The sequence below is a fragment of the Ambystoma mexicanum genome, chromosome 2q (assembly GCF_040938575.1).
Source record: "Ambystoma mexicanum isolate Mex_15411 chromosome 2q, UKY_AmexF1_1, whole genome shotgun sequence".
Taxonomy (NCBI): Eukaryota; Metazoa; Chordata; class Amphibia; order Caudata; family Ambystomatidae; genus Ambystoma; species Ambystoma mexicanum.
Genome location: NC_090924.1, coordinates 1,474,634,767 through 1,474,918,740, shown reverse-complemented (window position 1 = coordinate 1,474,918,740; position 283,974 = coordinate 1,474,634,767).

Sequence of the window (283,974 nt, the reverse complement as noted above, 5' to 3'; positions counted from 1 at the left end):
TTGGCCTGATTTCACCTATCATTCATTTGGTAAGTGTCTATCACTAACATTATGTTTTAATTTTATCCTGTTTGGCATAACCCACGTTGACGCAGTGATTTATGTAGGGATTTCAGCCAATTCAAGAGGGCCACCACGTGTGACCTGCATTCCCTGACACTTATATGGATGTATACAGTGTATCTTACCTTAAATTATGGGTGTGGTGCACCCACCTGGTTTCGCCAGTCTGTTTCCCCACAGGGCAATTTATGCTTTGATGGTGAGTAGGGCGCCCATGGGCATTACTTTTTACATGTAGTTGGGAGGGAGAGTTGCCTTACTTCCATTTAACTTGTTGCAGGTCTTGCTGAGGGTAACTAATGAAGGAATTTATATCTATTATATCGTGCAACATGCCGTCCAGATGTGGGTGAGTGAATCCATATTGTGAGGCATATGTGGTTTGTTTTGGTGGGTCAAGTCTTTATTCAATAGTGAGTGGGAAACATTAGCACCCACAAAGCCTGCTGGTAAATTGATAGGACTTCCCTTATTCCTGCACTGGATCCATCTACACTTCATAAGGTTTCAGTAGGTCTTGAGGCTTCCTTGTATTATGCACAATCCTTGGGTGGCATCTGGGATAGTTATAGGACCTTCTGAGAGAGTTTCAATCACCTGACCACCCCCCTTGTATCACACAGTTTTAGGGGGACCCAAGATGTCACCCTTCAACAACTTAGATTGGACTCCCCCTTCCAGGTCCTGCAGAAGGCTCTTAATTTCGGTGATAAGGACATTCACATTATTGATTTGTTTATACATTTTATATAGTCTTTTAGACCCTTTCCTAGGGGAAATAGAGGTGTTAGCCTTCCTTTTTGACATGTTAATAATGCTTAACAGGCATGAGTAAATGAGGTAGAGTAGGAAAATATTTGTAAACTTCAATGCACATCTAACTCACTAACCACGCACAAAGGCAGAAGCTAAATCAGTATAACCAATAACAACATTTATCAACTTATACCAGCAAATTGTAAACAGACATGTAAAATAAAAAATATTTAAAACTGCTTAGTTTACTTAAATACAATGGGCCTCATTACGACCCTGGCGGTAAGTGAAAAACGATGGCGGTAAATGGTTACCGCCATCGTTTTCCGCCAGGTCCGATCATGACTCCTGACCGTAAACTACGATGCCAATAGCGGCATCGTAGTTAACGCTGCCGCTAACTGCGCTAAGGGTGCGCGCACGCGACCGGCCACACCGTACTTAGCGCCATGGCGGAAAGGTACGCAAATGCCGACCCAAGCGGACATGCACCTAACACCATCACCGAGGCCGCTAAGTACCTTACCGCCATGGTGCAAATAACGCCATCGCGAACCAACCGTAAAGGGCCAATTCAAGTGAATGCAGCTGCCACAGGTGCACAGAAACAGCACAGGTGAAGGCAATACAGACTCAGGGGAGTACAAAAAGAGCACACCCCACCCCTAGCCACACCCAGTCACACTCCACAATGATGGCAATACGACTAGCAATGTTGGGGCTGGAGGACCTGATAGCAATGCATGTGCTACTACAACAGCAACAACAACAACAACAGGCAGCACAGAGGAGACGCAGGAGGAGAAGGAGGGCAAGGCAGGCCCAGCAAGCCCCACCAGCACAGCCAGTGCCACCACGCAGGCAGCCCCCAATCCCACGCAACAGAGCCAATCCAAACAACCTCACTGCTGAGCAGATCCACACCCTGTACCGTTTGGACCGGGACACCATCACCGCCATCGTAGACATGACACACGACGACATCGTCAGCATGATAGAAAGTCCAACCGCCATCCCCCCCCTACTGAAGGTAGTGGCTGTACTCCACTTCCTTGCCACAGGCACCTACCAGCACACAGTGGGGCACCTGCATGGCATTTCACAACCATTATTCTCACGAACACTCATCCAAGTGCTCGATGCCCTCCTCAAGCACACAGACGACCACATCTCATTACCACGGACTGCCCAGGAGATTGCAAACACCAAAGTGGGTTTCCATGCACTAGCCAGCATACCCAGTTGCATTGGTGCCATCGACTGCACCCATGTGGAATTGGTGGTTCCACGTGCCATGGAGGTACCGTACCGCAACCGGAAACAGTTCCACTCTATCAACGTGCAAATGGTCTGTGACTCCAACAAGATCATCACACATTGTTGTGCCCGATTCCCTGGATCAACCCATGATTCAATGGTCCTGAGGAACTCCACAATACCACGCTACATGGAGCGACATGCAGGCCCAAGATCCTGGCTACTCGGTGAGTGCAATGTCATGGAAGTGGGCATGGGAATGACGTACCAGTGCATACTCCACCTGGCAGAAAGGGGGGGGGGAGATGCATACTCCACCTGGCAGAAAGGGGGGGGGGAGATGCATACTCCACCTGGCAGAAAGGGGGGGGGGAGATGCATACTCCACCTGGCAGAAAGGGGGGGGGGAAGATGCATACTCCACCTGGCTGTGAGTAACACAGAGAACGGATACAGAGGAAGGGCACTCACAATGCACAAAACCCCTCTGCATACATAGGGTGATGGCATGCAAAACAGGCCATGGCAGCAATGAGCATATACAGGTTGCATAGTGTGAATCAATTAGTGCATGTAGAAGTGAGCCAAGGTAACAGTTCCATGCCAGCCATGGTGGAACATCATGTTCCTGATCAGACAACATGACTGACACATACATTCTCGCCTACATACAGGTGATGCAGCCTATCCCCTGAAGAGGTGGCTCCTCACGCCAGTCCGGAACCCGCAGAACCAGCACGAGGAGGACTTCAACCGTGCACATACACGTACTCGTGTGGTCATAGAGCAGACATTCGGCCTCCTGAAGGCACGGTTCCGAAGCCTCAGCAGGTCTGGTGGGGCACTCCTGTATGGCCATGAGAAGGTGGCAAAGATCGTCATGGCATGTGTCATGCTGCACAATATGTGCGTCAGACGGAATGTGCCCCTGCCCCCTGACGCAGAACTGCAACCACCTGACGATGAGGATGAGGAGGGTGCAGATGGGGCGCCACCACATGGAGGAGGCGATGCACAGGAGGGGCGTGCCATGCGCCAAAGTATCATCGACCACTGCTTCTAGTACACACGGCTGGTGTTTATCGCATGGAGACTGCACTTGGGGCACTGTGTGTCTCTGGGACATGCACACTGTGGACTGTACACCAATAAAGCACACATACGCAATGAAAATGTCCACACATTTCTTTTTTTGAAAGAAAAAAGTGTATTGGAACTATGAACTGTCGTGTCACACCCCCTCCCACCTCCCCCCTGCACACCCCAACACACCCCCTCCCACCTCCCACCTCCCCCCTGCACACCCCAACACACCCCCTCCCACCTCCCACCTCCCCCCTGCACACCCCAACACACCACCTCCCACCTCCCACCTCCCCCCTGCACACCCCAACACACCCCATGTAGCTGTCAACAGATGCCTGTGGCCGTGTCCACAGGCCGTCACAAGCCCCCTCTCCCGGCACCCGGGGCACCCCTGGCTGTGGAGCGCAGGTTGCGTCCAGAACGGCGTACGGGGCTGCTCTGCGCAGAACTGGCAGTGGAGGATGTCCCTGGCTGCCCATGTGCATGCAGCTCCTGTCGTGTGTGGGTGAGGTCAGTGACCGCACGACGCAAGCCCGCAAGTTCGGCACAGATGTCCCTGGACATGGCCTGCATGGCATCCCTCAGGGTGGCAGTGCTCCGCGCCACTTCCGCCCTTAGTGTCTCCGTGGCCTGTTCAATGCTGAACCTAGCCCCCACACATTCCGCGGCATGCTCATCCAGCATTGCGGACAGTTGATGCTGCCGCTGAGTGATGTCCTCGAGGGACGGCTGGCCGTGCTGGCCCATGGCCAGTGCAGGTGGAGTGATGGAGGGGCTGGTCCCCTCCTGTGGAGTGTGGACAGGGCATGGGGTGGAAGGCCACTCCTCTGCCTCAGTGTGCCCCTGTGTGTCGCCCTCATGGGGGCTGGCGTCTGAGAAACAGGGGGAATGTAGTTGGTCAGTGGGGCTTCTGACCTCCTGCTCCATGTCCGAGTCAGAACATGCAGCTGTTGCAGCTGTCTCCCCGATGTTGCTGCTGGCCGCTGACCCCCTGCCTTCTGTGGCAGGCAATGTCGGTGGAGGTGGAGCAGCTGCTGCTGGCCTGCTGCCAACAGGGGTGCTTGCCGGTGGGACCTCCGGTATGCCTGCAGTGGGACCTGCTTGTCGTGGGGTCTGCCTCACTGCAGCTGAGGTTGAGGGTGCAGGGAGGTTGTCGTTGGACTTCGCTCTCTTCGGCGCAGGGGTGTCCTGGTCCTCTGGGTGTGATTCTGTGCCTGTGGTGGAGCAAAGGTGGGAGGGCGTTATTGATGGGTCTACGGACTTCTGAATGACAATGATTGACATTATTTTGGCCAGTGGATGAGGCAGATTTCAGGCAGTGCCATGCAGGTTGTCTCCTTTTGGTGTGGTATGTGGATGCAGGTATGCGGGTGCCAGCAGTGTATGCAGGGTGGTGCTCGCATGTGGCTATGGGCAGTATTGATTTGTGTTGCATTTACACTCTAGGGCAACCTTGTGCTACACATGATTGGACTGCTGTGACTATGGCATGTCTTGTATGAGGCACCTACCTTCATTGCCTGATGTCGGGGCTCCCCTTTCCATCCCTCCAACGCCTTCGATGGATTCCATGCCGATGGTGGTAGCACAGATCTCCTCCCACGGTTGGAGTTTCAGGGGGGATTCCGACCCTCCACCGGTTCCCTGGGCAAGGTTGCGGTTTGCCGAGATGACGGCTCTGACCCGTATGCGCAGGTCATCCCAGCGCTTCCGGCACTGCTGTGGGGTGCGGGGTACGGTCCCCACCGCGCTGACGCGCTCAGCCACCAGGGCCCAGATGGCCTTCTTCTTCTCGATTGCTGTCCTGGTCATTTCAGGGGAGAATACAACACCTGCGTTGTCCTGCAGGGTCTCCGCTAGCATGCAGAGTTCCTCCCGGCTGAATCGCTCCTGGCGCTGGCGGTCACATGCCTTTTTCACAGATTTTGGCATTTTCGGGTACTTGGATGGGTGGGTGTTTGGTTGGGACAGGTGTCAGGGTTGGGTCTGGTGTTGTTTGGTAGGATGGCGATGGATTGTGTTTTTAAAGATGGCCGACGGGCTGCTTCCCATTCCGGCGCGATGACGCTATTTCCGGTTTGGCCTTTTACGGCCGCCGCTAATTACGGTGGCCGTAAATTACGGTGGTCGTAATTTACGGTGGTCGTAAATTACGGTGGCCGCTACTTACGCTGGCGGAAGGGCACCTTGCTCGCTTAGCGATGACGGTAGGGGCCTTTTCCGCCATGGCGTTAATTGCATTACCGCCATGGCGTAATGCTCGTGCGCGATGGGTCGTGATGTGGCGCTCTTTACGCCATCGTCCCACGGCGTAAACGCTCATTACGCCATGGCGGTAATGACGGGCGATTACCGCCAGGGTCGTAATGAGGCCCAATGATACAAAAGACACGAGTTACTGTTTAAGAGTATCCTGAACACGCGGAATGTCAACAGAAGTTAGCAATTAGTTTCCTTTTTACCCACACCCCAGGTGCAGAACCGCAGTACCACAAATCACAAACAATAAGGGTTGCCGGTCCAGAGTTGCAACACTAGAGAATTAGTAGGTGGTAAACAGGTGGAGTGCGGAGGGCATGCCCGACGTATTCAGGGGGCTGGCATAGTCTGAATCCCCCCTCCACCACTCCACCCTACACAAAATGTTAGCACACCGCTTAAAATGAGCCTTGAGACAAGGCTGCCCATCAGTTATGTTTAAGCAATGTGCAATAAAACAACATAGCACATGGGTGGCTGTTGCAGAGGTTGCAGTGGTGGAACCCACACTATGAAGCTGGTTAAGCTGTTTGTGAGTTAGTGGTCCCCTTTAATCTCACTGCAACTTGCTGTTAATAGTTTCCAGTGGGTGTGCCTTCCCACTGACGGTTAATACACAGACCAGATAGTAAGGTCGGCTGTAGATAACTTCAGCTCCGGGTGTTGCAATATATCCACACCCAATCAACTCTCACAACAGCCTCAAGACAGCTGCAACCCTTTCTCTGCAGGGCATTCCACGCAAGGGCAGCTGCGCTGGGATTTTGTAGCCATCCCCTCCTTCCACCACCTGCTCAAGTTCAGGTGGGTGTGGCTGCCTACAGAACAAGTCTAGAGTGCAAAAGAACAGGGACAGGCTCAAGACAGCTACATCCCTTCCTCTGCAGGGCTTTATTCAGTTGTCCATGTCTACTTCATGATGCCTTTACATATGTTAACATGCAGTCTTCATTATCCCTAATGACACCCACTATATAGAGCTCAAAATACTTTCTCTCCATTAAATGACGCACAGAGGATTCTTACAAGTGTATAATATCAACTCTGAATATGTGTGTGTGACTTTCAATGAACACGTGTGTAGTTTTCAAACTATTCCTATTCATTTGCCTTCAGATCTACAGGTTTGGCTAGAGATGTAATATTCTCCAGTGAAAGGCATCATATTAAAGTCCTTTCACATTAAACCTTGTTCTGCCTTTGAATGTAAGGGATGGCAGGTGTTTAACACTGTGCACACATTTCAGCCAATGAATTATCTGAGCTAATTTCTGTTGCACAAAGATGTATTTAAAGACTAGGATCCCACCAGCCTCAGATTTATATGATTCTCATCAGACAACAGGGTGTCATGACGACACTCTAGTCCATGTCATTCTATGCTGAAATGAGCCGTGGATTCTACTTTAATTTAGCAGGATTCTACAAAAACAATATTCATTTAAGTTTTAAAACATACTGTCAGTTTTAAACCGTATCACTCAATACAAAAATACATTGGGCCATGACCATGTTGGGTTATAAGGAAATTGCATCTAATGTTTCATTCAATTTAAATGGGCATTTCTTTTTAACATGGCAACTGTCTCTTGGCCAATTAGCATCCGCTCTTTCCTCTCCAGCCCTTTACTCCCAGGATTTACCGTGGACAGTACACTATGAACAACCTGGGGTTACATTGAGGTTTTAATACTTAGCTTTTAACAGTGACTCTCATTTCTGGAGAATCAGCTGGAACCATCTCAGTCTGGATCTGCATCAGCAAGATCCTGTTCATTGTCTGTCTGGAAACCAATCTCCAATAGGTGAACTGCTCTTGTATCTCTATAAGGGCTTCTTTCTGAAGCATGTATTCAAGCCACTCTCCAGGTGTCAGTTCTCCCCATTGGCCCAATGGAAAGGGTACTTGATGAATTTCTAATTCAGAGAGAAGTTGGCCCAATTAGACAATATCATATACCACAAAACAAGGGTAAACCTCTTCTATTGTTTTAAAGTGAAGTACAACTTGTTACTCAAACTAAGGAAGCATTTCAAGCGAGCAGCATCTTACCCTTTAGAACCTCCAGACAAACTGCACGATAGGAACCTGGACTCGACATGAACATTGTGTGTTGAAAATATTTCTTCTGAAAGAACAGGTAATTATGAAGTGGACACCAAAATATGAATAGTGATTTGAACACTAAAACCCTTACAGAACTGGCATAATTACACATAGATGTGGAATATACTGTAATGGTTCCTTGAGCCAAAAACCATACACAGCAGACTGATTTATGGGCCTGAAGAATTCAAGATAAGTAATTCCATAGCCAAAACTGGTTGACCATACATTTACGGTATATCCTTTAAAGTAGCAGTGATACCCAGTTGTAACTTGAGAACCTCTGGTACTTTTTATTAGTTATTATATTCCAAGACTGGACCCATATTCAGACATGGGTAAAATACAAGTTTTTAAATCCCAGTATGAATGTATCCACACATGATTCAATTTTAAGGGCACCCCAGTTATGGGTCATATTGGGGTAGCTTTGTGTTGACATCATAGTTTACTGAGGGCAATCAGAGTAGTGTTAGAATCAAGTTGTCTCTCTATTTTACTATACTTTTTACATAGGCGGCACACCACCACGGCTTAGGGAACATTTTGCCCAACAAGCAGGGATAGCGTAGTTCTCCAAAGCCTTTTCCTTCCAGTTGTATCCAGAAATATTCTTTGTAACACATCTTGAATTCATTCTATATATCGGTGTGCAAGCTAATTTATTTTATAATCATTAACACCTCCCCATATTTTGTGACTAAGGTGTGGCTTCCATCAGTCTCATGACACAAAAGGGAAGGTGAAATCACTCCTAATGTAATGGAGAGGACTTTCTCTTTTTGATATTACTTTAAAAGTGAATGGACAAATTAAATTAAGTAAATATCACCATAATCTGTAGATTATAATGCATGATTTAAGACGCAGCACATTCCTTTGCGATGTGTACTTGAGGAGATAATTATGTGTGCTACTTTCTACATTTACTTTCTTATAATACAATAGGAAATGTAATATGTCCGCTAGAAATACTTTTTACTTACAGATTGAAATTTGTATTAAGTTCGGCAGACCTTCCATGACATAGATATGAATTGTCAAATGATTACATTTTTGATGGAAAATACCATACCTTAACTTTCTATTCAGTTTTAGACAAAGTTTGATTTAAGTTAATACTGAATTTGTCACTGTTGGTGCATCACCTGTACACTCTCCTTCATGATATGACGACATGTCCAGGTTAGTTTCTTTTGCTTTTCACAGATATCAGCTAAGCCATCGCATGACTTAGTGAATTTGATTCTTTATGAGGGGCATGAAGTGAAGGATATGTACTTTATACTTTAGTCAGCATATGGCAATATATATGGGGCTTGGCCTTGGAAATCTGTTTGCAACATGATGAATCACGCTTTACCGGGTCCTCATGGTTTTGTGTGCTGGAATAAGGTAAATTCTAAATCAACTTCAGTTACATGTGTATGCATGTCCCATTTCAAAGTGAGAACACAGTGTTATTCAAAGTTAAATGAATTGCATGCCAAGATACAATGGCTTTTCAAGTAATACTCATTTACTGCCTTAAACTTTGAATAGTTCTAGTTAAAATAAAACATGTTGCAAAATGCACCTATTGAGAACAAATAAAAGGTTGATATAATACATAAGTGCATTTTTCTTCTTTGTGTTTGGGACACAGGAGCATAATAATCTGTGATGAAATCCTGCAATTGTTAATTTAGAATCTAATGCTGTAAATCCATGTTCTGAAGCCTGCTGAATCATTTTACTGGCAAACATACTATTTTTACTTAGAGCACAGTTCAAACTTCTATGTGCATTTTTCTACATGTTCTTACGTGGACTGTAATTGAATAAATACCCCATTTTCATTTGTGTCTTTAAAGCGTGAACTCAGCTCATTTGCACTTTTATATGTGGAAAGTTCCAATTTGCATGTAAATAGAATTAACACACAATCTCTGGATTCACTGCATGTAACAAGGCATATTGTGAACGGTGGATAGCACCGGGGTAACGTGCTGGTCTTGGAAGCAGGACCACACAGAGCAACATTGGATTGAATCCCGGATCAAACCAAACTTAGGTATTAAGAGTTTTTAAAAAATAATTCAATAAATCAAATAAATAATAAATGTATATTGGGTGGGCATATTATTTGCTTTTCACAAGGGCATATTTTTCATTATGCAGAGAACAAGAGGTGAAATCCAACAAGGCTAGCACTTTTGGGCAATGCCTCTCTTGCTCTGTACCGAAGCAGACTCCATGTTCTCAGTTTACTTTTGGCCAATGATCTTCAGGTCAATAGTTGTTGCAGGGGGATCTTTACATGTCCACTGTTAGTGCTGGAAGAGCTCGACATTGTGTGATGCCTTGAGGGGAAAGAATGAGAATTATTTACTCAAAATACATGTTACACTGAGACGGGTAGGTTTGTTATGGAAAGGTGACCTGACTATTGCAGCTCTTGGTATGTCAAGTCTTTCAGGAGAGTAAAAGACAAGCTATTGGTAGCAAACATAAAGTAGGAAAGATGGGAAAGATTGATACTCTTAGCAGGATTCATAGTCCAAGGTGTGCAGATATACATCAGCTGAAGAGCTGTATATAAATCTCTTAGGACAGTTTCTTGGCAGGAAGGATTTGCCCTCGAAAATAGTCATTGACAATGGATTGCAGTTATGGAATGTGTGTGGTCATGTATTGCACCTGTCTGCCACTATTGGCTGTCTCGCTAGGCTTGAAAGGATGGTGGTGCTCATTAGAGGTACAGTGGGAATAGCAAAGGCAAAACATGTGGTGTTGATGGGTATATGTTGAAAGTACATGGTTCCTGAGTACTGAGCTGCTTTCTATGAGTTTGGCGGAAGAAACCTGTGTGAGTGTTATCAATAGGGAAGAGCCCAAGACCTGATAGACTACACCAGTTTGGGTGTGGTTAGCTGCTGATATGGGAGTGTGTGATAGGGCTAAAGAGGAGCACTCAGTCACGGATCAGTAAGAGTTCATGTGCTAATGGCTGTGGGAGGTATGTGTGCGCAGTGTAAGGTGATAGAACATCTTAGAGGTGAGTTTGTTAGTCGGAGGAAGGCATGAGTGGGCCTTACAGTGCAGAAAAAGCAGACCTGCACTGCTAACACGTGCCATTTACAGACAGCTCAAATTTCCCAATTCCACCCTTCTATCCCTCTCTCCCTCTCTCTCTCTAGCGATGGCTGAGCAGCCAGACGTATCTCAAGAGCAAGCGAGCAGTATCAAATAGTTAAACAAAGGGCAGAAATTACTATGATTCAAACAAACACTGACCCACGGTTTCTGAGTAAAAGAATATACATTTATTTAGACATCAGTGGTATAATATTTCACTAAACTAAAGCAGTTGAAAAATCACGTTACCAATACACCACACCCAATAGTTTAAACTCAAAATGAAATATGAGCAAAATGGCACTCAAAACAAAGTAAGGCTAAAATTGAGCAGCACCAACAGGTATGTAAGCAGGGCAATCTAGAAAGAGGAACTACAGTGATGGAATCAAATCAAATAGGCTTAGGCCAAATTCAATAGGACAAAAGTCTTTTGCTCAAGATCACACAGTTCAGGGTAGTTTGCGGTTAAGTCTTTGCCAAGAGTTACGGACGAAGTTGGTTGGCAGAAAAGTTAGCTTAAAGAGAAGAGAAGGACAAGCCCTCGAATTGGCGAAAGATTTCACACACCTTCGCACAACCAGATTTGCACAGTACCTTTAAATGGAGAAGAAGCTGTAGCTGAGGCAGACATTCCTGGTAGTTTCTTCAGGCTCACGGTTCCTGAAGCAACTGTCGGACTAACACGAAGTAGGAACACTGCAGGGTACTGCACTGCCCAGGGAAGAAACCAGCAGCAGAGCAAAGCAACAAATAAAAGGTGCGCTCCTTAAAACCCAAGCAGGGTTCAATCTTCCTGATTATCCGGCCCACTGTAGCTCTGTACAACGAATTTGACCAGAGGAGGGAGTCCTGGCTTGCAGTTTGGGCGAACTGGTTGGTCCCACCCGCTCAGGGGAAGAAGATTCCTGGAGGATCCTCTCTGTCATTGGAGTCTGAATATTCAGACCTGCAGCAGGCCTTCACCGGTGGTTCAGTTGTTGTAGGGGTCCTCTTCTGTCAGCTCCTCATCGGTTCTTTCGTTCCAGTGGCAACTCTGCCTTTCCAATCCCAGAAACCTGCTTTTTATGCAGTTTTCAACCATTCACACAGCCTGGCTGTTAATCACACAGCAGGGTGGCTGTCCTGGCCGGACAGTCACCTAGCCAATCAAACAGGAGTGCGACTTGGGTTGCCAAGGGAACCCATGGCAGGGGTCCTAAAACCCTCCCTCACATCCTGCCTACCCAGACTTTCAGGCGCCTAAGGAGGGCTTCTGTATCGAAGCCCGCGAAGAGACGGTGAACAAAGGAACCAAACCTAGTTTGGTGCGCAGAGAAAAACATGAGAAAGACATTTTCAAAAAGAATTGGCGAATTAACCCAGCCAGAACCGTATGAAAACTTATATGGTCCAGGGGGTTTAAGTTCGAGGCTACCAAGATAGCCTAAAACATTACCAAGCTTATTTAAGATGACCACGGTAGGAAAAATAGGGTAGTTACCACTGCCACCAGCCAAGTCTTGATGAAAAGGGAGCAAAACAATGCTCCAAGACAAACAGACAAAAAGGGATAAGTATTAAACCTTTCCAGTACTCCATGTAAGATGGTTTGTACTGGGTTTGTGGATTTAAAAAGACTAATAAAGTCAATGGCAACTTTACATGTTCTGGGAGACAGTAGTCAGTCCCAGAAAATGGAGTTTGAGTTGGGAAGTCTAAAAGACAACCCTGTGCCACTGCACTAAAGGTGCTGTGTAACACACAGTAAAACGATGATGCCTGTGGAGTAGGTGAGGCTCCACAGTCTATGAACACAAAAATGTTAAACACACACAGCAAAACACATGTAAGAGTGGGAAAAAGGGCTCACACTCTTACCAGGTGAAAGAAACAAATCCTAGAAATCTAGCAAAGCTGCTGAGGGACTCAGTAGGTAAAGGAAATTCTTGAGAATTCTCCCTAACACACCACGAGGCATCTTTGAGTTGGCAGATGTGGGCAAAAGGGCGGAGTGGAATCTCCGTCATTACCATAATCTGCTTAGGCTTATGGGAGGCAAGATTTTAAAGTTCAGTGAAACAGCAGTTTACAATTTGAGGGCTGCCAACGCCCATTTCACCTTCCTTAGAATGTTGGTTAGCCGACCAAGAGATGCCTCAAACCTTACTTTAACATGCACAGGTGTTATGCTCAGAGGCCTGGTCAGAATTGTGCTTGTTGAGGGCACAGACCATCGAGGTGTTGGCCAGGCGTTCATCAGCACAGGGACTTGAATCCCTGCTCATTTCACCCAGATGTCTATTCTGCTGTCTCCCACAAGCCCCACATTCTTAGCACACAGTCCAAAATTAAACCCGCCCCTCTGCAACAAACATCCACAACTCAGCAGGTTTTGATACGGCCTTCAGTAACAGAGTAATGCTTCAACCCTACTGGGGGTTCTTCATGGCAATACTAGGAGCAGAAAGATGAAAAGTGTGGTTTCCTAAAATATCATGTGCAGAAACAAAATAGGGCACACATAAAGGTGAGGTTACCCAGAGAGGTACATAAAGGTGTCGAACATGTAAGAGCTTTGAGAATGATCCATTTGTCCCGATGCATAGCTGCCTCATTCTGGGATCAAACAAGAAGTAAATGAAAAAATGGGCAGTAGAGATAGGGATCAATCTAGAAAATGAAGAATGAGGAAATTAGGAAAGAATAAAACAACATAAGAGATAAGAAAAGACAAGGGAGTGGAAGTGCAGGAGGAGACACTAGGAAACAGAGCTGAATGAACAGTGGATGAAGGAGTGGACAGCAGGAGAGCATCAAGAATGAACAGTGGGTGAAGGAGTGACAGCAGGATGGCAGCAAGAATGAACAGTGGGTGAAGGAGTGATAGCAGGAGGGCAGCAAGAATGAACAGTGGGTAAAGGAATGGACAGTAGGAGGGCAGCAAAAATGAACAGTGGTTGGAGGAGACGACAGCAGGAGACCAGCAAGAATGAACAGTGGATGAAGGAGTGACAGCAGGAGAGAAGCAAGAATGAACGGTGGATGAAGGAGTGACAGAAGGAGAGAAGCAAGAATGAACAGTAGAATGAAAGTGTGACAGCAGGAGAGAAGCAAGAATTAACAGTGGATGAAGGAGTGACAACAGGAGAGAAGCAATAATGAACAGTGGATGAAGGAGTGGTCAGCAGTAGAGCAGCGAGAATGAACAGTGGGTGGAGGAGTGGACATCAGGAGACCAGCGAGAATGAACAGTGGCTGAAGGAGTGACAGCAGGAGAGAAGTAAGAATGAACAGTGGGTGAAGGAGTGACAGCAGGAGAGCAGCAGGAATGAACAGTGGGTGAAGGAATGGACAGCAGGAGACCAGCAAGAATGAACAGTGGGTGAAGGAGTGACAGCGGGAGATTAGCGAGAATGAACAGTGGGTGGTGGAGTGGACAGCAGGAGAGCAGCGAGAATGGACAGTGGCTGAAGGAGTGACAGCGGGAGAGCGACGAGAATTAACAGTGGGTGGAGGAGTGGACAGTAGGAGACCAGCAAGAATGAACAGTGGGTGAAGGAGTGACATCAGGAGAGCAGCAAGAATGAACAGTGGGTGAAGGAGTGACAGCAGGAGAGCAGCAAGAATGAGCAGTGGGTGAAGGAGTGACAGCAGGAGAGCAGCAGGAATGAACAGTGGGTGAAGGAATGGAATGTAGGAGGGCAGCAGGAATGAAATGTGGGTGAAGGAGTGACAGCAGGAGAGAAGCAAGAATGAACAGTGGGTGAAGGAGTGACAGCAGGAGAGAAGCAAGAATGAACAGTGCGTGAAGGAGTGGACAGCAGGAGAGCAGGAAGAATGAACAGTGGACGAAGGAATGTCAGCAGGCGAGCAGCAAGAATGAACAGTGGATGAAGGAGTGATAGCAGGAGAGAAGCAAGAATGAACAGTGGATGAAGGAGTATCAGTGGGAGAGCAGCAAGAATGAACAGTGGGTGAAGGAGTGACAGCAGGAGAACAGCAAGAATGAACAGTGGGTGAAGGGGTGACAGCAGGAGAGCAGCAAGAATGAACAGTGGGTGAAGGAGTGACAGCAGGAGAGCAGCAGGAATGAACAGTGGGTGAAGGAATGGACAGCAGGAGACCAGCAAGAATGAACAGTGGGTGAAGGAGTGACAGCAGGAAGGCAGCAAGAATGAACAGTGGGTAAAGGAATGAACAGTAGGAGGGCAGCAGGAATGAAATGTGGGTGAAGGAGTGACAGCAGGAGAGAAGCAAGAATGAACAGTGGGTGAAGGAGTGACAGCAGGAAAGAAGCAAGAATGAACAGTGCGTGAAGGAGTGGACAGCAGGAGAGCAGGAAGAATGAACAGTGGACGAAGGAGTGACAGCAGGTGAGCAGCAAGAATGAACAGTGGATGAAGGAGTGATAGCAGGAGAGAAGCAAGAATGAACAGTGGATGAAGGAGTATCAGTGGGAGAGCAGCAAGAATGAACAGTGGTTGAAGGAGTGACAGCAGGAGAGCAGCAAGAATAAACAGTGGGTGAAGGCGAGACAGCAGGATGGCAGCACGAATGAACAGTGGGTGAAGGTGTGACAGCAGGAGGGCAGTAAGAATGAACAGTGGGTAAAGGAATGGACAGTAGGAGGGCAGCAGGAATGAACAGTGGGTGATTGAGGGACAGCAGGAGAGCAGCAAGAATGAACAGTGGATGAAGCAGTGACAGCAGGCGAGCAGCAAGAATGAACAGTGGGTGAAGGAGTGACAGCAGGAGAGAAGCGGGAATGAACAGTGGGTGAAGGAATGGACAGAAGGAGACCAGCAAGAATGAACAGTTGTTGGAGGAGTGACAGCAGGAGAGAAGGAAGAATGAACAGTGGGTGAAGGAGTGACAGCAGGAGAGCAGCAAGAATGAACAGTGGGTGGAGGAGTGGACAGCAGGAGAGCAGCAAGAATGAACAGTGGGTGAAGGAGTGACAGCAAGAGAGCAGCAGGAATGAACAGCGGGTGAAGGAATGGACAGCAGGAGCAAAGCAAGTATGAACAGTGGATGGAGGAGTGGACAGCAGGAGACCAGCAAGAATGAACAGTGGATGAAGAAGTGACAGCAGGAGAGAAGGAAGAATGAACAGTCGGTGAAGGAGTGACAGCAGGAGAGCAGCAAGAATGAACAGTGGGTGAAGGAATGACAGCAGGAGAGAAGAATGAACAGTGGGTGAAGGAGTGGACAGCAGGAGACCAACAGGAATGAACAGTGGGTGAAGGAGTGGCAGTGGGAGAGCAGCAAGAATGAACATTGGTTGAAGGAGTGACCACAGGAGAGCAGCAAGAATGAACAGTGGGTGAAGGAGAGAGAGCAGGAGAGCAGCAAGAATGAACAGTGGATGAAGGAGTGATAGCAGGAGAGAAGCAAGAATGAACAGTGGATGCAGGAGTATCAGTGGGAGAGCAGCAAGAATGAACAGTGGGTGAAGGAGTGACAGCAGGAGAGCAGCAAGAATAAACAGTGGGTGAAGGCGAGACAGCAGGATGGCAGCACGAATGAACAGTGGGTGAAGGTGTGACAACAGGAGGGCAGTAAGAATGAACAGTGGGTAAAGGAATGGACAATAGGAGGGCAGCAGGAATGAACAGTGGGTGAAGGAGTCACAGCAGGAGAGAAGCAAGAATGAACAGTGGGTGAAGGAGTGACAGCAGGAGAGCAGCAAGAATGAACAGTGGGTGAAGGAGTGACAGCAGGAGAGCAGCAAGAATGAACAGTGGATGAAGCAGTGACAGCAGGCGAGCAGCAAGAATGAACAGTGGGTGAAGGAGTGACAGCAGGAGAGAAGCGGGAATGAACAGTGGGTGAAGGAATGGACAGAAGGAGACCAGCAAGAATGAACAGCTGTTGGAGGAGTGACAGCAGGAGAGAAGCAAGAATGAACAGTGGGTGAAGGAGGACAGCAGGAGAGCAGCAAGAATGAACAGTGGGTGGAGGAGTGGACAGCAGGAGAGCAGCAAGAATGAACAGTGGGTGAAGGAGTGACAGCAAGAGAGCAGCAGGAATGAACAGTGGGTGAAGGAATGGACAGCAGGAGGCCAGCAAGTATGAACAGTGGATGGAGGAGTGGACAGCAGGAGACCAGCAAGAATGAACAGTGGATGAAGAAGTGACAGCAGGAGAGAAAGAAGAATGAACAGTCGGTGAAGGAGTGACAGCAGGAGAGCAGCAATAATGAACAGTGGGTGAAGGGGTGACAGCAGGAGAGCAGCAGGAATGAAAAGTGGGTGAAGGAATGGACAGCAGGAGACCAGCAAGAATGAACAGTGGGTGAAGAAGTGACAGCAGGAGAGAAGGAAGAATGAACAGTGGGTGAAGGAGTGACAGCAGGAGAGAAGCAAGAATGAACAGTGCGTGAAGGACTGGACAGCAGGAGAGCAGGAAGAATGAACAGTGGACGAAGGAGTAACAGCAGGTGAGCAGCAAAAATGAACAGTGGATAAAGGAGTGATAGCAGGAGAGAAGCAAGAATGAACAGTGGATGAAGGAGTGTCAGTTGGAGAGCAGCAAGAATGAACAGTGGGTGAAGGAGTGACAGCAGGAGAGCAGCAAGAATAAACAGTGGGTGAAGGCGAGACAGCAGGATGGCAGCAAGAATGAACAGTGGGTGATGGTGTGACAGCAGGAGGGCAGTAAGAATGAATAGTGGGTGAAGGACTGACAGCAGGAGAGCAGCAACAATGAACAGTGGGTGAAGGAGTGACAGCAGGAGAGCAGCGAGAAAGAACAGTGGGTGAAGGAATGGACAGTAGGAGGGCAGCAGGAATGAACAGTGGGTGAAGGAGTGACAGCAGGAGAGTAGCAGGAATGAACAGTGGGTGAAGGAATGGACAGTAGGAGGGCAGCAGGAATGAACAGTGGATGAAGGAGTGACAGCAGGAGAGAAGCAAGAATGAACAGTGGATGAAGAAGTGACAGCAGGAGAGAAGCAAGAATGAACGGTGGATGAAGGAGTGACAGCAGGAGAGAAGCAAGAATGAACAGTAGAATGAAAGTGTGACAGCAGGAGAGAAGCAATAATGAACAGTGGATGAAGGAGTGACAAGAGGAGAGAAGCAATAATGAACAGTGGATGAAGGAGTGGTCAGCAGGAGAGCAGCACGAATGAACAGTGAGTGGAGGAGTGACAGCGGGAGAGCAACGAGAATGAACAGTGGGTGAAGGAGTAACAGCAGGAGAGCAGCAACAATGGACAGTGGATGAAAGAGTGATAGCAGGAGAGAAGCAAGAATGAACAGTGGATGAAGGAGTGACAACAGGAGAGAAGCAATAATGAGCAGTGGATGAAGGAGTGGTCAGCAGGAGAGCAGCACGAATGAACAGTGGGTGAAGGAATGGACAGTAGGAGGGCAGCAGGAATGAACAGTGGATGAAGGAGTGACAGCAGGAGAGAAGCAAGAATGAACAGTGGATGAAGAAGTGACAGCAGGAGAGAAGCAAGAATGAACGGTGGATGAAGGAGTGACAGCAGGAGAGAAGCAAGAATGAACAGTAGAATGAAAGTGTGACAGCAGGAGAGAAGCAATAATGAACAGTGGATGAAGGAGTGACAACAGGAGAGAAGCAAGAATGAACAGTGGATGAAGGAGTGGTCAGCAGGAGAGCAGCACAAATGAACAGTGAGTGGAGGAGTGGACAGCAGGAGAGCAGCGAGAATGAACAGTGGCTGAAGGAGTGACAGCGGGAGAGCAACGAGAATGAACAGTGGGTGAAGGAGTGATAGCAGGAGAGAAGCAAGAATGAACAGTGGATGAAGGAGTATCAGTGGGAGAGCAGCAAGAATGAACAGTGGGTGAAGGAGTGACAGCAGGAGAGCAGCAAGAATGAACAGTGGGTGAAGGGGTGACAGCAGGAGAGCAGCAAGAATGAACAGTTGGTGAAGGAGTGACAGCAGGAGAGCAGCAGGAATGAACAGTGGGTGAAGGAATGGACAGCAGGAGACCAGCAAGAATGAACAGTGGGTGAAGGAGTGACAGCAGGAAGGCAGCAAGAATGAACAGTGGGTAAAGGAATGGACAGTAGGAGGGCAGCAGGAATGAAATGTGGGTGAAGGAGTGACAGCAGGAGAGAAGCAAGAATGAACAGTGGGTGAAGGAGTGACAGCAGGAGAGAAGCAAGAATGAACAGTGCGTGAAGGAGTGGACAGCAGGAGAGCAGGAAGAATGAACAGTGGACGAAGGAGTGAAAGCAGGTGAGCAGCAAGAAAGAACAGTGGATGAAGGAGTGATAGCAGGAGAGAAGCAAGAATGAACAGTGGATGAAGGAGTATCAGTGGGAGAGCAGCAAGAATGAACAGTGGGTGAAGGAGTGACAGCAGGAGAGCAGCAAGAATAAACAGTGGGTGAAGGCGAGACAGCAGGATGGCAGCAAGAATGAACAGAGGGTGAAGGTGTGACGGCAGGAGGGCAGTAAGAATGAACAGTGGGTAAAGGAATGGACAGTAGGAGGGCAGCAGGAATGAACAGTGGGTGAAGGAGTGACAGCAGGAGAGAAGCAAGAATGAACAGTGGGTGAAGGAGTGACAGCAGGAGAGCAGCAAGAATGAACAGTGGATGAAGCAGTGACAGCAGGCGAGCAGCAAGAATGAACAGTGGGTGAAGGAGTGACAGCAGGAGAGAAGCAAGAATGAATAGTGTGTGAAGGAGTGGACAGCAGGACAGCAGCAAGAATGAACAGTGGATGAAGGAGTGGACAGCAGGAGAGCAGCAGGAATGAACAGTGGGTGAAGGGGTGACAGCAGGAGAGCAGCAAGAATGAACAGTGGGTGAAGGAGTCACAGCAGGAGAGCAGCAGGAATGAACAGTGGGTGAAGGAATGGACAGCAGGAGACCAGCAAGAATGAACAGTGGGTGAAGGAGTGACAGCAGGAAGGCAGCAAGAATGAACAGTGGGTAAAGGAATGGACAGTAGGAGGGCAGCAGGAATGAAATGTGGGTGAAGGAGTGACAGCAGGAGAGAAGCAAGAATGAACAGTGGGTGAAGGAGTGACAGCAGGAGAGAAGCAAGAATGAACAGTGCGTGAAGGAGTGGACAGCAGGAGAGCAGGAAGAATGAACAGTGGACGAAGGAGTGAAAGCAGGTGAGCAGCAAGAAAGAACAGTGGGTGAAGGAGTGACAGCAGGAGAGAAGCAAGAATGAATAGTGTGTGAAGGAGTGGACAGCAGGACAGCAGCAAGAATGAACAGTGGATGAAGGAGTGGACAGCAGGAGAGCAGCAGGAATGAACAGTGGGTGAAGGTGTGACAGAAGGATGGCAGCAAGAATGAACAGTGGGTGAAAGAGTGACAGCAGGAGGGCAGCAAGAATGCACAGTGTGTGAAGGAGTGACAGCAGGAGAGCAGCGAGAAAGAACAGTGGTTGGAGGATTGACAGCAGGAGTGAAGCAAGAATGAACAGTGGGTGACGGAGTGACAGCAGGAGAGCAGCGAGAATGAACAGTGAGTGGAGGAGTGGACAGCAGGAGAGCAGCAAGAATGAACAGTGGGTGAAGGAGTGACAGCAAGAGAGCAGCAGGAATGAACAGTGGGTGAAGGAATGGACAGCAGGAGACCAGCAAGAATGAACAGTGGATGGAGGAGTGGACAGCCGGAGACCAGCAAGAATGAACAGTGGATGACCAAGTGACAGCAGGAGAGACGAAGAATGAACAGTCGGTGAAGGAGTGACAGCAGGAGAGCAGCAAGAATTAACAGTGGGTGAAGGAGTGACAGCAGGAGAGAAAGAAGAATGAACAGTGGGTGAAGGAGTGGACAGCAGGAGACCAGCAGGAATGAACAGTGGGTGAAGGAGTGGCAGCGGGAGAGCAGCAAGAATGAACTGTGGGTGAAGGAGTGACTGCAGGAGAGCAGCAAGAATGAACAATGGCTGAAGGAGAGACAGCAGGAGAGAAGCAAGGATGAACAGTGACTGAAGGAGTGACAGCAGGAGAGAAGCAAGAATGAACAGTGGCTGAAGGAGTGACAGCAGGAGAGAAGCAAGAATGAACAGTGGGTGAAGGAGTGACCACAGGAGAGCAGCAAGAATGAACAGTGGGTGGAGGAGAGGACAGCAGGAGACCAGCAAGAATGAACAGTGGATGAAGAAGTGGCAGCAGGAGAGAAGAAAGAATGAACGGTGGATGAAGGAGTGACAGAAGGAGAGAAGCAAGTATGAACAGTTGAATGAAAGTGTGACAGCAGTAGAGAAGCAAGAATGAACAGTGGATGAAGAAGTGAAAACAGGAGAGAAGCAATAATGAACAGTGGATGAAGGAGTGGTCAGCTGGAGAGTAGCGAGAATGAACAGTGAGTGGAGGAGTGGACAGCAGGAGAGCAGCGAGAATGAACAGTGGCTGAAGGAGTGACAGCAGGAGAGAAGCAAGAATGAACAGTGGCTGAAGGAGTGACAGCGGGAGAGCAGCGACAATGAAGAGTGGGTGGAGGAGTGGACAGCAGGAGAGCAGCCAGAATGAACAGTGGCTGAAGGAGTGACAGCGGGAGAGCAGCGAGAATGAACAGTGGGTGAAGGAGTAACAGCAGGAGAGCTGCAAGAATGAACAGTGGGTGAAGGGGTGACAGCAGGAGAGCAGCAAGAATGAACAGTGGGTGAAGGAGTGACAGCAGGAGAGAAGCAAGAATGAACAGTGGGTGAAGGAGTGACAGCAGGAGAGAAGCAAGAATGAACAGTGCGTGAAGGAGTGGACAGCAGGAGAGCAGGAAGAATGAACAGTGGACGAAGGAGTGTCAGCAGGCGAGCAGCAAGAATGAACAGTGGATGAAGGAGTGATAGCAGGAGAGAAGCAAGAATGAACAGTGAATGAAGCAGTATCAGTGGGAGAGCAGCAAGAATGAACAGTGGGTGAAGGAGTGACAGCAGGAGAACAGCAAGAATGAACAGTGGGTGAAGGGGTGACAGCAGGAGAGCAGCAAGAATGAACAGTGGGTGAAGGAGTGACAGCAGGAGAGCAGCAGGAATGAACAGTGGGTGAAGGAATGGACAGCAGGAGACCAGCAAGAATGAACAGTGGGTGAAGGAGTGACAGCAGGAAGGCAGCAAGAATGAACAGTGGGTGAAGGAGTGGCAGTGGGAGAGCAGCAAGAATGAACATTGGTTGAAGGAGTGACCACAGGAGAGCAGCAAGAATGAACAGTGGCTGAAGGAGAGAGAGCAGGAGAGAAGCAAGAATGAACAGTGACTGAAGGAGTGACAGCAGGAGAGAAGCAATAATGAACAGTGGCTGAAGGAGTGACAGCAGGAGAGAAGCAAGAATTAACAGTGGCTGAAGGAGTTGCAGCAGGAGAGAAGCAAGAATGAACAGTAGAATGAAAGTGTGACAGCAGGAGAGAAGCAATAATGAACAGTGGATGAAGGAGTGACAGCAGGAGAGAAGCAAGAATGAACAGTGGATGAAGAAGTGACAGCAGGAGAGAAGCAAGAATGAACGGTGGATGAAGGAGTGACAGCAGGAGAGAAGCAAGAATGAACGGTAGAATGAAAGTGTGACAGCAGGAGAGAAGCAATAATGAACAGTGGATGAAGGAGTGACAACAGGAGAGAAGCAATAATGAACAGTGGATGAAGGAGAGGTCAGCAGGAGAGCAGCAAGAATGAACAGTGAGTGGAGGAGTGGACAGCAGGAGAGAAGCAAGAATGAACAGTGGCTGAAGGAGTGACAGTGGGAGAGCAGCGAGAATGAACAGTGGGTGGAGGAATGGACAGCAGGAGGGCAGCGAGAATGAACAGTGGCTGAAGGAGTGACAGCAGGAGAGCAGCAAGAATGAACAGTGGGTGAAGGGGTGACAGCAGGAGAGCAGCAGGAATGAAAAGTGGGTGAAGGAATGGACAGCAGGAGACCAGCAAGAATGAACAGTGGGTGAAGAAGTGACAGCAGGAGAGAAGGAAGAATGAACAGTGGGTGAAGGAGTGACAGCAGGAGAGAAGCAAGAATGAACAGTGCGTGAAGGACTGGACAGCAGGAGAGCAGGAAGAATGAACAGTGGACGAAGGAGTAACAGCAGGCGAGCAGCAAAAATGAACAGTGGATAAAGGAGTGATAGCAGGAGAGAAGCAAGAATGAACAGTGGATGAAGGAGTGTCAGTTGGAGAGCAGCAAGAATGAACAGTGGGTGAAGGAGTGACAGAAGGAGAGCAGCAAGAATAAACAGTGGGTGAAGGCGAGACAGCAGGATGGCATCAAGAATGAACAGTGGGTGATGGTGTGACAGCAGGAGGGCAGTAAGAATGAATAGTGGGTGAAGGACTGACAGCAGGAGAGCAGCAACAATGAACAGTGGGTGAAGGAGTGACAGCAGGAGAGCAGCGAGAAAGAACAGTGGGTGAAGGAATGGACAGTAGGAGGGCAGCAGGAATGAACAGTGGGTGAAGGAGTGACAGCAGGAGAGTAGCAGGAATGAACAGTGGGTGAAGGAATGGACAGTAGGAGGGCAGCAGGAATGAACAGTGGATGAAGGAGTGACAGCAGGAGAGAAGCAAGAATGAACAGTGGATGAAGAAGTGACAGCAGGAGAGAAGCAAGAATGAACGGTGGATGAAGGAGTGACAGCAGGAGAGAAGCAAGAATGAACAGTAGAATGAAAGTGTGACAGCAGGAGAGAAGCAATAATGAACAGTGGATGAAGGAGTGACAAGAGGAGAGAAGCAATAATGAACAGTGGATGAAGGAGTGGTCAGCAGGAGAGCAGCACGAATGAACAGTGAGTGGAGGAGTGACAGCGGGAGAGCAACGAGTATGAACAGTGGGTGAAGGAGTAACAGCAGGAGAGCAGCAACAATGAACAGTGGATGAAAGAGTGATAGCAGGAGAGAAGCAAGAATGAACAGTGGATGAAGGAGTGACAACAGGAGAGAAGCAATAATGAACAGTGGATGAAGGAGTGGTCAGCAGGAGAGCAGCACGAATGAACAGTGGGTGAAGGAATGGACAGTAGGAGGGCAGCAGGAATGAACAGTGGATGAAGGAGTGACAGCAGGAGAGAAGCAAAAATGAACAGTGGATGAAGAAGTGACAGCAGGAGAGAAGCAAGAATGAACGGTGGATGAAGGAGTGACAGCAGGAGAGAAGCAAGAATGAACAGTAGAATGAAAGTGTGACAGCAGGAGAGAAGCAATAATGAACAGTGGATGAAGGAGTGACAACAGGAGAGAAGCAATAATGAACAGTGGATGAAGGAGTGGTCAGCAGGAGAGCAGCACAAATGAACAGTGAGTGGAGGAGTGGACAGCAGGAGAGCAGCGAGAATGAACAGTGGCTGAAGGAGTGACAGCGGGAGAGCAACGAGAATGAACAGTGGGTGAAGGAGTAACAGCAGGAGAGAAGCAAAAATGAACAGTGGATGAAGGAGTGATAGCAGGAGAGAAGCAAGAATGAACAGTGGATGAAGGAGTATCAGTGGGAGAGCAGCACGAATGAACAGTGGGTGAAGGAGTGACAGCAGGAGAGCAGCAAGAATGAACAGTGGGTGAAGGGGTGACAGCAGGAGAGCAGCAAGAATGAACAGTGGGTGAAGGAGTGACAGCAGGAGACCAGCAAGAATGAACAGTGGGTGAAGGAGTGACAGCAGGAAGGCAGCAAGAATGAACAGTGGGTAAAGGAATGGACAGTAGGAGGGCAGCAGGAATGAAATGTGGGTGAAGGAGTGACAGCAGGAGAGAAGCAAGAATGAACAGTGGGTGAAGGAGTGACAGCAGGAGAGAAGCAAGAATGAACAGTGCGTGAAGGAGTGGACAGCAGGAGAGCAGGAAGAATGAACAGTGGACGAAGGAGTGAAAGCAGGTGAGCAGCAAGAAAGAACAGTGGATGAAGGAGTGATAGCAGGAGAGAAGCAAGAATGAACAGTGGATGAAGGAGTATCAGTGGGAGAGCAGCAAGAATGAAAAGTGGGTGAAGGAGTGACAGCAGGAGAGCAGCAAGAATAAACAGTGGGTGAAGGCGAGACAGCAGGATGGCAGCAAGAATGAACAGTGGGTGAAGGTGTGATGGCAGGAGGGCAGTAAGAATGAACAGTGGGTAAAGAAATGGACAGTAGGAGGGCAGCAGGAATGAACAGTGGGTGAAGGAGTGACAGCAGGAGAGACGCAAGAATGAACAGTGGGTGAAGGAGTGACAGCAGGAGAGCAGCAAGAATGAACAGTGGATGAAGCAGTGACAGCAGGCGAGCAGCAAGAATGAACAGTGGGTGAAGGAGTGACAGCAGGAGAGAAGCAAGAATGAATAGTGTGTGAAGGAGTGGACAGCAGGACAGCAGCAAGAATGAACAGTGGATGAAGGAGTGGACAGCAGGAGAGCAGCAGGAATGAACAGTGGGTGAAGGGGTGACAGCAGGAGAGCAGCAAGAATGAACAGTGGGTGAAGGAGTGACAGCAGGAGAGCAGCAGGAATGAACAGTGGGTGAAGGAAAGGACAGCAGGAGACCAGCAAGAATGAACAGTGGGTGAAGGAGTGACAGCAGGAAGGCAGCAAGAATGAACAGTGGGTAAAGGAATGGACAGTAGGAGGGCAGCAGGAATGAAATGTGGGTGAAGGAGTGACAGCAGGAGAGAAGCAAGAATGAACAGTGGGTGAAGGAGTGACAGCAGGAGAGAAGCAAGAATGAACAGTGCGTGAAGGAGTGGACAGCAGGAGAGCAGGAAGAATGAACAGTGGAAGAAGGAGTGAAAGCAGGTGAGCAGCAAGAAAGAACAGTGGGTGAAGGAGTGACAGCAGGAGAGAAGCAAGAATGAATAGTGTGTGAAGGAGTGGACAGCAGGACAGCAGCAAGAATGAACAGTGGATGAAGGAGTGGACAGCAGGAGAGCAGCAGGAATGAACAGTGGGTGAAGGTGTGACAGAAGGATGGCAGCAAGAATGAACAGTGGGTGAAAGAGTGACAGCAGGAGGGCAGCAAGAATGCACAGTGTGTGAAGGAGTGACAGCAGGAGAGCAGCGAGAAAGAACAGTGGTTGGAGGATTGACAGCAGGAGTGAAGCAAGAATGAACAGTGGGTGACGGAGTGACAGCAGGAGAGCAGCGAGAATGAACAGTGAGTGGAGGAGTGGACAGCAGGAGAGCAGCAAGAATGAACAGTGGGTGAAGGAGTGACAGCAAGAGAGCAGCAGGAATGAACAGTGGGTGAAGGAATGGACAGCAGGAGACCAGCAAGAATGAACAGTGGATGGAGGAGTGGACAGCCGGAGACCAGCAAGAATGAACAGTGGATGACGAAGTGACAGCAGGAGAGACGAAGAATGAACAGTCGGTGAAGGAGTGACAGCAGGAGAGCAGCAAGAATTAACAGTGGGTGAAGGAGTGACAGCAGGAGAGAAAGAAGAATGAACAGTGGGTGAAGGAGTGGACAGCAGGAGACCAGCAGGAATGAACAGTGGGTGAAGGAGTGGCAGCGGGAGAGCAGCAAGAATGAACTGTGGGTGAAGGAGTGAGCAAGAATGAACAATGGCTGAAGGAGAGACAGCAGGAGAGAAGCAAGGATGAACAGTGACTGAAGGAGTGACAGCAGGAGAGAAGCAAGAATGAACAGTGGCTGAAGGAGTGACAGCAGGAGAGAAGCAAGAATGAACAGTGGGTGAAGGAGTGACCACAGGAGAGCAGCAAGAATGAACAGTGGGTGGAGGAGAGGACAGCAGGAGACCAGCAAGAATGAACAGTGGATGAAGAAGTGGCAGCAGGAGAGAAGAAAGAATGAACGGTGGATGAAGGAGTGACAGAAGGAGAGAAGCAAGTATGAACAGTTGAATGAAAGTGTGACAGCAGTAGAGAAGCAAGAATGAACAGTGGATGAAGAAGTGAAAACAGGAGAGAAGCAATAATGAACAGTGGATGAAGGAGTGGTCAGCTGGAGAGTAGCGAGAATGAACAGTGAGTGGAGGAGTGGACAGCAGGAGAGCAGCGAGAATGAACAGTGGCTGAAGGAGTGACAGCAGGAGAGAAGCAAGAATGAACAGTGGCTGAAGGAGTGACAGCGGGAGAGCAGCGACAATGAAGAGTGGGTGGAGGAGTGGACAGCAGGAGAGCAGCGAGAATGAACAGTGGCTGAAGGAGTGACAGCGGGAGAGCAGCGAGAATGAACAGTGGGTGAAGGAGTAACAGCAGGAGAGCTGCAAGAATGAACAGTGGGTGAAGGGGTGACAGCAGGAGAGCAGCAAGAATGAACAGTGGGTGAAGGAGTGACAGCAGGAGAGAAGCAAGAATGAACAGTGGGTGAAGGAGTGACAGCAGGAGAGAAGCAAGAATGAACAGTGCGTGAAGGAGTGGACAGCAGGAGAGCAGGAAGAATGAACAGTGGACGAAGGAGTGTCAGCAGGCGAGCAGCAAGAATGAACAGTGGATGAAGGAGTGATAGCAGGAGAGAAGCAAGAATGAACAGTGAATGAAGGAGTATCAGTGGGAGAGCAGCAAGAATGAACAGTGGGTGAAGGAGTGACAGCAGGAGAACAGCAAGAATGAACAGTGGGTGAAGGGGTGACAGCAGGAGAGCAGCAAGAATGAACAGTGGGTGAAGGAGTGACAGCAGGAGAGCAGCAGGAATGAACAGTGGGTGAAGGAATGGACAGCAGGAGACCAGCAAGAATGAACAGTGGGTGAAGGAGTGACAGCAGGAAGGCAGCAAGAATGAACAGTGGGTAAAGGAATGGACAGTAGGAGGGCAGCAGGAATGAAATGGGGGTGAAGGAGTGACAGTAGGAGAGAAGCAAGAATGAACAGTGGGTGAAGGAGTGACAGCAGGAGAGAAGCAAGAATGAACAGTGCGTGAAGGATTGGACAGCAGGAGAGCAGGAAGAATGAACAGTGGACGAAGGAGTGACAGCAGGTGAGCAGCAAGAATGAACAGTGGATGAAGGAGTGATAGCAGGAGAGAAGCAAGAATGAACAGTGGATGAAGGAGTGACAGCAGGAGAGCAGCAAGAATAAACAGTGGGTGAAGGCGAGACAGCAGGATGGCAGCACGAATGAACAGTGGGTGAAGGTGTGACAGCAGGAGGGCAGTAAGAATGAACAGTGGGTAAAGGAATGGACAGTAGGAGGGCAGCAGGAATGAACAGTGGGTGAAGGAGTGACAGCAGGAGGGAAGCAAGAATGAACAGTGGGTGAAGGAGTGACAGCACGAGAGCAGCAAGAATGAACAGTGGATGAAGCAGTGACAGCAGGCGAGCAGCAAGAATGAACAGTGGGTGAAGGAGTGACAGCAGGAGAGAAGCGGGAATGAACAGTGGGTGAAGGAATGGACAGAAGGAGACCAGCAAGAATGAACAGTTGTTGGAGGAGTGACAGCAGGAGAGAAGCAAGAATGAACAGTGGGTGAAGGAGTGACAGCAGGAGAGCAGCAAGAATTAACAGTGGGTGGAGGAGTGGACAGCAGGAGAGCAGCAAGAATGAACAGTGGGTGAAGGAGTGACAGCAAGAGAGCAGCAGGAATGAACAGTGGGTGAAGGAATGGACAGCAGGAGACCAGCAAGTATGAACAGTGGATGGAGGAGTGGACAGCAGGAGACCAGTAAGAATGAACAGTGGATGAAGAAGTGACAGCAGGAGAGAAGGAAGAATGAACAGTCGGTGAAGGAGTGACAGCAGGAGAGCAGCAAGAATGAACAGTGGGTGAAGGAGTGACAGCAGGAGAGAAGAATGAACAGTGGGTGAAGGAGTGGACAGCAGGAGACCAGCAGGAATGAACAGTGGGTGAAGGAGTGGCAGTGGGAGAGCAGCAAGAATGAACATTGGTTGAAGGAGTGACCACAGGAGAGCAGCAAGAATGAACAGTGGCTGAAGGAGAGAGAGCAGGAGAGCAGCAAGAATGAACAGTGGATGAAGGAGTGATAGCAGGAGAGAAGCAAGAATGAACAGTGGATGAAGGAGTATCAGTGGGAGAGCAGCAAGAATGAACAGTGGGTGAAGGAGAGACAGCAGGAGAGAAGCAAGGATGAACAGTGACTGAAGGAGTGACAGCAGGAGAGAAGCAAGAATGAACAGTGGCTGAAGGAGTGACAGCAGGAGAGAAGCAAGAATGAACAGTGGGTGAAGGAGTGACCACAGGAGAGCAGCAAGAATGAACAGTGGGTGGAGGAGAGGACAGCAGGAGACCAGCAAGAATGAACAGTGGATGAAGAAGTGGCAGCAGGAGAGAAGAAAGAATGAACGGTGGATGAAGGTGTGACAGAAGGAGAGAAGCAAGTATGAACAGTTGAATGAAAGTGTGACAGCAGTAGAGAAGCAAGAATGAACAGTGGATGAAGAAGTGAAAACAGGAGAGAAGCGATAATGAACAGTGGATGAAGGAGTGGTCAGCTGGAGAGTAGCGAGAATGAACAGTGAGTGGAGGAGTGGACAGCAGGAGAGCAGCGAGAATGAACAGTGGCTGAAGGAGTGACAGCAGGAGAGAAGCAAGAATGAACAGTGGCTGAAGGAGTGACAGCGGGAGAGCAGCGACAATGAAGAGTGGGTGGAGGAGTGGACAGCAGGAGAGCAGCGAGAATGAACAGTGGCTGAAGGAGTGACAGCGGGAGAGCAGCGAGAATGAACAGTGGGTGAAGGAGTAACAGCAGGAGAGCTGCAAGAATGAACAGTGGGTGAAGGGGTGACAGCAGGAGAGCAGCAAGAATGAACAGTGGGTGAAGGAGTGACAGCAGGAGAGCAGCAGGAATGAACAGTGGGTGAAGGAATGGACAGCAGTAGACCAGCAAGAATTAACAGTGGGTGAAGGAGTGACAGCAGGAAGGGAGCAAGAAAGAACAGTGAGTAAAGGAATGGACGGTAGGAGGGCAGCAAGAATGAAATGTGGGTGAAGGAGTGACAGCAGGAGAGAAGCAAGAATGAACAGTGGGTGAAGGAGTGACAGCAGGAGAGAAGCAAGAATGAACAGTGCGTGAAGGAGTGGACAGCAGGAGAGCAGGAAGAATGAACAGTGGACGAAGGAGTGTCAGCAGGCGAGCAGCAAGAATGAACAGTGGATGAAGGAGTGATAGCAGGAGAGAAGCAAGAATGAACAGTGAATGAAGGAGTATCAGTGGGAGAGCAGCAAGAATGAACAGTGGCTGAAGGAGTGACAGCAGGAGAACAGCAAGAATGAACAGTGGGTGAAGGGGTGACAGCAGGAGAGCAGCAAGAATGAACAGTGGGTGAAGGAGTGACAGCAGCAGAGCAGCAGGAATGAACAGTGGGTGAAGGAATGGACAGCAGGAGACCAGCAAGAATGAACAGTGGGTGAAGGAGTGACAGCAGGAAGGCAGCAAGAATGAACAGTGGGTAAAGGAATGGACAGTAGGAGGGCAGCAGGAATGAAATGGGGGTGAAGGAGTGACAGTAGGAGAGAAGCAAGAATAAACAGTGGGTGAAGGCGAGACAGCAGGATGGCAGCAAGAATGAACAGTGGGTGAAGGTGTGACGGCAGGAGGGCAGTAAGAATGAACAGTGGGTAAAGGAATGGACAGTAGGAGGGCAGCAGGAATGAACAGTGGGTGAAGGAGTGACAGCAGGAGAGAAGCAAGAATGAACAGTGGGTGAAGGAGTGACAGCAGGAGAGCAGCAAGAATGAACAGTGGATGAAGCAGTGACAGCAGGCGAGCAGCAAGAATGAACAGTGGGTGAAGGAGTGACAGCAGGAGAGAAGCAATAATGAATAGTGTGTGAAGGAATGGACAGCAGGACAGCAGCAAGAATGAACAGTGGATGAAGGAGTGGACAGCAGGAGAGCAGCAGGAATGAACAGTGGGTGAAGGTGTGACAGAAGGATGGCAGCAAGAATGAACAGTGGGTGAAAGAGTGACAGCAGGAGGGCAGCAAGAATGAACAGTGTGTGAAGGAGTGACAGCAAGAGAGCAGCGAGAAAGAACAGTGGTTGGAGGAGTGACAGCAGGAGTGAATCAAGAATGAACAGTGGGTGAAGGAGTGACTGCAGGATAGCAGCGAGAATGAACAGTGAGTGGAGGAGTGGACAGCAGGAGAGCAGCAAGAATGAACAGTGGGTGAAGGAGTGACAGCAAGAGAGCAGCAGGAATGAACAGTGGGTGAAGGAATGGACAGCAGGAGACAGCAAGAATGAACAGTGGATGGAGGAGTGGACAGCCGGAGACCAGCAAGAATGAACAGTGGATGACGAAGTGACAGCAGGAGAGACGAAGAATGAATAGTCGGTGAAGGAGTGACAGCAGGAGAGCAGCAAGAATGAACAGTGGGTGAAGGAGTGACAGCAGGAGACCAGCAGGAATGAACAGTGGGTGAAGGAGTGGCAGCGGGAGAGCAGCAAGAATGAACTGTGGGTGAAGGAGTGACTGCAGGAGAGCAGCAAGAATGAACAATGGGTGAAGGAGTGGACAGCAGGAGACCAGCAGGAATGAACAGTGGGTGAAGGAGTGGCAGCGGGAGAGCAGCAAGAATGAACTGTGGGTGAAGGAGTGACTGCAGGAGAGCAGCAAGAATGAACAATGGCTGAAGGAGAGACAGCAGGAGAGAAGCAAGGATGAACAGTGACTGAAGGAGTGACAGCAGGAGAGAAGCAAGAATGAACAGTGGCTGAAGGAGTGACAGCAGGAGAGAAGCAAGAATGAATAGTCGGTGAAGGAGTGACAGCAGGAGAGCAGCAAGAATGAACAGTGGGTGAAGGAGTGGACAGCAGGAGACCAGCAGGAATGAACAGTGGGTGGAGGAGTGGCAGCGGGAGAGCAGCAAGAATGAACTGTGGGTGAAGGAGTGACTGCAGGAGAGCAGCAAGAATGAACAATGGCTGAAGGAGAGACAGCAGGAGAGAAGCAAGGATGAACAGTGACTGAAGGAGTGACAGCAGGAGAGAAGCAAGAATGAACAGTGGCTGAAGGAGTGACACCAGGAGAGAAGCAAGAATGAACAGTGGGTGAAGGAGTGACCACAGGAGAGCAGCAAGAATGAACAGTGGGTGGAGGAGTGGACAGCAGGAGAGCAGCAAGAATGAACAGTGGGTGAAGGAGTGACAGCAAGAGAGCAGCAGGAATGAACAGTGGGTGAAGGAATGGACAGCAGGAGACCTGCAAGTATGAACAGTGGATGGAGGAGTGGACAGCAGGAGACCAGCAAGAATGAACAGTGGATGAAGAAGTGACAGCAGGAGAGAAGGAAGAATGAACAGTCGGTGAAGGAGTGACAGCAGGAGAGCAGCAAGAATGAACAGTGGGTGAAGGAGTGACAGCAGGAGAGAAGAATGAACAGTGGGTGAAGGAGTGGACAGCAGGAGACCAGCAGGAATGAACAGTGGGTGAAGGAGTGGCAGTGGGAGAGCAGCAAGAATGAACATTGGTTGAAGGAGTGACCACAGGAGAGCAGCAAGAATGAACAGTGGCTGAAGGAGAGAGAGCAGGAGAGCAGCAAGAATGAACAGTGGATGAAGGAGTGATAGCAGGAGAGAAGCAAGAATGAACAGTGGATGAAGGAGTATCAGTGGGAGAGCAGCAAGAATGAACAGTGGGTGAAGGAGTGACAGCAGGAGAGCAGCAAGAATAAACAGTGGGTGAAGGCGAGACAGCAGGATGGCAGCAAGAATGAACAGTGGGTGAAGGTGTGACAGCAGGAGGGCAGTAAGAATGAACAGTGGGTAAAGGAATGGACAGTAGGAGGGCAGCAGGAATGAACAGTGGGTGAAGGAGTCACAGCAGGAGAGAAGCAAGAATGAACAGTGGGTGAAGGAGTGACAGCAGGAGAGCAGCAAGAATGAACAGTGGATGAAGCAGTGACAGCAGGCGAGCAGCAAGAATGAACAGTGGGTGAAGGAGTGACAGCAGGAGAGAAGCGGGAATGAACAGTGGGTGAAGGAATGGACAGAAGGAGACCAGCAAGAATGAACAGTTGTTGGAGGAGTGACAGCAGGAGAGAAGCAAGAATGAACAGTGGGTGAAGGAGTGACAGCAGGAGAGCAGCGAGAATGAACAGTGGGTGGAGGAGTGGACAGCAGGAGAGCAGCAAGAATGAACAGTGGGTGAAGGAGTGACAGCAAGAGAGCAGCAGGAATGAACAGTGGGTGAAGGAATGGACAGCAGGAGACCAGCAAGTGTGAACAGTGGATGGAGGAGTGGACAGCAGGAGACCAGCAAGAATGAACAGTGGATGAAGAAGTGACAGCAGGAGAGAAGGAAGAATGAACAGTCGGTGAAGGAGTGACAGCAGGAGAGCAGCAAGAATGAACAGTGGGTGAAGGAGTGACAGCAGGAGAGAAGAATGAACAGTGGGTGAAGGAGTGGACAGCCGGAGACCAGCAGGAATGAACAGTGGGTGAAGGAGTGGCAGTGGGAGAGCAGCAAGAATGAACATTGGTTGAAGGAGTGTCCACAGGAGAGCAGCAAGAATGAACAGTGGCTGAAGGAGAGAGAGCAGGAGAGAAGCAAGAATGAACAGTGACTGAAGGAGTGACAGCAGGAGAGAAGCAAGAATGAACAGTGGCTGAAGGAGTGACAGCAGGAGAGAGGCAAGAATTAACAGTGGCTGAAGGAGTTGCAGCAGGAGAGAAGCAAGAATGAACAGTAGAATGAAAGTGTGACAGCAGGAGAGAAGCAATAATGAACAGTGGATGAAGGAGTGACAGCAGGAGAGAAGCAAGAATGAACAGTAGATGAAGAAGTGACAGCAGGAGAGAAGCAAGAATGAACGGTGGATGAAGGAGTGACAGCAGGAGAGAAGCAAGAATGAACAGTAGAATGAAAGTGTGACAGCAGGAGAGAAGCAATAATGAACAGTGGATGAAGGAGTGACAACAGGAGAGAAGCAATAATGAACAGTGGATGAAGGAGTGGTCAGCAGGAGAGCAGCAAGAATGAACAGTGAGTGGAGGAGTGGACAGCAGGAGAGAAGCAAGAATGAACAGTGGCTGAAGGAGTGACAGTGGGAGAGCAGCGAGAAAGAACAGTGGGTGGAGGAGTGGACAGCAGGAGGGCAGCGAGAATGAACAGTGGCTGAAGGAGTGACAGCAGGAGAGCAGCAAGAATGAACAGTGGGTGAAGGGGTGACAGCAGGAGAGCAGCAGGAATGAAAAGTGGGTGAAGGAATGGACAGCAGGAGACCAGCAAGAATGAACAGTGGGTGAAGGAGTGACAGCAGGAAGGCTGCAAGAATGAACAGTGGGTAAAGGAATGGACAGTAGTAGGGCAGCAGGAATGAAATGTGGGTGAAGGAGTGACAGCAGGAGAGAAGCAAGAATGAACAGTGGGTGAAGGAGTGACAGCAGGAGAGAAGCAAGAATGAACAGTGCGTGAAGGACTGGACAGCAGGAGAGCAGGAAGAATGAACAGTGGACGAAGGAGTAACAGCAGGCGAGCAGCAAGAATGAACAGTGGATAAAGGAGTGATAGCAGGAGAGAAGCAAGAATGAACAGTGGATGAAGGAGTGTCAGTTGGAGAGCAGCAAGAATGAACAGTGGGTGAAGGAGTGACAGCAGGAGAGCAGCAAGAATAAACAGTGGGTGAAGGCGAGACAGCAGGATGGCAGCAAGAATGAACAGTGGGTGAAGGTGTGACAGCAGGAGGGCAGTAAGAATGAACAGTGGGTGAAGGACTGACAGCAGGAGAGCAGCAACAATGAACAGTGGGTGAAGGAGTGACAGCAGGAGAGCAGCTAGAAAGAACAGTGGGTGAAGGAATGGACAGTAGGAGGGCAGCAGGAATGAACAGTGGGTGAAGGAGTGACAGCAGGAGAGCAGCGAGAAAGAACAGTGGGTGAAGGAATGGACAGTAGGAGGGCAGCAGGAATGAACAGTGGATGAAGGAGTGACAGCAGGAGAGAAGCAAGAATGAACAGTGGATGAAGAAGTGACAGCAGGAGAGAAGCAAGAATGAACGGTGGATGAAGGAGTGACAGCAGGAGAGAAGCAAGAATGAACAGTAGAATGAAAGTGTGACAGCAGGAGAGAAGCAATAATGAACAGTGGATGAAGGATTGACAACAGGAGAGAAGCAATAATGAACAGTGGATGAAGGAGTGGTCAGCAGGAGAGCAGCACGAATGAACAGTGAGTGGAGGAGTGGACAGCAGGAAGCAGCGAGAATGAACAGTGGCTGAAGGAGTGACAGCGGGAGAGCAACGAGAATGAACAGTGGGTGAAGGAGTAACAGCAGGAGAGCAGCAACAATGAACAGTGGATGAAGGAGTGATAGCAGGAGAGAAGCAAGAATGAACAGTGGATGAAGGAGTGACAGCAGGAGAGCAGCAAGAATGAACAGTGGGTGAAGGGGTGACAGCAGGAGAGCAGCAAGAATGAACAGTGGGTGAAGGAGTGACAGCAGGAGAGCAGCAGGAATGAACAGTGGGTGAAGGAATGGACAGCAGGAGACCAGCAAGAATGAACAGTGGGTGAAGGAGTGACAGCAGGAAGGCAGCAAGAATGAACAGTGGGTAAAGGAATGGACAGTAGGAGGGCAGCAGGAATGAAATGTGGGTGAAGGAGTGACAGCAGGAGAGAAGCAAGAATGAACAGTGGGTGAAGGAGTGACAGCAGGAGAGAAGCAAGAATGAACAGTGCGTGAAGGAGTGGACAGCAGGAGAGCAGGAAGAATGAACAGTGGGTGAAGGAGTGACCACAGGAGAGCAGCAAGAATGAACAGTGGGTGGAGGAGTGGACAGCAGGAGAGCAGCAAGAATGAACAGTGGGTGAAGGAGTGACAGCAAGAGAGCAGCAGGAATGAACAGTGGGTGAAGGAATGGACAGCAGGAGACCAGCAAGTATGAACAGTGGATGGAGGAGTGGACAGCAGGAGACCAGCAAGAATGAACAGTGGATGAAGAAGTGACAGCAGGAGAGAAGGAAGAATGAACAGTCGGTGAAGGAGTGACAGCAGGAGAGCAGCAAGAATGAACAGTGGGTGAAGGAGTGACAGCAGGAGAGAAGAATGAACAGTGGGTGAAGGAGTGGACAGCAGGAGACCAGCAGGAATGAACAGTGGGTGAAGGAGTGGCAGTGGGAGAGCAGCAAGAATGAACATTGGTTGAAGGAGTGACCACAGGAGAGCAGCAAGAATGAACAGTGGCTGAAGGAGAGAGAGCAGGAGAGCAGCAAGAACGAACAGTGGATGAAGGAGTGATAGCAGGAGAGAAGCAAGAATGAACAGTGGATGAAGGAGTATCAGTGGGAGAGCAGCAAGAATGAACAGTGGGTGAAGGAGTGACAGCAGGAGAGCAGCAAGAATAAACAGTGGGTGAAGGCGAGACAGCAGGATGGCAGCAAGAATGAACAGTGGGTGAAGGTGTGACAGCAGGAGGGCAGTAAGAATGAACAGTGGGTAAAGGAATGGACAGTAGGAGGGCAGCAGGAATGAACAGTGGGTGAAGGAGTCACAGCAGGAGAGAAGCAAGAATGAACAGTGGGTGAAGGAGTGACAGCAGGAGAGCAGCAAGAATGAACAGTGGATGAAGCAGTGACAGCAGGCGAGCAGCAAGAATGAACAGTGGGTGAAGGAGTGACAGCAGGAGAGAAGCGGGAATGAACAGTGGGTGAAGGAATGGACAGAAGGAGACCAGCAAGAATGAACAGTTGTTGGAGGAGTGACAGCAGGAGAGAAGCAAGAATGAACAGTGGGTGAAGGAGTGACAGCAGGAGAGCAGCGAGAATGAACAGTGGGTGGAGGAGTGGACAGCAGGAGAGCAGCAAGAATGAACAGTGGGTGAAGGAGTGACAGCAAGAGAGCAGCAGGAATGAACAGTGGGTGAAGGAATGGACAGCAGGAGACCAGCAAGTGTGAACAGTGGATGGAGGAGTGGACAGCAGGAGACCAGCAAGAATGAACAGTGGATGAAGAAGTGACAGCAGGAGAGAAGGAAGAATGAACAGTCGGTGAAGGAGTGACAGCAGGAGAGCAGCAAGAATGAACAGTGGGTGAAGGAGTGACAGCAGGAGAGAAGAATGAACAGTGGGTGAAGGAGTGGACAGCCGGAGACCAGCAGGAATGAACAGTGGGTGAAGGAGTGGCAGTGGGAGAGCAGCAAGAATGAACATTGGTTGAAGGAGTGTCCACAGGAGAGCAGCAAGAATGAACAGTGGCTGAAGGAGAGAGAGCAGGAGAGAAGCAAGAATGAACAGTGACTGAAGGAGTGACAGCAGGAGAGAAGCAAGAATGAACAGTGGCTGAAGGAGTGACAGCAGGAGAGAAGCAAGAATTAACAGTGGCTGAAGGAGTTGCAGCAGGAGAGAAGCAAGAATGAACAGTAGAATGAAAGTGTGACAGCAGGAGAGAAGCAATAATGAACAGTGGATGAAGGAGTGACAGCAGGAGAGAAGCAAGAATGAACAGTAGATGAAGAAGTGACAGCAGGAGAGAAGCAAGAATGAACGGTGGATGAAGGAGTGACAGCAGGAGAGAAGCAAGAATGAACAGTAGAATGAAAGTGTGACAGCAGGAGAGAAGCAATAATGAACAGTGGATGAAGGAGTGACAACAGGAGAGAAGCAATAATGAACAGTGGATGAAGGAGTGGTCAGCAGGAGAGCAGCAAGAATGAACAGTGAGTGGAGGAGTGGACAGCAGGAGAGAAGCAAGAATGAACAGTGGCTGAAGGAGTGACAGTGGGAGAGCAGCGAGAAAGAACAGTGGGTGGAGGAGTGGACAGCAGGAGGGCAGCGAGAATGAACAGTGGCTGAAGGAGTGAGAGCAGCAAGAATGAACAGTGGGTGAAGGGGTGACAGCAGGAGAGCAGCAGGAATGAAAAGTGGGTGAAGGAATGGACAGCAGGAGACCAGCAAGAATGAACAGTGGGTGAAGGAGTGACAGCAGGAAGGCTGCAAGAATGAACAGTGGGTAAAGGAATGGACAGTAGTAGGGCAGCAGGAATGAAATGTGGGTGAAGGAGTGACAGCAGGAGAGAAGCAAGAATGAACAGTGGGTGAAGGAGTGACAGCAGGCGAGCAGCAAGAATGAACAGTGGATAAAGGAGTGATAGCAGGAGAGAAGCAAGAATGAACAGTGGATGAAGGAGTGTCAGTTGGAGAGCAGCAAGAATGAACAGTGGGTGAAGGAGTGACAGCAGGAGAGCAGCAAGAATAAACAGTGGGTGAAGGCGAGACAGCAGGATGGCAGCAAGAATGAACAGTGGGTGAAGGTGTGACAGCAGGAGGGCAGTAAGAATGAACAGTGGGTGAAGGACTGACAGCAGGAGAGCAGCAACAATGAACAGTCGGTGAAGGAGTGACAGCAGGAGAGCAGCGAGAAAGAACAGTGGGTGAAGGAATGGACAGTAGGAGGGCAGCAGGAATGAACAGTGGGTGAAGGAGTGACAGCAGGAGAGCAGCGAGAAAGAACAGTGGGTGAAGGAATGGACAGTAGGAGGGCAGCAGGAATGAACAGTGGATGAAGGAGTGACAGCAGGAGAGAAGCAAGAATGAACAGTGGATGAAGAAGTGACAGCAGGAGAGAAGCAAGAATGAACGGTGGATGAAGGAGTGACAGCAGGAGAGAAGCAAGAATGAACAGTAGAATGAAAGTGTGACAGCAGGAGAGAAGCAATAATGAACAGTGGATGAAGGATTGACAACAGGAGAGAAGCAATAATGAACAGTGGATGAAGGAGTGGTCAGCAGGAGAGCAGCACGAATGAACAGTGAGTGGAGGAGTGGACAGCAGGAAGCAGCGAGAATGAACAGTGGCTGAAGGAGTGACAGCGGGAGAGCAACGAGAATGAACAGTGGGTGAAGGAGTAACAGCAGGAGAGCAGCAACAATGAACAGTGGATGAAGGAGTGATAGCAGGAGAGAAGCAAGAATGAACAGTGGATGAAGGAGTGACAGCAGGAGAGCAGCAAGAATGAACAGTGGGTGAAGGGGTGACAGAAGGAGAGCAGCAAGAATGAACAGTGGGTGAAGGAGTGACAGCAGGAGAGCAGCAGGAATGAACAGTGGGTGAAGGAATGGACAGCAGGAGACCAGCAAGAATGAACAGTGGGTGAAGGAGTGACAGCAGGAAGGCAGCAAGAATGAACAGTGGGTAAAGGAATGGACAGTAGGAGGGCAGCAGGAATGAAATGTGGGTGAAGGAGTGACAGCAGGAGAGAAGCAAGAATGAACAGTGGGTGAAGGAGTGACAGCAGGAGAGAAGCAAGAATGAACAGTGCGTGAAGGAGTGGACAGCAGGAGAGCAGGAAGAATGAACAGTGGATGAAGGAGTGAAAGCAGGTAAGCAGCAAGAAAGAACAGTGGATGAAGGAGTGATAGCATGAGAGAAGCAAGAATGAACAGTGGATGAAGGAGTATCAGTGGGAGAGCAGCAAGAATGAACAGTGGGTGAAGGAGTGACAGCAGGAGAGCAGCAAGAATAAACAGTGGGTGAAGGCGAGACAGCAGGATGGCAGCAAGAATGAACAGTGGGTGAAGGTGTGACGGAAGGAGGGCAGTAAGAATGAACAGTGGGTAAAGGAATGGACAGAAGGAGGGCAGCAGGAATGAACAGTGGGTGAATTAGTGACAGCAGGAGAGAAGCAAGAATGAACAGTGGGTGAAGGAGTGACAGCAGGAGAGCAGCAAGAATGAACAGTGGATGAAGCAGTGACAGCAGGCGAGCAGCAAGAATGAACAGTGGGTGAAGGAGTGACAGCAGGAGAGAAGCAAGAATGAATAGTGTGTGAAGGAGTGGACAGCAGGACAGCAGCAAGAATGAACAGTGGATGAAGGAGTGGACAGCAGGAGAGCAGCAGGAATGAACAGTGGGTGAAGGTGTGACAGAAGGATGGCAGCAAGAATGAACAGTGGGTGAAAGAGTGACAGCAGGAGGGCAGCAAGAATGCACAGTGTGTGAAGGAGTGACAGCAGGAGAGCAGCGAGAAAGAACAGTGGTTGGAGGAGTGACAGCAGGAGTGAAGCAAGAATGAACAGTGGGTGAAGGAGTGACAGCAGGAGAGCAGCGAGAATGAACAGTGAGTGGAGGAGTGGACAGTAGGAGAGCAGCAAGAATGAACAGTGGGTGAAGGAGTGACAGCAAGAGAGCAGCAGGAATGAACAGTGGGTGAAGGAATGGACAGCAGGAGACCAGCAAGAATGAACAGTGGATGGAGGAGTGGACAGCCGGAGACCAGCAAGAATGAACAGTGGATGACGAAGTGACAGCAGGAGAGACGAAGAATGAACAGTCGGTGAAGGAGTGACAGCAGGAGAGCAGCAAGAATGAACAGTGGGTGAAGGAGTGACAGCAGGAGAGAAAGAAGAATGAACAGTGGGTGAAGGAGTGGACAGCAGGAGACCACCAGGAATGAACAGTGGGTGAAGGAGTGGCAGCGGGAGAGCAGCAAGAATGAACTGTGGGTGAAGGAGTGACTGCAGGAGAGCAGCAAGAATGAACAATGGCTGAAGGAGAGACAGCAGGAGAGAAGCAAGGATGAACAGTGACTGAAGGAGTGACAGCAGGAGAGAAGCAAGAATGAACAGTGGCTGAAGGAGTGACAGCAGGAGAGAAGCAAGAATGAACAGTGGGTGAAGGAGTGACCACAGGAGAGCAGCAAGAATGAACAGTGGGTGGAGGAGAGGACAGCAGGAGACCAGCAAGAATGAACAGTGGATGAAGAAGTGACAGCAGGAGAGAAGAAAGAATGAACGGTGGATGAAGGAGTGACAGAAGGAGAGAAGCAAGTATGAACAGTTGAATGAAAGTGTGACAGCAATAGAGAAGCAAGAATGAACAGTGGATGAAGAAGTGAAAACATGAGAGAAGCAATAATGAACAGTGGATGAAGGAGTGGTCAGCTGGAGAGTAGCGAGAATGAACAGTGAGTGGAGGAGTGGACAGCAGGAGAGCAGCGAGAATGAACAGTGGCTGAAGGAGTGACAGCAGGAGAGAAGCAAGAATGAACAGTGGCTGAAGGAGTGACAGCGGGAGAGCAGCGACAATGAAGAGTGGGTGGAGGAGTGGACAGCAGGAGAGCAGCGAGAATGAACAGTGGCTGAAGGAGTGACAGCAGGAGAGCAGCAAGAATGAACAGTGGGTGAAGGAGTGACAGCAGGAGAGCAGCAGGAATGAACAGTGGGTGAAGGAATGGACAGCAGGAGACCAGCAAGAATGAACAGTGGGTGAAGGAGTGACAGCAGGAAGGCAGCAAGAATGAACAGTGGGTAAAGGAATGGACAGTAGGAGGGCAGCAGGAATGAAATGTGGGTGAAGGAGTGACAGCAGGAGAGAAGCAAGAATGAACAGTGGGTGAAGGAGTGACAGCAGGAGAGAAGCAAGAATGAACAGTGCGTGAAGGACTGGACAGCAGGAGAGCAGGAAGAATGAACAGTGGACGAAGGAGTAACAGCAGGCGAGCAGCAAGAATGAACAGTGGATAAAGGAGTGATAGCAGGAGAGAAGCAAGAATGAACAGTGGATGAAGGAGTGTCAGTTGGAGAGCAGCAAGAATGAACAGTGGGTGAAGGAGTGACAGCAGGAGAGCAGCAAGAATAAACAGTGGGTGAAGGCGAGACAGCAGGATGGCAGCAAGAATGAACAGTGGGTGAAGGTGTGACAGCAGGAGGGCAGTAAGAATGAACAGTGGGTGAAGGACTGACAGCAGGAGAGCAGCAACAATGAACAGTGGGTGAAGGAGTGACAGCAGGAGAGCAGCGAGAAAGAACAGTGGGTGAAGGAATGGACAGTAGGAGGGCAGCAGGAATGAACAGTGGGTGAAGGAGTGACAGCAGGAGAGCAGCGAGAAAGAACAGTGGGTGAAGGAATGGACAGTAGGAGGGCAGCAGGAATGAACAGTGGATGAAGGAGTGACAGCAGGAGAGAAGCAAGAATGAACAGTGGATGAAGAAGTGACAGCAGGAGAGAAGCAAGAATGAACGGTGGATGAAGGAGTGACAGCAGGAGAGAAGCAAGAATGAACAGTAGAATGAAAGTGTGACAGCAGGAGAGAAGCAATAATGAACAGTGGATGAAGGAGTGACAAGAGGAGAGAAGCAATAATGAACAGTGGATGAAGGAGTGGTCAGCAGGAGAGCAGCACGAATGAACAGTGAGTGGAGGAGTGGACAGCAGGAGAGCAGCGAGAATGAACAGTGGCTGAAGGAGTGACAGCGGGAGAGCAACGAGAATTAACAGTGGGTGAAGGAGTAACAGCAGGAGAGCAGCAACAATGAACAGTGGATGAAGGAGTGATAGCAGGAGAGAAGCAAGAATGAACAGTGGATGAAGGAGTGACAACAGGAGAGAAGCAATAATGAACAGTGGATGAAGGAGTGGTCAGCAGGAGAGCAGCACGAATGAACAGTGGGTGAAGGAATGGACAGTAGGAGGGCAGCAGGAATGAACAGTGGATGAAGGAGTGACAGCAGGAGAGAAGCAAGAATGAACAGTGGATGAAGAAGTGACAGCAGGAGAGAAGCAAGAATGAACGGTGGATGAAGGAGTGACAGCAGGAGAGAAGCAAGAATGAACAGTAGAATGAAAGTGTGACAGCAGGAGAGAAGCAATAATGAACAGTGGATGAAGGATTGACAACAGGAGAGAAGCAATAATGAACAGTGGATGAAGGAGTGGTCAGCAGGAGAGCAGCACGAATGAACAGTGAGTGGAGGAGTGGACAGCAGGAAGCAGCGAGAATGAACAGTGGCTGAAGGAGTGACAGCGGGAGAGCAACGAGAATGAACAGTGGGTGAAGGAGTAACAGCAGGAGAGCAGCAACAATGAACAGTGGATGAAGGAGTGATAGCAGGAGAGAAGCAAGAATGAACAGTGGATGAAGGAGTGACAGCAGGAGAGCAGCAAGAATGAACAGTGGGTGAAGGGGTGACAGCAGGAGAGCAGCAAGAATGAACAGTGTGTGAAGGAGTGACAGCAGGAGAGCAGCAGGAATGAACAGTGGGTGAAGGAATGGACAGCAGAAGACCAGCAAGAATGAACAGTGGGTGAAGGAGTGACAGCAGGAAGGCAGCAAGAATGAACAGTGGGTAAAGGAATGGACAGTAGGAGGGCAGCAGGAATGAAATGTGGGTGAAGGAGTGACAGCAGGAGAGAAGCAAGAATGAACAGTGGGTGAAGGAGTGACAGCAGGAGAGAAGCAAGAATGAACAGTGCGTGAAGGAGTGGACAGCAGGAGAGCAGGAAGAATGAACAGTGGATGAAGGAGTGAAAGCAGGTAAGCAGCAAGAATAAACAGTGGGTGAAGGCGAGACAGCAGGATGGCAGCAAGAATGAACAGTGGGTGAAGGTGTGACGGCAGGAGGGCAGTAAGAATGAACAGTGGGTAAAGGAATGGACAGTAGGAGGGCAGCAGGAATGAACAGTGGGTGAAGGAGTGACAGCAGGAGAGAAGCAAGAATGAACAGTGGGTGAAGGAGTGACAGCAGGAGAGCAGCAAGAATGAACAGTGGATGAAGCAGTGACAGCAGGCGAGCAGCAAGAATGAACAGTGGGTGAAGGAGTGACAGCAGGAGAGAAGCAAGAATGAATAGTGTGTGAAGGAGTGGACAGCAGGACAGCAGCAAGAATGAACAGTGGATGAAGGAGTGGACAGCAGGAGAGCAGCAGGAATGAACAGTGGGTGAAGGTGTGACAGAAGGATGGCAGCAAGAATGAACAGTGGGTGAAAGAGTGACAGCAGGAGGGCAGCAAGAATGCACAGTGTGTGAAGGAGTGACAGCAGGAGAGCAGCGAGAAAGAACAGTGGTTGGAGGAGTGACAGCAGGAGTGAAGCAAGAATGAACAGTGGGTGAAGGAGTGACAGCAGGAGAGCAGCGAGAATGAACAGTGAGTGGAGGAGTGGACAGTAGGAGAGCAGCAAGAATGAACAGTGGGTGAAGGAGTGACAGCAAGAGAGCAGCAGGAATGAACAGTGGGTGAAGGAATGGACAGCAGGAGACCAGCAAGAATGAACAGTGGATGGAGCAGTGGACAGCCGGAGACCAGCAAGAATGAACAGTGGATGACGAAGTGACAGCAGGAGAGACGAAGAATGAACAGTCGGTGAAGGAGTGACAGCAGGAGAGCAGCAAGAATGAACAGTGGGTGAAGGAGTGACAGCAGGAGAGAAAGAAGAATGAACAGTGGGTGAAGGAGTGGACAGCAGGAGACCAGCAGGAATGAACAGTGGGTGAAGGAGTGGCAGCGGGAGAGCAGCAAGAATGAACTGTGGGTGAAGGAGTGACTGCAGGAGAGCAGCAAGAATGAACAATGGCTGAAGGAGAGACAGCAGGAGAGAAGCAAGGATGAACAGTGACTGAAGGAGTGACAGCAGGAGAGAAGCAAGAATGAACAGTGGCTGAAGGAGTGACAGCAGGAGAGAAGCAAGAATGAACAGTGGGTGAAGGAGTGACCACAGGAGAGCAGCAAGAATGAACAGTGGGTGGAGGAGAGGACAGCAGGAGACCAGCAAGAATGAACAGTGGATGAAGAAGTGACAGCAGGAGAGAAGAAAGAATGAACGGTGGATGAAGGAGTGACAGAAGGAGAGAAGCAAGTATGAACAGTTGAATGAAAGTGTGACAGCAATAGAGAAGCAAGAATGAACAGTGGATGAAGAAGTGAAAACATGAGAGAAGCAATAATGAACAGTGGATGAAGGAGTGGTCAGCTGGAGAGTAGCGAGAATGAACAGTGAGTGGAGGAGTGGACAGCAGGAGAGCAGCGAGAATGAACAGTGGCTGAAGGAGTGACAGCAGGAGAGAAGCAAGAATGAACAGTGGCTGAATGAGTGACAGCGGGAGAGCAGCGACAATGAAGAGTGGGTGGAGGAGTGGACAGCAGGAGAGCAGCGAGAATGAACAGTGGCTGAAGGAGTGACAGCGGGAGAGCAGCGAGAATGAACAGTGGGTGAAGGAGTAACAGCAGGAGAGCTGCAAGAATGAACAGTGGGTGAAGGGGTGACAGCAGGAGAGCAGCAAGAATGAACAGTGGGTGAAGGAGTGACAGCAGGAGAGCAGCAGGAATGAACAGTCGGTGAAGGAATGGACAGCAGGAGACCAGCAAGAATTAACAGTGGGTGAAGGAGTGACAGCAGGAAGGGAGCAAGAAAGAACAGTGGGTAAAGGAATGGACAGTAGGAGGGCAGCAAGAATGAAATGTGGGTGAAGGAGTGACAGCAGGAGAGAAGCAAGAATGAACAGTGGGTGAAGGAGTGACAGCAGGAGAGAAGCAAGAATGAACAGTGCGTGAAGGAGTGGACAGCAGGAGAGCAGGAAGAATGAACAGTGGACGAAGGAGTGTCAGCAGGCGAGCAACAAGAATGAACAGTGGATGAAGGAGTGATAGCAAGAGAGAAGCAAGAATGAACAGTGGATGAAGGAGTATCAGTGGGAGAGCAGCAAGAATGAACAGTGGGTGAAGGAGTGACAGCAGGAGAACAGCAAGAATGAACAGTGGGTGAAGGGGTGACAGCAGGAGAGCAGCAAGAATGAACAGTGGGTGAAGGAGTGACAGCAGGAGAGCAGCAGGAATGAACAGTGGGTGAAGGAATGGACAGCAGGAGACCAGCAAGAATGAACAGTGGGTGAAGGAGTGACAGCAGGAAGGCAGCAAGAATGAACAGTGGGTAAAGGAATGGACAGTAGGAGGGCAGCAGGAATGAAATGTGGGTGAAGGAGTGACAGTAGGAGAGAAGCAAGAATGAACAGTGGGTGAAGGAGTGACAGCAGGAGAGAAGCAAGAATGAACAGTGCGTGAAGGCGTGGACAGCAGGAGAGCAGGAAGAATGAACAGTGGACGAAGGAGTGACAGCAGGTGAGCAGCAAGAATGAACAGTGGATGAAGGAGTGATAGCAGGAGAGAAGCAAGAATGAACAGTGGATGAAGGAGTATCAGTGGGAGAGCAGCAAGAATGAACAGTGGGTGAAGGAGTGACAGCAGGAGAGCAGCAAGAATAAACAGTGGGTGAAGGCGAGACAGCAGGATGGCAGCACGAATGAACAGTGGGTGAAGGTGTGACAGCAGGAGGGCAGTAAGAATGAACAGTGGGTAAAGGAATGGACAGTAGGAGGGCAGCAGGAATGAACAGTGGGTGAAGGAGTGACAGCAGGAGAGAAGCAAGAATGAACAGTGGGTGAAGGAGTGACAGCAGGAGAGCAGCAAGAATGAACAGTGGATGAAGCAGTGACAGCAGGCGAGCAGCAAGAATGAACAGTGGGTGAAGGAGTGACAGCAGGAGAGAAGCGGGAATGAACAGTGGGTGAAGGAATGGACAGAAGGAGACCAGCAAGAATGAACAGTTGATGGAGGAGTGACAGCAGGAGAGAAGCAAGAATGAACAGTGGGTGAAGGAGTGACAGCAGGAGAGCAGCAAGAATGAACAGTGGGTGGAGGAGTGGACAGCAGGAGAGCAGCAAGAATGAACAGTGGGTGAAGGAGTGACAGCAAGAGAGCAGCAGGAATGAACAGTGGGTGAAGGAATGGACAGCAGGAGACCAGCAAGTATGAACAGTGGATGGAGGAGTGGACAGCAGGAGACCAGCAAGAATGAACAGTGGATGAAAAAGTGACAGCAGGAGAGAAGGAAGAATGAACAGTTGGTGAAGGAGTGACAGCAGGAGAGCAGCAAGAATGAACAGTGGGTGAAGGAGTGACAGCAGGAGAGAAGAATGAACAGTGGGTGAAGGAGTGGACAGCAGGAGACCAGCAGGAATGAACAGAGGGTAAAGGAGTGGCAGTGGGAGAGCAGCAAGAATGAACATTGGTTGAAGGAGTGACCACAGGAGAGCAGCAAGAATGAACAGTGGCTGAAGGAGAGAGAGCAGAAGAGCAGCAAGAATGAACAGTGGATGAAGGAGTGATAGCAGGAGAGAAGCAAGAATGAACAGTGGATGAAGGGGTATCAGTGGGAGAGCAGCAAGAATGAACAGTGGGTGAAGGAGTGACAGCAGGAGAGCAGCAAGAATAAACAGTGGGTGAAGGCGAGACAGCAGGATGGCAGCAAGAATGAACAGTGGGTGAAGGTGTGACAGCAGGAGGGCAGTAAGAATGAACAGTGGGTAAAGGAATGGACAGTAGGAGGGCAGTAAGAATGAACAGTGGGTAAAGGAATGGACAGTAGGAGGGCAGCAGGAATGAACAGTGGGTGAAGGAGTGACAGCAGGAGAGAAGCAAGAATGAACAGTGGGTGAAGGAGTGACAGCAGGAGAGCAGCAAGAATGAACAGTGGATGAAGCAGTGACAGCAGGCGAGCAGCAAGAATGAACAGTGGGTGAAGGAGTGACAGCAGGAGAGAAGCGGGAATGAACAGTGGGTGAAGGAATGGACAGAAGGAGACCAGCAAGAATGAACAGTTGTTGGAGGAGTGACAGCAGGAGAGAAGCAAGAATGAACAGTGGGTGAAGGAGTGGCAGTGGAGAGCAGCAAGAATGAACATTGGTTGAAGGAGTGACCACAGGAGAGCAGCAAGAATGAACAGTGGCTGAAGGAGAGAGAGCAGGAGAGCAGCAAGAATGAACAGTGGCTGAAGGAGAGAGAGCAGGAGAGAAGCAAGAATGAACAGTGACTGAAGGAGTGACAGCAGGAGAGAAGCAAGAATGAACAGTGGCTGAAGGAGTGACAGCAGGAGAGAAGCAAGAATTAACAGTGGCTGAAGGAGTTGCAGCAGGAGAGAAGCAAGAATGAACAGTAGAATGAAAGTGTGACAGCAGGAGAGAAGCAATAATGAACAGGGGATGAAGGAGTGACAGCAGGAGAGAAGCAAGAATGAACAGTGGATGAAGAAGTGACAGCAGGAGAGAAGCAAGAATGAACGGTGGATGAAGGAGTGACAGCAGGAGAGAAGCAAGAATGAACAGTAGAATGAAAGTGTGACAGCAGGAGAGAAGCAATAATGAACAGTGGATGAAGGAGTGACAACAGGAGAGAAGCAATAATGAACATTGGATGAAGGAGTGGTCAGCAGGAGAGCAGCAAGAATGAACAGTGAGTGGAGGAGTGGACAGCAGGAGAGAAGCAAGAATGAACAGTGGCTGAAGGAGTGACAGTGGGAGAGCAGCGAGAATGAACAGTGGGTGAAGGAATGGACAGAAGGAGACCAGCAAGAATGAACAGTTGTTGGAGGAGTGACAGCAGGAGAGAAGCATGAATGAACAGTGGGTGAAGGAGTGACAGCAGGAGAGCAGCGAGAATGAACAGTGGGTGGAGGAGTGGACAGCAGGAGAGCAGCAAGAATGAACAGTGGGTGAAGGAGTGACAGCAAGAGAGCAGCAGGAATGAACAGTGGGTGAAGGAATGGACAGCAGGAGACCAGCAAGTGTGAACAGTGGATGGAGGAGTGGACAGCAGGAGACCAGCAAGAATGAACAGTGGATGAAGAAGTGACAGCAGGAGAGAAGGAAGAATGAACAGTCGGTGAAAGAGTGACAGCAGGAGAGCAGCAAGAATGAACAGTGGGTGAAGGAGTGACAGCAGGAGAGAAGAATGAACAGTGGGTGAAGGAGTGGACAGCAGGAGACCAGCAGGAATGAACAGTGGGTGAAGGAGTGGCAGTGGGAGAGCAGCAAGAATGAACATTGGTTGAAGGAGTGACCACAGGAGAGCAGCAAGAATGAACAGTGGCTGAAGGAGAGAGAGCAGGAGAGAAGCAAGAATGAACAGTGACTGAAGGAGTGACAGCAGGAGAGAAGCAAGAGTGAACAGTGGCTGAAGGAGTGACAGCAGGAGAGAAGCAAGAATTAACAGTGGCTGAAGGAGTTGCAGCAGGAGAGAAGCAAGAATGAACAGTAGAATGAAAGTGTGACAGCAGGAGAGAAGCAATAATGAACAGTGGATGAAGGAGTGACAGCAGGAGAGAAGCAAGAATGAACAGTGGATGAAGAAGTGACAGCAGGAGAGAAGCAAGAATGAACGGTGGATGAAGGAGTGACAGCAGGAGAGAAGCAAGAATGAACAGTAGAATGAAAGTGTGACAGCAGGAGAGAAGCAATAATGAACAGTGGATGAAGGAGTGACAACAGGAGAGAAGCAATAATGAACAGTGGATGAAGGAGTGGTCAGCAGGAGAGCAGCAAGAATGAAAAGTGAGTGGAGGAGTGGACAGCAGGAGAGAAGCAAGAATGAACAGTGGCTGAAGGAGTGACAGTGGGAGAGCAGCGAGAATGAACAGTGGGTGGAGGAGTGGACAGCAGGAGGGCAGCGAGAATGAACAGTGGCTGAAGGAGTGACAGCAGGAGAGCAGCAAGAATGAACAGTGGGTGAAGGGGTGACAGCAGAAGAGCAGCAGGAATGAAAAGTGGGTGAAGGAATGGACTGCAGGAGAGAAGCAAGAATGAACAGTGGGTGAAGGAGTGACAGCAGGAGAGAAGCAAGAATGAACAGTGCGTGAAGGACTGGACAGCAGGAGAGCAGGAAGAATGAACAGTGAACGAAGGAGTAACAGCAGGCGAGCAGCAAGAATGAACAGTGGATAAAGGAGTGATAGCAGGAGAGAAGCAAGAATGAACAGTGGATGAAGGAGTGTCAGTTGGAGAGCAGCAAGAATGAACAGTGGGTGAAGGAGTGACAGCAGGAGAGCAGCAAGAATAAACAGTGGGTGAAGGCGAGACAGCAGGATGGCAGCAAGAATGAACAGTGGGTGAAGGTGTGACAGCAGGAGGGCAGTAAGAATGAACAGTGGGTGAAGGACTGACAGCAGGAGAGAAGCAACAATGAACAGTGGGTGAAGGAGTGACAGCAGGAGAGCAGCGAGAAAGAACAGTGGGTGAAGGAATGGACAGTAGGAGGGCAGCAGGAATGAACAGTGGGTGAAGGAGTGACAGCAGGAGAGTAGCCGGAATGAACAGTGGGTGAAGGAATGGACAGAAGGAGACCAGCAAGAATGAACAGTGGTTGTAGGAGTGACAGCAGGAGAGAAGCAAGAATGAACAATGGGTGAAGGAGTGACAGCAGGATAGCAGCTCGAATGAACAGTGGGTGGAGGAGTGGACAGCAGGAGAGCAGCAAGAATGAACAGTGGGTGGAGGAGTGACAGCAAGAGAGCAGCAGGAATGAACAGTGGGTAAAGGAATGGACAGCAGGAGACCAGCAAGATTGAATAGTGGATGGAGGAGTTGAAAGCAGGAGACCAGCAAGAATGAACAGTGGATGAAGAAGTGACAGCAGGAGAGAAGGAAGAATGAACAGTGGGTGAAGGAGTGGACAGCAGGAGAGCAGCAACAATGAACAGTGGGTGAAGGAGTGACAGCAGAGAGAAGCAAGAATGAACAGTGGGTGAAGGAGTGGACAGCAGGAGACCAGCAGGAATGAACAGTGGGTGAAGGAGTGGCAGCGGGAGAGCAGCAAGAATGAACATTGGTTGAAGGAGTGACCACAGGAGAGCAGCAAGAATGAACAGTGGCTGAAGGAGAGAGAGCAGGAGAGAAGCAAGAATGAACAGTGACTGAAGGAGTGACAGCAGGAGAGAATCAAGAATGAACAGTGGCTGAAGGAGTGACAGCAGGAGAGAAGCAAGAATGAACAGTGGCTGCAGGAGTTGCCGCAGGAGAGAAGCAAGAATGAACAGTAGAATGAAAGTGTGACAGCAGGAGAGAAGCAACAATGAACAGTGTATGAAGGAGTGACAGCAGGAGAGAAGCAAGAATGAACAGTGGATGAAGAAGTGACAGCAGGAGAGAAGCAAGAATGAATGGTGGATGAAGGAGTGACAGCAGGAGAGAAGCAAGAATGAACAGTAGAATGAAAGTGTGACAGCAGGAGAGACGCAATAATGAACAGTGGATGAAGGAGTGGTCAGCAGGAGAGCAGCATGAATGAACAGTGAGTGGAGGAGTGGACAGCAGGAGAGCAGCAAGAATGAACAGTGGCTGAAGCAGTGACAGCAGGAGAGAAGCAAGAATGAACAGTTACTGAAGGAGTGAAAGTGGGAGAGCAGCGAGAATGAACAGTGGGTGGAGGAGTGGACAGCAGGAGGGCAGCGAGAATGAACAGTGGCTGAAGGAGTGACAGCAGGAGAGCAGCAAGAATGAACAGTGGGTGAAGGGGTGACAGTAGGAGAGCAGTAAGAATGAACAGTTGGTGAAGGAGTGACAGCAGGAGAGCAGCAGGAATGAAAAGTGGGTGAAGGAATGGACAGCAGGAGACCAGCAAGAATGAACAGTGGGTGAAGGAGTGACAGCAGGAAGGCTGCAAGAATGAACAGTGGGTAAAGGAATGGACAGTAGTCGGGCGGCAGGAATGAAATGTGGGTGAAGGAGTGACAGCAGGAGAGAAGCAAGAATGAACAGTGGGTGAAGGAGTGACAGCAGGAGAGAAGCAAGAATGAACAGTGCGTGAAGGAGTGGACAGCAGGAGAGCAGGAAGAATGAACAGTGGACGAAGGAGTGACAGCAGGCGAGCAGCAAGAATGAACAGTGGATGAAGGAGTGATAGCAGGAGAGAAGCAAGAATGAACAGTGGATGAAGGAGTGTCAGTGAGAGAGCAGCAAGAATGAACAGTGGGTGAAGGAGTGACAGCAGGAGAGCAGCAAGAATAAACAGTTGGTGAAGGTGAGACAGCAGGATGGCAGCAAGAATGAACAGTGGGTGAAGGTGTGACAGCAGGAGGGCAGTAGGAATGAACAGTGGGTAAAGGAATGGACAGTAGGAGGGCAGCAGGAATGAACATTGGGTGAAGGAGTGACAGCAGGAGAGAAGCAAGAATGAACAGTGGGTGAAGGAGTGACAGCAGGAGAGCAGCAAGAATGAACAGTGGGTGAAGGAGTGACAGCAGGCGAGCAGCAAGTATGAACAGTGGGTGAAGAAGTGACAGCAGGAGAGAAAAAATAATGAACAGTGTGTGAAGGAGTGGACAGCAGGACAGCAGCAAGAATGAACAGTGGATGAAGGAGTGGACAGCAGGAGAGCAGCATGAATGACCAGTGGGTGAAGGTGTGACAGCAGGATGGCAGCAAGAATGAACAGTGGGTGAAGGAGTGACAGCAGGAGGACAGCAAGAATGAACAGGGGGTGAAGGAGTGACAGCAGGAGAGCAGCAAGAAAGAACAGTGGGTGAAGGAATGGACAGTAGGAGGGCAGCAGGAATGAACAGTGGGTGAAGGGGTGACAGCAGGAGAGAAGCAAGAATGAACAATGGGTGAAGGAGTGACAGGAGGAGAGAAGCAATAATGAACAGTGTGTGAAGGAGTGGACAGCAGGAGAGCAGCAAGAATGAACAGTGGATAAAGGAGTGACAGCAGGCAAGCAGCAAGAATGAACAGTGGATGAAGGAGTGACAGCAGCAGAGAAGCAAGAATGAACAGTGGGTGAAGGAATGACAGCAGGAGTGAAGCAAGAATGAACAGTGCATGAAGGAGTGGACAACAGGAGAGCAGCAAGAATGAACAGTGGATGAAGGAATGACAGCAGGAGAGAAGCACAAATGAACAGTGGATTAAGGAGTGACAGCAGGAGAGCAGCAAGAATGAAGAGTGGCTGAAGGAGTGACAACAGGAGAGCAGCGTGAATGAACAGTGGGTGGAGGAGTGAACAGCAGGAGACCAGCAAGAATGAACAGTGGATGAGGGAGTGACAGCAGGAGAGAAGGAAAAATGAACAGTGGGTGAAGGAGTGACAGCAGGAGAGCAGCAAGAATGAAAAGTGGGTGAAGGAGTGACAGCAGGAGAGAAGCAAGAATGAACAGTAGGTGAAGGAGTGACAGCAGGAGAGAAGCAAGAATGAACAGTGCATGAAGGAGTGGACAGCAGGAGAGCAGCAAGAATGAACAGTGGGTGAAGGAGTGACCGCAGGAGAGCAGCAAGAATGACCACTGGCTGAAGGAGTGACAGCAGGAGAGAAGCAAGAATGAACAGTGACTGAAGGAGTGACAGCAGGAGATAAGCAAGAATGAACAGTGGCTGAAGGAGTGACTACAGGAGAGAAGCAAGAATGAACAGTGGCTGAAGGAGTGACAGTGGGAGAGCAGCGAGAATGAAGAGTGGGTGGACGAGGGGACAGCAGGAGGCCAGCAAGAATGAACAGTGGATGAAGAAGTGACAGCAGGAGAGAAGGAAGAATGAACAGTCGGTGAAGGAGTGACAGCAGGAGAGCAGCAAGAATGAACAGTGGTTGAAAGAGTGACCGCAGGAGAGCAGCAAGAATGAACAGTGGCTGAAGGAGAGACAGCAGGAGAGAAGCAAGAATGAACAGTGACTGACGGAGTGACAGCAGGAGAGAAGCAAGAATGAACAGTGGCTGAAGGAGTGACAGCACGAGAGAAGCAAGAATGAACAGTGGCTGAAGGAGTGACAGTGGGAGTGCAGCGAGAATGAACAGTGGGTGGAGGAGAGGACAGCAGGAGACCAGCAAGAATGAATAGTGGATGAAGAAGTGACAGCAGGAGAGAAGCAAGAATGAACGGTGGATGAAGGAGTGACAGCAGGAGAGAAGCAAGAATGAACAGTAGAATGAAAGTGTGACAGCAGGAGAGAAGCAAGAATCAACATTGGATGAAGGAGTGACAACAGGAGAGAAGCAATAATGAACAGTGGATGAAGGAGTGGTGAGCAGGAGAGCAGCCAAAAATGAACAGTGAGTGAAGGGGTGACAGCAGGAGAGCAGCAAGAATGAACAGTGGGTGAAGGAGTGACAGCAGGCGAGCAGCAGGAATGAACAGTGGGTGAAGGAATGGACAGCAGGAGACCAGCAAGAATGAACAGTGGGTGAAGGAGTGACAGCAGGAAGGCAGCAAGAATGAACAGTGGGTAAATGAATGGACAGTAGGAGGGCAGCAGGAATGAAATGTGGGTGAAGGAGTGACAGCAGGAGAGAAGCAAGAATGAACAGTGGGTGAAGGAGTGACAGCAGAAAAGAAGCAAGCATGAACAGTGCGTGAAGGATTGGACAGCAGGAGAGCAGGAAGAATGAACAGTGGTTTAAGAAGTGACAGCGGGAGAGCAGCGAGAATGAACAGTGGGTGGAGGAGTGGACAGTAGGAGGGCAGCAAGAGTGAACAGTGGGTGAAAGAGTGACAGCAGGAGAGCAGCAAGAATGACCACTGGCTGAAGGAATGGACAGCAGGAGACCAGCAAGAATGAACAGTGGATGGAGGAGTGGACAGCAGGAGACCAGCAAGAATGAACAGTGGATGAAGAAGTGACAGCAGGAGAGAAGGAAGAATGAAGAGTGGCTGAAGGAGTGACAGCAGGAGAGCAGCGTGAATGAACAGTGGGTGGAGGAGTAGACAGCAGGAGACCAGCAAGAATGAACAGTGGATGAGGGAGTGACAGCAGGAGAGAAGGAAAAATGAACAGTGGGTGAAGGAGTGACAGCAGGAGAGAAGCAAGAATGAATGGTGCCTGAAGGAGTGACAGCAGGAGAGAAGCAAGAATAAACAGTGGCTGAAGGAGTGGACAGCAGGAGAGCAGTGAGAATGAACAGTGGGTGGAGGAGTGGACAGCAGGAGAGCAGGAAGAATGAACAGTGGATGAAGGAGTGACAGCAAGCGAGCAGCATGAATGAACAGTGGGTGAAGGAGTGACAGCAGGAGAGCAACAGGAATGAACAGTGGGTGAAGGAATGGACAGCAGGAGACCAGCAAGAATGACCAGTGGATGAAGGAGTGACAGCAGGAAGGCAGCAAGAATGAACAGTGGGTAAAGGAATGGACAATACGAGGGCAGCAGGGATGAAATGTGGGTGAAGGAGTGACAGCAGGAGAGAAGCAAGAATGAACAGTAGGTGAAGGAGTGACAGCAGGAGAGAAGCAAGAATGAACAGTGCGTGAAGGAGTGGACAGCAGGAGAGCAGGAAGAATGAACAGTGGACGAAGGAGTGACAGCAGGCGAGCAGCAAGAATGAACAGTGGATGAAGGAGTGATAGCAGGAGAGAAGCAAGAATTAACAGTGGCGCAAGGCGAGACAGCAGGAGGGCAGTAAGAATGAACAGTGGGTGAAGGAGTGACCGCAGGAGAGCAGCAAGAATGACCACTGGCTGAAGGAGTGACAGCAGGAGAGAAGCAAGAATGAACAGTGACTGAAGGAGTGACAGCAGGAGATAAGCAAGAATGAACTGCGGCTGAAGGAGTGACTACAGGAGAGAAGCAAGAATGAACAGTGGCTGAAGGAGTGACAGTGGGAGAGCAGCGAGAATGAAGAGTGGGTGGACGAGGGGACAGCAGGAGGCCAGCAAGAATGAACAGTGGATGAAGAAGTGACAGCAGGAGAGAAGGAAGAATGAACAGTCGGTGAAGGAGTGACAGCAGGAGAGCAGCAAGAATGAACAGTGGTTGAAAGAGTGACCGCAGGAGAGCAGCAAGAATGAACAGTGGCTGAAGGAGAGACAGCAGGAGAGAAGCAAGAATGAACAGTGACTGAAGGAGTGACAGCAGGAGAGAAGCAAGAATGAACAGTGGCTGAAGGAGTGACAGCAGGAGAGAAGCAAGAATGAACAGTGGCTGAAGGAGTGACAGTGGGAGTGCAGCGAGAATGAACAGTGGGTGGAGGAGAGGACAGCAGGAGAACAGCAAGAATGAATAGTGGATGAAGAAGTGACAGCAGGAGAGAAGCAAGAATGAACGGTGGATGAAGGAGTGACAGCAGGAGAGAAGCAAGAATGAACAGTAGAATGAAAGTGTGACAGCAGGAGAGAAGCAAGAATCAACAGTGGATGAAGGAGTGACAACAGGAGAGAAGCAATAATGAACAGTGGATGAAGGAGTGGTGAGCAGGGGAGCAGCCAAAAATGAACAGTGAGTGAAGGGGTGACAGCAGGAGAGCAGCAAGAATGAACAGTGGGTGAAGGAGTGACAGCAGGAGAGCAGCAGGAATGAACAGTGCATGAAGGAGTGGACAGCAGGAGAGCAGCAAGAATGAACAGTGGGTGAAGGAGTGACCGCAGGAGAGCAGCAAGAATGACCACTGGCTGAAGGAGTGACAGCAGGAGAGAAGCAAGAATGAACAGTGACTGAAGGAGTGACAGCAGGAGATAAGCAAGAATGAACAGTGGCTGAAGGAGTGACTACAGGAGAGAAGCAAGAATGAACAGTGGCTGAAGGAGTGACAGTGGGAGAGCAGCGAGAATGAAGAGTGGGTGGACGAGGGGACAGCAGGAGGCCAGCAAGAATGAACAGTGGATGAAGAAGTGACAGCAGGAGAGAAGGAAGAATGAACAGTCGGTGAAGGAGTGACAGCAGGAGAGCAGCAAGAATGAACAGTGGTTGAAAGAGTGACCGCAGGAGAGCAGCAAGAATGAACAGTGGCTGAAGGAGAGACAGCAGGAGAGAAGCAAGAATGAACAGTGACTGACGGAGTGACAGCAGGAGAGAAGCAAGAATGAACAGTGGCTGAAGGAGTGACAGCAGGAGAGAAGCAAGAATGAACAGTGGCTGAAGGAGTGACAGTGGGAGTGCAGCGAGAATGAACAGTGGGTGGAGGAGAGGACAGCAGGAGACCAGCAAGAATGAATAGTGGATGAAGAAGTGACAGCAGGAGAGAAGCAAGAATGAACGGTGGATGAAGGAGTGACAGCAGGAGAGAAGCAAGAATGAACAGTAGAATGAAAGTGTGACAGCAGGAGAGAAGCAAGAATCAACATTGGATGAAGGAGTGACAACAGGAGAGAAGCAATAATGAACAGTGGATGAAGGAGTGGTGAGCAGGAGAGCAGCCAAAAATGAACAGTGAGTGAAGGGGTGACAGCAGGAGAGCAGCAAGAATGAACAGTGGGTGAAGGAGTGACAGCAGGAGAGCAGCAGGAATGAACAGTGGGTGAAGGAATGGACAGCAGGAGACCAGCAAGAATGAACAGTGGGTGAAGGAGTGACAGCAGGAAGGCAGCAAGAATGAACAGTGGGTAAATGAATGGACAGTAGGAGGGCAGCAGGAATGAAATGTGGTTGAAGGAATGACAGCAGGAGAGAAGCAAGAATGAACAGTGGGTGAAGGAGTGACAGCAGAAAAGAAGCAAGCATGAACAGTGCGTGAAGGATTGGACAGCAGGAGAGCAGGAAGAATGAACAGTGGTTTAAGAAGTGACAGCGGGAGAGCAGCGAGAATGAACAGTGGGTGGAGGAGTGGACAGTAGGAGGGCAGCAAGAGTGAACAGTGGGTGAAAGAGTGACAGCAGGAGAGCAGCAAGAATGACCACTGGCTGAAGGAATGGACAGCAGGAGACCAGCAAGAATGAACAGTGGATGGAGGAGTGGACAGCAGGAGACCAGCAAGAATGAACAGTGGATGAAGAAGTGACAGCAGGAGAGAAGGAAGAATGAAGAGTGGCTGAAGGAGTGACAGCAGGAGAGCAGCGTGAATGAACAGTGGGTGGAGGAGTAGACAGCAGGAGACCAGCAAGAATGAACAGTGGATGAGGGAGTGACAGCAGGAGAGAAGGAAAAATGAACAGTGGGTGAAGGAGTGACAGCAGGAGAGAAGCAAGAATGAATGGTGCCTGAAGGAGTGACAGCAGGAGAGAAGCAAGAATAAACAGTGGCTGAAGGAGTGGACAGCAGGAGAGCAGTGAGAATGAACAGTGGGTGGAGGAGTGGACAGCAGGAGAGCAGGAAGAATGAACAGTGGATGAAGGAGTGACAGCAAGCGAGCAGCATGAATGAACAGTGGGTGAAGGAGTGACAGCAGGAGAGCAACAGGAATGAACAGTGGGTGAAGGAATGGACAGCAGGAGACCAGCAAGAATGACCAGTGGATGAAGGAGTGACAGCAGGAAGGTAGCAAGAATGAACAGTGGGTAAAGGAATGGACAGTACGAGGGCAGCAGGGATGAAATGTGGGTGAAGGAGTGACAGCAGGAGAGAAGCAAGAATGAACAGTAGGTGAAAGAGTGACAGCAGGAGAGAAGCAAGAATGAACAGTGCGTGAAGGAGTGGACAGCAGGAGAGCAGGAAGAATGAACAGTGGACGAAGGAGTGACAACAGGCGAGCAGCAAGAATGAACAGTGGATGAAGGAGTGATAGCAGGAGAGAAGCAAGAATTAACAGTGGCGCAAGGCGAGACAGCAGGAGGGCAGTAAGAATGAACAGTGGGTGAAGGAGTGACCGCAGGAGAGCAGCAAGAATGACCACTGGCTGAAGGAGTGACAGCAGGAGAGAAGCAAGAATGAACAGTGACTGAAGGAGTGACAGCAGGAGATAAGCAAGAATGAACAGTGGCTGAAGGAGTGACTACAGGAGAGAAGCAAGAATGAACAGTGGCTGAAGGAGTGACAGTGGGAGAGCAGCGAGAATGAAGAGTGGGTGGACGAGGGGACAGCAGGAGGCCAGCAAGAATGAACAGTGGATGAAGAAGTGACAGCAGGAGAGAAGGAAGAATGAACAGTCGGTGAAGGAGTGACAGCAGGAGAGCAGCAAGAATGAACAGTGGTTGAAAGAGTGACCGCAGGAGAGCAGCAAGAATGAACAGTGGCTGAAGGAGAGACAGCAGGAGAGAAGGAAGAATGAACAGTGACTGAAGGAGTGACAGCAGGAGAGAAGCAAGAATGAACAGTGGCTGAAGGAGTGACAGCAGGAGAGAAGCAAGAATGAACAGTGGCTGAAGGAGTGACAGTGGGAGTGCAGCGAGAATGAACAGTGGGTGGAGGAGAGGACAGCAGGAGACCAGCAAGAATGAATAGTGGATGAAGAAGTGACAGCAGGAGAGAAGCAAGAATGAACGGTGGATGAAGGAGTGACAGCAGGAGAGAAGCAAGAATGAACAGTAGAATGAAAGTGTGACAGCAGGAGAGAAGCAAGAATCAACAGTGGATGAAGGAGTGACAACAGGAGAGAAGCAATAATGAACAGTGGATGAAGGAGTGGTGAGCAGGGGAGCAGCCAAAAATGAACAGTGAGTGAAGGGGTGACAGCAGGAGAGCAGCAAGAATGAACAGTGGGTGAAGGAGTGACAGCAGGAGAGCAGCAGGAATGAACAGTGGGTGAAGGAATGGACAGCAGGAGACCAGCAAGAATGAACAGTGGGTGAAGGAGTGACAGCAGGAAGACAGCAAGAATGAACAGTGGGTAAATGAATGGACAGTAGGAGGGCAGCAGGAATGAAATGTGGGTGAAGGAGCGACAGCAGGAGAGAAGCAAGAATGAACAGTGGGTGAAGGAGTGACAGCAGAAAAGAAGCAAGCATGAACAGTGCGTGAAGGAGTGGACAGCAGGAGAGCAGGAAGAATGAACAGTGGCTTAAGAAGTGACAGCGGGAGAGCAGCGAGAATGAACAGTGGGTGGAGGAGTGGACAGTAGGAGGGCAGCAAGAGTGAACAGTGGGTGAAAGAGTGACAGCAGGAGAGCAGCAAGAATGACCACTGGCTGAAGGAATGGAGAGCAGGAGACCAGCAAGAATGAACAGTGGATGGAGGAGTGGACAGCAGGAGACCAGCAAGAATGAACAGTGGATGAAGAAGTGACAGCAGGAGAGAAGGAAGAATGAAGAGTGGCTGAAGGAGTGACAGCAGGAGAGCAGCGTGAATGAACAGTGGGTTGAGAAGTAGACAGCAGGAGACCAGCAAGAATGAACAGTGGATGAGGGAGTGACAGCAGGAGAGAAGGAAAAATGAACAGTGGGTGAAGGAGTGACAGCAGGAGAGAAGCAAGAATGAATGGTGCCTGAAGGAGTGACAGCAGGAGAGAAGCAAGAATAAACAGTGGCTGAAGGAGTGGACAGCAGGAGAGCAGCGAGAATGAACAGTGGGTGGAGGAGTGGACAGCAGGAGAGCAGGAAGAATGAACAGTGGATGAAGGAGTGACAGCAAGCGAGCAGCATGAATGAACAGTGGGTGAAGGAGTGACAGCAGGAGAGCAACAGGAATGAACAGTGGGTGAAGGAATGGACAGCAGGAGACCAGCAAGAATGACCAGTGGATGAAGGAGTGACAGCAGGAAGGCAGCAAGAATGAACAGTGGGTAAAGGAATGGACAGTACGAGGGCAGCAGGAATGAAATGTGGGTGAAGGAGTGACAGCAGGAGAGAAGCAAGAATGAACAGTAGGTGAAGGAGTGACAGCAGGAGAGAAGCAAGAATGAACAGTGCGTGAAGGAGTGGACAGCAGGAGAGCAGGAAGAATGAACAGTGGACGAAGGAGTGACAGCAGGTGAGCAGCAAGAATGAACAGTGAATGAAGGAGTGATAGCAGGAGAGAAGCAAGAATTAACAGTGGCGCAAGGCGAGACAGCAGGATGGCAGCAAGAATGAACAGTGGGTGAAGGCATGACAGCAGGAGGGCAGTAAGAATGAACAGTGGATGAAGGAGTGACAGCAGGAGAGAAGCAAGAATGAACAGTGGGTGAATGAGTGACAGCAGGAGAGCAGAAAGAATGAACAGTGGATGAAGGAGTGACAGCAGGCGAGCAGCAAGAATGAACAGTGGGTGAAGGAGTGGCAGCAAGAGAGAAGCAAGAATGAACAGTGTGTGAAGGAGTGGACAGCAGGACAGCAGCAAGAATGAACAGTGGATGAAGGAGTGGACAGCAGGAGAGCAGCAGGAATGAACAGTGGGTGAAGGCGTGACAGCAGGATGGCAGCAAGAATGAACAGTGGGTGAAGGAGTGACAGCAGGAGGGCAGCAAGAATGAACAGTGGGTGAAGGAGTGACTGCAGGAGAGCAGCGAGAAAGAACAGTGGGTGAAGGAATGGACAGTAGGAGGGCAGCCGGAATGAACAGTGGGTGAAGGAGTGACAGCAGGAGAGTAGCAGGAATGAAAAGTGGGTGAAGGAGTGACAGCAGGAGAGCAGCAAGAATGAACAGTGGGTGAAGGAGTGACAGCAAGAGAGCAGCAGGAATGAACAGTGGGTGAAGGAATGGTCAGCAGGAGACCAGCAAGAATGAACAGTGGATGGAGGAGTGGACAGCAGGAGACCAGCAAGAATGAACAGTGGATGAAGAAGTGACTGCAGGAGAGAAGGAAGAATGAACAGTCAGTGAAGGAGTGACAGCAGTAGAGCAGCAAGAATGAACAGTGGGTGAAGGAGTGACAGCAGGAGAGAAAGAAGAATGAACAGTGGGTGAAGGAGTGGACAGCAAGAGACCAGCAGGAATGAACAGTGGGTGAAGGAGTGGCAGCGGGAGAGCAGCAAGAATGAACTGTTGGTGAAGGAGTGACTGCAGGAGAGCAGCAAGAATGAACAGTGGCTGAAGGAGAGACAGCAGGAGAGAAGCAAGGATGAACAGTGACTGAAGGAGTGACAGCAGGAGAGAAGCAAGAATGAACAGTGGCTGAAGGAGTGACAGCAGGAGAGAAGTAAGAATGAACAGTGGCTGAAGGAGTGACAGTGGGAGTGCAGCGAGAATGAACAGTGGGTGGAGGACACGAGAGCAGGAGACCAGCAAGAATGAACAGTGGATGAAGAAGTGACAGCAGGAGAGAAGAAAGAATGAACGGTGGATGAAGGAGTGACAGCAGGAGAGAAGCAAGAATGAACAGTAGAATGAAAGTGTGCCAGCAGTAGAGAAGCAAGAATGAACAGTGGATGAAGGAGTGACAACAGTAGAGAAGCAATAATGAACAGTGGATGAAGGAGTGGTCAGCAGGAGAGTAGCGAGAATGAACAGTGAGTGGAGGAGTGGACAGCAGGAGTGCAGCGAGAATGAACAGTGGCTAAAGGTGTGACAGCAGGAGAGAAGCAAGAATGAACAGTGGCTGAAGGAGTGGCAGCGGGAGAACAGCGACAATGAAGAGTGGGTGGTGGAGTGAACAGCAGGAGAGCAGCGAGAATGAACAGTGGCTGAAGGAGTGACAGCGGGAGAGCAGCGAGAATGAACAGTGGGTGAAGGAGTTGCAGCAGGAGAGCAGCAAGAATGAACAGTGGGTGAAGGGGTGACAGCAGGAGAGCAGCAAGAATGAACAGTGGGTGAAGGAGTGACAGCAGGAGAGCAGCAGCAATGAACAGTGGGTGAAGGAATGGACAGCAGGAGACCAGCAAGAATGAACAGTGGGTGAGGGAGTGACAGCAGGAAGTCAGCAAGAATGAACAGTGGATAAAGGAATGGACATTAGGAGGGCAGCAGGAATGAACAGTGGTTGGAGGAGTGACAGGAGGAGAGAAGCAAGAATGAACAGTGGGTGAAGGAGTGACAGCAGGAGAGAAGCAAGAATGAACAGTGCGTGAAGGAGTGGACAGCAGGAGAGCAGGAAGAATGAACAGTGGCTGAAGGAGTGACAGTGGGAGTGCAGCGAGAATGAACAGTGGGTGGAGGAGAGGACAGCAGGAGACCAGCAAGAATAAACAGTGGATGAAGAAGTGACAGCAGGAGAGAAGCAAGAATGAATGGTGGATGAAGGAGTGACAGCAGGAGAGAAGCAAGAATGAACAGTAGAATGAAAGTGTGACAGCAGGAGTTAAGCAAGAATCAACAGTGGATGAAGGAGTGACAACAGGAGAGCAGCGAGAATGAACAGTGGCTGAAGGAGTGACAGCGGGAGAGCAGCGAGAATGAACAGTGGGTGGAGGAGTGACAGCAGGAGAGAAGCAAGAATGAACAGTGGCTGATGGAGTGTCAGTGGGAGAGCAGCAAGAATGAACAGTGGGTGAAGGAGTGACAGCAAGAGAGCAGCAAGAAAAAACAGTGGGTGAAGGCGAGACAGCAGGATGGCAGCAAGAATGAACAGTGGGTGAAGGCGTGACAGCAGGAAGGCAGTAAGAATGAACAGTGGGTAAAGGAACGGAAAGTAGGAGGGCAGCAGGAATGAACAGTGGGTGAAGGATTGACAGCAGGAGAGAAGCAAGAATGAACAGTGGGTGAAGGAGTGACAGCAGGAGAGCAGCAAGAATGAACAGTGGACGAAGGAGTGACAGCAGGCGAGCAGCAAAAATTAACAGTGGGTGAAGGAGTGAAAGCAGGAGAGAAGCAAGAATGAACAGTGTGTGAAGGAGTGGACAGCAGGACAGCAGCAAGAAAGAACAGTGGATGAAGGAGTGGACAGCAGGAGAGCAGCAGGAATGAACCGTGGGTAAAGGCGTGACAGCAGGAGGGCAGCAAGAATGAACAGTGGGTGAAGGAGTGACAGCAGGAGAGCAGCGAGAAAGAACAGTGGGTGAAGGAATGGACATTAGGAGGGCAGCAGGAATGAACATTGGCTGAAGGAGTGACAGCAGGAGAGAAGCAAGAATGAACAGTGGGCGAAGGATTGAAATGAGGAGAGAAGCAATAATGAACAGTGTGTGAAGGAGTGTACAGCAGGAGAGCAGCAATAATGAACAGTGGATAAAGGAGTGACAGCAGGCAAGCAGCAAGAATGAACAGTGGATGAAGGAGTGACAGCAGGCGAGCAGCAAGAATGAACAGTGGATGAAGGAGTAACAGCGGGAGAGCAACACTAATGAACAGTGGGTGTAGGAGTGACAGCAGCAGAGAAGCAAGAATGAACAGTGCGTGAAGGAGTGGACAGCAGGAGAGCAGCAAGAATGAACAGTGGGTGAAGGAGTGACCGCAGGAGAGCAGCAAGAATTACCAGTGGCTGAAGGAGTGACAGCAGGAGAGAAGCAAGAATGAACAGTGACTGAACGAGTGACAGCAGGAGAGAAGCAAGAATGAACAATGGCTGAAGGAGTGACAGTGGGAGAGCAGCGAGAATGAAGAGTGGGTATAGGAGTGGACAGCAGGAGACCAGCAAGAATGAACAGTGGATGAAGGAGTGACAGCAGGAGAGAAGGAAGAATGAACAGTGACTGAAGGAGTGACAGCAGGAGAGCAGCAAGAATGAACTGTGGGTGAAGGAGTGAGAGCAGGAGAGAAGCAAGAATGAACAGTGGGTGAAGGAGTGACAGCAGGAGAGAAGCAAGAATGAACAGTGGGTGAAGGAGTGACAGCAGGAGAGAAGCAAGAATGAACAGTGCGTGAAGGAGTGGACAGCAGGAGAGCAGCAAGAATGAACAGTGGGTGAAGGAGTGACCGCAGGAGAGCAGCAAGCATGACCAGTGGCTGAAGGAGTGACAGCAGGAGAGAAGCAAGAATGAACAGTGGTTGAAGGAGTGACAGCAGGAGAGAAGCAAGAATGAACAGTGGCTGAAGGAGTGACAGTGGGAGAGCAGCGAGAATGAAGAGTGGGTATAGGAGTGGACAGCAGGAGACCAGCAAGAATGAACAGTGGATGAAGGAGTGACAGCAGGAGAGAAGCAAGAATGAACGGTGGATGAATGAGTGACAGCAGGAGAGAAGCAAGAATGAACAGTGGATGAAGGAGTGACAGCAGGAGAGAAGCAAGAATGAACAGTGGATGAAGGAGTGACAGCAGGAGAGAATCAAGAATGAACAGTGGATGAAGGAGTGGACAGCAGGAGAGCAGCGAGAATGAACAGTGGGTGGAGGAGTGGACAGCAGGAGAGCAGGAAGAATGAAAAGTGGACGAAGGAGTGACAGCAGGCGAGCAGCAAGAATGAACAGTGGATGAAGGAGTGACAGCAGGAGAGCAACAGGAATGAACAGTGGGTGAAGGAATGGACAGCACAGGAGACCAGCAAGAATGAACAGTGGTTGAAGGAGTGACAGCAGGAAGGCAGCAAGAATGAACAGTGGGTAAAGGAATGGACAGTAGGAGGACAGCAGGAATGAAATGTGGGTGAAGGAGTGACAGCAGGAGAGAAGGAAGAATGAACAGTGGGTGAAGGAGTGACAGCAGGAGAGAAGCAAGAATGAAGAGTGCGTGAAGGAGTGGACAGCAGGAGAGCAGCAAGAATGAACAGTGGGTGAAGGAATGACAGCAGGAAGGCAGCAAGAATGAACAGTGGACGAAGGAGTGACAGCAGGCGAGCAGCAAGAATGAACAGTGGATGAAGGAGTGATAGCAGGAGAGAAGCAAGAATGAACAGTGGATGAAGGCGAGACAGCAGGATGGCAGCAAGAATGAACAGTGGGTGAAGGCATGACAGCAGGAGGGCAGTAAGAATGAACAGTGAGTAAAGGAATGGACAGTAGGAGGGCAGCAGGAATGAACAGTGGGTGAAGGAGTGACAGCAGGAGAGAACCAAGAATGAACAGTGGGTGAAGGAGTGACAGCAGGAGAGCAGCAAGAATGAACAGTGGATGAAGGATTGACAGCAGGCAAGCAGCAAGAATGAACAGTGGATGAAGGAATGACAGCAGGAGAGAAGCACAAATGAACAGTGGATTAAGGAGTGTCAGCAGGAGAGAAGCAAGAATGAACAGTGCGTGAAGGAGTGGACAGCAGGAGAGAAGCAAGAATGAACAGTGCGTGAAGGAGTGGACAGCAGGAGAGCAGGAAAAATGAACAGTGGACGAAGGAGTGTCAGCAGGCGAGCAGCAAAAATTAACAGTGGGTGAAGGAGTGAAAGCAGGAGAGAAGCAAGAATGAACAGTGTGTGAAGGAGTGGACAGCAGGACAGCAGCAAGAAAGAACAGTGGATGAAGGAGTGGACAGCAGGAGAGCAGCAGGAATGAACCGTGGGTAAAGGCGTGACAGCAGGAGGGCAGCAAGAATGAACAGTGGGTGAAGGAGTGACAGCAGGAGAGCAGCGAGAAAGAACAGTGGGTGAAGGAATGGACATTAGGAGGGCAGCAGGAATGAACATTGGCTGAAGGAGTGACAGCAGGAGAGAAGCAAGAATGAACAGTGGGTGAAGGATTGAAATGAGGAGAGAAGCAATAATGAACAGTGTGTGAAGGAGTGGACAGCAGGAGAGCAGCAATAATGAACAGTGGATAAAGGAGTGACAGCAGGCAAGCAGCAAGAATGAACAGTGGATGAAGGAGTGACAGCAGGCGAGCAGCAAGAATGAACAGTGGATGAAGGAGTAACAGCGGGAGAGCAACACTAATGAACAGTGGGTGTAGGAGTGACAGCAGCAGAGAAGCAAGAATGAACAGTGCGTGAAGGAGTGGACAGCAGGAGAGCAGCAAGAATGAACAGTGGGTGAAGGAGTGACCGCAGGAGAGCAGCAAGAATTACCAGTGGCTGAAGGAGTGACAGCAGGAGAGAAGCAAGAATGAACAGTGACTGAACGAGTGACAGCAGGAGAGAAGCAAGAATGAACAATGGCTGAAGGAGTGACAGTGGGAGAGCAGCGAGAATGAAGAGTGGGTATAGGAGTGGACAGCAGGAGACCAGCAAGAATGAACAGTGGATGAAGGAGTGACAGCAGGAGAGAAGGAAGAATGAACAGTGACTGAAGGAGTGACAGCAGGAGAGCAGCAAGAATGAACTGTGGGTGAAGGAGTGAGAGCAGGAGAGAAGCAAGAATGAACAGTGGGTGAAGGAGTGACAGCAGGAGAGAAGCAAGAATGAACAGTGGGTGAAGGAGTGACAGCAGGAGAGAAGCAAGAATGAACAGTGCGTGAAGGAGTGGACAGCAGGAGAGCAGCAAGAATGAACAGTGGGTGAAGGAGTGACCGCAGGAGAGCAGCAAGCATGACCAGTGGCTGAAGGAGTGACAGCAGGAGAGAAGCAAGAATGAACAGTGGTTGAAGGAGTGACAGCAGGAGAGAAGCAAGAATGAACAGTGGCTGAAGGAGTGACAGTGGGAGAGCAGCGAGAATGAAGAGTGGGTATAGGAGTGGACAGCAGGAGACCAGCAAGAATGAACAGTGGATGAAGGAGTGACAGCAGGAGAGAAGCAAGAATGAACGGTGGATGAATGAGTGACAGCAGGAGAGAAGCAAGAATGAACAGTGGATGAAGGAGTGACAGCAGGAGAGAAGCAAGAATGAACAGTGGATGAAGGAGTGACAGCAGGAGAGAATCAAGAATGAACAGTGGATGAAGGAGTGGACAGCAGGAGAGCAGCGAGAATGAACAGTGGGTGGAGGAGTGGACAGCAGGAGAGCAGGAAGAATGAAAAGTGGACGAAGGAGTGACAGCAGGCGAGCAGCAAGAATGAACAGTGGGTGAAGGAGTGACAGCAGGAGAGCAACAGGAATGAACAGTGGGTGAAGGAATGGACAGCGCAGGAGACCAGCAAGAATGAACAGTGGGTGAAGGAGTGACAGCAGGAAGGCAGCAAGAATGAACAGTGGGTAAAGGAATGGACAGTAGGAGGACAGCAGGAATGAAATGTGGGTGAAGGAGTGACAGCAGGAGAGAAGGAAGAATGAACAGTGGGTGAAGGAGTGACAGCAGGAGAGAAGCAAGAATGAAGAGTGCGTGAAGGAGTGGACAGCAGGAGAGCAGCAAGAATGAACAGTGGGTGAAGGAATGACAGCAGGAAGGCAGCAAGAATGAACAGTGGACGAAGGAGTGACAGCAGGCGAGCAGCAAGAATGAACAGTGGATGAAGGAGTGATAGCAGGAGAGAAGCAAGAATGAACAGTGGATGAAGGCGAGACAGCAGGATGGCAGCAAGAATGAACAGTGGGTGAAGGCATGACAGCAGGAGGGCAGTAAGAATGAACAGTGAGTAAAGGAATGGACAGTAGGAGGGCAGCAGGAATGAACAGTGGGTGAAGGAGTGACAGCAGGAGAGAAGCAAGAATGAACAGTGGGTGAAGGAGTGACAGCAAGAGAGCAGCAAGAATGAACAGTGGATGAAGGATTGACAGCAGGCAAGCAGCAAGAATGAACAGTGGATGAAGGAATGACAGCAGGAGAGAAGCACAAATGAACAGTGGATTAAGGAGTGTCAGCAGGAGAGAAGCAAGAATGAACAGTGCGTGAAGGAGTGGACAGCAGGAGAGAAGCAAGAATGAACAGTGCGTGAAGGAGTGGACAGCAGGAGAGCAGGAAAAATGAACAGTGGACGAAGGAGTGTCAGCAGGCGAGCAGCAAGAATGAACAGTGGATGAAGGAGTGATAGCAGGAGAGAAGCAAGAATGAACAGTTGATGAAGGAGTATCAGTGGGAGAGCAGCAAGAATGAACAGTGGGTGAAGGAGTGACAGCAGGAGAGCAGCAAGAATGAACAATGGGTGAAGGGGTGACAGCAGGAGAGCAGCAAGAATAAACAGTGGGTGAAGGTGTGACAGCAGGAGAGCAGCAGGAATGAACAGTGGGTGAATAAATGGACTGCAGGAGACCAGCAAGAATGAACAGTGAGTGAAGGAGTGACAGCAGGAAGGCAGCAAGAATGAACAGTGGGTAAAGGAATGGGCAGTAGGAGGGCAGCAGGAATGAAATGTGGGTGAAGGAGTGACAGCAGGAGAGAAGCAAGAATGAACAGTGGGTAAAGGAGTGACAGCAGGAGAGAAGCAAGAATGAACAGTGCGTGAAGGAGTGGACAGCAGGAGAGCAGGAAGAATGAACAGTGGACGAAGGAGTGACAGCAGGTGAGCAGCAAGAATGAACAGTGGGTGAAGGAGTGATAGCAGGAGAGAAGCAAGAATGAACAGTGGATGAAGGAGTATCAGTGGGAGAGCAGCAAGAATGAACAGTGGGTGAAGGAGTGACAGCAGGAGAGCAGCAAGAATAAACAGTGGGTGAAGGCGAGACAGCAGGATGGCAGCAAGAATGAACAGTGGGTGAAGGTGTGACAGCAGGAGGGCAGTAAGAATGAACAGTGGGTAAAGGAATGGACAGTAGGAGGGCAGCAGGAATGAACAGTGGGTGAAGGAGTGACAGCAGGAGAGAAGCAAGAATGAACAGTGGGTGAAGGAGTGACAGCAGGAGAGCAGCAAGAATGAACAGTGGATGAAGCAGTGACAGCAGGCGAGCATCAAGAATGAACAGTGGGTGAAGGAGTGACAGCAGGAGAGAAGCAAGAATGAACAGTGTGTGAAGGAGTGGACAGCAGGACAGCAACAAGAATGAACAGTGGATGAAGGAGTGGACAGCAGGAGAGCAGCATGAATGAACAGTGGGTGAAGGCGTGACAGAAGGATGGCAGCATGGATGAACAGTGGGTGAAAGAGTGACAGCAGGAGGGCAGCAAAAATGAACAGTGAGTGAAGGAGTGACAGCAGGATAGAAGCAAGAATGAACAGTGGGTGAAGGAGTGACAGGAGGAGAGAAGCAAGAATGAACAGTGTGTGAAGGAGTGGACAGCAGGAGAGCAGCAAGAATGAACAGTGGATATGGAGTGACAGCAGGCAAGGAGCAAGAATGAACAGTGGATGAAGGAGTGACAGCAGGCGAGCAGCAAGAATGAACAGTGGATGAAGGAGTCACAGCAGGAGAGCAACAAGAATGAAGAGTGGCTGAAGGAGTGACAGCAGGAGAGCAGAGTGAATGAACATTGGGTGGAGGAGTGGACAGCAGGAGACCAGAAAGATTGAACAGTGGATGAAGGAGTGACAGCAGGAGAGAAGGAAGTATGAACAGTGGGTGAAGGAGTGACAGCAGGAGAGCAGCAAGAATGAACAGTGGGTGAAGGAGTGACAGCAGGAGAGAAGCAAGAATGAACAGTGAGTGAAGGAGTGGACAGCAGGAGAGCAGCAAGAATGAACAGTGGGTGAAGGAGTGACCGCAGGAGAGCAGAAAGAATGACCAGTGGCTGAAGGAGTGACAGCAGGAGAGAAGCAAGAATGAACAGTGAATGAAGGAGTGACAGCAGGAGATAAGCAAGAATGAACAGTGGCTGAAGGAGTGACAGCAGGAGAGAAGCAAGAATAAACAGTGGCTGAAGGAGTGACAGTGGGAGAGCAGCGAGAATGAAGAGTGGGTGGAGGAGTGGACAGCAGGAGACCAGCAAGAATGAACAGTGGATGAAGGAGTGACAGCAGGCGAGCAGCAAGAATGAACAGTGGATTTAGGAGTAACAGCGGGAGAGCAACAAGAATGAACAGTGGGTGAAGGAGTGACAGCAGCAGAGAAGCAAGAATGAACAGTGGGTGAAGGAGTGACAGCAGGAGAGCAGCAAGAATGAAGAGTGGCTGAAGGAGTGACAGCAGGAGAGTGGCATGAATGAACAGTGGGTGGAGGAGTGGACAGCAGGAGAGCAGCAAGAATGAACAGTGGGTGAAGGAGTGACCGCAGGAGAGCAGCAAGAATGACCAGTGGCTGAAGGAGTGACAGCAGGAGAGAAGCAAGAATGAACAGTGACTGAAGGAGTGACAGCAGGAGATAAGCAAGAATGAACAGTGGCTGAAGGAGTGACAGCAGGAGAGAAGCAAGAATGAACAGTGGCTGAAGGAGTGACAGTGGGAGAGCAGCGAGAATGACCAGTGGCTGAAGGAGTGACAGCAGGAGAGAAGCAAGAATGAACAGTGACTGAAGGAGTGACAGCAGGAGATAAGCAAGAATGAACAGTGGCTGAAGGAGTGACAGCAGGAGAGAAGCAAGAATGAACAGTGGCTGAAGGAGTGACAGTGGGAGAGCAGCGAGAATGAAGAGTGGGTGGAGGAGTGGACAGCAGGAGACCAGCAAGAATGAACAGTGGATGAAGGAGTGACAGCAGGAGAGAAGCAAGAATGAACGGTGGATGAAGAAGTGACAGCAGGAGTACGCAAGAATGAACATTGGATGAAGGAGTGATAGCAGGAGAGAAGCAAGAATGAACAGTGGATGAAGGAGTGGACAGCAGGAGAGCAGCGAGAATGAACAGTGGGTGGAGGAGTGGACAGCAGGAGAGCAGGAAGAATGAACAGTGGGTGAAGGAGTGACAGCAGGAGAGCAGCAGGAATGAACAGTGGGTGAAGGAATGAACAGCAGGAGACCAGCAAGAATGAACAGTGGGTGAAGGAGTGACAGCAGGAAGGCAGCAAGAATGAACAGTGGGTAAAGGAATGGACAGTAGGAGGACAGCAGGAATGAAATGTGGGTGAAGGAGTGACAGCAGGAGAGAAGGAAGAATGAACAGTGGGTGAAGGAGTGACAGCAGGAGAGAAGCAAGAATGAAGAGTGCGTGAAGGAGTGGACAGCAGGAGAGCAGCAAGAATGAACAGTGGGTGAAGGAATGACAGCAGGAAGGCAGCAAGAATGAACAGTGGACGAAGGAGTGACAGCAGGCGAGCAGCAAGAATGAACAGTGGATGAAGGAGTGATAGCAGGAGAGAAGCAAGAATGAACAGTGGATGAAGGCGAGACAGCAGGATGGCAGCAAGAATGAACAGTGGGTGAAGGCATGACAGCAGGAGGGCAGTAAGAATGAACAGTGAGTAAAGGAATGGACAGTAGGAGGGCAGCAGGAATGAACAGTGGGTGAAGGAGTGACAGCAGGAGAGAAGCAAGAATGAACAGTGGGTGAAGGAGTGACAGCAGGAGAGCAGCAAGAATGAACAGTGGATGAAGGATTGACAGCAGGCAAGCAGCAAGAATGAACAGTGGATGAAGGAATGACAGCAGGAGAGAAGCACAAATGAACAGTGGATTAAGGAGTGTCAGCAGGAGAGAAGCAAGAATGAACAGTGCGTGAAGGAGTGGACAGCAGGAGAGAAGCAAGAATGAACAGTGCGTGAAGGAGTTGACAGCAGGAGAGCAGGAAAAATGAACAGTGGACGAAGGAGTGTCAGCAGGCGAGCAGCAAGAATGAACAGTGGATGAAGGAGTGATAGCAGGAGAGAAGCAAGAATGAACAGTTGATGAAGGAGTATCAGTGGGAGAGCAGCAAGAATGAACAGTGGGTGAAGGAGTGACAGCAGGAGAGCAGCAAGAATGAACAATGGGTGAAGGGGTGACAGCAGGAGAGCAGCAAGAATAAACAGTGGGTGAAGGAGTGACAGCAGGAGAGCAGCAGGAATGAACAGTGGGTGAATAAATGGACTGCAGGAGAGAAGCAAGAATGAACAGTGCGTGAAGGAGTGGACAGCAGGAGAGCAGGAAGAATGAACAGTGGACGAAGGAGTGACAGCAGGTGAGCAGCAAGAATGAACAGTGGGTGAAGGAATGATAGCAGGAGAGAAGCAAGAATGAACAGTGGATGAAGGAGTATCAGTGGGAGAGCAGCAAGAATGAACAGTGGGTGAAGGAGTGACAGCAGGAGAGCAGCAAGAATAAACAGTGGGTGAAGGCGAGACAGCAGGATGGCAGCAAGAATGAACAGTGGGTGAAGGTGTGACAGCAGGAGGGCAGTAAGAATGAACAGTGGGTAAAGGAATGGACAGTAGGAGGGCAGCAGGAATGAACAGTGGGTGAAGGAGTGACAGCAGGAGAGAAGCAAGAATGAACAGTGGGTGAAGGAGTGACAGCAGGAGAGCAGCAAGAATGAACAGTGGATGAAGCAGTGACAGCAGGCGAGCATCAAGAATGAACAGTGGGTGAAGGAGTGACAGCAGGAGAGAAGCAAGAATGAACAGTGTGTGAAGGAGTGGACAGCAGGACAGCAACAAGAATGAACAGTGGATGAAGGAGTGGACAGCAGGAGAGCAGCATGAATGAACAGTGGGTGAAGGCGTGACAGAAGGATGGCAGCATGGATGAACAGTGGGTGAAAGAGTGACAGCAGGAGGGCAGCAAAAATGAACAGTGGGTGAAGGAATGACAGCAGGAGAGCAGCGAGAAAGAACAGTGGGTGAAGGAATGGACAGTAGGAGGGCAGCAGGAATGAACAGTGGATGAAGGAGTGCCAGCAGGATAGAAGCAAGAATGAACAGTGGGTGAAGGAGTGACAGGAGGAGAGAAGCAAGAATGAGCAGTGTGTGAAGGAGTGGACAGCAGGAGAGCAGCAAGAATGAACAGTGGATATGGAGTGACAGCAGGCAAGGAGCAAGAATGAACAGTGGATGAAGGAGTGACAGCAGGCGAGCAGCAAGAATGAACAGTGGATGAAGGAGTCACAGCAGGAGAGCAACAAGAATGAACAGTGGGTGAAGGAGTGACAGCAGCAGAGAAGCAAGAATGAACAGTGGGTGAAGGAGTGACAGCAGGAGTGAAGCAATAATGAACAGTGCATGAAGGAGTGGACAGCAGGAGAGCAGCAAGAATGAACAGTGGATGAAGGAATGACAGCAGGAGAGAAGCACAAATGAACAGTGGATTAAGGAGTGTCAGCGGGAGAGCAGCAAGAATGAACAGTGGCTGAAGGAGTGACAGCAGGAGAGCAGCAAGAATGAAGAGTGGCTGAAGGAGTGACAGCAGGAGAGCAGAGTGAATGAACATTGGGTGGAGGAGTGGACAGCAGGAGACCAGAAAGATTGAACAGTGGATGAAGGAGTGACAGCAGGAGAGAAGGAAGTATGAACAGTGGGTGAAGGAGTGACAGCAGGAGAGCAGCAAGAATGAACAGTGGGTGAAGGAGTGACAGCAGGAGAGAAGCAAGAATGAACAGTGAGTGAAGGAGTGGACAGCAGGAGAGCAGCAAGAATGAACAGTGGGTGAAGGAGTGACCGCAGGAGAGCAGAAAGAATGACCAGTGGCTGAAGGAGTGACAGCAGGAGAGAAGCAAGAATGAACAGTGAATGAAGGAGTGACAGCAGGAGATAAGCAAGAATGAACAGTGGCTGAAGGAGTGACAGCAGGAGAGAAGCAAGAATAAACAGTGGCTGAAGGAGTGACAGTGGGAGAGCAGCGAGAATGAAGAGTGGGTGGAGGAGTGGACAGCAGGAGACCAGCAAGAATGAACAGTGGATGAAGGAGTGACAGCAGGCGAGCAGCAAGAATGAACAGTGGATTTAGGAGTAACAGCGGGAGAGCAACAAGAATGAACAGTGGGTGAAGGAGTGACAGCAGCAGAGAAGCAAGAATGAACAGTGGGTGAAGGAGTGACAGCAGGAGAGCAGCAAGAATGAAGAGTGGCTGAAGGAGTGACAGCAGGAGAGTGGCATGAATGAACAGTGGGTGGAGGAGTGGACAGCAGGAGACCAGCAAGAATGAACAGTGGATGAAGGAGTGACAGCAGGAGAGCAGCAAGAATGAACAGTGGGTGAAGGAGTGACAGCAGGAGAGAAGCAAGAATGAACAGTGCGTGAAGGAGTGGACAGCAGGAGAGCAGCAAGAATGAACAGTGGGTGAAGGAGTGACCGCAGGAGAGCAGCAAGAATGACCAGTGGCTGAAGGAGTGACAGCAGGAGAGAAGCAAGAATGAACAGTGACTGAAGGAGTGACAGCAGGAGATTAGCAAGAATGAACAGTGGCTGAAGGAGTGACAGCAGGAGAGAAGCAAGAATGAACAGTGGCTGAAGGAGTGACAGTGGGAGAGCAGCGAGAATGACCAGTGGCTGAAGGAGTGACAGCAGGAGAGAAGCAAGAATGAACAGTGACTGAAGGAGTGACAGCAGGAGATAAGCAAGAATGAACAGTGGCTGAAGGAGTGACAGCAGGAGAGAAGCAAGAATGAACAGTGGCTGAAGGAGTGACAGTGGGAGAGCAGCGAGAATTAAGAGTGGGTGGAGGAGTGGACAGCAGGAGACCAGCAAGAATGAACAGTGGATGAAGGAGTGACAGCAGGAGAGAAGCAAGAATGAACGGTGGATGAAGAAGTGACAGCAGGAGTACGCAAGAATGAACAGTGGATGAAGGAGTGATAGCAGGAGAGAAGCAAGAATGAACAGTGGATGAAGGAGTGGACAGCAGGAGAGCAGCGAGAATGAACAGTGGGTGGAGGAGTGGACAGCAGGAGAGCAGGAAGAATGAACAGTAGGTGAAGGAGTGACAGCAGGAGAGCAGCAGGAATGAACAGTGGGTGAAGGAATGAACAGCAGGAGACCAGCAAGAATGAACAGTGGGTGAAGGAGTGACAGCAGGAAGGCAGCAAGAATGAACAGTGGGTGAAGGAGTGACAGCAGGAGAGAAGCAAGAATGAACAGTGCGTGAAGGAGTGGACAGCAGGAGAGCAGGAAGAATGAACAGTGGACTAAGGAGTGACAGCAGGCGAGCAGCAAGAATGAACAATGGATGAAGGAATGATAGCAGGAGAGAAGCAAGAATGAACAGTGTATGAAGGCGAGACAGCAGGATGGCAGCAAGAATGAACAGTGGGTGAAGGCGTGAAAGCAGGAGGGCAGTAAGAATGAACAGCGGGTAAAGGAATGGACAGTAGGAGGGCAGAAGGAATGAACAGTGGGTGAAGGAGTGACAGCAGGAGAGAAGCAAGAATGAACAGTGGGTGAAGGAGTGACAGCAGGAGAGCAGCAAGAATGAACACTGGATGAAGGAGTGACAGCAGGCGAGCAGCAAGAATGAACAGTGGGTGAAGGAGTGACAGCAGGAGAGAAGCAAGAATGAACAGTGCATGAAGGATTGACAGCAGGCAAGCAGCAAGAATGAACAGTGGGTGAAGGAATGACAGCAGGAGAGAAGCACAAATGAACAGTGGATTAAGGAGTGTCAGCAGGAGAGAAGCAAGAATGAACAGTGCGTGAAGGAGTGGACAGCAGGAGAGAAGCAAGAATGAACAGTGCGTGAAGGAGTGGACAGCAGGAGAGCAGGAAAAATGAAGAGTGGACGAAGGAGTGTCAGCAGGCGAGCAGCAAGAATGAACAGTGGATGAAGGAGTGATAGCAGGAGAGAAGCAAGAATGAACAGTTGATGAAGGAGTATCAGTGGGAGAGCAGCAAGAATGAACAGTGGGTGAAGGAGTGACAGCAGGAGAGCAGCAAGAATGAACAATGGGTGAAGGGGTGACAGCAGGAGAGCAGCAAGAATAAACAGTGGGTGAAGGAGTGACAGCAGGAGAGCAGCAGGAATGAACAGTGGGTGAATAAATGGACTGCAGGAGACCAGCAAGAATGAACAGTGAGTGAAGGAGTGACAGCAGGAAGGCAGCAAGAATGAACAGTGGGTAAAGGAATGGGCAGTAGGAGGGCAGCAGGAATGAAATGTGGGTGAAGGAGTGACAGCAGGAGAGAAGCAAGAATGAACAGTGGGTAAAGGAGTGACAGCAGGAGAGAAGCAAGAATGAACAGTGCGTGAAGGAGTGGACAGCAGGAGAGCAGGAAGAAAGAACAGTGGACGAAGGAGTGACAGCAGGTGAGCAGCAAGAATGAACAGTGGGTGAAGGAGTGATAGCAGGAGAGAAGCAAGAATGAACAGTGGATGAAGGAGTATCAGTGGGAGAGCAGCAAGAATGAACAGTGGGTGAAGGAGTGACAGCAGGAGAGCAGCAAGAATAAACAGTGGGTGAAGGCGAGACAGCAGGATGGCAGCAAGAATGAACAGTGGGTGAAGGTGTGACAGCAGGAGGGCAGTAAGAATGAACAGTGGGTAAAGGAATGGACAGTAGGAGGGCAGCAGGAATGAACAGTGGGTGAAGGAGTGACAGCAGGAGAGAAGCAAGAATGAACAGTGGGTGAAGGAGTGACAGCAGGAGAGCAGCAAGAATGAACAGTGGATGAAGCAGTGACAGCAGGCGAGCATCAAGAATGAACAGTGGGTGAAGGAGTGACAGCAGGAGAGAAGCAAGAATGAACAGTGTGTGAAGGAGTGGACAGCAGGACAGCAACAAGAATGAACAGTGGATGAAGGAGTGGACAGCAGGAGAGCAGCATGAATGAACAGTGGGTGAAGGCGTGACAGAAGGATGGCAGCATGGATGAACAGTGGGTGAAAGAGTGACAGCAGGAGGGCAGCAAAAATGAACAGTGGGTGAAGGAATGACAGCAGGAGAGCAGCGAGAAAGAACAGTGGGTGAAGGAATGGACAGTAGGAGGGCAGCAGGAATGAACAGTGGATGAAGGAGTGACAGCAGGATAGAAGCAAGAATGAACAGTGGGTGAAGGAGTGACAGGAGGAGAGAAGCAAGAATGAACAGTGTGTGAAGGAGTGGACAGCAGGAGAGCAGCAAGAATGAACAGTGGACGAAGGAGTGTCAGCAGGCGAGCAGCAAGAATGAACAGTGGATGAAGGAGTGATAGCAGGAGAGAAGCAAGAATGAACAGTTGATGAAGGAGTATCAGTGGGAGAGCAGCAAGAATGAACAGTGGGTGAAGGAGTGACAGCAGGAGAGCAGCAAGAATGAACAATGGGTGAAGGGGTGACAGCAGGAGAGCAGCAAGAATAAACAGTGGGTGAAGGAGTGACAGCAGGAGAGCAGCAGGAATGAACAGTGGGTGAATAAATGGACTGCAGGAGACCAGCAAGAATGAACAGTGAGTGAAGGAGTGACAGCAGGAAGGCAGCAAGAATGAACAGTGGGTAAAGGAATGGGCAGTAGGAGGGCAGCAGGAATGAAATGTGGGTGAAGGAGTGACAGCAGGAGAGAAGCAAGAATGAACAGTGGGTAAAGGAGTGACAGCAGGAGAGAAGCAAGAATGAACAGTGCGTGAAGGAGTGGACAGCAGGAGAGCAGGAAGAAAGAACAGTGGACGAAGGAGTGACAGCAGGTGAGCAGCAAGAATGAACAGTGGGTGAAGGAGTGATAGCAGGAGAGAAGCAAGAATGAACAGTGGATGAAGGAGTATCAGTGGGAGAGCAGCAAGAATGAACAGTGGGTGAAGGAGTGACAGCAGGAGAGCAGCAAGAATAAACAGTGGGTGAAGGCGGGACAGCAGGATGGCAGAAAAAATGAACAGTGGGTGAAGGTGTGACAGCAGGAGGGCAGTAAGAATGAACAGTGGGTAAAGGAATGGACAGTAGGAGGGCAGCAGGAATGAACAGTGGGTGAAGGAGTGACAGCAGGAGAGAAGCAAGAATGAACAGTGGGTGAAGGAGTGACAGCAGGAGAGCAGCAAGAATGAACAGTGGATGAAGCAGTGGCAGCAGGCGAGCATCAAGAATGAACAGTGGGTGAAGGAGTGACAGCAGGAGAGAAGCAAGAATGAACAGTGTGTGAAGGAGTGGACAGCAGGACAGCAACAAGAATGAACAGTGGATGAAGGAGTGGACAGCAGGAGAGCAGCATGAATGAACAGTGGGTGAAGGCGTGACAGAAGGATGGCAGCATGGATGAACAGTGGGTGAAAGAGTGACAGCAGGAGGGCAGCAAAAATGAACAGTGGGTGAAGGAATGACAGCAGGAGAGCAGCGAGAAAGAACAGTGGGTGAAGGAATGGACAGTAGGAGGGCAGCAGGAATGAACAGTGGATGAAGGAGTGACAGCAGGATAGAAGCAAGAATGAACAGTGGGTGAAGGAGTGACAGGAGGAGAGAAGCAAGAATGAACAGTGTGTGAAGGAGTGGACAGCAGGAGAGCAGCAAGAATGAACAGTGGATATGGAGTGACAGCAGGCAAGGAGCAAGAATGAACAGTGGATGAAGGAGTGACAGCAGGCGAGCAGCAAGAATGAACAGTGGATGAAGGAGTCACAGCAGGAGAGCAACAAGAATGAACAGTGGGTGAAGGAGTGACAGCAGCAGAGAAGCAAGAATGAACAGTGGGTGAAGGAGTGACAGCAGGAGTGAAGCAATAATGAACAGTGCATGAAGGAGTGGACAGCAGGAGAGCAGCAAGAATGAACAGTGGATGAAGGAATGACAGCAGGAGAGAAGCACAAATGAACAGTGGATTAAGGAGTGTCAGCGGGAGAGCAGCAAGAATGAACAGTGGCTGAAGGAGTGACAGCAGGAGAGCAGCAAGAATGAAGAGTGGCTGAAGGAGTGACAGCAGGAGAGCAGAGTGAATGAACATTGGGTGGAGGAGTGGACAGCAGGAGACCAGAAAGATTGAACAGTGGATGAAGGAGTGACAGCAGGAGAGAAGGAAGTATGAACAGTGGGTGAAGGAGTGACAGCAGGAGAGCAGCAAGAATGAACAGTGGGTGAAGGAGTGACAGCAGGAGAGAAGCAAGAATGAACAGTGAGTGAAGGAGTGGACAGCAGGAGAGCAGCAAGAATGAACAGTGGGTGAAGGAGTGACCGCAGGAGAGCAGAAAGAATGACCAGTGGCTGAAGGAGTGACAGCAGGAGAGAAGCAAGAATGAACAGTGAATGAAGGAGTGACAGCAGGAGATAAGCAAGAATGAACAGTGGCTGAAGGAGTGACAGCAGGAGAGAAGCAAGAATAAACAGTGGCTGAAGGAGTGACAGTGGGAGAGCAGCGAGAATGAAGAGTGGGTGGAGGAGTGGACAGCAGGAGACCAGCAAGAATGAACAGTGGATGAAGGAGTGACAGCAGGCGAGCAGCAAGAATGAACAGTGGATTTAGGAGTAACAGCGGGAGAGCAACAAGAATGAACAGTGGGTGAAGGAGTGACAGCAGCAGAGAAGCAAGAATGAACAGTGGGTGAAGGAGTGACAGCAGGAGAGCAGCAAGAATGAAGAGTGGCTGAAGGAGTGACAGCAGGAGAGTGGCATGAATGAACAGTGGGTGGAGGAGTGGACAGCAGGAGACCAGCAAGAATGAACAGTGGATGAAGGAGTGACAGCAGGAGAGCAGCAAGAATGAACAGTGGGTGAAGGAGTGACAGCAGGAGAGAAGCAAGAATGAACAGTGCGTGAAGGAGTGGACAGCAGGAGAGCAGCAAGAATGAACAGTGGGTGAAGGAGTGACCGCAGGAGAGCAGCAAGAATGACCAGTGGCTGAAGGAGTGACAGCAGGAGAGAAGCAAGAATGAACAGTGACTGAAGGAGTGACAGCAGGAGATAAGCAAGAATGAACAGTGGCTGAAGGAGTGACAGCAGGAGAGAAGCAAGAATGAACAGTGGCTGAAGGAGTGACAGTGGGAGAGCAGCGAGAATGACCAGTGGCTGAAGGAGTGACAGCAGGAGAGAAGCAAGAATGAACAGTGACTGAAGGAGTGACAGCAGGAGATAAGCAAGAATGAACAGTGGCTGAAGGAGTGACAGCAGGAGAGAAGCAAGAATGAACAGTGGCTGAAGGAGTGACAGTGGGAGAGCAGCGAGAATGAAGAGTGGGTGGAGGAGTGGACAGCAGGAGACCAGCAATAATGAACAGTGGATGAAGGAGTGACAGCAGGAGAGAAGCAAGAATGAACGGTGGATGAAGAAGTGACAGCAGGAGTACGCAAGAATGAACAGTGGATGAAGGAGTGATAGCAGGAGAGAAGCAAGAATGAACAGTGGATGAAGGAGTGGACAGCAGGAGAGCAGCGAGAATGAACAGTGGATGAAGGAGTGACAGCAGGCGAGCAGCAAGAATGAACAGTGGGTGAAGGAGTGGCAGCAAGAGAGAAGCAAGAATGAACAGTGTGTGAAGGAGTGGACAGCAGGACAGCAGCAAGAATGAACAGTGGATGAAGGAGTGGACAGCAGGAGAGCAGCAGGAATGAACAGTGGGTGAAGGCGTGACAGCAGGATGGCAGCAAGAATGAACAGTGGGTGAAGGAGTGACAGCAGGAGGGCAGCAAGAATGAACAGTGGGTGAAGGAGTGACTGCAGGAGAGCAGCGAGAAAGAACAGTGGGTGAAGGAATGGACAGTAGGAGGGCAGCCGGAATGAACAGTGGGTGAAGGAGTGACAGCAGGAGAGTAGCAGGAATGAAAAGTGGGTGAAGGAGTGACAGCAGGAGAGCAGCAAGAATGAACAGTGGGTGAAGGAGTGACAGCAAGAGAGCAGCAGGAATGAACAGTGGGTGAAGGAATGGTCAGCAGGAGACCAGCAAGAATGAACAGTGGATGGAGGAGTGGACAGCAGGAGACCAGCAAGAATGAACAGTGGATGAAGAAGTGACTGCAGGAGAGAAGGAAGAATGAACAGTCAGTGAAGGAGTGACAGCAGTAGAGCAGCAAGAATGAACAGTGGGTGAAGGAGTGACAGCAGGAGAGAAAGAAGAATGAACAGTGGGTGAAGGAGTGGACAGCAAGAGACCAGCAGGAATGAACAGTGGGTGAAGGAGTGGCAGCGGGAGAGCAGCAAGAATGAACTGTTGGTGAAGGAGTGACTGCAGGAGAGCAGCAAGAATGAACAGTGGCTGAAGGAGAGACAGCAGGAGAGAAGCAAGGATGAACAGTGACTGAAGGAGTGACAGCAGGAGAGAAGCAAGAATGAACAGTGGCTGAAGGAGTGACAGCAGGAGAGAAGTAAGAATGAACAGTGGCTGAAGGAGTGACAGTGGGAGTGCAGCGAGAATGAACAGTGGGTGGAGGACACGAGAGCAGGAGACCAGCAAGAATGAACAGTGGATGAAGAAGTGACAGAAGGAGAGAAGAAAGAATGAACGGTGGATGAAGGAGTGACAGCAGGAGAGAAGCAAGAATGAACAGTAGAATGAAAGTGTGACAGCAGTAGAGAAGCAAGAATGAACAGTGGATGAAGGAGTGACAACAGTAGAGAAGCAATAATGAACAGTGGATGAAGGAGTGGTCAGCAGGAGAGTAGCGAGAATGAACAGTGAGTGGAGGAGTGGACAGCAGGAGTGCAGCGAGAATGAACAGTGGCTAAAGGTGTGACAGCAGGAGAGAAGCAAGAATGAACAGTGGCTGAAGGAGTGACAGCGGGAGAACAGCGACAATGAAGAGTGGGTGGTGGAGTGAACAGCAGGAGAGCAGCGAGAATGAACAGTGGCTGAAGGAGTGACAGCGGGAGAGCAGCGAGAATGAACAGTGGGTGAAGGAGTAACAGCAGGAGAGCAGCAAGAATGAACAGTGGGTGAAGGGGTGACAGCAGGAGAGCAGCAAGAATGAACAGTGGGTGAAGGAGTGACAGCAGGAGAGCAGCAGCAATGAACAGTGGGTGAAGGAATGGACAGCAGGAGACCAGCAAGAATGAACAGTGGGTGAGGGAGTGACAGCAGGAAGTCAGCAAGAATGAACAGTGGATAAAGGAATGGACATTAGGAGGGCAGCAGGAATGAACAGTGGTTGGAGGAGTGACAGGAGGAGAGAAGCAAGAATGAACAGTGGGTGAAGGAGTGACAGCAGGAGAGAAGCAAGAATGAACAGTGCGTGAAGGAGTGGACAGCAGGAGAGCAGGAAGAATGAACAGTGGCTGAAGGAGTGACAGTGGGAGTGCAGCGAGAATGAACAGTGGGTGGAGGAGAGGACAGCAGGAGACCAGCAAGAATAAACAGTGGATGAAGAAGTGACAGCAGGAGAGAAGCAAGAATGAATGGTGGATGAAGGAGTGACAGCAGGAGAGAAGCAAGAATGAACAGTAGAATGAAAGTGTGACAGCAGGAGTTAAGCAAGAATCAACAGTGGATGAAGGAGTGACAACAGGAGAGCAGCGAGAAAGAACAGTGGCTGAAGGAGTGACAGCGGGAGAGCAGCGAGAATGAACAGTGGGTGGAGGAGTGACAGCAGGAGAGCAGCAAGAATGAACAGTGGGTGAAGGGGTGACAGCAGGAGAGCAGCAAGAATGAACAGTGGGTGAAGGAGTGACAGCAGGAGAGCAGCAGGAATTAACAGTGGGTGAAGGAATGGACAGCAGGAGACCAGCAAGAATGAACAGTGGGTGAAGGAGTGACAGCAGGAGAGAAGCAAGCATGAACAGTGCGTGAAGGAGTGGACAGCAGAAGAGCAGGAAGAATGAACAGTGGACGAAGGTGTGACAGCAGGCGAGCAGCAAGAATGAACAGTCGATGAAGGAGTGATAGCAGGAGAGAAGCAAGAATGAACAGTGGCTGATGGAGTGTCAGTGGGAGAGCAGCAAGAATGAACAGTGGGTGAAGGAGTGACAGCAAGAGAGCAGCAAGAAAAAACAGTGGGTGAAGGCGAGACAGCAGGATGGCAGCAAGAATGAACAGTGGGTGAAGGCGTGACAGCAGGAAGGCAGTAAGAATGAACAGTGGGTAAAGGAACGGAAAGTAGGAGGGCAGCAGGAATGAACAGTGGGTGAAGGATTGACAGCAGGAGAGAAGCAAGAATGAACAGTGGGTGAAGGAGTGACAGCAGGAGAGCAGCAAGAATGAACAGTGGACGAAGGAGTGACAGCAGGCGAGCAGCAAAAATGAACAGTGGGTGAAGGAGTGAAAGCAGGAGAGAAGCAAGAATGAACAATGTGTGAAGGAGTGGACAGCAGGACAGCAGCAAGAAAGAACAGTGGATGAAGGAGTGGACAGCAGGAGAGCAGCAGGAATGAACCGTGGGTAAAGGCGTGACAGCAGGAGGGCAGCAAGAATGAACAGTGGGTGAAGGAGTGACAGCAGGAGAGCAGCGAGAAAGAACAGTGGGTGAAGGAATGGACAGTAGGAGGGCAGCAGGAATGAACATTGGCTGAAGGAGTGACAGCAGGAGAGAAGCAAGAATGAACAGTGGGTGAAGGATTGAAATGAGGAGAGAAGCAATAATGAACAGTGTGTGAAGGAGTGGACAGCAGGAGAGCAGCAATAATGAACAGTGGATAAAGGAGTGACAGCAGGCAAGCAGCAAGAATGAACAGTGGATGAAGGAGTGACAGCAGGCGAGCAGCAAGAATGAACAGTGGGTGAAGGAGTGGCAGCAAGAGAGAAGCAAGAATGAACAGTGTGTGAAGGAGTGGACAGCAGGACAGCAGCAAGAATGAACAGTGGATGAAGGAGTGGACAGCAGGAGAGCAGCAGGAATGAACAGTGGGTGAAGGCGTGACAGCAGGATGGCAGCAAGAATGAACAGTGGGTGAAGGAGTGACAGCAGGAGGGCAGAAAGAATGAACAGTGGGTGAAGGAGTGACTGCAGGAGAGCAGCGAGAAAGAACAGTGGGTGAAGGAATGGACAGTAGGAGGGCAGCCGGAATGAACAGTGGGTGAAGGAGTGACAGCAGGAGAGTAGCAGGAATGAAAAGTGGGTGAAGGAGTGACAGCAGGAGAGCAGCAAGAATGAACAGTGGGTGAAGGAGTAACAGCAAGAGAGCAGCAGGAATGAACAGTGGGTGAAGGAATGGTCAGCAGGAGACCAGCAAGAATGAACAGTGGATGGAGGAGTGGACAGCAGGAGACCAGCAAGAATGAACAGTGGATGAAGAAGTGACTGCAGGAGAGAAGGAAGAATGAACAGTCAGTGAAGGAGTGACAGCAGTAGAGCAGCAAGAATGAACAGTGGGTGAAGGAGTGACAGCAGGAGAGAAAGAAGAATGAACAGTGGGTGAAGGAGTGGACAGCAAGAGACCAGCAGGAATGAACAGTGGGTGAAGGAGTGGCAGCGGGAGAGCAGCAAGAATGAACTGTTGGTGAAGGAGTGACTGCAGGAGAGCAGCAAGAATGAACAGTGGCTGAAGGAGAGACAGCAGGAGAGAAGCAAGGATGAACAGTGACTGAAGGAGTGACAGCAGGAGAAAAGCAAGAATGAACAGTGGCTGAAGGAGTGACAGCAGGAGAGAAGTAAGAATGAACAGTGGCTGAAGGAGTGACAGTGGGAGTGCAGCGAGAATGAACAGTGGGTGGAGGACACGAGAGCAGGAGACCAGCAAGAATGAACAGTGGATGAAGAAGTGACAGCAGGAGAGAAGAAAGAATGAACGGTGGATGAAGGAGTGACAGCAGGAGAGAAGCAAGAATGAACAGTAGAATTAAAGTGTGACAGCAGTAGAGAAGCAAGAATGAACAGTGGATGAAGGAGTGACAACAGTAGAGAAGCAATAATAAACAGTAGATGAAGGAGTGGTCAGCAGGAGAGTAGCGAGAATGAACAGTGAGTGGAGGAGTGGACAGCAGGAGTGCAGCGAGAATGAACAGTGGCTAAAGGTGTGACAGCAGGAGAGAAGCAAGAATGAACAGTGGCTGAAGGAGTGACAGCGGGAGAACAGCGACAATGAAGAGTGGGTGGTGGAGTGAACAGCAGGAGAGCAGCGAGAATGAACAGTGGCTGAAGGAGTGACAGCGGGAGAGCAGCGAGAATGAACAGTGGGTGAAGGAGTAACAGCAGGAGAGCAGCAAGAATGAACAGTGGGTGAAGGGGTGACAGCAGGAGAGCAGCAAGAATGAACAGTGGGTGAAGGAGTGACAGCAGGAGAGCAGCAGCAATGAACAGTGGGTGAAGGAATGGACAGCAGGAGACCAGCAAGAATGAACAGTGGGTGAGGGAGTGACAGCAGGAAGTCAGCAAGAATGAACAGTGGATAAAGGAATGGACATTAGGAGGGCAGCAGGAATGAACAGTGGTTGGAGGAGTGACAGGAGGAGAGAAGCAAGAATGAACAGTGGGTGAAGGAGTGACAGCCGGAGAGAAGCAAGAATGAACAGTGCGTGAAGGAGTGGACAGCAGGAGAGCAGGAAGAATGAACAGTGGCTGAAGGAGTGACAGTGGGAGTGCAGCGAGAATGAACAGTGGGTGGAGGAGAGGACAGCAGGAGACCAGCAAGAATAAACAGTGGATGAAGAAGTGACAGCAGGAGAGAAGCAAGAATGAATGGTGGATGAAGGAGTGACAGCAGGAGAGAAGCAAGAATGAACAGTAGAATGAAAGTGTGACAGCAGGAGTTAAGCAAGAATCAACAGTGGATGAAGGAGTGACAACAGGAGAGCAGCGAGAATGAACAGTGGCTGAAGGAGTGACAGCGGGAGAGCAGCGAGAATGAACAGTGGGTGGAGGAGTGACAGCAGGAGAGCAGCAAGAATGAACAGTGGGTGAAGGGGTGACAGCAGGAGAGCAGCAAGAATGAACAGTGGGTGAAGGAGTGACAGCAGGAGAGCAGCAGGAATTAACAGTGGGTGAAGGAATGGACAGCAGGAGACCAGCAAGAATGAACAGTGGGTGAAGGAGTGACAGCAGGAGAGAAGCAAGCATGAATAGTGCGTGAAGGAGTGGACAGCAGAAGAGCAGGAAGAATGAACAGTGGACGAAGTTGTGACAGCAGGCGAGCAGCAAGAATGAACAGTCGATGAAGGAGTGATAGCAGGAGAGAAGCAAGAATGAACAGTGGCTGATGGAGTGTCAGTGGGAGAGCAGCAAGAATGAACAGTGGGTGAAGGAGTGACAGCAAGAGAGCAGCAAGAAAAAACAGTGGGTGAAGGCGAGACAGCAGGATGGCAGCAAGAATGAACAGTGGGTGAAGGCGTGACAGCAGGAAGGCAGTAAGAATGAACAGTGGGTAAAGGAACGGAAAGTAGGAGGGCAGCAGGAATGAACAGTGGGTGAAGGATTGACAGCAGGAGAGAAGCAAGAATGAACAGTGGGTGAAGGAGTGACAGCAGGAGAGCAGCAAGAATGAACAGTGGGCGAAGGAGTGACAGCAGGCGAGCAGCAAAAATGAACAGTGGGTGAAGGAGTGAAAGCAGGAGAGAAGCAAGAATGAACAGTGTGTGAAGGAGTGGACAGCAGGACAGCAGCAAGAAAGAACAGTGGATGAAGGAGTGGACAGCAGGAGAGCAGCAGGAATGAACCGTGGGTAAAGGCGTGACAGCAGGAGGGCAGCAAGAATGAACAGTGGGTGAAGGAGTGACAGCAGGAGAGCAGCGAGAAAGAACAGTGGGTGAAGGAATGGACAGTAGGAGGGCAGCAGGAATGAACATTGGCTGAAGGAGTGACAGCAGGAGAGAAGCAAGAATGAACAGTGGGTGAAGGATTGAAATGAGGAGAGAAGCAATAATGAACAGTGTGTGAAGGAGTGGACAGCAGGAGAGCAGCAATAATGAACAGTGGATAAAGGAGTGACAGCAGGCAAGCAGCAAGAATGAACAGTGGATGAAGGAGTGACAGCAGGCGAGCAGCAAGAGTGAACAGTGGATGAAGGAGTAACAGCGGGAGAGCAACACTAATGAACAGTGGGTGTAGGAGTGACAGCAGCAGAGAAGCAAGAATGAACAGTGCGTGAAGGAGTGGACAGCAGGAGAGCAGCAAGAATGAACAGTGGGTGAAGGAGTGACCGCAGGAGAGCAGCAAGAATTACCAGTGGCTGAAGGAGTGACAGCAGGAGAGAAGCAAGAATGAACAGTGACTGAACGAGTGACAGCAGGAGAGAAGCAAGAATGAACAATGGCTGAAGGAGTGACAGTGGGAGAGCAGCGAGAATGAAGAGTGGGTATAGGAGTGGACAGCAGGAGACTAGCAAGAATGAACAGTGGATGAAGGAGTGACAGCAGGAGAGAAGTAAGAATGAACAGTGACTGAAGGAGTGACAGCAGGAGAGCAGCAAGAATGAACTGTGGGTGAAGGAGTGAGAGCAGGAGAGAAGCAAGAATGAACAGTGGGTGAAGGAGTGACAGCAGGAGAGAAGCAAGAATGAACAGTGGGTGAAGGAGTGACAGCAGGAGAGAAGCAAGAATGAACAGTGCGTGAAGGAGTGGACAGCAGGAGAGCAGCAAGAATGAACAGTGGGTGAAGGAGTGACCGCAGGAGAGCAGCAAGCATGACCAGTGGCTGAAGGAGTGACAGCAGGAGAGAAGCAAGAATGAACAGTGGTTGAAGGAGTGACAGCAGGAGAGAAGCAAGAATGAACAGTGGCTGAAGGAGTGACAGTGGGAGAGCAGCGAGAATGAAGAGTGGGTATAGGAGTGGACAGCAGGAGACCAGCAAGAATGAACAGTGGATGAAGGAGTGACAGCAGGAGAGAAGCAAGAATGAACGGTGGATGAATGAGTGACAGCAGGAGAGAAGCAAGAATGAACAGTGGATGAAGGAGTGACAGCAGGAGAGAAGCAAGAATGAACAGTGGATGAAGGAGTGACAGCAGGAGAGAAGCAAGAATGAACAGTGGATGAAGGAGTGGACAGCAGGAGAGCAGCGAGAATGAACAGTGGGTGGAGGAGTGGACAGCAGGAGAGCAGGAAGAATGAAAAGTGGACGAAGGAGTGACAGCAGGCGAGCAGCAAGAATGAACAGTGGGTGAAGGAGTGACAGCAGGAGAGCAACAGGAATGAACAGTGGGTGAAGGAATGGACAGCGCAGGAGACCAGCAAGAATGAACAGTGGGTGAAGGAGTGACAGCAGGAAGGCAGCAAGAATGAACAGTGGGTAAAGGAATGGACAGTAGGAGGACAGCAGGAATGAAATGTGGGTGAAGGAGTGACAACAGGAGAGAAGGAAGAATGAACAGTGGGTGAAGGAGTGACAGCAGGAGAGAAGCAAGAATGAAGAGTGCGTGAAGGAGTGGACAGCAGGAGAGCAGCAAGAATGAACAGTGGGTGAAGGAATGACAGCAGGAAGGCAGCAAGAATGAACAGTGGACGAAAGAGTGACAGCAGGCGAGCAGCAAGAATGAACAGTGGATGAAGGAGTGATAGCAGGAGAGAAGCAAGAATGAACAGTGGATGAAGGCGAGACAGCAGGATGGCAGCAAGAATGAACAGTGGGTGAAGGCATGACAGCAGGAGGGCAGTAAGAATGAACAGTGAGTAAAGGAATGGACAGTAGGAGGGCAGCAGGAATGAACAGTGGGTGAAGGAGTGACAGCAGGAGAGAAGCAAGAATGAACAGTGGGTGAAGGAGTGACAGCAGGAGAGCAGCAAGAATGAACAGTGGATGAAGGATTGACAGCAGGCAAGCAGCAAGAATGAACAGTGGATGAAGGAATGACAGCAGGAGAGAAGCACAAATGAACAGTGGATTAAGGAGTGTCAGCAGGAGAGAAGCAAGAATGAACAGTGCGTGAAGGAGTGGACAGCAGGAGAGAAGCAAGAATGAACAGTGCGTGAAGGAGTGGACAGCAGGAGAGCAGGAAAAATGAACAGTGGACGAAGGAGTGTCAGCAGGCGAGCAGCAAGAATGAACAGTGGATGAAGGAGTGATAGCAGGAGAGAAGCAAGAATGAACAGTTGATGAAGGAGTATCAGTGGGAGAGCAGCAAGAATGAACAGTGGGTGAAGGAGTGACAGCAGGAGAGCAGCAAGAATGAACAATGGGTGAAGGGGTGACAGCAGGAGAGCAGCAAGAATAAACAGTGGGTGAAGGAGTGACAGCAGGAGAGCAGCAGGAATGAACAGTGGGTGAATAAATGGACTGCAGGAGACCAGCAAGAATGAACAGTGAGTGAAGGAGTGACAGCAGGAAGGCAGCAAGAATGAACAGTGGGTAAAGGAATGGGCAGTAGGAGGACAGCAGGAATGAAATGTGGGTGAAGGAGTGACAGCAGGAGAGAAGGAAGAATGAACAGTGGGTGAAGGAGTGACAGCAGGAGAGAAGCAAGAATGAAGAGTGCGTGAAGGAGTGGACAGCAGGCGAGCAGCAAGAATGAACAGTGGATGAAGGAGTGATAGCAGGAGAGAAGCAAGAATGAACAGTGGATGAAGGAGTATCAGTGGGAGAGCAGCAAGAATGAACAGTGGGTGAAGGAGTGACAGCAGGAGAGCAGCAAGAATAAACAGTGGGTGAAGGCGAGACAGCAGGATGGCAGCAAGAATGAACAGTGGGTGAAGGTGTGACAGCAGGAGGGCAGTAAGAATGAACAGTGGGTAAAGGAATGGACAGTAGGAGGGCAGCAGGAATGAACAGTGGGTGAAGGAGTGACAGCAGGAGAGAAGCAAGAATGAACAGTGGGTGAAGGAGTGACAGCAGGAGAGCAGCAAGAATGAACAGTGGATGAAGCAGTGACAGCAGGCGAGCATCAAGAATGAACAGTGGGTGAAGGAGTGACAGCAGGAGAGAAGCAAGAATGAACAGTGTGTGAAGGAGTGGACAGCAGGACAGCAACAAGAATGAACAGTGGATGAAGGAGTGGACAGCAGGAGAGCAGCATGAATGAACAGTGGGTGAAGGCGTGACAGAAGGATGGCAGCATGGATGAACAGTGGGTGAAAGAGTGACAGCAGGAGGGCAGCAAAAATGAACAGTGGGTGAAGGAGTGACAGCAGGATAGAAGCAAGAATGAACAGTGGGTGAAGGAGTGACAGGAGGAGAGAAGCAAGAATGAACAGTGTGTGAAGGAGTGGACATCAGGAGAGCAGCAAGAATGAACAGTGGATATGGAGTGACAGCAGGCAAGGAGCAAGAATGAACAGTGGATGAAGGAGTGACAGCAGGCGAGCAGCAAGAATGAACAGTGGATGAAGGAGTCACAGCAGGAGAGCAACAAGAATGAACAGTGGGTGAAGGAGTGACAGCAGCAGAGAAGCAAGAATGAACAGTGGGTGAAGGAGTGACAGCAGGAGTGAAGCAATAATGAACAGTGCATGAAGGAGTGGACAGCAGGAGAGCAGCAAGAATGAACAGTGGATGAAGGAATGACAGCAGGAGAGAAGCACAAATGAACAGTGGATTAAGGAGTGTCAGCGGGAGAGCAGCAAGAATGAACAGTGGCTGAAGGAGTGACAGCAGGAGAGCAGCAAGAATGAAGAGTGGCTGAAGGAGTGACAGCAGGAGAGCAGAGTGAATGAACATTGGGTGGAGGAGTGGACAGCAGGAGACCAGAAAGATTGAACAGTGGATGAAGGAGTGACAGCAGGAGAGAAGGAAGTATGAACAGTGGGTGAAGGAGTGACAGCAGGAGAGCAGCAAGAATGAACAGTGGGTGAAGGAGTGACAGCAGGAGAGAAGCAAGAATGAACAGTGAGTGAAGGAGTGGACAGCAGGAGAGCAGCAAGAATGAACAGTGAGTGAAGGAGTGACCGCAGGAGAGCAGAAAGAATGACCAGTGGCTGAAGGAGTGACAGCAGGAGAGAAGCAAGAATGAACAGTGAATGAAGGAGTGACAGCAGGAGATAAGCAAGAATGAACAGTGGCTGAAGGAGTGACAGCAGGAGAGAAGCAAGAACAAACAGTGGCTGAAGGAGTGACAGTGGGAGAGCAGCGAGAATGAAGAGTGGGTGGAGGAGTGGACAGCAGGAGACCAGCAAGAATGAACAGTGGATGAAGGAGTGACAGCAGGCGAGCAGCAAGAATGAACAGTGGATTTAGGAGTAACAGCGGGAGAGCAACAAGAATGAACAGTGGGTGAAGGAGTGACAGCAGCAGAGAAGCAAGAATGAACAGTGGGTGAAGGAGTGACAGCAGGCGAGCAGCAAGAATGAAGAGTGGCTGAAGGAGGGACAGCAGGAGAGTGGCATGAATGAACAGTGGGTGGAGGAGTGGACAGCAGGAGAGCAGCAAGAATGAACAGTGGGTGAAGGAGTGACCGCAGGAGAGCAGCAAGAATGACCAGTGGCTGAAGGAGTGACAGCAGGAGAGAAGCAAGAATGAACAGTGACTGAAGGAGTGACAGCAGGAGATAAGCAAGAATGAACAGTGGCTGAAGGAGTGACAGCAGGAGAGAAGCAAGAATGAACAGTGGCTGAAGGAGTGACAGTGGGAGAGCAGCGAGAATGACCAGTGGCTGAAGGAGTGACAGCAGGAGAGAAGCAAGAATGAACAGTGACTGAAGGAGTGACAGCAGGAGATAAGCAAGAATGAACAGTGGCTGAAGGAGTGACAGCAGGAGAGAAGCAAGAATGAACAGTGGCTGAAGGAGTGACAGTGGGAGAGCAGCGAGAATGAAGAGTGGGTGGAGGAGTGGACAGCAGGAGACCAGCAAGAATGAACAGTGGATGAAGGAGTGACAGCAGGAGAGAAGCAAGAATGAACGGTGGATGAAGAAGTGACAGCAGGAGTACGCAAGAATGAACATTGGATGAAGGAGTGATAGCAGGAGAGAAGCAAGAATGAACAGTGGATGAAGGAGTGGACAGCAGGAGAGCAGCGAGAATGAACAGTGGGTGGAGGAGTGGACAGCAGGAGAGCAGGAAGAATGAACAGTGGGTGAAGGAATGACAGCAGGAGAGCAGCAGGAATGAACAGTGGGTGAAGGAATGAACAGCAGGAGACCAGCAAGAATGAACAGTGGGTGAAGGAGTGACAGCAGGAAGGCAGCAAGAATGAACAGTGGGTAAAGGAATGGACAGTAGGAGGACAGCAGGAATGAAATGTGGGTGAAGGAGTGACAGCAGGAGAGAAGGAAGAATGAACAGTGGGTGAAGGAGTGACAGCAGGAGAGAAGCAAGAATGAAGAGTGCGTGAAGGAGTGGACAGCAGGAGAGCAGCAAGAATGAACAGTGGGTGAAGGAATGACAGCAGGAAGGCAGCAAGAATGAACAGTGGACGAAGGAGTGACAGCAGGCGAGCAGCAAGAATGAACAGTGGATGAAGGAGTGATAGCAGGAGAGAAGCAAGAATGAACAGTGGATGAAGGCGAGACAGCAGGATGGCAGCAAGAATGAACAGTGGGTGAAGGCATGACAGCAGGAGGGCAGTAAGAATGAACAGTGAGTAAAGGAATGGACAGTAGGAGGGCAGCAGGAATGAACAGTGGGTGAAGGAGTGACAGCAGGAGAGAAGCAAGAATGAACAGTGGGTGAAGGAGTGACAGCAGGAGAGCAGCAAGAATGAACAGTGGATGAAGGATTGACAGCAGGCAAGCAGCAAGAATGAACAGTGGATGAAGGAATGACAGCAGGAGAGAAGCACAAATGAACAGTGGATTAAGGAGTGTCAGCAGGAGAGAAGCAAGAATGAACAGTGCGTGAAGGAGTGGACAGCAGGAGAGAAGCAAGAATGAACAGTGCGTGAAGGAGTTGACAGCAGGAGAGCAGGAAAAATGAACAGTGGACGAAGGAGTGTCAGCAGGCGAGCAGCAAGAATGAACAGTGGATGAAGGAGTGATAGCAGGAGAGAAGCAAGAATGAACAGTTGATGAAGGAGTATCAGTGGGAGAGCAGCAAGAATGAACAGTGGGTGAAGGAGTGACAGCAGGAGAGCAGCAAGAATGAACAATGGGTGAAGGGGTGACAGCAGGAGAGCAGCAAGAATAAACAGTGGGTGAAGGAGTGACAGCAGGAGAGCAGCAGGAATGAACAGTGGGTGAATAAATGGACTGCAGGAGACCAGCAAGAATGAACAGTGAGTGAAGGAGTGACAGCAGGAAGGCAGCAAGAATGAACAGTGGGTAAAGGAATGGGCAGTAGGAGGGCAGCAGGAATGAAATGTGGGTGAAGGAGTGACAGCAGGAGAGAAGCAAGAATGAACAGTGGGTAAAGGAGTGACAGCAGGAGAGAAGCAAGAATGAACAGTGCGTGAAGGAGTGGACAGCAGAAGAGCAGGAAGAATGAACAGTGGGTGAAGGAGTGATAGCAGGAGAGAAGCAAGAATGAACAGTGGATGAAGGAGTATCAGTGGGAGAGCAGCAAGAATGAACAGTGGGTGAAGGAGTGACAGCAGGAGAGCAGCAAGAATAAACAGTGGGTGAAGGCGAGACAGCAGGATGGCAGCAAGAATGAACAGTGGGTGAAGGTGTGACAGCAGGAGGGCAGTAGAATGAACAGTGGGTAAATGAATGGACAGTAGGAGGGCAGCAGGAATGAACAGTGGGTGAAGGAGTGACAGCAGGAGAGAAGCAAGAATGAACAGTGGGTGAAGGAGTGACAGCAGGAGAGCAGCAAGAATGAACAGTGGATGAAGCAGTGACAGCAGGCGAGCATCAAGAATGAACAGTGGGTGAAGGAGTGACAGCAGGAGAGAAGCAAGAATGAACAGTGTGTGAAGGAGTGGACAGCAGGACAGCAACAAGAATGAACAGTGGATGAAGGAGTGGACAGCAGGAGAGCAGCATGAATGAACAGTGGGTGAAGGCGTGACAGAAGGATGGCAGCATGGATGAACAGTGGGTGAAAGAGTGACAGCAGGAGGGCAGCAAAAATGAACAGTGGGTGAAGTAATGACAGCAGGAGAGCAGCGAGAAAGAACAGTGGGTGAAGGAATGGACAGTAGGAGGGCAGCAGGAATGAACAGTGGATGAAGGAGTGACAGCAGGATAGAAGCAAGAATGAACAGTGGGTGAAGGAGTGACAGGAGGAGAGAAGCAAGAATGAACAGTGTGTGAAGGAGTGGACAGCAGGAGAGCAGCAAGAATGAACAGTGGATATGGAGTGACAGCAGGCAAGGAGCAAGAATGAACAGTGGATGAAGGAGTGACAGCAGGCGAGCAGCAAGAATGAACAGTGGATGAAGGAGTCACAGCAGGAGAGCAACAAGAATGAACAGTGGGTGAAGGAGTGACAGCAGCAGAGAAGCAAGAATGAACAGTGGGTGAAGGAGTGACAGCAGGAGTGAAGCAATAATGAACAGTGCATGAAGGAGTGGACAGCAGGAGAGCAGCAAGAATGAACAGTGGATGAAGGAATGACAGCAGGAGAGAAGCACAAATGAACAGTGGATTAAGGAGTGTCAGCGGGAGAGCAGCAAGAATGAACAGTGGCTGAAGGAGTGACAGCAGGAGAGCAGCAAGAATGAAGAGTGGCTGAAGGAGTGACAGCAGGAGAGCAGAGTGAATGAACATTGGGTGGAGGAGTGGACAGCAGGAGACCAGAAAGATTGAACAGTGGATGAAGGAGTGACAGCAGGAGAGAAGGAAGTATGAACAGTGGGTGAAGGAGTGACAGCAGGAGAGCAGCAAGAATGAACAGTGGGTGAAGGAGTGACAGCAGGAGAGAAGCAAGAATGAACAGTGAGTGAAGGAGTGGACAGCAGGAGAGCAGCAAGAATGAACAGTGGGTGAAGGAGTGACCGCAGGAGAGCAGAAAGAATGACCAGTGGCTGAAGGAGTGACAGCAGGAGAGAAGCAAGAATGAACAGTGAATGAAGGAGTGACAGCAGGAGATAAGCAAGAATGAACAGTGGCTGAAGGAGTGACAGCAGGAGAGAAGCAAGAATAAACAGTGGCTGAAGGAGTGACAGTGGGAGAGCAGCGAGAATGAAGAGTGGGTGGAGGAGTGGACAGCAGGAGACCAGCAAGAATGAACAGTGGATGAAGGAGTGACAGCAGGCGAGCAGCAAGAATGAACAGTGGATTTAGGAGTAACAGCGGGAGAGCAACAAGAATGAACAGTGGGTGAAGGAGTGACAGCAGCAGAGAAGCAAGAATGAACAGTGGGTGAAGGAGTGACAGCAGGAGAGCAGCAAGAATGAAGAGTGGCTGAAGGAGTGACAGCAGGAGAGTGGCATGAATGAACAGTGGGTGGAGGAGTGGACAGCAGGAGACCAGCAAGAATGAACAGTGGATGAAGGAGTGACAGCAGGAGAGCAACAAGAATGAACAGTGGGTGAAGGAGTGACAGCAGCAGAGAAGCAAGAATGAACAGTGGGTGAAGGAGTGACCGCAGGAGAGCAGCAAGAATGACCAGTGGCTGAAGGAGTGACAGCAGGAGAGAAGCAAGAATGAACAGTGACTGAAGGAGTGACAGCAGGAGATAAGCAAGAATGAACAGTGGCTGAAGGAGTGACAGCAGGAGAGAAGCAAGAATGAACAGTGGCTGAAGGAGTGACAGTGGGAGAGCAGCGAAAATGACCAGTGGCTGAAGAAGTGACAGCAGGAGAGAAGCAAGAATGAACAGTGACTGAAGGAGTGACAGCAGGAGATAAGCAAGAATGAACAGTGGCTGAAGGAGTGACAGCAGGAGAGAAGCAAGAATGAACAGTGGCTGAAGGAGTGACAGTGGGAGAGCAGCGATAATGAAGAGTGGGTGGAGGAGTGGACAGCAGGAGACCAGAAAGAATGAACAGTGGATGAAGGAGTGACAGCAGGAGAGAAGCAAGAATGAACGGTGGATGAAGAAGTGACAGCAGGAGTACGCAAGAATGAACAGTGGATGAAGGAGTGATAGCAGGAGAGAAGCAAGAATGAACAGTGGGTGAAGGAATGGGCAGTAGGAGGGCAGCAGGAATGAAATGTGGGTGAAGGAGTGACAGCAGGAGAGAAGCAAGAATGAACAGTGGGTAAAGGAGTGACAGCAGGAGAGAAGCAAGAATGAACAGTGCGTGAAGGAGTGGACAGCAGGAGAGCAGGAAGAATGAACAGTGGACGAAGGAGTGACAGCAGGTGAGCAGCAAGAATGAACAGTGGGTGAAGGAGTGATAGCAGGAGAGAAGCAAGAATGAACAGTGGATGAAGGAGTATCAGTGGGAGAGCAGCAAGAATGAACAGTGGGTGAAGGCGAGACAGCAGGATGGCAGCAAGAATGAACAGTGGGTGATGGTGTGACAGCAGGAGGGCAGTAAGAATGAACAGTGGGTAAAGGAATGGACAGTAGGAGGGCAGCAGGAATGAACAGTGGGTGAAGGAGTGACAGCAGGAGAGAAGCAAGAATGAACAGTGGGTGAAGGAGTGACAGCAGGAGAGCAGCAAGAATGAACAGTGGATGAAGCAGTGACAGCAGGCGAGCATCAAGAATGAACAGTGGGTGAAGGAGTGACAGCAGGAGAGAAGCAAGAATGAACGGTGGATGAAGAAGTGACAGCAGGAGTACGCAAGAATGAACAGTGGATGAAGGAATGATAGCAGGAGAGAAGCAAGAATGAACAGTGGATGAAGGAGTGGACAGCAGGAGAGCAGCGAGAATGAACAGTGGGTGGAGGAGTGGACAGCAGGAGAGCAGGAAGAATGAACAGTGGGTGAAGGAGTGACAGCAGGAGAGCAGCAGGAATGAACAGTGGGTGAAGGAATGAACAGCAGGAGACCAGCAAGAATGAACAGTGGGTGAAGGAGTGACAGCAGGAAGGCAGCAAGAATGAACAGTGGGTGAAGGAGTGACAGCAGGAGAGAAGCAAAAATGAACAGTGCGTGAAGGAGTGGACAGCAGGAGAGCAGGAAGAATGAACAGTGGACTAAGGAGTGACAGCAGGCGAGCAGCAAGAATGAACAATGGATGAAGGAATGATAGCAGGAGAGAAGCAAGAATGAACAGTGTATGAAGGCGAGACAGCAGGATGGCAGCAAGAATGAACAGTGGGTGAAGGCGTGAAAGCAGGAGGGCAATAAGAATGAACAGCGGGTAAAGAAATGGACAGTAGGAGGGCAGAAGGAATGAACAGTGGGTGAAGGAGTGACAGCAGGAGAGAAGCAAGAATGAACAGTGGGTGAAGGAGTGACAGCAGGAGAGCAGCAAGAATGAACACTGGATGAAGGAGTGACAGCAGGCGAGCAGCAAGAATGAACAGTGGGTGAAGGAGTGACAGCAGGAGAGAAGCAAGAATGAACAGTGCATGAAGGATTGACAGCAGGCAAGCAGCAAGAATGAACAGTGGATGAAGGAATGACAGCAGGAGAGAAGCACAAATGAACAGTGGATTAAGGAGTGTCAGCAGGAGAGAAGCAAGAATGAACAGTGCGTGAAGGAGTGGACAGCAGGAGAGAAGCAAGAATGAACAGTGCGTGAAGGAGTGGACAGCAGGAGAGCAGGAAAAATGAACAGTGGACGAAGGAGTGTCAGCAGGCGAGCAGCAAGAATGAACAGTGGATGAAGGAGTGCTAGCAGGAGAGAAGCAAGAATGAACAGTTGATGAAGGAGTATCAGTGGGAGAGCAGCAAGAATGAACAGTGGGTGAAGGAGTGACAGCAGGAGAGCAGGAAGAATGAACAATGGGTGAAGGGGTGACAGCAGGAGAGCAGCAAGAATAAACAGTGGGTGAAGGAGTGACAGCAGGAGAGCAGCAGGAATGAACAGTGGGTGAATAAATGGACTGCAGGAGACCAGCAAGAATGAACAGTGAGTGAAGGAGTGACAGCAGGAAGGCAGCAAGAATGAACAGTGGGTAAAGGAATGGGAAGTAGGAGGGCAGCAGGAATGAAATGTGGGTGAAGGAGTGACAGCAGGAGAGAAGCAAGAATGAACAGTGGGTAAAGGAGTGACAGCAGGAGAGAAGCAAGAATGAACAGTGCGTGAAGGAGTGGACAGCAGGAGAGCAGGAAGAATGAACAGTGGACGAAGGAGTGACAGCAGGTGAGCAGCAAGAATGAACAGTGGGTGAAGGAGTGATAGCAGGAGAGAAGCAAGAATGAACAGTGGATGAAGGAGTATCAGTGGGAGAGCAGCAAGAATGAACAGTGGATGAAGGAGTGATAGCAGGAGAGAAGCAAGAATGAACAGTGGATGAAGGCGAGACAGCAGGATGGCAGCAAGAATGAACAGTGGGTGAAGGCATGACAGCAGGAGGGCAGTAAGAATGAACAGTGAGTAAAGGAATGGACAGTAGGAGGGCAGCAGGAATGAACAGTGGGTGAAGGAGTGACAGCAGGAGAGAAGCAAGAATGAACAGTGGGTGAAGGAGTGACAGCAGGAGAGCAGCAAGAATGAACAGTGGATGAAGGATTGACAGCAGGCAAGCAGCAAGAATGAACAGTGGATGAAGGAATGACAGCAGGAGAGAAGCACAAATGAACAGTGGATTAAGGAGTGTCAGCAGGAGAGAAGCAAGAATGAACAGTGCGTGAAGGAGTGGACAGCAGGAGAGAAGCAAGAATGAACAGTGCGTGAAGGAGTTGACAGCAGGAGAGCAGGAAAAATGAACAGTGGACGAAGGAGTGTCAGCAGGCGAGCAGCAAGAATGAACAGTGGATGAAGGAGTGATAGCAGGAGAGAAGCAAGAATGAACAGTTGATGAAGGAGTATCAGTGGGAGAGCAGCAAGAATGAACAGTGGGTGAAGGAGTGACAGCAGGAGAGCAGCAAGAATGAACAATGGGTGAAGGGGTGACAGCAGGAGAGCAGCAAGAATAAACAGTGGGTGAAGGAGTGACAGCAGGAGAGCAGCAGGAATGAACAGTGGGTGAATAAATGGACTGCAGGAGACCAGCAAGAATGAACAGTGAGTGAAGGAGTGACAGCAGGAAGGCAGCAAGAATGAACAGTGGGTAAAGGAATGGGCAGTAGGAGGGCAGCAGGAATGAAATGTGGGTGAAGGAGTGACAGCAGGAGAGAAGCAAGAATGAACAGTGCGTGAAGGAGTGGACAGCAGGAGAGCAGGAAGAATGAACAGTGGACGAAGGAGTGACAGCAGGTGAGCAGCAAGAATGAACAGTGGGTGAAGGAGTGATAGCAGGAGAGAAGCAAGAATGAACAGTGGATGAAGGAGTATCAGTGGGAGAGCAGCAAGAATGAACAGTGGGTGAAGGAGTGACAGCAGGAGAGCAGCAAGAATAAACAGTGGGTGAAGGCGAGACAGCAGGATGGCAGCAAGAATGAACAGTGGGTGAAGGTGTGACAGCAGGAGGGCAGTAGAATGAACAGTGGGTAAATGAATGGACAGTAGGAGGGCAGAAGGAATGAACAGTGGGTGAAGGAGTGACAGCAGGAGAGAAGCAAGAATGAACAGTGGGTGAAGGAGTGACAGCAGGAGAGCAGCAAGAATGAACAGTGGATGAAGCAGTGACAGCAGGCGAGCATCAAGAATGAACAGTGGGTGAAGGAGTGACAGCAGGAGAGAAGCAAGAATGAACAGTGTGTGAAGGAGTGGACAGCAGGACAGCAACAAGAATGAACAGTGGATGAAGGAGTGGACAGCAGGAGAGCAGCATGAATGAACAGTGGGTGAAGGCGTGACAGAAGGATGGCAGCATGGATGAACAGTGGGTGAAAGAGTGACAGCAGGAGGGCAGCAAAAATGAACAGTGGGTGAAGGAATGACAGCAGGAGAGCAGCGAGAAAGAACAGTGGGTGAAGGAATGGACAGTAGGAGGGCAGCAGGAATGAACAGTGGATGAAGGAGTGACAGCAGGATAGAAGCAAGAATGAACAGTGGGTGAAGGAGTGACAGGAGGAGAGAAGCAAGAATGAACAGTGTGTGAAGGAGTGGACAGCAGGAGAGCAGCAAGAATGAACAGTGGATATGGAGTGACAGCAGGCAAGGAGCAAGAATGAACAGTGGATGAAGGAGTGACAGCAGGCGAGCAGCAAGAATGAACAGTGGATGAAGGAGTCACAGCAGGAGAGCAACAAGAATGAACAGTGGGTGAAGGAGTGACAGCAGCAGAGAAGCAAGAATGAACAGTGGGTGAAGGAGTGACAGCAGGAGTGAAGCAATAATGAACAGTGCATGAAGGAGTGGACAGCAGGAGAGCAGCAAGAATGAACAGTGGATGAAGGAATGACAGCAGGAGAGAAGCACAAATGAACAGTGGATTAAGGAGTGTCAGCGGGAGAGCAGCAAGAATGAACAGTGGCTGAAGGAGTGACAGCAGGAGAGCAGCAAGAATGAAGAGTGGCTGAAGGAGTGACAGCAGGAGAGCAGAGTGAATGAACATTGGGTGGAGGAGTGGACAGCAGGAGACCAGAAAGATTGAACAGTGGATGAAGGAGTGACAGCAGGAGAGAAGGAAGTATGAACAGTGGGTGAAGGAGTGACAGCAGGAGAGCAGCAAGAATGAACAGTGGGTGAAGGAGTGACAGCAGGAGCGAAGCAAGAATGAACAGTGAGTGAAGGAGTGGACAGCAGGAGAGCAGCAAGAATGAACAGTGGGTGAAGGAGTGACCGCAGGAGAGCAGAAAGAATGACCAGTGGCTGAAGGAGTGACAGCAGGAGAGAAGCAAGAATTAACAGTGAATGAAGGAGTGACAGCAGGAGATAAGCAAGAATGAACAGTGGCTGAAGGAGTGACAGCAGGAGAGAAGCAAGAATAAACAGTGGCTGAAGGAGTGACAGTGGGAGAGCAGCGAGAATGAAGAGTGGGTGGAGGAGTGGACAGCAGGAGACCAGCAAGAATGAACAGTGGATGAAGGAGTGACAGCAGGCGAGCAGCAAGAATGAACAGTGGATTTAGGAGTAACAGCGGGAGAGCAACAAGAATGAACAGTGGGTGAAGGAGTGACAGCAGCAGAGAAGCAAGAATGAACAGTGGGTGAAGGAGTGACAGCAGGAGAGCAGCAAGAATGAAGAGTGGCTGAAGGAGTGACAGCAGGAGAGTGGCATGAATGAACAGTGGGTGGAGGAGTGGACAGCAGGAGACCAGCAAGAATGAACAGTGGATGAAGGAGTGACAGCAGGAGAGCAACAAGAATGAACAGTGGGTGAAGGAGTGACAGCAGCAGAGAAGCAAGAATGAACAGTGGGTGAAGGAGTGACCGCAGGAGAGCAGCAAGAATGACCAGTGGCTGAAGGAGTGACAGCAGGAGAGAAGCAAGAATGAACAGTGACTGAAGGAGTGACAGCAGGAGATAAGCAAGAATGAACAGTGGCTGAAGGAGTGACAGCAGGAGATAAGCAAGAATGAACAGTGGCTGAAGGAGTGACAGTGGGAGAGCAGCGATAATGAAGAGTGGGTGGAGGAGTGGACAGCAGGAGACCAGCAAGAATGAACAGTGGATGAAGGAGTGACAGCAGGAGAGAAGCAAGAATGAACGGTGGATGAAGAAGTGACAGCAGGAGTACGCAAGAATGAACAGTGGATGAAGGAGTGATAGCAGGAGAGAAGCAAGAATGAACAGTGGATGAAGGAGTGGACAGCAGGAGAGCAGCGAGAATGAACAGTGGGTGGAGGAGTGGACAGCAGGAGAGCAGGAAGAATGAACAGTGGGTGAAGGAGTGACAGCAGGAGAGCAGCAGGAATGAACAGTGGGTGAAGGAATGAACAGCAGGAGACCAGCAAGAATGAACAGTGGGTGAAGGAGTGACAGCAGGAAGGCAGCAAGAATGAACAGTGGGTGAAGGAGTGACAGCAGGAGAGAAGCAAGAATGAACAGTGCGTGAAGGAGTGGACAGCAGGAGAGCAGGAAGAATGAACAGTGGACTAAGGAGTGACAGCAGGCGAGCAGCAAGAATGAACAATGGATGAAGGAATGATAGCAGGAGAGAAGCAAGAATGAACAGTGTATGAAGGCGAGACAGCAGGATGGCAGCAAGAATGAACAGTGGGTGAAGGCGTGAAAGCAGGAGGGCAATAAGAATGAACAGCGGGTAAAGGAATGGACAGTAGGAGGGCAGAAGGAATGAACAGTGGGTGAAGGAGTGACAGCAGGAGAGAAGCAAGAATGAACAGTGGGTGAAGGAGTGACAGCAGGAGAGCAGCAAGAATGAACACTGGATGAAGGAGTAACAGCAGGCGAGCAGCAAGAATGAACAGTGGGTGAAGGAGTGACAGCAGGAGAGAAGCAAGAATGAACAGTGCATGAAGGATTGACAGCAGGCAAGCAGCAAGAATGAACAGTGGATGAAGGAATGACAGCAGGAGAGAAGCACAAATGAACAGTGGATTAAGGAGTGTCAGCAGGAGAGAAGCAAGAATGAACAGTGCGTGAAGGAGTGGACAGCAGGAGAGAAGCAAGAATGAACAGTGCGTGAAGGAGTGGACAGCAGGAGAGCAGGAAAAATGAACAGTGGACGAAGGAGTGTCAGCAGGCGAGCAGCAAGAATGAACAGTGGATGAAGGAGTGATAGCAGGAGAGAAGCAAGAATGAACAGTTGATGAAGGAGTATCAGTGGGAGAGCAGCAAGAATGAACAGTGGGTGAAGGAGTGACAGCAGGAGAGCAGCAAGAATGAACAATGGCTGAAGGGGTGACAGCAGGAGAGCAGCAAGAATAAACAGTGGGTGAAGGAGTGACAGCAGGAGAGCAGCAGGAATGAACAGTGGGTGAATAAATGGACTGCAGGAGACCAGCAAGAATGAACAGTGAGTGAAGGAGTGACAGCAGGAAGGCAGCAAGAATGAACAGTGGGTAAAGGAATGGGCAGTAGGAGGGCAGCAGGAATGAAATGTGGGTGAAGGAGTGACAGCAGGAGAGAAGCAAGAATGAACAGTGGGTAAAGGAGTGACAGCAGGAGAGAAGCAAGAATGAACAGTGCGTGAAGGAGTGGACAGCAGGAGAGCAGGAAGAATGAACAGTGGACGAAGGAGTGACAGCAGGTGAGCAGCAAGAATGAACAGTGGGTGAAGGAGTGATAGCAGGAGAGAAGCAAGAATGAACAGTGGATGAAGGAGTATCAGTGGGAGAGCAGCAAGAATGAACAGTGGGTGAAGGAGTGACAGCAGGAGAGCAGCAAGAATAAACAGTGGGTGAAGGCGAGACAGCAGGATGGCAGCAAGAATGAACAGTGGGTGAAGGTGTGACAGCAGGAGGGCAGTAAGAATGAACAGTGGGTAAAGGAATGGACAGTAGGAGGGCAGCAGGAATGAACAGTGGGTGAAGGAGTGACAGCAGGAGAGAAGCAAGAATGAACAGTGGGTGAAGGAGTGACAGCAGGAGAGCAGCAAGAATGAACAGTGGATGAAGCAGTGACAGCAGGCGAGCATCAAGAATGAACAGTGGGTGAAGGAGTGACAGCAGGAGAGAAGCAAGAATGAACGGTGGATGAAGAAGTGACAGCAGGAGTACGCAAGAATGAAAAGTGGATGAAGGAGTGATAGCAGGAGAGAAGCAAGAATGAACAGTGGATGAAGGAGTGGACAGCAGGAGAGCAGCGAGAATGAACAGTGGGTGGAGGAGTGGACAGCAGGAGAGCAGGAAGAATGAACAGTGGGTGAAGGAGTGACAGCAGGAGAGCAGCAGGAATGAACAGTGGGTGAAGGAATGAACAGCAGGAGACCAGCAAGAATGAACAGTGGGTGAAGGAGTGACAGCAGGAAGGCAGCAAGAATGAACAGTGGGTGAAGGAGTGACAGCAGGAGAGAAGCAAAAATGAACAGTGCGTGAAGGAGTGGACAGCAGGAGAGCAGGAAGAATGAACAGTGGACTAAGGAGTGACAGCAGGCGAGCAGCAAGAATGAACAATGGATGAAGGAATGATAGCAGGAGAGAAGCAAGAATGAACAGTGTATGAAGGCGAGACAGCAGGATGGCAGCAAGAATGAACAGTGGGTGAAGGCGTGAAAGCAGGAGGGCAATAAGAATGAACAGCGGGTAAAGGAATGGACAGTAGGAGGGCAGAAGGAATGAACAGTGGGTGAAGGAGTGACAGCAGGAGAGAAGCAAGAATGAACGGTGGGTGAAGGAGTGACAGCAGGAGAGCAGCAAGAATGAACACTGGATGAAGGAGTGACAGCAGGCGAGCAGCAAGAATGAACAGTGGGTGAAGGAGTGACAGCAGGAGAGAAGCAAGAATGAACAGTGCATGAAGGATTGACAGCAGGCAAGCAGCAAGAATGAACAGTGGATGAAGGAATGACAGCAGGAGAGAAGCACAAATGAACAGTGGATTAAGGAGTGTCAGCAGGAGAGAAGCAAGAATGAACAGTGCGTGAAGGAGTGGACAGCAGGAGAGAAGCAAGAATGAACAGTGCGTGAAGGAGTGGACAGCAGGAGAGCAGGAAAAATGAACAGTGGACGAAGGAGTGTCAGCAGGCGAGCAGCAAGAATGAACAGTGGATGAAGGAGTGATAGCAGGAGAGAAGCAAGAATGAACAGTTGATGAAGGAGTATCAGTGGGAGAGCAGCAAGAATGAACAGTGGGTGAAGGAGTGACAGCAGGAGAGCAGGAAGAATGAACAATGGGTGAAGGGGTGACAGCAGGAGAGCAGCAAGAATAAACAGTGGGTGAAGGAGTGACAGCAGGAGAGCAGCAGGAATGAACAGTGGGTGAATAAATGGACTGCAGGAGACCAGCAAGAATGAACAGTGAGTGAAGGAATGACAGCAGGAAGGCAGCAAGAATGAACAGTGGGTAAAGGAATGGGCAGTAGGAGGGCAGCAGGAATGAAATGTGGGTGAAGGAGTGACAGCAGGAGAGAAGCAAGAATGAACAGTGGGTAAAGGAGTGACAGCAGGAGAGAAGCAAGAATGAACAGTGCGTGAAGGAGTGGACAGCAGGAGAGCAGGAAGAATGAACAGTGGACGAAGGAGTGACAGCAGGTGAGCAGCAAGAATGAACAGTGGGTGAAGGAGTGATAGCAGGAGAGAAGCAAGAATGAACAGTGGATGAAGGAGTATCAGTGGGAGAGCAGCAAGAATGAACAGTGGGTGAAGGAGTGACAGCAGGAGAGCAGCAAGAATAAACAGTGGGTGAAGGCGAGACAGCAGGATGGCAGCAAGAATGAACAGTGGGTGAAGGTGTGACAGCAGGAGGGCAGTAAGAATGAACAGTGGGTAAAGGAATGGACAGTAGGAGGGCAGCAGGAATGAACAGTGGGTGAAGGAGCGACAGCAGGAGAGAAGCAAGAATGAACAGTGGGTGAAGGAGTGACAGCAGGAGAGCAGCAAGAATGAACAGTGGATGAAGCAGTGACAGCAGGCGAGCATCAAGAATGAACAGTGGGTGAAGGAGTGACAGCAGGAGAGAAGCAAGAATGAACAGTGTGTGAAGGAGTGGACAGCAGGACAGCAACAAGAATGAACAGTGGATGAAGGAGTGGACAGCAGGAGAGCAGCATGAATGAACAGTGGGTGAAGGCGTGACAGAAGGATGGCAGCATGGATGAACAGTGGGTGAAAGAGTGACAGCAGGAGGGCAGCAAAAATGAACAGTGGGTGAAGGAATGACAGCAGGAGAGCAGCGAGAAAGAACAGTGGGTGAAGGAATGGACAGTAGGAGGGCAGCAGGAATGAACAGTGGATGAAGGAGTGACAGCAGGATAGAAGCAAGAATGAACAGTGGGTGAAGGAGTGACAGGAGGAGAGAAGCAAGAATGAACAGTGTGTGAAGGAGTGGACAGCAGGAGAGCAGCAAGAATGAACAGTGGATATGGAGTGACAGCAGGCAAGGAGCAAGAATGAACAGTGGATGAAGGAGTGACAGCAGGCGAGCAGCAAGAATGAACAGTGGATGAAGGAGTCACAGCAGGAGAGCAACAAGAATGAACAGTGGGTGAAGGAGTGACAGCAGCAGAGAAGCAAGAATGAACAGTGGGTGAAGGAGTGACAGCAGGAGTGAAGCAATAATGAACAGTGCATGAAGGAGTGGACAGCAGGAGAGCAGCAAGAATGAACAGTGGAGAAGGAATGACAGCAGGAGAGATGCACAAATGAACAGTGGATTAAGGAGTGTCAGCGGGAGAGCAGCAAGAATGAACAGTGGCTGAAGGAGTGACAGCAGGAGAGCAGCAAGAATGAAGAGTGGCTGAAGGAGTGACAGCAGGAGAGCAGAGTGAATGAACATTGGGTGGAGGAGTGGACAGCAGGAGACCAGAAAGATTGAACAGTGGATGAAGGAGTGACAGCAGGAGAGAAGGAAGTATGAACAGTGGGTGAAGGAGTGACAGCAGGAGAGCAGCAAGAATGAACAGTGGGTGAAGGAGTGACAGCAGGAGAGAAGCAAGAATGAACAGTGAGTGAAGGAGTGGACAGCAGGAGAGCAGCAAGAATGAACAGTGGGTGAAGGAGTGACCGCAGGAGAGCAGAAAGAATGACCAGTGGCTGAAGGAGTGACAGCAGGAGAGAAGCAAGAATGAACAGTGAATGAAGGAGTGACAGCAGGAGATAAGCAAGAATGAACAGTGGCTGAAGGAGTGACAGCAGGAGAGAAGCAAGAATAAACAGTGGCTGAAGGAGTGACAGTGGGAGAGCAGCGAGAATGAAGAGTGGGTGGAGGAGTGGACAGCAGGAGACCAGTAAGAATGAACAGTGGATGAAGGAGTGACAGCAGGCGAGCAGCAAGAATGAACAGTGGATTTAGGAGTAACAGCGGGAGAGCAACAAGAATGAACAGTGGGTGAAGGAGTGACAGCAGCAGAGAAGCAAGAATGAACAGTGGGTGAAGGAGTGACAGCAGGAGAGCAGTAAGAATGAAGAGTGGCTGAAGGAGTGACAGCAGGAGAGTGGCATGAATGAACAGTGGGTGGAGGAGTGGACAGCAGGAGACCAGCAAGAATGAACAGTGGATGAAGGAGTGACAGCAGGAGAGCAGCAAGAATGAACAGTGGGTGAAGGAGTGACAGCAGGAGAGAAGCAAGAATGAACAGTGCGTGAAGGAGTGGACAGCAGGAGAGCAGCAAGAATGAACAGTGGGTGAAGGAGTGACCGCAGGAGAGCAGCAAGAATGACCAGTGGCTGAAGGAGTGACAGCAGGAGAGAAGCAAGAATGAACAGTGACTGAAGGAGTGACAGCAGGAGATAAGCAAGAATGAACAGTGGCTGAAGGAGTGACAGCAGGAGAGAAGCAAGAATGAACAGTGGCTGAAGGAGTGACAGTGGGAGAGCAGCGAGAATGACCAGTGGCTGAAGGAGTGACAGCAGGAGAGAAGCAAGAATGAACAGTGACTGAAGGAGTGACAGCAGGAGATAAGCAAGAATGAACAGTGGCTGAAGGAGTGACAGGAGGAGAGAAGCAAGAATGAACAGTGGCTGAAGGAGTGACAGTGGGAGAGCAGCGAGAATGAAGAGTGGGTGGAGGAGTGGACAGCAGGAGACCAGCAAGAATGAACAGTGGATGAAGGAGTGACAGCAGGAGAGAAGCAAGAATGAACGGTGGATGAAGAAGTGACAGCAGGAGTACGCAAGAATGAACAGTGGATGAAGGAGTGATAGCAGGAGAGAAGCAAGATTGAACAGTGGATGAAGGAGTGGACAGCAGGAGAGCAGCGAGAATGAACAGTGGGTGGAGGAGTGGACAGCAGGAGAGCAGGAAGAATGAACAGTGGGTGAAGGAGTGACAGCAGGAGAGCAGCAGGAATGAACAGTGGGTGAAGGAATGAACAGCAGGAGACCAGCAAGAATGAACAGTGGGTGAAGGAGTGACAGCAGGAAGGCAGCAAGAATGAACAGTGGGTGAAGGAGTGACAGCAGGAGAGAAGCAAGAATGAACAGTGCGTGAAGGAGTGGAAAGCAGGAGAGCAGGAAGAATGAACAGTGGACTAAGGAGTGACAGCAGGCGAGCAGCAAGAATGAACAATGGATGAAGGAATGATAGCAGGAGAGACGCAAGAATGAACAGTGTATGAAGGCGAGACAGCAGGATGGCAGCAAGAATGAACAGTGGGTGAAGGCGTGAAAGCAGGAGGGCAGTAAGAATGAACAGCGGGTAAAGGAATGGACAGTAGGAGGGCAGAAGGAATGAACAGTTGATGAAGGAGTATCAGTGGGAGAGCAGCAAGAATGAACAGTGGGTGAAGGAGTGACAGCAGGAGAGCAGCAAGAATGAACAATGGGTGAAGGGGTGACAGCAGGAGAGCAGCAAGAATAAACAGTGGGTGAAGGAGTGACAGCAGGAGAGCAGCAGGAATGAACAGTGGGTGAATAAATGGACTGCAGGAGACCAGCAAGAATAAACAGTGAGTGAAGGAGTGACAGCAGGAAGGCAGCAAGAATGAACAGTGGGTAAAGGAATGGGCAGTAGGAGGGCAGCAGGAATGAAATGTGGGTGAAGGAGTGACAGCAGGAGAGAAGCAAGAATGAACAGTGGGTAAAGGAGTGACAGCAGGAGAGAAGCAAGAATGAACAGTGCGTGAAGGAGTGGACAGCAGGAGAGCAGGAAGAATGAACAGTGGACGAAGGAGTGACAGCAGGTGAGCAGCAAGAATGAACAGTGGGTGAAGGAGTGATAGCAGGAGAGAAGCAAGAATGAACAGTGGATGAAGGAGTATCAGTGGGAGAGCAGCAAGAATAAACAGTGGGTGAAGGAGTGACAGCAGGAGAGCAGCAAGAATAAACAGTGGGTGAAGGCGAGACAGCAGGATGGCAGCAAGAATGAACAGTGGGTGAAGGTGTGACAGCAGGAGGGCAGTAAGAATGAACAGTGGGTAAAGGAATGGACAGTAGGAGGGCAGCAGGAATGAACAGTGGGTGAAGGAGTGACAGCAGGAGAGAAGCAAGAATGAACAGTGGGTGAAGGAGTGACAGCAGGAGAGCAGCAAGAATGAACAGTGGATGAAGCAGGGACAGCAGGCGAGCATCAAGAATGAACAGTGGGTGAAGGAGTGACAGCAGGAGAGAAGCAAGAATGAACAGTGTGTGAAGGAGTGGACAGCAGGACAGCAACAAGAATGAACAGTGGATGAAGGAGTGGACAGCAGGAGAGCAGCATGAATGAACAGTGGGTGAATGCGTGACAGAAGGATGGCAGCATGGATGAACAGTGGGTGAAAGAGTGACAGCAGGAGGGCAGCAAAAATGAACAGTGGGTGAAGGAGTGACAGCAGGATAGAAGCAAGAATGAACAGTGGGTGAAGGAGTGACAGGAGGAGAGAAGCAAGAATGAACAGTGTGTGAAGGAGTGGACAGCAGGAGAGCAGCAAGAATGAACAGTGGATATGGAGTGACAGCAGGCAAGGAGCAAGAATGAACAGTGGATGAAGGAGTGACAGCAGGCGAGCAGCAAGAATGAACAGTGGATGAAGGAGTCACAGCAGGAGAGCAACAAGAATGAACAGTGGGTGAAGGAGTGACAGCAGCAGAGAAGCAAGAATGAACAGTGGGTGAAGGAGTGACAGCAGGAGTGAAGCAATAATGAACAGTGCATGAAGGAGTGGACAGCAGGAGAGCAGCAAGAATGAACAGTGGATGAAGGAATGACAGCAGGAGAGAAGCACAAATGAACAGTGGATTAAGGAGTGTCAGCGGGAGAGCAGCAAGAATGAACAGTGGCTGAAGGAGTGACAGCAGGAGAGCAGCAAGAATGAAGAGTGACTGAAGGAGTGACAGCAGGAGAGCAGAGTGAATGAACATTGGGTGGAGGAGTGGACAGCAGGAGACCAGAAAGATTGAACAGTGGATGAAGGAGTGACAGCAGGAGAGAAGGAAGTATGAACAGTGGGTGAAGGAGTGACAGCAGGAGAGCAGCAAGAATGAACAGTGGGTGAAGGAGTGACAGCAGGAGAGAAGCAAGAATGAACAGTGAGTGAAGGAGTGGACAGCAGGAGAGCAGCAAGAATGAACAGTGAGTGAAGGAGTGACCGCAGGAGAGCTGAAAGAATGACCAGTGGCTGAAGGAGTGACAGCAGGAGAGAAGCAAGAATGAACAGTGAATGAAGGAGTGACAGCAGGAGATAAGCAAGAATGAACAGTGGCTGAAGGAGTGACAGCAGGAGAGAAGCAAGAACAAACAGTGGCTGAAGGAGTGACAGTGGGAGAGCAGCGAGAATGAAGAGTGGGTGGAGGAGTGGACAGCAGGAGACCAGCAAGAATGAACAGTGGATGAAGGAGTGACAGCAGGCGAGCAGCAAGAATGAACAGTGGATTTAGGAGTAACAGCGGGAGAGCAACAAGAATGAACAGTGGGTGAAGGAGTGACAGCAGCAGAGAAGCAAGAATGAACAGTGGGTGAAGGAGTGACAGCAGGAGAGCAGTGGCTGAAGGAGGGACAGCAGGAGAGTGGCATGAATGAACAGTGGGTGGAGGAGTGGACAGCAGGAGAGCAGCAAGAATGAACAGTGGGTGAAGGAGTGACCGCAGGAGAGCAGCAAGAATGACAAGTGGCTGAAGGAGTGACAGCAGGAGAGAAGCAAGAATGAACAGTGACTGAAGGAGTGACAGCAGGAGATAAGCAAGAATGAACAGTGGCTGAAGGAGTGACAGCAGGAGAGAAGCAAGAATGAACAGTGGCTGAAGGAGTGACAGTGGGAGAGCAGCGAGAATGAACAGTGACTGAAGGAGTGACAGCAGGAGATAAGCAAGAATGAACAGTGGCTGAAGGAGTGACAGCAGGAGAGAAGCAAGAATGAACAGTGGCTGAAGGAGTGACAGTGGGAGAGCAGCGAGAATGAAGAGTGGGTGGAGGAGTGGACAGCAGGAGACCAGCAAGAATGAACAGTGGATGAAGGAATGACAGCAGGAGAGAAGCACAAATGAACAGTGGATTAAGGAGTGTCAGCGGGAGAGCAGCAAGAATGAACAGTGGCTGAAGGAGTGACAGCAGGAGATAAGCAAGAATGAACAGTGGCTGAAGGAGTGACAGCAGGAGAGAAGCAAGAATGAACAGTGGCTGAAGGAGTGACAGCAGGAGTGAAGCAATAATGAACAGTGCATGAAGGAGTGGACAGCAGGAGAGCAGCAAGAATGAACAGTGGATGAAGGAATGACAGCAGGAGAGAAGCACAAATGAACAGTGGATTAAGGAGTGTCAGCGGGAGAGCAGCAAGAATGAACAGTGGCTGAAGGAGTGACAGCAGGAGAGCAGCAAGAATGAAGAGTGACTGAAGGAGTGACAGCAGGAGAGCAGAGTGAATGAACATTGGGTGGAGGAGTGGACAGCAGGAGACCAGAAAGATTGAACAGTGGATGAAGGAGTGACAGCAGGAGAGAAGGAAGTATGAACAGTGGGTGAAGGAGTGACAGCAGGAGAGCAGCAAGAATGAACAGTGGGTGAAGGAGTGACAGCAGGAGAGAAGCAAGAATGAACAGTGAGTGAAGGAGTGGACAGCAGGAGAGCAGCAAGAATGAACAGTGAGTGAAGGAGTGACCGCAGGAGAGCTGAAAGAATGACCAGTGGCTGAAGGAGTGACAGCAGGAGAGAAGCAAGAATGAACAGTGAATGAAGGAGTGACAGCAGGAGATAAGCAAGAATGAACAGTGGCTGAAGGAGTGACAGCAGGAGAGAAGCAAGAACAAACAGTGGCTGAAGGAGTGACAGTGGGAGAGCAGCGAGAATGAAGAGTGGGTGGAGGAGTGGACAGCAGGAGACCAGCAAGAATGAACAGTGGATGAAGGAGTGACAGCAGGCGAGCAGCAAGAATGAACAGTGGATTTAGGAGTAACAGCGGGAGAGCAACAAGAATGAACAGTGGGTGAAGGAGTGACAGCAGCAGAGAAGCAAGAATGAACAGTGGGTGAAGGAGTGACAGCAGGAGAGCAGTGGCTGAAGGAGGGACAGCAGGAGAGTGGCATGAATGAACAGTGGGTGGAGGAGTGGACAGCAGGAGAGCAGCAAGAATGAACAGTGGGTGAAGGAGTGACCGCAGGAGAGCAGCAAGAATGACAAGTGGCTGAAGGAGTGACAGCAGGAGAGAAGCAAGAATGAACAGTGACTGAAGGAGTGACAGCAGGAGATAAGCAAGAATGAACAGTGGCTGAAGGAGTGACAGCAGGAGAGAAGCAAGAATGAACAGTGGCTGAAGGAGTGACAGTGGGAGAGCAGCGAGAATGACCAGTGGCTGAAGGAGTGACAGCAGGAGAGAAGCAAGAATGAACAGTGACTGAAGGAGTGACAGCAGGAGATAAGCAAGAATGAACAGTGGCTGAAGGAGTGACAGCAGGAGAGAAGCAAGAATGAACAGTGGCTGAAGGAGTGACAGTGGGAGAGCAGCGAGAATGAAGAGTGGGTGGAGGAGTGGACAGCAGGAGACCAGCAAGAATGAACAGTGGATGAAGGAGTGACAGCAGGAGAGAAGCAAGAATGAACGGTGGATGAAGAAGTGACAGCAGGAGTACGCAAGAATGAACATTGGATGAAGGAGTGATAACAGGAGAGAAGCAAGAATGAACAGTGGATGAAGGAGTGGACAGCAGGAGAGCAGCGAGAATGAACAGTGGGTGGAGGAGTGGACAGCAGGAGAGCAGGAAGAATGAACAGTGGGTGAAGGAGTGACAGCAGGAGAGCAGCAGGAATGAACAGTGGGTGAAGGAATGAACAGCAGGAGACCAGCAAGATTGAACAGTGGGTGAAGGAGTGACAGCAGGAAGGCAGCAAGAATGAACAGTGGGTAAAGGAATGGACAGTAGGAGGACAGCAGGAATGAAATGTGGGTGAAGGAGTGACAGCAGGAGAGAAGGAAGAATGAACAGTGGGTGAAGGAGTGACAGCAGGAGAGAAGCAAGAATGAAGAGTGCGTGAAGGAGTGGACAGCAGGAGAGCAGCAAGAATGAACAGTGGGTGAAGGAATGACAGCAGGAAGGCAGCAAGAATGAACAGTGGACGAAGGAGTGACAGCAGGCGAGCAGCAAGAATGAACAGTGGATGAAGGAGTGATAGCAGGAGAGAAGCAAGAATGAACAGTGGATGAAGGCGAGACAGCAGGATGGCAGCAAGAATGAACAGTGGGTGAAGGCATGACAGCAGGAGGGCAGTAAGAATGAACAGTGAGTAAAGGAATGGACAGTAGGAGGGCAGCAGGAATGAACAGTGGGTGAAGGAGTGACAGCAGGAGAGAAGCAAGAATGAACAGTGGGTGAAGGAGTGACAGCAGGAGAGCAGCAAGAATGAACAGTGGATGAAGGATTGACAGCAGGCAAGCAGCAAGAATGAACAGTGGATGAAGGAATGACAGCAGGAGAGAAGCACAAATGAACAGTGGATTAAGGAGTGTCAGCAGGAGAGAAGCAAGAATGAACAGTGCGTGAAGGAGTGGACAGCAGGAGAGAAGCAAGAATGAACAGTGCGTGAAGGAGTTGACAGCAGGAGAGCAGGAAAAATGAACAGTGGACGAAGGAGTGTCAGCAGGCGAGCAGCAAGAATGAACAGTGGATGAAGGAGTGATAGCAGGAGAGAAGCAAGAATGAACAGTTGATGAAGGAGTATCAGTGGGAGAGCAGCAAGAATGAACAGTGGGTGAAGGAGTGACAGCAGGAGAGCAGCAATAATGAACAATGGGTGAAGGGGTGACAGCAGGAGAGCAGCAAGAATAAACAGTGGGTGAAGGAGTGACAGCAGGAGAGCAGCAGGAATGAACAGTGGGTGAATAAATGGACTGCAGGAGACCAGCAAGAATGAACAGTGAGTGAAGGAGTGACAGCAGGAAGGCAGCAAGAATGAACAGTGGGTAAAGGAATGGGCAGTAGGAGGGCAGCAGGAATGAAATGTGGGTGAAGGAGTGACAGCAGGAGAGAAGCAAGAATGAACAGTGGGTAAAGGAGTGACAGCAGGAGAGAAGCAAGAATGAACAGTGCGTGAAGGAGTGGACAGCAGGAGAGCAGGAAGAATGAACAGTGGACGAAGGAGTGACAGCAGGTGAGCAGCAAGAATGAACAGTGGGTGAAGGAGTGATAGCAGGAGAGAAGCAAGAATGAACAGTGGATGAAGGAGTATCAGTGGGAGAGCAGCAAGAATGAACAGTGGGTGAAGGAGTGACAGCAGGAGAGCAGCAAGAATAAACAGTGGGTGAAGGCGAGACAGCAGGATGGCAGCAAGAATGAACAGTGGGTGAAGGTGTGACAGCAGGAGGGCAGTAAGAATGAACAGTGGGTAAATGAATGGAAGGTAGGAGGGCAGCAGGAATGAACAGTGGGTGAAGGAGTGACAGCAGGAGAGAAGCAAGAATGAACAGTGGGTGAAGGAGTGACAGCAGGAGAGCAGCAAGAATGAACAGTGGATGAAGCAGTGACAGCAGGCGAGCATCAAGAATGAACAGTGGGTGAAGGAGTGACAGCAGGAGAGAAGCAAGAATGAACAGTGTGTGAAGGAGTGGACAGCAGGACAGCAACAAGAATGAACAGTGGATGAAGGAGTGGACAGCAGGAGAGCAGCATGAATGAACAGTGGGTGAAGGCGTGACAGAAGGATGGGAGCATGGATGAACAGTGGGTGAAAGAGTGACAGCAGGAGGGCAGCAAAAATGAACAGTGGATGAAGGAATGACAGCAGGAGAGCAGCGAGAAAGAACAGTGGGTGAAGGAATGGACAGTAGGAGGGCAGCAGGAATGAACAGTGGATGAAGGAGTGACAGCAGGATAGAAGCAAGAATGAACAGTGGGTGAAGGAGTGACAGGAGGAGAGAAGCAAGAATGAACAGTGTGTGAAGGAGTGGACAGCAGGAGAGCAGCAAGAATGAACAGTGGATATGGAGTGACAGCAGGCAAGGAGCAAGAATGAACAGTGGATGAAGGAGTGACAGCAGGCGAGCAGCAAGAATGAACAGTGGATGAAGGAGTCACAGCAGGAGAGCAACAAGAATGAACAGTGGGTGAAGGAGTGACAGCAGCAGAGAAGAAAGAATGAACAGTGGGTGAAGGAGTGACAGCAGGAGTGAAGCAATAATGAACAGTGCATGAAGGAGTGGACAGCAGGAGAGCAGCAAGAATGAACAGTGGATGAAGGAATGACAGCAGGAGAGAAGCACAAATGAACAGTGGATTAAGGAGTGTCAGCGGGAGAGCAGCAAGAATGAACAGTGGCTGAAGGAGTGACAGCAGGAGAGCAGCAAGAATGAAGAGTGGCTGAAGGAGTGACAGCAGGAGAGCAGAGTGAATGAACATTGGGTGGAGGAGTGGACAGCAGGAGACCAGAAAGATTGAACAGTGGATGAAGGAGTGACAGCAGGAGAGAAGGAAGTATGAACAGTGGGTGAAGGAGTGACAGCAGGAGAGCAGCAAGAATGAACAGTGGGTGAAGGAGTGACAGTGGGAGAGCAGCGAGAATGAAGAGTGGGTGGAGGAGTGGACAGCAGGAGACCAGCAAGAATGAACAGTGGATGAAGGAGTGACAGCAGGCGAGCAGCAAGAATGAACAGTGGATTTAGGAGTAACAGCGGGAGAGCAACAAGAATGAACAGTGGGTGAAGGAGTGACAGCAGCAGAGAAGCAAGAATGAACAGTGGGTGAAGGAGTGACAGCAGGAGAGCAGCAAGAATGAAGAGTGGCTGAAGGAGTGACAGCAGGAGAGTGGCATGAATGAACAGTGGGTGGAGGAGTGGACAGCAGGAGACCAGCAAGAATGAACAGTGGATGAAGGAGTGACAGCAGGAGAGCAGCAAGAATGAACAGTGGGTGAAGGAGTGACAGCAGGAGAGAAGCAAGAATGAACAGTGCGTTACGGAGTGGACAGCAGGAGAGCAGCAAGAATGAACAGTGGGTGAAGGAGTGACCGCAGGAGAGCAGCAAGAATGACCAGTGGCTGAAGGAGTGACAGCAGGAGAGAAGCAAGAATGAACAGTGACTGAAGGAGTGACAGCAGGAGATAAGCAAGAATGAACAGTGGCTGAAGGAGTGACAGCAGGAGAGAAGCAAGAATGAACAGTGGCTGAAGGAGTGACAGTGGGAGAGCAGCGAAAATGACCAGTGGCTGAAGGAGTGACAGCAGGAGAGAAGCAAGAATGAACAGAGACTGAAGGAGTGACAGCAGGAGATAAGCAAGAATGAACAGTGGCTGAAGGAGTGACAGCAGGAGAGAAGCAAGAATGAACAGTGGCTGAAGGAGTGACAGTGGGAGAGCAGCGAGAATGAAGAGTGGGTGGAGGAGTGGACAGCAGGAGACCAGCAAGAATGAACAGTGGATGAAGGAGTGACAGCAGGAGAGAAGCAAGAATGAACGGTGGATGAAGAAGTGACAGCAGGAGTACGCAAGAATGAACAGTGGATGAAGGAGTGATAGCAGGAGAGAAGCAAGAATGAACAGTGGATGAAGGAGTGGACAGCAGGAGAGCAGCGAGAATGAACAGTGGGTGGAGGAGTGGACAGCAGGAGAGCAGGAAGAATGAACAGTGGGTGAAGGAGTGACAGCAGGAGAGCAGCAGGAATGAACAGTGGGTGAAGGAATGAACAGCAGGAGACCAGCAAGAATGAACAGTGGGTGAAGGAGTGACAGCAGGAAGGCAGCAAGAATGAACAGTGGGTGAAGGAGTGACAGCAGGAGAGATGCAAGAATGAACAGTGCGTGAAGGAGTGGACAGCAGGAGAGCAGGAAGAATGAACAGTGGACTAAGGAGTGACAGCAGGCGAGCAGCAAGAATGAACAATGGATGAAGGAATGATAGCAGGAGAGAAGCAAGAATGAACAGTGTATGAAGGCGAGACAGCAGGATGGCAGCAAGAATGAACAGTGGGTGAAGGTGTGAAAGCAGGAGGGCAATAAGAATGAACAGCGGGTAAAGGAATGGACAGTAGGAGGGCAGAAGGAATGAACAGTGGGTGAAGGAGTGACAGCAGGAGAGAAGCAAGAATGAACAGTGGGTGAAGGAGTGACAGCAGGAGAGCAGCAAGAATGAACACTGGATGAAGGAGTGACAGCAGGCGAGCAGCAAGAATGAACAGTGGGTGAAGGAGTGACAGCAGGAGAGAAGCAAGAATGAACAGTGCATGAAGGATTGACAGCAGGCAAGCAGCAAGAATGAACAGTGGATGAAGGAATAACAGCAGGAGAGAAGCACAAATGAACAGTGGATTAAGGAGTGTCAGCAGGAGAGAAGCAAGAATGAACAGTGCGTGAAGGAGTGGACAGCAGGAGAGAAGCAAGAATGAACAGTGCGTGAAGGAGTGGACAGCAGGAGAGCAGGAAAAATGAACAGTGGACGAAGGAGTGTCAGCAGGCGAGCAGCAAGAATGAACAGTGGATGAAGGAGTGATAGCAGGAGAGAAGCAAGAATGAACAGTTGATGAAGGAGTATCAGTGGGAGAGCAGCAAGAATGAACAGTGGGTGAAGGAGTGACAGCAGGAGAGCAGCAAGAATGAACAATGGGTGAAGGGGTGACAGCAGGAGAGCAGCAAGAATAAACAGTGGGTGAAGGAGTGACAGCAGGAGAGCAGCAGGAATGAACAGTGGGTGAATAAATGGACTGCAGGAGACCAGCAAGAATGAACAGTGAGTGAAGGAGTGACAGCAGGAAGGCAGCAAGAATGAACAGTGGGTAAAGGAATGGGCAGTAGGAGGGCAGCAGGAATGAAATGTGGGTGAAGGAGTGACAGCAGGAGAGAAGCAAGAATGAACAGTGGGTAAAGGAGTGACAGCAGGAGAGAAGCAAGAATGAACAGTGCGTGAAGGAGTGGACAGCAGGAGAGCAGGAAGAATGAACAGTGGACGAAGGAGTGACAGCAGGTGAGCAGCAAGAATGAACAGTGGGTGAAGGAGTGATAGCAGGAGAGAAGCAAGAATGAACAGTGGATGAAGGAGTATCAGTGGGAGAGCAGCAAGAATGAACAGTGGGTGAAGGAGTGACAGCAGGAGAGCAGCAAGAATAAACAGTGGGTGAAGGCGAGACAGCAGGATGGCAGCAAGAATGAACAGTGGGTGAAGGTGTGACAGCAGGAGGGCAGTAAGAATGAACAGTGGGTAAAGGAATGGACAGTAGGAGGGCAGCAGGAATGAACAGTGGGTGAAGGAGTGACAGCAGGAGAGAAGCAAGAATGAACAGTGGGTGAAGGAGTGACAGCAGGAGAGCAGCAAGAATGAACAGTGGATGAAGCAGTGACAGCAGGCGAGCATCAAGAATGAACAGTGGGTGAAGGAGTGACAGCAGGAGAGAAGCAAGAATGAATGGTGGATGAAGAAGTGACAGCAGGAGTACGCAAGAATGAACAGTGGATGAAGGAGTGATAGCAGGAGAGAAGCAAGAATGAACAGTGGATGAAGGAGTGGACAGCAGGAGAGCAGCGAGAATGAACAGTGGGTGGAGGAGTGGACAGCAGGAGAGCAGGAAGAATGAACAGTGGGTGAAGGAGTGACAGCAGGAGAGCAGCAGGAATGAACAGTGGGTGAAGGAATGAACAGCAGGAGACCAGCAAGAATGAACAGTGGGTGAAGGAGTGACAGCAGGAAGGCAGCAAGAATGAACAGTGGGTGAAGGAGTGACAGCAGGAGAGAAGCAAGAATGAACAGTGCGTGAAGGAGTGGACAGCAGGAGAGCAGGAAGAATGAACAGTGGACTAAGGAGTGACAGCAGGCGAGCAGCAAGAATGAACAATGGATGAAGGAATGATAGCAGGAGAGAAGCAAGAATGAACAGTGTATGAAGGCGAGACAGCAGGATGGCAGCAAGAATGAACAGTGGGTGAAGGCGTGAAAGCAGGAGGGCAATAAGAATGAACAGTGGGTAAAGGAATGGACAGTAGGAGGGCAGAAGGAATGAACAGTGGGTGAAGGAGTGACAGCAGGAGAGAAGCAAGAATGAACAGTGGGTGAAGGAGTGACAGCAGGAGAGCAGCAAGAATGAACACTGGATGAAGGAGTGACAGCAGGCGAGCAGCAAGAATGAACAGTGGGTGAAGGAGTGACAGCAGGAGAGAAGCAAGAATGAACAGTGCATGAAGGATTGACAGCAGGCAAGCAGCAAGAATGAACAGTGGATGAAGGAATGACAGCAGGAGAGAAGCACAAATGAACAGTGGATTAAGGAGTGTCAGCAGGAGAGAAGCAAGAATGAACAGTGCGTGAAGGAGTGGACAGCAGGAGAGAAGCAAGAATGAACAGTGCGTGAAGGAGTGGACAGCAGGAGAGCAGGAAAAATGAACAGTGGACGAAGGAGTGTCAGCAGGCGAGCAGCAAGAATGAACAGTGGATGAAGGAGTGATAGCAGGAGAGAAGCAAGAATGAACAGTTGATGAAGGAGTATCAGTGGGAGAGCAGCAAGAATGAACAGTGGGTGAAGGAGTGACAGCAGGAGAGCAGCAAGAATGAACAATGGGTGAAGGGGTGACAGCAGGAGAGCAGCAAGAATAAACAGTGGGTGAAGGAGTGACAGCAGGAGAGCAGCAGGAATGAACAGTGGGTGAATAAATGGACTGCAGGAGACCAGCAAGAATGAACAGTGAGTGAAGGAGTGACAGCAGGAAGGCAGCAAGAATGAACAGTGGGTAAAGGAATGGGCAGTAGGAGGGCAGCAGGAATGAAATGTGGGTGAAGGAGTGACAGCAGGAGAGAAGCAAGAATGAACAGTGGGTAAAGGAGTGACAGCAGGAGAGAAGCAAGAATGAACAGTGCGTGAAGGAGTGGACAGCAGGAGAGCAGGAAGAATGAACAGTGGACGAAGGAGTGACAGCAGGTGAGCAGCAAGAATGAACAGTGGGTGAAGGAGTGATAGCAGGAGAGAAGCAAGAATGAACAGTGGATGAAGGAGTATCAGTGGGAGAGCAGCAAGAATGAACAGTGGGTGAAGGAGTGACAGCAGGAGAGCAGCAAGAATAAACAGTGGGTGAAGGCGAGACAGCAGGATGGCAGCAAGAATGAACAGTGGGTGAAGGTGTGACAGCAGGAGGGCAGTAAGAATGAACAGTGGGTAAAGGAATGGACAGTAGGAGGGCAGCAGGAATGAACAGTGGGTGAAGGAGTGACAGCAGGAGAGAAGCAAGAATGAACAGTGGGTGAAGGAGTGACAGCAGGAGAGCAGCAAGAATGAACAGTGGATGAAGCAGTGACAGCAGGCGAGCATCAAGAATGAACAGTGGGTGAAGGAGTGACAGCAGGAGAGAAGCAAGAATGAACAGTGTGTGAAGGAGTGGACAGCAGGACAGCTACAAGAATGAACAGTGGATGAAGGAGTGGACATCAGGAGAGCAGCATGAATGAACAGTGGGTGAAGGCGTGACAGAAGGATGGCAGCATGGATGAACAGTGGGTGAAAGAGTGACAGCAGGAGGGCAGCAAAAATGAACAGTGGGTGAAGGAATGACAGCAGGAGAGCAGCGAGAAAGAACAGTGGGTGAAGGAATGGACAGTAGGAGGGCAGCAGGAATGAACAGTGGATGAAGGAGTGACAGCAGGATAGAAGCAAGAATGAACAGTGGGTGAAGGAGTGACAGGAGGAGAGAAGCAAGAATGAACAGTGTGTGAAGGAGTGGACAGCAGGAGAGCAGCAAGAATGAACAGTGGATATGGAGTGACAGCAGGCAAGGAGCAAGAATGAACAGTGGATGAAGGAGTGACAGCAGGCGAGCAGCAAGAATGAACAGTGGATGAAGGAGTCACAGCAGGAGAGCAACAAGAATGAACAGTGGGTGAAGGAGTGACAGCAGCAGAGAAGCAAGAATGAACAGTGGGTGAAGGAGTGACAGCAGGAGTGGAGCAATAATGAACAGTGCATGAAGGAGGGGACAGCAGGAGAGCAGCAAGAATGAACAGTGGAGAAGGAATGACAGCAGGAGAGAAGCACAAATGAACAGTGGATTAAGGAGTGTCAGCGGGAGAGCAGCAAGAATGAACAGTGGCTGAAGGAGTGACAGCAGGAGAGCAGCAAGAATGAAGAGTGGCTGAAGGAGTGACAGCAGGAGAGCAGAGTGAATGAACATTGGGTGGAGGAGTGGACAGCAGGAGACCAGAAAGATTGAACAGTGGATGAAGGAGTGACAGCAGGAGAGAAGGAAGTATGAACAGTGGGTGAAGGAGTGACAGCAGGAGAGCAGCAAGAATGAACAGTGGGTGAAGGAGTGACAGCAGGAGAGAAGCAAGAATGAACAGTGAGTGAATTAGTGGACAGCAGGAGAGCAGCAAGAATGAACAGTGGGTGAAGGAGTGACCGCAGGAGAGCAGAAAGAATGACCAGTGGCTGAAGGAGTGACAGCAGGAGAGAAGCAAGAATGAACAGTGAATGAAGGAGTGACAGCAGGAGATAAGCAAGAATGAACAGTGGCTGAAGGAGTGACAGCAGGAGAGAAGCAAGAATAAACAGTGGCTGAAGGAGTGACAGTGGGAGAGCAGCGAGAATGAAGAGTGGGTGGAGGAGTGGACAGCAGGAGACCAGTAAGAATGAACAGTGGATGAAGGAGTGACAGCAGGCGAGCAGCAAGAATGAACAGTGGATTTAGGAGTAACAGCGGGAGAGCAACAAGAATGAACAGTGGGTGAAGGAGTGACAGCAGCAGAGAAGCAAGAATGAACAGTGGGTGAAGGAGTGACAGCAGGAGAGCAGTAAGAATGAAGAGTGGCTGAAGGAGTGACAGCAGGAGAGTGGCATGAATGAACAGTGGGTGGAGGAGTGGACAGCAGGAGACCAGCAAGAATGAACAGTGGATGAAGGAGTGACAGCAGGAGAGCAGCAAGAATGAACAGTGGGTGAAGGAGTGACAGCAGGAGAGAAGCAAGAATGAACAGTGCGTGAAGGAGTGGACAGCAGGAGAGCAGCAAGAATGAACAGTGGGTGAAGGAGTGACCGCAGGAGAGCAGCAAGAATGACCAGTGGCTGAAGGAGTGACAGCAGGAGAGAAGCAAGAATGAACAGTGACTGAAGGAGTGACAGCAGGAGATAAGCAAGAATGAACAGTGGCTGAAGGAGTGACAGCAGGAGAGAAGCAAGAATGAACAGTGGCTGAAGGAGTGACAGTGGGAGAGCAGCGAGAATGACCAGTGGCTGAAGGAGTGACAGCAGGAGAGAAGCAAGAATGAACAGTGACTGAAGGAGTGACAGCAGGAGATAAGCAAGAATGAACAGTGGCTGAAGGAGTGACAGCAGGAGAGAAGCAAGAATGAAGAGTGGCTGAAGGAGTGACAGTGGGAGAGCAGTGAGAATGAAGAGTGGGTGGAGGAGTGGACAGCAGGAGACCAGCAAGAATGAACAGTGGATGAAGGAGTGACAGCAGGAGAGAAGCAAGAATGAACGGTGGATGAAGAAGTGACAGCAGGAGTATGCAAGAATGAACAGTGGATGAAGGAGTGATAGCAGGAGAGAAGCAAGAATGAACAGTGGATGAAGGAGTGGACAGCAGGAGAGCAGCGAGAATGAACAGTGGGTGGAGGAGTGGACAGCAGGAGAGCAGGAAGAATGAACAGTGGGTGAAGGAGTGACAGCAGGAGAGCAGCAGGAATGAACAGTGGGTGAAGGAATGAACAGCAGGAGACCAGCAAGAATGAACAGTGGGTGAAGGAGTGACAGCAGGAAGGCAGCAAGAATGAACAGTGGGTGAAGGAGTGACAGCAGGAGAGAAGCAAGAATGAACAGTGCGTGAAGGAGTGGACAGCAGGAGAGCAGGAAGAATGAACAGTGGACTAAGGAGTGACAGCAGGCGAGCAGCAAGAATGAACAATGGATGAAGGAATGATAGCAGGAGAGACGCAAGAATGAACAGTGTATGAAGGCGAGACAGCAGGATGGCAGCAAGAATGAACAGTGGGTGAAGGCGTGAAAGCAGGAGGGCAGTAAGAATGAACAGCGGGTAAAGGAATGGACAGTAGGAGGGCAGAAGGAATGAACAGTGGGTGAAGGAGTGACAGCAGGAGAGAAGCAAGAATGAACAGTGGGTGAACGAGTGACAGCAGGAGAGCAGCAAGAATGAACACTGGATGAAGGAGTGACAGCAGGCGAGCAGCAAGAATGAACAGTGGGTGAAGGAGTGACAGCAGGAGAGAAGCAAGAATGAACAGTGCATGAAGGAGTGGACAGCAGGACAGCAGAAAGAATGAACAGTGGATGAAGGAGTGACTGCAGGAGAGCAGCAAGAAAGAAGAGTGGGTGAAGGAATGGACAATAGGAGGGCAGCAGGAATGAACAGTGGATGAAGGAGTGACAGCAGGAGAGCAGCAGGAATGAACAGTGGGTGAAGGAATGGACAGCAGGAGACCAGCAAGAATGAACAGTGGTTGGAGGAGTGACAGCAGGAGAGAAGCAAGAATGAACAGTGGGTGAAGGAGTGACTTCAGGAGAGCAGCGAGAATGAACAGTGGGTGGAGGAGTGGACAGCAGGAGAGCAGCAAGAATGAACAGTGGGTGAAGGAGTGACAGCAAGAGAGCAGCAGGAATGAACAGTGGGTGAAGGAATGGACAGAAGGAGACCAGCAAGGATGAACAGTGGATGGAGGATTGGACAGCAGGAGACCAGCAAGAATGAACAGTGGATGTAGAAGTGACAGCAGGAGAGAAGGAAGAATGAACAGTCGGTGAAGGAGTGACAGCAGGAGAGCAGCAAGAATTAACAGTGGGTGAAGGAGTGACAGCAGGAGAGAAGCAAGAATGAACAGTGGGTGAAGGAGTGGACAGCAGGAGACCAGCAGGAATGAACAGTGGGTGAAGCAGTGGCAGCGGGAGAGCGGCAAGAATGAACAGTGGGTGAAGGAGTGACCGCAGGAGAGCAGCAAGAATGAACAGTGGCTGAAGGAGAGACAGCAGGAGAGAAGCAATGATGAACAGTGACTGAAGGAGTGACAGCAGGAGAGAAGAAAGAATGAACAGTGGCTGAAGGAGCGACATCAGGAGAGAAGCAAGAATGAACAGTGGCTGAAGGAGTGACAGTGGGAGTGCAGCGAGAATGAACAGTGGGTGGAGGAGAGGACAGCAGGAGACCAGCAAGAATGAACAGTGGATGAAGAAGTGACAGCAGGAGAGAAGCAAGAATGAACAGTGGATGAAGGAGTGACAGCAGGAGAGAAGCAAGAATGAACAGTAGAATGAAAGTGTGACATCAGGAGAGAAGCAAGAATGAACAGTGGATGAAGGAGTGACAACAGGAGAGAAGCAATAATGAACAGTGGATGAAGGAGTGGTCAGCAGGAGAGTAGCGAGAATGAACAGTGAGTGGAGGAGTGGACAGCCGGAGAGCAGCGAGAATGAAATGTGGCTGAAGGAGTGACAGCATGAGAGAAGCAAGAATGAACAGTGGCTGAAGGAGTGACAGCGGGAGAGCAGCGAGAATGAACAGTGGGTGGAGGAGTGGACTGCAGGAGAGCAGCGAGAATGAACAGTGGCTGAAGGAGTGACAGCGGGAGAGCAGCGAGAATGAACAGTGGGTGGAGGAGAGGACAGTAGGAGAGCAGCAAGAATGAACAGTGGGTGAAGGAGTGACAGCAGGAGAGCAGCAATAATGAACAGTGTGTGAAGGGGTGGCAGCAGGAGAGCAGCAAGAATGAACAGTGGGTGAAGGAGTGACAGCAGGAGAGCAGCAGGAATGAACAGTGGGTGAAGGCGTGGCAGCAAGAATTAACAGTGGTTGAAGGAGTGACAGCAGGAGGGCAGCAAGAATGAACAGTGGGTGAAGGAGTGACAGCAGGAGACAGCGAGAAAGAACAGTGGGTGAAGGAATGGACAGTAGGAGGGCAGCAGGAATTAACAGTGGGTGAAGGAGTGACAGCAGGAGAGCAGCGGGAATGAACAGTGGGTGAAGGAATGGACAGAAGGAGACCAGCAAGAATGAACAGTTATTGGAGGAGTGACAGCAGGAGAGAAGCAAGAATGAACAGTGGGTGAAGGAGTGACAGCAGGAGAGCAGCGAGAATGAACAGTGGGTGGAGGAGTGGACAGCAGGAGAGCATTAAGAATGAACAGTGGGTGAAGGAGTGACAGCAAGAGAGCAGCAGGAATGAACAGTGGGTGAAGGAATGGACAGCAGGAGACCAGCAAGAATGAACAGTGGATGGAGGAGTGGACAGCAGGAGACCAGCAAGAATGAACAGTGGATGAAGAAGTGACAGCAGGAGAGAAGGAAGAATGAACAGTCGGTGAAGGACTGACAGCAGGAGAGCAGCAGGAATGAACAGTGGGTGAAGGAGTGACAGCAGGATAGAAGAATGAACAGTCGGTGGAGGAGTGGAAAGCAGGAGACTAGCAGGAATGAACAGTGGGTGAAGTAGTGACAGCAGGAGAGAAGCAAGAATGAACAGTGCGTGAAGGAGTGGACAGCAGGAGAGCAGCAAGAATGAACAGTGGGTGAAGGAGTGACCGCAGCAGAGGAGAAAGAATGACCAGTGGCTGAAGGAGTGACAGCAGGAGAGAAGCAAGAAAGAACAGTGAATGAAGGTGTGACAGCAGGAGATAAGCAAGAAAGAACAGTGGCTGAAGGAGTGACAGCAGGAGATAAGCAAGAATGAACAGTGGCTGAAGGAGTGACAGCAGGAGAGAAGCAAGAATGAACAGTGGCTGAAGGAGTGACAGTGGGAGAGCAGTGAGAATGAAGAGTGGGTGGAGGAGTGGACAGCAGGAGACCAGCAAGAATGAACATTGGATGAAGGAGTGACAGCAGGAGAGAAGCAAGAATGAACGGTGGATGAAGGAGTGACTGCAGGAGAGAAGCAAGAATGAACAGTGGATGAAGGAGTGACAGCAGGAGAGAAGCAAGAATGAACAGTGGATGTAGGAGTGGACAGCAGGAGAGCAGCGAGAATGAACAGTGGGTGGAGGAGTGGACAGCAGGAGAGCAGGAAGAATGAACAGTGGGTGAAGGAGTGACAGCAGGAGAGCAGCAGGAATTAACAGGGGGTGAAGGAATGAACAGCAGGAGACCAGCAAGAATGAACAGTGGGTGAAGGAGTGACAGCAGGAAGGCAGCAAGAATGAACAGTGGGTAAAGGAATGGACAGTAGGAGGGGAGCAGGAATGAAATGTGGGTGAAGGAGTGACAGCAGGAGAGAAGCAAGAATGAACAGTGGGTGAAGGAGTGACAGCAGGAGCGAAGCAAGAATGAACAGTGCCTGAAGGAGTGGACAGCAGGAGAGCAGGAAGAATGAACAGAGGACGAAGGAGTGACAGCAGGCGAGCAGCAAGAATTAACATTGGATGAAGGAATGATAGCAGGAGAGAAGCAAGAATGAACAGTGTATGAAGGCGAGACAGCAGGATGGCAGCAGGAATGAACAGTGGTTGAAGGCGTGAGAGCAGGAGGGCAGTAAAAATGAACAGTGGGTAAAGGAATGGACAGTAGGAGGGCAGCAGGAATGAACAGATGGTGAAGGAGTGACAGCAGGAGAGCAGCAATAATGAACAGTGTGTGAAGGGGTGGCAGCAGGAGAGCAGCAAGAATGAACAGTGGGTGAAGGAGTGACAGCAGGAGAGCAGCAGGAATGAACAGTGGGTGAAGGCGTGGCAGCAAGAATTAACAGTGGTTGAAGGAGTGACAGCAGGAGGGCAGCAAGAATGAACAGTGGGTGAAGGAGTGACAGCAGGAGACAGCAAGAAAGAACAGTGGGTGAAGGAATGGACAGTAGGAGGGCAGCAGGAATTAACAGTGGGTGAAGGAGTGACAGCAGGAGAGCAGCGGGAATGAACAGTGGGTGAAGGAATGGACAGAAGGAGACCAGCAAGAATGAACAGTTATTGGAGGAGTGACAGCAGGAGAGAAGCAAGAATGAACAGTGGGTGAAGGAGTGACAGCAGGAGAGCAGCGAGAATGAACAGTGGGTGGAGGAGTGGACAGCAGGAGAGCATTAAGAATGAACAGTGGGTGAAGGAGTGACAGCAAGAGAGCAGCAGGAATGAACAGTGGGTGAAGGAATGGACAGCAGGAGACCAGCAAGAATGAACAGTGGATGGAGGAGTGGACAGCAGGAGACCAGCAAGAATGAACAGTGGATGAAGAAGTGACAGCAGGAGAGAAGGAAGAATGAACAGTCGGTGAAGGACTGACAGCAGGAGAGCAGCAAGAATGAACAGTGGGTGAAGGAGTGACCGCAGGAGAGGAGAAAGAATAACCAGTGGCTGAAGGAGTGACAGCAGGAGAGAAGCAGCAAGAAAGAACAGTGAATGAAGGTGTGACAGCAGGAGATAAGCAAGAAAGAACAGTGGCTGAAGGAGTGACAGCAGGAGAGAAGCACGAATGAACAGTGGCTGAAGGAGTGACAGTGGGAGAGCCACAAGAATGAACAGTGGGTGAAGGAGTGACAGCAGCAGAGAAGCAAGAATGAACAGTGGGTGAAGGAGTGACAGCAGGAGAGCAGCAAGAATGAAGAGTGGCTGAAGGAGTGACAGCTGGAGAGTGGCATGAATGAAGAGTGGGTGAAGGAGTGGACAGCAGGAGACTAGCAAGAATGAACAGTGGATAAAGGAGTGACAGCAGGCGAGCAGCAAGAATGAACAGTGGATGAAGGAGTAACAGCGGGAGAGAAGCAAGAATGAACAGTGGGTGAAGGAGTGACAGCAGGAGAGAAGCAAGAATGAACAGTGCGTGAAGGAGTGGACAGCAGGAGAGCAGCAAGAATGAACAGTGGGTGAAGGAGTGACCGCAGGAGAACAGCAAGAATGACCAGTGGCTGAAGGAGTGACAGCAGGAGAGAAGCAAGAATGAACAGTGACTGAAGGAGTGACAGCAGGAGATAAGCAAGAATGAACAGTGGGTGAAGGAGTGACAGCAGGAGAGAAGCAAGAATGAACAGTGCGTGAAGGAGTGGACAGCAGGAGAGCAGCAAGAATGAACAGTGGGTGAAGGAGTGACCGCAGGAGAACAGCAAGAATGACCAGTGGCTGAAGGAGTGACAGCAGGAGAGAAGCAAGAATGAACAGTGACTGAAGGAGTGACAGCAGGAGATAAGCAAGAATGAACAGTGGCTGAAGGAGTGACAGCAGGAGAGAAGCAAGAATGAATAGTGGCTGAAGGAGTGACAGTGGGAAAGCAGTGAGAATGAAGAGTGGGTGGAGGAGTGGACAGCAGGAGACCAGCAAGAATGAACATTGGATGAAGGAGTGACAGCAGGAGAGAAGCAAGAATGAACGGTGGATGAAGGAGTGACTGCAGGAGAGAAGCAAGAATGAACAGTGAACAGTGGATGAAGGACTGACAGCAGGAGAGAAGCAAGAATGAACAGTGGATGAAGGAGTGACAGCAGGAGAGAAGCAAGAATGAACAGTGGATGTAGGAGTGGACAGCAGGAGAGCAGCGAGAATGAACAGTGGGTGGAGGAGTGGACAGCAGGAGAGCAGGAAGAATGAACAGTGGGTGAAGGAGTGACAGCAGGAGAGCAGCAGGAATTAACAGGGGGTGAAGGAATGAACAGCAGGAGACCAGCAAGAATGAACAGTGGGTGAAGGAGTGACAGCAGGAAGGCAGCAAGAATGAACAGTGGGTAAAGGAAAGGACAGTAGGAGGGGAGCAGGAATGAAATGTGGGTGAAGGAGTGACAGCAGGAGAGAAGCAAGAATGAACAGTGGGTGAAGGAGTGACAGCAGGAGCGAAGCAAGAATGAACAGTGCCTGAAGGAGTGGACAGCAGGAGAGCAGGAAGAATGAACAGAGGACGAAGGAGTGACAGCAGGCGAGCAGCAAGAATGAACATTGGATGAAGGAATGATAGCAGGAGAGAAGCAAGAATGAACAGTGTATGAAGGCGAGACAGCAGGATGGCAGCAGGAATGAACAGTGGTTGAAGGCGTGAGAGCAGGAGGGCAGTAAAAATGAACAGTGGGTAAAGGAATGGACAGTAGGAGGGCAGCAGGAATGAACAGATGGTGAAGGAGTGACAGCAGGAGAGAAGCAAGAATGAACACTGGATGAAGGAGTGACAGCAGGCGAGCAGCAAGAATGAACAGTGGGAGAAGGAGTGACAGCAGGAGAGAAGCAAGAATGAACAGTGCGTGAAGGAGTGGACAGCAGGACAGCAGCAAGAATGAACCGTGGATGAAGGAGTGACTGCAGGAGAGCAGCAAGAAAGAAGAGTGGGTGAAGGAATGGAGAGTAGTAGGGCAGCAGGAATGAACAGTGAATGAAGGAGTGACAGCAGGAGAGCAGCAGGAATGAACAGTGGGTGAAGGAATGGACAGCAGGAGACAAGCAAGAATGAACATTGGTTGGAGGAGTGACAACAGGAGAGAAGCAAGAATGAACAGTGGGTGAAGGAGTGACTTCAGGAGAGCAGCGAGAATGAACCGTGGGTGGAGGAGTGGACAGCAGGAGAGCAGCAAAAATGAACAGTGGGTGAAGGAGTGACAGCAAGCGAACAGCAGGAATGAACAGTGGGTGAAGGAATGGACAGCAGGAGACCAGCAAGGATGAACAGTGGATGGAGGATTGGACAGCAGGAGACCAGCAAGAATGAACAGTTGATGAAGAAGTGACAGCAGGAGAGAAGGAAGAATGAACAGTCGGTGAATGAGTGACAGCAGGAGAGCAGCAAGAATTAACAGTGGGTGAAGGAGTGACAGCAGGAGAGAAGCAAGAATGAACAGTGGGTGAAGGAGTGGACAGCAGGAGACCAGCAGGAATGAACAGTGGGTGAAGGAATGGCAGCGGGAGAGCAGCAAGAATGAACAGTGGGTGAAGGACTGACCGCAGGAGAGCAGCAAGAATGAACAGTGGCTGAAGGAGTGACAGCGGCAGAGCAGCGAGAATGAACAGTGGGTGGAGGAGTGGACTGCAGGAGAGCAGCGAGAATGAACAGTGGCTGAAGGAGTGACAGCGGGAGAGCAGCGAGAATGAACAGTAGGTGGAGGAGAGGACAGTAGGAGAGCAGCAAGAATGAACAGTGGGTGAAGGAGTGACAGCAGGAGAGCAGCAATAATGAACAGTGTGTGAAGGGGTGGCAGCAGGAGAGCAGCAAGAATGAACAGTGGGTGAAGGAGTGACAGCAGGAGAGCAGCAGGAATGAACAGAGGGTGAAGGCGTGGCAGCAAGAATTAACAGTGGTTGAAGGAGTGACAGCAGGAGGGCAGCAAGAATGAACAGTGGGTGAAGGAGTGACAGCAGGAGACAGCGAGAAAGAACAGTGGGTGAAGGAATGGACAGTAGGAGGGCAGCAGGAATTAACAGTGGGTGAAGGAGTGACAGCAGGAGAGCAGCGGGAATGAACAGTGGGTGAAGGAATGGACAGAAGGAGACCAGCAAGAATGAACAGTTATTGGAGGAGTGACAGCAGGAGAGAAGCAAGAATGAACAGTGGGTGAAGGAGTGACAGCAGGAGAGCAGCGAGAATGAACAGTGGGTGGAGGAGTGGACAGCAGGAGAGCATTAAGAATGAACAGTGGGTGAAGGAGTGACAGCAAGAGAGCAGCAGGAATGAACAGTGGGTGAAGGAATGGACAGCAGGAGACCAGCAAGAATGAACAGTGGATGGAGGAGTGGACAGCAGGAGACCAGCAAGAATGAACAGTGGATGAAGAAGTGACAGCAGGAGAGAAGGAAGAATGAACAGTGGGTGAAGGAGTGACAGCAGGAGAGCAGCAAGAATGAACAGTGGGTGAAGGAGTGACAGCAGGAGAGAAGAATGAACAGTGGGTGAAGGAGTGGAAAGCAGGAGACTAGCAGGAATGAACAGTGGGTGAAGGAGTGGCAGCGGGAGAGCAGCAAGAATGAACATTGGTTGAAGGAGTGACCACAGGAGAGCAGCAAGAATGAACAGTGGCTGAAGGAGTGAGAGCAGGAGAGAAGCAAGAATGAACAGTGGCTGAAGTAGTGACAGCAGGAGAGAAGCAAGAATGAACAGTGCGTGAAGGAGTGGACAGCAGGAGAGCAGCAAGAATGAACAGTGGGTGAAGGAGTGACCGCAGGAGAGGAGAAAGAATGACCAGTGGCTGAAGGAGTGACAGCAGGAGAGAAGCAAGAAAGAACAGTGAATGAAGGTGTGACAGCAGGAGATAAGCAAGAAAGAACAGTGGCTGAAGGAGTGACAGCAGGAGAGAAGCACGAATGAACAGTGGCTGAAGGAGTGACAGTGGGAGAGCCACAAGAATGAACAGTGGGTGAAGGAGTGACAGCAGCAGAGAAGCAAGAATGAACAGTGGGTGAAGGAGTGACAGCAGGAGAGCAGCAAGAATGAAGAGTGGCTGAAGGAGTGACAGCTGGAGAGTGGCATGAATGAAGAGTGGGTGGAGGAGTGGGCAGCAGGAGACTAGCAAGAATGAACAGTGGATAAAGGAGTGACAGCAGGCGAGTAGCAAGAATGAACAGCAGATGAAGGAGTAACAGAGCGAGAGAAGCAAGAATGAACAGTGGGTGAAGGAGTGACAGCAGGAGAGAAGCAAGAATGAACAGTGCGTGAAGGAGTGGACAGCAGGAGAGCAGCAAGAATGAACAGTGGGTGAAGGAGTGACCGCAGGAGAACAGCAAGAATGACCAGTGGCTGAAGGAGTGACAGCAGGAGAGAAGCAAGAATGAACAGTGACTGAAGGAGTGACAGCAGGAGATAAGCAAGAATGAACAGTGGCTGAAGGAGTGACAGCAGGAGAGAAGCAAGAATGAACAGTGGCTGAAGGAGTGACAGTGGGAGAGCAGTGAGAATGAAGAGTGGGTGGAGGAGTGGACAGCAGGAGACCAGCAAGAATGAACATTGGATGAAGGAGTGACAGCAGGAGAGAAGCAAGAATGAACGGTGGATGAAGGAGTGACTGCAGGAGAGAAGCAAGAATGAACAGTGAACTGTGGATGAAGGACTGACAGCAGGAGAGAAGCAAGAATGAACAGTGGATGAAGGAGTGACAGCAGGAGAGAAGCAAGAATGAACAGTGGATGTAGGAGTGGACAGCAGGAGAGCAGCGAGAATGAACAGTGGGTGGAGGAGTGGACAGCAGGAGAGCAGGAAGAATGAACAGTGGGTGAAGGGGTGACAGCAGGAGAGCAGCAGGAATTAACAGGGGGTGAAGGAATGAACAGCAGGATACCAGCAAGAATGAACAGTGGGTGAAGGAGTGACAGCAGGAAGGCAGCAAGAATGAACAGTGGGTAAAGGAATGTACAGTAGGAGGGGAGCAGGAATGAAATGTGGGTGAAGGAGTGACAGCAGGAGAGAAGCAAGAATGAACAGTGGGTGAAGGAGTGACAGCAGGAGCGAAGCAAGAAAGAACAGTGCCTGAAGGAGTGGACAGCAGGAGAGCAGGAAGAATGAACAGAGGACGAAGGAGTGACAGCAGGCGAGCAGCAAGAATGAACATTGGATGAAGGAATGATAGCAGGAGAGAAGCAAGAATGAACAGTGTATGAAGGCGAGACAGCAGGATGGCAGCAGGAATGAACAGTGGTTGAAGGCGTGAGAGCAGGAGGGCAGTAAAAATGAACAGTGGGTAAAGGAATGGACAGTAGGAGGGCAGCAGGAATGAACAGATGGTGAAGGAGTGACAGCAGGAGAGAAGCAAGAATGAACAGTGGGTGAAGGAGTGACAGCAGGAGAGCAGCAAGAATGAACACTGGATGAAGGAGTGACAGCAGGCGAGCAGCAAGAATGAACAGTGGGAGAAGGAGTGACAGCAGGAGAGAAGCAAGAATGAACAGTGCGTGAAGGAGTGGACAGCAGGACAGCAGCAAGAATGAACAGTGGATGAAGGAGTGACTGCAGGAGAGCAGCAAGAAAGAAGAGTGGGTGAAGGAATGGACAGTAGTAGGGCAGCAGGAATGAACAGTGAATGAAGGAGTGACAGCAGGAGAGCAGCAGGAATGAACAGTGGGTGAAGGAATGGACAGCAGGAGACAAGCAAGAATGAACAGTGCTTGGAGGAGTGACAACAGGAGAGAAGCAAGAATGAACAGTGGGTGAAGGAGTGACTTCAGGAGAGCAGCGAGAATGAACAGTGGGTGGAGGAGTGGACAGCAGGAGAGCAGCAAGAATGAACAGTGGGTGAAGGAGTGACAGCAAGCGAACAGCAGGAATGAACAGTGGGTGAAGGAATGGACAGCAGGAGACCAGCAAGGATGAACAGTGGATGGAGGATTGGACAGCAGGAGACCAGCAAGAATGAACAGTTGATGAAGAAGTGACAGCAGGAGAGAAGGAAGAATGAACAGTCGGTGAATGAGTGACAGCAGGAGAGCAGCAAGAATTAACAGTGGGTGAAGGAGTGACAGCAGGAGAGAAGCAAGAATGAACAGTGGGTGAAGGAGTGGACAGCAGGAGACCAGCAGGAATGAACAGTGGGTGAAGGAGTGGCAGCGGGAGAGCAGCAAGAATGAACAGTGGGTGAAGGAGTGACCGCAGGAGAGCAGCAAGAATGAACAGTGGCTGAAGGAGAGACAGCAGGAGAGAAGCAATGATGAACAGTGACTGAAGGAGTGACAGCAGGAGAGAAGCAAGAATGAACAGTGGCTGAAGGAGCGACATCAGGAGAGAAGCAAGAATGAACAGTGGCTGAAGGAGTGACAGCGGGAGAGCAGCAAGAATGAACAGTGGGTGAAGGAGTGACCGCAGGAGAGCAGCAAGAATGAACAGTGGCTGAAGGAGAGACAGCAGGAGAGAAGCAATGATGATCAGTGACTGAAGGAGTGACAGCAGGAGAGAAGCAAGAATGAACAGTGGATGAAGAAGTGACATCAGGAGAGAAGCAAGAATGAACAGTGGACGAAGGAGTGACAACAGGAGAGAAGCAATAATGAACAGTGGATGAAGGAGTGGTCAGCAGGAGAGTAGCGAGAATGAACAGTGAGTGGAGGAGTGGACAGCAGGAGAGCAGCGAGAATGAAATGTGGCTGAAGGAGTGACAGCATGAGAGAAGCAAGAATGAACAGTGGCTGAAGGAGTGACAGCGGGAGAGCAGCGAGAATGAACAGAGGGTGGAGGAGTGGACTGCAGGAGAGCTGTGAGAATGAACAGTGGCTGAAGGAATGAAAGCGGGAGAGCAGCGAGAATGAACAGTGGGTGGAGGAGAGGACAGTAGGAGAGCAGCAAGAATGAACAGTGGGTGAAGGAGTGACAGCAGGAGAGCAGCAAGAATGAACAGTGGGTGAAGGGGTGACAGCAGGAGAGCAGCAAGAATGAACAGTGGGTGAAGGAGTGACAGCGGGAGAGCAGCAGGAATGAACAATGGGTGAAGGCGTGGCAGCAAGAATTAACAGTGGTTGAAGGAGTGACAGCAGGAGGGCAGCAAGAATGAAGTGGGTGAAGGAGTGACAGCAGGAGAGCAGCGAGAAAGAACAGTGGGTGAAGGAATGGACAGTAGGAGGGCAGCAGGAATTAACAGTGGGTGAAGGAGTGACAGCAGGAGAGCAGCGGGAATGAACAGTGGGTGAAGGAATGGACAGAAGAAGACCAGCAAGAATGAACAGTTGTTGGAGGAGTGACAGCAGGAGAGAAGCAAGAATGAACAGTGGGTGAAGGAGTGACAGCAGGAGAGCAGCGAGAATGAACAGTGGGTGGAGGAGTGGACAGCAGGAGAGCAGCAAGAATGAACAGTGGGTGAAGGAGTGACAGCAAGAGAGCAGCAGGAATGAACAGTGGGTGAAGGAATGGACAGCAGGAGACAAGCAAGAATGAACAGTGGATGGAGGAGTGGACAGCAGGAGACCAGCAAGAATGAACAGTGGATGAAGAAGTGACACCAGGAGAGAAGGAAGAATCAACAGTCAGTGAAGGAGTGACAGCAGGAGAGCAGCAAGAATGAACAGTGGGTGAAGGAGTGACAGCAGGAGAGAGGAATGAACAGTGGGTGAAGGAGTGGACAGCAGGAGACCAGCAGGAATGAACAGTGGGTGAAGGAGTGGCAGCGGGAGAGCAGCAAGAATGAACATTGGTTGAAGGAGTGACCACAGGAGAGCAGCAAGAATGAACAGTGGCTGAAGGAGAGAGAGCAGGAGAGAAGCAAGAATGAACAGTGACTGAAGGAGTGACAGCAGGAGAGAAGCAAGAATGAACAGTGGCTGAAGGAGTTGCAGCAGGAGAGAAGCAAGAATGAACAGTAGAATGAAAGTGTGACAGCAGGAGAGAAGCAATAATGAACAGTGGATGAAGGAGTGACAGCAGGAGAGAAGCAAGAATGAACAGTGGATGAAGAAGTGATAGCAGGAGAGAAGCAAGAATGAACAGTGCGTGAAGGAGTGACCACAGGAGAGCAGCAAGAATGAACAGTGGCCGAAGGAGAGAGAGCAGGAGAGAAGCAAGAATGAACAGTGACTGAAGGAGTGACAGCAGGAGAGAAGCAAGAATGAACAGTGGCTGAAGGAGTTGCAGCAGGAGAGAAGCAGGAATGAACAGTAGAATGAAAGTGTGACAGCAGGAGAGAAGCAATAATGAACAGTGGATGAAGGAGTGACAGCAGGAGAGAAGCAAGAATGAACAGTGGATGAAGAAGTGATAGCAGGAGAGAAGCAAGAATGAACAGTGCGTGAAGGAGTGGACAGCAGGAGAGCAGGAAGAATGAACAGTGGACGAAGGAGTGTCAGCAGGCGAACAGCAAGAATGAACAGTGGATGAAGGAGTGATAGCAGGAGAGAAGAAAGAATGAACAGTGGATGAAGGAGTATCAGTGGGAGAGCAGCAAGAATGAACAGTGAGTGAAGGAGTGACAGCAGGAGAGCAGCAAGAATGAACAATGGGTGAAGGGGTGACAGCCCGAGAGCAGCAAGAATAAACAGTGGGTGAAGGAGTGACAGCAGGAGAGCAGCAGGAATGAACAGTGGGTGAAGGAATGGACAGCAGGAGACCAGCAAGAACGAACAGTGAGTGAAGGAGTGACAGCAGGAAGGCAGCAAGAATGAACAGTGGGTAAAGGAATGGGCAGTAGGAGGGCAGCAGGAATGAAATGTGGGTGAAGGAGTGACAGCAGGAGTTAAGCAAGAATAAACAGTGGGTATAGGAATGGGCAGTAGGAGGGCAGCAGGAATGAAATGTGGGTGAAGGAGTGACAGCAGGAGAGAAGCAAGAATGAACAGTGGGTGAAGGAGTGACAGCAGGAGAGAAGCAAGAATGAACAGTGCGTGAAGGAGTGGACAGCAGGAGAGCAGGAAGAATGAACAGTGGACGAAGGAGTGACAGCAGGTGAGCAGCAAGAATGAACAGTGGATAAAGGAGTGATAGCAGGAGAGAAGCAAGAATGAACAGTGGATGAAGGAGTATCAGTGGGAGAGCAGCAAGAATGAACAGTGGATGAAGGAGTGATAGCAGGAGAGAAGCAAGAATGAACAGTGGGTGAAGGAGTGATAGCAGGAGAGAAGCAAGAATGAACAGTGCATGAAGGAGTGGACAGCAGGAGAGCAGGAAGAATGAACAGTGGACGAAGGAGTGTCAGCAGGCGAACAGCAAGAATGAACAGTGGATGAAGGAGTGATAGCAGGAGAGAAGAAAGAATGAACAGTGGATGAAGGAGTATCAGTGGGAGAGCAGCAAGAATGAACAGTGAGTGAAGGAGTGACAGCAGGAGAGCAGCAAGAATGAACAATGGGTGAAGGGGTGACAGCCCGAGAGCAGCAAGAATAAACAGTGGGTGAAGGAGTGACAGCAGGAGAGCAGCAGGAATGAACAGTGGGTGAAGGAATGGACAGCAGGAGACCAGCAAGAACGAACAGTGAGTGAAGGAGTGACAGCAGGAAGGCAGCAAGAATGAACAGTGGGTAAAGGAATGGGCAGTAGGAGGGCAGCAGGAATGAAATGTGGGTGAAGGAGGGACAGCAGGAGAGAAGCAAGAATAAACAGTGGGTATAGGAATGGGCAGTAGGAGGGCAGCAGGAATGAAATGTGGGTGAAGGAGTGACAGCAGGAGAGAAGCAAGAATGAACAGTGGGTGAAGGAGTGACAGCAGGAGAGAAGCAAGAATGAACAGTGCGTGAAGGAGTGGACAGCAGGAGAGCAGGAAGAATGAACAGTGGACGAAGGAGTGACAGCAGGTGAGCAGCAAGAATGAACAGTGGATAAAGGAGTGATAGCAGGAGAGAAGCAAGAATGAACAGTGGATGAAGGAGTATCAGTGGGAGAGCAGCAAGAATGAACAGTGGGTGAAGGAGTGACAGCAGGAGAGCAGCAAGAATAAACAGTGGATGAAGAAGTGATAGCAGGAGAGAAGCAAGAATGAACAGTGCGTGAAGGAGTGGACAGCAGGAGAGGAGGAAGAATGAACAGTGGACGAAGGAGTGTCAGCAGGCGAGCAGCAAGAATGAACAGTGGATGAAGGAGTGATAGCAGGAGAGAAGCAAGAATGAACAGTGGGTGAAGGAGTGACAGCAGGAGAGCAGCAAGAATGAACAATGGGTGAAGGGGTGACAGCCCGAGAGCAGAAAGAATAAACAGTGGGTGAAGGAGTGACAGCAGGAGAGCAGCAGGAATGAACAGTGGGTGAAGGAATGGACAGCAGGAGACCAGCAAGAACGAACAGTGAGTGAAGGAGTGACAGCAGGAAGGCAGCAAGAATGAACAGTTGGTAAAGGAATGGGCAGTAGAAGGGCAGCAGGAATGAAATGTGGGTGAAGGAGTGACAGCAGGAGAGAAGCAAGAATAAACAGTGGGTAAAGGAATGGGCAGTAGGAGGGCAGCAGGAATGAAATGTGGGTGAAGGAGTGACAGCAGGAGAGAAGCAAGAATGAACAGTGGGTGAAGGAGTGACAGCAGAAGAGAAGCAAGAATGAACAGTGCGTGAAGGAGTGGACAGCAGGAGAGCAGGAAGAATGAACAGTGGACGAAGGAGTGACAGCAGGTGAGCAGCAAGAATGAACAGTGGATAAAGGAGTGATAGCAGGAGAGAAGCAAGAATGAACAGTGGATGAAGGAGTATCAGTGGGAGAGCAGCAAGAATGAACAGTGGGTGAAGGAGTGATAGCAGGAGAGCAGCAAGAATAAACAGTGGATGAAGAAGTGATAGCAGGAGAGAAGCAAGAATGAACAGTGCGTGAAGGAGTGGACAGCAGGAGAGCAGGAAGAATGAACAGTGGACGAAGGAGTGTCAGCAGGCGAGCAGCAAGAATGAACAGTGGATGAAGGAGTGATAGCAGGAGAGAAGCAAGAATGAACAGTGGATGAAGGAGTATCAGTGGGAGAGCAGCAAGAATGAACCGTGGGTGAAGGAGTGACAGCAGGAGAGCAGCAAGAATGAACAATGGGTGAAGGAGTGACAGCAGGAGAGCAGCAAGAATAAACAGTGGGTGAAGGAGTGATAGCAGGAGAGCAGCAGGAATGAACAGTGGGTGAAGGAATGGACAGCAGGAGACAAGCAAGAACGAACAGTGAGTGAAGGAGTGACAGCAGGAAGGCAGCAAGAATGAACAGTGGGTAAAGGAATGGGCAGTAGGAGGGCAGCAGGAATGTCAGCAGGCGAGCAGCAAGAATGAACAGTGGATGAAGGAGTGATAGCAGGAGAGAAGCAAGAATGAACAGTGGATGAAGGAGTATCAGTGGGAGAGCAGCAAGAATAAACAGTGGGTGAAGGAGTGATAGCAGGAGAGCAGCAGGAATAAACAGTGGGTGAAGGAATGGACAGCAGGAGACCAGCAAGAACGAACAGTGAGTGAAGGAGTGACAGCAGGAAGGCAGCAAGAATGAACAGTGGGTAAAGGAATGGGCAGTAGGAGGGCAGCAGGAATGAAATGTGGGTGAAGGAGTGACAGCAGGAGAGAAGCAAGAATGAACAGTGGGTGAAGGAGTGACAGCAGGAGAGAAGCAAGAATGAACAGTGCATGAAGGAGTGGACAGCAGGAGAGCAGGAAGAATGAACAGTGGACGAAGGAGTGACAGCAGGTGAGCAGCAAGAATGAACAGTGGATGAAGGAGTGATAGCAGGAGAGAAGCAAGAATGAACAGTGGATGAAGGAGTATCAGTGGGAGAGCAGCAAGAATGAACAGTGGGTGAAGGAGTGACAGCAGGAGAGCAGCAAGAATAAACAGTGGGTGAAGGCGAGACAGCAGGATGGCAGCAAGAATGAACAGTGGGTGAAGGTGTGACAGCAGGAGGGCAGTAAGAATGAACAGTGGGTAAAGGAATGGACAGTAGTAGGGCAGCAGGAATGAACAGTGGGTGAAGGAGTGACAGCAGGAGAGAAGCAAGAATGAACAGTGGGTGAAGGAGTGACAGCAGGAGACCAGCAAGAATGAACAGTGGGTGAAGGAGTGACAGCAGGAGAGAAGCAAGAATGTACAGTGGGTGAAGGAGTGACAGCAGGAGAGCAGCAAGAATGAACAGTGGATGAAGCAGTGACAGCAGGCGAGCATCAAGAATGAACAGTGGGTGAAGGAGTGACAGCAGGAGAGAAGCAAGGATGAACAGTGTGTGAAGGAGTGGACAGCAGGACAGCAGCAAGAATGAACAGTGGATGAAGGAGTGGACAGCAGGAGAGCAGCATGAATGAACAGTGGGTGAAGGCGTGACAGAAGGATGGCAGCAAGGATGAACAGTGGGTGAAAGAGTGACAGCAGGAGGGCAGCAAGAATGAACAGTGGGTGAAGGAGTGACAGCAGGAGATCAGCGAGAAAGAACAGTGGGTGAAGGAATGGACAGTAGGAGGGCAGCAGGAATGAACAGTGGATGAAGGAGTGACAGCAGGATAGAAGCAAGAATGAACAGTGGGTGAAGGAGTGACAGGAGGAGAGAAGCAAGAATGAACAGTGTGTGAAGGAGTGGACAGCAGGAGAGCAGCAAGAATGAACAGTGGATATGGAGTGACAGCAGGCAAAGAGCAAGAATGAACAGTGGATGAAGGAGTGACAACAGGCGAGCAGCAAGAATGAACAGTGGATGAAGGAGTAACAGCAGGAGAGCAACAAGAATGAACAGTGCGTGAAGGAGTGACAGCAGCAGAGAAGCAAGAATGAACAGTGGGTGAAGGAGTGACAGCAGGAGTGAAGCAATAATGAACAGTGCATGAAGGAGTGGACAGCAGGAGAGCAGCAAGAATGAACAGTGGATGAAGGAATGACAGCAGGAGAGAAGCACAAATGAACAGTGGATTAAGGAGTGTCAGCGGGAGAGCAGCAAGAATGAACAGTGGCTGAAGGAGTGACAGCAGGAGAGCAGCAAGAATGAAGAGTGGCTGAAGGAGTGACAGCAGGAGAGCAGAGTGAATGAACATTGGGTGGAGGAGTGGACAGCAGGAGACCAGAAAGAATGAACAGTGGATGAAGGAGTGACAGCAGGAGAGAAGGAAGTATGAACAGTGGGTGAAGGAGTGACAGCAGGAGAGAAGCAAGAATGAACAGTGCGTGAAGGAGTGGACAGCAGGAGAGAAGGAAGTATGAACAGTGGCTGAAGGAGTGACAGTGGGAGAGCCACAAGAATGAACAGTGGGTGAAGGAGTGACAGCAGCAGAGAAGCAAGAATGAACAGTGGGTGAAGGAGTGACAGCAGGAGAGCAGCAAGAATGAAGAGTGGCTGAAGGAGTGACAGCTGGAGAGTGGCATGAATGAAGAGTGGGTGGAGGAGTGGACAGCAGGAGACTAGCAAGAATGAACAGTGGATAAAGGAGTGACAGCAGGCGAGCAGCAAGAATGAACAGTGGATGAAGGAGTAACAGCGGGAGAGAAGCAAGAATGAACAGTGGGTGAAGGAGTGACAGCAGGAGAGAAGCAAGAATGAACAGTGCGTGAAGGAGAGAGAGCAGGAGAGAAGCAAGAATGAACAGTGACTGAAGGAGTGACAGCAGGAGAGAAGCAAGAATGAACAGTGGCTGAAGGAGTTGCAGCAGGAGAGAAGCAAGAATGAACAGTAGAATGAAAGTGTGACAGCAGGAGAGAAGCAATAATGAACAGTGGATGAAGGAGTGACAGCAGGAGAGAAGCAAGAATGAACAGTGGATGAAGAAGTGATAGCAGGAGAGAAGCAAGAATGAACAGTGCGTGAAGGAGTGACCACAGGAGAGCAGCAAGAATGAACAGTGGCCGAAGGAGAGAGAGCAGGAGAGAAGCAAGAATGAACAGTGACTGAAGGAGTGACAGCAGGAGAGAAGCAAGAATGAACAGTGGCTGAAGGAGTTGCAGCAGGAGAGAAGCAGGAATGAACAGTAGAATGAAAGTGTGACAGCAGGAGAGAAGCAATAATGAACAGTGGATGAAGGAGTGACAGCAGGAGAGAAGCAAGAATGAACAGTGGATGAAGAAGTGATAGCAGGAGAGAAGCAAGAATGAACAGTGCGTGAAGGAGTGGACAGCAGGAGAGCAGGAAGAATGAACAGTGGACGAAGGAGTGTCAGCAGGCGAACAGCAAGAATGAACAGTGGATGAAGGAGTGATAGCAGGAGAGAAGAAAGAATGAACAGTGGATGAAGGAGTATCAGTGGGAGAGCAGCAAGAATGAACAGTGAGTGAAGGAGTGACAGCAGGAGAGCAGCAAGAATGAACAATGGGTGAAGGGGTGACAGCCCGAGAGCAGCAAGAATAAACAGTGGGTGAAGGAGTGACAGCAGGAGAGCAGCAGGAATGAACAGTGGGTGAAGGAATGGACAGCAGGAGACCAGCAAGAACGAACAGTGAGTGAAGGAGTGACAGCAGGAAGGCAGCAAGAATGAACAGTGGGTAAAGGAATGGGCAGTAGGAGGGCAGCAGGAATGAAATGTGGGTGAAGGAGTGACAGCAGGAGAGAAGCAAGAATAAACAGTGGGTAAAGGAATGGGCAGTAGGAGGGCAGCAGGAATGAAATGTGGGTGAAGGAGTGACAGCAGGAGAGAAGCAAGAATGAACAGTGGGTGAAGGAGTGACAGCAGGAGAGAAGCAAGAATGAACAGTGCGTGAAGGAGTGGACAGCAGGAGAGCAGGAAGAATGAACAGTGGACGAAGGAGTGACAGCAGGTGAGCAGCAAGAATGAACAGTGGATAAAGGAGTGATAGCAGGAGAGAAGCAAGAATGAACAGTGGATGAAGGAGTATCAGTGGGAGAGCAGCAAGAATGAACAGTGGGTGAAGGAGTGACAGCAGGAGAGCAGCAAGAATAAACAGTGGATGAAGAAGTGATAGCAGGAGAGAAGCAAGAATGAACAGTGCGTGAAGGAGTGGACAGCAGGAGAGCAGGAAGAATGAACAGTGGACGAAGGAGTGTCAGCAGGCGAGGAGCAAGAATGAACAGTGGATGAAGGAGTGATAGCAGGAGAGAAGCAAGAATGAACAGTGGATGAAGGAGTATCAGTGGGAGAGCAGCAAGAATGAACAGTGGGTGAAGGAGTGACAGCAGGAGAGCAGCAAGAATGAACAATGGGTGAAGGGGTGACAGCCAGAGAGCAGCAAGAATAAACAGTGGGTGAAGGAGTGACAGCAGGAGAGCAGCAGGAATGAACAGTGGGTGAAGGAATGGACAGCAGGAGACCAGCAAGAACGAACAGTGAGTGAAGGAGTGACATCAGGAAGGCAGCAAGAATGAACAGTGGGTAAAGGAATGGGCAGTAGGAGGGCAGCAGGAATGAAATGTGGGTGAAGGAGTGACAGCAGGAGAGAAGCAAGAATAAACAGTGGGTAAAGGAATGGGCAGTAGGAGGGCAGCAGGAATGAAATGTGGGTGAAGGAGTGACAGCAGGAGAGAAGCAAGAATGAACAGTGGGTGAAGGAGTGACAGCAGGAGAGAAGCAAGAATGAACAGTGCGTGAAGGAGTGGACAGCAGGAGAGCAGGAAGAATGAACAGTGGACGAAGGAGTGTCAGCAGGTGAGCAGCAAGAATGAACAGTGGATAAAGGAGTGATAGCACCGTTGTTGCAGCAGGAGAGCAGCAGGAATGAACAGTGGGTGAAGGAATGGACAGCAGGAGACCAGCAAGAACGAACAGTGAGTGAAGGAGTGACAGCAGGAAGGCAGCAAGAATGAACAGTGGGTAAAGGAATGGGCAGTAGGAGGGCAGCAGGAATGTCAGCAGGCGAGCAGCAAGAATGAACAGTGGATGAAGGAGTGATAGCAGGAGAGAAGCAAGAATGAACAGTGGATGAAGGAGTATCAGTGGGAGAGCAGCAAGAATAAACAGTGGGTGAAGGAGTGATAGCAGGAGAGCAGCAGGAATGAACAGTGGGTGAAGGAATGGACAGCAGGAGACCAGCAAGAACGAACAGTGAGTGAAGGAGTGACAGCAGGAAGGCAGCAAGAATGAACAGTGGGTAAAGGAATGGGCAGTAGGAGGGCAGCAGGAATGAAATGTGGGTGAAGGAGTGACAGCAGGAGAGAAGCAAGAATGAACAGTGGGTGAAGGAGTGACAGCAGGAGAGAAGCAAGAATGAACAGTGCATGAAGGAGTGGACAGCAGGAGAGCAGGAAGAATGAACAGTGGACGAAGGAGTGACAGCAGGTGAGCAGCAAGAATGAACAGTGGATGAAGGAGTGATAGCAGGAGAGAAGCAAGAATGAACAGTGGATGAAGGAGTATCAGTGGGAGAGCAGCAAGAATGAACAGAGGGTGAAGGAGTGACAGCAGGAGAGCAGCAAGAATAAACAGTGGGTGAAGGCGAGACAGCAGGATGGCAGCAAGAATGAACAGTGGGTGAAGGTGTGACAGCAGGAGGGCAGTAAGAATGAACAGTGGGTAAAGGAATGGACAGTAGGAGGGCAGCAGGAATGAACAGTGGGTGAAGGAGTGACAGCAGGAGAGAAGCAAGAATGAACAGTGGGTGAAGGAGTGACAGCAGGAGAGCAGCAAGAATGAACAGTGGGTGAAGGAGTGACGCAGGAGAGAAGCAAGAATGTACAGTGGGTGAAGGAGTGACAGCAGGAGAGCAGCAAGAATGAACAGTGGATGAAGCAGTGACAGCAGGCGAGCATCAAGAATGAACAGTGGGTGAAGGAGTGACAGCAGGAGAGAAGCACGAATGAACAGTGTGTGAAGGAGTGGACAGCAGGACAGCAGCAAGAATGAACAGTGGATGAAGGAGTGGACAGCAGGAGAGCAGCATGAATGAACAGTGGGTGAAGGCGTGACAGAAGGATGGCAGCAAGGATGAACAGTGGGTGAAAGAGTGACAGCAGGAGGGCAGCAAGAATGAACAGTGGGTGAAGGAGTGACAGCAGGAGATCAGCGAGAAAGAACAGTGGGTGAAGGAATGGACAGTAGGAGGGCAGCAGGAATGAACAGTGGATGAAGGAGTGACAGCAGGATAGAAGCAAGAATGAACAGTGGGTGAAGGAGTGACAGGAGGAGAGAAGCAAGAATGAACAGTGTGTGAAGGAGTGGACAGCAGGCGAGCAGCAAGAATGAACAGTGGATGAAGGAGTAACAGCAGGAGAGCAACAATAATGAACAGTGGGTGAAGGAGTGACAGCAGCAGAGAAGCAAGAATGAACAGTGGGTGAAGGAGTGACAGCAGGAGTGAAGCAATAATGAACAGTGCATGAAGGAGTGGACAGCAGGAGAGCAGCAAGAATGAACAGTGGATGAAGGAATGACAGCAGGAGAGAAGCACAAATGAACAGTGGATTAAGGAGTGTCAGCGGGAGAGCAGCAAGAATGAACAGTGGCTGAAGGAGTGACAGCAGGAGAGCAGCAAGAATGAAGAGTGGCTGAAGGAGTGACAGCAGGAGAGCAGAGTGAATGAACATTGGGTGGAGGAGTGGACAGCAGGAGACCAGAAAGAATGAACAGTGGATGAAGGAGTGACAGCAGGAGAGAAGGAAGTATGAACAGTGGGTGAAGGAGTGAGAGCAGGAGAGAAGCAAGAATGAACAGTGCGTGAAGGAGTGGACAGCAGGAGAGAAGGAAGTATGAACAGTGGCTGAAGGAGTGACAGTGGGAGAGCCACAAGAATGAACAGTGGGTGAAGGAGTGACAGCAGCAGAGAAGCAAGAATGAACAGTGGGTGAAGGAGTGACAGCAGGAGAGCAGCAAGAATGAAGAGTGGCTGAAGGAGTGACAGCTGGAGAGTGGCATGAATGAAGAGTGGGTGGAGGAGTGGACAGCAGGAGACTAGCAAGAATGAACAGTGGATAAAGGAGTGACAGCAGGTGAGCAGCAAGAATGAACAGTGGATGAAGGAGTAACAGCGGGAGAGAAGCAAGAATGAACAGTGGGTGAAGAAGTGACAGCAGGAGAGAAGCAAGAATGAACAGTGCGTGAAGGAGTGGACAGCAGGAGAGCAGCAAGAATGAACCGTGGGTGAAGGAGTGACCGCAGAAGAACAGCAAGAATGACCAGTGGCTGAAGGAGTGACAGCAGGAGAGAAGCAAGAATGAACAGTGACTGAAGGAGTGACAGCAGGAGATAAGCAAGAATGAACAGTGGCTGAAGGAGTGACAGCAGGAGAGAAGCAAGAATGAACAGTGGCTGAAGGAGTGACAGTGGGAAAGCAGTGAGAATGAAGAGTGGGTGGAGGAGTGGACAGCAGGAGACAAGCAAGAATGAACATTGGATGAAGGAGTGACAGCAGTAGAGAAGCAAGAATGAACGGTGGATGAAGGAGTGACTGCAGGAGAGAAGCAAGAATGAACAGTGAACAGTGGATGAAGGACTGACAGCAGGAGAGAAGCAAGAATGAACAGTGGATGAAGGAGTGACAGCAGGAGAGAAGCAAGAATGAACAGTGGATGTAGGAGTGGACAGCAGGAGAGCAGCGAGAATGAACAGTGGGTGGAGGAGTGGACAGCAGGAGAGCAGGAAGAATGAACAGTGGGTGAAGGAGTGACAGCAGGAGAGCAGCAGGAATTAACAGGGGGTGAAGGAATGAACAGCAGGAGACCAGCAAGAATGAACAGTGGGTGAAGGAGTGACAGCAGGAAGGCAGCAAGAATGAACAGTGGGTAAAGGAATGGACAGTAGGAGGGGAGCAGGAATGAAATGTGGGTGAAGGAGTGACAGCAGGAGAGAAGCAAGAATGAACAGTGGGTGAAGGAGTGACAGCAGGAGCGAAGCAAGAATGAACAGTGCCTGAAGGAGTGGACAGCAGGAGAGCAGGAAGAATGAACAGAGGACGAAGGAGTGACAGCAGGCGAGCAGCAAGAATGAACATTGGATGAAGGAATGATAGCAGGAGAGAAGCAAGAATGAACAGTGTATGAAGGCGAGACAGCACAGTGGCAGCAGGAATGAACAGTGGTTGAAGGCGTGAGAGCAGGAGGGCAGTAAAAATGAACAGTGGGTAAAGGAATGGACAGTAGGAGGGCAGCAGGAATGAACAGATGGTGAAGGAGTGACAGCAGGAGAGAAGCAAGAATGAACAGTGGGTGAAGGAGTGACAGCAGGAGAGCAGCAAGAATGAACACTGGATGAAGGAGTGACAGCAGGCGAGCAGCAAGAATGAACAGTGGGAGAAGGAGTGACAGCAGGAGAGAAGCAAGAATGAACAGTGCGTGAAGGAGTGGACAGCAGGACAGCAGCAAGAATGAACAGTGGATGAAGGAGTGACTGCAGGAGAGCAGCAAGAAAGAAGAGTGGGTGAAGGAATGGACAGTAGTAGGGCAGCAGGAATGAACAGTGAATGAAGGAGTGACAGCAGGAGAGCAGCAGGAATGAACAGTGGGTGAAGGAATGGACAGCAGGAGACAAGCAAGAATGAACAGTGGTTGGAGGAGTGACAACAGGAGAGAAGCAAGAATATACAGTGGGTGAAGGAGTGACTTCAGGAGAGCAGCGAGAATGAACAGTGGGTGGAGGAGTGGACAACAGGAGAGCAGCAAGAATGAACAGTGGGTGAAGGAGTGACAGCAAGCGAACAGCAGGAATGAACAGTGGGTGAAGGAATGGACAGCAGGAGACCAGCAAGGATGAACAGTGGATGGAGGATTGGACAGCAGGAGACCAGCAAGAATGAACAGTTGATGAAGAAGTGACAGCAGGAGAGAAGGAAGAATGAACAGTCGGTGAATGAGTGACAGCAGGAGAGCAGCAAGAATTAACAGTGGGTGAAGGAGTGACAGCAGGAGAGAAGCAAGAATGAACAGTGGGTGAAGGAGTGGACAGCAGGAGACCAGCAGGAATGAACAGTGGGTGAAGGAGTGGCAGCGGGAGTGCAGCAAGAATGAACAGTGGGTGAAGGAGTGACCGCAGGAGATCAGCAAGAATGAACAGTGGCTGAAGGAGTGACAGCGGGAGAGCAGCGAGAATGAACAGTGGGTGGAGGAGTGGACTGCAGGAGAGCAGCGAGAATGAACAGTGGCTGAAGGAGTGACAGCGGGAGAGCAGCGAAAATGAACAGTGGGTGGAGGAGAGGACAGTAGGAGAGCAGCAAGAATGAACAGTGGGTGAAGGAGTGACAGCAGGAGAGCAGCAATAATGAACAGTGTGTGAAGGGGTGGCAGCAGGAGAGCAGCAAGAATGAACAGTGTGTGAAGGAGTGACAGCAGGAGAGCAGCAGGAATGAACAGAGGGTGAAGGCGTGGCAGCAAGAATTAACAGTGGTTTAAGGAGTGACAGCAGGAGGGCAGCAAGAATGAACAGTGGGTGAAGGAGTGACAGCAGGAGACAGCGAGAAAGAACAGTGGGTGAAGGAATGGACAGTAGGAGGGCAGCAGGAATTAACAGTGGGTGAAGGAGTGACAGCAGGAGAGCAGCGGGAATGAACAGTGGGTGAAGGAATGGACAGAAGGAGACCAGCAAGAATGAACAGTTATTGGAGGAGTGACAGCAGGAGAGAAGCAAGAATGAACAGTGGGTGAAGGAGTGACAGCAGGAGAGCAGCGAGAATGAACAGTGGGTGGAGGAGTGGACAGCAGGAGAGCATTAAGAATGAACAGTGGGTGAAGGAGTGACAGCAAGAGAGCAGCAGGAATGAACAGTGGGTGAAGGAATGGACAGCAGGAGACCAGCAAGAATGAACAGTGGATGGAGGAGTGGACAGCAGGAGACCAGCAAGAATGAACAGTGGATGAAGAAGTGACAGCAGGAGAGAAGGAAGAATGAACAGTCGGTGAAGGACTGACAGCAGGAGAGCAGCAAGAATGAACAGTGGGTGAAGGAGTGACAGCAGGAGAGAAGAATGAACAGTGGGTGAAGGAGTGGAAAGCAGGAGACTAGCAGGAATGAACAGTGGGTGAAGGAGTGGCAGCGGGAGAGCAGCAAGAATGAACATTGGTTGAAGGAGTGACCACAGGAGAGCAGCAAGAATGAACAGTGGCTGAAGGAGTGAGAGCAGGAGAGAAGCAAGAATGAACAGTGGCTGAAGTAGTGACAGCAGGAGAGAAGCAAGAATGAACAGTGCGTGAAGGAGTGGACAGCAGGAGAGCAGCAAGAATGAACAGTGGGTGAAGGAGTGACCGCAGGAGAGGAGAAAGAATGACCAGTGGCTGAAGGAGTGACAGCAGGAGAGAAGCAAGAAAGAACAGTGAATGAAGGTGTGACAGCAGGAGATAAGCAAGAAAGAACAGTGGCTGAAGGAGTGACAGCAGGAGAGAAGCACGAATGAACAGTGGCTGAAGGAGTGACAGTGGGAGAGCCACAAGAATGAACAGTGGGTGAAGGAGTGACAGCAGCAGAGAAGCAAGAATGAACAGTGGGTGAAGGAGTGACAGCAGGAGAGCAGCAAGAATGAAGAGTGGCTGAAGGAGTGACAGCTGTAGAGTGGCATGAATGAAGAGTGGGTGGAGGAGTGGACAGCAGGAGACTAGCAAGAATGAACAGTGGATAAAGGAGTGACAGCAGGCGAGCAGCAAGAATGAACAGTGGATGAAGGAGTAACAGCGGGAGAGAAGCAAGAATGAACAGTGGGTGAAGGAGTGACAGCAGGAGAGAAGCAAGAATGAACAGTGCGTGAAGGAGTGGACAGCAGGAGAGCAGCAAGAATGAACAGTGGGTGAAGGAGTGACCGCAGGAGAACAGCAAGAATGACCAGTGGCTGAATGAGTGACAGCAGGAGAGAAGCAAGAATGAACAGTGACTGAAGGAGTGACAGCAGGAGATAAGCAAGAATGAACAGTGGCTGAAGGAGTGACAGCAGGAGAGAAGCAAGAATGAACAGTGGCTGAAGGAGTGACAGTGGGAGAGCAGTGAGAATGAAGAGTGGGTAGAGGAGTGGACAATAGGAGACCAGCAAGAATGAACATTGGATGAAGGAGTGACAGCAGGAGAGAAGCAAGAATGAACGGTGTATGAAGGAGTGACTGCAGGAGAGAAGCAAGAATGAACAGTGAACAGTGGATGAAGGACTGAACAGTGACTGAAGGAGTGACAGCAGGAGATAAGCAAGAATGAACAGTGGCTGAAGGAGTGACAGCAGGAGAGAAGCAAGAATGAACAGTGGCTGAAGGAGTGACAGTGGGAGAGCAGTGAGAATGAAGAGTGGGTAGAGGAGTGGACAATAGGAGACCAGCAAGAATGAACATTGGATGAAGGAGTGACAGCAGGAGAGAAGCAAGAATGAACGGTGGATGAAGGAGTGACTGCAGGAGAGAAGCAAGAATGAACAGTGAACAGTGGATGAAGGACTGACAGCAGGAGAGAAGCAAGAATGAACAGTGGATGAAGGAGTGACAGCAGGAGAGAAGCAAGAATGAACAGTGGATGTAGGAGTGGACAGCAGGAGAGCAGCGAGAATTAACAGTGGGTGGAGGAGTGGACAGCAGGAGAGCAGGAATAATGAACAGTGGGTGAAGGAGTGACAGCAGGAGAGCAGCAGGAATTAACACGGGATGAAGTAATGAACAGCAGGAGACCAGCAAGAATGAACAGTGGGTGAAGGAGTGACAGCAGGAAGGCAGCAAGAATGAACAGTGGGTAAAGGAATGGACAGTAGGAGGGGAGCAGGAATGAAATGTGGGTGAAGGAGTGACAGCAGGAGAGAAGCAAGAATGAACAGTGGGTGAAGGAGTGACAGCAGGAGCGAAGCAAGAATGAACAGTGCCTGAAGGAGTGGACAGCAGGAGAGCAGGAAGAATGAACAGAGGACGAAGGAGTGACAGCAGGCGAGCAGCAAGAATGAACATTGGATGAAGGAATGATAGCAGGAGAGAAGCAAGAATGAACAGTGTATGAAGGCGAGACAGCAGGATGGCAGCAGGAATGAACAGTGGTTGAAGGCGTGAGAGCAGGAGGGCAGTAAAAATGAACAGTGGGTAAAGGAATGGACAGTAGGAGGGCAGCAGGAATGAACAGATGGTGAAGGAGTGACAGCAGGAGAGAAGCAAGAATGAACAGTGGGTGAAGGAGTGACAGCAGGAGAGCAGCAAGAATGAACACTGGATGAAGGAGTGACAGCAGGCGAGCAGCAAGAATGAACAGTGGGAGAAGGAGTGACAGCAGGAGAGAAGCAAGAATGAACAGTGCGTGAAGGAGTGGACAGCAGGACAGCAGCAAGAATGAACAGTGGATGAAGGAGTGACTGCAGGAGAGCAGCAAGAAAGAAGAGTGGGTGAAGGAATGGACAGTAGTAGGGCAGCAGGAATGAACAGTGAATGAAGGAGTGACAGCAGGAGAGCAGCAGGAATGAACAGTGGGTGAAGGAATGGACAGCAGGAGACAAGCAAGAATGAACAGTGGTTGGAGGAGTGACAACAGGAGAGAAGCAAGAATGACAGTGGGTGAAGGAGTGACTTCAGGAGAGCAGCGAGAATGAACAGTGGGTGGAGGAGTGGACAGCAGGAGAGCAGCAAGAATGAACAGTGGGTGAAGGAGTGACAGCAAGCGAACAGCAGGAATGAACAGTGGGTGAAGGAATGGACAGCAGGAGACCAGCAAGGATGAACAGTGGATGGAGGATTGGACAGCAGGAGACCAGCAAGAATGAACAGTTGATGAAGAAGTGACAGCAGGAGAGAAGGAAGAATGAACAGTCGGTGAATGAGTGACAGCAGGAGAGCAGCAAGAATTAACAGTGGGTGAAGGAGTGACAGCAGGAGAGAAGCAAGAATGAACAGTGGGTGAAGGAGTGGACAGCAGGAGACCAGCAGGAATGAACAGTGGGTGAAGGAGTGGCAGCGGGAGAGCAGCAAGAATGAACAGTGGGTGAAGGAGTGACCGCAGGAGAGCAGCAAGAATGAACAGTGGCTGAAGGAGAGACAGCAGGAGAGAAGCAATGATGAACAGTGACTGAAGGAGTGACAGCAGGAGAGAAGCAAGAATGAACAGTGGCTGAAGGAGCGACATCAGGAGAGAAGCAAGAATGAACAGTGGCTGAAGGAGTGACAGCGGGAGAGCAGCAAGAATGAACAGTGGGTGAAGGAGTGACCGCAGGAGAGAAGCAATGATGATCAGTGACTGAAGGAGTGACAGCAGGAGAGAAGCAAGAATGAACAGTGGATGAAGAAGTGACATCAGGAGAGAAGCAAGAATGAACAGTGGACGAAGGAGTGACAACAGGAGAGAAGCAATAATGAACAGTGGATGAAGGAGTGGTCAGCAGGAGAGTAGCGAGAATGAACAGTGAGTGGAGGAGTGGACAGCAGGAGAGCAGCGAGAATGAAATGTGGCTGAAGGAGTGACAGCATGAGAGAAGCAAGAATGAACAGTGGCTGAAGGAGTGACAGCGGGAGAGCAGTGAGAATGAACAGTGGGTGGAGGAGTGGACTGCAGGAGAGCAGTGAGAATGAACAGTGGCTGAAGGAGTGAAAGCGGGAGAGCAGCGAGAATGAACAGTGGGTGGAGGAGAGGACAGTAGGAGAGCAGCAAGAATGAACAGTGGGTGAAGGAGTGACAGCAGGAGAGCAGCAAGAATGAACAGTGGGTGAAGGGGTGACAGCAGGAGAGCAGCAAGAATGAACAGTGGGTGAAGGAGTGACAGCAGGAGAGCAGCAGGAATGAACAGTGGGTGAAGGCGTGGCAGCAAGAATTAACAGTGGTTGAAGGAGTGACAGCAGGAGGGCAGCAAGAATGAACAGTGGGTGAAGGAGTGACAGCAGGAGAGCAGCGAGAAAGAACAGTGGGTGAAGGAATGGACAGTAGAAGGGCAGCAAGAATTAACAGTGGGTGAAGGAGTGACAGCAGGAGAGCAGTGGGAATGAACAGTGGGTGAAGGAATGGACAGAAGGAGACCAGCAAGAATGAACAGTTGTTGGAGGAGTGACAGCAGGAGAGAAGCAAGAATGAACAGTGGGTGAAGGAGTGACAGCAGGAGAGCAGCGAGAATGAACAGTGGGTGGAGGAGTGGATAGCAGGAGAGCAGCAAGAATGAACAGTGGGTGAAGGAGTGAGAGCAAGAGAGCAGCAGGAATGAACAGTGGGTGAAGGAATGGACAGCAGGAGACAAGCAAGAATGAACAGTGGATGGAGGAGTGGACAGCAGGAGACCAGCAAGAATGAACAGTGGATGAAGAAGTGACACCAGGAGAGAAGGAAGAATGAACAGTCAGTGAAGGAGTGACAGCAGGAGAGCAGCAAGAATGAACAGTGGGTGAAGGAGTGACAGCAGGAGAGAGGAATGAACAGTGGGTGAAGGAGTGGACAGCAGGAGACCAGCAGGAATGAACAGTGGGTGAAGGAGTGGCAGCGGGAGAGCAGCAAGAATGAACATTGGTTGAAGGAGTGACCACAGGAGAGCAGCAAGAATGAACAGTGGCCGAAGGAGAGAGAACAGGAGAGAAGCAAGAATTAACAGTGACTGAAGGAGTGACAGCAGGAGAGAAGCAAGAATGAACAGTGGCTGAAGGAGTTGCAGCAGGAGAGAAGCAAGAATGAACAGTAGAATGAAAGTGTGACAGCAGGAGAGAAGCAATAATGAACAGTGGATGAAGGAGTGACAGCAGGAGAGAAGCAAGAATGAACAGTGGATGAAGAAGTGATAGCAGGAGAGAAGCAAGAATGAACAGTGAGTGGAGGAGTGGACAGCAGGAGAGCAGCGAGAATGAAATGTGGCTGAAGGAGTGACAGCATGAGAGAAGCAAGAATGAACAGTGGCTGAAGGAGTGACAGCGGGAGAGCAGCGAGAATGAACAGTGGGTGGAGGAGTGGACTGCAGGAGAGCAGTGAGAATGAACAGTGGCTGAAGGAGTGAAAGCGGGAGAGCAGCGAGAATGAACAGTGGGTGGAGGAGAGGACAGTAGGAGAGCAGCAAGAATGAACAGTGGGTGAAGGAGTGACAGCAGGAGAGCAGCAAGAATGAACAGTGGGTGAAGGGGTGACAGCAGGAGAGCAGCAAGAATGAACAGTGGGTGAAGGAGTGACAGCAGGAGAGCAGCAGGAATGAACAGTGGGTGAAGGCGTGGCAGCAAGAATTAACAGTGGTTGAAGGAGTGACAGCAGGAGGGCAGCAAGAATGAACAGTGGGTGAAGGAGTGACAGCAGGAGAGCAGCGAGAAAGAACAGTGGGTGAAGGAATGGACAGTAGGAGGGCAGCAGGAATTAACAGTGGGTGAAGGAGTGACAGCAGGAGAGCAGTGGGAATGAACAGTGGGTGAAGGAATGGACAGAAGGAGACCAGCAAGAATGAACAGTTGTTGGAGGAGTGACAGCAGGAGAGAAGCAAGAATGAACAGTGGGTGAAGGAGTGACAGCAGGAGAGCAGCGAGAATGAACAGTGGGTGGAGGAGTGGACAGCAGGAGAGCAGCAAGAATGAACAGTGGGTGAAGGAGTGAGAGCAAGAGAGCAGCAGGAATGAACAGTGGGTGAAGGAATGGACAGCAGGAGACAAGCAAGAATGAACAGTGGATGGAGGAGTGACAGCAGGAGAGCAGCAAGAATGAACAGTGGGTGAAGGAGTGACAGCAGGAGAGAGGAATGAACAGTGGGTGAAGGAGTGGACAGCAGGAGACCAGCAGGAATGAACAGTGGGTGAAGGAGTGGCAGCGGGAGAGCAGCAAGAATGAACATTGGTTGAAGGAGTGACCACAGGAGAGCAGCAAGAATGAACAGTGGCCGAAGGAGAGAGAGCAGGAGAGAAGCAAGAATGAACAGTGACTGAAGGAGTGACAGCAGGAGAGAAGCAAGAATGAACAGTGGCTGAAGGAGTTGCAGCAAGAGAGAAGCAAGAATGAACAGTAGAATGAAAGTGTGACAGCAGGAGAGAAGCAATAATGAACAGTGGATGAAGGAGTGACAGCAGGAGAGAAGCAAGAATGAACAGTGGATGAAGAAGTGATAGCAGGAGAGAAGCAAGAATGAACAGTGCGTGAAGGAGTGGACAGCAGGAGAGCAGGAAGAATGAACAGTGGACGAAGGAGTGTCAGCAGGCGAACAGCAAGAATGAACAGTGGATGAAGGAGTGATAGCAGGAGAGAAGCAAGAATGAACAGTGGATGAAGGAGTATCAGTGGGAGAGCAGCAAGAATGAACAGTGAGTGAAGGAGTGACAGCAGTAGAGCAGCAAGAATTAACAATGGGTGAAGGGGTGACAGCACGAGAGCAGCAAGAATAAACAGTGGGTGAAGGAATGGACAGCAGGAGACCAGCAAGAACGAACAGTGAGTGAAGGAGTGACAGCAGGAAGGCAGCAAGAATGAACAGTGGGTAAAGGAATGGGCAGTAGGAGGGCAGCAGGAATGAAATGTGGGTGAAGGAGTGACAGCAGGAGAGAAGCAAGAATAAACAGTGGGTAAAGGAATGGGCAGTAGGAGGGCAGCAGGAATGAAATGTGGGTGAAGGAGTGACAGCAGGAGAGAAGCAAGAATGAACAGTGGGTGAAGGAGTGACAGCAGGAGAGAAGCAAGAATGAACAGTGCGTGAAGGAGTGGACAGCAGGAGAGCAGGAAGAATGAACAGTGGACGAAGGAGTGACAGCAGGTGAGCAGCAAGAATGAACAGTGGATAAAGTTGTGATAGCAGGAGAGAAGCAAGAATGAACAGTGGATGAAGGAGTATCAGTGGGAGAGCAGCAAGAATGAACAGTGGGTGAAGGAGTGACAGCAGGAGAGCAGCAAGAATAAACAGTGGATGAAAAAGTGATAGCAGGAGAGAAGCAAGAATGAACAGTGCGTGAAGGAGTGGACAGCAGGAGAGCAGGAAGAATGAACAAGGGACGAAGGAGTGTCAGCAGGCGAGCAGCAAGAATGAACAGTGGATGAAGGAGTGATAGCAGGAGAGAAGCAAGAATGAACAGTGGATGAAGGAGTATCAGTGGGAGAGCAGCAAGAATGAACAGTGGGTGAAGGAGTGACAGCAGGAGAGCAGCAAGAATGAACAATGGGTGAAGGAGTGACAGCAGGAGAGCAGCAAGAATAAACAGTGGGAAGGAGTGATAGCAGGAGAGCAGCAGGAATGAACAGTGGGTGAAGGAATGGACAGCAGGAGACCAGCAAGAACGAACAGTGAGTGAAGGAGTGACAGCAGGAAGGCAGCACGAATGAACAGTGGGTAAAGGAATGGGCAGTAGGAGGGCAGAAGGAATGAAATGTGGGTGAAGGAGTGACAGCAGGAGAGAAGCAAGAATGAACAGTGGGTGAAGGAGTGACAGCAGGAGAGAAGCAAGAATGAACAGTGCATGAAGGAGTGGACAGCAGGAGAGCAGGAAGAATGAACAGTGGACGAAGGAGTGACAGCAGGTGAGCAGCAAGAATGAACAGTGGATGAAGGAGTGATAGCAGGAGAGAAGCAAGAATGAACAGTGGATGAAGGAGTATCAGTGGGAGAGCAGCAAGAATGAACAGTGGGTGAAGGAGTGACAGCAGGAGAGCAGCAAGAATAAACAGTGGGTGAAGGCGAGACAGCAGCATGGCAGCAAGAATGAACAGTGGGTGAAGGTGTGACAGCAGGAGGGCAGTAAGAATGAACAGTGGGTAAAGGAATGGACAGTAGGAGGGCAGCAGGAATGAACAGTGGGTGAAGGAGTGACAGCAGGAGAGAAGCAAGAATGAACAGTGGGTGAAGGAGTGACAGCAGGAGAGCAGCAAGAATGAACAGTGGGTGAAGGAGTGACAGCAGGAGAGAAGCAAGAATGTACAGTGGGTGAAGGAGTGACAGCAGGAGAGCAGCAAGAATGAACAGTGGATGAAGCAGTGACAGCAGGCGAGCATCAAGAATGAACAGTGGGTGAAGGAGTGACAGCAGGAGAGAAGCAAGAATGAACAGTGTGTGAAGGAGTGGACAGCAGGACAGCAGCAAGAATGAACAGTGGATGAAGGAGTGGACAGCAGGAGAGCAGCATGAATGAACAGTGGGTGAAGGCGTGACAGAAGGATGGCAGCAAGGATGAACAGTGGGTGAAAGAGTGACAGCAGGAGGGCAGCAAGAATGAACAGTGGGTGAAGGAGTGACAGCAGGAGAGCAGCGAGAAAGAACAGTGGGTGAAGGAATGGACAGTAGGAGGGCAGCAGGAATGAACAGTGGATGAAGGAGTGACAGCAGGATAGAAGCAAGAATGAACAGTGGGTGAAGGAGTGACAGGAGGAGAGAAGCAAGAATGAACAGTGGGTGAAGGAGTGACAGCAGGAGTGAAGCAATAATGAACAGTGCATGAAGGAGTGGACAGCAGGAGAGCAGCAAGAATGAACAGTGGATGAAGGAATGACAGCAGGAGAGAAGCACAAATGAACAGTGGATTAAGGAGTGTCAGCGGGAGAGCAGCAAGAATGAACAGTGGCTGAAGGAGTGACAGCAGGAGAGCAGCAAGAATGAAGAGTGGCTGAAGGAGTGACAGCAGGAGAGCAGAGTGAATGAACATTGGGTGGAGGAGTGGACAGCAGGAGACCAGAAAGAATGAACAGTGGATGAAGGAGTGACAGCAGGAGAGAAGGAAGTATGAACAGTGGGTGAAGGAGTGACAGCAGGAGAGAAGCAAGAATGAACAGTGCGTGAAGGAGTGGACAGCAGGAGAGCAGGAAGAATGAACAGTGGATGAAGGAGTGTCAGCAGGCGAGCAGCAAGAATGAACAGTGGATGAAGGAGTGATAGCAGGAGAGAAGCAAGAATGAACAATGGGTGAAGGAGTGACAGCAGGACAGCAGCAACAATAAACAGTGGGTGAAGGAGTGATAGCAGGAGAGCAGCAGGAATGAACAGTGGGTGAAGGAATGACAGCAGGAGAGCAGCAAGAATGAACAATGGGTGAAGGAGTGACAGCAGGAGAGCAGCAACAATAAACAGTGGGTGAAGGAGTGATAGCAGGAGAGCAGCAGGAATGAACAGTGGGTGAAGGAATGGACAGCAGGAGACCAGCAAGAACGAACAGTGAGTGAAGGAGTGACAGCAGGAAGGCAGCAAGAATGAACAGTGGGTAAAGGAATGGGCAGTAGGAGGGCAGCAGGAATGAAATGTGGGTGAAGGAGTGACAGCAGGAGAGAAGCAAGAATGAACAGTGGGTGAAGGAGTGACAGCAGGAGAGAAGCAAGAATGAACAGTGCATGAAGGAGTGGACAGCAGGAGAGCAGGAAGAATGAACAGTGGATGAAGGAGTGACAGCAGGTGAGCAGCAAGAATGAACAGTGGATGAAGTAGTGATAGCAGGAGAGAAGCAAGAATGAACAGTGGATGAAGGAGTATCAGTGGGAGAGCAGCAAGAATGAACAGTGGGTGAAGGAGTGACAGCAGGAGAGCAGCAAGAATAAACAGTGGGTGAAGGAGTGACAGCAGCAGAGAAGCAAGAATGAACAGTGGGTGAAGGAGTGACAGCAGGAGTGACGCAATAATGAACAGTGCATGAAGGAGTGGACAGCAGGAGAGCAGCAAGAATGAACAGTGGATGAAGGAATGACAGCAGGAGAGAAGCACAAATGAACAGTGGATTAAGGAGTGTCAGCGGGAGAGCAGCAAGAATGAACAGTGGCTGAAGGAGTGACAGCAGGAGAGCAGTAAGAATGAAGAGTGGCTGAAGGAGTGACAGCAGGAGAGCAGAGTGAATGAACATTGGGTGGAGGAGTGGACAGCAGGAGACCACAAAGAATGAACAGTGGATGAATGAGTGACAGCAGGAGAGAAGGAAGTATGAACAGTGGGTGAAGGAGTGACAGCAGGAGAGCAGCTAGAATGAACAGTGGGTGAAGGAGTGACAGCAGGAGAGAAGCAAGAATGAACAGTGGGTGAAGGAGTGACAGCAGGATAGAAGCAAGAATGAACAGTGCGTGAAGGAGTGGACAGCAGGAGAGCTGCAAGAATGAACAGTGGGTGAAGGAGAGACCGCAGAAGAGCAGAAAGAATGACCAGTGGCTGAAGGAGTGACAGCAGGAGAGAAGCAAGAATGAACAGTGAACAGTGGATGAAGGACTGACAGCAGGAGAGAAGCAAGAATGAACAGTGGATGAAGGAGTGACAGCAGGAGAGAAGCAAGAATGAACAGTGGCTGAAGGAGTGACAGTGGGAGAGCAGCGAGAATGAAGAGTGGGTGGAGGAGTGGACAGCACGAGACCAGCAAGAATGAACAGTGGATGAAGGAGTGACAGCAGGCAAGCAGCAAGAATGAACAGTGGATGAAGGAGTGACAGCAGCAGAGAAGCAAGAATGAACAGTGGGTGAAGGAGTGATAGCAGGAGAGCAGCAAGAATGAAGAGTGGCTGAAGGAGTGACAGCAGGAGAGAAGCAATAATGAACAGTGCGTGAAGGAGTGGACAGCAGGAGAGCAGCAAGAATGAACAGTGGGTGAAGGAGTGACCGCAGGAGAGCAGCAAGAATGACCAGTGGCTGAAGGAGTGACAGCAGGAGAGAAGCAAGAATGAACAGTGACTGAAGGAGTGACAGCAGGAGATAAGCAAGAATGAACAGTGGCTGAAGGAGTGACAGCAGGAGAGAAGCAAGAATGAACAGTGGCTGAAGGAGTGACAGTGGGAGAGCAGCGAGAATGACCAGTGGCTGAAGGAGTGACAGCAGGAGAGAAGCAAGAATGAACAGTGACTGAAGGAGTGACAGCAGGAGATAAGATAGAATGAACAGTGGCTGAAGGAGTGACAGTAGGAGAGAAGCAAGAATGAACAGTGGCTGAAGGAGTGACAGTGGGAGAGCAGCGAGAATGAAGAGTGGGTGGAGGAGTGGACAGCAGGAGACCAGCAAGAATGAACAGTGGATGAAGGAGTGACAGCAGGAGAGAAGCAAGAATGAACGGTGGATGAAGAAGTGACAGCAGGAGTACGCAAGAATGAACAGTGGATGAAGGAGTGATAGCAGGAGAGAAGCAAGAATGAACAGTGGATGAAGGAGTGGACAGCAGGAGAGCAGCGAGAATGAACAGTGGGTGGAGGAGTGGACAGCAGGAGAGCAGGAAGAATGAACAGTGGGTGAAGGAGTGACAGCAAGAGAGCAGCAGGAATGAACAGTGGGTGAAGGAATGAACAGCAGGAGACCAGCAAGAATGAACAGTGGGTGAAGGAGTGACAGCAGGAAGGCAGCAAGAATGAACAGTGGGTGAAGGAGTGACAGCAGGAGAGAAGCAAGAATGAACAGTGGGTGAAGGAGGGACAGCAGGAGCGAAGCAAGAATGAACAGGGCATGAAGGAGTGGACAGCAGGAAAGCAGGAATAATGAACAGTGGACGAAGGAGTGACAGCAGGCGAGCAGCAAGAATGAACAATGGATGAAGGAATGATAGCAGGAGAGAAGCAAGAATGAACAGTGTATGAAGGCGAGACAGCAGGATGGCAGCAAGAATGAACAGTGGGTGAAGGCGTGACAGCAGGAGGGCAGTAAGAATGAACAGTGGGTAAAGGAATGGACAGTAGGAGGGCAGCAGGAATGAACAGTGGGTGAAGGAGTGACAGCAGGACAGAAGCAAGAATGAACAGTGGGTGAAGGAGTGACAGCAGGAGAGCAGCAAGAATGAACTCTGGATGAAGGAGTGACAGCAGGCGAGCAGCAAGAATGAACAGTGGGTGAAGGAGTGACAGCAGGAGAGAAGCAAGAATGAACAGTGCGTGAAGGAGTGGACAGCAGGACAGCAGCAAGAATGAACAGTGGATGAAGGAGTGACTGCAGGAGAGCAGCAAGAAAGAAGAGTGGGTGAAGGAATGGACAATAGGAGGGCAGCAGGAATGAACAGTGGATGAAGGAGTGACAGCAGGAGAGCAGCAGGAATGAACAGTGGGTGGAGGAATGGACAGCAGGAGACCATCAACTATGAACAGTGGTTGGAGGAGTGACAGCAGGAGAGAAGCAAGAATGAACAGTGGGTGAAGGAGTGGCTTCAGGAGAGCAGCGAGAATGAACAGTGGGTGGAGGAGTGGACAGCAGGAGAGCAGCAACAATGAACAGTGGGTGAAGGAGTGACAGCAAGAGAGCAGCAGAAATGAACAGTGGGTGAAGGAATGGACAGCAGGAGACCAGCAAGGATGAACAGTGGATGGAGGATTGAACAGCAGGAGACCAGCAAGAATGAACAGTGGATGAATAAGTGACAGCAGGAGACAAGGAAGAATGAACAGTCGGTGAAGGAGTGACAGCAGGAGAGCAGCAAGAATTAACAGTGGGTGAAGGAGTGACAGCAGGAGAGAAGCAAGAATGAACAGTGGGTGAAGGAGTGGACAGCAGGAGACCAGCAGGAATGAACAGTGGGTGAAGGAGTGGCAGCGGGAGAGCAGCAAGAATGAACAGTGGGTGAAGGAGTGACGGCAGGAGAGCAGCAAGAATGAACAGTGGCTGAAGGAGAGACAGCAGGAGAGAAGCAATGATGAACAGTGACTGAAGGAGTGACAGCAGGAGAGAAGCAAGAATGAACAGTGGCTGAAGGAGCGACATCAGGAGAGAAGCAAGAATGAACAGTGGCTGAAGGAGTGACAGTGGGAGTGCAGCGAGAATGAACAGTGGATGAAGAAGTGATAGCAGGAGAGAAGCAAGAATGAACAGTGAGTGAAGGAGTGGACAGCAGGAGAGCAGGAAGAATGAACAGTGGACGAAGGAGTGTCAGCAGGCGAGCAGCAAGAATGAACAGTGGATGAAGGAGTGATAGCAGGAGAGAAGCAAGAATGAACAATGGGTGAAGGAGTGACAGCAGGAGAGCAGCAACAATAAACAGTGGGTGAAGGAGTGATAGCAGGAGAGCAGCAGGAATGAACAGTGGGTGAAGGAATGACAGCAGGAGAGCAGCAAGAATGAACAATGGGTGAAGGAGTGACAGCAGGAGAGCAGCAACAATAAACAGTGGGTGAAGGAGTGATAGCAGGAGAGCAGCAGGAATGAACAGTGGGTGAAGGAATGGACAGCAGGAGACCAGCAAGAACGAACAGTGAGTGAAGGAGTGACAGCAGGAAGGCAGCAAGAATGAACAGTGGGTAAAGGAATGGGCAGTAGGAGGGCAGCAGGAATGAAATGTGGGTGAAGGAGTGACAGCAGGAGAGAAGCAAGAATGAACAGTGGGTGAAGGAGTGACAGCAGGAGAGAAGCAAGAATGAACAGTGCGTGAAGGAGTGGACAGCAGGAGAGCAGGAAGAATGAACAGTGGATGAAGGAGTGACAGCAGGTGAGCAGCAAGAATGAACAGTGGATGAAGGAGTGATAGCAGGAGAGAAGCAAGAATGAACAGTGGATGAAGGAGTATCAGTGGGAGAGCAGCAAGAATGAACAGTGGGTGAAGGAGTGACAGCAGGAGAGCAGCAAGAATAAACAGTGGGTGAAGGAGTGACAGCAGCAGAGAAGCAAGAATGAACAGTGGGTGAAGGAGTGACAGCAGGAGTGACGCAATAATGAACAGTGCATGAAGGAGTGGACAGCAGGAGAGCAGCAAGAATGAACAGTGGATGAAGGAATGACAGCAGGAGAGAAGCACAAATGAACAGTGGATTAAGGAGTGTCAGCGGGAGAGCAGCAAGAATGAACAGTGGCTGAAGGAGTGACAGCAGGAGAGCAGCAAGAATGAAGAGTGGCTGAAGGAGTGACAGCAGGAGAGTAGAGTGAATGAACATTGGGTGGAGGAGTGGACAGCAGGAGACCACAAAGAATGAACAGTGGATGAATGAGTGACAGCAGGAGAGAAGGAAGTATGAACAGTGGGTGAAGGAGTGACAGCAGGAGAGCAGCTAGAATGAACAGTGGGTGAAGGAGTGACAGCAGGAGAGAAGCAAGAATGAACAGTGGGTGAAGGAGTGACAGCAGGATAGAAGCAAGAATGAACAGTGCGTGAAGGAGTGGACAGCAGGAGAGCTGCAAGAATGAACAGTGGGTGAAGGAGAGACCGCAGAAGAGCAGAAAGAATGACCAGTGGCTGAAGGAGTGACAGCAGGAGAGAAGCAAGAATGAACAGTGAATGAAGGAGTGGCAGCAGGAGATAAGCAAGAATGAACAGTGGCTGAAGGAGTGACAGCAGGAGAGAAGCAAGAATGAACAGTGGCTGAAGGAGTGACAGTGGGAGAGCAGCGAGAATGAAGAGTGGGTGGAGGAGTGGACAGCACGAGACCAGCAAGAATGAACAGTGGATGAAGGAGTGACAGCGGGAGAGCAACAAGAATGAACAGTGGGTGAAGGAGTGACAGCAGCAGAGAAGCAAGAATGAACAGTGGGTGAAGGAGTGACAGCAGGAGAGCAGCAAGAATGAAGAGTGGCTGAAGGAGTGACAGCAGGAGAGAAGCAATAATGAACAGTGCGTGAAGGAGTGGACAGCAGGAGAGCAGCAAGAATGAACAGTGGGTGAAGGAGTGACCGCAGGAGAGCAGCAAGAATGACCAGTGGCTGAAGGAGTGACAGCAGGAGAGAAGCAAGAATGAACAGTGACTGAAGGAGTGACAGCAGGAGATAAGCAAGAATGAACAGTGGCTGAAGGAGTGACAGCAGGAGAGAAGCAAGAATGAACAGTGGCTGAAGGAGTGACAGTGGGAGAGCAGCGAGAATGACCAGTGGCTGAAGGAGTGACAGCAGGAGAGAAGCAAGAATGAACAGTGACTGAAGGAGTGACAGCAGGAGATAAGATAGAATGAACAGTGGCTGAAGGAGTGACAGTAGGAGAGAAGCAAGAATGAACAGTGGCTGAAGGAGTGACAGTGGGAGAGCAGCGAGAATGAAGAGTGGGTGGAGGAGTGGACAGCAGGAGACCAGCAAGAATGAACAGTGGATGAAGGAGTGACAGCAGGAGAGAAGCAAGAATGAACGGTGGATGAAGAAGTGACAGCAGGAGTACGCAAGAATGAACAGTGGATGAAGGAGTGATAGCAGGAGAGAAGCAAGAATGAACAGTGGATGAAGGAGTGGACAGCAGGAGAGCAGCGAGAATGAACAGTGGGTGGAGGAGTGGACAGCAGGAGAGCAGGAAGAATGAACAGTGGGTGAAGGAGTGACAGCAGGAGAGCAGCAGGAATGAACAGTGGGTGAAGGAATGAACAGCAGGAGACCAGCAAGAATGAACAGTGGGTGAAGGAGTGACAGCAGGAAGGCAGCAAGAATGAACAGTGGGTGAAGGAGTGACAGCAGGAGAGAAGCAAGAATGAACAGTGGGTGAAGGAGGGACAGCAGGAGCGAAGCAAGAATGAACAGTGCATGAAGGAGTGGACAGCAGGAAAGCAGGAATAATGAACAGTGGACGAAGGAGTGACAGCAGGCGAGCAGCAAGAATGAACAATGGATGAAGGAATGATAGCAGGAGAGAAGCAAGAATGAACAGTGTATGAAGGCGAGACAGCAGGATGGCAGCAAGAATGAACAGTGGGTGAAGGCGTGAAAGCAGGAGGGCAGTAAGAATGAACAGTGGGTAAAGGAATGGACAGTAGGAGGGCAGCAGGAATGAACAGTGGGTGAAGGAGTGACAGCAGGACAGAAGCAAGAATGAACAGTGGGTGAAGGAGTGACAGCAGGAGAGCAGCAAGAATGAACTCTGGATGAAGGAGTGACAGCAGGCGAGCAGCAAGAATGAACAGTGGGTGAAGGAGTGACAGCAGGAGAGAAGCAAGAATGAACAGTGCGTGAAGGAGTGGACAGCAGGACAGCAGCAAGAATGAACAGTGGATGAAGGAGTAACTGCAGGAGAGCAGCAAGAAAGAAGAGTGGGTGAAGGAATGGACAATAGGAGGGCAGCAGGAATGAACAGTGGATGAAGGAGTGACAGCAGGAGAGCAGCAGGAATGAACAGTGGGTGGAGGAATGGACAGCAGGAGACCATCAAGTATGAACAGTGGTTGGAGGAGTGACAGCAGGAGAGAAGCAAGAATGAACAGTGGGTGAAGGAGTGACTTCAGGAGAGCAGCGAGAATGAACAGTGGGTGGAGGAGTGGACAGCAGGAGAGCAGCAACAATGAACAGTGGGTGAAGGAGTGACAGCAAGAGAGCAGCAGAAATGAACAGTGGGTGAAGGAATGGACAGCAGGAGACCAGCAAGGATGAACAGTTGATGGAGGATTGAACAGCAGGAGACCAGCAAGAATGAACAGTGGATGAATAAGTGACAGCAGGAGAGAAGGAAGAATGAACAGTCGGTGAAGGAGTGACAGCAGGAGAGCAGCAAGAATTAACAGTGGGTGAAGGAGTGACAGCAGGAGAGAAGCAAGAATGAACAGTGGGTGAAGGAGTGGACAGCAGGAGACCAGCAGGAATGAACAGTGGGTGAAGGAGTGGCAGCGGGAGAGCAGCAAGAATGAACAGTGGGTGAAGGAGTGACCGCAGGAGAGCAGCAAGAATGAACAGTGGCTGAAGGAGAGACAGCAGGAGAGAAGCAATGATGAACAGTGACTGAAGGAGTGACAGCAGGAGAGAAGCAAGAATGAACAGTGGCTGAAGGAGCGACATCAGGAGAGAAGCAAGAATGAACAGTGGCTGAAGGAGTGACAGTGGGAGTGCAGCGAGAATGAACAGTGGGTGGAGGAGAGGACAGCAGGAGACCAGCAAGAATGAACAGTGGATGAAGAAGTGACAGCAGGAGAGCAGCAAGAATGAACAGTGGGTGAAGGAGTGACCGCAGGAGAGCAGAAAGAATGACCAGTGGCTGAAGGAGTGACAGCAGGAGAGAAGCAAGAATGAACAGTGAATGAAGGAGTGACAGCAGGAGATAAGCAAGAATGAACAGTGGCTGAAGGAGTGACAGCAGGAGAGAAGCAAGAATGAACAGTGGCTGAAGGAGTGACAGTGGGAGAGCAGCGAGAATGAAGAGTGGGTGGAGGAGTGGACAGCACGAGACCAGCAAGAATGAACAGTGGATGAAGGAGTGACAGCAGGCGAGCAGCAAGAATGAACAGTGGATGAAGGAGTAACAGCGGGAGAGCAACAAGAATGAACAGTGGGTGAAGGAGTGACAGCAGCAGAGAAGCAAGAATGAACAGTGGGTGAAGGAGTGACAGCAGGAGAGCAGCAAGAATGAAGAGTGGCTGAAGGAGTGACAGCAGGAGAGTGGCATGAATGAACAGTGGGTGGAGGAGTGGACAGCAGGAGACCAGCAAGAATGAACAGTGGATGAAGGAGTGACAGCAGGAGAGCAGCAAGAATGAACAGTGGGTGAAGGAGTGACAGCAGGAGAGAAGCAAGAATGAACAGTGCGTGAAGGAGTGGACAGCAGGAGAGCAGCAAGAATGAAGAGTGGCTGAAGGAGTGACAGCAGGAGAGTGGCATGAATGAACAGTGGGTGGAGGAGTGGACAGCAGGAGACCAGCAAGAATGAACAGTGGATGAAGGAGTGACAGCAGGAGAGCAGCAAGAATGAACAGTGGGTGAAGGAGTGAACGCAGGAGAGCAGCAAGAATGACCAGTGGCTGAAGGAGTGACAGCAGGAGAGAAGCAAGAATGAACAGTGACTGAAGGAGTGACAGCAGGAGATAAGCAAGAATGAACAGTGGCTGAAGGAGTGACAGCAGGAGAGAAGCAAGAATGAACAGTGGCTGAAGGAGTGACAGTGAGAGAGCAGCGAGAATGACCAGTGGCTGAAGGAGTGACAGCAGGAGAGAAGCAAGAATGAACAGTGACTGAAGGAGTGACAGCAGGACATAAGATAGAATGAACAGTGGCTGAAGGAGTGACAGTAGGAGAGAAGCAAGAATGAACAGTGGCTGAAGGAGTGACAGTTGGAGAGCAGCGAGAATGAAGAGTGGGTGGAGGAGTGGACAGCAGGAGACCAGCAAGAATGAACAGTGGATGAAGGAGTGACAGCAGGAGAGAAGCAAGAATGAACGGTGGATGAAGAAGTGACAGCAGGAGTACACAAGAATGAACAGTGGATGAATGAGTGATAGCAGGAGAGAAGCAAGAATGAACAGTGGATGAAGGAGTGGACAGCAGGAGAGCAGCGAGAATGAACAGTGGGTGGAGGAGTGGACAGCAGGAGACCAGCAAGAATGAACAGTGGATGAAGGAGTGACAGCAGGAGAGCAGCAAGAATGAACAGTGGTTGAAGGAGTGACAGCAGGAGAGAAGCAAGAATGAACAGTGCGTGAAGGAGTGGACAGCAGGAGAGCAGCAAGAATGAAGAGTGGCTGAAGGAGTGACAGCAGGAGAGTGGCATGAATGAACAGTGGGTGGAGGAGTGGACAGCAGGAGACCAGCAAGAATGAACGGTGGATGAAGGAGTGACAGCAGGAGAGCAGCAAGAATGAACAGTGGGTGAAGGAGTGACCGCAGGAGAGCAGCAAGAATGACCAGTGGCTGAAGGAGTGACAGCAGGAGAGAAGCAAGAATGAACAGTGACTGAAGGAGTGACAGCAGGAGATAAGCAAGAATGAACAGTGGCTGAAGGACTGACAGCAGGAGAGAAGCAAGAATGAACAGTGGCTGAAGGAGTGACAGTGAGAGAGCAGCGAGAATGACCAGTGGCTGAAGGAGTGACAGCAGGAGAGAAGCAAGAATGAACAGTGACTGAAGGAGTGACAGCAGGAGATAAGATAGAATGAACAGTGGCTGAAGGAGTGACAGTAGGAGAGAAGCAAGAATGAACAGTGGCTGAAGGAGTGACAGTGGGAGAGCAGCGAGAATGAAGAGTGGGTGGAGGAGTGGACAGCAGGAGACCAGCAAGAATGAACAGTGGATGAAGGAGTGACAGCAGGAGAGAAGCAAGAATGAACGGTGGATGAAGAAGTGACAGCAGGAGTACACAAGAATGAACAGTGGATGAATGAGTGATAGCAGGAGAGAAGCAAGAATGAACAGTGGATGAAGGAGTGGACAGCAGGAGAGCAGCGAGAATGAACAGTGGGTGGAGGAGTGGACAGCAGGAGAGCAGGAAGAATGAACAGTGGGTGAAGGAGTGACAGCAGGAGAGCAGCAGGAATGAACAGTGGGTGAAGGAATGAACAGCAGGAGACCAGCAAGAATGAACAGTGGGTGAAGGAGTCACAGCAGGAAGGCAGCAAGAATGAACAGTGGGTGAAGGAGTGACAGCAGGAGAGAAGCAAGAATGAACAGTGGGTGAAGGAGGGACAGCAGGAGCGAAGCAAGAATGAACAGTGCGTGAAGGAGTGGACAGCAGGAGAGCAGGAAGAATGAACAGTGGACGAAGGAGTGACAGCAGGCGAGCAGCAAGAATGAACAATGGATGAAGGAATGACAGCAGGCGAGCAGCAAGAATGAACAGTGTGTGAAGGAGTGGACAGCAGGACAGCAGCAAGAATGAACAGTGGATGAAGGAGTGACTGCAGGAGAGCAGCAAGAAAGAAGAGTGGGTGAAGGAATGGACAATAGGAGGGCAGCAGGAATGAACAGTGGATGAAGGAGTGACAGCAGGAGAGCATCAGGAATGAACAGTGGGTGAAGGAATGGACAGCAGGAGACCAGCAAGAATGAACAGTGGTTGGAGGAGTGACAGCAGGAGAGAAGCAAGAATGAACAGTGGGTGAAGGAGTGACTTCAGGAGAGCAGCGAGAATGAACAGTGGGTGGAGGAGTGGACAGCAGGAGAGCAGCAAGAATGAACAGTGGGTGAAGGAGTGACAGCAAGAGAGCAGCAGAAATGAACAGTGGGTGAAGGAATGGACAGCAGGAGACCAGCAAGGATGAACAGTGGATGGAGGATTGGACAGCAGGAGACCAGCAAGAATGAACAGTGGATGAATAAGTGACAGCAGGAGAGAAGGAAGAATGAACAGTCGGTGAAGGAGTGACAGCAGGAGAGCAGCAAGAATTAACAGTGGGTGAAGGAGTGACAGCAGGAGAGAAGCAAGAATGAACAGTGGATGAAGGAGTGACAGCAGGAGAGAAGCAAGAATGAACAGTGGATGAAGGAGTGGACAGCAGGAGAGCAGCGAGAATGAACAGTGGGTGGAGGAGTGGACAGCAGGAGAGCAGGAAGAATGAACAGTGGGTGAAGGAGTGACAGCAGGAGGTCAGCAGGAATGAACAGTGGGTGAAGGAATGAACAGCAGGAGACCAGCAAGAATGAACAGTGGGTGAAGGAGTGACAGCAGGAAGGCAGCAAGAATGAACAGTGGGTAAAGGAATGGACAGTAGGAGGGGAGCAGGAATGAAATGTGGGTGAAGGAGTGACAGCAGGAGAGAAGCAAGAATGAACAGTGGGTAAAGGAATGGACAGTAGGAGGGGAGCAAGAATGAACAGTGCCTGAAGGAGTGGACAGCAGGAGAGCAGGAAGAATGGACAGTGGACGAAGGAGTGACAGCAGGCGAGCAGCAAGAATGAACATTGGATAAAGGAATGATAGCAGGAGAGAAGCAAGAATGAACAGTCTATGAAGGCGAGACAGCAGGATGGCAGCAAGAATGAACAGTGGGTGAAGGTGTGACAGCAGGAGGGCAGGAAGAATGAACAGTGGGTAAAGGAATGGACAGTAGGAGGGCAGCAGGAATGAACAGATGGTGAAGGAGTGACAGCAGGAGAGAAGCAAGAATGAACAGTGGGTGAAGGGGTGACAGCAGGAGAGCAGCAAGAATGAACACTGGATGAAGGAGTGACAGCAGGCGAGCAGCAAGAATGAACAGTGGGAGAAGGAGTGACAGCAGGAGAGAAGCAAGAATGAACAGTGTGTGAAGGAGTGGACAGCAGGACAGCAGCAAGAATGAACAGTGGATGAAGGAGTGACTGCAGGAGAGCAGCAAGAAAGAAGAGTGGGTGAAGGAATGGACAGTAGGAGGGCAGCAGGAATGAACAGTGAATGAAGGAGTGACAGCAGCAGAGCAGCAGGAATGAACAGTGGGTGAAGGAATGGACAGCAGGAGATAGGCAAGAATGAACAGTGGTTGGAGGAGTGACAACAGGAGAGAAGCAAGAATGAACAGTGGGTGAAGGAGTGACTTCAGGAGAGCAGCGAGAATGAACAGTGGGTGGAGGAGTGGCCAGCAGGAGAGCAGCAAGAATGAACAGTGAGTGAAGGAGTGACAGCAAGCGAGCAGCAGGAATGAACAGTGGGTGAAGGAATGGACAGCAGGAGACTAGCAAGGATGAACAGTGGATGGAGGATTGGACAGCAGGATGGCAGCAAGAATGAACAGTGAATGAAGAAGTGACAGCAGGAGAGAAGGAAGAATGAACAGTCGGTGAATGAGTGACAGCAGGAGAGCAGCAAGAATTAACAGTGGGTGAAGGAGTGACAACAGGAGAGAAGCAAGAATGAACAGTGGGTGAAGGAGTGGAGAGCAGGAGACCAGCAGGAATGAACAGTGGGTGAAGGAGTGGCAGCGGGAGAGCAGCAAGAATGAACAGTGGGTGAAGGAGTGACCGCAGGAGAGCAGCAAGAATGAACAGTGGCTGAAGGAGCGACATCAGGAGAGAAGCAAGAATGAACAGTGGCTGAAGGAGTGACAGCAGGAGAGCAGCAAGAATGAACAGTGGGTGAAGGAGTGACCGCAGGAGAGCAGCAAGAATGAACAGTGGCTGAAGGAGAGACAGCAGGAGAGAAGCAATGATGAACAGTGACTGAAGGAGTGACAGCAGGAGAGAAGCAAGAATGAACAGTGGATGAAGAAGTGACAGCAGGAGAGAAGCAAGAATGAACAGTGGATGAAGGAGTGACAGCAGGAGAGAAGCAAGAATGAACAGTAGAATGAAAGTGTGACATCAGGAGAGAAGCAAGAATGAACAGTGGATGAAGGAGTGACAACAGGAGAAAAGCAATAATGAACAGTGGATGAAGGAGTGGTCAGCAGGAGAGTAGCGAGAATGAACAGTGAGTGGAGGAGTGGACAGCAGGAGAGCAGCGAGAATGAAATGTGGCTGAAGGAGTGACAGCATGAGAGAAGCAAGAATGAACAGTGGCTGAAGGAGTGACAGCGGGAGAGCAGGGAGAATGAACAGTGGGTGGAGGAGTGGACTGCAGGAGAGCAGTGAGAATGAACAGTGGCTGAAGGAGTGACAGTGGGAGAGCAGCAAGAATGAACAGTGGGTGGAGGAGAGGACAGTAGGAGAGCAGCAGGAATGAACAGTGGGTGAAGGAGTGACAGCAGGAGAGCATCAAGAATGAACAGTGGGTGAAGGGGTGACAGCAGGATAGCAGCAAGAATGAACAGTGGGTGAAGGAGTGACAGCAGGAGAGCAGCAGGAATGAACAGTGGGTGAAGGCGTGGCAGCAAGAATTAACAGTGGTTGAAGGAGTGACAGCAGGAGGGCAGCAAGAATGAACAGTGGGTGAAGGAGTGACAGCAGGAGAGCAGCGAGAAAGAACAGTGGGTGAAGGAATGGACAGTAGGAGGGCAACAGGAATTAACAGTGGGTGAAGGAGTGACAGCAGGAGAGCAGCGGGAATGAACAGTGGGTGAAGGAATGGACAGAAGGAGACCAGCAATAATGAACAGTTGTTGTAGGAGTGACAGCAGGAGAGAAGCAAGAATGAACAGTGGGTGAAGGAGTGACAGCAGGAGAGCATCGAGAATGAACAGTGGGTGGAGGAGTGCACAGCAGGAGAGCAGCAAGAATGAACAGTGGGTGAAGGAGTGACAGCAAGAGAGCAGCAGGAATGAACAGTGGGTGAAGGAATGGACAGCAGGAGACCAGCAAGAATGAACAGTGGATGGAGGAGTGGACAGCAGGAGACCAGCAAGAATGAACAGTGGATGAAGAAGTGACAGCAGGAGAGAAGGAAGAATGAACAGTGGGTGAAGGAGTGGCAGCGGGAGAGCAGCAAGGATGAACATTGTTTGAAGGAGTGACCACAGGAGAGCAGCAAGAATGAACAGTGGCTGAAGGAGAGAGAGCAGGAGAGAAGCAATAATGAACAGTGACTGAAGGAGTGACAGCAGGAGAGAAGCAAGAATGAACAGTGGCTGAAGGAGTGACAGCAGGAGAGAAGCAAGAATGAACAGTAGAATGAAAGTGTGACAGCAGGAGAGAAGCAATAATGAACAGTGGATGAAGGAGTGACAGCAGGAGAGAAGCAAGAATGAACAGTGGATGAAGAAGTGACAGCAGAAGAGAAGCAAGAATGAACACTGCGTGAAGGAGTGGACAGCAGGAGAGCAGGAAGAATGAACTGTGGACGAAGGAGTGTCAGCAGGCGAGCAGCAAGAATGAACAGTGGATGAAGGAGTGATAGCAGGAGAGAAGCAAGAATGAACAGTGGATGAAGGAGTATCAGTCGGAGAGCAGCAAGAATGAACAGTGGGTGAAGGAGTGACAGCAGGAGAGAAGCAAGAATGAACAATGGGTGAAGGGGTTATAGCAGGAGAGCAGCAAGAATAAACAGTGGGTGAAGGAGTGACAGCAGGAGAGCAGCAGTAATGAACAGTGGGTGAAGGAATGGACAGCAGGAGACCAGCAAGAATGAACAGTGAGTGAAGGAGTGACAGCAGGAAGGCAGCAAGAATGAACAGTGGGTAAAGGAATGGGCAGTAGGAGGGCAGCAGGAATGAAATGTGGGTGAAGGAGTGACAGCAGGAGAGAAGCAAGAATGAACAGTGGCTGAAGGAGTGACAGTGGGAGTGCAGCAAGAATGAACAGTGGGTGGAGGAGAGGACAGTAGGAGAGCAGCAAGAATAAACAGTGGGTGAAGGAGTGACAGCAGGAGAGCAGCAATAATGAACAGTGGGTGAAGGGGTGACAGCAGGAGAGCAGCAAGAATGAACAGTGGGTGAAGGAGTGACAGCAGGAGAGCAGCAGGAATGAACAGTGGGTGAAGGCGTGGCAGCAAGAATTAACAGTGGTTGAAGGAGTGACAGCAGGAGGGCAGCAAGAATGAACAGTGGGTGAAGGAGTGACAGCAGGAGAGCAGCGAGAAAGAACAGTGGGTGAAGGAATGGACAGTAGGAGGGCAGCAGGAATTAACAGTGGGTGAAGGAGTGACAGCAGGAGAGCAGCGGGAATGAACAGTGGGTGAAGGAATGGACTGAAGGAGACCAGCAAGAATGAACAGTTGTTGGAGGAGTGACAGCAGGGGAGAAGCAAGAATGAACAGTGGGTGAAGGAGTGACAGCAGGAGAGCAGCGAGAATGAACAGTGGGTGGAGGAGTGGACAGCAGGAGAGCAGCAAGAATGAACAGTGGGTGAAGGAGTGACAGCAAGAGAGCAGCAGGAATGAACAGTGGGTGAAGGAATGGACAGCAGGAGACCAGCAAGAATGAACAGTGGATGGAGGAGTGGACAGCAGGAGACCAGCAAGAATGAACAGTGGATGAAGAAGTGACAGCAGGAGAGAAGGAAGAATGAACAGTCGGTGAAGGAGTGAGAGCAGGAGAGCAGCAAGAATGAACAGTGGGTGAAGGAGTGACAGCAGGAGAGAAGAATGAACAGTGGGTGAAGGAGTGGACAGCAGGAGACTAGCAGGAATTAACAGTTGGTGAAGGAGTGTCAGCGGGAGAGCAGCAAGAATGAACATTGGTTGAAGGAGTGACCACAGGAGAGCAGCAAGAATGAACAGTGGCTGAAGGAGTGAGAGCAGGAGAGAAGCAAGAATGAACAGTGACTGAAGGAGTGACAGCAGGAGAGAAGCAAGAATGAACAGTGGCTGAAGGAGTGACAGCAGGAGAGAAGCAAGAATGAACAGTGGCTGAAGGAGTGACAGCAGGAGAGAAGCAAGAATGAACAGTGGGTGAAGGAGTGGATAGCAGGAGAGCAGCAAGAATGAACAGTGGGTGAAGGAGTGACCGCAGGAGAGCAGAAAGAATGACCAGTGGCTGAAGGAGTGACAGCAGGAGAGAAGCAAGAATGAACAGTGAATGAAGGTGTGACCGCAGGAGATAAGCAAGAATGAACAGTGGCTGAAGGAGTGACAGCAGGAGAGAAGCAAGAATGAACAGTGGCTGAAGGAGTGACAGTGGGAGAGCAGTGAGAATGAAGAGTGGGTGGAGGAGTGGACTGCAGGAGACTAGCAAGAATGAACAGTGGATGAAGGAGTGACAGCAGGCGAGCAGCAAGAATGAACAGTGGATGATAAGTAACAGCGGGAGAGCAACAAGAATGAACAGTGGGTGAAGGAGTGACAGCAGCAGAGAAGCAAGAATGAACAGTGGGTGAAGGAGTGACAGCAGGAGAGCAGCAAGAATGAAGAGTGGCTGAAGGAGTGACAGCTGGAGAGTGGCATGAATGAACAGTGGGTGGAGGAGTGGACAGCAGGAGACCAGCAAGAATGAACAGTGGATGTAGGAGTGACAGCAGGAGAGCAGCAAGAATGAACAGTGGGTGAAGGAGTGACAGCAGGAGAGAAGCAAGAATGAACAGTGGGTGAAGGAGTGACAGCAGGAGAGCAGCAAGAATGACCAGTGGCTGAAGTAGTGACAGCAGGAGAGACGCACGAATGAACAGTGACTGAACGAGTGTCAGCAGGAGATATGCAAGAATGAACAGTGGCTGAAGGAGTGACAGCAGGAGAGAAGCAAGAATGAACAGTGGCTGAAGGAGTGACAGTGGGAGAGCAGCGAGAATGAAGAGTGGGTGGAGGAGTGGACAGCAGGAGACCAGCAAGAATGAACAGTGGATGAAGGAGTGACAGCAGGAGAGAAGCAAGAATGAACACTGGATGAAGGAGTGACAGCAGGAGAGAAGCAAGAATGAACAGTGAACAGTGGATGAAGGACTGACAGCAGGAGAGAAGCAAGAATGAACAGTGGATGAAGGAGTGACAGCAGGAGAGAAGCAAGAATGAACAGTGGATGAAGGAGTGGACAGCAGGAGAGCAGCGAGAATGAACAGTGGGTGGAGGAGTGGACAGCAGGAGAGCAGGAAGAATGAACAGTGGGTGAAGGAGTGACAGCAGGAGAGCAGCAGGAATGAACAGTGGGTGAAGGAATGAACAGCAGGAGACAAGAAGAATGAACAGTGGGTGAAGGAGTGACAGCAGGAAGGCAGCAAGAATGAACAGTGGGTAAAGGAATGGACAGTAGGAGGGGAGCAGGAATGAAATGTGGGTGAAGGAGTGACAGCAGGAGCGAAGCAAGAATGAACAGTGCCTGAAGGAGTGGACAGCAGGAGAGCAGGAAGAATGGACAGTGGACGAAGGAGTGACAGCAGGCGAGCAGCAAGAATGAACATTGGATGAAGGAATGATAGCAGGAGAGAAGCAAGAATGAACAGTCTATGAAGGCGAGACAGCAGGATGGCAGCAAGAATGAACAGTGGGTGAAGGCGTGAGAGCAGGAGGGCAGGAAGAATGAACAGTGGGTAAAGGAATGGACAGTAGGAGGGCAGCAGGAATGAACAGATGGTGAAGGAGTGACAGCAGGAGAGAAGCAAGAATGAACAGTGGGTGAAGGGGTGACAGCAGGAGAGCAGCAAGAATGAACACTGGATGAAGGAGTGACAGCAGGCGAGCAGCAAGAATGAACAGTGGGAGAAGGAGTGACAGCAGGAGAGAAGCAAGAATGAACAGTGTGTGAAGGAGTGGACAGCAGGACAGCAGCAAGAATGAACAGTGGATGAAGGAGTGACTGCAGGAGAGCAGCAAGAAAGAAGAGTGGGTGAAGGAATGGACAGTAGGAGGGCAGCAGGAATGAACAGTGAATGAAGGAGTGACAGCAGGAGAGCAGCAGGAATGAACAGTGGGTGAAGGAATGGACAGCAGGAGACAGGCAAGAATGAACAGTGGTTGGAGGAGTGACAACAGGAGAGAAGCAAGAATGAACAGTGGGTGAAGGAGTGATTTCAGGAGAGCAGCGAGAATGAACAGTGGGTGGAGGAGTGGCCAGCAGGAGAGCAGCAAGAATGAACAGTGGGTGAAGGAGTGACAGCAGGCGAGCAGCAGGAATGAACAGTGGGTGAAGGAATGGACAGCAGGAGACCAGCAAGGATGAACAGTGGATGGAGGATTGGACAGCAGGAGACCAGCAAGAATGAACAGTGGATGAAGAAGTGACAGCAGGAGAGAAGGAAGAATGAACAGTCGGTGAATGAGTGACAGCAGGAGAGCAGCAAGAATTAACAGTGGGTGAAGGAATGACAGCAGGAGAGAAGCAAGAATGAACAGTGGGTGAAGGAGTGGAGAGCAGGAGACCAACAGGAATGAACAGTGGGTGAAGGAGTGGCAGCGGGAGAGCAGCAAGAATGAACAGTGGGTGAAGGAGTGACCGCAGGAGAGCAGCATGAATGAACAGTGGCTGAAGGAGCGACATCAGGAGAGAAGCAAGAATGAACAGTGGCTGAAGGAGTGACAGCAGGAGAGCAGCAAGAATGAACAGTGGGTGAAGGAGTGACCGCAGGAGAGCAGCAAGAATGAACAGTGGCTGAAGGAGAGACAGCAGGAGAGAAGCAATGATGAACAGTGACTGAAGGAGTGACAGCAGGAGAGAAGCAAGAATGAACAGTGGATGAAGAAGTGACAGCAGGAGAGAAGCAAGAATGAACAGTGGATGAAGGAGTGACAGCAGGAGAGAAGCAAGAATGAATAGTAGAATGAAAGTGTGACATCAGGAGAGAAGCAAGAATGAACAGTGGATGAAGGAGTGACAACAGGAGAGAAGCAATAATGAACAGTGGATGAAGGAGTGGTCAGCAGGAGAGTAGCGAGAATGAACAGTGAGTGGAGGAGTGGACAGCAGGAGAGCAGCGAGAATGAAATGTGGCTGTAGGAGTGACAGCATGAGAGAAGCAAGAATGAACAGTGGCTGAAGGAGTGACAGCGGGAGAGCAGGGAGAATGAACAGTGGGTGGAGGAGTGGACTGCAGGAGAGCAGTGAGAATGAACAGTGGCTGAAGGAGTGACAGCGGGAGAGCAGCAAGAATGAACAGTGGGTGGAGGAGAGGACAGTAGGAGAGCAGCAAGAATGAACAGTGGGTGAAGGAGTGACAGCAGGAGAGCAGCAAGAATGAACAGTGGGTGAAGGGGTGACAGCAGGATAGCAGCAAGAATGAACAGTGGGTGAAGGAGTGACAGCAGGAGAGCAGCAGGAATGAACAGTGGGTGAAGGCGTGGCAGCAAGAATTAACAGTGGTTGAAGGAGTGACAGCAGGAGGGCAGCAAGAATGAACAGTGGGTGAAGGAGTGACCGCAGGAGAACAGCGAGAAAGAACAGTGGGTGAAGGAATGGACAGTAGGAGGGCAACAGGAATTAACAGTGGGTGAAGGAGTGACAGCAGGAGAGCAGCGGGAATGAACAGTGGGTGAAGGAATGGACAGAAGGAGACCAGCAATAATGAACAGTTGTTGTAGGAGTGACAGCAGGAGAGAAGCAAGAATGAACAGTGGGTGAAGGAGTCACAGCAGGAGAGCATCGAGAATGAACAGTGGGTGGAGGAGTGCACAGCAGGAGAGCAGCAAGAATGAACAGTGGATGAAGGAGTGACAGCAAGAGAGCAGCAGGAATGAACAGTGGGTGAAGGAATGGACAGCAGGAGACCAGCAAGAATGAACAGTGGATGGAGGAGTGGCAGCAGGAGAGAAGCAAGAATGAACAGTCAGTGAAGGAGTGACAGCAGGAGAGCAGCAAGAATGAACAGTGGGTGAAGGAGTGACAGCAGGAGAGAGGAATGAACAGTGGGTGAAGGAGTGGGCAGCAGGAGACCAGCAGGAATGAACAGTGGGTGAAGGAGTGGCAGCGGGAGAGCAGCAAGGATGAACATTGGTTGAAGGAGTGACCACAGGAGAGCAGCAAGAATGAACAGTGGCTGAAGGAGAGAGAGCAGGAGAGAAGCAAGAATGAACAGTGACTGAAGGAGTGACAGCAGGAGAGAAGCAAGAATGAACAGTGGCTGAAGGAGTGACAGCAGGAGAGAAGCAAGAATGAACAGTAGAATGAAAGTGTGACAGCAGGAGAGAGGCAGTAATGAACAGTGGATGAAGGAGTGACAGCAGGAGAGAAGCAAGAATGAACAGTGGATGAAGAAGTGACAGCAGAAGAGAAGCAAGAATGAACACTGCGTGAAGGAGTGGACAGCAGGAGAGCAGGAAGAATGAACTGTGGACGAAGGAGTGTCAGCAGGCGAGCAGCAAGAATGAACAGTGGATGAAGGAGTGATAGCAGGAGAGAAGCAAGAATGAACAGTGGATGAAGGAGTATCAGTGGGAGAGCAGCAAGAATGAACAGTGGGTGAAGGAGTGACAGCAGGAGAGCAGCAAGAATGAACAATGGGTGAAGGGGTGACAGCAGGAGAGCAGCAAGAATAAACAGTGGGTGAAGGAGTGACAGCAGGAGAGCAGCAGTAATGAACAGTGGGTGAAGGAATGGACAGCAGGAGACCAGCAAGAATGAACAGTGAGTGAAGGAGTAACAGCAGGAAGGCAGCAAGAATGAACAGTGGGTAAAGGAATGGGCAGTAGGAGGGCAGCAGGAATGAAATGTGGGTGAAGGAGTGACAGCAGGAGAGAAGCAAGAATGAACAGTGCGTGAAGGAGTGGACAGCAGGAGAGCAGGAAGAATGAACAGTGGATGAAGGAGTGACAGCAGGTGAGCAGCAAGAATGAACAGTGGATGAAGGAGTGATAGCAGGAGAGAAGCAAGAATGAACAGTGGATGAAGGAGTATCAGTGGGAGAGCAGCAAGAATGAACAGTGGGTGAAGGAGTGACAGCAGGAGAGCAGCAAGAATAAACAGTGGGTGAAGGTGTGACAGCAGGAGGGCAGTAAGAATGAACAGTGAGTAAAGGAATGGACAGTAGGAGGGCAGCAGGAATGAACAGTGGGTGAAGGAGTGACAGCAGGAGAGAAGCAAGAATGAACAGTGGGTGAAGGAGTTACAGCAGGAGAGCAGCAAGAATGAACAGTGGATGAAGCAGTGACAGCAGGCGAGCATCAAGAATGAAAAGTGGGTGAAGGAGTGACAGCAGGAGAGAAGCAAGAATGAACAGTGTGTGAAGGAGTGGACAGCAGGACAGCAGCAAGAATGAACAGTGGATGATTGAGTGGACAGCAGGAGAGCAGCATGAATGAACAGTGGGTGAAGGCGTGACAGAAGGATGACAGCAAGAATGAACAGTGGGTGAAGGAGTGACAGCAGGAGAGCAGCGAGAAAGAACAGTGGGTGAAGGAATGGACAGTAGGAGGGCAGCAGGAATGAACAGTGGATGAAGGAGTGACAGCAGGATAGAAGCAAGAATGAACAGTGGGTGAAGGAGTGACAGGAGGAGCGAAGCAAGAATGAACAGTGTGTGAAGGAGTGGACAGCAGGAGAGCAGCAAGAATGAACAGTGGATATAGAGTGACAGCAGGCAAGGAGCAAGAATGAACAGTGGATGAAGGAGTGAGAGCAGGTGAGCAGCAAGAATGAACAGTGGATGAAGGAGTAACAGCAGGAGAGCAACAAGAATGAACAGTGGGTGAAGGAGTGACAGCAGCAGAGAAGCAAGAATGAACAGTGGGTGAAGGAGTGACAGCAGGAGTGAAGCAATAATGAACAGTGCATGAAGGAGTGGACAGCAGGAGAGCAGCAAGAATGAACAGTGGATGAAGGAATGACAGCAGGAGAGAAGCACAAATGAACAGTGGATTAAGGAGTGTCAGCGGGAGAGCAGCAAGAATGAACAGTGGCTGAAGGAGTGACAGCAGGAGAGCAACAAGAATGAAGAGTGGCTGAAGGAGTGACAGCAGGAGAGCAGAGTGAATGAACATTGGGTGGAGGAGTGGACAGCAGGAGAACAGAAAGAATGAACAGTGGATGAAGGAGTGACAGCAGGAGAGAAGGAAGTATGAACAGTGGGTGAAGGAGTGACAGCAGGAGAGCAGCAAGAATGAACAGTGGGTGAAGGAGTGACAGCAGGAGAGAAGCAAGAATGAACAGTGGGTGAAGGAGTGACAGCAGGAGAGAAGCAAGAATGAACAGTGTGTGAAGGAGTGGACAGCAGGAGAGCAGCAAGAATGAACAGTGGGTGAAGGAGTGACCGCAGGAGAGCAGAAAGAATGACCAGTGGCTGAAGGAGTGACAGCAGGAGAGAAGCAAGAATGAACAGTGAATGAAGGAGTGACAGCAGGAGATAAGCAAGAATGAACAGTGGCTGAAGGAGTGACAGCAGGAGAGAAGCACGAATGAACAGTGGCTGAAGGAGTGACAGTGGGAGAGCAGCGAGAATGAAGAGTGGGTGGAGGAGTGGACAGCACGAGACCAGCAAGAATGAACAGTGGATGAAGGAGTGACAGCAGGCGAGCAGCAAGAATGAACAGTGGATGAAGGAGTAACAGCGGGAGAGCAACAAGAATGAACAGTGGGTGAAGGAGTGACAGCAGCAGAGAAGCAAGAATGAACAGTGGGTGAAGGAGTGACAGCAGGAGAGCAGCAAGAATGAACAGTGGGTGAAGGAGTGACAGCAGGAGAGAAGCAAGAATGAACAGTGCATGAAGGAGTGGACAGCAGGAGAGCAGCAAGAATGAACAGTGGGTGAAGGAGTGACCGCAGGAGAGCAGCAAGAATGACCAGTGGCTGAAGGAGTGACAGCAGGAGAGAAGCAAGAATGAACAGTGACTGAAGGAGTGACAGCAGGAGATAAGCAAGAATGAACAGTGGCTGAAGGAGTGACAGCAGGAGAGAAGCAAGAATGAACAGTGGCTGAAGGAGTGACAGTGGGAGAGCAGCGAGAATGACCAGTGGCTGAAGGAGTGGACAGCAGGACAGCAGCAAGAATGAACAGTGGATGAAGGAGTGGACAGCAGGAGAGCAGCATGAATGAACAGTGGGTGAAGGCGTGACAGAAGGATGACAGCAAGAATGAACAGTGGGTGAAGGAGTGACAGCAGGAGAGCAGCGAGAAAGAACAGTGGGTGAAGGAATGGACAGTAGGAGGGCAGCAGGAATGAACAGTGGATGAAGGAGTGACAGCAGGATAGAAGCAAGAATGAACAGTGGGTGAAGGAGTGACAGGAGGAGCGAAGCAAGAATGAACAGTGTGTGAAGGAGTGGACAGCAGGAGAGCAGCAAGAATGAACAGTGGATATGGAGTGACAGCAGGCAAGGAGCAAGAATGAACAGTGGATGAAGGAGTGACAGCAGGTGAGCAGCAAGAATGAACAGTGGATGAAGGAGTAACAGCAGGAAAGCAACAAGAATGAACAGTGGGTGAAGGAGTGACAGCAGCAGAGAAGCAAGAATGAACAGTGGGTGAAGGAGTGACAGCAGGAGTGAAGCAATAATGAACAGTGCATGAAGGAGTGGACAGCAGGAGAGCAGCAAGAATGAACAGTGGATGAAGGAATGACAGCAGGAGAGAAGTACAAATGAACAGTGGATTAAGGAGTGTCAGCGGGAGAGCAGCAAGAATGAACAGTGGCTGAAGGAGTGACAGCAGGAGAGCAACAAGAATGAAGAGTGGCTGAAGGAGTGACAGCAGGAGAGCAGAGTGAATGAACATTGGGTGGAGGAGTGGACAGCAGGAGACCAGAAAGAATGAACAGTGGATGAAGGAGTGACAGCAGGAGAGAAGGAAGTATGAACAGTGGGTGAAGGAGTGACAGCAGGAGAGCAGCAAGAATGAACAGTGGGTGAAGGAGTGACAGCAGGAGAGAAGCAAGAATGAACAGTGGGTGAAGGAGTGACAGCAGGAGAGAAGCAAGAATGAACAGTGTGTGAAGGAGTGGACAGCAGGAGAGCAGCAAGAATGAACAGTGGGTGAAGGAGTGACCGCAGGAGAGCAGAAAGAATGACCAGTGGCTGAAGGAGTGACAGCAGGAGAGAAGCAAGAATGAACAGTGAATGAAGGAGTGACAGCAGGAGATAAGCAAGAATGAACAGTGGCTGAAGGAGTGACAGCAGGAGAGAAGCACGAATGAACAGTGGCTGAAGGAGTGACAGTGGGAGAGCAGCGAGAATGAAGAGTGGGTGGAGGAGTGGACAGCACGAGACCAGCAAGAATGAACAGTGGATGAAGGAGTGACAGCAGGAGAGCAGCAAGAATGAACAGTGAATGAAGGAGTAACAGGGGGAGAGCAACAAGAATGAACAGTGGGTGAAGGAGTGACAGCAGCAGAGAAGCAAGAATGAACAGTGGGTGAAGGAGTGACAGCAGGAGAGCAGCAAGAATGAACAGTGGGTGAAGGAGTGACAGCAGGAGAGAAGCAAGAATGAACAGTGCATGAAGGAGTGGACAGCAGGAGAGCAGCAAGAATGAACAGTGGGTGAAGGAGTGACCGCAGGAGAGCAGCAAGAATGACCAGTGGCTGAAGGAGTGACAGCAGGAGAGAAGCAAGAATGAACAGTGACTGAAGGAGTGACAGCAGGAGATAAGCAAGAATGAACAGTGGCTGAAGGAGTGACAGCAGGAGAGAAGCAAGAATGAACAGTGGCTGAAGGAGTGACAGTGGGAGAGCAGCGAGAATGACCAGTGGCTGAAGGAGTGACAGCAGGAGAGAAGCAAGAATGAACAGTGACTGAAGGAGTGACAGCAGGAGATAAGATAGAATGAACAGTGGCTGAAGGAGTGACAGCAGGAGAGAAGCAAGAATGAACAGTGGCTGAAGGAGTGACAGTGGGAGAGCAGCGAGAATGAAGAGTGGGTGGAGGAGTGGACAGCAGGAGACCAACAAGAATGAACAGTGGATGAAGGAGTGACAGCAGGAGAGGAGCAAGAATGAACGGTGGATGAAGAAGTGACAGCAGGAGTACGCAAGAATGAACAGTGGATGAAGGAGTGATAGCAGGAGAGAAGCAAGAATGAACAGTGGATGAAGGGGTGGACAGCAGGAGAGCAGCGAGAATGAACAGTGGGTGGAGGAGTGGACAGCAGGAGAGCAGGGAGAATGAACAGTGGGTGAAGGAGTGACAGCAGGAGAGCAGCAGGAATGAACAGTGGGTGAAGGAATGAACAGCAGGAGACCAGCAAGAATGAACAGTGGGTGAAGGAGTGACAGCAGGAAGGCAGCAAGAATGAACAGTGGATGAAGGAGTGACAGCAGGAGAGAAGCAAGAATGAACAGTGGGTGAAGGAGGGACAGCAGGAGCGAAGCAAGAATGAACAGTGCGTGAAGGAGTGGACAGCAGGAGAGCAGGAAGAATGAACAGTGGACGAAGGAGTGACAGCAGGCGAGCAGCAAGAATGAACAATGGATGAAGGAATGATAGCAGGAGAGAAGCAAGAATGAACAGTGTATGAAGGCGAGACAGCAGGATGGCAGCAAGAATGAACAGTGGGTGAAGGCGTGACAGCAGGAGGGCAGTAAGAATGAACAGTGGGTAAAGGAATGGACAGTAGGAGGGCAGCAGGAATGAACAGTGGGTGAAGAAGTGACAGCAGGACAGAAGCAAGAATGAACAGTGGGTGAAGGAGTGACAGCAGGAGAGCAGCAAGAATTAACTCTGGATGAAGGAGTGACAGCAGGCGAGCAGCAAGAATGAACAGTGGGTGAAGGAGTGACAGCAGGAGAGAAGCAAGAATGAACAGTGCGTGAAGGAGTGGACAGCAGGACAGCAGCAAGAATGAACAGTGGATGAAGGAGTGACTGCAGGAGAGCAGCAAGAAAGAAGAGTGGGTGAAGGAATGGACAATAGGAGGGCAGCAGGAATGAACAGTGGATGAAGGAGTGACAGCAGGAGAGCAGCAGGAATGAACAGTGGGTGAAGGAATGGACAGCAAGAGACCAGCAAGAATGAACAGTGGTTGGAGGAGTGACAGCAGGAGAGAAGCAAGAATGAACAGTGGGTGAAGGAGTGACTTCAGGAGAGCAGCGAGAATGAACAGTGGGTGGAGGAGTGGACAGCAGGAGAGCAGCAAGAATGAACAGTGGGTGAAGGAGTGACAGCAAGAGAGCAGCAGGAATGAACAGTGGGTGAAGGAATGGACAGCAGGAGACCAGCAAGGATGAACAGTGGATGGAGGATTGGACAGCAGGAGACCAGCAAGAATGAACAGTGGATGAAGAAGTGACAGCAGGAGAGAAGGAAGAATGAACAGTCGGTGAAGGAGTGACAGCAGGAGAGCAGCAAGAATTAACAGTGGGTGAAGGAGTGACAGCAGGAGAGAAGCAAGAATGAACAGTGGGTGAAGGAGTGGACAGCAGGAGACCAGCAGGAATGAACAGTGGGTGAAGGAGTGGCAGCGGGAGAGCAGCAAGAATGAACAGTGGGTGAAGGAGTGACCGCAGGAGAGCAGCAAGAATGAACAGTGGCTGAAGGAGAGACAGCAGGAGAGAAGCAATGATGAACAGTGACTGAAGGAGTGACAGCAGGAGAGAAGCAAGAATGAACAGTGGCTGAAGGAGCGACATCAGGAGAGAAGCAAGAATGAACAGTGGCTGAAGGAGTGACAGTGGGAGTGCAGCGAGAATGAACAGTGGGTGGAGGAGAGGACAGCAGGAGACCAGCAAGAATGAACAGTGGATGAAGAAGTGACAGCAGGAGAGAAGCAAGAATGAACAGTGGATGAAGGAGTGACAGCAGGAGAGAAGCAAGAATGAACAGTAGAATGAAAGTGTGACATCAGGAGAGAAGCAAGAATGAACAGTGGATGAAGGAGTGACAACAGGAGAGAAGCAATAATGAACAGTGGATGAAGGAGTGGTCAGCAGGAGAGTAGCGAGAATGAACAGTGAGTGGAGGAGTGGACAGCCGGAGAGCAGCGAGAATGAAATGTGGCTGAAGGAGTGACAGCATGAGAGAAGCAAGAATGAACAGTGGCTGAAGGAGTGACAGCGGGAGAGCAGCGAGAATGAACAGTGGGTGGAGGAGTGGACTGCAGGAGAGCAGCGAGAATGAACAGTGGCTGAAGGAGTGACAGCGGGAGAGCAGCGAGAATGAACAGTGGGTGGAGGAGAGGACAGTAGGTGAGCAGCAAGAATGAACAGTGGGTGAAGGAGTGACAGCAGGAGAGCAGCAATAATGAACAGTGGGTGAAGGGGTGACAGCAGGAGAGCAGCAAGAATGAACAGTGGGTGAAGGAGTGACAGCAGGTGAGCAGCAGGAATGAACAGTGGGTGAAGGCGTGGCAGCAAGAATTAACAGTGGTTGAAGGAGTGACAGCAGGAGGGCAGCAAGAATGTACAGTGGGTGAAGGAGTGACAGCAGGAGAGCAGCGAGAAAGAACAGTGGGTGAAGGAATGGACAGTAGGAGGGCAGCAGGAATTAACAGTGGGTGAAGGAGTGACAGCAGGAGAGCAGCGGGAATGAACAGTGGGTGAAGGAATGGACAGAAGGAGACCAGCAAGAATGAACAGTTGTTGGAGGAGTGACAGCAGGAGAGCAGCAAGAATGAACAGTGGGTGGAGGAGTGGACAGCAGGAGAGCAGCAAGAATGAACAGTGGGTGAAGGAGTGACAGCAAGAGAGCAGCAGGAATGAACAGTGGGTGAAGGAATGGACAGCAGGAGACCAGCAAGAATGAACAGTGGATGGAGGAGTGGACAGCAGGAGACCAGCAAGAATGAACAGTTGTTGGAGGAGTGACAGCAGGAGAGAAGCAAGAATGAACAGTGGGTGAAGGAGTGACAGCAGGAGAGCAGCGAGAATGAACAGTGGGTGGAGGAGTGGACAATAGGAGAGCAGCAAGAATGAACAGTGGGTGAAGAAGCGACAGCAGGAGAGCAGCAAGAATGAACAGTGGGTGAAGGAGTGACAGCAGGAGAGAAGAATGAACAGTGGGTGAAGGAGTGGACAGCAGGAGACTAGCAGGAATGAACAGTGGGTGAAGGAGTGGCAGCGGGAGAGCAGCAAGAATGAACATTGGTTGAAGGAGTGACCACAGGAGAGCAGCAAGAATGAACAGTGGCTGAAGGAGTGAGAGCAGGAGAGAAGCAAGAATGAACAGTGACTGAAGGAGTGACAGCAGGAGAGAAGCAAGAATGAACAGTGGCTGAAGGAGTGACAGCAGGAGAAAAGCAAGAATGAACAGTGCGTGAAGGAGTGGACAGCAGGAGAGCAGCAAGAATGAACAGTGGGTGAAGGAGTGACCGCAGGAGAGCAGAAAGAATGACCAGTGGCTGAAGGAGTGACAGCAGGAGAGAAGCAAGAATGAACAGTGAATGAAGGTGTGACAGCAGGAGAGAAGCAAGAATGAACAGTGGCTGAAGGAGTGACAGCAGGAGAGAAGCAAGAATGAACAGTGGCTGAAGGAGTGACAGTGGGAGAGCAGCGAGAATGAAGAGTGGGTGGAGGAGTGGACAGCAGGAGACTAGCAAGAATGAACAGTGGATGAAGGAGTGACAGCAGGCGAGCAGCAAGAATGAACAGTGGATGAAGGAGTAACAGCGGGAGAGCAACAAGAATGAACAGTGGGTGAAGGAGTGACAGCAGCAGAGAAGCAAGAATGAACAGTGGGTGAAGGAGTGACAGCAGGAGAGCAGCAAGAATGAAGAGTGGCTGAAGGAGTGACAGCTGGAGAGTGGCATATATGAACAGTGGGTGGAGGAGTGGACAGCAGGAGACCAGCAAGAATGAACAGTGGATGAAGGAGTGACAGCAGGAGAGCAGCAAGAATGAACAGTGGGTGAAGGAGTGACAGCAGGAGACAAGCAAGAATGAACAGTGGGTGAAGGAGTGACAGCAGGAGAGAAGCAAGAATGAACAGTGCGTGAAGGAGTGGACAGCAGGAGAGCAGCAAGAATGAACAGTGGGTGAAGGAGTGACCGCAGGAGAGCAGCAAGAATGACCAGTGGCTGAAGGAGTGACACTAGGAGAGAAGCAAGAATGAACAGTGACTGAAGGAGTGACAGTAGGAGATAAGCAAGAATGAACAGTGGCTGAAGGAGTGACAGCAGGAGAGAAGCAAGAATGAACAGTGGCTGAAGGAGTGACAGTGGGAGAGCAGCGAGAATGAAGAGTGGGTGGAGGAGTGGACAGCAGGAGACCAGCAAGAATGAACAGTGGATGAAGGAGTGACAGCAGGAGAGAAGCAAGAATGAAAGGTGGATGAAGGAGTGACAGCAGGAGAGAAGCAAGAATGAACAGTGAACAGTGGATGAAGGACTGACAGCAGGAGAGAAGCAAGAATGAACAGTGGATGAAGGAGTGACAGCAGGAGAGAAGCAAGAATGAACAGTGGATGAAGAAGTGACAGCAGAAGAGAAGCAAGAATGAACACTGCGTGAAGGAGTGGACAGCAGGAGAGCAGGAAGAATGAACTGTGGACGAAGGAGTGTCAGCAGGCGAGCAGCAAGAATGAACAGTGGATGAAGGAGTGATAGCAGGAGAGAAGCAAGAATGAACAGTGGATGAAGGAGTATCAGTCGGAGAGCAGCAAGAATGAACAGTGGGTGAAGGAGTGACAGCAGGAGAGAAGCAAGAATGAACAATGGGTGAAGGGGTTATAGCAGGAGAGCAGCAAGAATAAACAGTGGGTGAAGGAGTGACAGCAGGAGAGCAGCAGTAATGAACAGTGGGTGAAGGAATGGACAGCAGGAGACCAGCAAGAATGAACAGTGAGTGAAGGAGTGACAGCAGGAAGGCAGCAAGAATGAACAGTGGCTGAAGGAGTGACAGTGGGAGTGCAGCAAGAATGAACAGTGGGTGGAGGAGAGGACAGTAGGAGAGCAGCAAGAATAAACAGTGGGTGAAGGAGTGACAGCAGGAGAGCAGCAATAATGAACAGTGGGTGAAGGGGTGACAGCAGGAGAGCAGCAAGAATGAACAGTGGGTGAAGGAGTGACAGCAGGAGAGCAGCAGGAATGAACAGTGGGTGAAGGCGTGGCAGCAAGAATTAACAGTGGTTGAAGGAGTGACAGCAGGAGGGCAGCAAGAATGAACAGTGGGTGAAGGAGTGACAGCAGGAGAGCAGCGAGAAAGAACAGTGGGTGAAGGAATGGACAGTAGGAGGGCAGCAGGAATTAACAGTGGGTGAAGGAGTGACAGCAGGAGAGCAGCGGGAATGAACAGTGGGTGAAGGAATGGACTGAAGGAGACCAGCAAGAATGAACAGTTGTTGGAGGAGTGACAGCAGGAGAGAAGCAAGAATGAACAGTGGGTGAAGGAGTGACAGCAGGAGAGCAGCGAGAATGAACAGTGGGTGGAGGAGTGGACAGCAGGAGAGCAGCAAGAATGAACAGTGGGTGAAGGAGTGACAGCAAGAGAGCAGCAGGAATGAACAGTGGGTGAAGGAATGGACAGCAGGAGACCAGCAAGAATGAACAGTGGATGGAGGAGTGGACAGCAGGAGACCAGCAAGAATGAACAGTGGATGAAGAAGTGACAGCAGGAGAGAAGGAAGAATGAACAGTCGGTGAAGGAGTGAGAGCAGGAGAGCAGCAAGAATGAACAGTGGGTGAAGGAGTGACAGCAGGAGAGAAGAATGAACAGTGGGTGAAGGAGTGGACAGCAGGAGACTAGCAGGAATTAACAGTTGGTGAAGGAGTGTCAGCGGGAGAGCAGCAAGAATGAACATTGGTTGAAGGAGTGACCACAGGAGAGCAGCAAGAATGAACAGTGGCTGAAGGAGTGAGAGCAGGAGAGAAGCAAGAATGAACAGTGACTGAAGGAGTGACAGCAGGAGAGAAGCAAGAATGAACAGTGGCTGAAGGAGTGACAGCAGGAGAGAAGCAAGAATGAACAGTGGCTGAAGGAGTGACAGCAGGAGAGAAGCAAGAATGAACAGTGGGTGAAGGAGTGGATAGCAGGAGAGCAGCAAGAATGAACAGTGGGTGAAGGAGTGACCGCAGGAGAGCAGAAAGAATGACCAGTGGCTGAAGGAGTGACAGCAGGAGAGAAGCAAGAATGAACAGTGAATGAAGGTGTGACCGCAGGAGATAAGCAAGAATGAACAGTGGCTGAAGGAGTGACAGCAGGAGAGAAGCAAGAATGAACAGTGGCTGAAGGAGTGACAGTGGGAGAGCAGTGAGAATGAAGAGTGGGTGGAGGAGTGGACTGCAGGAGACTAGCAAGAATGAACAGTGGATGAAGGAGTGACAGCAGGCGAGCAGCAAGAATGAACAGTGGATGATAAGTAACAGCGGGAGAGCAACAAGAATGAACAGTGGGTGAAGGAGTGACAGCAGCAGAGAAGCAAGAATGAACAGTGGGTGAAGGAGTGACAGCAGGAGAGCAGCAAGAATGAAGAGTGGCTGAAGGAGTGACAGCTGGAGAGTGGCATGAATGAACAGTGGGTGGAGGAGTGGACAGCAGGAGACCAGCAAGAATGAACAGTGGATGAAGGAGTGACAGCAGGAGAGCAGCAAGAATGAACAGTGGGTGAAGGAGTGACAGCAGGAGAGAAGCAAGAATGAACAGTGCGTGAAGGAGTGGACAGCAGGAGAGCAGCAAGAATGAACAGTGGGTGAAGGAGTGACCGCAGGAGAGCAGCAAGAATGACCAGTGGCTGAAGTAGTGACAGCAGGAGAGACGCACGAATGAACAGTGACTGAAGGAGTGTCAGCAGGAGATATGCAAGAATGAACAGTGGCTGAAGGAGTGACAGCAGGAGAGAAGCAAGAATGAACAGTGGCTGAAGGAGTGACAGTGGGAGAGCAGCGAGAATGAAGAGTGGGTGGAGGAGTGGACAGCAGGAGACCAGCAAGAATGAACAGTGGATGAAGGAGTGACAGCAGGAGAGAAGCAAGAATGAACACTGGATGAAGGAGTGACAGCAGGAGAGAAGCAAGAATGAACAGTGAACAGTGGATGAAGGACTGACAGCAGGAGAGAAGCAAGAATGAACAGTGGATGAAGGAGTGACAGCAGGAGAGAAGCAAGAATGAACAGTGGATGAAGGAGTGGACAGCAGGAGAGCAGCGAGAATGAACAGTGGGTGGAGGAGTGGACAGCAGGAGAGCAGGAAGAATGAACAGTGGGTGAAGGAGTGACAGCAGGAGAGCAGCAGGAATGAACAGTGGGTGAAGGAATGAACAGCAGGAGACAAGAAGAATGAACAGTGGGTGAAGGAGTGACAGCAGGAAGGCAGCAAGAATGAACAGTGGGTAAAGGAATGGACAGTAGGAGGGGAGCAGGAATGAAATGTGGGTGAAGGAGTGACAGCAGGAGAGAAGCAAGAATGAACAGTGGGTGAAGGAGTGACAGCAGGAGCGAAGCAAGAATGAACAGTGCCTGAAGGAGTGGACAGCAGGAGAGCAGGAAGAATGGACAGTGGACGAAGGAGTGACAGCAGGCGAGCAGCAAGAATGAACATTGGATGAAGGAATGATAGCAGGAGAGAAGCAAGAATGAACAGTCTATGAAGGCGAGACAGCAGGATGGCAGCAAGAATGAACAGTGGGTGAAGGCGTGAGAGCAGGAGGGCAGGAAGAATGAACAGTGGGTAAAGGAATGGACAGTAGGAGGGCAGCAGGAATGAACAGATGGTGAAGGAGTGACAGCAGGAGAGAAGCAAGAATGAACAGTGGGTGAAGGGGTGACAGCAGGAGAGCAGCAAGAATGAACACTGGATGAAGGAGTGACAGCAGGCGAGCAGCAAGAATGAACAGTGGGAGAAGGAGTGACAGCAGGAGAGAAGCAAGAATGAACAGTGTGTGAAGGAGTGGACAGCAGGACAGCAGCAAGAATGAACAGTGGATGAAGGAGTGACTGCAGGAGAGCAGCAAGAAAGAAGAGTGGGTGAAGGAATGGACAGTAGGAGGGCAGCAGGAATGAACAGTGAATGAAGGAGTGACAGCAGGAGAGCAGCAGGAATGAACAGTGGGTGAAGGAATGGACAGCAGGAGACAGGCAAGAATGAACAGTGGTTGGAGGAGTGACAACAGGAGAGAAGCAAGAATGAACAGTGGGTGAAGGAGTGACTTCAGGAGAGCAGCGAGAATGAACAGTGGGTGGAGGAGTGGCCAGCAGGAGAGCAGCAAGAATGAACAGTGGGTGAAGGAGTGACAGCAGGCGAGCAGCAGGAATGAACAGTGGGTGAAGGAATGGACAGCAGGAGACCAGCAAGGATGAACAGTGGATGGAGGATTGGACAGCAGGAGACCAGCAAGAATGAACAGTGGATGAAGAAGTGACAGCAGGAGAGAAGGAAGAATGAACAGTCGGTGAATGAGTGACAGCAGGAGAGCAGCAAGAATTAACAGTGGGTGAAGGAATGACAGCAGGAGAGAAGCAAGAATGAACAGTGGGTGAAGGAGTGGAGAGCAGGAGACCAACAGGAATGAACAGTGGGTGAAGGAGTGGCAGCGGGAGAGCAGCAAGAATGAACAGTGGGTGAAGGAGTGACCGCAGGAGAGCAGCATGAATGAACAGTGGCTGAAGGAGCGACATCAGGAGAGAAGCAAGAATGAACAGTGGCTGAAGGAGTGACAGCAGGAGAGCAGCAAGAATGAACAGTGGGTGAAGGAGTGACCGCAGGAGAGCAGCAAGAATGAACAGTGGCTGAAGGAGAGACAGCAGGAGAGAAGCAATGATGAACAGTGACTGAAGGAGTGACAGCAGGAGAGAAGCAAGAATGAACAGTGGATGAAGAAGTGACAGCAGGAGAGAAGCAAGAATGAACAGTGGATGAAGGAGTGACAGCAGGAGAGAAGCAAGAATGAATAGTAGAATGAAAGTGTGACATCAGGAGAGAAGCAAGAATGAACAGTGGATGAAGGAGTGACAACAGGAGAGAAGCAATAATGAACAGTGGATGAAGGAGTGGTCAGCAGGAGAGTAGCGAGAATGAACAGTGAGTGGAGGAGTGGACAGCAGGAGAGCAGCGAGAATGAAATGTGGCTGTAGGAGTGACAGCATGAGAGAAGCAAGAATGAACAGTGGCTGAAGGAGTGACAGCGGGAGAGCAGGGAGAATGAACAGTGGGTGGAGGAGTGGACTGCAGGAGAGCAGTGAGAATGAACAGTGGCTGAAGGAGTGACAGCGGGAGAGCAGCAAGAATGAACAGTGGGTGGAGGAGAGGACAGTAGGAGAGCAGCAAGAATGAACAGTGGGTGAAGGAGTGACAGCAGGAGAGCAGCAAGAATGAACAGTGGGTGAAGGGGTGACAGCAGGATAGCAGCAAGAATGAACAGTGGGTGAAGGAGTGACAGCAGGAGAGCAGCAGGAATGAACAGTGGGTGAAGGCGTGGCAGCAAGAATTAACAGTGGTTGAAGGAGTGACAGCAGGAGGGCAGCAAGAATGAACAGTGGGTGAAGGAGTGACAGCAGGAGAACAGCGAGAAAGAACAGTGGGTGAAGGAATGGACAGTAGGAGGGCAACAGGAATTAACAGTGGGTGAAGGAGTGACAGCAGGAGAGCAGCGGGAATGAACAGTGGGTGAAGGAATGGACAGAAGGAGACCAGCAATAATGAACAGTTGTTGTAGGAGTGACAGCAGGAGAGAAGCAAGAATGAACAGTGGGTGAAGGAGTGACAGCAAGAGAGCAGCAGGAATGCACAGTGGGTGAAGGAATGGACAGCAGGAGACCAGCAAGAATGAACAGTGGATGGAGGAGTGGCAGCAGGAGAGAAGCAAGAATGAACAGTCAGTGAAGGAGTGACAGCAGGAGAGCAGCAAGAATGAACAGTGGGTGAAGGAGTGACAGCAGGAGAGAGGAATGAACAGTGGGTGAAGGAGTGGGCAGCAGGAGACCAGCAGGAATGAACAGTGGGTGAAGGAGTGGCAGCGGGAGAGCAGCAAGGATGAACATTGGTTGAAGGAGTGACCACAGGAGAGCAGCAAGAATGAACAGTGGCTGAAGGAGAGAGAGCAGGAGAGAAGCAAGAATGAACAGTGACTGAAGGAGTGACAGCAGGAGAGAAGCAAGAATGAACAGTGGCTGAAGGAGTGACAGCAGGAGAGAAGCAAGAATGAACAGTAGAATGAAAGTGTGACAGCAGGAGAGAGGCAGTAATGAACAGTGGATGAAGGAGTGACAGCAGGAGAGAAGCAAGAATGAACAGTGGATGAAGAAGTGACAGCAGAAGAGAAGCAAGAATGAACACTGCGTGAAGGAGTGGACAGCAGGAGAGCAGGAAGAATGAACTGTGGACGAAGGAGTGTCAGCAGGCGAGCAGCAAGAATGAACAGTGGATGAAGGAGTGATAGCAGGAGAGAAGCAAGAATGAACAGTGGATGAAGGAGTATCAGTGGGAGAGCAGCAAGAATGAACAGTGGGTGAAGGAGTGACAGCAGGAGAGCAGCAAGAATGAACAATGGGTGAAGGGGTGACAGCAGGAGAGCAGCAAGAATAAACAGTGGGTGAAGGAGTGACAGCAGGAGAGCAGCAGTAATGAACAGTGGGTGAAGGAATGGACAGCAGGAGACCAGCAAGAATGAACAGTGAGTGAAGGAGTAACAGCAGGAAGGCAGCAAGAATGAACAGTGGGTAAAGGAATGGGCAGTAGGAGGGCAGCAGGAATGAAATGTGGGTGAAGGAGTGACAGCAGGAGAGAAGCAAGAATGAACAGTGCGTGAAGGAGTGGACAGCAGGAGAGCAGGAAGAATGAACAGTGGATGAAGGAGTGACAGCAGGTGAGCAGCAAGAATGAACAGTGGATGAAGGAGTGATAGCAGGAGAGAAGCAAGAATGAACAGTGGATGAAGGAGTATCAGTGGGAGAGCAGCAAGAATGAACAGTGGGTGAAGGAGTGACAGCAGGAGAGCAGCAAGAATAAACAGTGGGTGAAGGCGAGACAGCAGGATGGCAGCAAGAATGAACAGTGGGTGAAGGTGTGACAGCAGGAGGGCAGTAAGAATGAACAGTGAGTAAAGGAATGGACAGTAGGAGGGCAGCAGGAATGAACAGTGGGTGAAGGAGTGACAGCAGGAGAGAAGCAAGAATGAACAGTGGGTGAAGGAGTTACAGCAGGAGAGCAGCAAGAATGAACAGTGGATGAAGCAGTGACAGCAGGCGAGCATCAAGAATGAAAAGTGGGTGAAGGAGTGACAGCAGGAGAGAAGCAAGAATGAACAGTGTGTGAAGGAGTGGACAGCAGGACAGCAGCAAGAATGAACAGTGGATGATTGAGTGGACAGCAGGAGAGCAGCATGAATGAACAGTGGGTGAAGGCGTGACAGAAGGATGACAGCAAGAATGAACAGTGGGTGAAGGAGTGACAGCAGGAGAGCAGTGAGAAAGAACAGTGGGTGAAGGAATGGACAGTAGGAGGGCAGCAGGAATGAACAGTGGATGAAGGAGTGACAGCAGGATAGAAGCAAGAATGAACAGTGGGTGAAGGAGTGACAGGAGGAGCGAAGCAAGAATGAACAGTGTGTGAAGGAGTGGACAGCAGGAGAGCAGCAAGAATGAACAGTGGATATAGAGTGACAGCAGGCAAGGAGCAAGAATGAACAGTGGATGAAGGAGTGAGAGCAGGTGAGCAGCAAGAATGAACAGTGGATGAAGGAGTAACAGCAGGAGAGCAACAAGAATGAACAGTGGGTGAAGGAGTGACAGCAGCAGAGAAGCAAGAATGAACAGTGGGTGAAGGAGTGACAGCAGGAGTGAAGCAATAATGAACAGTGCATGAAGGAGTGGACAGCAGGAGAGCAGCAAGAATGAACAGTGGATGAAGGAATGACAGCAGGAGAGAAGCACAAATGAACAGTGGATTAAGGAGTGTCAGCGGGAGAGCAGCAAGAATGAACAGTGGCTGAAGGAGTGACAGCAGGAGAGCAACAAGAATGAAGAGTGGCTGAAGGAGTGACAGCAGGAGAGCAGAGTGAATGAACATTGGGTGGAGGAGTGGACAGCAGGAGAACAGAAAGAATGAACAGTGGATGAAGGAGTGACAGCAGGAGAGAAGGAAGTATGAACAGTGGGTGAAGGAGTGACAGCAGGAGAGCAGCAAGAATGAACAGTGGGTGAAGGAGTGACAGCAGGAGAGAAGCAAGAATGAACAGTGGGTGAAGGAGTGACAGCAGGAGAGAAGCAAGAATGAACAGTGTGTGAAGGAGTGGACAGCAGGAGAGCAGCAAGAATGAACAGTGGGTGAAGGAGTGACCGCAGGAGAGCAGAAAGAATGACCAGTGGCTGAAGGAGTGACAGCAGGAGAGAAGCAAGAATGAACAGTGAATGAAGGAGTGACAGCAGGAGATAAGCAAGAATGAACAGTGGCTGAAGGAGTGACAGCAGGAGAGAAGCACGAATGAACAGTGGCTGAAGGAGTGACAGTGGGAGAGCAGCGAGAATGAAGAGTGGGTGGAGGAGTGGACAGCACGAGACCAGCAAGAATGAACAGTGGATGAAGGAGTGACAGCAGGCGAGCAGCAAGAATGAACAGTGGATGAAGGAGTAACAGCGGGAGAGCAACAAGAATGAACAGTGGGTGAAGGAGTGACAGCAGCAGAGAAGCAAGAATGAACAGTGGGTGAAGGAGTGACAGCAGGAGAGCAGCAAGAATGAACAGTGGGTGAAGGAGTGACAGCAGGAGAGAAGCAAGAATGAACAGTGCATGAAGGAGTGGACAGCAGGAGAGCAGCAAGAATGAACAGTGGGTGAAGGAGTGACCGCAGGAGAGCAGCAAGAATGACCAGTGGCTGAAGGAGTGACAGCAGGAGAGAAGCAAGAATGAACAGTGACTGAAGGAGTGACAGCAGGAGATAAGCAAGAATGAACAGTGGCTGAAGGAGTGACAGCAGGAGAGAAGCAAGAATGAACAGTGGCTGAAGGAGTGACAGTGGGAGAGCAGCGAGAATGACCAGTGGCTGAAGGAGTGGACAGCAGGACAGCAGCAAGAATGAACAGTGGATGAAGGAGTGGACAGCAGGAGAGCAGCATGAATGAACAGTGGGTGAAGGCGTGACAGAAGGATGACAGCAAGAATGAACAGTGGGTGAAGGAGTGACAGCAGGAGAGCAGCGAGAAAGAACAGTGGGTGAAGGAATGGACAGTAGGAGGGCAGCAGGAATGAACAGTGGATGAAGGAGTGACAGCAGGATAGAAGCAAGAATGAACAGTGGGTGAAGGAGTGACAGGAGGAGCGAAGCAAGAATGAACAGTGTGTGAAGGAGTGGACAGCAGGAGAGCAGCAAGAATGAACAGTGGATATGGAGTGACAGCAGGCAAGGAGCAAGAATGAACAGTGGATGAAGGAGTGACAGCAGGTGAGCAGCAAGAATGAACAGTGGATGAAGGAGTAACAGCAGGAAAGCAACAAGAATGAACAGTGGGTGAAGGAGTGACAGCAGCAGAGAAGCAAGAATGAACAGTGGGTGAAGGAGTGACAGCAGGAGTGAAGCAATAATGAACAGTGCATGAAGGAGTGGACAGCAGGAGAGCAGCAAGAATGAACAGTGGATGAAGGAATGACAGCAGGAGAGAAGTACAAATGAACAGTGGATTAAGGAGTGTCAGCGGGAGAGCAGCAAGAATGAACAGTGGCTGAAGGAGTGACAGCAGGAGAGCAACAAGAATGAAGAGTGGCTGAAGGAGTGACAGCAGGAGAGCAGAGTGAATGAACATTGGGTGGAGGAGTGGACAGCAGGAGACCAGAAAGAATGAACAGTGGATGAAGGAGTGACAGCAGGAGAGAAGGAAGTATGAACAGTGGGTGAAGGAGTGACAGCAGGAGAGCAGCAAGAATGAACAGTGGGTGAAGGAGTGACAGCAGGAGAGAAGCAAGAATGAACAGTGGGTGAAGGAGTGACAGCAGGAGAGAAGCAAGAATGAACAGTGTGTGAAGGAGTGGACAGCAGGAGAGCAGCAAGAATGAACAGTGGGTGAAGGAGTGACCGCAGGAGAGCAGAAAGAATGACCAGTGGCTGAAGGAGTGACAGCAGGAGAGAAGCAAGAATGAACAGTGAATGAAGGAGTGACAGCAGGAGATAAGCAAGAATGAACAGTGGCTGAAGGAGTGACAGCAGGAGAGAAGCACGAATGAACAGTGGCTGAAGGAGTGACAGTGGGAGAGCAGCGAGAATGAAGAGTGGGTGGAGGAGTGGACAGCACGAGACCAGCAAGAATGAACAGTGGATGAAGGAGTGACAGCAGGAGAGCAGCAAGAATGAACAGTGAATGAAGGAGTAACAGGGGGAGAGCAACAAGAATGAACAGTGGGTGAAGGAGTGACAGCAGCAGAGAAGCAAGAATGAACAGTGGGTGAAGGAGTGACAGCAGGAGAGCAGCAAGAATGAACAGTGGGTGAAGGAGTGACAGCAGGAGAGAAGCAAGAATGAACAGTGCATGAAGGAGTGGACAGCAGGAGAGCAGCAAGAATGAACAGTGGGTGAAGGAGTGACCGCAGGAGAGCAGCAAGAATGACCAGTGGCTGAAGGAGTGACAGCAGGAGAGAAGCAAGAATGAACAGTGACTGAAGGAGTGACAGCAGGAGATAAGCAAGAATGAACAGTGGCTGAAGGAGTGACAGCAGGAGAGAAGCAAGAATGAACAGTGGCTGAAGGAGTGACAGTGGGAGAGCAGCGAGAATGACCAGTGGCTGAAGGAGTGACAGCAGGAGAGAAGCAAGAATGAACAGTGACTGAAGGAGTGACAGCAGGAGATAAGCAAGAATGAACAGTGGCTGAAGGAGTGACAGTGGGAGAGCAGCGAGAATGAAGAGTGGGTGGAGGAGTGGACAGCAGGAGACCAACAAGAATGAACAGTGGATGAAGGAGTGACAGCAGGAGAGGAGCAAGAATGAACGGTGGATGAAGAAGTGACAGCAGGAGTACGCAAGAATGAACAGTGGATGAAGGAGTGATAGCAGGAGAGAAGCAAGAATGAACAGTGGATGAAGGGGTGGACAGCAGGAGAGCAGCGAGAATGAACAGTGGGTGGAGGAGTGGACAGCAGGAGAGCAGGGAGAATGAACAGTGGGTGAAGGAGTGACAGCAGGAGAGCAGCAGGAATGAACAGTGGGTGAAGGAATGAACAGCAGGAGACCAGCAAGAATGAACAGTGGGTGAAGGAGTGACAGCAGGAAGGCAGCAAGAATGAACAGTGGGTGAAGGAGTGACAGCAGGAGAGAAGCAAGAATGAACAGTGGGTGAAGGAGGGACAGCAGGAGCGAAGCAAGAATGAACAGTGCGTGAAGGAGTGGACAGCAGGAGAGCAGGAAGAATGAACAGTGGACGAAGGAGTGACAGCAGGCGAGCAGCAAGAATGAACAATGGATGAAGGAATGATAGCAGGAGAGAAGCAAGAATGAACAGTGTATGAAGGCGAGACAGCAGGATGGCAGCAAGAATGAACAGTGGGTGAAGGCGTGACAGCAGGAGGGCAGTAAGAATGAACAGTGGGTAAAGGAATGGACAGTAGGAGGGCAGCAGGAATGAACAGTGGGTGAAGAAGTGACAGCAGGACAGAAGCAAGAATGAACAGTGGGTGAAGGAGTGACAGCAGGAGAGCAGCAAGAATTAACTCTGGATGAAGGAGTGACAGCAGGCGAGCAGCAAGAATGAACAGTGGGTGAAGGAGTGACAGCAGGAGAGAAGCAAGAATGAACAGTGCGTGAAGGAGTGGACAGCAGGACAGCAGCAAGAATGAACAGTGGATGAAGGAGTGACTGCAGGAGAGCAGCAAGAAAGAAGAGTGGGTGAAGGAATGGACAATAGGAGGGCAGCAGGAATGAACAGTGGATGAAGGAGTGACAGCAGGAGAGCAGCAGGAATGAACAGTGGGTGAAGGAATGGACAGCAAGAGACCAGCAAGAATGAACAGTGGTTGGAGGAGTGACAGCAGGAGAGAAGCAAGAATGAACAGTGGGTGAAGGAGTGACTTCAGGAGAGCAGCGAGAATGAACAGTGGGTGGAGGAGTGGACAGCAGGAGAGCAGCAAGAATGAACAGTGGGTGAAGGAGTGACAGCAAGAGAGCAGCAGGAATGAACAGTGGGTGAAGGAATGGACAGCAGGAGACCAGCAAGGATGAACAGTGGATGGAGGATTGGACAGCAGGAGACCAGCAAGAATGAACAGTGGATGAAGAAGTGACAGCAGGAGAGAAGGAAGAATGAACAGTCGGTGAAGGAGTGACAGCAGGAGAGCAGCAAGAATTAACAGTGGGTGAAGGAGTGACAGCAGGAGAGAAGCAAGAATGAACAGTGGGTGAAGGAGTGGACAGCAGGAGACCAGCAGGAATGAACAGTGGGTGAAGGAGTGGCAGCGGGAGAGCAGCAAGAATGAACAGTGGGTGAAGGAGTGACCGCAGGAGAGCAGCAAGAATGAACAGTGGCTGAAGGAGAGACAGCAGGAGAGAAGCAATGATGAACAGTGACTGAAGGAGTGACAGCAGGAGAGAAGCAAGAATGAACAGTGGCTGAAGGAGCGACATCAGGAGAGAATCAAGAATGAACAGTGGCTGAAGGAGTGACAGTGGGAGTGCAGCGAGAATGAACAGTGGGTGGAGGAGAGGACAGCAGGAGACCAGCAAGAATGAACAGTGGATGAAGAAGTGACAGCAGGAGAGAAGCAAGAATGAACAGTGGATGAAGGAGTGACAGCAGGAGAGAAGCAAGAATGAACAGTAGAATGAAAGTGTGACATCAGGAGAGAAGCAAGAATGAACAGTGGATGAAGGAGTGACAACAGGAGAGAAGCAATAATGAACAGTGGATGAAGGAGTGGTCAGCAGGAGAGTAGCGAGAATGAACAGTGAGTGGAGGAGTGGACAGCCGGAGAGCAGCGAGAATGAAATGTGGCTGAAGGAGTGACAGCATGAGAGAAGCAAGAATGAACAGTGGCTGAAGGAGTGACAGCGGGAGAGCAGCGAGAATGAACAGTGGGTGGAGGAGTGGACTGCAGGAGAGCAGCGAGAATGAACAGTGGCTGAAGGAGTGACAGCGGGAGAGCAGCGAGAATGAACAGTGGGTGGAGGAGAGGACAGTAGGTGAGCAGCAAGAATGAACAGTGGGTGAAGGAGTGACAGCAGGAGAGCAGCAATAATGAACAGTGGGTGAAGGGGTGACAGCAGGAGAGCAGCAAGAATGAACAGTGGGTGAAGGAGTGACAGCAGGTGAGCAGCAGGAATGAACAGTGGGTGAAGGCGTGGCAGCAAGAATTAACAGTGGTTGAAGGAGTGACAGCAGGAGGGCAGCAAGAATGTACAGTGGGTGAAGGAGTGACAGCAGGAGAGCAGCGAGAAAGAACAGTGGGTGAAGGAATGGACAGTAGGAGGGCAGCAGGAATTAACAGTGGGTGAAGGAGTGACAGCAGGAGAGCAGCGGGAATGAACAGTGGGTGAAGGAATGGACAGAAGGAGACCAGCAAGAATGAACAGTTGTTGGAGGAGTGACAGCAGGAGAGCAGCAAGAATGAACAGTGGGTGGAGGAGTGGACAGCAGGAGAGCAGCAAGAATGAACAGTGGGTGAAGGAGTGACAGCAAGAGAGCAGCAGGAATGAACAGTGGGTGAAGGAATGGACAGCAGGAGACCAGCAAGAATGAACAGTGGATGGAGGAGTGGACAGCAGGAGACCAGCAAGAATGAACAGTTGTTGGAGGAGTGACAGCAGGAGAGAAGCAAGAATGAACAGTGGGTGAAGGAGTGACAGCAGGAGAGCAGCGAGAATGAACAGTGGGTGGAGGAGTGGACAATAGGAGAGCAGCAAGAATGAACAGTGGGTGAAGAAGCGACAGCAGGAGAGCAGCAAGAATGAACAGTGGGTGAAGGAGTGACAGCAGGAGAGAAGAATGAACAGTGGGTGAAGGAGTGGACAGCAGGAGACTAGCAGGAATGAACAGTGGGTGAAGGAGTGGCAGCGGGAGAGCAGCAAGAATGAACATTGGTTGAAGGAGTGACCACAGGAGAGCAGCAAGAATGAACAGTGGCTGAAGGAGTGAGAGCAGGAGAGAAGCAAGAATGAACAGTGACTGAAGGAGTGACAGCAGGAGAGAAGCAAGAATGAACAGTGGCTGAAGGAGTGACAGCAGGAGAAAAGCAAGAATGAACAGTGCATGAAGGAGTGGACAGCAGGAGAGCAGCAAGAATGAACAGTGGGTGAAGGAGTGACCGCAGGAGAGCAGAAAGAATGACCAGTGGCTGAAGGAGTGACAGCAGGAGAGAAGCAAGAATGAACAGTGAATGAAGGTGTGACAGCAGGAGAGAAGCAAGAATGAACAGTGGCTGAAGGAGTGACAGCAGGAGAGAAGCAAGAATGAACAGTGGCTGAAGGAGTGACAGTGGGAGAGCAGCGAGAATGAAGAGTGGGTGGAGGAGTGGACAGCAGGAGACTAGCAAGAATGAACAGTGGATGAAGGAGTGACAGCAGGCGAGCAGCAAGAATGAACAGTGGATGAAGGAGTAACAGCGGGAGAGCAACAAGAATGAACAGTGGGTGAAGGAGTGACAGCAGCAGAGAAGCAAGAATGAACAGTGGGTGAAGGAGTGACAGCAGGAGAGCAGCAAGAATGAAGAGTGGCTGAAGGAGTGACAGCTGGAGAGTGGCATATATGAACAGTGGGTGGAGGAGTGGACAGCAGGAGACCAGCAAGAATGAACAGTGGATGAAGGAGTGACAGCAGGAGAGCAGCAAGAATGAACAGTGGGTGAAGGAGTGACAGCAGGAGACAAGCAAGAATGAACAGTGGGTGAAGGAGTGACAGCAGGAGAGAAGCAAGAATGAACAGTGCGTGAAGGAGTGGACAGCAGGAGAGCAGCAAGAATGAACAGTGGGTGAAGGAGTGACCGCAGGAGAGCAGCAAGAATGACCAGTGGCTGAAGGAGTGACACTAGGAGAGAAGCAAGAATGAACAGTGACTGAAGGAGTGACAGCAGGAGATAAGCAAGAATGAACAGTGGCTGAAGGAGTGACAGCAGGAGAGAAGCAAGAATGAACAGTGGCTGAAGGAGTGACAGTGGGAGAGCAGCGAGAATGAAGAGTGGGTGGAGGAGTGGACAGCAGGAGACCAGCAAGAATGAACAGTGGATGAAGGAGTGACAGCAGGAGAGAAGCAAGAATGAAAGGTGGATGAAGGAGTGACAGCAGGAGAGAAGCAAGAATGAACAGTGAACAGTGGATGAAGGACTGACAGCAGGAGAGAAGCAAGAATGAACAGTGGATGAAGGAGTGACAGAAGGAGAGAAGCAAGAATGAACAGTGGATGAAGGAGTGGACAGCAGGAGAGCAGCGACAATGAACAGTGGGTGGAGGAGTGGACAGCAGGAGAGCAGGAAGAATGAACAGTGGGTGAAGGAGTGACAGCAGGAGAGCAGCAAGAATGAACAGTGGGTGAAGGAATGAACAGCAGGAGACCAGCAAGAATGAACAGTGGGTGAAGGAGTGACAGCAGGAAGGCAGCAAGAATGAATAGTGGGTAAAGGAATGGACAGTAGGAGGGGAGCAGGAATGAAATGTGGGTGAAGGAGTGACAGCAGGAGAGAACAAGAATGAACAGTGCCTGAAGGAGTGGACAGCAGGAGAGCAGGAAGAATGAACAGTGGACGAAGGAGTGACAGCAGGCGAGCAGCAAGAATGAACATTGGATGAAGGAATGATAGCAGGAGAGAAGCAAGAATGAACAGTGTATGAAGGCGAGACAGCAGGATGGCAGCAAGAATGAACAATGGGTGAAGGCGTGAGAGCAGGAGGGCAGTAAGAATGAACAGTGGGTAAAGGAATGGACAGTAGGAGGGCAGCAGGAATGAACAGTGGGTGAATGAGTGACAGCAGGAGAGAAGCAAGAATGAACAGTGGGTGAAGGAGTGACAGCAGGAGAGCAGCAAGAATGAACACTGGATGAAGGAGTGACAGCAGGCGAGCAGCAAGAATGAACAGTGGGAGAAGGAGTGATAGCAGGAGAGAAGCAAGAATGAACAGTGCGTGAAGGAGTGGACAGCGGGACAGCAGCAAGAATGAAGAGTGGATGAAGGAGTGACTGCAGGAGAGCAGCAAGAAAGAAGAGTGGGTGAAGGAATGGACAGTAGGAGGGCAGCAGGAATGAACGGTGAATGAAGGAGTGACAGCGGGAGAGCAGCAAGAATGAACAGTGGGTGAAGGAGTGACCGCAGGAGAGCAGCAAGAATGAACAGTGGCTGAAGGAGAGACAGCAGGAGAGAAGCAATGATGAACAGTGACTGAAGGAGTGACAGCAGGAGAGAAGCAAGAATGAACAGTGGCTGAAGGAGCGACATCAGGAGAGAAGCAAGAATGAACAGTGGCTGAAGGAGTGACAGTGGGAGTGCAGCGAGAATGAACAGTGGGTGGAGGAGAGGACAGCAGGAGACCAGCAAGAATGAACAGTGGATGAAGAAGTGACAGCAGGAGAGAAGCAAGAATGAACAGTGGATGAAGGAGTGACAGCAGGAGAGAAGCAAGAATGAACAGTAGAATGAAAGTGTGACATCAGGAGAGAAGCAAGAATGAACAGTGGATGAAGGAGTGACAACAGGAGAGAAGCAATAATGAACAGTGGATGAAGGAGTGGTCAGCAGGAGAGTAGCGAGAATGAACAGTGAGTGGAGGAGTGGACAGCCGGAGAGCAGCGAGAATGAAATGTGGCTGAAGGAGTGACAGCATGAGAGAAGCAAGAATGAACAGTGGCTGAAGGAGTGACAGCGGGAGAGCAGCGAGAATGAACAGTGGGTGGAGGAGTGGACTGCAGGAGAGCAGCGAGAATGAACAGTGGCTGAAGGAGTGACAGCGGGAGAGCAGCGAGAATGAACAGTGGGTGGAGGAGAGGACAGTAGGTGAGCAGCAAGAATGAACAGTGGGTGAAGGAGTGACAGCAGGAGAGCAGCAATAATGAACAGTGGGTGAAGGGGTGACAGCAGGGGAGCAGCAAGAATGAACAGTGGGTGAAGGAGTGACAGCAGGAGAGCAGCAGGAATGAACAGTGGGTGAAGGCGTGGCAGCAAGAATTAACAGTGGTTGAAGGAGTGACAGCAGGAGGGCAGCAAGAATGTACAGTGGGTGAAGGAGTGACAGCAGGAGAGCAGCGAGAAAGAACAGTGGGTGAAGGAATGGACAGTAGGAGGGCAGCAGGAATTAACAGTGGGTGAAGGAGTGACAGCAGGAGAGCAGCGGGAATGAACAGTGGGTGAAGGAATGGACAGAAGGAGACCAGCAAGAATGAACAGTTGTTGGAGGAGTGACAGCAGGAGAGCAGCGAGAATGAACAGTGGGTGGAGGAGTGGACAGCAGGAGAGCAGCAAGAATGAACAGTGGGTGAAGGAGTGACAGCAAGAGAGCAGCAGGAATGAACAGTGGGTGAAGGAATGGACAGCAGGAGACCAGCAAGAATGAACAGTGGATGGAGGAGTGGACAGCAGGAGACCAGCAAGAATGAACAGTTGTTGGAGGAGTGACAGCAGGAGAGAAGCAAGAATGAACAGTGGGTGAAGGAGTGACAGCAGGAGAGCAGCGAGAATGAACAGTGGGTGGAGGAGTGGACAGCAGGAGAGCAGCAAGAATGAACAGTGGGTGAAGAAGTGACAGCAGGAGAGCAGCAAGAATGAACAGTGGGTGAAGGAGTGACAGCAGGAGAGAAGAATGAACAGTGCATGAAGGAGTGGACAGCAGGAGAGCAGCAAGAATGAACAGTGGGTGAAGGAGTGACCGCAGGAGAGCAGCAAGAATGACCAGTGGCTGAAGGAGTGACAGCAGGAGAGAAGCAAGAATGAACAGTGACTGAAGGAGTGACAGCAGGAGATAAGCAAGAATGAACAGTGGCTGAAGGAGTGACAGCAGGAGAGAAGCAAGAATGAACAGTGGCTGAAGGAGTGACAGTGGGAGAGCAGCGAGAATGACCAGTGGCTGAAGGAGTGGACAGCAGGACAGCAGCAAGAATGAACAGTGGATGAAGGAGTGGACAGCAGGAGAGCAGCATGAATGAACAGTGGGTGAAGGCGTGACAGAAGGATGACAGCAAGAATGAACAGTGGGTGAAGGAGTGACAGCAGGAGAGCAGCGAGAAAGAACAGTGGGTGAAGGAATGGACAGTAGGAGGGCAGCAGGAATGAACAGTGGATGAAGGAGTGACAGCAGGATAGAAGCAAGAATGAACAGTGGGTGAAGGAGTGACAGGAGGAGCGAAGCAAGAATGAACAGTGTGTGAAGGAGTGGACAGCAGGAGAGCAGCAAGAATGAACAGTGGATATGGAGTGACAGCAGGCAAGGAGCAAGAATGAACAGTGGATGAAGGAGTGACAGCAGGTGAGCAGCAAGAATGAACAGTGGATGAAGGAGTAACAGCAGGAAAGCAACAAGAATGAACAGTGGGTGAAGGAGTGACAGCAGCAGAGAAGCAAGAATGAACAGTGGGTGAAGGAGTGACAGCAGGAGTGAAGCAATAATGAACAGTGCATGAAGGAGTGGACAGCAGGAGAGCAGCAAGAATGAACAGTGGATGAAGGAATGACAGCAGGAGAGAAGTACAAATGAACAGTGGATTAAGGAGTGTCAGCGGGAGAGCAGCAAGAATGAACAGTGGCTGAAGGAGTGACAGCAGGAGAGCAACAAGAATGAAGAGTGGCTGAAGGAGTGACAGCAGGAGAGCAGAGTGAATGAACATTGGGTGGAGGAGTGGACAGCAGGAGACCAGAAAGAATGAACAGTGGATGAAGGAGTGACAGCAGGAGAGAAGGAAGTATGAACAGTGGGTGAAGGAGTGACAGCAGGAGAGCAGCAAGAATGAACAGTGGGTGAAGGAGTGACAGCAGGAGAGAAGCAAGAATGAACAGTGGGTGAAGGAGTGACAGCAGGAGAGAAGCAAGAATGAACAGTGTGTGAAGGAGTGGACAGCAGGAGAGCAGCAAGAATGAACAGTGGGTGAAGGAGTGACCGCAGGAGAGCAGAAAGAATGACCAGTGGCTGAAGGAGTGACAGCAGGAGAGAAGCAAGAATGAACAGTGAATGAAGGAGTGACAGCAGGAGATAAGCAAGAATGAACAGTGGCTGAAGGAGTGACAGCAGGAGAGAAGCACGAATGAACAGTGGCTGAAGGAGTGACAGTGGGAGAGCAGCGAGAATGAAGAGTGGGTGGAGGAGTGGACAGCACGAGACCAGCAAGAATGAACAGTGGATGAAGGAGTGACAGCAGGAGAGCAGCAAGAATGAACAGTGAATGAAGGAGTAACAGGGGGAGAGCAACAAGAATGAACAGTGGGTGAAGGAGTGACAGCAGCAGAGAAGCAAGAATGAACAGTGGGTGAAGGAGTGACAGCAGGAGAGCAGCAAGAATGAACAGTGGGTGAAGGAGTGACAGCAGGAGAGAAGCAAGAATGAACAGTGCATGAAGGAGTGGACAGCAGGAGAGCAGCAAGAATGAACAGTGGGTGAAGGAGTGACCGCAGGAGAGCAGCAAGAATGACCAGTGGCTGAAGGAGTGACAGCAGGAGAGAAGCAAGAATGAACAGTGACTGAAGGAGTGACAGCAGGAGATAAGCAAGAATGAACAGTGGCTGAAGGAGTGACAGCAGGAGAGAAGCAAGAATGAACAGTGGCTGAAGGAGTGACAGTGGGAGAGCAGCGAGAATGACCAGTGGCTGAAGGAGTGACAGCAGGAGAGAAGCAAGAATGAACAGTGACTGAAGGAGTGACAGCAGGAGATAAGATAGAATGAACAGTGGCTGAAGGAGTGACAGCAGGAGAGAAGCAAGAATGAACAGTGGCTGAAGGAGTGACAGTGGGAGAGCAGCGAGAATGAAGAGTGGGTGGAGGAGTGGACAGCAGGAGACCAACAAGAATGAACAGTGGATGAAGGAGTGACAGCAGGAGAGGAGCAAGAATGAACGGTGGATGAAGAAGTGACAGCAGGAGTACGCAAGAATGAACAGTGGATGAAGGAGTGATAGCAGGAGAGAAGCAAGAATGAACAGTGGATGAAGGGGTGGACAGCAGGAGAGCAGCGAGAATGAACAGTGGGTGGAGGAGTGGACAGCAGGAGAGCAGGGAGAATGAACAGTGGGTGAAGGAGTGACAGCAGGAGAGCAGCAGGAATGAACAGTGGGTGAAGGAATGAACAGCAGGAGACCAGCAAGAATGAACAGTGGGTGAAGGAGTGACAGCAGGAAGGCAGCAAGAATGAACAGTGGGTGAAGGAGTGACAGCAGGAGAGAAGCAAGAATGAACAGTGGGTGAAGGAGGGACAGCAGGAGCGAAGCAAGAATGAACAGTGCGTGAAGGAGTGGACAGCAGGAGAGCAGGAAGAATGAACAGTGGACGAAGGAGTGACAGCAGGCGAGCAGCAAGAATGAACAATGGATGAAGGAATGATAGCAGGAGAGAAGCAAGAATGAACAGTGTATGAAGGCGAGACAGCAGGATGGCAGCAAGAATGAACAGTGGGTGAAGGCGTGACAGCAGGAGGGCAGTAAGAATGAACAGTGGGTAAAGGAATGGACAGTAGGAGGGCAGCAGGAATGAACAGTGGGTGAAGAAGTGACAGCAGGACAGAAGCAAGAATGAACAGTGGGTGAAGGAGTGACAGCAGGAGAGCAGCAAGAATTAACTCTGGATGAAGGAGTGACAGCAGGCGAGCAGCAAGAATGAACAGTGGGTGAAGGAGTGACAGCAGGAGAGAAGCAAGAATGAACAGTGCGTGAAGGAGTGGACAGCAGGACAGCAGCAAGAATGAACAGTGGATGAAGGAGTGACTGCAGGAGAGCAGCAAGAAAGAAGAGTGGGTGAAGGAATGGACAATAGGAGGGCAGCAGGAATGAACAGTGGATGAAGGAGTGACAGCAGGAGAGCAGCAGGAATGAACAGTGGGTGAAGGAATGGACAGCAAGAGACCAGCAAGAATGAACAGTGGTTGGAGGAGTGACAGCAGGAGAGAAGCAAGAATGAACAGTGGGTGAAGGAGTGACTTCAGGAGAGCAGAGAGAATGAACAGTGGGTGGAGGAGTGGACAGCAGGAGAGCAGCAAGAATGAACAGTGGGTGAAGGAGTGACAGCAAGAGAGCAGCAGGAATGAACAGTGGGTGAAGGAATGGACAGCAGGAGACCAGCAAGGATGAACAGTGGATGGAGGATTGGACAGCAGGAGACCAGCAAGAATGAACAGTGGATGAAGAAGTGACAGCAGGAGAGAAGGAAGAATGAACAGTCGGTGAAGGAGTGACAGCAGGAGAGCAGCAAGAATTAACAGTGGGTGAAGGAGTGACAGCAGGAGAGAAGCAAGAATGAACAGTGGGTGAAGGAGTGGACAGCAGGAGACCAGCAGGAATGAACAGTGGGTGAAGGAGTGGCAGCGGGAGAGCAGCAAGAATGAACAGTGGGTGAAGGAGTGACCGCAGGAGAGCAGCAAGAATGAACAGTGGCTGAAGGAGAGACAGCAGGAGAGAAGCAATGATGAACAGTGACTGAAGGAGTGACAGCAGGAGAGAAGCAAGAATGAACAGTGGCTGAAGGAGCGACATCAGGAGAGAAGCAAGAATGAACAGTGGCTGAAGGAGTGACAGTGGGAGTGCAGCGAGAATGAACAGTGGGTGGAGGAGAGGACAGCAGGAGACCAGCAAGAATGAACAGTGGATGAAGAAGTGACAGCAGGAGAGAAGCAAGAATGAACAGTGGATGAAGGAGTGACAGCAGGAGAGAAGCAAGAATGAACAGTAGAATGAAAGTGTGACATCAGGAGAGAAGCAAGAATGAACAGTGGATGAAGGAGTGACAACAGGAGAGAAGCAATAATGAACAGTGGATGAAGGAGTGGTCAGCAGGAGAGTAGCGAGAATGAACAGTGAGTGGAGGAGTGGACAGCCGGAGAGCAGCGAGAATGAAATGTGGCTGAAGGAGTGACAGCATGAGAGAAGCAAGAATGAACAGTGGCTGAAGGAGTGACAGCGGGAGAGCAGCGAGAATGAACAGTGGGTGGAGGAGTGGACTGCAGGAGAGCAGCGAGAATGAACAGTGGCTGAAGGAGTGACAGCGGGAGAGCAGCGAGAATGAACAGTGGGTGGAGGAGAGGACAGTAGGTGAGCAGCAAGAATGAACAGTGGGTGAAGGAGTGACAGCAGGAGAGCAGCAATAATGAACAGTGGGTGAAGGGGTGACAGCAGGAGAGCAGCAAGAATGAACAGTGGGTGAAGGAGTGACAGCAGGTGAGCAGCAGGAATGAACAGTGGGTGAAGGCGTGGCAGCAAGAATTAACAGTGGTTGAAGGAGTGACAGCAGGAGGGCAGCAAGAATGTACAGTGGGTGAAGGAGTGACAGCAGGAGAGCAGCGAGAAAGAACAGTGGGTGAAGGAATGGACAGTAGGAGGGCAGCAGGAATTAACAGTGGGTGAAGGAGTGACAGCAGGAGAGCAGCGGGAATGAACAGTGGGTGAAGGAATGGACAGAAGGAGACCAGCAAGAATGAACAGTTGTTGGAGGAGTGACAGCAGGAGAGCAGCAAGAATGAACAGTGGGTGGAGGAGTGGACAGCAGGAGAGCAGCAAGAATGAACAGTGGGTGAAGGAGTGACAGCAAGAGAGCAGCAGGAATGAACAGTGGGTGAAGGAATGGACAGCAGGAGACCAGCAAGAATGAACAGTGGATGGAGGAGTGGACAGCAGGAGACCAGCAAGAATGAACAGTTGTTGGAGGAGTGACAGCAGGAGAGAAGCAAGAATGAACAGTGGGTGAAGGAGTGACAGCAGGAGAGCAGCGAGAATGAACAGTGGGTGGAGGAGTGGACAATAGGAGAGCAGCAAGAATGAACAGTGGGTGAAGGATTGACAGCAGGAGAGAAGAATGAACAGTGGGTGAAGGAGTGGACAGCAGGAGACTAGCAGGAATGAACAGTGGGTGAAGGAGTGGCAGCGGGAGAGCAGCAAGAATGAACATTGGTTGAAGGAGTGACCACAGGAGAGCAGCAAGAATGAACAGTGGCTGAAGGAGTGAGAGCAGGAGAGAAGCAAGAATGAACAGTGACTGAAGGAGTGACAGCAGGAGAGAAGCAAGAATGAACAGTGGCTGAAGGAGTGACAGCAGGAGAAAAGCAAGAATGAACAGTGCGTGAAGGAGTGGACAGCAGGAGAGCAGCAAGAATGAACAGTGGGTGAAGGAGTGACCGCAGGAGAGCAGAAAGAATGACCAGTGGCTGAAGGAGTGACAGCAGGAGAGAAGCAAGAATGAACAGTGAATGAAGGTGTGACAGCAGGAGAGAAGCAAGAATGAACAGTGGCTGAAGGAGTGACAGCAGGAGAGAAGCAAGAATGAACAGTGGCTGAAGGAGTGACAGTGGGAGAGCAGCGAGAATGAAGAGTGGGTGGAGGAGTGGACAGCAGGAGACTAGCAAGAATGAACAGTGGATGAAGGAGTGACAGCAGGCGAGCAGCAAGAATGAACAGTGGATGAAGGAGTAACAGCGGGAGAGCAACAAGAATGAACAGTGGGTGAAGGAGTGACAGCAGCAGAGAAGCAAGAATGAACAGTGGGTGAAGGAGTGACAGAAGGAGAGCAGCAAGAATGAAGAGTGGCTGAAGGAGTGACAGCTGGAGAGTGGCATATATGAACAGTGGGTGGAGGAGTGGACAGCAGGAGACCAGCAAGAATGAACAGTGGATGAAGGAGTGACAGCAGGAGAGCAGCAAGAATGAACAGTGGGTGAAGGAGTGACAGCAGGAGACAAGCAAGAATGAACAGTGGGTGAAGGAGTGACAGCAGGAGAGAAGCAAGAATGAACAGTGCGTGAAGGAGTGGACAGCAGGAGAGCAGCAAGAATGAACAGTGGGTGAAGGAGTGACCGCAGGAGAGCAGCAAGAATGACCAGTGGCTGAAGGAGCGACACTAGGAGAGAAGCAAGAATGAACAGTGACTGAAGGAGTGACAGCAGGAGATAAGCAAGAATGAACAGTGGCTGAAGGAGTGACAGCAGGAGAGAAGCAAGAATGAACAGTGGCTGAAGGAGTGACAGTGGGAGAGCAGCGAGAATGAAGAGTGGGTGGAGGAGTGGACAGCAGGAGACCAGCAAGAATGAACAGTGGATGAAGGAGTGACAGCAGGAGAGAAGCAAGAATGAAAGGTGGATGAAGGAGTGACAGCAGGAGAGAAGCAAGAATGAACAGTGAACAGTGGATGAAGGACTGACAGCAGGAGAGAAGCAAGAATGAACAGTGGATGAAGGAGTGACAGCAGGAGAGAAGCAAGAATGAACAGTGGATGAAGGAGTGGACAGCAGGAGAGCAGCGACAATGAACAGTGGGTGGAGGAGTGGACAGCAGGAGAGCAGGAAGAATGAACAGTGGGTGAAGGAGTGAGAGCAGGAGAGCAGCAGGAATGAACAGTGGGTGAAGGAATGAACAGCAGGAGACCAGCAAGAATGAACAGTGGGTGAAGGAGTGACAGCAGGAAGGCAGCAAGAATGAATAGTGGGTAAAGGAATGGACAGTAGGAGGGGAGCAGGAATGAAATGTGGGTGAAGGAGTGACAGCAGGAGAGAACAAGAATGAACAGTGCCTGAAGGAGTGGACAGCAGGAGAGCAGGAAGAATGAACAGTGGACGAAGGAGTGACAGCAGGCGAGCAGCAAGAATGAACATTGGATGAAGGAATGATAGCAGGAGAGAAGCAAGAATGAACAGTGTATGAAGGCGAGACAGCAGGATGGCAGCAAGAATGAACAATGGGTGAAGGCGTGAGAGCAGGAGGGCAGTAAGAATGAACAGTGGGTAAAGGAATGGACAGTAGGAGGGCAGCAGGAATGAACAGTGGGTGAATGAGTGACAGCAGGAGAGAAGCAAGAATGAACAGTGGGTGAAGGAGTGACAGCAGGAGAGCAGCAAGAATTAACACTGGATGAAGGAGTGACAGCAGGCGAGCAGCAAGAATGAACAGTGGGAGAAGGAGTGATAGCAGGAGAGAAGCAAGAATGAACAGTGCGTGAAGGAGTGGACAGCAGGACAGCAGCAAGAATGAAGAGTGGATGAAGGAGTGACTGCAGGAGAGCAGCAAGAAAGAAGAGTGGGTGAAGGAATGGACAGTAGGAGGGCAGCAGGAATGAACGGTGAATGAAGGAGTGACAGCGGGAGAGCAGCAAGAATGAACAGTGGGTGAAGGAGTGACCGCAGGAGAGCAGCAAGAATGAACAGTGGCTGAAGGAGAGACAGCAGGAGAGAAGCAATGATGAACAGTGACTGAAGGAGTGACAGCAGGAGAGAAGCAAGAATGAACAGTGGCTGAAGGAGCGACATCAGGAGAGAAGCAAGAATGAACAGTGGCTGAAGGAGTGACAGTGGGAGTGCAGCGAGAATGAACAGTGGGTGGAGGAGAGGACAGCAGGAGACCAGCAAGAATGAACAGTGGATGAAGAAGTGACAGCAGGAGAGAAGCAAGAATGAACAGTGGATGAAGGAGTGACAGCAGGAGAGAAGCAAGAATGAACAGTAGAATGAAAGTGTGACATCAGGAGAGAAGCAAGAATGAACAGTGGATGAAGGAGTGACAACAGGAGAGAAGCAATAATGAACAGTGGATGAAGGAGTGGTCAGCAGGAGAGTAGCGAGAATGAACAGTGAGTGGAGGAGTGGACAGCCGGAGAGCAGCGAGAATGAAATGTGGCTGAAGGAGTGACAGCATGAGAGAAGCAAGAATGAACAGTGGCTGAAGGAGTGACAGCGGGAGAGCAGCGAGAATGAACAGTGGGTGGAGGAGTGGACTGCAGGAGAGCAGCGAGAATGAACAGTGGCTGAAGGAGTGACAGCGGGAGAGCAGCGAGAATGAACAGTGGGTGGAGGAGAGGACAGTAGGTGAGCAGCAAGAATGAACAGTGGGTGAAGGAGTGACAGCAGGAGAGCAGCAATAATGAACAGTGGGTGAAGGGGTGACAGCAGGAGAGCAGCAAGAATGAACAGTGGGTGAAGGAGTGACAGCAGGAGAGCAGCAGGAATGAACAGTGGGTGAAGGCGTGGCAGCAAGAATTAACAGTGGTTGAAGGAGTGACAGCAGGAGGGCAGCAAGAATGTACAGTGGGTGAAGGAGTGACAGCAGGAGAGCAGCGAGAAAGAACAGTGGGTGAAGGAATGGACAGTAGGAGGGCAGCAGGAATTAACAGTGGGTGAAGGAGTGACAGCAGGAGAGCAGCGGGAATGAACAGTGGGTGAAGGAATGGACAGAAGGAGACCAGCAAGAATGAACAGTTGTTGGAGGAGTGACAGCAGGAGAGCAGCGAGAATGAACAGTGGGTGGAGGAGTGGACAGCAGGAGAGCAGCAAGAATGAACAGTGGGTGAAGGAGTGACAGCAAGAGAGCAGCAGGAATGAACAGTGGGTGAAGGAATGGACAGCAGGAGACCAGCAAGAATGAACAGTGGATGGAGGAGTGGACAGCAGGAGACCAGCAAGAATGAACAGTTGTTGGAGGAGTGACAGCAGGAGAGAAGCAAGAATGAACAGTGGGTGAAGGAGTGACAGCAGGAGAGCAGCGAGAATGAACAGTGGGTGGAGGAGTGACAGCAGGAGAGCAGCAAGAATGAACAGTGGGTGAAGAAGTGACAGCAGGAGAGCAGCAAGAATGAACAGTGGGTGAAGGAGTGACAGCAGGAGAGAAGAATGAACAGTGGGTGAAGGAGTGGACAGCAGGAGACTAGCAGGAATGAACAGTGGGTGAAGGAGTGGCAGCGGGAGAGCAGCAAGAATGAACATTGGTTGAAGGAGTGACCACAGGAGAGCAGCAAGAATGAACAGTGGCTGAAGGAGTGAGAGCAGGAGAGAAGCAAGAATGAACAGTGACTGAAGGAGTGACAGCAGGAGAGAAGCAAGAATGAACAGTGGCTGAAGGAGTGACAGCAGGAGAGAAGCAAGAATGAACAGTGCGTGAAGGAGTGGACAGCAGGAGAGCAGCAAGAATGAACAGTGGGTGAAGGAGTGACCGCAGGAGAGCAGAAAGAATGACCAGTGGCTGAAGGAGTGACAGCAGGAGAGAAGCAAGAATGAACAGTGAATGAAGGTGTGACAGCAGGAGAGAAGCAAGAATGAACAGTGGCTGAAGGAGTGACAGCAGGAGAGAAGCAAGAATGAACAGTGGCTGAAGGAGTGACAGCAGGAGATAAGCAAGAATGAACAGTGGCTGAAGGAGTGACAGCAGGAGAGAAGCAAGAATGAACAGTGGCTGAAGGAGTGACAGTGGGAGAGCAGCGAGAATGACCAGTGGCTGAAGGAGTGGACAGCAGGACAGCAGCAAGAATGAACAGTGGATGAAGGAGTGGACAGCAGGAGAGCAGCATGAATGAACAGTGGGTGAAGGCGTGACAGAAGGATGACAGCAAGAATGAACAGTGGGTGAAGGAGTGACAGCAGGAGAGCAGCGAGAAAGAACAGTGGGTGAAGGAATGGACAGTAGGAGGGCAGCAGGAATGAACAGTGGATGAAGGAGTGACAGCAGGATAGAAGCAAGAATGAACAGTGGGTGAAGGAGTGACAGGAGGAGCGAAGCAAGAATGAACAGTGTGTGAAGGAGTGGACAGCAGGAGAGCAGCAAGAATGAACAGTGGATATGGAGTGACAGCAGGCAAGGAGCAAGAATGAACAGTGGATGAAGGAGTGACAGCAGGTGAGCAGCAAGAATGAACAGTGGATGAAGGAGTAACAGCAGGAAAGCAACAAGAATGAACAGTGGGTGAAGGAGTGACAGCAGCAGAGAAGCAAGAATGAACAGTGGGTGAAGGAGTGACAGCAGGAGTGAAGCAATAATGAACAGTGCATGAAGGAGTGGACAGCAGGAGAGCAGCAAGAATGAACAGTGGATGAAGGAATGACAGCAGGAGAGAAGTACAAATGAACAGTGGATTAAGGAGTGTCAGCGGGAGAGCAGCAAGAATGAACAGTGGCTGAAGGAGTGACAGCAGGAGAGCAACAAGAATGAAGAGTGGCTGAAGGAGTGACAGCAGGAGAGCAGAGTGAATGAACATTGGGTGGAGGAGTGGACAGCAGGAGACCAGAAAGAATGAACAGTGGATGAAGGAGTGACAGCAGGAGAGAAGGAAGTATGAACAGTGGGTGAAGGAGTGACAGCAGGAGAGCAGCAAGAATGAACAGTGGGTGAAGGAGTGACAGCAGGAGAGAAGCAAGAATGAACAGTGGGTGAAGGAGTGACAGCAGGAGAGAAGCAAGAATGAACAGTGTGTGAAGGAGTGGACAGCAGGAGAGCAGCAAGAATGAACAGTGGGTGAAGGAGTGACCGCAGGAGAGCAGAAAGAATGACCAGTGGCTGAAGGAGTGACAGCAGGAGAGAAGCAAGAATGAACAGTGAATGAAGGAGTGACAGCAGGAGATAAGCAAGAATGAACAGTGGCTGAAGGAGTGACAGCAGGAGAGAAGCACGAATGAACAGTGGCTGAAGGAGTGACAGTGGGAGAGCAGCGAGAATGAAGAGTGGGTGGAGGAGTGGACAGCACGAGACCAGCAAGAATGAACAGTGGATGAAGGAGTGACAGCAGGAGAGCAGCAAGAATGAACAGTGAATGAAGGAGTAACAGGGGGAGAGCAACAAGAATGAACAGTGGGTGAAGGAGTGACAGCAGCAGAGAAGCAAGAATGAACAGTGGGTGAAGGAGTGACAGCAGGAGAGCAGCAAGAATGAACAGTGGGTGAAGGAGTGACAGCAGGAGAGAAGCAAGAATGAACAGTGCATGAAGGAGTGGACAGCAGGAGAGCAGCAAGAATGAACAGTGGGTGAAGGAGTGACCGCAGGAGAGCAGCAAGAATGACCAGTGGCTGAAGGAGTGACAGCAGGAGAGAAGCAAGAATGAACAGTGACTGAAGGAGTGACAGCAGGAGATAAGCAAGAATGAACAGTGGCTGAAGGAGTGACAGCAGGAGAGAAGCAAGAATGAACAGTGGCTGAAGGAGTGACAGTGGGAGAGCAGCGAGAATGACCAGTGGCTGAAGGAGTGACAGCAGGAGAGAAGCAAGAATGAACAGTGACTGAAGGAGTGACAGCAGGAGATAAGATAGAATGAACAGTGGCTGAAGGAGTGACAGCAGGAGAGAAGCAAGAATGAACAGTGGCTGAAGGAGTGACAGTGGGAGAGCAGCGAGAATGAAGAGTGGGTGGAGGAGTGGACAGCAGGAGACCAACAAGAATGAACAGTGGATGAAGGAGTGACAGCAGGAGAGGAGCAAGAATGAACGGTGGATGAAGAAGTGACAGCAGGAGTACGCAAGAATGAACAGTGGATGAAGGAGTGATAGCAGGAGAGAAGCAAGAATGAACAGTGGATGAAGGGGTGGACACCAGGAGAGCAGCGAGAATGAACAGTGGGTGGAGGAGTGGACAGCAGGAGAGCAGGGAGAATGAACAGTGGGTGAAGGAGTGACAGCAGGAGAGCAGCAAGAATGAACAGTGGCTGAAGGAGTGACAGCGGGAGAGCAGCGAGAATGAACAGTGGGTGGAGGAGTGGACTGCAGGAGAGCAGCGAGAATGAACAGTGGCTGAAGGAGTGACAGCGGGAGAGCAGCGAGAATGAACAGTGGGTGGAGGAGAGGACAGTAGGTGAGCAGCAAGAATGAACAGTGGGTGAAGGAGTGACAGCAGGAGAGCAGCAATAATGAACAGTGGGTGAAGGGGTGACAGCAGGAGAGCAGCAAGAATGAACAGTGGGTGAAGGAGTGACAGCAGGTGAGCAGCAGGAATGAACAGTGGGTGAAGGCGTGGCAGCAAGAATTAACAGTGGTTGAAGGAGTGACAGCAGGAGGGCAGCAAGAATGTACAGTGGGTGAAGGAGTGACAGCAGGAGAGCAGCGAGAAAGAACAGTGGGTGAAGGAATGGACAGTAGGAGGGCAGCAGGAATTAACAGTGGGTGAAGGAGTGACAGCAGGAGAGCAGCGGGAATGAACAGTGGGTGAAGGAATGGACAGAAGGAGACCAGCAAGAATGAACAGTTGTTGGAGGAGTGACAGCAGGAGAGCAGCAAGAATGAACAGTGGGTGGAGGAGTGGACAGCAGGAGAGCAGCAAGAATGAACAGTGGGTGAAGGAGTGACAGCAAGAGAGCAGCAGGAATGAACAGTGGGTGAAGGAATGGACAGCAGGAGACCAGCAAGAATGAACAGTGGATGGAGGAGTGGACAGCAGGAGACCAGCAAGAATGAACAGTTGTTGGAGGAGTGACAGCAGGAGAGAAGCAAGAATGAACAGTGGGTGAAGGAGTGACAGCAGGAGAGCAGCGAGAATGAACAGTGGGTGGAGGAGTGGACAATAGGAGAGCAGCAAGAATGAACAGTGGGTGAAGAAGCGACAGCAGGAGAGCAGCAAGAATGAACAGTGGGTGAAGGATTGACAGCAGGAGAGAAGAATGAACAGTGGGTGAAGGAGTGGACAGCAGGAGACTAGCAGGAATGAACAGTGGGTGAAGGAGTGGCAGCGGGAGAGCAGCAAGAATGAACATTGGTTGAAGGAGTGACCACAGGAGAGCAGCAAGAATGAACAGTGGCTGAAGGAGTGAGAGCAGGAGAGAAGCAAGAATGAACAGTGACTGAAGGAGTGACAGCAGGAGAGAAGCAAGAATGAACAGTGGCTGAAGGAGTGACAGCAGGAGAAAAGCAAGAATGAACAGTGCGTGAAGGAGTGGACAGCAGGAGAGCAGCAAGAATGAACAGTGGGTGAAGGAGTGACCGCAGGAGAGCAGAAAGAATGACCAGTGGCTGAAGGAGTGACAGCAGGAGAGAAGCAAGAATGAACAGTGAATGAAGGTGTGACAGCAGGAGAGAAGCAAGAATGAACAGTGGCTGAAGGAGTGACAGCAGGAGAGAAGCAAGAATGAACAGTGGCTGAAGGAGTGACAGTGGGAGAGCAGCGAGAATGAAGAGTGGGTGGAGGAGTGGACAGCAGGAGACTAGCAAGAATGAACAGTGGATGAAGGAGTGACAGCAGGCGAGCAGCAAGAATGAACAGTGGATGAAGGAGTAACAGCGGGAGAGCAACAAGAATGAACAGTGGGTGAAGGAGTGACAGCAGCAGAGAAGCAAGAATGAACAGTGGGTGAAGGAGTGACAGAAGGAGAGCAGCAAGAATGAAGAGTGGCTGAAGGAGTGACAGCTGGAGAGTGGCATATATGAACAGTGGGTGGAGGAGTGGACAGCAGGAGACCAGCAAGAATGAACAGTGGATGAAGGAGTGACAGCAGGAGAGCAGCAAGAATGAACAGTGGGTGAAGGAGTGACAGCAGGAGACAAGCAAGAATGAACAGTGGGTGAAGGAGTGACAGCAGGAGAGAAGCAAGAATGAACAGTGCGTGAAGGAGTGGACAGCAGGAGAGCAGCAAGAATGAACAGTGGGTGAAGGAGTGACCGCAGGAGAGCAGCAAGAATGACCAGTGGCTGAAGGAGCGACACTAGGAGAGAAGCAAGAATGAACAGTGACTGAAGGAGTGACAGCAGGAGATAAGCAAGAATGAACAGTGGCTGAAGGAGTGACAGCAGGAGAGAAGCAAGAATGAACAGTGGCTGAAGGAGTGACAGTGGGAGAGCAGCGAGAATGAAGAGTGGGTGGAGGAGTGGACAGCAGGAGACCAGCAAGAATGAACAGTGGATGAAGGAGTGACAGCAGGAGAGAAGCAAGAATGAAAGGTGGATGAAGGAGTGACAGCAGGAGAGAAGCAAGAATGAACAGTGAACAGTGGATGAAGGACTGACAGCAGGAGAGAAGCAAGAATGAACAGTGGATGAAGGAGTGACAGCAGGAGAGAAGCAAGAATGAACAGTGGATGAAGGAGTGGACAGCAGGAGAGCAGCGACAATGAACAGTGGGTGGAGGAGTGGACAGCAGGAGAGCAGGAAGAATGAACAGTGGGTGAAGGAGTGAGAGCAGGAGAGCAGCAGGAATGAACAGTGGGTGAAGGAATGAACAGCAGGAGACCAGCAAGAATGAACAGTGGGTGAAGGAGTGACAGCAGGAAGGCAGCAAGAATGAATAGTGGGTAAAGGAATGGACAGTAGGAGGGGAGCAGGAATGAAATGTGGGTGAAGGAGTGACAGCAGGAGAGAACAAGAATGAACAGTGCCTGAAGGAGTGGACAGCAGGAGAGCAGGAAGAATGAACAGTGGACGAAGGAGTGACAGCAGGCGAGCAGCAAGAATGAACATTGGATGAAGGAATGATAGCAGGAGAGAAGCAAGAATGAACAGTGTATGAAGGCGAGACAGCAGGATGGCAGCAAGAATGAACAATGGGTGAAGGCGTGAGAGCAGGAGGGCAGTAAGAATGAACAGTGGGTAAAGGAATGGACAGTAGGAGGGCAGCAGGAATGAACAGTGGGTGAATGAGTGACAGCAGGAGAGAAGCAAGAATGAACAGTGGGTGAAGGAGTGACAGCAGGAGAGCAGCAAGAATTAACACTGGATGAAGGAGTGACAGCAGGCGAGCAGCAAGAATGAACAGTGGGAGAAGGAGTGATAGCAGGAGAGAAGCAAGAATGAACAGTGCGTGAAGGAGTGGACAGCAGGACAGCAGCAAGAATGAAGAGTGGATGAAGGAGTGACTGCAGGAGAGCAGCAAGAAAGAAGAGTGTGTGAAGGAATGGACAGTAGGAGGGCAGCAGGAATGAACGGTGAATGAAGGAGTGACAGCGGGAGAGCAGCAAGAATGAACAGTGGGTGAAGGAGTGACCGCAGGAGAGCAGCAAGAATGAACAGTGGCTGAAGGAGAGACAGCAGGAGAGAAGCAATGATGAACAGTGACTGAAGGAGTGACAGCAGGAGAGAAGCAAGAATGAACAGTGGCTGAAGGAGCGACATCAGGAGAGAAGCAAGAATGAACAGTGGCTGAAGGAGTGACAGTGGGAGTGCAGCGAGAATGAACAGTGGGTGGAGGAGAGGACAGCAGGAGACCAGCAAGAATGAACAGTGGATGAAGAAGTGACAGCAGGAGAGAAGCAAGAATGAACAGTGGATGAAGGAGTGACAGCAGGAGAGAAGCAAGAATGAACAGTAGAATGAAAGTGTGACATCAGGAGAGAAGCAAGAATGAACAGTGGATGAAGGAGTGACAACAGGAGAGAAGCAATAATGAACAGTGGATGAAGGAGTGGTCAGCAGGAGAGTAGCGAGAATGAACAGTGAGTGGAGGAGTGGACAGCCGGAGAGCAGCGAGAATGAAATGTGGCTGAAGGAGTGACAGCATGAGAGAAGCAAGAATGAACAGTGGCTGAAGGAGTGACAGCGGGAGAGCAGCGAGAATGAACAGTGGGTGGAGGAGTGGACTGCAGGAGAGCAGCGAGAATGAACAGTGGCTGAAGGAGTGACAGCGGGAGAGCAGCGAGAATGAACAGTGGGTGGAGGAGAGGACAGTAGGTGAGCAGCAAGAATGAACAGTGGGTGAAGGAGTGACAGCAGGAGAGCAGCAATAATGAACAGTGGGTGAAGGGGTGACAGCAGGAGAGCAGCAAGAATGAACAGTGGGTGAAGGAGTGACAGCAGGAGAGCAGCAGGAATGAACAGTGGGTGAAGGCGTGGCAGCAAGAATTAACAGTGGTTGAAGGAGTGACAGCAGGAGGGCAGCAAGAATGTACAGTGGGTGAAGGAGTGACAGCAGGAGAGCAGCGAGAAAGAACAGTGGGTGAAGGAATGGACAGTAGGAGGGCAGCAGGAATTAACAGTGGGTGAAGGAGTGACAGCAGGAGAGCAGCGGGAATGAACAGTGGGTGAAGGAATGGACAGAAGGAGACCAGCAAGAATGAACAGTTGTTGGAGGAGTGACAGCAGGAGAGCAGCGAGAATGAACAGTGGGTGGAGGAGTGGACAGCAGGAGAGCAGCAAGAATGAACAGTGGGTGAAGGAGTGACAGCAAGAGAGCAGCAGGAATGAACAGTGGGTGAAGGAATGGACAGCAGGAGACCAGCAAGAATGAACAGTGGATGGAGGAGTGGACAGCAGGAGACCAGCAAGAATGAACAGTTGTTGGAGGAGTGACAGCAGGAGAGAAGCAAGAATGAACAGTGGGTGAAGGAGTGACAGCAGGAGAGCAGCGAGAATGAACAGTGGGTGGAGGAGTGACAGCAGGAGAGCAGCAAGAATGAACAGTGGGTGAAGAAGTGACAGCAGGAGAGCAGCAAGAATGAACAGTGGGTGAAGGAGTGACAGCAGGAGAGAAGAATGAACAGTGGGTGAAGGAGTGGACAGCAGGAGACTAGCAGGAATGAACAGTGGGTGAAGGAGTGGCAGCGGGAGAGCAGCAAGAATGAACATTGGTTGAAGGAGTGACCACAGGAGAGCAGCAAGAATGAACAGTGGCTGAAGGAGTGAGAGCAGGAGAGAAGCAAGAATGAACAGTGACTGAAGGAGTGACAGCAGGAGAGAAGCAAGAATGAACAGTGGCTGAAGGAGTGACAGCAGGAGAGAAGCAAGAATGAACAGTGCGTGAAGGAGTGGACAGCAGGAGAGCAGCAAGAATGAACAGTGGGTGAAGGAGTGACCGCAGGAGAGCAGAAAGAATGACCAGTGGCTGAAGGAGTGACAGCAGGAGAGAAGCAAGAATGAACAGTGAATGAAGGTGTGACAGCAGGAGAGAAGCAAGAATGAACAGTGGCTGAAGGAGTGACAGCAGGAGAGAAGCAAGAATGAACAGTGGCTGAAGGAGTGACAGCAGGAGATAAGCAAGAATGAACAGTGGCTGAAGGAGTGACAGCAGGAGAGAAGCAAGAATGAACAGTGGCTGAAGGAGTGACAGTGGGAGAGCAGCGAGAATGACCAGTGGCTGAAGGAGTGGACAGCAGGACAGCAGCAAGAATGAACAGTGGATGAAGGAGTGGACAGCAGGAGAGCAGCATGAATGAACAGTGGGTGAAGGCGTGACAGAAGGATGACAGCAAGAATGAACAGTGGGTGAAGGAGTGACAGCAGGAGAGCAGCGAGAAAGAACAGTGGGTGAAGGAATGGACAGTAGGAGGGCAGCAGGAATGAACAGTGGATGAAGGAGTGACAGCAGGATAGAAGCAAGAATGAACAGTGGGTGAAGGAGTGACAGGAGGAGCGAAGCAAGAATGAACAGTGTGTGAAGGAGTGGACAGCAGGAGAGCAGCAAGAATGAACAGTGGATATGGAGTGACAGCAGGCAAGGAGCAAGAATGAACAGTGGATGAAGGAGTGACAGCAGGTGAGCAGCAAGAATGAACAGTGGATGAAGGAGTAACAGCAGGAAAGCAACAAGAATGAACAGTGGGTGAAGGAGTGACAGCAGCAGAGAAGCAAGAATGAACAGTGGGTGAAGGAGTGACAGCAGGAGTGAAGCAATAATGAACAGTGCATGAAGGAGTGGACAGCAGGAGAGCAGCAAGAATGAACAGTGGATGAAGGAATGACAGCAGGAGAGAAGTACAAATGAACAGTGGATTAAGGAGTGTCAGCGGGAGAGCAGCAAGAATGAACAGTGGCTGAAGGAGTGACAGCAGGAGAGCAACAAGAATGAAGAGTGGCTGAAGGAGTGACAGCAGGAGAGCAGAGTGAATGAACATTGGGTGGAGGAGTGGACAGCAGGAGACCAGAAAGAATGAACAGTGGATGAAGGAGTGACAGCAGGAGAGAAGGAAGTATGAACAGTGGGTGAAGGAGTGACAGCAGGAGAGCAGCAAGAATGAACAGTGGGTGAAGGAGTGACAGCAGGAGAGAAGCAAGAATGAACAGTGGGTGAAGGAGTGACAGCAGGAGAGAAGCAAGAATGAACAGTGTGTGAAGGAGTGGACAGCAGGAGAGCAGCAAGAATGAACAGTGGGTGAAGGAGTGACCGCAGGAGAGCAGAAAGAATGACCAGTGGCTGAAGGAGTGACAGCAGGAGAGAAGCAAGAATGAACAGTGAATGAAGGAGTGACAGCAGGAGATAAGCAAGAATGAACAGTGGCTGAAGGAGTGACAGCAGGAGAGAAGCACGAATGAACAGTGGCTGAAGGAGTGACAGTGGGAGAGCAGCGAGAATGAAGAGTGGGTGGAGGAGTGGACAGCACGAGACCAGCAAGAATGAACAGTGGATGAAGGAGTGACAGCAGGAGAGCAGCAAGAATGAACAGTGAATGAAGGAGTAACAGGGGGAGAGCAACAAGAATGAACAGTGGGTGAAGGAGTGACAGCAGCAGAGAAGCAAGAATGAACAGTGGGTGAAGGAGTGACAGCAGGAGAGCAGCAAGAATGAACAGTGGGTGAAGGAGTGACAGCAGGAGAGAAGCAAGAATGAACAGTGCATGAAGGAGTGGACAGCAGGAGAGCAGCAAGAATGAACAGTGGGTGAAGGAGTGACCGCAGGAGAGCAGCAAGAATGACCAGTGGCTGAAGGAGTGACAGCAGGAGAGAAGCAAGAATGAACAGTGACTGAAGGAGTGACAGCAGGAGATAAGCAAGAATGAACAGTGGCTGAAGGAGTGACAGCAGGAGAGAAGCAAGAATGAACAGTGGCTGAAGGAGTGACAGTGGGAGAGCAGCGAGAATGACCAGTGGCTGAAGGAGTGACAGCAGGAGAGAAGCAAGAATGAACAGTGACTGAAGGAGTGACAGCAGGAGATAAGATAGAATGAACAGTGGCTGAAGGAGTGACAGCAGGAGAGAAGCAAGAATGAACAGTGGCTGAAGGAGTGACAGTGGGAGAGCAGCGAGAATGAAGAGTGGGTGGAGGAGTGGACAGCAGGAGACCAACAAGAATGAACAGTGGATGAAGGAGTGACAGCAGGAGAGGAGCAAGAATGAACGGTGGATGAAGAAGTGACAGCAGGAGTACGCAAGAATGAACAGTGGATGAAGGAGTGATAGCAGGAGAGAAGCAAGAATGAACAGTGGATGAAGGGGTGGACACCAGGAGAGCAGCGAGAATGAACAGTGGGTGGAGGAGTGGACAGCAGGAGAGCAGGGAGAATGAACAGTGGGTGAAGGAGTGACAGCAGGAGAGCAGCAGGAATGAACAGTGGGTGAAGGAATGAACAGCAGGAGACCAGCAAGAATGAACAGTGGGTGAAGGAGTGACAGCAGGAAGGCAGCAAGAATGAACAGTGGGTGAAGGAGTGACAGCAGGAGAGAAGCAAGAATGAACAGTGGGTGAAGGAGGGACAGCAGGAGCGAAGCAAGAATGAACAGTGCGTGAAGGAGTGGACAGCAGGAGAGCAGGAAGAATGAACAGTGGACGAAGGAGTGACAGCAGGCGAGCAGCAAGAATGAACAATGGATGAAGGAATGATAGCAGGAGAGAAGCAAGAATGAACAGTGTATGAAGGCGAGACAGCAGGATGGCAGCAAGAATGAACAGTGGGTGAAGGCGTGACAGCAGGAGGGCAGTAAGAATGAACAGTGGGTAAAGGAATGGACAGTAGGAGGGCAGCAGGAATGAACAGTGGGTGAAGAAGTGACAGCAGGACAGAAGCAAGAATGAACAGTGGGTGAAGGAGTGACAGCAGGAGAGCAGCAAGAATTAACTCTGGATGAAGGAGTGACAGCAGGCGAGCAGCAAGAATGAACAGTGGGTGAAGGAGTGACAGCAGGAGAGAAGCAAGAATGAACAGTGCGTGAAGGAGTGGACAGCAGGACAGCAGCAAGAATGAACAGTGGATGAAGGAGTGACTGCAGGAGAGCAGCAAGAAAGAAGAGTGGGTGAAGGAATGGACAATAGGAGGGCAGCAGGAATGAACAGTGGATGAAGGAGTGACAGCAGGAGAGCAGCAGGAATGAACAGTGGGTGAAGGAATGGACAGCAAGAGACCAGCAAGAATGAACAGTGGTTGGAGGAGTGACAGCAGGAGAGAAGCAAGAATGAACAGTGGGTGAAGGAGTGACTTCAGGAGAGCAGCGAGAATGAACAGTGGGTGGAGGAGTGGACAGCAGGAGAGCAGCAAGAATGAACAGTGGGTGAAGGAGTGACAGCAAGAGAGCAGCAGGAATGAACAGTGGGTGAAGGAATGGACAGCAGGAGACCAGCAAGGATGAACAGTGGATGGAGGATTGGACAGCAGGAGACCAGCAAGAATGAACAGTGGATGAAGAAGTGACAGCAGGAGAGAAGGAAGAATGAACAGTCGGTGAAGGAGTGACAGCAGGAGAGCAGCAAGAATTAACAGTGGGTGAAGGAGTGACAGCAGGAGAGAAGCAAGAATGAACAGTGGGTGAAGGAGTGGACAGCAGGAGACCAGCAGGAATGAACAGTGGGTGAAGGAGTGGCAGCGGGAGAGCAGCAAGAATGAACAGTGGGTGAAGGAGTGACCGCAGGAGAGCAGCAAGAATGAACAGTGGCTGAAGGAGAGACAGCAGGAGAGAAGCAATGATGAACAGTGACTGAAGGAGTGACAGCAGGAGAGAAGCAAGAATGAACAGTGGCTGAAGGAGCGACATCAGGAGAGAAGCAAGAATGAACAGTGGCTGAAGGAGTGACAGTGGGAGTGCAGCGAGAATGAACAGTGGGTGGAGGAGAGGACAGCAGGAGACCAGCAAGAATGAACAGTGGATGAAGAAGTGACAGCAGGAGAGAAGCAAGAATGAACAGTGGATGAAGGAGTGACAGCAGGAGAGAAGCAAGAATGAACAGTAGAATGAAAGTGTGACATCAGGAGAGAAGCAAGAATGAACAGTGGATGAAGGAGTGACAACAGGAGAGAAGCAATAATGAACAGTGGATGAAGGAGTGGTCAGCAGGAGAGTAGCGAGAATGAACAGTGAGTGGAGGAGTGGACAGCCGGAGAGCAGCGAGAATGAAATGTGGCTGAAGGAGTGACAGCATGAGAGAAGCAAGAATGAACAGTGGCTGAAGGAGTGACAGCGGGAGAGCAGCGAGAATGAACAGTGGGTGGAGGAGTGGACTGCAGGAGAGCAGCGAGAATGAACAGTGGCTGAAGGAGTGACAGCGGGAGAGCAGCGAGAATGAACAGTGGGTGGAGGAGAGGACAGTAGGTGAGCAGCAAGAATGAACAGTGGGTGAAGGAGTGACAGCAGGAGAGCAGCAATAATGAACAGTGGGTGAAGGGGTGACAGCAGGAGAGCAGCAAGAATGAACAGTGTGTGAAGGAGTGACAGCAGGTGAGCAGCAGGAATGAACAGTGGGTGAAGGCGTGGCAGCAAGAATTAACAGTGGTTGAAGGAGTGACAGCAGGAGGGCAGCAAGAATGTACAGTGGGTGAAGGAGTGACAGCAGGAGAGCAGCGAGAAAGAACAGTGGGTGAAGGAATGGACAGTAGGAGGGCAGCAGGAATTAACAGTGGGTGAAGGAGTGACAGCAGGAGAGCAGCGGGAATGAACAGTGGGTGAAGGAATGGACAGAAGGAGACCAGCAAGAATGAACAGTTGTTGGAGGAGTGACAGCAGGAGAGCAGCAAGAATGAACAGTGGGTGGAGGAGTGGACAGCAGGAGAGCAGCAAGAATGAACAGTGGGTGAAGGAGTGACAGCAAGAGAGCAGCAGGAATGAACAGTGGGTGAAGGAATGGAAAAGCAGGAGACCAGCAAGAATGAACAGTGGATGGAGGAGTGGACAGCAGGAGACCAGCAAGAATGAACAGTTGTTGGAGGAGTGACAGCAGGAGAGAAGCAAGAATGAACAGTGGGTGAAGGAGTGACAGCAGGAGACCAGCAGGAATGAACAGTGGGTGAAGGAGTGGCAGCGGGAGAGCAGCAAGGATGAACATTGGTTGAAGGAGTGACCACAGGAGAGCAGCAAGAATGAACAGTGGCTGAAGGAGAGAGAGCAGGAGAGAAGCAAGAATGAACAGTGACTGAAGGAGTGACAGCAGGAGAGAAGCAAGAATGAACAGTGGCTGAAGGAGTGACAGCAGGAGAGAAGCAAGAATGAACAGTAGAATGAAAGTGTGACAGCAGGAGAGAGGCAGTAATGAACAGTGGATGAAGGAGTGACAGCAGGAGAGAAGCAAGAATGAACAGTGGATGAAGAAGTGACAGCAGAAGAGAAGCAAGAATGAACACTGCGTGAAGGAGTGGACAGCAGGAGAGCAGGAAGAATGAACTGTGGACGAAGGAGTGTCAGCAGGCGAGCAGCAAGAATGAACAGTGGATGAAGGAGTGATAGCAGGAGAGAAGCAAGAATGAACAGTGGATGAAGGAGTATCAGTGGGAGAGCAGCAAGAATGAACAGTGGGTGAAGGAGTGACAGCAGGAGAGCAGCAAGAATGAACAATGGGTGAAGGGGTGACAGCAGGAGAGCAGCAAGAATAAACAGTGGGTGAAGGAGTGACAGCAGGAGAGCAGCAGTAATGAACAGTGGGTGAAGGAATGGACAGCAGGAGACCAGCAAGAATGAACAGTGAGTGAAGGAGTAACAGCAGGAAGGCAGCAAGAATGAACAGTGGGTAAAGGAATGGGCAGTAGGAGGGCAGCAGGAATGAAATGTGGGTGAAGGAGTGACAGCAGGAGAGAAGCAAGAATGAACAGTGCGTGAAGGAGTGGACAGCAGGAGAGCAGGAAGAATGAACAGTGGATGAAGGAGTGACAGCAGGTGAGCAGCAAGAATGAACAGTGGATGAAGGAGTGATAGCAGGAGAGAAGCAAGAATGAACAGTGGATGAAGGAGTATCAGTGGGAGAGCAGCAAGAATGAACAGTGGGTGAAGGAGTGACAGCAGGAGAGCAGCAAGAATAAACAGTGGGTGAAGGCGAGACAGCAGGATGGCAGCAAGAATGAACAGTGGGTGAAGGTGTGACAGCAGGAGGGCAGTAAGAATGAACAGTGAGTAAAGGAATGGACAGTAGGAGGGCAGCAGGAATGAACAGTGGGTGAAGGAGTGACAGCAGGAGAGAAGCAAGAATGAACAGTGGGTGAAGGAGTTACAGCAGGAGAGCAGCAAGAATGAACAGTGGATGAAGCAGTGACAGCAGGCGAGCATCAAGAATGAAAAGTGGGTGAAGGAGTGACAGCAGGAGAGAAGCAAGAATGAACAGTGTGTGAAGGAGTGGACAGCAGGACAGCAGCAAGAATGAACAGTGGATGATTGAGTGGACAGCAGGAGAGCAGCATGAATGAACAGTGGGTGAAGGCGTGACAGAAGGATGACAGCAAGAATGAACAGTGGGTGAAGGAGTGACAGCAGGAGAGCAGTGAGAAAGAACAGTGGGTGAAGGAATGGACAGTAGGAGGGCAGCAGGAATGAACAGTGGATGAAGGAGTGACAGCAGGATAGAAGCAAGAATGAACAGTGGGTGAAGGAGTGACAGGAGGAGCGAAGCAAGAATGAACAGTGTGTGAAGGAGTGGACAGCAGGAGAGCAGCAAGAATGAACAGTGGATATAGAGTGACAGCAGGCAAGGAGCAAGAATGAACAGTGGATGAAGGAGTGAGAGCAGGTGAGCAGCAAGAATGAACAGTGGATGAAGGAGTAACAGCAGGAGAGCAACAAGAATGAACAGTGGGTGAAGGAGTGACAGCAGCAGAGAAGCAAGAATGAACAGTGGGTGAAGGAGTGACAGCAGGAGTGAAGCAATAATGAACAGTGCATGAAGGAGTGGACAGCAGGAGAGCAGCAAGAATGAACAGTGGATGAAGGAATGACAGCAGGAGAGAAGCACAAATGAACAGTGGATTAAGGAGTGTCAGCGGGAGAGCAGCAAGAATGAACAGTGGCTGAAGGAGTGACAGCAGGAGAGCAACAAGAATGAAGAGTGGCTGAAGGAGTGACAGCAGGAGAGCAGAGTGAATGAACATTGGGTGGAGGAGTGGACAGCAGGAGAACAGAAAGAATGAACAGTGGATGAAGGAGTGACAGCAGGAGAGAAGGAAGTATGAACAGTGGGTGAAGGAGTGACAGCAGGAGAGCAGCAAGAATGAACAGTGGGTGAAGGAGTGACAGCAGGAGAGAAGCAAGAATGAACAGTGGGTGAAGGAGTGACAGCAGGAGAGAAGCAAGAATGAACAGTGTGTGAAGGAGTGGACAGCAGGAGAGCAGCAAGAATGAACAGTGGGTGAAGGAGTGACCGCAGGAGAGCAGAAAGAATGACCAGTGGCTGAAGGAGTGACAGCAGGAGAGAAGCAAGAATGAACAGTGAATGAAGGAGTGACAGCAGGAGATAAGCAAGAATGAACAGTGGCTGAAGGAGTGACAGCAGGAGAGAAGCACGAATGAACAGTGGCTGAAGGAGTGACAGTGGGAGAGCAGCGAGAATGAAGAGTGGGTGGAGGAGTGGACAGCACGAGACCAGCAAGAATGAACAGTGGATGAAGGAGTGACAGCAGGCGAGCAGCAAGAATGAACAGTGGATGAAGGAGTAACAGCGGGAGAGCAACAAGAATGAACAGTGGGTGAAGGAGTGACAGCAGCAGAGAAGCAAGAATGAACAGTGGGTGAAGGAGTGACAGCAGGAGAGCAGCAAGAATGAACAGTGGGTGAAGGAGTGACAGCAGGAGAGAAGCAAGAATGAACAGTGCATGAAGGAGTGGACAGCAGGAGAGCAGCAAGAATGAACAGTGGGTGAAGGAGTGACCGCAGGAGAGCAGCAAGAATGACCAGTGGCTGAAGGAGTGACAGCAGGAGAGAAGCAAGAATGAACAGTGACTGAAGGAGTGACAGCAGGAGATAAGCAAGAATGAACAGTGGCTGAAGGAGTGACAGCAGGAGAGAAGCAAGAATGAACAGTGGCTGAAGGAGTGACAGTGGGAGAGCAGCGAGAATGACCAGTGGCTGAAGGAGTGGACAGCAGGACAGCAGCAAGAATGAACAGTGGATGAAGGAGTGGACAGCAGGAGAGCAGCATGAATGAACAGTGGGTGAAGGCGTGACAGAAGGATGACAGCAAGAATGAACAGTGGGTGAAGGAGTGACAGCAGGAGAGCAGCGAGAAAGAACAGTGGGTGAAGGAATGGACAGTAGGAGGGCAGCAGGAATGAACAGTGGATGAAGGAGTGACAGCAGGATAGAAGCAAGAATGAACAGTGGGTGAAGGAGTGACAGGAGGAGCGAAGCAAGAATGAACAGTGTGTGAAGGAGTGGACAGCAGGAGAGCAGCAAGAATGAACAGTGGATATGGAGTGACAGCAGGCAAGGAGCAAGAATGAACAGTGGATGAAGGAGTGACAGCAGGTGAGCAGCAAGAATGAACAGTGGATGAAGGAGTAACAGCAGGAAAGCAACAAGAATGAACAGTGGGTGAAGGAGTGACAGCAGCAGAGAAGCAAGAATGAACAGTGGGTGAAGGAGTGACAGCAGGAGTGAAGCAATAATGAACAGTGCATGAAGGAGTGGACAGCAGGAGAGCAGCAAGAATGAACAGTGGATGAAGGAATGACAGCAGGAGAGAAGTACAAATGAACAGTGGATTAAGGAGTGTCAGCGGGAGAGCAGCAAGAATGAACAGTGGCTGAAGGAGTGACAGCAGGAGAGCAACAAGAATGAAGAGTGGCTGAAGGAGTGACAGCAGGAGAGCAGAGTGAATGAACATTGGGTGGAGGAGTGGACAGCAGGAGACCAGAAAGAATGAACAGTGGATGAAGGAGTGACAGCAGGAGAGAAGGAAGTATGAACAGTGGGTGAAGGAGTGACAGCAGGAGAGCAGCAAGAATGAACAGTGGGTGAAGGAGTGACAGCAGGAGAGAAGCAAGAATGAACAGTGGGTGAAGGAGTGACAGCAGGAGAGAAGCAAGAATGAACAGTGTGTGAAGGAGTGGACAGCAGGAGAGCAGCAAGAATGAACAGTGGGTGAAGGAGTGACCGCAGGAGAGCAGAAAGAATGACCAGTGGCTGAAGGAGTGACAGCAGGAGAGAAGCAAGAATGAACAGTGAATGAAGGAGTGACAGCAGGAGATAAGCAAGAATGAACAGTGGCTGAAGGAGTGACAGCAGGAGAGAAGCACGAATGAACAGTGGCTGAAGGAGTGACAGTGGGAGAGCAGCGAGAATGAAGAGTGGGTGGAGGAGTGGACAGCACGAGACCAGCAAGAATGAACAGTGGATGAAGGAGTGACAGCAGGAGAGCAGCAAGAATGAACAGTGAATGAAGGAGTAACAGGGGGAGAGCAACAAGAATGAACAGTGGGTGAAGGAGTGACAGCAGCAGAGAAGCAAGAATGAACAGTGGGTGAAGGAGTGACAGCAGGAGAGCAGCAAGAATGAACAGTGGGTGAAGGAGTGACAGCAGGAGAGAAGCAAGAATGAACAGTGCATGAAGGAGTGGACAGCAGGAGAGCAGCAAGAATGAACAGTGGGTGAAGGAGTGACCGCAGGAGAGCAGCAAGAATGACCAGTGGCTGAAGGAGTGACAGCAGGAGAGAAGCAAGAATGAACAGTGACTGAAGGAGTGACAGCAGGAGATAAGCAAGAATGAACAGTGGCTGAAGGAGTGACAGCAGGAGAGAAGCAAGAATGAACAGTGGCTGAAGGAGTGACAGTGGGAGAGCAGCGAGAATGACCAGTGGCTGAAGGAGTGACAGCAGGAGAGAAGCAAGAATGAACAGTGACTGAAGGAGTGACAGCAGGAGATAAGATAGAATGAACAGTGGCTGAAGGAGTGACAGCAGGAGAGAAGCAAGAATGAACAGTGGCTGAAGGAGTGACAGTGGGAGAGCAGCGAGAATGAAGAGTGGGTGGAGGAGTGGACAGCAGGAGACCAACAAGAATGAACAGTGGATGAAGGAGTGACAGCAGGAGAGGAGCAAGAATGAACGGTGGATGAAGAAGTGACAGCAGGAGTACGCAAGAATGAACAGTGGATGAAGGAGTGATAGCAGGAGAGAAGCAAGAATGAACAGTGGATGAAGGGGTGGACAGCAGGAGAGCAGCGAGAATGAACAGTGGGTGGAGGAGTGGACAGCAGGAGAGCAGGGAGAATGAACAGTGGGTGAAGGAGTGACAGCAGGAGAGCAGCAGGAATGAACAGTGGGTGAAGGAATGAACAGCAGGAGACCAGCAAGAATGAACAGTGGGTGAAGGAGTGACAGCAGGAAGGCAGCAAGAATGAACAGTGGGTGAAGGAGTGACAGCAGGAGAGAAGCAAGAATGAACAGTGGGTGAAGGAGGGACAGCAGGAGCGAAGCAAGAATGAACAGTGCGTGAAGGAGTGGACAGCAGGAGAGCAGGAAGAATGAACAGTGGACGAAGGAGTGACAGCAGGCGAGCAGCAAGAATGAACAATGGATGAAGGAATGATAGCAGGAGAGAAGCAAGAATGAACAGTGTATGAAGGCGAGACAGCAGGATGGCAGCAAGAATGAACAGTGGGTGAAGGCGTGACAGCAGGAGGGCAGTAAGAATGAACAGTGGGTAAAGGAATGGACAGTAGGAGGGCAGCAGGAATGAACAGTGGGTGAAGAAGTGACAGCAGGACAGAAGCAAGAATGAACAGTGGGTGAAGGAGTGACAGCAGGAGAGCAGCAAGAATTAACTCTGGATGAAGGAGTGACAGCAGGCGAGCAGCAAGAATGAACAGTGGGTGAAGGAGTGACAGCAGGAGAGAAGCAAGAATGAACAGTGCGTGAAGGAGTGGACAGCAGGACAGCAGCAAGAATGAACAGTGGATGAAGGAGTGACTGCAGGAGAGCAGCAAGAAAGAAGAGTGGGTGAAGGAATGGACAATAGGAGGGCAGCAGGAATGAACAGTGGATGAAGGAGTGACAGCAGGAGAGCAGCAGGAATGAACAGTGGGTGAAGGAATGGACAGCAAGAGACCAGCAAGAATGAACAGTGGTTGGAGGAGTGACAGCAGGAGAGAAGCAAGAATGAACAGTGGGTGAAGGAGTGACTTCAGGAGAGCAGCGAGAATGAACAGTGGGTGGAGGAGTGGACAGCAGGAGAGCAGCAAGAATGAACAGTGGGTGAAGGAGTGACAGCAAGAGAGCAGCAGGAATGAACAGTGGGTGAAGGAATGGACAGCAGGAGACCAGCAAGGATGAACAGTGGATGGAGGATTGGACAGCAGGAGACCAGCAAGAATGAACAGTGGATGAAGAAGTGACAGCAGGAGAGAAGGAAGAATGAACAGTCGGTGAAGGAGTGACAGCAGGAGAGCAGCAAGAATTAACAGTGGGTGAAGGAGTGACAGCAGGAGAGAAGCAAGAATGAACAGTGGGTGAAGGAGTGGACAGCAGGAGACCAGCAGGAATGAACAGTGGGTGAAGGAGTGGCAGCGGGAGAGCAGCAAGAATGAACAGTGGGTGAAGGAGTGACCGCAGGAGAGCAGCAAGAATGAACAGTGGCTGAAGGAGAGACAGCAGGAGAGAAGCAATGATGAACAGTGACTGAAGGAGTGACAGCAGGAGAGAAGCAAGAATGAACAGTGGCTGAAGGAGCGACATCAGGAGAGAAGCAAGAATGAACAGTGGCTGAAGGAGTGACAGTGGGAGTGCAGCGAGAATGAACAGTGGGTGGAGGAGAGGACAGCAGGAGACCAGCAAGAATGAACAGTGGATGAAGAAGTGACAGCAGGAGAGAAGCAAGAATGAACAGTGGATGAAGGAGTGACAGCAGGAGAGAAGCAAGAATGAACAGTAGAATGAAAGTGTGACATCAGGAGAGAAGCAAGAATGAACAGTGGATGAAGGAGTGACAACAGGAGAGAAGCAATAATGAACAGTGGATGAAGGAGTGGTCAGCAGGAGAGTAGCGAGAATGAACAGTGAGTGGAGGAGTGGACAGCCGGAGAGCAGCGAGAATGAAATGTGGCTGAAGGAGTGACAGCATGAGAGAAGCAAGAATGAACAGTGGCTGAAGGAGTGACAGCGGGAGAGCAGCGAGAATGAACAGTGGGTGGAGGAGTGGACTGCAGGAGAGCAGCGAGAATGAACAGTGGCTGAAGGAGTGACAGCGGGAGAGCAGCGAGAATGAACAGTGGGTGGAGGAGAGGACAGTAGGTGAGCAGCAAGAATGAACAGTGGGTGAAGGAGTGACAGCAGGAGAGCAGCAATAATGAACAGTGGGTGAAGGGGTGACAGCAGGAGAGCAGCAAGAATGAACAGTGGGTGAAGGAGTGACAGCAGGTGAGCAGCAGGAATGAACAGTGGGTGAAGGCGTGGCAGCAAGAATTAACAGTGGTTGAAGGAGTGACAGCAGGAGGGCAGCAAGAATGTACAGTGGGTGAAGGAGTGACAGCAGGAGAGCAGCGAGAAAGAACAGTGGGTGAAGGAATGGACAGTAGGAGGGCAGCAGGAATTAACAGTGGGTGAAGGAGTGACAGCAGGAGAGCAGCGGGAATGAACAGTGGGTGAAGGAATGGACAGAAGGAGACCAGCAAGAATGAACAGTTGTTGGAGGAGTGACAGCAGGAGAGCAGCAAGAATGAACAGTGGGTGGAGGAGTGGACAGCAGGAGAGCAGCAAGAATGAACAGTGGGTGAAGGAGTGACAGCAAGAGAGCAGCAGGAATGAACAGTGGGTGAAGGAATGGACAGCAGGAGACCAGCAAGAATGAACAGTGGATGGAGGAGTGGACAGCAGGAGACCAGCAAGAATGAACAGTTGTTGGAGGAGTGACAGCAGGAGAGAAGCAAGAATGAACAGTGGGTGAAGGAGTGACAGCAGGAGAGCAGCGAGAATGAACAGTGGGTGGAGGAGTGGACAATAGGAGAGCAGCAAGAATGAACAGTGGGTGAAGAAGCGACAGCAGGAGAGCAGCAAGAATGAACAGTGGGTGAAGGAGTGACAGCAGGAGAGAAGAATGAACAGTGGGTGAAGGAGTGGACAGCAGGAGACTAGCAGGAATGAACAGTGGGTGAAGGAGTGGCAGCGGGAGAGCAGCAAGAATGAACATTGGTTGAAGGAGTGACCACAGGAGAGCAGCAAGAATGAACAGTGGCTGAAGGAGTGAGAGCAGGAGAGAAGCAAGAATGAACAGTGACTGAAGGAGTGACAGCAGGAGAGAAGCAAGAATGAACAGTGGCTGAAGGAGTGACAGCAGGAGAAAAGCAAGAATGAACAGTGCGTGAAGGAGTGGACAGCAGGAGAGCAGCAAGAATGAACAGTGGGTGAAGGCGAGACAGCAGGATGGCAGCAAGAATGAACAGTGGGTGAAGGCGTGACAGCAGGAGGGCAGTAAGAATGAACAGTGGGTAAAGGAATGGACAGTAGGAGGGCAGCAGGAATGAACAGTGGGTGAAGAAGTGACAGCAGGACAGAAGCAAGAATGAACAGTGGGTGAAGGAGTGACAGCAGGAGAGCAGCAAGAATTAACTCTGGATGAAGGAGTGACAGCAGGCGAGCAGCAAGAATGAACAGTGGGTGAAGGAGTGACAGCAGGAGAGAAGCAAGAATGAACAGTGCGTGAAGGAGTGGACAGCAGGACAGCAGCAAGAATGAACAGTGGATGAAGGAGTGACTGCAGGAGAGCAGCAAGAAAGAAGAGTGGGTGAAGGAATGGACAATAGGAGGGCAGCAGGAATGAACAGTGGATGAAGGAGTGACAGCAGGAGAGCAGCAGGAATGAACAGTGGGTGAAGGAAAGACAGCAAGAGACCAGCAAGAATGAACAGTGGTTGGAGGAGTGACAGCAGGAGAGAAGCAAGAATGAACAGTGGGTGAAGGAGTGACTTCAGGAGAGCAGCGAGAATGAACAGTGGGTGGAGGAGTGGACAGCAGGAGAGCAGCAAGAATGAACAGTGGGTGAAGGAGTGACAGCAAGAGAGCAGCAGGAATGAACAGTGGGTGAAGGAATGGACAGCAGGAGACCAGCAAGGATGAACAGTGGATGGAGGATTGGACAGCAGGAGACCAGCAAGAATGAACAGTGGATGAAGAAGTGACAGCAGGAGAGAAGGAAGAATGAACAGTCGGTGAAGGAGTGACAGCAGGAGAGCAGCAAGAATTAACAGTGGGTGAAGGAGTGACAGCAGGAGAGAAGCAAGAATGAACAGTGGGTGAAGGAGTGGACAGCAGGAGACCAGCAGGAATGAACAGTGGGTGAAGGAGTGGCAGCGGGAGAGCAGCAAGAATGAACAGTGGGTGAAGGAGTGACCGCAGGAGAGCAGCAAGAATGAACAGTGGCTGAAGGAGAGACAGCAGGAGAGAAGCAATGATGAACAGTGACTGAAGGAGTGACAGCAGGAGAGAAGCAAGAATGAACAGTGGCTGAAGGAGCGACATCAGGAGAGAAGCAAGAATGAACAGTGGCTGAAGGAGTGACAGTGGGAGTGCAGCGAGAATGAACAGTGGGTGGAGGAGAGGACAGCAGGAGACCAGCAAGAATGAACAGTGGATGAAGAAGTGACAGCAGGAGAGAAGCAAGAATGAACAGTGGATGAAGGAGTGACAGCAGGAGAGAAGCAAGAATGAACAGTAGAATGAAAGTGTGACATCAGGAGAGAAGCAAGAATGAACAGTGGATGAAGGAGTGACAACAGGAGAGAAGCAATAATGAACAGTGGATGAAGGAGTGGTCAGCAGGAGAGTAGCGAGAATGAACAGTGAGTGGAGGAGTGGACAGCCGGAGAGCAGCGAGAATGAAATGTGGCTGAAGGAGTGACAGCATGAGAGAAGCAAGAATGAACAGTGGCTGAAGGAGTGACAGCGGGAGAGCAGCGAGAATGAACAGTGGGTGGAGGAGTGGACTGCAGGAGAGCAGCGAGAATGAACAGTGGCTGAAGGAGTGACAGCGGGAGAGCAGCGAGAATGAACAGTGGGTGGAGGAGAGGACAGTAGGTGAGCAGCAAGAATGAACAGTGGGTGAAGGAGTGACAGCAGGAGAGCAGCAATAATGAACAGTGGGTGAAGGGGTGACAGCAGGAGAGCAGCAAGAATGAACAGTGGGTGAAGGAGTGACAGCAGGTGAGCAGCAGGAATGAACAGTGGGTGAAGGCGTGGCAGCAAGAATTAACAGTGGTTGAAGGAGTGACAGCAGGAGGGCAGCAAGAATGTACAGTGGGTGAAGGAGTGACAGCAGGAGAGCAGCGAGAAAGAACAGTGGGTGAAGGAATGGACAGTAGGAGGGCAGCAGGAATTAACAGTGGGTGAAGGAGTGACAGCAGGAGAGCAGCGGGAATGAACAGTGGGTGAAGGAATGGACAGAAGGAGACCAGCAAGAATGAACAGTTGTTGGAGGAGTGACAGCAGGAGAGCAGCAAGAATGAACAGTGGGTGGAGGAGTGGACAGCAGGAGAGCAGCAAGAATGAACAGTGGGTGAAGGAGTGACAGCAAGAGAGCAGCAGGAATGAACAGTGGGTGAAGGAATGGACAGCAGGAGACCAGCAAGAATGAACAGTGGATGGAGGAGTGGACAGCAGGAGACCAGCAAGAATGAACAGTTGTTGGAGGAGTGACAGCAGGAGAGAAGCAAGAATGAACAGTGGGTGAAGGAGTGACAGCAGGAGAGCAGCGAGAATGAACAGTGGGTGGAGGAGTGGACAATAGGAGAGCAGCAAGAATGAACAGTGGGTGAAGAAGCGACAGCAGGAGAGCAGCAAGAATGAACAGTGGGTGAAGGAGTGACAGCAGGAGAGAAGAATGAACAGTGGGTGAAGGAGTGGACAGCAGGAGACTAGCAGGAATGAACAGTGGGTGAAGGAGTGGCAGCGGGAGAGCAGCAAGAATGAACATTGGTTGAAGGAGTGACCACAGGAGAGCAGCAAGAATGAACAGTGGCTGAAGGAGTGAGAGCAGGAGAGAAGCAAGAATGAACAGTGACTGAAGGAGTGACAGCAGGAGAGAAGCAAGAATGAACAGTGGCTGAAGGAGTGACAGCAGGAGAAAAGCAAGAATGAACAGTGCGTGAAGGAGTGGACAGCAGGAGAGCAGCAAGAATGAACAGTGGGTGAAGGAGTGACCGCAGGAGGGCAGAAAGAATGACCAGTGGCTGAAGGAGTGACAGCAGGAGAGAAGCAAGAATGAACAGTGAATGAAGGTGTGACAGCAGGAGAGAAGCAAGAATGAACAGTGGCTGAAGGAGTGACAGCAGGAGAGAAGCAAGAATGAACAGTGGCTGAAGGAGTGACAGTGGGAGAGCAGCGAGAATGAAGAGTGGGTGGAGGAGTGGACAGCAGGAGACTAGCAAGAATGAACAGTGGATGAAGGAGTGACAGCAGGCGAGCAGCAAGAATGAACAGTGGATGAAGGAGTAACAGCGGGAGAGCAACAAGAATGAACAGTGGGTGAAGGAGTGACAGCAGCAGAGAAGCAAGAATGAACAGTGGGTGAAGGAGTGACAGCAGGAGAGCAGCAAGAATGAAGAGTGGCTGAAGGAGTGACAGCTGGAGAGTGGCATATATGAACAGTGGGTGGAGGAGTGGACAGCAGGAGACCAGCAAGAATGAACAGTGGATGAAGGAGTGACAGCAGGAGAGCAGCAAGAATGAACAGTGGGTGAAGGAGTGACAGCAGGAGACAAGCAAGAATGAACAGTGGGTGAAGGAGTGACAGCAGGAGAGAAGCAAGAATGAACAGTGCGTGAAGGAGTGGACAGCAGGAGAGCAGCAAGAATGAACAGTGGGTGAAGGAGTGACCGCAGGAGAGCAGCAAGAATGACCAGTGGCTGAAGGAGTGACACTAGGAGAGAAGCAAGAATGAACAGTGACTAAAGGAGTGACAGCAGGAGATAAGCAAGAATGAACAGTGGCTGAAGGAGTGACAGCAGGAGAGAAGCAAGAATGAACAGTGGCTGAAGGAGTGACAGTGGGAGAGCAGCGAGAATGAAGAGTGGGTGGAGGAGTGGACAGCAGGAGACCAGCAAGAATGAACAGTGGATGAAGGAGTGACAGCAGGAGAGAAGCAAGAATGAAAGGTGGATGAAGGAGTGACAGCAGGAGAGAAGCAAGAATGAACAGTGAACAGTGGATGAAGGACTGACAGCAGGAGAGAAGCAAGAATGAACAGTGGATGAAGGAGTGACAGCAGGAGAGAAGCAAGAATGAACAGTGGATGAAGGAGTGGACAGCAGGAGAGCAGCGACAATGAACAGTGGGTGGAGGAGTGGACAGCAGGAGAGCAGGAAGAATGAACAGTGGGTGAAGGAGTGACAGCAGGAGAGCAGCAGGAATGAACAGTGGGTGAAGGAATGAACAGCAGGAGACCAGCAAGAATGAACAGTGGGTGAAGGAGTGACAGCAGGAAGGCAGCAAGAATGAATAGTGGGTAAAGGAATGGACAGTAGGAGGGGAGCAGGAATGAAATGTGGGTGAAGGAGTGACAGCAGGAGAGAACAAGAATGAACAGTGCCTGAAGGAGTGGACAGCAGGAGAGCAGGAAGAATGAACAGTGGACGAAGGAGTGACAGCAGGCGAGCAGCAAGAATGAACATTGGATGAAGGAATGATAGCAGGAGAGAAGCAAGAATGAACAGTGTATGAAGGCGAGACAGCAGGATGGCAGCAAGAATGAACAATGGGTGAAGGCGTGAGAGCAGGAGGGCAGTAAGAATGAACAGTGGGTAAAGGAATGGACAGTAGGAGGGCAGCAGGAATGAACAGTGGGTGAATGAGTGACAGCAGGAGAGAAGCAAGAATGAACAGTGGGTGAAGGAGTGACAGCAGGAGAGCAGCAAGAATGAACACTGGATGAAGGAGTGACAGCAGGCGAGCAGCAAGAATGAACAGTGGGAGAAGGAGTGATAGCAGGAGAGAAGCAAGAATGAACAGTGCGTGAAGGAGTGGACAGCAGGACAGCAGCAAGAATGAAGAGTGGATGAAGGAGTGACTGCAGGAGAGCAGCAAGAAAGAAGAGTGGGTGAAGGAATGGACAGTAGGAGGGCAGCAGGAATGAACGGTGAATGAAGGAGTGACAGCGGGAGAGCAGCAAGAATGAACAGTGGGTGAAGGAGTGACCGCAGGAGAGCAGCAAGAATGAACAGTGGCTGAAGGAGAGACAGCAGGAGAGAAGCAATGATGAACAGTGACTGAAGGAGTGACAGCAGGAGAGAAGCAAGAATGAACAGTGGCTGAAGGAGCGACATCAGGAGAGAAGCAAGAATGAACAGTGGCTGAAGGAGTGACAGTGGGAGTGCAGCGAGAATGAACAGTGGGTGGAGGAGAGGACAGCAGGAGACCAGCAAGAATGAACAGTGGATGAAGAAGTGACAGCAGGAGAGAAGCAAGAATGAACAGTGGATGAAGGAGTGACAGCAGGAGAGAAGCAAGAATGAACAGTAGAATGAAAGTGTGACATCAGGAGAGAAGCAAGAATGAACAGTGGATGAAGGAGTGACAACAGGAGAGAAGCAATAATGAACAGTGGATGAAGGAGTGGTCAGCAGGAGAGTAGCGAGAATGAACAGTGAGTGGAGGAGTGGACAGCCGGAGAGCAGCGAGAATGAAATGTGGCTGAAGGAGTGACAGCATGAGAGAAGCAAGAATGAACAGTGGCTGAAGGAGTGACAGCGGGAGAGCAGCGAGAATGAACAGTGGGTGGAGGAGTGGACTGCAGGAGAGCAGCGAGAATGAACAGTGGCTGAAGGAGTGACAGCGGGAGAGCAGCGAGAATGAACAGTGGGTGGAGGAGAGGACAGTAGGTGAGCAGCAAGAATGAACAGTGGGTGAAGGAGTGACAGCAGGAGAGCAGCAATAATGAACAGTGGGTGAAGGGGTGACAGCAGGAGAGCAGCAAGAATGAACAGTGGGTGAAGGAGTGACAGCAGGAGAGCAGCAGGAATGAACAGTGGGTGAAGGCGTGGCAGCAAGAATTAACAGTGGTTGAAGGAGTGACAGCAGGAGGGCAGCAAGAATGTACAGTGGGTGAAGGAGTGACAGCAGGAGAGCAGCGAGAAAGAACAGTGGGTGAAGGAATGGACAGTAGGAGGGCAGCAGGAATTAACAGTGGGTGAAGGAGTGACAGCAGGAGAGCAGCGGGAATGAACAGTGGGTGAAGGAATGGACAGAAGGAGACCAGCAAGAATGAACAGTTGTTGGAGGAGTGACAGCAGGAGAGCAGCGAGAATGAACAGTGGGTGGAGGAGTGGACAGCAGGAGAGCAGCAAGAATGAACAGTGGGTGAAGGAGTGACAGCAAGAGAGCAGCAGGAATGAACAGTGGGTGAAGGAATGGACAGCAGGAGACCAGCAAGAATGAACAGTGGATGGAGGAGTGGACAGCAGGAGACCAGCAAGAATGAACAGTTGTTGGAGGAGTGACAGCAGGAGAGAAGCAAGAATGAACAGTGGGTGAAGGAGTGACAGCAGGAGAGCAGCGAGAATGAACAGTGGGTGGAGGAGTGGACAGCAGGAGAGCAGCAAGAATGAACAGTGGGTGAAGAAGTGACAGCAGGAGAGCAGCAAGAATGAACAGTGGGTGAAGGAGTGACAGCAGGAGAGAAGAATGAACAGTGCATGAAGGAGTGGACAGCAGGAGAGCAGCAAGAATGAACAGTGGGTGAAGGAGTGACCGCAGGAGAGCAGCAAGAATGACCAGTGGCTGAAGGAGTGACAGCAGGAGAGAAGCAAGAATGAACAGTGACTGAAGGAGTGACAGCAGGAGATAAGCAAGAATGAACAGTGGCTGAAGGAGTGACAGCAGGAGAGAAGCAAGAATGAACAGTGGCTGAAGGAGTGACAGTGGGAGAGCAGCGAGAATGACCAGTGGCTGAAGGAGTGGACAGCAGGACAGCAGCAAGAATGAACAGTGGATGAAGGAGTGGACAGCAGGAGAGCAGCATGAATGAACAGTGGGTGAAGGCGTGACAGAAGGATGACAGCAAGAATGAACAGTGGGTGAAGGAGTGACAGCAGGAGAGCAGCGAGAAAGAACAGTGGGTGAAGGAATGGACAGTAGGAGGGCAGCAGGAATGAACAGTGGATGAAGGAGTGACAGCAGGATAGAAGCAAGAATGAACAGTGGGTGAAGGAGTGACAGGAGGAGCGAAGCAAGAATGAACAGTGTGTGAAGGAGTGGACAGCAGGAGAGCAGCAAGAATGAACAGTGGATATGGAGTGACAGCAGGCAAGGAGCAAGAATGAACAGTGGATGAAGGAGTGACAGCAGGTGAGCAGCAAGAATGAACAGTGGATGAAGGAGTAACAGCAGGAAAGCAACAAGAATGAACAGTGGGTGAAGGAGTGACAGCAGCAGAGAAGCAAGAATGAACAGTGGGTGAAGGAGTGACAGCAGGAGTGAAGCAATAATGAACAGTGCATGAAGGAGTGGACAGCAGGAGAGCAGCAAGAATGAACAGTGGATGAAGGAATGACAGCAGGAGAGAAGTACAAATGAACAGTGGATTAAGGAGTGTCAGCGGGAGAGCAGCAAGAATGAACAGTGGCTGAAGGAGTGACAGCAGGAGAGCAACAAGAATGAAGAGTGGCTGAAGGAGTGACAGCAGGAGAGCAGAGTGAATGAACATTGGGTGGAGGAGTGGACAGCAGGAGACCAGAAAGAATGAACAGTGGATGAAGGAGTGACAGCAGGAGAGAAGGAAGTATGAACAGTGGGTGAAGGAGTGACAGCAGGAGAGCAGCAAGAATGAACAGTGGGTGAAGGAGTGACAGCAGGAGAGAAGCAAGAATGAACAGTGGGTGAAGGAGTGACAGCAGGAGAGAAGCAAGAATGAACAGTGTGTGAAGGAGTGGACAGCAGGAGAGCAGCAAGAATGAACAGTGGGTGAAGGAGTGACCGCAGGAGAGCAGAAAGAATGACCAGTGGCTGAAGGAGTGACAGCAGGAGAGAAGCAAGAATGAACAGTGAATGAAGGAGTGACAGCAGGAGATAAGCAAGAATGAACAGTGGCTGAAGGAGTGACAGCAGGAGAGAAGCACGAATGAACAGTGGCTGAAGGAGTGACAGTGGGAGAGCAGCGAGAATGAAGAGTGGGTGGAGGAGTGGACAGCACGAGACCAGCAAGAATGAACAGTGGATGAAGGAGTGACAGCAGGAGAGCAGCAAGAATGAACAGTGAATGAAGGAGTAACAGGGGGAGAGCAACAAGAATGAACAGTGGGTGAAGGAGTGACAGCAGCAGAGAAGCAAGAATGAACAGTGGGTGAAGGAGTGACAGCAGGAGAGCAGCAAGAATGAACAGTGGGTGAAGGAGTGACAGCAGGAGAGAAGCAAGAATGAACAGTGCATGAAGGAGTGGACAGCAGGAGAGCAGCAAGAATGAACAGTGGGTGAAGGAGTGACCGCAGGAGAGCAGCAAGAATGACCAGTGGCTGAAGGAGTGACAGCAGGAGAGAAGCAAGAATGAACAGTGACTGAAGGAGTGACAGCAGGAGATAAGCAAGAATGAACAGTGGCTGAAGGAGTGACAGCAGGAGAGAAGCAAGAATGAACAGTGGCTGAAGGAGTGACAGTGGGAGAGCAGCGAGAATGACCAGTGGCTGAAGGAGTGACAGCAGGAGAGAAGCAAGAATGAACAGTGACTGAAGGAGTGACAGCAGGAGATAAGATAGAATGAACAGTGGCTGAAGGAGTGACAGCAGGAGAGAAGCAAGAATGAACAGTGGCTGAAGGAGTGACAGTGGGAGAGCAGCGAGAATGAAGAGTGGGTGGAGGAGTGGACAGCAGGAGACCAACAAGAATGAACAGTGGATGAAGGAGTGACAGCAGGAGAGGAGCAAGAATGAACGGTGGATGAAGAAGTGACAGCAGGAGTACGCAAGAATGAACAGTGGATGAAGGAGTGATAGCAGGAGAGAAGCAAGAATGAACAGTGGATGAAGGGGTGGACAGCAGGAGAGCAGCGAGAATGAACAGTGGGTGGAGGAGTGGACAGCAGGAGAGCAGGGAGAATGAACAGTGGGTGAAGGAGTGACAGCAGGAGAGCAGCAGGAATGAACAGTGGGTGAAGGAATGAACAGCAGGAGACCAGCAAGAATGAACAGTGGGTGAAGGAGTGACAGCAGGAAGGCAGCAAGAATGAACAGTGGGTGAAGGAGTGACAGCAGGAGAGAAGCAAGAATGAACAGTGGGTGAAGGAGGGACAGCAGGAGCGAAGCAAGAATGAACAGTGCGTGAAGGAGTGGACAGCAGGAGAGCAGGAAGAATGAACAGTGGACGAAGGAGTGACAGCAGGCGAGCAGCAAGAATGAACAATGGATGAAGGAATGATAGCAGGAGAGAAGCAAGAATGAACAGTGTATGAAGGCGAGACAGCAGGATGGCAGCAAGAATGAACAGTGGGTGAAGGCGTGACAGCAGGAGGGCAGTAAGAATGAACAGTGGGTAAAGGAATGGACAGTAGGAGGGCAGCAGGAATGAACAGTGGGTGAAGAAGTGACAGCAGGACAGAAGCAAGAATGAACAGTGGGTGAAGGAGTGACAGCAGGAGAGCAGCAAGAATTAACTCTGGATGAAGGAGTGACAGCAGGCGAGCAGCAAGAATGAACAGTGGGTGAAGGAGTGACAGCAGGAGAGAAGCAAGAATGAACAGTGCGTGAAGGAGTGGACAGCAGGACAGCAGCAAGAATGAACAGTGGATGAAGGAGTGACTGCAGGAGAGCAGCAAGAAAGAAGAGTGGGTGAAGGAATGGACAATAGGAGGGCAGCAGGAATGAACAGTGGATGAAGGAGTGACAGCAGGAGAGCAGCAGGAATGAACAGTGGGTGAAGGAATGGACAGCAAGAGACCAGCAAGAATGAACAGTGGTTGGAGGAGTGACAGCAGGAGAGAAGCAAGAATGAACAGTGGGTGAAGGAGTGACTTCAGGAGAGCAGAGAGAATGAACAGTGGGTGGAGGAGTGGACAGCAGGAGAGCAGCAAGAATGAACAGTGGGTGAAGGAGTGACAGCAAGAGAGCAGCAGGAATGAACAGTGGGTGAAGGAATGGACAGCAGGAGACCAGCAAGGATGAACAGTGGATGGAGGATTGGACAGCAGGAGACCAGCAAGAATGAACAGTGGATGAAGAAGTGACAGCAGGAGAGAAGGAAGAATGAACAGTCGGTGAAGGAGTGACAGCAGGAGAGCAGCAAGAATTAACAGTGGGTGAAGGAGTGACAGCAGGAGAGAAGCAAGAATGAACAGTGGGTGAAGGAGTGGACAGCAGGAGACCAGCAGGAATGAACAGTGGGTGAAGGAGTGGCAGCGGGAGAGCAGCAAGAATGAACAGTGGGTGAAGGAGTGACCGCAGGAGAGCAGCAAGAATGAACAGTGGCTGAAGGAGAGACAGCAGGAGAGAAGCAATGATGAACAGTGACTGAAGGAGTGACAGCAGGAGAGAAGCAAGAATGAACAGTGGCTGAAGGAGCGACATCAGGAGAGAAGCAAGAATGAACAGTGGCTGAAGGAGTGACAGTGGGAGTGCAGCGAGAATGAACAGTGGGTGGAGGAGAGGACAGCAGGAGACCAGCAAGAATGAACAGTGGATGAAGAAGTGACAGCAGGAGAGAAGCAAGAATGAACAGTGGATGAAGGAGTGACAGCAGGAGAGAAGCAAGAATGAACAGTAGAATGAAAGTGTGACATCAGGAGAGAAGCAAGAATGAACAGTGGATGAAGGAGTGACAACAGGAGAGAAGCAATAATGAACAGTGGATGAAGGAGTGGTCAGCAGGAGAGTAGCGAGAATGAACAGTGAGTGGAGGAGTGGACAGCCGGAGAGCAGCGAGAATGAAATGTGGCTGAAGGAGTGACAGCATGAGAGAAGCAAGAATGAACAGTGGCTGAAGGAGTGACAGCGGGAGAGCAGCGAGAATGAACAGTGGGTGGAGGAGTGGACTGCAGGAGAGCAGCGAGAATGAACAGTGGCTGAAGGAGTGACAGCGGGAGAGCAGCGAGAATGAACAGTGGGTGGAGGAGAGGACAGTAGGTGAGCAGCAAGAATGAACAGTGGGTGAAGGAGTGACAGCAGGAGAGCAGCAATAATGAACAGTGGGTGAAGGGGTGACAGCAGGAGAGCAGCAAGAATGAACAGTGGGTGAAGGAGTGACAGCAGGTGAGCAGCAGGAATGAACAGTGGGTGAAGGCGTGGCAGCAAGAATTAACAGTGGTTGAAGGAGTGACAGCAGGAGGGCAGCAAGAATGTACAGTGGGTGAAGGAGTGACAGCAGGAGAGCAGCGAGAAAGAACAGTGGGTGAAGGAATGGACAGTAGGAGGGCAGCAGGAATTAACAGTGGGTGAAGGAGTGACAGCAGGAGAGCAGCGGGAATGAACAGTGGGTGAAGGAATGGACAGAAGGAGACCAGCAAGAATGAACAGTTGTTGGAGGAGTGACAGCAGGAGAGCAGCAAGAATGAACAGTGGGTGGAGGAGTGGACAGCAGGAGAGCAGCAAGAATGAACAGTGGGTGAAGGAGTGACAGCAAGAGAGCAGCAGGAATGAACAGTGGGTGAAGGAATGGACAGCAGGAGACCAGCAAGAATGAACAGTGGATGGAGGAGTGGACAGCAGGAGACCAGCAAGAATGAACAGTTGTTGGAGGAGTGACAGCAGGAGAGAAGCAAGAATGAACAGTGGGTGAAGGAGTGACAGCAGGAGAGCAGCGAGAATGAACAGTGGGTGGAGGAGTGGACAATAGGAGAGCAGCAAGAATGAACAGTGGGTGAAGAAGCGACAGCAGGAGAGCAGCAAGAATGAACAGTGGGTGAAGGATTGACAGCAGGAGAGAAGAATGAACAGTGGGTGAAGGAGTGGACAGCAGGAGACTAGCAGGAATGAACAGTGGGTGAAGGAGTGGCAGCGGGAGAGCAGCAAGAATGAACATTGGTTGAAGGAGTGACCACAGGAGAGCAGCAAGAATGAACAGTGGCTGAAGGAGTGAGAGCAGGAGAGAAGCAAGAATGAACAGTGACTGAAGGAGTGACAGCAGGAGAGAAGCAAGAATGAACAGTGGCTGAAGGAGTGACAGCAGGAGAAAAGCAAGAATGAACAGTGCGTGAAGGAGTGGACAGCAGGAGAGCAGCAAGAATGAACAGTGGGTGAAGGAGTGACCGCAGGAGAGCAGAAAGAATGACCAGTGGCTGAAGGAGTGACAGCAGGAGAGAAGCAAGAATGAACAGTGAATGAAGGTGTGACAGCAGGAGAGAAGCAAGAATGAACAGTGGCTGAAGGAGTGACAGCAGGAGAGAAGCAAGAATGAACAGTGGCTGAAGGAGTGACAGTGGGAGAGCAGCGAGAATGAAGAGTGGGTGGAGGAGTGGACAGCAGGAGACTAGCAAGAATGAACAGTGGATGAAGGAGTGACAGCAGGCGAGCAGCAAGAATGAACAGTGGATGAAGGAGTAACAGCGGGAGAGCAACAAGAATGAACAGTGGGTGAAGGAGTGACAGCAGCAGAGAAGCAAGAATGAACAGTGGGTGAAGGAGTGACAGAAGGAGAGCAGCAAGAATGAAGAGTGGCTGAAGGAGTGACAGCTGGAGAGTGGCATATATGAACAGTGGGTGGAGGAGTGGACAGCAGGAGACCAGCAAGAATGAACAGTGGATGAAGGAGTGACAGCAGGAGAGCAGCAAGAATGAACAGTGGGTGAAGGAGTGACAGCAGGAGACAAGCAAGAATGAACAGTGGGTGAAGGAGTGACAGCAGGAGAGAAGCAAGAATGAACAGTGCGTGAAGGAGTGGACAGCAGGAGAGCAGCAAGAATGAACAGTGGGTGAAGGAGTGACCGCAGGAGAGCAGCAAGAATGACCAGTGGCTGAAGGAGTGACACTAGGAGAGAAGCAAGAATGAACAGTGACTGAAGGAGTGACAGCAGGAGATAAGCAAGAATGAACAGTGGCTGAAGGAGTGACAGCAGGAGAGAAGCAAGAATGAACAGTGGCTGAAGGAGTGACAGTGGGAGAGCAGCGAGAATGAAGAGTGGGTGGAGGAGTGGACAGCAGGAGACCAGCAAGAATGAACAGTGGATGAAGGAGTGACAGCAGGAGAGAAGCAAGAATGAAAGGTGGATGAAGGAGTGACAGCAGGAGAGAAGCAAGAATGAACAGTGAACAGTGGATGAAGGACTGACAGCAGGAGAGAAGCAAGAATGAACAGTGGATGAAGGAGTGACAGCAGGAGAGAAGCAAGAATGAACAGTGGATGAAGGAGTGGACAGCAGGAGAGCAGCGACAATGAACAGTGGGTGGAGGAGTGGACAGCAGGAGAGCAGGAAGAATGAACAGTGGGTGAAGGAGTGACAGCAGGAGAGCAGCAGGAATGAACAGTGGGTGAAGGAATGAACAGCAGGAGACCAGCAAGAATGAACAGTGGGTGAAGGAGTGACAGCAGGAAGGCAGCAAGAATGAATAGTGGGTAAAGGAATGGACAGTAGGAGGGGAGCAGGAATGAAATGTGGGTGAAGGAGTGACAGCAGGAGAGAACAAGAATGAACAGTGCCTGAAGGAGTGGACAGCAGGAGAGCAGGAAGAATGAACAGTGGACGAAGGAGTGACAGCAGGCGAGCAGCAAGAATGAACATTGGATGAAGGAATGATAGCAGGAGAGAAGCAAGAATGAACAGTGTATGAAGGCGAGACAGCAGGATGGCAGCAAGAATGAACAATGGGTGAAGGCGTGAGAGCAGGAGGGCAGTAAGAATGAACAGTGGGTAAAGGAATGGACAGTAGGAGGGCAGCAGGAATGAACAGTGGGTGAATGAGTGACAGCAGGAGAGAAGCAAGAATGAACAGTGGGTGAAGGAGTGACAGCAGGAGAGCAGCAAGAATGAACACTGGATGAAGGAGTGACAGCAGGCGAGCAGCAAGAATGAACAGTGGGAGAAGGAGTGATAGCAGGAGAGAAGCAAGAATGAACAGTGCGTGAAGGAGTGGACAGCAGGACAGCAGCAAGAATGAAGAGTGGATGAAGGAGTGACTGCAGGAGAGCAGCAAGAAAGAAGAGTGGGTGAAGGAATGGACAGTAGGAGGGCAGCAGGAATGAACGGTGAATGAAGGAGTGACAGCAGGAGAGCAGCAAGAATGAACAGTGGGTGAAGGAGTGACCGCAGGAGAGCAGCAAGAATGAACAGTGGCTGAAGGAGAGACAGCAGGAGAGAAGCAATGATGAACAGTGACTGAAGGAGTGACAGCAGGAGAGAAGCAAGAATGAACAGTGGCTGAAGGAGCGACATCAGGAGAGAAGCAAGAATGAACAGTGGCTGAAGGAGTGACAGTGGGAGTGCAGCGAGAATGAACAGTGGGTGGAGGAGAGGACAGCAGGAGACCAGCAAGAATGAACAGTGGATGAAGAAGTGACAGCAGGAGAGAAGCAAGAATGAACAGTGGATGAAGGAGTGACAGCAGGAGAGAAGCAAGAATGAACAGTAGAATGAAAGTGTGACATCAGGAGAGAAGCAAGAATGAACAGTGGATGAAGGAGTGACAACAGGAGAGAAGCAATAATGAACAGTGGATGAAGGAGTGGTCAGCAGGAGAGTAGCGAGAATGAACAGTGAGTGGAGGAGTGGACAGCCGGAGAGCAGCGAGAATGAAATGTGGCTGAAGGAGTGACAGCATGAGAGAAGCAAGAATGAACAGTGGCTGAAGGAGTGACAGCGGGAGAGCAGCGAGAATGAACAGTGGGTGGAGGAGTGGACTGCAGGAGAGCAGCGAGAATGAACAGTGGCTGAAGGAGTGACAGCGGGAGAGCAGCGAGAATGAACAGTGGGTGGAGGAGAGGACAGTAGGTGAGCAGCAAGAATGAACAGTGGGTGAAGGAGTGACAGCAGGAGAGCAGCAATAATGAACAGTGGGTGAAGGGGTGACAGCAGGAGAGCAGCAAGAATGAACAGTGGGTGAAGGAGTGACAGCAGGAGAGCAGCAGGAATGAACAGTGGGTGAAGGCGTGGCAGCAAGAATTAACAGTGGTTGAAGGAGTGACAGCAGGAGGGCAGCAAGAATGTACAGTGGGTGAAGGAGTGACAGCAGGAGAGCAGCGAGAAAGAACAGTGGGTGAAGGAATGGACAGTAGGAGGGCAGCAGGAATTAACAGTGGGTGAAGGAGTGACAGCAGGAGAGCAGCGGGAATGAACAGTGGGTGAAGGAATGGACAGAAGGAGACCAGCAAGAATGAACAGTTGTTGGAGGAGTGACAGCAGGAGAGCAGCGAGAATGAACAGTGGGTGGAGGAGTGGACAGCAGGAGAGCAGCAAGAATGAACAGTGGGTGAAGGAGTGACAGCAAGAGAGCAGCAGGAATGAACAGTGGGTGAAGGAATGGACAGCAGGAGACCAGCAAGAATGAACAGTGGATGGAGGAGTGGACAGCAGGAGACCAGCAAGAATGAACAGTTGTTGGAGGAGTGACAGCAGGAGAGAAGCAAGAATGAACAGTGGGTGAAGGAGTGACAGCAGGAGAGCAGCGAGAATGAACAGTGGGTGGAGGAGTGGACAGCAGGAGAGCAGCAAGAATGAACAGTGGGTGAAGAAGTGACAGCAGGAGAGCAGCAAGAATGAACAGTGGGTGAAGGAGTGACAGCAGGAGAGAAGAATGAACAGTGGGTGAAGGAGTGGACAGCAGGAGACTAGCAGGAATGAACAGTGGGTGAAGGAGTGGCAGCGGGAGAGCAGCAAGAATGAACATTGGTTGAAGGAGTGACCACAGGAGAGCAGCAAGAATGAACAGTGGCTGAAGGAGTGAGAGCAGGAGAGAAGCAAGAATGAACAGTGACTGAAGGAGTGACAGCAGGAGAGAAGCAAGAATGAACAGTGGCTGAAGGAGTGACAGCAGGAGAGAAGCAAGAATGAACAGTGCGTGAAGGAGTGGACAGCAGGAGAGCAGCAAGAATGAACAGTGGGTGAAGGAGTGACCGCAGGAGAGCAGAAAGAATGACCAGTGGCTGAAGGAGTGACAGCAGGAGAGAAGCAAGAATGAACAGTGAATGAAGGTGTGACAGCAGGAGAGAAGCAAGAATGAACAGTGGCTGAAGGAGTGACAGCAGGAGAGAAGCAAGAATGAACAGTGGCTGAAGGAGTGACAGCAGGAGATAAGCAAGAATGAACAGTGGCTGAAGGAGTGACAGCAGGAGAGAAGCAAGAATGAACAGTGGCTGAAGGAGTGACAGTGGGAGAGCAGCGAGAATGACCAGTGGCTGAAGGAGTGGACAGCAGGACAGCAGCAAGAATGAACAGTGGATGAAGGAGTGGACAGCAGGAGAGCAGCATGAATGAACAGTGGGTGAAGGCGTGACAGAAGGATGACAGCAAGAATGAACAGTGGGTGAAGGAGTGACAGCAGGAGAGCAGCGAGAAAGAACAGTGGGTGAAGGAATGGACAGTAGGAGGGCAGCAGGAATGAACAGTGGATGAAGGAGTGACAGCAGGATAGAAGCAAGAATGAACAGTGGGTGAAGGAGTGACAGGAGGAGCGAAGCAAGAATGAACAGTGTGTGAAGGAGTGGACAGCAGGAGAGCAGCAAGAATGAACAGTGGATATGGAGTGACAGCAGGCAAGGAGCAAGAATGAACAGTGGATGAAGGAGTGACAGCAGGTGAGCAGCAAGAATGAACAGTGGATGAAGGAGTAACAGCAGGAAAGCAACAAGAATGAACAGTGGGTGAAGGAGTGACAGCAGCAGAGAAGCAAGAATGAACAGTGGGTGAAGGAGTGACAGCAGGAGTGAAGCAATAATGAACAGTGCATGAAGGAGTGGACAGCAGGAGAGCAGCAAGAATGAACAGTGGATGAAGGAATGACAGCAGGAGAGAAGTACAAATGAACAGTGGATTAAGGAGTGTCAGCGGGAGAGCAGCAAGAATGAACAGTGGCTGAAGGAGTGACAGCAGGAGAGCAACAAGAATGAAGAGTGGCTGAAGGAGTGACAGCAGGAGAGCAGAGTGAATGAACATTGGGTGGAGGAGTGGACAGCAGGAGACCAGAAAGAATGAACAGTGGATGAAGGAGTGACAGCAGGAGAGAAGGAAGTATGAACAGTGGGTGAAGGAGTGACAGCAGGAGAGCAGCAAGAATGAACAGTGGGTGAAGGAGTGACAGCAGGAGAGAAGCAAGAATGAACAGTGGGTGAAGGAGTGACAGCAGGAGAGAAGCAAGAATGAACAGTGTGTGAAGGAGTGGACAGCAGGAGAGCAGCAAGAATGAACAGTGGGTGAAGGAGTGACCGCAGGAGAGCAGAAAGAATGACCAGTGGCTGAAGGAGTGACAGCAGGAGAGAAGCAAGAATGAACAGTGAATGAAGGAGTGACAGCAGGAGATAAGCAAGAATGAACAGTGGCTGAAGGAATGACAGCAGGAGAGAAGCACGAATGAACAGTGGCTGAAGGAGTGACAGTGGGAGAGCAGCGAGAATGAAGAGTGGGTGGAGGAGTGGACAGCACGAGACCAGCAAGAATGAACAGTGGATGAAGGAGTGACAGCAGGAGAGCAGCAAGAATGAACAGTGAATGAAGGAGTAACAGGGGGAGAGCAACAAGAATGAACAGTGGGTGAAGGAGTGACAGCAGCAGAGAAGCAAGAATGAACAGTGGGTGAAGGAGTGACAGCAGGAGAGCAGCAAGAATGAACAGTGGGTGAAGGAGTGACAGCAGGAGAGAAGCAAGAATGAACAGTGCATGAAGGAGTGGACAGCAGGAGAGCAGCAAGAATGAACAGTGGGTGAAGGAGTGACCGCAGGAGAGCAGCAAGAATGACCAGTGGCTGAAGGAGTGACAGCAGGAGAGAAGCAAGAATGAACAGTGACTGAAGGAGTGACAGCAGGAGATAAGCAAGAATGAACAGTGGCTGAAGGAGTGACAGCAGGAGAGAAGCAAGAATGAACAGTGGCTGAAGGAGTGACAGTGGGAGAGCAGCGAGAATGACCAGTGGCTGAAGGAGTGACAGCAGGAGAGAAGCAAGAATGAACAGTGACTGAAGGAGTGACAGCAGGAGATAAGATAGAATGAACAGTGGCTGAAGGAGTGACAGCAGGAGAGAAGCAAGAATGAACAGTGGCTGAAGGAGTGACAGTGGGAGAGCAGCGAGAATGAAGAGTGGGTGGAGGAGTGGACAGCAGGAGACCAACAAGAATGAACAGTGGATGAAGGAGTGACAGCAGGAGAGGAGCAAGAATGAACGGTGGATGAAGAAGTGACAGCAGGAGTACGCAAGAATGAACAGTGGATGAAGGAGTGATAGCAGGAGAGAAGCAAGAATGAACAGTGGATGAAGGGGTGAACAGCAGGAGAGCAGCGAGAATGAACAGTGGGTGGAGGAGTGGACAGCAGGAGAGCAGGGAGAATGAACAGTGGGTGAAGGAGTGACAGCAGGAGAGCAGCAGGAATGAACAGTGGGTGAAGGAATGAACAGCAGGAGACCAGCAAGAATGAACAGTGGGTGAAGGAGTGACAGCAGGAAGGCAGCAAGAATGAACAGTGGGTGAAGGAGTGACAGCAGGAGAGAAGCAAGAATGAACAGTGGGTGAAGGAGGGACAGCAGGAGCGAAGCAAGAATGAACAGTGCGTGAAGGAGTGGACAGCAGGAGAGCAGGAAGAATGAACAGTGGACGAAGGAGTGACAGCAGGCGAGCAGCAAGAATGAACAATGGATGAAGGAATGATAGCAGGAGAGAAGCAAGAATGAACAGTGTATGAAGGCGAGACAGCAGGATGGCAGCAAGAATGAACAGTGGGTGAAGGCGTGACAGCAGGAGGGCAGTAAGAATGAACAGTGGGTAAAGGAATGGACAGTAGGAGGGCAGCAGGAATGAACAGTGGGTGAAGAAGTGACAGCAGGACAGAAGCAAGAATGAACAGTGGGTGAAGGAGTGACAGCAGGAGAGCAGCAAGAATTAACTCTGGATGAAGGAGTGACAGCAGGCGAGCAGCAAGAATGAACAGTGGGTGAAGGAGTGACAGCAGGAGAGAAGCAAGAATGAACAGTGCGTGAAGGAGTGGACAGCAGGACAGCAGCAAGAATGAACAGTGGATGAAGGAGTGACTGCAGGAGAGCAGCAAGAAAGAAGAGTGGGTGAAGGAATGGACAATAGGAGGGCAGCAGGAATGAACAGTGGATGAAGGAGTGACAGCAGGAGAGCAGCAGGAATGAACAGTGGGTGAAGGAATGGACAGCAAGAGACCAGCAAGAATGAACAGTGGTTGGAGGAGTGACAGCAGGAGAGAAGCAAGAATGAACAGTGGGTGAAGGAGTGACTTCAGGAGAGCAGCGAGAATGAACAGTGGGTGGAGGAGTGGACAGCAGGAGAGCAGCAAGAATGAACAGTGGGTGAAGGAGTGACAGCAAGAGAGCAGCAGGAATGAACAGTGGGTGAAGGAATGGACAGCAGGAGACCAGCAAGGATGAACAGTGGATGGAGGATTGGACAGCAGGAGACCAGCAAGAATGAACAGTGGATGAAGAAGTGACAGCAGGAGAGAAGGAAGAATGAACAGTCGGTGAAGGAGTGACAGCAGGAGAGCAGCAAGAATTAACAGTGGGTGAAGGAGTGACAGCAGGAGAGAAGCAAGAATGAACAGTGGGTGAAGGAGTGGACAGCAGGAGACCAGCAGGAATGAACAGTGGGTGAAGGAGTGGCAGCGGGAGAGCAGCAAGAATGAACAGTGGGTGAAGGAGTGACCGCAGGAGAGCAGCAAGAATGAACAGTGGCTGAAGGAGAGACAGCAGGAGAGAAGCAATGATGAACAGTGACTGAAGGAGTGACAGCAGGAGAGAAGCAAGAATGAACAGTGGCTGAAGGAGCGACATCAGGAGAGAAGCAAGAATGAACAGTGGCTGAAGGAGTGACAGTGGGAGTGCAGCGAGAATGAACAGTGGGTGGAGGAGAGGACAGCAGGAGACCAGCAAGAATGAACAGTGGATGAAGAAGTGACAGCAGGAGAGAAGCAAGAATGAACAGTGGATGAAGGAGTGACAGCAGGAGAGAAGCAAGAATGAACAGTAGAATGAAAGTGTGACATCAGGAGAGAAGCAAGAATGAACAGTGGATGAAGGAGTGACAACAGGAGAGAAGCAATAATGAACAGTGGATGAAGGAGTGGTCAGCAGGAGAGTAGCGAGAATGAACAGTGAGTGGAGGAGTGGACAGCCGGAGAGCAGCGAGAATGAAATGTGGCTGAAGGAGTGACAGCATGAGAGAAGCAAGAATGAACAGTGGCTGAAGGAGTGACAGCGGGAGAGCAGCGAGAATGAACAGTGGGTGGAGGAGTGGACTGCAGGAGAGCAGCGAGAATGAACAGTGGCTGAAGGAGTGACAGCGGGAGAGCAGCGAGAATGAACAGTGGGTGGAGGAGAGGACAGTAGGTGAGCAGCAAGAATGAACAGTGGGTGAAGGAGTGACAGCAGGAGAGCAGCAATAATGAACAGTGGGTGAAGGGGTGACAGCAGGAGAGCAGCAAGAATGAACAGTGTGTGAAGGAGTGACAGCAGGTGAGCAGCAGGAATGAACAGTGGGTGAAGGCGTGGCAGCAAGAATTAACAGTGGTTGAAGGAGTGACAGCAGGAGGGCAGCAAGAATGTACAGTGGGTGAAGGAGTGACAGCAGGAGAGCAGCGAGAAAGAACAGTGGGTGAAGGAATGGACAGTAGGAGGGCAGCAGGAATTAACAGTGGGTGAAGGAGTGACAGCAGGAGAGCAGCGGGAATGAACAGTGGGTGAAGGAATGGACAGAAGGAGACCAGCAAGAATGAACAGTTGTTGGAGGAGTGACAGCAGGAGAGCAGCAAGAATGAACAGTGGGTGGAGGAGTGGACAGCAGGAGAGCAGCAAGAATGAACAGTGGGTGAAGGAGTGACAGCAAGAGAGCAGCAGGAATGAACAGTGGGTGAAGGAATGGACAGCAGGAGACCAGCAAGAATGAACAGTGGATGGAGGAGTGGACAGCAGGAGACCAGCAAGAATGAACAGTTGTTGGAGGAGTGACAGCAGGAGAGAAGCAAGAATGAACAGTGGGTGAAGGATTGACAGCAGGAGAGCAGCGAGAATGAACAGTGGGTGCAGGAGTGGACAATAGGAGAGCAGCAAGAATGAACAGTGGGTGAAGAAGTGACAGCAGGAGAGCAGCAAGAATGAACAGTGGGTGAAGGAGTGACAGCAGGAGAGAAGAATGAACAGTGGGTGAAGGAGTGGACAGCAGGAGACTAGCAGGAATGAACAGTGGGTGAAGGAGTGGCAGCGGGAGAGCAGCAAGAATGAACATTGGTTGAAGGAGTGACCACAGGAGAGCAGCAAGAATGAACAGTGGCTGAAGGAGTGAGAGCAGGAGAGAAGCAAGAATGAACAGTGACTGAAGGAGTGACAGCAGGAGAGAAGCAAGAATGAACAGTGGCTGAAGGAGTGACAGCAGGAGAAAAGCAAGAATGAACAGTGCGTGAAGGAGTGGACAGCAGGAGAGCAGCAAGAATGAACAGTGGGTGAAGGAGTGACCGCAGGAGAGCAGAAAGAATGACCAGTGGCTGAAGGAGTGACAGCAGGAGAGAAGCAAGAATGAACAGTGAATGAAGGTGTGACAGCAGGAGAGAAGCAAGAATGAACAGTGGCTGAAGGAGTGACAGCAGGAGAGAAGCAAGAATGAACAGTGGCTGAAGGAGTGACAGTGGGAGAGCAGCGAGAATGAAGAGTGGGTGGAGGAGTGGACAGCAGGAGACTAGCAAGAATGAACAGTGGATGAAGGAGTGACAGCAGGCGAGCAGCAAGAATGAACAGTGGATGAAGGAGTAACAGCGGGAGAGCAACAAGAATGAACAGTGGGTGAAGGAGTGACAGCAGCAGAGAAGCAAGAATGAACAGTGGGTGAAGGAGTGACAGCAGGAGAGCAGCAAGAATGAAGAGTGGCTGAAGGAGTGACAGCTGGAGAGTGGCATATATGAACAGTGGGTGGAGGAGTGGACAGCAGGAGACCAGCAAGAATGAACAGTGGATGAAGGAGTGACAGCAGGAGAGCAGCAAGAATGAACAGTGGGTGAAGGAGTGACAGCAGGAGACAAGCAAGAATGAACAGTGGGTGAAGGAGTGACAGCATGAGAGAAGCAAGAATGAACAGTGCGTGAAGGAGTGGACAGCAGGAGAGCAGCAAGAATGAACAGTGGGTGAAGGAGTGACCGCAGGAGAGCAGCAAGAATGACCAGTGGCTGAAGGAGTGACACTAGGAGAGAAGCAAGAATGAACAGTGACTGAAGGAGTGACAGCAGGAGATAAGCAAGAATGAACAGTGGCTGAAGGAGTGACAGCAGGAGAGAAGCAAGAATGAACAGTGGCTGAAGGAGTGACAGTGGGAGAGCAGCGAGAATGAAGAGTGGGTGGAGGAGTGGACAGCAGGAGACCAGCAAGAATGAACAGTGGATGAAGGAGTGACAGCAGGAGAGAAGCAAGAATGAAAGGTGGATGAAGGAGTGACAGCAGGAGAGAAGCAAGAATGAACAGTGAACAGTGGATGAAGGACTGACAGCAGGCGAGAAGCAAGAATGAACAGTGGATGAAGGAGTGACAGCAGGAGAGAAGCAAGAATGAACAGTGGATGAAGGAGTGGACAGCAGGAGAGCAGCGACAATGAACAGTGGGTGGAGGAGTGGACAGCAGGAGAGCAGGAAGAATGAACAGTGGGTGAAGGAGTGACAGCAGGAGAGCAGCAGGAATGAACAGTGGGTGAAGGAATGAACAGCAGGAGACCAGCAAGAATGAACAGTGGGTGAAGGAGTGACAGCAGGAAGGCAGCAAGAATGAATAGTGGGTAAAGGAATGGACAGTAGGAGGGGAGCAGGAATGAAATGTGGGTGAAGGAGTGACAGCAGGAGAGAACAAGAATGAACAGTGCCTGAAGGAGTGGACAGCAGGAGAGCAGGAAGAATGAACAGTGGACGAAGGAGTGACAGCAGGCGAGCAGCAAGAATGAACATTGGATGAAGGAATGATAGCAGGAGAGAAGCAAGAATGAACAGTGTATGAAGGCGAGACAGCAGGATGGCAGCAAGAATGAACAATGGGTGAAGGCGTGAGAGCAGGAGGGCAGTAAGAATGAACAGTGGGTAAAGGAATGGACAGTAGGAGGGCAGCAGGAATGAACAGTGGGTGAATGAGTGACAGCAGGAGAGAAGCAAGAATGAACAGTGGGTGAAGGAGTGACAGCAGGAGAGCAGCAAGAATGAACACTGGATGAAGGAGTGACAGCAGGCGAGCAGCAAGAATGAACAGTGGGAGAAGGAGTGATAGCAGGAGAGAAGCAAGAATGAACAGTGCGTGAAGGAGTGGACAGCAGGACAGCAGCAAGAATGAAGAGTGGATGAAGGAGTGACTGCAGGAGAGCAGCAAGAAAGAAGAGTGGGTGAAGGAATGGACAGTAGGAGGGCAGCAGGAATGAACGGTGAATGAAGGAGTGACAGCGGGAGAGCAGCAAGAATGAACAGTGGGTGAAGGAGTGACCGCAGGAGAGCAGCAAGAATGAACAGTGGCTGAAGGAGAGACAGCAGGAGAGAAGCAATGATGAACAGTGACTGAAGGAGTGACAGCAGGAGAGAAGCAAGAATGAACAGTGGCTGAAGGAGCGACATCCGGAGAGAAGCAAGAATGAACAGTGGCTGAAGGAGTGACAGTGGGAGTGCAGCGAGAATGAACAGTGGGTGGAGGAGAGGACAGCAGGAGACCAGCAAGAATGAACAGTGGATGAAGAAGTGACAGCAGGAGAGAAGCAAGAATGAACAGTGGATGAAGGAGTGACAGCAGGAGAGAAGCAAGAATGAACAGTAGAATGAAAGTGTGACATCAGGAGAGAAGCAAGAATGAACAGTGGATGAAGGAGTGACAACAGGAGAGAAGCAATAATGAACAGTGGATGAAGGAGTGGTCAGCAGGAGAGTAGCGAGAATGAACAGTGAGTGGAGGAGTGGACAGCCGGAGAGCAGCGAGAATGAAATGTGGCTGAAGGAGTGACAGCATGAGAGAAGCAAGAATGAACAGTGGCTGAAGGAGTGACAGCGGGAGAGCAGCGAGAATGAACAGTGGGTGGAGGAGTGGACTGCAGGAGAGCAGCGAGAATGAACAGTGGCTGAAGGAGTGACAGCGGGAGAGCAGCGAGAATGAACAGTGGGTGGAGGAGAGGACAGTAGGTGAGCAGCAAGAATGAACAGTGGGTGAAGGAGTGACAGCAGGAGAGCAGCAATAATGAACAGTGGGTGAAGGGGTGACAGCAGGAGAGCAGCAAGAATGAACAGTGGGTGAAGGAGTGACAGCAGGAGAGCAGCAGGAATGAACAGTGGGTGAAGGCGTGGCAGCAAGAATTAACAGTGGTTGAAGGAGTGACAGCAGGAGGGCAGCAAGAATGTACAGTGGGTGAAGGAGTGACAGCAGGAGAGCAGCGAGAAAGAACAGTGGGTGAAGGAATGGACAGTAGGAGGGCAGCAGGAATTAACAGTGGGTGAAGGAGTGACAGCAGGAGAGCAGCGGGAATGAACAGTGTTTGAAGGAATGGACAGAAGGAGACCAGCAAGAATGAACAGTTGTTGGAGGAGTGACAGCAGGAGAGCAGCGAGAATGAACAGTGGGTGGAGGAGTGGACAGCAGGAGAGCAGCAAGAATGAACAGTGGGTGAAGGAGTGACAGCAAGAGAGCAGCAGGAATGAACAGTGGGTGAAGGAATGGACAGCAGGAGACCAGCAAGAATGAACAGTGGATGGAGGAGTGGACAGCAGGAGACCAGCAAGAATGAACAGTTGTTGGAGGAGTGACAGCAGGAGAGAAGCAAGAATGAACAGTGGGTGAAGGAGTGACAGCAGGAGAGCAGCGAGAATGAACAGTGGGTGGAGGAGTGGACAGCAGGAGAGCAGCAAGAATGAACAGTGGGTGAAGAAGTGACAGCAGGAGAGCAGCAAGAATGAACAGTGGGTGAAGGAGTGACAGCAGGAGAGAAGAATGAACAGTGGGTGAAGGAGTGGACAGCAGGAGACTAGCAGGAATGAACAGTGGGTGAAGGAGTGGCAGCGGGAGAGCAGCAAGAATGAACATTGGTTGAAGGAGTGACCACAGGCGAGCAGCAAGAATGAACAGTGGGTGAAGGAGTGACAGCAGGAGAGAAGCAAGAATGAACAGTGCGTGAAGGAGTGGACAGCAGGACAGCAGCAAGAATGAACAGTGGATGAAGGAGTGACTGCAGGAGAGCAGCAAGAAAGAAGAGTGGGTGAAGGAATGGACAATAGGAGGGCAGCAGGAATGAACAGTGGATGAAGGAGTGACAGCAGGAGAGCAGCAGGAATGAACAGTGGGTGAAGGAATGGACAGCAAGAGACCAGCAAGAATGAACAGTGGTTGGAGGAGTGACAGCAGGAGAGAAGCAAGAATGAACAGTGGGTGAAGGAGTGACTTCAGGAGAGCAGCGAGAATGAACAGTGGGTGGAGGAGTGGACAGCAGGAGAGCAGCAAGAATGAACAGTGGGTGAAGGAGTGACAGCAAGAGAGCAGCAGGAATGAACAGTGGGTGAAGGAATGGACAGCAGGAGACCAGCAAGGATGAACAGTGGATGGAGGATTGGACAGCAGGAGACCAGCAAGAATGAACAGTGGATGAAGAAGTGACAGCAGGAGAGAAGGAAGAATGAACAGTCGGTGAAGGAGTGACAGCAGGAGAGCAGCAAGAATTAACAGTGGGTGAAGGAGTGACAGCAGGAGAGAAGCAAGAATGAACAGTGGGTGAAGGAGTGGACAGCAGGAGACCAGCAGGAATGAACAGTGGGTGAAGGAGTGGCAGCGGGAGAGCAGCAAGAATGAACAGTGGGTGAAGGAGTGACCGCAGGAGAGCAGCAAGAATGAACAGTGGCTGAAGGAGAGACAGCAGGAGAGAAGCAATGATGAACAGTGACTGAAGGAGTGACAGCAGGAGAGAAGCAAGAATGAACAGTGGCTGAAGGAGCGACATCAGGAGAGAAGCAAGAATGAACAGTGGCTGAAGGAGTGACAGTGGGAGTGCAGCGAGAATGAACAGTGGGTGGAGGAGAGGACAGCAGGAGACCAGCAAGAATGAACAGTGGATGAAGAAGTGACAGCAGGAGAGAAGCAAGAATGAACAGTGGATGAAGGAGTGACAGCAGGAGAGAAGCAAGAATGAACAGTAGAATGAAAGTGTGACATCAGGAGAGAAGCAAGAATGAACAGTGGATGAAGGAGTGACAACAGGAGAGAAGCAATAATGAACAGTGGATGAAGGAGTGGTCAGCAGGAGAGTAGCGAGAATGAACAGTGAGTGGAGGAGTGGACAGCCGGAGAGCAGCGAGAATGAAATGTGGCTGAAGGAGTGACAGCATGAGAGAAGCAAGAATGAACAGTGGCTGAAGGAGTGACAGCGGGAGAGCAGCGAGAATGAACAGTGGGTGGAGGAGTGGACTGCAGGAGAGCAGCGAGAATGAACAGTGGCTGAAGGAGTGACAGCGGGAGAGCAGCGAGAATGAACAGTGGGTGGAGGAGAGGACAGTAGGTGAGCAGCAAGAATGAACAGTGGGTGAAGGAGTGACAGCAGGAGAGCAGCAATAATGAACAGTGGGTGAAGGGGTGACAGCAGGAGAGCAGCAAGAATGAACAGTGTGTGAAGGAGTGACAGCAGGTGAGCAGCAGGAATGAACAGTGGGTGAAGGCGTGGCAGCAAGAATTAACAGTGGTTGAAGGAGTGACAGCAGGAGGGCAGCAAGAATGTACAGTGGGTGAAGGAGTGACAGCAGGAGAGCAGCGAGAAAGAACAGTGGGTGAAGGAATGGACAGTAGGAGGGCAGCAGGAATTAACAGTGGGTGAAGGAGTGACAGCAGGAGAGCAGCGGGAATGAACAGTGGGTGAAGGAATGGACAGAAGGAGACCAGCAAGAATGAACAGTTGTTGGAGGAGTGACAGCAGGAGAGCAGCAAGAATGAACAGTGGGTGGAGGAGTGGACAGCAGGAGAGCAGCAAGAATGAACAGTGGGTGAAGGAGTGACAGCAAGAGAGCAGCAGGAATGAACAGTGGGTGAAGGAATGGACAGCAGGAGACCAGCAAGAATGAACAGTGGATGGAGGAGTGGACAGCAGGAGACCAGCAAGAATGAACAGTTGTTGGAGGAGTGACAGCAGGAGAGAAGCAAGAATGAACAGTGGGTGAAGGATTGACAGCAGGAGAGCAGCGAGAATGAACAGTGGGTGCAGGAGTGGACAATAGGAGAGCAGCAAGAATGAACAGTGGGTGAAGAAGTGACAGCAGGAGAGCAGCAAGAATGAACAGTGGGTGAAGGAGTGACAGCAGGAGAGAAGAATGAACAGTGGGTGAAGGAGTGGACAGCAGGAGACTAGCAGGAATGAACAGTGGGTGAAGGAGTGGCAGCGGGAGAGCAGCAAGAATGAACATTGGTTGAAGGAGTGACCACAGGAGAGCAGCAAGAATGAACAGTGGCTGAAGGAGTGAGAGCAGGAGAGAAGCAAGAATGAACAGTGACTGAAGGAGTGACAGCAGGAGAGAAGCAAGAATGAACAGTGGCTGAAGGAGTGACAGCAGGAGAAAAGCAAGAATGAACAGTGCGTGAAGGAGTGGACAGCAGGAGAGCAGCAAGAATGAACAGTGGGTGAAGGAGTGACCGCAGGAGAGCAGAAAGAATGACCAGTGGCTGAAGGAGTGACAGCAGGAGAGAAGCAAGAATGAACAGTGAATGAAGGTGTGACAGCAGGAGAGAAGCAAGAATGAACAGTGGCTGAAGGAGTGACAGCAGGAGAGAAGCAAGAATGAACAGTGGCTGAAGGAGTGACAGTGGGAGAGCAGCGAGAATGAAGAGTGGGTGGAGGAGTGGACAGCAGGAGACTAGCAAGAATGAACAGTGGATGAAGGAGTGACAGCAGGCGAGCAGCAAGAATGAACAGTGGATGAAGGAGTAACAGCGGGAGAGCAACAAGAATGAACAGTGGGTGAAGGAGTGACAGCAGCAGAGAAGCAAGAATGAACAGTGGGTGAAGGAGTGACAGCAGGAGAGCAGCAAGAATGAAGAGTGGCTGAAGGAGTGACAGCTGGAGAGTGGCATATATGAACAGTGGGTGGAGGAGTGGACAGCAGGAGACCAGCAAGAATGAACAGTGGATGAAGGAGTGACAGCAGGAGAGCAGCAAGAATGAACAGTGGGTGAAGGAGTGACAGCAGGAGACAAGCAAGAATGAACAGTGGGTGAAGGAGTGACAGCATGAGAGAAGCAAGAATGAACAGTGCGTGAAGGAGTGGACAGCAGGAGAGCAGCAAGAATGAACAGTGGGTGAAGGAGTGACCGCAGGAGAGCAGCAAGAATGACCAGTGGCTGAAGGAGTGACACTAGGAGAGAAGCAAGAATGAACAGTGACTGAAGGAGTGACAGCAGGAGATAAGCAAGAATGAACAGTGGCTGAAGGAGTGACAGCAGGAGAGAAGCAAGAATGAACAGTGGCTGAAGGAGTGACAGTGGGAGAGCAGCGAGAATGAAGAGTGGGTGGAGGAGTGGACAGCAGGAGACCAGCAAGAATGAACAGTGGATGAAGGAGTGACAGCAGGAGAGAAGCAAGAATGAAAGGTGGATGAAGGAGTGACAGCAGGAGAGAAGCAAGAATGAACAGTGAACAGTGGATGAAGGACTGACAGCAGGCGAGAAGCAAGAATGAACAGTGGATGAAGGAGTGACAGCAGGAGAGAAGCAAGAATGAACAGTGGATGAAGGAGTGGACAGCAGGAGAGCAGCGACAATGAACAGTGGGTGGAGGAGTGGACAGCAGGAGAGCAGGAAGAATGAACAGTGGGTGAAGGAGTGACAGCAGGAGAGCAGCAGGAATGAACAGTGGGTGAAGGAATGAACAGCAGGAGACCAGCAAGAATGAACAGTGGGTGAAGGAGTGACAGCAGGAAGGCAGCAAGAATGAATAGTGGGTAAAGGAATGGACAGTAGGAGGGGAGCAGGAATGAAATGTGGGTGAAGGAGTGACAGCAGGAGAGAACAAGAATGAACAGTGCCTGAAGGAGTGGACAGCAGGAGAGCAGGAAGAATGAACAGTGGACGAAGGAGTGACAGCAGGCGAGCAGCAAGAATGAACATTGGATGAAGGAATGATAGCAGGAGAGAAGCAAGAATGAACAGTGTATGAAGGCGAGACAGCAGGATGGCAGCAAGAATGAACAATGGGTGAAGGCGTGAGAGCAGGAGGGCAGTAAGAATGAACAGTGGGTAAAGGAATGGACAGTAGGAGGGCAGCAGGAATGAACAGTGGGTGAATGAGTGACAGCAGGAGAGAAGCAAGAATGAACAGTGGGTGAAGGAGTGACAGCAGGAGAGCAGCAAGAATGAACACTGGATGAAGGAGTGACAGCAGGCGAGCAGCAAGAATGAACAGTGGGAGAAGGAGTGATAGCAGGAGAGAAGCAAGAATGAACAGTGCGTGAAGGAGTGGACAGCAGGACAGCAGCAAGAATGAAGAGTGGATGAAGGAGTGACTGCAGGAGAGCAGCAAGAAAGAAGAGTGGGTGAAGGAATGGACAGTAGGAGGGCAGCAGGAATGAACGGTGAATGAAGGAGTGACAGCGGGAGAGCAGCAAGAATGAACAGTGGGTGAAGGAGTGACCGCAGGAGAGCAGCAAGAATGAACAGTGGCTGAAGGAGAGACAGCAGGAGAGAAGCAATGATGAACAGTGACTGAAGGAGTGACAGCAGGAGAGAAGCAAGAATGAACAGTGGCTGAAGGAGCGACATCCGGAGAGAAGCAAGAATGAACAGTGGCTGAAGGAGTGACAGTGGGAGTGCAGCGAGAATGAACAGTGGGTGGAGGAGAGGACAGCAGGAGACCAGCAAGAATGAACAGTGGATGAAGAAGTGACAGCAGGAGAGAAGCAAGAATGAACAGTGGATGAAGGAGTGACAGCAGGAGAGAAGCAAGAATGAACAGTAGAATGAAAGTGTGACATCAGGAGAGAAGCAAGAATGAACAGTGGATGAAGGAGTGACAACAGGAGAGAAGCAATAATGAACAGTGGATGAAGGAGTGGTCAGCAGGAGAGTAGCGAGAATGAACAGTGAGTGGAGGAGTGGACAGCCGGAGAGCAGCGAGAATGAAATGTGGCTGAAGGAGTGACAGCATGAGAGAAGCAAGAATGAACAGTGGCTGAAGGAGTGACAGCGGGAGAGCAGCGAGAATGAACAGTGGGTGGAGGAGTGGACTGCAGGAGAGCAGCGAGAATGAACAGTGGCTGAAGGAGTGACAGCGGGAGAGCAGCGAGAATGAACAGTGGGTGGAGGAGAGGACAGTAGGTGAGCAGCAAGAATGAACAGTGGGTGAAGGAGTGACAGCAGGAGAGCAGCAATAATGAACAGTGGGTGAAGGGGTGACAGCAGGAGAGCAGCAAGAATGAACAGTGGGTGAAGGAGTGACAGCAGGAGAGCAGCAGGAATGAACAGTGGGTGAAGGCGTGGCAGCAAGAATTAACAGTGGTTGAAGGAGTGACAGCAGGAGGGCAGCAAGAATGTACAGTGGGTGAAGGAGTGACAGCAGGAGAGCAGCGAGAAAGAACAGTGGGTGAAGGAATGGACAGTAGGAGGGCAGCAGGAATTAACAGTGGGTGAAGGAGTGACAGCAGGAGAGCAGCGGGAATGAACAGTGTTTGAAGGAATGGACAGAAGGAGACCAGCAAGAATGAACAGTTGTTGGAGGAGTGACAGCAGGAGAGCAGCGAGAATGAACAGTGGGTGGAGGAGTGGACAGCAGGAGAGCAGCAAGAATGAACAGTGGGTGAAGGAGTGACAGCAAGAGAGCAGCAGGAATGAACAGTGGGTGAAGGAATGGACAGCAGGAGACCAGCAAGAATGAACAGTGGATGGAGGAGTGGACAGCAGGAGACCAGCAAGAATGAACAGTTGTTGGAGGAGTGACAGCAGGAGAGAAGCAAGAATGAACAGTGGGTGAAGGAGTGACAGCAGGAGAGCAGCGAGAATGAACAGTGGGTGGAGGAGTGGACAGCAGGAGAGCAGCAAGAATGAACAGTGGGTGAAGAAGTGACAGCAGGAGAGCAGCAAGAATGAACAGTGGGTGAAGGAGTGACAGCAGGAGAGAAGAATGAACAGTGGGTGAAGGAGTGGACAGCAGGAGACTAGCAGGAATGAACAGTGGGTGAAGGAGTGGCAGCGGGAGAGCAGCAAGAATGAACATTGGTTGAAGGAGTGACCACAGGAGAGCAGCAAGAATGAACAGTGGCTGAAGGAGTGAGAGCAGGAGAGAAGCAAGAATGAACAGTGACTGAAGGAGTGACAGCAGGAGAGAAGCAAGAATGAACAGTGGCTGAAGGAGTGACAGCAGGAGAGAAGCAAGAATGAACAGTGCGTGAAGGAGTGGACAGCAGGAGAGCAGCAAGAATGAACAGTGGGTGAAGGAGTGACCGCAGGAGAGCAGAAAGAATGACCAGTGGCTGAAGGAGTGACAGCAGGAGAGAAGCAAGAATGAACAGTGAATGAAGGTGTGACAGCAGGAGAGAAGCAAGAATGAACAGTGGCTGAAGGAGTGACAGCAGGAGAGAAGCAAGAATGAACAGTGGCTGAAGGAGTGACAGTGGGAGAGCAGCGAGAATGAAGAGTGGGTGGAGGAGTGGACAGCAGGAGACTAGCAAGAATGAACAGTGGATGAAGGAGTGACAGCAGGCGAGCAGCAAGAATGAACAGTGGATGAAGGAGTAACAGCGGGAGAGCAACAAGAATGAACAGTGGGTGAAGGAGTGACAGCAGCAGAGAAGCAAGAATGAACAGTGGGTGAAGGAGTGACAGCAGGAGAGCAGCAAGAATGAAGAGTGGCTGAAGGAGTGACAGCTGGAGAGTGGCATATATGAACAGTGGGTGGAGGAGTGGACAGCAGGAGACCAGCAAGAATGAACAGTGGATGAAGGAGTGACAGCAGGAGAGCAGCAAGAATGAACAGTGGGTGAAGGAGTGACAGCAGGAGACAAGCAAGAATGAACAGTGGGTGAAGGAGTGACAGCAGGAGAGAAGCAAGAATGAACAGTGCGTGAAGGAGTGGACAGCAAGAGAGCAGCAAGAATGAACAGTGGGTGAAGGAGTGACCGCAGGAGAGCAGCAAGAATGACCAGTGGCTGAAGGAGTGACACTAGGAGAGAAGCAAGAATGAACAGTGACTGAAGGAGTGACAGCAGGAGATAAGCAAGAATGAACTGTGGCTGAAGGAGTGACAGCAGGAGAGAAGCAAGAATGAACAGTGGCTGAAGGAGTGACAGTGGGAGAGCAGCGAGAATGAAGAGTGGGTGGAGGAGTGGACAGCAGGAGACCAGCAAGAATGAACAGTGGATGAAGGAGTGACAGCAGGAGAGAAGCAAGAATGAACGGTGGATGAAGGAGTGACAGCAGGAGAGAAGCAAGAATGAACAGTGAACAGTGGATGAAGGACTGACAGCAGGAGAGAAGCAAGAATGAACAGTGGATGAAGGAGTGACAGCAGGAGAGAAGCAAGAATGAACAGTGGATGAAGGAGTGGACAGCAGGAGAGCAGCGACAATGAACAGTGGGTGGAGGAGTGGACAGCAGGAGAGCAGGAAGAATGAACAGTGGGTGAAGGAGTGACAGCAGGAGAGCAGCAGGAATGAACAGTGGGTGAAGGAATGAACAGCAGGAGACCAGCAAGAATGAACAGTGGGTGAAGGAGTGACAGCAGGAAGGCAGCAAGAATGAACAGTGGGTAAAGGAATGGACAGTAGGAGGGGAGCAGGAATGAAATGTGGGTGAAGGAGTGACAGCAGGAGAGAACAAGAATGAACAGTGCCTGAAGGAGTGGACAGCAGGAGAGCAGGAAGAATGAACAGTGGACGAAGGAGTGACAGCAGGCGAGCAGCAAGAATGAACATTGGATGAAGGAATGATAGCAGGAGAGAAGCAAGAATGAACAGTGTATGAAGGCGAGAAAGCAGGATGGCAGCAAGAATGAACAATGGGTGAAGGCGTGAGAGCAGGAGGGCAGTAAGAATGAACAGTGGGTAAAGGAATGGACAGTAGGAGGGCAGCAGGAATGAACAGTGGGTGAATGAGTGACAGCAGGAGAGAAGCAAGAATGAACAGTGGGTGAAGGAGTGACAGCAGGAGAGCAGCAAGAATGAACACTGGATGAAGGAGTGACAGCAGGCGAGCAGCAAGAATGAACAGTGGGAGAAGGAGTGATAGCAGGAGAGAAGCAAGAATGAACAGTGCGTGAAGGAGTGGACAGCAGGACAGCAGCAAGAATGAACAGTGGATGAAGGAGTGACTGCAGGAGAGCAGCAAGAAAGAAGAGTGGGTGAAGGAATGGACAGTAGGAGGGCAGCAGGAATGAACGGTGAATGAAGGAGTGACAGCAGGAGAGCAGCAGGAATGAACAGTGGGTGAAGGAATGGACAGCAGGAGACAAGCAATAATGAACAGTGGTTGGAGGAGTGACAGCAGGAGAGAAGCAAGAATGAACAGTTGGTGAAGGAGTGACTTCAGGAGAGCAGCGAGAATGAACAGTGGGTGGAAGAGTGGACAGCAGGAGAGCAGCAAGAATGAACAGTGGGTGAAGGAGTGACAGCAAGCGAACAGCGGGAATGAGCAGTGGGTGAAGGAATGGACAGCAGGAGACCAGCAAGGATGAACAGTGGATGGATGATTGGACAGCAGGAGACCAGCAAGAATGAACAGTGGATGAAGAAGTGACAGCAGGAGAGAAGGAAGAATGAACAGTCGGTGAATGAGTGACAGCAGGAGAGCAGCAAGAATTAACAGTGGGTGAAGGAGTGACAGCAGGAGAGAAGCAAGAATGAACAGTGGGTGACGGAGTGGACAGCAGGAGACCAGCAGGAATGAACAGTGGGTGAAGGAGTGGCAGCGGGAGAGCAGCAAGAATGAACAGTGGGTGAAGGAGTGACAGCAGGAAGGCAGCAAGAATGAACAGTGGGTGAAGGAGTGACAGCAGGAGAGAAGCAAGAATGAACAGTGGGTGAAGGAGGGACAGCAGGAGCGAAGCAAGAATGAACAGTGCGTGAAGGAGTGGACAGCAGGAGAGCAGGAAGAATGAACAATGGATGAAGGAATGATAGCAGGAGAGACGCAAGAATGAACAGTGTATGAAGGCGAGAAAGCAGGATGGCAGCAAGAATGAACAATGGGTGAAGGCGTGAGAGCAGGAGGGCAGTAAGAATGAACAGTGGGTAAAGGAATGGACAGTAGGAGGGCAGCAGGAATGAACAGTGGGTGAATGAGTGACAGCAGGAGAGAAGCAAGAATGAACAGTGGGTGAAGGAGTGACAGCAGGAGAGCAGCAAGAATGAACACTGGATGAAGGAGTGACAGCAGGCGAGCAGCAAGAATGAACAGTGGGAGAAGGAGTGATAGCAGGAGAGAAGCAAGAATGAACAGTGCGTGAAGGAGTGGACAGCAGGACAGCAGCAAGAATGAACAGTGGATGAAGGAGTGACTGCAGGAGAGCAGCAAGAAAGAAGAGTGGGTGAAGGAATGGACAGTAGGAGGGCAGCAGGAATGAACGGTGAATGAAGGAGTGACAGCAGGAGAGCAGCAGGAATGAACAGTGGGTGAAGGAATGGACAGCAGGAGACAAGCAATAATGAACAGTGGTTGGAGGAGTGACAGCAGGAGAGAAGCAAGAATGAACAGTTGGTGAAGGAGTGACTTCAGGAGAGCAGCGAGAATGAACAGTGGGTGGAAGAGTGGACAGCAGGAGAGCAGCAAGAATGAACAGTGGGTGAAGGAGTGACAGCAAGCGAACAGCGGGAATGAACAGTGGGTGAAGGAATGGACAGCAGGAGACCAGCAAGGATGAACAGTGGATGGATGATTGGACAGCAGGAGACCAGCAAGAATGAACAGTGGATGAAGAAGTGACAGCAGGAGAGAAGGAAGAATGAACAGTCGGTGAATGAGTGACAGCAGGAGAGCAGCAAGAATTAACAGTGGGTGAAGGAGTGACAGCAGGAGAGAAGCAAGAATGAACAGTGGGTGACGGAGTGGACAGCAGGAGACCAGCAGGAATGAACAGTGGGTGAAGGAGTGGCAGCAGGAGAGCAGCAAGAATGAACAGTGGGTGAAGGAGTGACAGCAGGAAGGCAGCAAGAATGAACAGTGGGTGAAGGAGTGACAGCAGGAGAGAAGCAAGAATGAACAGTGGGTGAAGGAGGGACAGCAGGAGCGAAGCAAGAATGAACAGTGCGTGAAGGAGTGGACAGCAGGAGAGCAGGAAGAATGAACAGTGGACGAAGGAGTGACAGCAGGCGAGCAGCAAGAATGAACAATGGATGAAGGAATGATAGCAGGAGAGAAGCAAGAATGAACAGTGTATGAAGGCGAGACAGCAGGATGGCAGCAAGAATGAACAGTGGGTGAAGGCGTGACAGCAGGAGGGCAGTAAGAATGAACAGTGGGTAAAGGAATGGACAGTAGGAGGGCAGCAGGAATGAACAGTGGGTGAAGAAGTGACAGCAGGACAGAAGCAAGAATGAACAGTGGGTGAAGGAGTGACAGCAGGAGAGCAGCAAGAATGAACTCTGGATGAAGGAGTGACAGCAGGCGAGCAGCAAGAATGAACAGTGGGTGAAGGAGTGACAGCAGGAGAGAAGCAAGAATGAACAGTGCGTGAAGGAGTGGACAGCAGGACAGCAGCAAAAATGAACAGTGGATGAAGGAGTGACTGCAGGAGAGCAGCAAGAAAGAAGAGTGGGTGAAGGAATGGACAATAGGAGGGCAGCAGGAATGAACAGTGGATGAAGGAGTGACAGGAGGAGAGCAGCAGGAATGAACAGTGGGTGAAGGAATGGACAGCAAGAGACCAGCAAGAATGAACAGTTGTTGGAGGAGTGACAGCAGGAGAGAAGCAAGAATGAACAGTGGGTGAAGGAGTGACTTCAGGAGAGCAGCGAGAATGAACAGTGGGTGGAGGAGTGGACAGCAGGAGAGCAGCAAGAATGAACAGTGGGTGAAGGAGTGACAGCAAGAGAGCAGCAGGAATGAACAGTGGGTGAAGGAATGGACAGCAGGAGACCAGCAAGGATGAACAGTGGATGGAGGATTGGACAGCAGGAGACCAGCAAGAATGAACAGTGGATGAAGAAGTGACAGCAGGAGAGAAGGAAGAATGAACAGTCGGTGAAGGAGTGACAGCAGGAGAGCAGCAAGAATTAACAGTGGGTGAAGGAGTGACAGCAGGAGAGAAGCAAGAATGAACAGTGGGTGAAGGAGTGGACAGCAGGAGACCAGCAGGAATGAACAGTGGGTGAAGGAGTGGCAGCGGGAGAGCAGCAAGAATGAACAGTGGGTGAAGGAGTGACCGCAGGAGAGCAGCAAGAATGAACAGTGGCTGAAGGAGAGACAGCAGGAGAGAAGCAATGATGAACAGTGACTGAAGGAGTGACAGCAGGAGAGAAGCAAGAATGAACAGTGGCTGAAGGAGCGACATCAGGAGAGAAGCAAGAATGAACAGTGGCTGAAGGAGTGACAGTGGGAGTGCAGCGAGAATGAACAGTGGGTGGAGGAGAGACAGCAGGAGACCAGCAAGAATGAACAGTGGATGAAGAAGTGACAGCAGGAGAGAAGCAAGAATGAACAGTGGATGAAGGAGTGATAGCAGGAGAGAAGCAAGAATGAACAGTAGAATGAAAGTGTGACATCAGGAGAGAAGCAAGAATGAACAGTGGATGAAGGAGTGACAACAGGAGAGAAGCAATAATGAACAGTGGATGAAGGAGTGGTCAGCAGGAGAGTAGCGAGAATGAACAGTGAGTGGAGGAGTGGACAGCCGGAGAGCAGCGAGAATGAAATGTGGCTGAAGGAGTGACAGCATGAGAGAAGCAAGAATGAACAGTGGCTGAAGGAGTGACAGCGGGAGAGCAGCGAGAATGAACAGTGGGTGGAGGAGTGGACTGCAGGAGAGCAGCGAGAATGAACAGTGGCTGAAGGAGTGACAGCGGGAGAGCAGCGAGAATGAACAGTGGGTGGAGGAGAGGACAGTAGGTGAGCAGCAAGAATGAACAGTGGGTGAAGGAGTGACAGCAGGAGAGCAGCAATAATGAACAGTGGGTGAAGGGGTGACAGCAGGGGAGCAGCAAGAATGAACAGTGGGTGAAGGAGTGACAGCAGGAGAGCAGCAGGAATGAACAGTGGGTGAAGGCGTGGCAGCAAGAATTAACAGTGGTTGAAGGAGTGACAGCAGGAGGGCAGCAAGAATGTACAGTGGGTGAAGGAGTGACAGCAGGAGAGCAGCGAGAAAGAACATTGGGTGAAGGAATGGACAGTAGGAGGGCAGCAGGAATTAACAGTGGGTGAAGGAGTGACAGCAGGAGAGCAGCGGGAATGAACAGTGGGTGAAGGAATGGACAGAAGGAGACCAGCAAGAATGAACAGTTGTTGGAGGAGTGACAGCAGGAGAGCAGCGAGAATGAACAGTGGAGGGAGGAGTGGACAGCAGGAGAGCAGCAAGAATGAACAGTGGGTGAAGGAGTGACAGCAAGAGAGCAGCAGGAATGAACAGTGGGTGAAGGAATGGACAGCAGGAGACCAGCAAGAATGAACAGTGGATGGAGGAGTGGACAGGAGGAGACCAGCAAGAATGAACAGTTGTTGGAGGAGTGACAGCAGGAGAGAAGCAAGAATGAACAGTGGGTGAAGGAGTGACAGCAGGAGAGCAACGAGAATGAACAGTGGGTGGAGGAGTGGACAGCAGGAGAGCAGCAAGAATGAACAGTGGGTGAAGGAGTGACAGCAGGAGAGCAGCAAGAATGAACAGTGGGTGAAGGAGTGACAGCAGGAGAGAAGAATGAACAGTGGGTGAAGGAGTGGACAGCAGGAGACTAGCAGGAATGAACAGTGGGTGAAGGAGTGGCAGCGGGAGAGCAGCAAGAATGAACATTGGTTGAAGGAGTGACCACAGGAGAGCAGCAAGAATGAACAGTGGCTGAAGGAGTGAGAGCAGGAGAGAAGCAAGAATGAACAGTGGGTGAAGGAGTGACAGCAAGAGAGCAGCAGGAATGAACAGTGGGTGAAGGAATGGACAGCAGGAGACCAGCAAGGATGAACAGTGGATGGAGGATTGGACAGCAGGAGACCAGCAAGAATGAACAGTGGATGAAGAAGTGACAGCAGGAGAGAAGGAAGAATGAACAGTCGGTGAAGGAGTGACAGCAGGAGAGCAGCAAGAATTAACAGTGGGTGAAGGAGTGACAGCAGGAGAGAAGCAAGAATGAACAGTGGGTGAAGGAGTGGACAGCAGGAGACCAGCAGGAATGAACAGTGGGTGAAGGAGTGGCAGCGGGAGAGCAGCAAGAATGAACAGTGGGTGAAGGAGTGACCGCAGGAGAGCAGCAAGAATGAACAGTGGCTGAAGGAGAGACAGCAGGAGAGAAGCAATGATGAACAGTGACTGAAGGAGTGACAGCAGGAGAGAAGCAAGAATGAACAGTGGCTGAAGGAGCGACATCAGGAGAGAAGCAAGAATGAACAGTGGCTGAAGGAGTGACAGTGGGAGTGCAGCGAGAATGAACAGTGGGTGGAGGAGAGACAGCAGGAGACCAGCAAGAATGAACAGTGGATGAAGAAGTGACAGCAGGAGAGAAGCAAGAATGAACAGTGGATGAAGGAGTGACAGCAGGAGAGAAGCAAGAATGAACAGTAGAATGAAAGTGTGACATCAGGAGAGAAGCAAGAATGAACAGTGGATGAAGGAGTGACAACAGGAGAGAAGCAATAATGAACAGTGGATGAAGGAGTGGTCAGCAGGAGAGTAGCGAGAATGAACAGTGAGTGGAGGAGTGGACAGCCGGAGAGCAGCGAGAATGAAATGTGGCTGAAGGAGTGACAGCATGAGAGAAGCAAGAATGAACAGTGGCTGAAGGAGTGACAGCGGGAGAGCAGCGAGAATGAACAGTGGGTGGAGGAGTGGACTGCAGGAGAGCAGCGAGAATGAACAGTGGCTGAAGGAGTGACAGCGGGAGAGCAGCGAGAATGAACAGTGGGTGGAGGAGAGGACAGTAGGTGAGCAGCAAGAATGAACAGTGGGTGAAGGAGTGACAGCAGGAGAGCAGCAATAATGAACAGTGGGTGAAGGGGTGACAGCAGGAGAGCAGCAAGAATGAACAGTGGGTGAAGGAGTGACAGCAGGAGAGCAGCAGGAATGAACAGTGGGTGAAGGCGTGGCAGCAAGAATTAACAGTGGTTGAAGGAGTGACAGCAGGAGGGCAGCAAGAATGTACAGTGGGTGAAGGAGTGACAGCAGGAGAGCAGCGAGAAAGAACAGTGGGTGAAGGAATGGACAGTAGGAGGGCAGCAGGAATTAACAGTGGGTGAAGGAGTGACAGCAGGAGAGCAGCGGGAATGAACAGTGGGTGAAGGAATGGACAGAAGGAGACCAGCAAGAATGAACAGTTGTTGGAGGAGTGACAGCAGGAGAGCAGCGAGAATGAACAGTGGAGGGAGGAGTGGACAGCAGGAGAGCAGCAAGAATGAACAGTGGGTGAAGGAGTGACAGCAAGAGAGCAGCAGGAATGAACAGTGGGTGAAGGAATGGACAGCAGGAGACCAGCAAGAATGAACAGTGGGTGGAGGAGTGGACAGCAGGAGAGCAGCAAGAATGAACAGTGGGTGAAGGAGTGACAGCAGGAGAGCAGCAAGAATGAACAGTGGGTGAAGGAGTGACAGCAGGAGAGAAGAATGAACAGTGGGTGAAGGAGTGGACAGCAGGAGACTAGCAGGAATGAACAGTGGGTGAAGGAGTGGCAGCGGGAGAGCAGCAAGAATGAACATTGGTTGAAGGAGTGACCACAGGAGAGCAGCAAGAATGAACAGTGGCTGAAGGAGTGAGAGCAGGAGAGAAGCAAGAATGAACAGTGACTGAAGGAGTGACAGCAGGAGAGAAGCAAGAATGAACAGTGGCTGAAGGAGTGACAGCAGGAGAGAAGCAAGAATGAACAGTGCGTGAAGGAGTGGACAGCAGGAGAGCAGCAAGAATGAACAGTGGGTGAAGGAGTGACCGCAGGAGAGCAGAAAGAATGACCAGTGGCTGAAGGAGTGACAGCAGGAGAGAAGCAAGAATGAACAGTGAATGAAGGTGTGACAGCAGGAGAGAAGCAATAATGAACAGTCGCTGAAGGAGTGACAGCAGGAGAGAAGCAAGAATGAACAGTGGCTGAAGGAGTGACAGTGGGAGAGCAGCGAGAATGAAGAGTGGGTGGAGGAGTGGACAGCAGGAGACTAGCAAGAATGAACAGTGGATGAAGGAGTGACAGCAGGCGAGCAGCAAGAATGAACAGTGGATGAAGGAGTAACAGCGGGAGAGCAACAAGAATGAACAGTGGGTGAAGGAGTGACAGCAGCAGAGAAGCAAGAATGAACAGTGGGTGAAGGAGTGACAGCAGGAGAGCAGCAAGAATGACGAGTGGCTGAAGGAGTGACAGCTGGAGAGTGGCATATATGAACAGTGGGTGGAGGAGTGGACAGCAGGAGACCAGCAAGAATGAACAGTGGATGAAGGAGTGACAGCAGGAGAGCAGCAAGAATGAACAGTGGGTGAAGGAGTGACAGCAGGAGACAAGCAAGAATGAACAGTGGGTGAAGGAGTGACAGCAGGAGAGAAGCAAGAATGAACAGTGCGTGAAGGAGTGGACAGCAGGAGAGCAGCAAGAATGAACAGTGGGTGAAGGAGTGACCGCAGGAGAGCAGCAAGAATGACCAGTGGCTGAAGGAGTGACACTAGGAGAGAAGCAAGAATGAACAGTGACTGAAGGAGTGACAGCAGGAGATAAGCAAGAATGAACAGTGGCTGAAGGAGTTACAGCAGGAGAGAAGCAAGAATGAACAGTGGCTGAAGGAGTGACAGTGGGAGAGCAGCGAGAATGAAGAGTGGGTGGAGGAGTGGACAGCAGGAGACCAGCAAGAATGAACAGTGGATGAAGGAGTGACAGCAGGAGAGAAGCAAGAATGAACGGTGGATGAAGGAGTGACAGCAGGAGAGAAGCAAGAATGAACAGTGAACAGTGGATGAAGGACTGACAGCAGGAGAGAAGCAAGAATGAACAGTGGATGAAGGAGTGACAGCAGGAGAGAAGCAAGAATGAACAGTGGATGAAGGAGTGGACAGCAGGAGAGCAGCGACAATGAACAGTGGGTGGAGGAGTGGACAGCAGGAGAGCAGGAAGAATGAACAGTGGGTGAAGGAGTGACAGCAGGAGAGCAGCAGGAATGAACAGTGGGTGAAGGAATGAACAGCAGGAGACCAGCAAGAATGAACAGTGGGTGAAGGAGTGACAGCAGGAAGGCAGCAAGAATGAACAGTGGGTAAAGGAATGGACAGTAGGAGGGGAGCAGGAATGAAATGTGGGTGAAGGAGTGACAGCAGGAGAGAACAAGAATGAACAGTGCCTGAAGGAGTGGACAGCAGGAGAGCAGGAAGAATGAACAGTGGACGAAGGAGTGACAGCAGGCGAGCAGCAAGAATGAACATTGGATGAAGGAATGATAGCAGGAGAGAAGCAAGAATGAACAGTGTATGAAGGCGAGACAGCAGGATGGCAGCAAGAATGAACAATGGGTGAAGGCGTGAGAGCAGGAGGGCAGTAAGAATGAACAGTGGGTAAAGGAATGGACAGTAGGAGGGCAGCAGGAATGAACAGTGGGTGAATGAGTGACAGCAGGAGAGAAGCAAGAATGAACAGTGGGTGAAGGAGTGACAGCAGGAGAGCAGCAAGAATTAACAGTGGGTGAAGGAGTGACAGCAGGAGAGAAGCAAGAATGAACAGTGGGTGACGGAGTGGACAGCAGGAGACCAGCAGGAATGAACAGTGGGTGAAGGAGTGGCAGCGGGAGAGCAGCAAGAATGAACAGTGGGTGAAGGAGTGACAGCAGGAAGGCAGCAAGAATGAACAGTGGGTGAAGAAGTGACAGCAGGAGAGAAGCAAGAATGAACAGTGGGTGAAGGAGGGACAGCAGGAGCGAAGCAAGAATGAATAGTGCGTGAAGGAGTGGACAGCAGGAGAGCAGGAAGAATGAACAGTGGACGAAGGAGTGACAGCAGGCGAGCAGCAAGAATGAACAATGGATGAAGGAATGATAGCAGGAGAGAAGCAAGAATGAACAGTGTATGAAGGCGAGACAGCAGTATGGCAGCAAGAATGAACAGTGGGTGAAGGCGTGACAGCAGGAGGGCAGTAAGAATGAACAGTGGGTAAAGGAATGGACAGTAGGAGGGCAGCAGGAATGAACAGTGGGTGAAGAAGTGACAGCAGGACAGAAGCAATGATGAACAGTGACTGAAGGAGTGACAGCAGGAGAGAAGCAAGAATGAACAGTGGCTGAAGGAGCGACATCAGGAGAGAAGCAAGAATGAACAGTGGCTGAAAGAGAGACAGCAGGAGAGAAGCAATGATGAACAGTGACTGAAGGAGTGACAGCAGGAGAGAAGCAAGAATGAACAGTGGATGAAGAAGTGACAGTAGGAGAGAAGCAAGAATGAACAGTGGATGAAGGAGTGACAGCAGGAGAGAAGCAAGAATGAACAGTAGAATGAAAGTGTGACATCAGGAGAGAAGCAAGAATGAACAGTGGATGAAGGAGTGACAACAGGAGAGAAGCAATAATGAACAGTGGATGAAGGAGTGGTCAGCAGGAGAGTAGCGAGAATGAACAGTGAGTGGAGAAGCGGACAGCAGGAGAGCAGCGAGAATGAAATGTGGCTGAAGGAGTGACAGCATGAGAGAAGCAAGAATGAACAGTGGGTGAAGGAGTGACAGCAGGAGAGAAGCAAGAATGAACAGTGGGTGAAGGAGTGAAAGCAGGAGAGCAGCAAGAATGAACAGTGGATGAAGCAGTGACAGCGGGAGAGCAGCGAGAATGAACAGTGGGTGGAGGAGAGGACAGTAGGAGAGCAGCAAGAATGAACAGTGGGTGAAGGAGTGACAGCAGGAGAGCAGCAAGAATGAACAGTGGGTGAAGGGGTGACAGCAGGAGAGCAGCAAGAATGAACAGTGGGTGAAGGAGTGACAGCAGGAGAGCAGCAGGAATGAACAGTGGGTGAAGGCGTGGCAGCAAGAATTAACAGTGGTTGAAGGAGTGACAGCAGGAGGGCAGCAAGAATGAACAGTGGGTGATGGAGTGACAGCAGGAGAGCAGCGAAAAAGAACAGTGGGTGAAGGAATGGACAGTAGGAGGGCAGCAGGAATTAACAGTGGGTGAAGGAGTGACAGCAGGAGAGCAGCGGGAATGAACAGTGGGTGAAGGAATGGACAGAAGGAGACCAGCAAGAATGAACAGTTGTTGGAGGAGTGACAGCAGGAGAGAAGCAAGAATGAACAGTGGGTGAAGGAGTGACAGCAGGAGAGCAGCGAGAATGAACAGTGGGTGGAGGAGTGGACAACAGGAGAGCAGCAAGAATGAACAGTGGGTGAAGGAGTGACAGCAAGAGAGCAGCAGGAATGAACAGTGGGTGAAGGAATGGACAGCAGGAGACCAGCAAGAATGAACAGTGGATGGAGGAGTGGACAGCAGGAGACCAGCAAGAATGAACAGTGGATGAAGAAGTGACAGCAGGAGAGAAGGAAGAATGAACAGTCAGTGAAGGAGTGACAGCAGGAGAGCAGCAAGAATGAACAGTGGGTGAAGGAGTGACAGCAGGAGAGAGGAATGAACAGTGGGTGAAGGAGTGGACAGCAGGAGACCAGCAGGAATGAACAGTGGGTGAAGGAGTGGCAGCGGGAGAGCAGCAAGAATGAACATTGGTTGAAGGAGTGACCACAGGAGAGCAGCAAGAATGAACAGTGGCTGAAGGAGAGAGAGCAGGAGAGAAGCAAGAATGAACAGAGACTGAAGGAGTGGCAGCAGGAGAGAAGCAAGAATGAACAGTGGCTGAAGGAGTGACAGCAGGAGAGAAGCACGAATGAACAGTGCCTGAAGGAGTTGCAGCAGTAGAGAAGCAAGAATGAACAGTAGAATGAAGGTGTTTCAGCAGGAGAGAAGCAATAATGAACAGTGGATGAAGGAGTGACTGCAGGAGAGAAGCAAGAATGAACAGTGGATGAAGAAGTGACAGCAGGAGAGAAGCAAGAATGAACAGTGGATGAAGGAGTGACAGCAGGAGAGAAGCAACAATGAACAGTAGAATGAGAGTGTGACAGCAGGAGAGAAGCAATAATGAACAGTGGATGAAGGAGTGACAACAGGAGAGAAGCAATAATGAACAGTGGATGAAGGAGTGGTCAGCAGGAGAGCAGCAAGAATGAACAGTGAGTGGAGGAGTGGACAGCAGGAGAGCAGCAAGAATGAACAGTGGCTGAAGGAGTGACAGCAGGAGAGCAGCAAGAATGAACAGTGGCTGAAGGAGTGACAGTGGGAGAGCAGCGAGAATGAACAGTGGGTGGAGGAGTGGACAGCAGGAGAGCAGCAAGAATGAACAGTGGGTGAAGGGGTGACAGCAGGAGAGCAGCAAGAATGAACAGTTGGTGAAGGAGTGACAGCAGGAGAGCAGCAGGAATGAAAAGTGGGTGAAGGAATGGACAGCAGGAGACCAGCAAGAATGAACAGTGGGTGAAGGAGTGACAGCAGGAAGGCTGCAAGAATGAACAGTGGGTAAAGGAATGGACAGTAGTAGGGCAGTAAGAATGAATAGTGTGTAAAGGAATGGACAGTAGGAGGGCAGCAGGAATGAACAGTGGGTGAAGGAGTGACAGCAGGAGAGAAGCAAGAATGAACAGTGGGTGAAGGAGTGACAGCAGGAGAGCAGCAAGAATGAACAGTGGATGAAGCAGTGACAGCAGGCGAGCAGCAAGAATGAACAGTGGATGAAGGAGTGATAGCAGGAGAGAAGCAAGAATGAACAGTGGATGAAGGAGTGGCAGTTGGAGAGCAGCAAGAATGAACAGTGGGTGAAGGAGTGACAGCAGGAGAGCAGCAAGAATAAACAGTGGGTGAAGGCGAGACAGCAGGATGGCAGCAAGAATGAACAGTGGGTGAAGGTGTGACAGCAGGAGGGCAGTAAGAATGAACAGTGGTGAAGGAGTGACAGCAGGAGGGCAGCAAGAATGAACAGTGGGTGAAGGAGTGACAGCAGGAGAGCAGCGTGAAAGAACAGTGGGTGAAGGAATGGACAGTAGGAGGGCAGCAGGAATGAACAGTGGATGAAGGAGTGACAGCAGGATAGAAGCAAGAATGAACAGTGGGTGAAGGAGTGATAGGAGGAGAGAAGCAAGAATGAACAGTGTGTGAAGGAGTGGACAGCAGGAGAGCAGCAAGAATGAACAGTGGATATGGAGTGACAGCAGGCAAGGAGCAAGAATGAACAGTGGATGAAGGAGTGACAGCAGGCGAGCAGCAAGAATGAACAGTGGATGAAGGAGTAACAGCGGGAGAGCAACAAGAATGAACAGTGGGTGAAGGAGTGACAGCAGCAGAGAAGCAAGAATGAACAGTGTGTGAAGGAGTGGACAGCAGGAGAGCAGCAAGAATGAACAGTGGATATGGAGTGACAGCAGGCAAGGAGCAAGAATGAACAGTGACTGAAGGAGTGACAGCAGGAGAGAAGCAAGAATGAACAGTGGCTGAAGGAGCGACATCAGGAGAGAAGCAAGAATGAACAGTGGCTGAAGGAGTGACAGTGGGAGTGCAGCGAGAATGAACAGTGGGTGGAGGAGAGGACAGCAGGAGACCAGCAAGAATGAACAGTGGATGAAGAAGGGACAGCAGGAGAGAAGCAAGAATGAACAGTGGATGAACGAGTGACAGCAGGAGAGAAGCAAGAATGAACAGTAGAATGAAAGTGTGACATCAGGAGAGAAGCAAGAATGAACAGTGGATGAAGGAGTGACAACAGGAGAGAAGCAATAATGAACAGTGGATGAAGGAGTGGTCAGCAGGAGAGTAGCGAGAATGAACAGTGAGTGGAGGAGTGGACAGCCGGAGAGCAGCGAGAATGAAATGTGGCTGAAGGAGTGACAACATGAGAGAAGCAAGAATGAACAGTGGCTGAAGGAGTGACAGCGGGAGAGCAGCGAGAATGAACAGTGGGTGGAGGAGTGGACTGCAGGAGAGCAGCGAGAATGAACAGTGGCTGAAGGAGTGACAGCGGGAGAGCAGCGAGAATGAACAGTGGGTGGAGGAGAGGACAGTAGGAGAGCAGCAAGAATAAACAGTGGGTGAAGGAGTGACAGCAGGAGAGCAGCAATAATGAACAGTGGGTGAAGGGGTGACAGCAGGAGAGCAGCAAGAATGAACAGTGGGTGAAGGAGTGACAGCAGGAGAGCAGCAGGAATGAACAGTGGGTGAAGGCGTGGCAGCAAGAATTAACAGTGGTTGAAGGAGTGACAGCAGGAGGGCAGCAAGAATGAACAGTGGGTGAAGGAGTGACAGCAGGAGAGCAGCGAGAAAGAACAGTGGGTGAAGGAATGGACAGTAGGAGGGCAGCAGGAATTAACAGTGGGTGAAGGAGTGACAGCAGGAGAGCAGCGGGAATGAACAGTGGGTGAAGGAATGGACAGAAGGAGACCAGCAAGAATTAACAGTTGTTGGAGGAGTGACAGCAGGAGAGAAGCAAGAATGAACAGTGGGTGAAGGAGTGACAGCAAGAGAGCAGCAGGAAGGAACAGTGGGTGAAGAAATGGACAGCAGGAGACCAGCAAGAATGAACAGTGGATGGAGGAGTGGACAGCAGGAGACTAGCAAGAATGAACAGTGGATGAAGAAGTGACAGCAGGAGACCAGCAAGAATGAACAGTGGATGAAGAAGTGACAGCAGGAGAGAAGGAAGAATGAACAGTCGGTGAAGGAGTGAGAGCAGGAGAGCAGCAAGAATGAACAGTGAGTGAAGGAGTGACAGCAGGAGAGAAGAATGAACAGTTGGTGAAGGAGTGTCAGCGGGAGAGCAGCAAGAATGAACATTGGTTGAAGGAGTGTCAGCTGGAGAGCAGCAAGAATGAACATTGGTTGAAGGAGTGACCACAGGAGAGCAGCAAGAATGAACAGTGGGTGAAGGAATGGACAGCAGGAGACCAGCAAGAATGAACAGTGGGTGGAGGAGTGGACAGCAGGAGAGCAGCAAGAATGAACAGTGGGTGAAGGAGTGACAGCAGGAGAGCAGCAAGAATGAACAGTGGGTGAAGGAGTGACAGCAGGAGAGAAGAATGAACAGTGGGTGAAGGAGTGGACAGCAGGAGACTAGCAGGAATGAACAGTGGGTGAAGGAGTGGCAGCGGGAGAGCAGCAAGAATGAACATTGGTTGAAGGAGTGACCACAGGAGAGCAGCAAGAATGAACAGTGGCTGAAGGAGTGAGAGCAGGAGAGAAGCAAGAATGAACAGTGACTGAAGGAGTGACAGCAGGAGAGAAGCAAGAATGAACAGTGGCTGAAGGAGTGACAGCAGGAGAGAAGCAAGAATGAACAGTGCGTGAAGGAGTGGACAGCAGGAGAGCAGCAAGAATGAACAGTGGGTGAAGGAGTGACCGCAGGAGAGCAGAAAGAATGACCAGTGGCTGAAGGAGTGACAGCAGGAGAGAAGCAAGAATGAACAGTGAATGAAGGTGTGACAGCAGGAGAGAAGCAATAATGAACAGTCGCTGAAGGAGTGACAGCAGGAGAGAAGCAAGAATGAACAGTGGCTGAAGGAGTGACAGTGGGAGAGCAGCGAGAATGAAGAGTGGGTGGAGGAGTGGACAGCAGGAGACTAGCAAGAATGAACAGTGGATGAAGGAGTGACAGCAGGCGAGCAGCAAGAATGAACAGTGGATGAAGGAGTAACAGCGGGAGAGCAACAAGAATGAACAGTGGGTGAAGGAGTGACAGCAGCAGAGAAGCAAGAATGAACAGTGGGTGAAGGAGTGACAGCAGGAGAGCAGCAAGAATGACGAGTGGCTGAAGGAGTGACAGCTGGAGAGTGGCATATATGAACAGTGGGTGGAGGAGTGGACAGCAGGAGACCAGCAAGAATGAACAGTGGATGAAGGAGTGACAGCAGGAGAGCAGCAAGAATGAACAGTGGGTGAAGGAGTGACAGCAGGAGACAAGCAAGAATGAACAGTGGGTGAAGGAGTGACAGCAGGAGAGAAGCAAGAATGAACAGTGCGTGAAGGAGTGGACAGCAGGAGAGCAGCAAGAATGAACAGTGGGTGAAGGAGTGACCGCAGGAGAGCAGCAAGAATGACCAGTGGCTGAAAGAGTGACACTAGGAGAGAAGCAAGAATGAACAGTGACTGAAGGAGTGACAGCAGGAGATAAGCAAGAATGAACAGTGGCTGAAGGAGTGACAGCAGGAGAGAAGCAAGAATGAACAGTGGCTGAAGGAGTGACAGTGGGAGAGCAGCGAGAATGAAGAGTGGGTGGAGGAGTGGACAGCAGGAGACCAGCAAGAATGAACAGTGGATGAAGGAGTGACAGCAGGAGAGAAGCAAGAATGAACGGTGGATGAAGGAGTGACAGCAGGAGAGAAGCAAGAATGAACAGTGAACAGTGGATGAAGGACTGACAGCAGGAGAGAAGCAAGAATGAACAGTGGATGAAGGAGTGACAGCAGGAGAGAAGCAAGAATGAACAGTGGATGAAGGAGTGGACAGCAGGAGAGCAGCGACAATGAACAGTGGGTGGAGGAGTGGACAGCAGGAGAGCAGGAAGAATGAACAGTGGGTGAAGGAGTGACAGCAGGAGAGCAGCAGGAATGAACAGTGGGTGAAGGAATGAACAGCAGGAGACCAGCAAGAATGAACAGTGGGTGAAGGAGTGACAGCAGGAAGGCAGCAAGAATGAACAGTGGGTAAAGGAATGGACAGTAGGAGGGGAGCAGGAATGAAATGTGGGTGAAGGAGTGACAGCAGGAGAGAACAAGAATGAACAGTGCCTGAAGGAGTGGACAGCAGGAGAGCAGGAAGAATGAACAGTGGACGAAGGAGTGACAGCAGGCGAGCAGCAAGAATGAACATTGGATGAAGGAATGATAGCAGGAGAGAAGCAAGAATGAACAGTGTATGAAGGCGAGACAGCAGGATGGCAGCAAGAATGAACAATGGGTGAAGGCGTGAGAGCAGGAGGGCAGTAAGAATGAACAGTGGGTAAAGGAATGGACAGTAGGAGGGCAGCAGGAATGAACAGTGGGTGAATGAGTGACAGCAGGAGAGAAGCAAGAATGAACAGTGGGTGAAGGAGTGACAGCAGGAGAGCAGCAAGAATTAACAGTGGGTGAAGGAGTGACAGCAGGAGAGAAGCAAGAATGAACAGTGGGTGACGGAGTGGACAGCAGGAGACCAGCAGGAATGAACAGTGGGTGAAGGAGTGGCAGCGGGAGAGCAGCAAGAATGAACAGTGGGTGAAGGAGTGACAGCAGGAAGGCAGCAAGAATGAACAGTGGGTGAAGGAGTGACAGCAGGAGAGAAGCAAGAATGAACAGTGGGTGAAGGAGGGACAGCAGGAGCGAAGCAAGAATGAATAGTGCGTGAAGGAGTGGACAGCAGGAGAGCAGGAAGAATGAACAGTGGACGAAGGAGTGACAGCAGGCGAGCAGCAAGAATGAACAATGGATGAAGGAATGATAGCAGGAGAGAAGCAAGAATGAACAGTGTATGAAGGCGAGACAGCAGTATGGCAGCAAGAATGAACAGTGGGTGAAGGCGTGACAGCAGGAGGGCAGTAAGAATGAACAGTGGGTAAAGGAATGGACAGTAGGAGGGCAGCAGGAATGAACAGTGGGTGAAGAAGTGACAGCAGGACAGAAGCAATGATGAACAGTGACTGAAGGAGTGACAGCAGGAGAGAAGCAAGAATGAACAGTGGCTGAAGGAGCGACATCAGGAGAGAAGCAAGAATGAACAGTGGCTGAAAGAGAGACAGCAGGAGAGAAGCAATGATGAACAGTGACTGAAGGAGTGACAGCAGGAGAGAAGCAAGAATGAACAGTGGATGAAGAAGTGACAGCAGGAGAGAAGCAAGAATGAACAGTGGATGAAGGAGTGACAGCAGGAGAGAAGCAAGAATGAACAGTAGAATGAAAGAGTGACATCAGGAGAGAAGCAAGAATGAACAGTGGATGAAGGAGTGACAACAGGAGAGAAGCAATAATGAACAGTGGATGAAGGAGTGGTCAGCAGGAGAGTAGCGAGAATGAACAGTGAGTGGAGAAGCGGACAGCAGGAGAGCAGCGAGAATGAAATGTGGCTGAAGGAGTGACAGCATGAGAGAAGCAAGAATGAACAGTGGGTGAAGGAGTGACAGCAGGAGAGAAGCAAGAATGAACAGTGGGTGAAGGAGTGAAAGCAGGAGAGCAGCAAGAATGAACAGTGGATGAAGCAGTGACAGCGGGAGAGCAGCGAGAATGAACAGTGGGTGGAGGAGAGGACAGTAGGAGAGCAGCAAGAATGAACAGTGGGTGAAGGAGTGACAGCAGGAGAGCAGCAAGAATGAACAGTGGGTGAAGGGGTGACAGCAGGAGAGCAGCAAGAATGAACAGTGGGTGAAGGAGTGACAGCAGGAGAGCAGCAGGAATGAACAGTGGGTGAAGGCGTGGCAGCAAGAATTAACAGTGGTTGAAGGAGTGACAGCAGGAGGGCAGCAAGAATGAACAGTGGGTGATGGAGTGACAGCAGGAGAGCAGCGAAAAAGAACAGTGGGTGAAGGAATGGACAGTAGGAGGGCAGCAGGAATTAACAGTGGGTGAAGGAGTGACAGCAGGAGAGCAGCGGGAATGAACAGTGGGTGAAGGAATGGACAGAAGGAGACCAGCAAGAATGAACAGTTGTTGGAGGAGTGACAGCAGGAGAGAAGCAAGAATGAACAGTGGGTGAAGGAGTGACAGCAGGAGAGCAGCGAGAATGAACAGTGGGTGGAGGAGTGGACAACAGGAGAGCAGCAAGAATGAACAGTGGGTGAAGGAGTGACAGCAAGAGAGCAGCAGGAATGAACAGTGGGTGAAGGAATGGACAGCAGGAGACCAGCAAGAATGAACAGTGGATGGAGGAGTGGACAGCAGGAGACCAGCAAGAATGAACAGTGGATGAAGAAGTGACAGCAGGAGAGAAGGAAGAATGAACAGTCAGTGAAGGAGTGACAGCAGGAGAGCAGCAAGAATGAACAGTGGGTGAAGGAGTGACAGCAGGAGAGAGGAATGAACAGTGGGTGAAGGAGTGGACAGCAGGAGACCAGCAGGAATGAACAGTGGGTGAAGGAGTGGCAGCGGGAGAGCAGCAAGAATGAACATTGGTTGAAGGAGTGACCACAGGAGAGCAGCAAGAATGAACAGTGGCTGAAGGAGAGAGAGCAGGAGAGAAGCAAGAATGAACAGAGACTGAAGGAGTGGCAGCAGGAGAGAAGCAAGAATGAACAGTGGCTGAAGGAGTGACAGCAGGAGAGAAGCACGAATGAACAGTGCCTGAAGGAGTTGCAGCAGTAGAGAAGCAAGAATGAACAGTAGAATGAAGGTGTTTCAGCAGGAGAGAAGCAATAATGAACAGTGGATGAAGGAGTGACTGCAGGAGAGAAGCAAGAATGAACAGTGGATGAAGAAGTGACAGCAGGAGAGAAGCAAGAATGAACAGTGGATGAAGGAGTGACAGCAGGAGAGAAGCAACAATGAACAGTAGAATGAGAGTGTGACAGCAGGAGAGAAGCAATAATGAACAGTGGATGAAGGAGTGACAACAGGAGAGAAGCAATAATGAACAGTGGATGAAGGAGTGGTCAGCAGGAGAGCAGCAAGAATGAACAGTGAGTGGAGGAGTGGACAGCAGGAGAGCAGCAAGAATGAACAGTGGCTGAAGGAGTGACAGCAGGAGAGCAGCAAGAATGAACAGTGGCTGAAGGAGTGACAGTGGGAGAGCAGCGAGAATGAACAGTGGGTGGAGGAGTGGACAGCAGGAGAGCAGCAAGAATGAACAGTGGGTGAAGGGGTGACAGCAGGAGAGCAGCAAGAATGAACAGTTGGTGAAGGAGTGACAGCAGGAGAGCAGCAGGAATGAAAAGTGGGTGAAGGAATGGACAGCAGGAGACCAGCAAGAATGAACAGTGGGTGAAGGAGTGACAGCAGGAAGGCTGCAAGAATGAACAGTGGGTAAAGGAATGGACAGTAGTAGGGCAGTAAGAATGAATAGTGTGTAAAGGAATGGACAGTAGGAGGGCAGCAGGAATGAACAGTGGGTGAAGGAGTGACAGCAGGAGAGAAGCAAGAATGAACAGTGGGTGAAGGAGTGACAGCAGGAGAGCAGCAAGAATGAACAGTGGATGAAGCAGTGACAGCAGGCGAGCAGCAAGAATGAACAGTGGATGAAGGAGTGATAGCAGGAGAGAAGCAAGAATGAACAGTGGATGAAGGAGTGGCAGTTGGAGAGCAGCAAGAATGAACAGTGGGTGAAGGAGTGACAGCAGGAGAGCAGCAAGAATAAACAGTGGGTGAAGGCGAGACAGCAGGATGGCAGCAAGAATGAACAGTGGGTGAAGGTGTGACAGCAGGAGGGCAGTAAGAATGAACAGTGGTGAAGGAGTGACAGCAGGAGGGCAGCAAGAATGAACAGTGGGTGAAGGAGT